Here is a 288,358-nt window from a genome sequence, read left to right as displayed (position 1 = left end):
TATAGTAATTGTCCCGGGACAGGAGCCTTGTCAGCCCCGTCCTTGTGGAAACATGGGCGGGGAGGCATTCCTCTCCCCTCCCCCCAACGTCAAAGGTCTATATGAATTAACATCATCGTGTCCCCCCCCCCCCCCAGACTTCCAAGTCTATCTCCGCCTATGTGTGCGGGCCACGGTTCCAATCATTCTCAACAATAAGATTTTCCGTTTAAAGCGTTTTCCCATGATGGTTTATGAAAAATGTTATATAGGCGGATCCAACTGTATAAATATATATTTGGTAATTCAAACGTCCGTGAAATTTAACTTCGAATTGCCCAAAAGCGCGATATGCATTTCAGAGTTCATGAAACTATGAAGTACCCAAGAAAAAAACCGAAAAAAAGGAATTTGAATTCCGCAAAAGAAATTACCAAAAAAAAAAAAAATTCAAGTCTGAAATTGTACAGTCGAATTCCGTTATAACGAACTACAAGATACCGGAGAAATCACTTCGTTATAACGAAATTTCGTTATGAAGTTATTGCAGGTTTTAGCATTGCTCCTACGTAAACTTAGCTGGGGGATGAGAAAAGTGTTCATTAAAACGAGATTTTCGCTATAACGGTATTCGTTAAAACGGGATTCGACTGCATTAGAATTTTCAAAAATATTGAAAAAAAAATTTTTTTAGTCCGCAAAACGGACTTTGAATTACCAAGAGAAAGAAAGAAAAAACGAAACTTCAGAGCGCGAATAAAATTCGAATTTTCGGAAAAATACCCTAAAAAAATCGAAGTCCACGAAATAAACATTAAAGAAAAGTGGCAAGTCCGAAAACACACTAATCGCGCATGCGTTAACATGCCTGTCATTTTTTAACAGCCCAAATAGCAGTGGCTACATTTTAACGAAAAAACCGACTGCTAACCGGTCTGTGAAGCGCGGAGAATACCGTTTTCCAAATAACCATCATTTTAGCAGGCGCTTGCATGTTAACAGCCGTCGGTGAATACGGCCATTAGGGAAATATCCAATTACCCAAAAGATCAGATATCAGCTTTTTCCAGACCCAAAAACTTTCTGGTCTAATATGAAAAGACCGGAGGTACCGGGATTGTGAAAAATGTATATAAGAAACTATATATAGTTTAAATAATTAGACCAACTGCAAAATATCAAATTTTGTAGATAATATATATTTAATCAAATAATCATAATTAACGGCATTTAATAACATATAATCGCATTTATTAATATGATATATAGTTGACGCTAAACATAAAAATTAGAGTAGGTAATATATACATTATCATGAATGATTAGTGTTAAAAGAATAGCATTAATTATAACTTAATGACGTCCTAACAGGCTGATGAAGTGACATTCTGTCACTGCCCTGTTGAGTGACACTTTCTGCTTTCTATTTCCCCTCCAGCCTACTTAAGCTTTCTTTTCCCCCTAGATTAATAACCCAATATGGGTAATATTAAACTCTAAGTAGTTTAAAAATAAAACATATACAACCATGGCGAAAATCGCACTACTAGTCCAGGATGGCTAAGAAATGACTCAGGGGTATGCACTGTTTGCCAATTTCAGTCGGAACCCGCAGGTCACTATGTCACATTTAGGATTTAGGATAATGAAAAATACACAAAAGCAAAAGCAACTGTTCCACCGATTACACTTTGCATATTTTAATCAAATTATTTTACTACATACATTAACTATTAAAGTTTTGCTGCAAACTTGCTAATTCAATTTATATTATTGCTTAAAAAATAATTATAATTATCATATTGCATTGTGTTCTATGAACAAATTATTTTTAATGATTCTATTTTGAAGGATCATTATCAGTTGGGTTTTTTATTTGATAGATGGCAGAAGGGTTCTATAATTAAAGGATGTTTCTCAATAAAATACATACTGTACTGTACCTTCTAAAAGGGATATTTTGGGTGATGAAATTTTATTTTTACCCGTTTTTTGGTTATCGACAAAAATAACTAAGAAAGTCTTTGTTTTTTCATGATTAATAAGTTTACAAAATACGGGCATTTAGAGTCTGAGAAAACGACTAAGAATGAGAGTACACCCGAGTACACAGAGTTTCTGCTAAGCAGGAAAAAAGGCTTATATTGTATGAGGTAGTATATTATATATGAGAGATACTTTTTTCATTACGCGCAGCTATCGAAATACTGTGCAGATGAAATTAAAGAGAATGTGCCCACTATCCGGGAAATAAAAAGGATCGTTCGTACCACCGAAATAAAAATTATTCAGTACAGCATCATTTTTTTCCTCATTTCAGCTTCATTTTCCCACGAAATTCCAGCAATTGACAAGGACCGCATAATTTTAGGCCCTCCGATGAGGGCTTTGTGCACCCATCCCCCCCGGATGCGGATTTACCGTTTTGTGCCTATAGAAATTTTGCTGCAATTCATTCATCCGTTCTAGACTAATATTCTTGACTTTTCATTCCCATAAATTAGCTGCCTTGGACTATAGCCAGCGTAAACCCCCCCCCCCTCTCTCCCGTATGGTAAATATGTCTATGTGTGACTATCTTTCGGTCGTTCACATGCTTTCACATCCTCTAGGTCAGTCATCTTCAAATGGTTGCTTGAGAGCACCACTTTGCTCCCTGAAACACTCAGAGTGTTCGATGTTCATGTCCGATTTCATGCTCGTGAGCACTTGATCAACTTTTCAATTGAACTCCTTGTACAAATAACACACATTCAAGGAATGAAATCATCCTCCCTTCAGGGAAAGCTTTTTATGATAGGAACAGGCAGTGTTCGCGACTATAGAAATGGTGAAGGACTCTGAGCTAGCGCCTCTAAGTCACGTTCAGTGATGCAATCAATCCACAGTTTTCTCCAAGCAGAATTAAAAAAAAAGACTTCGAGTGCACATACGCTAGGCTGTAATGCTACATTTAGTTTCAAATACAAATACAACGCCACAACAGGCAAAATGCCCAACCAGGTGGCTGATAAAAAGATGCCCATAAAAATATGGATGTCATATATTTCAAAAAAAACTGCAACCCAATTAAAAATGCAATTAACACAAATTATAAACAATATATACACATGAAAAAATATTATACAATGCCCGTAAAGAATACTTATGGTTGTCTTATTCTAAGAATGGATAGGTTCTTGATTTACCCCAACATTTTTATCGTATTTCTTTTTAAACGTGTCAATTGTGTTACAATTTACTCCCTCCGGGGGTAAGCTATTCCATTTATTAACAACCCTATTAGAGAAAAATTCCCTGCGACACCATAACCTTGCATTGTCCCTCACCAATCGATACTGGTGTCCCCTTGTAAAAGCAGTCGATTGGTGGTGTACTAAAAGTTCATGGTCCATCCTATCCATCCCATTGAAAATTTTAAACACTTCGATCATATCTCCTCGACACCTGCGTTCATCCAATGTAAACATATTCAAAAAATGAAGTCTCTCTTCATAACTCAAGCCCTGTGTGCCAATAAGGACACGCGTAGCTCTTCTCTGCACCCCTTCAACCAATTCTATGTCCCTCTGTAGGTATGGTCTCCAAAACCTTACAGCATACTCCAGCCCAGGACGAACTAATCATCCGAAAAGCGGAAGAATGACTTCAGGAGAACGCGAAGAGACTTTTTTGAAAATGAGACCAGGCATTCTATTCGATTTTTTGACCACCGTTGAACAATATTCAGAAAACCTAAGTCGATCATCAATGAGAATTCCCATATCGGTGAACCTAGTTGCATCCGGGATAGTGACACCATTCAACTCGTAAGAGAACCGTGGGTTGTTCGAACCAAAATGAGCGACCATGCACTTATCAACGCTAAACAACATGCTCCATTCGTTTGCCCATGCTGCAATCCTGTTTTAGTTGGTCTGGAGCAACTCCCTATCGCTTTCATTCCCGATTACCCCCATTAGCTTCACATCATCTGCGAATTTGCTAGTAATCCCATCGATACCCTGATCGAGTTTATCGATAAAAAGTGAAAAAAGCATGGGGCCAAGGACACTTCCTTGAGGAACTCCACTTGTGACGTCTGTCCAACCAGAGAATTCCCCGTTCACCATAACTCGTTGCGACCTATCTCTTAACCACGATTCTATCCAATTCAGCAAGTTGCCCCCAATTCCAATCTCGTGTAAACGCTCCAAGAGTTTGCCGTGTTAAACCCGATCGAATGCCTTCTGGAAACCAAGGTAAACAACGTCTACATTTTTGCTCTTACCCAAAGCCTTAGTCACGTGATCATAGAAGCAAAGGAGGTTAGTTATATAGCTATGTGAGCTGGTTTTGAGACATAACTATATTATTCGAAGCAGTAGATTAAACAATAAAACAATTATTTATTTACAAATATAAACGAAGGTAAAATAATACACGATTCGGACGAAAGCAGGGACATGTACAAAGATGCGACCGGTGAATGTAAACAACAAAAGCTCTCTGGCCAGACGGCCTTGACATTGGATTTTTGTGGTGTTGCCACAAAGAGGAAAATAATTTTTTGTAAGTACCGGGAAGACACTACATTACTCCCCCTCTAGTGAACAGAAGAGAACGATTCGTAACGAGAAGGTGGTTTGATGGGTCTTCCAGAACGAGTCTGTCGTTGAAGTTTCGATTTATCAGTCTCACTCGAAGTCTTCACTGTCGTGTTGAAATGAACCTTTTTCTTCGTACGAAGAGGTTGTGAAGTCTTCCATTGACTTGAGATGAGTCGAAGTTCTCTGTGAAGCAGGGTTTCAACCGGTTTGTGGAGATGTTTTTTTCTTTACCGTTTACTGAGAGAGTATAATATTGGTCTGCCCTTTGGATGATTTTGTATGGACCTTCATATGGAGCTTGGAAGGGTTTTCTCACAGCGTCCGTACGAATAAATACACTAGGACAGGTGTTTAACGCTGAAGAGACAAAAACATGCGGTGTTGAATGCCTTGACGGCGGAGCTGGTCTAAGGTCGTTGGAATGGTCACGAATATGTTGAATGAAATCGGAAGAACATGGTGATGAGGTAGATGTATCTAGAAAATCCCCTGGCAGTCGGATGTTCGTGCCGTAAACCATTTCAGCTGAGGTTGAGTCGAACTCTTCCCGGAATGTGGACCTTAATCCCAGGAGGACAGTAGGTAACACTCGAGTCCACTGCTTGTGGCTGTGACATCTGATTGCTGTTTTCAAAGTTCGATGCCATCTTTCGATGAAGCCGTTGCATTTTGGATTGTAAGCGGTGGTGCGCCGTCTTTGGAATCCGATTATGTGTGACAGTTCTGTAAAGAGGTGGAACTCAAATTGGGAACCTTGGTCGGTAATAATGACACTAGGAACACCAAAACGAGCGATCCATCCGTAGTATATCGCAGCTGCCACTGTGTCGGCTCGAATATCTGCAACTGGTATGGCTTCAGGCCATCTCGTGAACCTGTCAATCAAGGTTACGCAATACTGATGTCCTTCTGAAGAGGATAAGGGACCGATGATATCCAAATGTATTTCGTCAAAGCGCTTGGAAACTGGTAGATAATGTCCCACAGGTGCTCTGGTATGCTTGTGTATCTTGGACTTCTGACATGTCAGACAGGATTTTGCCCATGTTTTGCAATCTTTTTTGATTGATGGCCAAACAAATTTTTTGGCAGTAGTTGTGGCAGTAGCTTGGATGCCAGGATGTGAAAGTCCATGAACAGAGTTGAAAACAGTTTTTCGGAAGGACTCTGGAACATATGGTCTGCTTTGTCCAGTGGAAACATCACAATAGATTTGTAAGTTGGAACCAAAAACTAGAAATTTTTGAAGTTTGAGACTTGTGTTTGAAGAAAGTATTTTGATCAGTTCATCGTCATGTTCCTGTGCTTTAGCCATTTCAGTGTAGTCAACAGTTTGAGGCATATGAATTTCGTCGAGTCTGGACAAGGTATCAGCTACCACATTGTCTTTACCCGAGATATGTTGTATGTCTGTTGTGAACTGAAATACGAAATCCAGATGGCGTATTTGACGAGGAGAAGCTTTTTCTGCTTTTTGCTGAGTAGCAAAAATGAGAGGACGGTGATCAGTGTAAAGTGCGAATTTTCTGCCTTCAAGGAAGTAACGGAAATGCTTTACTGTTGAATACGCAGCGAGAAGTTCTCGGTCGTACGTGCTGTAATGAGTCTGAGTTGCAGTCAGCCGTTGAGAGAAGAAGCTTAGAGGTTGCCAATCATTCTTGACTTTTTGTTGAACAACTCCCCTAACAGCCATATCGGATGCGTCGACCATTACAGCAAGTTCCGCATCAGGAGACGGATGAGCGAGAATGGTAACATCAATGAGCTGTTGCTTGGTTGACTCAAATGCTGCAATAGCTTCTTCAGACCACTCGATTGGAGATTTGTCGTTTTTCTTGCTGCCTTTGAGGTAGTCGTTAAGAATAGCTTGAGTTTTGGCAGCACTGGGAATAAATCGCCGGTAAAAATTGATTATTCCGAGATATTTTCGTAGATCTTTTACAGTCTCTGGTCTCTCGTAGTCTTGGATGACATTGATTCGTTCGGATGTTGGACGGATACCTTCAGCAGTGATGTGATGACCAAGATAGGTGATTTCAGGTTGAGCGAACGAGCATTTTTCGAGATTGATTACAAGACCAGCATCTTTGAGTCTCTCGAAAACTTGTCGTAAATGGATGTGATGCTCGTCTACACTTTTTGAAGCAATTAAGAGGTCATCAATGTATACGAAACAGAAGTCTAAGCCTCTGAGCACACAATGGAGAAAACGTTGGAAGGTCTGGGCCGCATTTCGTAGGCCGAATGTCATTCTGGTGAATTCGAATAAGCCGAATGGTGTTGTGATGGCAGTTTTTTCAATGTCCTCTGGTGCAACTGGTATGTGATGATATGCACGAATCAAGTCGATAGTGGAGAAGATCGTGCAACCGTGCAAGTTTGATGAAAAGTCTTGCAGATTTGGAATCGGGTATCGATCCGGTTGAGTGATGGCGTTGAGACCTCTGTAATCACCACATGGTCTCCAACCACCAGTCTTCTTTGGCACCAGGTGTAAAGGACTGGCCCATGAGCTCTGGGAGGGTCTGCATATGCCTTGTCGCAGCATATAGTGGGACCCTCTATGTGGGACCCTCTACAGTGGGACCCCTTGTCGCAGCATATAGACGCCTCGAATTCACGAGGCGTCGGCGTTTGATGTCTACGAGTAAGCCGAATTCTTTGAGAAAGTCCGCGCCGAGTATTGGCTTGGATACGTCTGCCACGATGAAAGTCCAGAGAAACCTTCGTCTTAAACCAAGATCGAGGTATAGACGTTCGGTGCCGAAAGTGAGAACTTTGGTAGAGTTTGCAGCATACAAGGAAAAATTTTTGTCTGAAAAGGGTCGTCGATTTGCATTTACCGGTATCACGGAAACGTCCGCTCCTGTGTCGACCAAGAAATGTCTATTACAAGAGCGATCAAATAGAAAAAGACGACTGGAGACTTGGTTGGCATCACAAGTCGTCATCAGTGATGCCCCGGGTCGTTTCCCTGATTAGATGAACTGACATATGCACAGGGCTTTGTACATCTCCAGGCGTCATCTCCGTAGCGCCTATGGTACCAGCAAATGTCCTTTCCGCAATGGGTCACATCTCTGCTACTGCTCCGTTGAAATCGCGATCGACTGGTCGAGCGTTGTCGACTTTTAGCTCGTTTGAGTTCTTGCACCTCATTAGTTAATTTTTCAATTTGAGACGAAAGAGAGGCGAGGCACATTTCATGCGATGACTGAGACGCGTCATTTTCTGGTTTCGCGATCGCCATGATATTCGGATTCGCGTAATCACAAGTTTCGAGAATTTTATCGGCCATGTCAGCTAATTTTGACAACGATTCTGAGCTCACCGACAAGATTGCTTGCGCATGCTGTGGCAAAAGTTTCAGCCATAAAGATTTGAGAATGTCGTCGCTTACCTTGTTTGCCGCGAGGTTTCTCATCTCCCTAAGCAGCTGTGATGGTCGACGATCGCCCAAATCTAAACCGGAGAGTAATTTCTTGATTTGGGTGCTCTCTGATTCGGACATTCTTGATGTGAGAGCCTCTTTCAGCGCAGCATATGGACGATCATTAGGCGGAGACATGACGATGTCACTGACCACGTTGAGGAGTCGTTGGTCCATGGCGCCGACCACGATGTTGTACTTAGTTTCTTCACTGGTCACTCTTGCCGTTTTGAACTGGGCCTCCAAGTGCACGAACCACAACGCTGGCGTCTCACACCAGAAAGGGGGTGGCTTGATTGCCACGCTGTCTGTTTGCAGGCCTTGCGTGGTGGACCCATCAGTAGAATCGGTTGCCATATCGAGCGGGTTCGAGTAAACAATGGTCACCAATATATAACTATGTGAGCTGGTTTTGAGACATAACTATATTATTCGAAGCAGTAGATTAAACAATAAAACAATTATTTATTTACAAATATAAACGAAGGTAAAATAATACACGATTCAGACGAAAGCAGGGACATGTACAAAGATGCGACCGGTGAATGGAGACAACAAAAGCTCTCTGGCCAGACGGCCTTGACATTGGATTTTTGTGGTGTTGCCACAAAGAGGAAAATAATTTTTTGTAAGTACCGGGAAGACACTACAGTTACACATGAATTCCCCTTCTTTAACCCATGTTGATTATCCGACAATACATTATTCTCGTCTATCCACTTCACAAACTGCCTTTTGATGATAATTTCCAAAATTTTCGACAGGGAGCTCGTCAAACTCGTCAAACTCACTGGACGATAATTTGACACCGCTTCTCTACTACCCTTCTTAAATATCGGAACAACGTTAGGAAGTTTCCAATCTCTTGAGACGATACCCTCAGCAACACTACTCCACTACTCCCTTACATCCATTATTGACGTATCGAAAAAAATGATTTTGGGTCAGAGCCAATGTTATCTGCCAACCTAGATTCAACTTCCTTTTTACTATCCCTTATCGCTTTCTTCAACAGTCTTCTTTTATCAGTAAACAAAGATAGGCCACCTCGTCCACTTTGATACTCTCTGGACGGCCTTTTCTTTTCAAGATAAAAGTTCCGCACGCTATCCGTGAACCATAGAGGGTGCGATGTACAAACACACTTTTTTCGAACAAAAGGTATGACGTCATGCAAAACAGAGGACGGCTTCGTACTACATTCTTCCCATTGACTTACCACCCCTACTGATTTCAACCGGTCTTTGAAAACTTCCGCTAACCTTTCTCTCAAACATCAAAGTTAGTTCTTCGAAAACAAGGAACCAGTCTTTTGTTATCAACCTTACCCGAGGAAAAGTTACAGTGAAATCTGACGATACGATGATCACTGGAAGAAAACTCTTCCCCCACCGAAACATGTTCAACTAGATCCTCAGAACTAGTAAGAACTAAATCCAAAATAGCAGTACCCCTAGTGGCGTCTGATACATGCTGATACAAAAAATTTTCGAGCACCAAATTAAGAAAGTCTCTTTCATACCGATTTCCAGATGAAAGGTTCTCCCAATCAATACCCAGGTAATTGAAATCCCCTAGTATGAGAACCCTCTTACGCTTACACATGTAGGAAATTTCATCATGCAATTTGGCGAAGTAGTTTGGATCCCTATTCGGTGGATTGTAACAAACCCCAACAATAAGTTTATGGTGTCTTTTGTTTTCAAGCTCAACCCATATGGTTTAAATATCACTTCTCTGCACGTTACACTCTCTAGTCTTCAAACAAGATTTCACGTATATCAACACTCCACCCCCTTTCCTATCAGATCTATTTCTGAAAAAAGTATCGTATCCTGAGATGTGTAAGAAAGATTCATCCCCATCGTTTGCCCAAGATTCTGTAATGGCTAGAAGATATAGGCCCTTCACATTTATCAAAGTTTCTAAATAATCTTTCTTATTGCCCAAGCTCCTGGCATTTGTTAAAACACATTTTAATTTGCCCGGTGGTTTAGTGTCAATCGAAAAGCCATCCAAGTCAGAGGTGGGTAATTCCCCCTCAGTACTGTTGTGATTATCATTAACTAACCCGCATTCTCGACTACGTGGTCTGGGAGTAAAAAACCTGACCTAAGACTATCGTAAACCTCCCAGACCCCCCTCTCATTTAGATGGATCCCATCCGAACGAAGCCACCTATCGGTAAATGCGGGAAGCTCCAAGAACGTAACCCCAAGTGAGGAGCAAATGTCCTTCAAGCCTATATTGAATTGGTGGATCCTACTCCTATATCCCCTACTACCCCTTGGCAGCACTGGAATCACTGCCACATCTGAACCCCCCGCCCTAGCGGATAATAGTAAATCCCGGTACTCTGACAGAGACTCTCTAATATTCGCTCCTACCTGATTTGTTCCCACCCACAGAATCACCCGCAAGGGCAACTTTCGGCGATGAAAAACGTCTCGAACGTTGCCAATCTTCCCCCCAGGAAGGCAACAGCGCTCGAAACCCCGAAAATCCCTACACACTCGGTTCCCAAGTTTCCTAACCATAGAATCGCCGATGATTAAACCCCTATCACTATCCCCCTCTACCTCGTCCACGACCACCCATTCGCCCTCTAAACTGTCATTGTTCGAGGAGATTGCTTCTTCATCAACAGGTGGCTCGACGACCAGAGGCTCCGTTATAACCGGGCCCTCTAGCACCCTAACTTTTTCCCGTAAAGCTTCGACCTCGATTTCCAGCGTTTTCCTATCCAAGCACCCTTTGCAGTTGAAACTATCAGCTACTATACCCCTAGACCAGGGAAACCTCCCGGCAAGCTCTACAGAACACTAGTCGAGGTCGAGGCATACTAACACTATTGCTAAAGCTAGATAATAATAATTAAAAAATAGGAAAATGAAAAACATTAACAGGAAATTAAAATAATGTAAAATACATTACTATTCGAAACATACGTAAGAGATTGTACGAAAAAATTACGTAAAATAGAATGTACGAAAAAATTACGTAAAATAGAATTCCCAACACTAAATCACGAAGAATAAAATAAATATGTAAATAAAGAATACAACACACTCTAAAAAAAGTATTAAGCTACAAAGTACAATTTTTACTTCTTAGAATTAGCTAACTATCTCAAATCACACTCACACTACAACTAAAGGCACAAGTGGAAGGAAAACAAAGTTATTGAGAGAACCTGGGAAAAAATATACACTGTTTGCTAACCCTAACGTCCAAAAAACCTACGAATTTATATCAGAGAAGCGAGAAAACACAAGCCTGGCAAAAATTCAATGAAAATGAAATGCGAACGAGGAAAAAAAAATTTAAGTCGATCGAAAATACACAACGAAAATTAAAAAATAATTGAGAGCAATATATTAAAAAAAACCACTTATCTCGCAATCCAGCGTGTGCTAGAAAAAAAAGAGAACGCCGCAGATTACGACCCAAAAATGAACAACACGATAAGTAAAACTCACGAGAACGAAGAAAAACACAAAGAAAGACCCAAAATGGCGCACTGACGTGGCGGATAATCCTTCGGTAATACCCCGGCAACGGTTTCGGATAAAACCTCTTCTATTGGTCGGTGAGCGGAGCGCGATAAAAGCACGTCCGTTCCCAACCACGGCGAAGACGAGAATGACCGTGACGTTTCGTGCCGTGAATATTCACATTAGCACGTGTGTTCATTTTCCGAGTGAGGCATGCTTACCGGAGACTATAGGGGAGCATATTACTCACAATTCCATAAGTCTGTGGGCGAAAGTAAAAAACCATCAGCTCAGTTGTAATAACAGCCCAATTTTTTTTCTCGTAATGCGAATCATTGCTCGTTACCCGAGTCAAAATTATTTCTAAATTTTTGCTCGTTATGCGAATTGCTCGTTAACCGAAGTTCCACTGTAAACATTTATTAAAGTGAGGAATTTACTACCATATTATAAATTTTTTCCCATTTTTACATAAGATTTCTTAGTTTCACTGTATCAAATTTAGCGAGTTATTTGGCGGAACGCGGTTTCGACAAGAGCTCCGCCCTTCGTGATGTTTTGCTATCATCTTTACCAATCACTGCGTGCTAATTCCTCTAGTAGAACTAAGAATGTAAGCTTTTTAATTGCGCAGTCTGTGGTATCGTAGCTCTGATATTCGGCTACTCCAAGAGTGTAATATTTTAAGTTAAATATCACATGGCCAGAACATGTTGCTGTACCTGCGTAGTATTTCAATACGTGGTGTTACAACTCTATCGGCAAGGAACGAGAAACAATCATCACAGAATTTCTAGAAAGAAATAATTTTTTTTCCACATTCAATATAATGTCTAAGAATTGGTCTAAGCAATATTACTTGATCCTTGTGTCACTATCAGAATAGCATTTAACACACACTCTTTGCGCCTGCAGAGTGATGCAATGTGCTACGAGCATCATTTCTTTCTTGGCAATAATTCATGTGGATTCTGTCTCCCAGATGCAACCCTAACTCACAACTAACTTCATTGGTGTTGAAACGGTTTTGAAAGATCAAAATTCTTATACCGTCTGTCAGAAATATTCGAATCGTGTTATTACCCGGGATAGTTCGAGACGTGTTTCTCGTTCCCGTGTTCGAGAACAGATCAGTTGCAGTGTGAGGATTTTCAAGATGAATTTCGATCACAATAATGATGGATGCGTTCTATCGCAGATTTGAGCTCAACTCGTCATTACGCCGATTTTAGAGAACGATAAACTCGTTCTCTCTGGTGGAAACATATATTTTTTGCTATTTCATCGAAGGACATAATATATATCGCGCCGTGCATACATACATACGTATAAGAGTTGCATTTGAAGTCGGCAATTTATAACGCACCTTTTGACAGCAACCGCTCGATGATGATGATGAAGAGGGAAGTGAATCAAACTCTTTTCATAGATGGATGAGATCCTCGGCCAAGTAAATTGGGCGCGATCCAAATGCAACGAAAATCCCTGCATCGTCCGTGTGTACTTCTCTTTCCACAACAGAATTCATCCTGTGCTTATCTTTTTTCCACGGTTGCCCTGAGCTTTTCCCTCAGGCACTGGCCGCACGTATGTCAAACAGAAGGCCGTCATTATCTCCACATTTACTTTATTGTTGGTATTTTATTTTTTGGGCGAAACCCTTCGTTCACGAAGGACATCGAAGCAGTAATTACTCTCAGGATGAACGTAAACTTCGAACTGTTCCTTTAAATTCTGAACCACCTGCGAATGGCACATGATGCGGTCTCTTCTATTTCAGCATGTGCTTTTTTTTCAAATATGCTTCGTTCTTTGGTTACGATTTTCTCGAATCGCTAAGAATAAATTTTATGCGAGTATTTTGCATAATCATCGATTTTTAAATTATACCGAAAAGCAGGCTACTTTGGTCCCTTCCCCCTTTTTTAAAAAATTCGAATTCTCTTTCCAATAAACCCAATATTATCACTACTTTGAAGCTCTGGTAACCTTTGTATGTCGATAGGTTATCTTATATTATGTATATGTGAATAAAAAACAGATTTTTTTGTTAACTTAAGCTAATTTAAAAAAAACCAGAACATATTGGGCCAATTTCACCTTTGTATGTGCATAACTTAGGTCCACTTCACTTTTTCCTATCTTCAAGCATTGAATAATAAGTTAGGGTATTTTTTGAACCTCTTAGGGGATTTTTATAACCTGGGGGGTTCTCGTAATACAACTTCAATTTTTTTTAAATTTATACTTCAACTTGTATTGATTATAAAAATAGCAATATATATATATATAACTACTTTTTTTTTTTTTTTGAATTTTTTCTTAATAGTATTATGATTTACAAATTGACCAAAAAGATCTCTTTTAACAGGTTTTGAAGGCTTAACTATTAGGAACCAATAATTATATATTTTGCCACGTGACTAGCGAAGCTGTTCTTCCTCGGCACTGAAAACCTTGGGATGATTTTTAATGCGAACCCTGGTTTGTTTGTGCTAGGGAATGCATTTTTAAGTTTGTTTTTAATGGTGCTTCGAGGTATTTTAAAGTTATCTGCAGCTTGTGCCTTTGGTTCATCTCAACAGATCTAGTTGCATTTAAACAGTTTTTGAGGGGGTCATTGCTGCAGTCTACATAACTTCGATTTCCAGGCTCACGCTTGTATTTATACGCCATCTTTCCAGTTTGGAAAGAAAAACTTGAAATAAGATAGGAATTAAAAAAATTGAACAATATTATTCAATGGATAATTCTGTTTTTATGTGTACTCACAAAAAATTACCAATTGTTGCATAAATAGGACCCACTCTCGCCCATCAAAATAGGGTGCATTTTTGATGTTTTTTTACCAAAACTTAAATTTTCAATTAATGTGTTTTCGGAAAAAATGAAAGAAATTTTAATCATGCTGCAGTTAAAAGCATTGAATTGTGTTTCTAATCAGGCACTTACCTAACTTGACAAAGTGGGATTACAAAACCCACAATTGAAAGATTGAGAAATGAAACACCACGTGCAACCACAGCATACAAAACCATCACTGTTTCTGCCTGGTCAGTCATTCGTGAACTATCCGAAGCACACAGTTGCCACTATTTACAAAAACTATAAAAAATAATTCCGATTTCGATTTTTTTTACAGTAATCAAGGTACGTTTTATTATTTTACGGTTTTTAGCCAAACACTAAGGCCAAAGTAGCCCGTCAGATCAGAATTCATTACTTCTCTGATACTTTTCTTTCTTCTCTCGTCGAAACACCCATTAATTTTCTAAAATATTCTCGTTAGTTTATTTGGATTAGTTCTGTGACATCTTCGAAATTAAGAAATTTCATGCGGACATGCATTTTTTTCGCATGAAAATCCACATCGTTAAAACGTGGGGCGACTGAGGACTCACTCGGGTTGCGGGTGCCTGGGACGTTCAAAGTTTTCCTATATTTCATGCTGTTATTCATTAATCTCCACGTGAGTCGTCACATTCCCTCTCTGTACGCGAAAATCATTTGAACAACCGATAATTTCTCGATTCATCTACAATGGTATAAATCGAAGCCGTGGAATTTCATTAGAGAAACGCGTATTTTTTGGGAGATAATACGAATACGAGAATAGAAGATGCAGGGGCTTGCAATAAGAGAAGATACAGGGGTATCCACGAAATTGGGTTCCCGAAATGTGTCCGTGTCTAATAAGAATTATATTTTAGAGGCTTTATATTTTCTTCTGTGTGCTGTTAAAAGCGCACGTGTATTGCGTACCTGAAAGAGGTATCGACTTTTATTTACTTCATGCTTCTCATTCTTTACGACACTTCTCTTCGAAACTCGTCGTGTTTTGGCTGGAAAACGACTTCACAACGAGATCTAAATTTTTATAGCCGCGTCTCTGTCTTTCTTTTTCTTTGGTAAATTTATGAAGGCGTTTATATCAGAGCTTTTACATCAACTCCCATGATTTGCTTTCTTTCCTATTTTCTCGAGCGATTCGTTTCAACCTCGGCAAAAGAAGAAAACAAATTGTGAAATTCTTTCGTTTCGAAACAATTATTCTTTGTTCAATTGTTCCCATCGTTTTTTATTATTTTGCGGTGAACGTATAATATTTTATGTGTAACTATCTTTTTTTCTTTAAAAAAATTCTTCGAAAGGCTGGTTATATATTTGGAGATGATGATTTTAGGAAGAAAATTCATGTCTGCGTCCACGGGAACTCGAACCCCGGTTTCTCGTTTGTCGTTCAAGTGTTCTATCTCTTAGCTATGGAAATAGAATATTCCACTTGTTTCGCCATCTGGTGGCCTATGGCATTCATGCGCTATTAATTGATTGCAACCGTCCGTGTGCGGAACCATTCGACATATACAGGGTGATTATAGTTAAGATCCTGCATTCTGATTAGTTTTTCTCAAAAACTACTTATTCGAATACAGCCAAAATTTTAGTATGTCTCAATGAGACATAGGAGAGAGATTTATGGAAAAAGTTAAATTTTCGACCACCAAATGAAAAATTGGTGCTTTTTTAAATTAAATTTTCTTTTTTTTCCATGAACCATGTAGCGTATGTACCAAGATTCAATGAGATACGTCTTCCGGAACGGACGTTGCATATGTCGGAGTAGTGTCAGTATACTAACGGGTGCTACATTGTTCCGAGCAGTGTCAGTAAACTGAAACTACTCAGACCTATGTAGCGCCCGTTATGGTAGACGTATTCCATTGAAACTTGGTATATACGCTATATGTTTTAAATTACCGACCTATAGTTAAATTAATTCTATTTGTAAGGTATTTGAACTTATCATCCATGAAAGAATTTATGGCCATGTTCGTTCTTGGTTTTCTAGCTGTCAACATGGTTTTATTGCTAAGAGATCATCATTAACTAATTTTGTTGAATTTTCTGAAGTTATAGCTCAAACAATAGATAAAAAGCAGCAAATTGATGTTGTTTATACTGATTTCTCAAAGGCTTTCGATTCAATCAATCATATTATTCTTCTTCAGAAGATCAGGGATTGAGGCTTTTCTGGACATCTGCTCATGTGGATTGAGTCATGCCTTACCTCAGAGAGTAATTTTTAATGATTGTAAATTCTTTTTTATGGTGTTCCCCAGGAGTCGATTTTGGGTCCCTTACTTTTTATTTTATTTATAAATGATTTACTTGATTGTATATTGATACTAAATGGTTAATGTTTGCTGATGATGCAAAAATTTTTCATGTTATTAATAATGCTGCTAAATTACAACTCTATTAACAAACTGAATTTATGGTGTGTAAATAATAAGTTGTATTTAAACATTGATAAGTGTAAATTTATTATCTATAGTAGGACGCATTCTCCACATATATATGATTACAGTATTGATGGTCAATTACTTCTAAGGGTTGATTGTGTGAAGGATTTAGGTGTAATATTTCACACGTCTTTTTCATTTAACCAACATACTAATTATATTGTGCCTAAAGCATCCAGATGTCCTGTTTTTATAATTCGTAATAGTAAGCTTTTTCACAATGTTGAAACTATTTTGTTACTTTTCAATTCCTATGTTCGATCTGTTTTGGAATGCTGTCGCATAATTTGAAATCCAAATTGCTTATTTAATATAATTAAAATTGAACGTGTTCAAAACAGGTTTTTACGCTATGTGTATTTTAAGAAACATCAGTCATATAATCATTACTTACCAAACGAAATACTTCGCTCATCGATCAGTTATGATTCCCTTGAAACTCGCCGTCTCAGGGCCCTTACCAGGTCTTTGTAAAAGTTCTTCACTCTGATATTGATGCCCCTGATATTCTAAACCTTATTACTTTTTACTGCCCACGAATCAATCTTAGATGCCGTGATCTTTTTTATGCTCCTCCATATCGTTCAAATGTTTTGAAAAATTCTCCATTGTACCGATTTCGAAGATGCAGTAATTTTTTTACTGCATTTATTTTTTTATTTGCTTTTATTTTGTATACACAAATGTTTTTATCTTTATCTTGTATTCATATACGCAAACTGTAACTGGGCTTTTGCCTGCAGTCTGTATTTTTAAATAAATAAATAAATATACACCGTGAGAAAATGTAAAATGCTTTAAAAAAGCGCCACTTTTCCACGCGATGGTCGAAAATCACCCTGTATATACTACACTCCGAGAAAGAAATATCCTATCTGTTTCCGTAGTTTAGGGGTAGAGCACTCGTTCGGCAAACGAGAGACCGAGATTCGAGTCCCTGCTGAGGCTGACGTGAATTTTCTTCTTAATGTCATCATCTCCAAATATAACCAGTCTTTCGAGGGATCTCGTATTAAAAAGTGGAGAGGACATCTTTATCATCACATTTCTTGCTCTAAAGCATTATTGGTGCTCCGCGGGACCCTAAGTTTCCATGACAATTTTTTTTTCGAGTTCCATATAATCAGAAGCATGATCAACGGAATCCTTAATATTCCGACATCCGCTTTCAAAGCAGGAAACTTTATTGCCACTAATATTCTGTTCTTTTTTTTTTCTGAATTTTTAACTAGACAGTGCTGTGTGTTTAAAAAAAATCTGGGTGACTTGGATAACTAATCAACTTCAAAACAGCAACATTACAGTTGTTTTCACATCTAAGTTTAGAACCCGAAGTTCATGAATGTCATTTTCCGTTTCATCAGATACTATAAAAACATGAGTAATATGAATACAACTATAAAAAACTACGTTTTTTGGAATTCTTTTATCCACTAGAAGTTGCTTTGGAAAAGAGGATTCTTGAATATCAACATTCACGGAAACTTTACGGGACACCCAGGGCTGTCTTAAAACACGAGTCCCACCCGGGCACGGCACGGGAACTTCAGTGGCATAGGAGCTTCCTCCGATAAAATTTGGCCAAATGATTTATAATAATAAATATGTAAATTAAGATATTGTGCGTAAGGCCTCTAATTTTGCCTTGGGGCTATGATGCTGTTGTAGTGCGGATACACTTTTTTTCGATAAATATTCGAAATTTGTTTGAGTTCCATGGGACAGCCTCATTATCGCCAAGAGTTCCGTGAAACAGCCTTATAACTATCGAGGGTTCCGCGAAAAGTTTCATGTTGGAAACCCCTGCTCTGCCGGCTGAACCTGAACTCCCTGCTAAAAAGAAATACGATAAACATGTGGGGTAAATCGAGAAGCTATCCATTCTTAGAATAAATCAGCCATAAGTATTCGTTATGGGCGTTGTATAATATGTTATGATGTGTATATATTGTTTATAATTTGTGTTAATTGCATTTTTAATTGGGTTGCTGTATTTTTGAAATATATGACATCCATATTTTTATGGGCATCTTTTTATCAGCCACCTCATTGGGCATTTTGCCGGTTGTGGCGTTGTATTTGTATTTGTATTTCTCTCTCTCGAAAATGATAGCTCTTCAGATTTACTCGTATAGCTCGCGCATTGTTTCAAAGTGGGTGCAAAATTTTAAATACTGAAAGTGGATTACGCAATAATTTATTTGGAATTATACCTTATCCAAAGAGTGCGTTTCATTTCCTATCAAAGAATCGACATTAATTGGATTTCAAAGTTCTTTTCATCAATATTTTTCATCTAAGATAAATCGTTTTAGGAAGGTCATCATTCATTTTGAATATGGAATCTCGTTTGACTTGGTTACACAAGCCGTATTTCGTGTTTAATATGGTTTGAAATTACAATCTCAAAATTTGATTATACTTTCTAAATCATGTTGTCCTTATATGCGCATGTTTATACAACGAGTCACCAAATGCTTAGATGCCGCATTATTAAGAGCAATTCTTGGAAGCCATTGCCATCGCTTTTCGAAATGGCATTGATTTTCCAAGGCGATTGTATAAAGACATTATGAGCCATAGGATTTTATGCAATTCTCGAGTGTCAAAAGCTGAACTGAAGAGCGTCGTAATTATCCCTTAAACTAGTGCCGAAGTGGCTCTCGGTCACTCGAGTTCATAAAGAGAAGAAACTGTTTTTCTCATTGGCTGCGATCGTGAGAACATGCGATTTTCAGGCCAAACCGGTCTTACACACGTGGGATCGAACAAACTCAATTTGTTACTTTGTTGACTCGTCCTCTCAACCAACGGGCGTGAGCTCCCTCATTCTTTCAGCAACTCGGTTTAAAGCCCAAGTGCTGATAAAAAAAAATACATAATATTCTTTTTTTGGTAAGGAAAACAATTTAAAATCAAGCAACCCAATGCACATTTTTAGGAGATTTTCAGAAAAATGTCTGAAGAGATTGGTTTAAAACGGCTTCTATGAAGATAAATTGTGGCACTGAAATTTTGGCTGCCTAAAATGGTGCAGGCGAAAGAATTCCCGAATACAATGCAATGTAAGTGATAAAGTATTTAGCGACCATGACGCTGATTCAGAGAATGCGACAGAACAGATGTAAGTAAAATGAACACTAGGGTTTCATAGATCTCAGGCTCATCCTCTAGTCCAAATTTTAATGAGGTCTTTGCTGCATTAAAGCATCTGTCAAACTCGAGCTTACCGAAAGAAGCTAGAATCGGCATTTAGCTCTTACGTGTTAAGAAAAAAAACTGACTACACCCCACCTAACGAAGCTTGGTCAGGTGCTTTCATCAATGAATATCACACTTGATATTCAGAAAACTCCAAAACCAGGAAGAACGAACCGAGAACTAATTTTTATAAATTTTTCTAATTTTTTAAACCCCCATAACGGTGAACCTTCTGTTCTTCGGCCAAAAAAAGAGGAAAAAATTCTCCCTTCTTCATATATTCAGACAATATATCATAAATAACGGAAATTTCGGGAAATATAAAACAGCGACAAATTTTTTACTGCGAATCGGGAGAAATAGAATGAAAATGTAGAAATCTAGGTCATGAAAATAATAAACTCTTATTGAATGTTTCGGTTTCTTAAAAACTGCCTCAGTAACGTGCGGAAATATCAGTTAGATAACGCAAAGAATATTATGATAATAGCTAAAGCGATAATAAGAAAACTGGGAGCTCGTATATGCATACACACACGTTACAAACTTATACAAAGATGCAAGTTCTGCTTGAAACGAGCACCGAATATGGAGCTCTTTTTGAAAATTGAATATTGAAAAACCGTGGAGTAATATGGCGGTTGCTTGATGGCCCCAGAATGCGGCCATGGATGAAATGGGCGGCAAAGATTTCTTTTTTTTTCAACCTCAGATGCACTACTAAATGGTGGAATGTCCTGTTTGTTTAATGCCTACTTCTCTCTCGATGGTGAATGATGTTTCCGCGTTACGGTATACGCAAATTGCGCATTCTGCGAAATGGAAGACGAGAAAGGCTTTACAAACAGAAATGATCGCACACGCTCATGAGCAAAATAAAAAGTAGGCAGATGGAAAATAAACGCGGCCTCCTCTTACGAAACACATTCCTACCGTATCGCCATTTATTTCACGTATATGAATATTATAATAGTTTTCTCTTCTTTATCGATCGCGCATTTTAAGATGAGATCGCCTGTGTGCATGTATATCCGCATCTTCGCTTCATTTCTTGCCTGCTTTTAAAATGTGTGTATATTTTGATGTAAATCCGCGTTTCTATTTAATTAAAATTGAATTCGTTAAAAACAAATGATGTATTGCAGGAAAAAGGATCGTGACTTGTGGCAGGGATATCAAATGTATAATATCGAGTAAAGTAAGTATACCTCGGATAGAAACGCGCAGTTGAAGGAAAAGAATCAATTTATTTCTTCTTTTTTTATTTTTATGTTTGCCTATAGCTTTCCTCTAATTTGATTTCGGTGAGTTTTCATAACTTTCTCACGCGTTGCATTTGGTTACCAATAGGTTATTTTATTTGAAGATAGTCTGTGAACACATAACCGAATATACAGCTCAGGCAGGCAAAGATTTTAGATGAGTTACGCGTCCTTTTGAAAAAATTCGAACACCCCACAAATTTACTTGAGCAGTTTATGAAATGCTCACGCTGCAAAGCCCATTATTCTTTTATGTGTACAATACAAATCGGCCTGGTCAACCATGCGCCTGCTTTCGAGGATGTCAACCATGCGCCTGTTTTGGAGGATGTATCTTTCTTAAAGCAGAGAGAGAGAGAGAGAATGAGAGAGAATCGAAAGATGAATAAAAAATCTTATCTCTCAGCAATTACTTCCAATGTTTACCCTTTTTTCAGTAACATTTACATGATGTACTCATGATTAAAAATTTCAATAATCTGGCCTGAGTATTTTCCCACCATATTTGACTAAAACAAAATCCAAATATTATTATGAGAGCAGGCCCGTCATTTAGGGGGGGGGGCAGGGGAGGGCCGTTGCCCCCACCCTGGCTTTTGAAAATACACTAAAAAATGATATATATATATATATATACACATACATACATTGCTTTGCTCCCCCCTCCCCCCTGGAAAAAGTTGAAATGACGGCCCTGTATGAGAGATTTGGGCCCAATTTTTAATTACGAAGGCTCACACTTGCGGTTGGACCGAGAAAAATTTCTCTGTTCCATTCGCAATGGTTATGGCGTTATGTAAAATAAAAAATTAGAACATGTACCCAAGTCACCACCCCATTTGACGATACTAGATTAAAAAAAACCCTTTTGCCTCTTATTTCTACTATTGTAAGCCCACAAAATAAAAATCAATTACCTCTTTAAATTCACGAAGACTGTTATGAATATTTATTGTTGTTATATCATTTATTTAAATAGTCTTTTTTAACTCAATTGTAACTATTTCCATATTTCTATTCTTTTGATAAATATATTGTTTAGGAGCGAAAAAAAATTTGTTGGTTAGGAAAGCAAATTAACTGCTTTTCATACATTTTTCTATAACTTTTGAAAAGACCAAGAGAATAATAATAATCTTTATATGGAAGAGAGAGAGAGAGAGATGATTAAAACTTGGTCCTCATCCACTTACGACGAGGTTAATACCGATGAAATGGTCGCGCAAACAAGCAACGTTTTGAGATATTGAAATCGTGTTTATCCTGTTTACAGGCTCATAAATATGTTTCAATATTTTCTACCAGAGAAAGAAAAAAAAACTACGGACAAATCCTAACTGTGAGTGGGAAAGAAGAGATAAAGCCAACAAATAGAACTAATTTTATGATGAAAATGAAAAGAAAAATTTAAGCCTATTTTTTACTAGAAATTTTAATTACAGCGAAAGATCCCCCAAATCACGGTGCGTTCTTATCTGGCAATGCAGAAAGCTCAAACCATAGAATATTAAGAGACAGAGAGAGAGAGAGATTTAAATTCGAAGAGAGATATGCTTCCGAGGAATATTCTGTGCCAGGTGCTGTTGATATCAGGGATGCCATTCCTTAGAAATTTCCGTTCTAATTTACGGGCATTCTTATTAAAGGAGTGGCGCCCCGCTATGTCTTGATTACTGCCCGAGCGATAAAAACAACGAACACTTGAACCGCCGACGCGAGAAACATTTTCGCGCGTTTCGTAATGACTATAATATAATAGTCATAATAGTGAGTGTGTTTCGCCTCTTTCTTTAAATGTTCCGAGTGTTATTACGCGTACACAATAACGCGCCTGGCATTCATTCTGATATTACCGAATAACATTGATGCTGCAGTAGCTCTGTTTGGTTTTTCCTTCCTCGAATTCGTGTTTACAGCAATTACAGAACGAATATTCTTCCAGATAAGTTCCCTTTCTTTGTAACGCGAATACATACTCTCTTGTACACGTTCTCACGAAATTCGAATCCAATTATATCTCGAATAGCTACTGGAAACGCTTAAATAAAGGAATTTGCGGAAACTAACACAATTAAATGCACTAATATCAGTTGATGAATGCGATATCTCAAGCCTCCTGAGTTAAGAGTGAATTACATGAGAAACATTCGTACTTTCGTTCTACCCTTTGCATTTAATTACTTTATTTTTGACTCGAGTATATAAAATGTTCACCACCCTTTTTTTCCTACAACAACTTTTGAGATTATTTGCATCATTTTATCAATTATGTTAATTTTATCAAAATGCTATTCGCAATTCCTTCATATATCTATCTGTATTTTTTGACTGACCTCATACACCCGATAGTCTTAAAAACTAGTGATTCTCAACCTGTGGGTGTTATCCCTTAGTGAAGAGGGCACGAAGACGTAAAAATGAAAACAGCTGGCTGATGAAAAGATATATTTAGGAAAGAGAGAAAATTCAACTGCTCTTGCGGGGAATCGGACTCACGTTCTCTGTGTAGTCAAGTAGTGGTCTAAGGGCCGTATTCACCGACAGGGTTTAAACTGCAGTCACAATTTTTTGATAAGAGATCGACACGGATTGGTTAAATTCAGGTTTTTAACCAATATATGTTGATTTCTTATCCAAAAATTGTGACTACAGTTTAAACCATGTCGGAGAACACGGCCCTTAGGCACTCACCCGGAAAGTGAGATATGTTAAAAACCTTCGTATATGGATAGTGAAGAGTGACATCATCCTCGGACCCTAAAGTTATCCAATCATTTCGAAATAATCCAAAATAGTTTGAAAATGCTCAAGAGAGAAATCGTAAATTGTGTCTTTGTGAGTTATCTTCATTTATCCATTAAGCATCTTGATATTTGGTAAGTTAAGGAATGAACATAAATGCATCAATATACTATTTTAATTAAAATTCTCTCAACAAATTCAAATGAAAACCACGCCTACCTCATTATGTATAAAAGCTGTTTTTCGCTACAATCTTAGATTTACACTGAATTTTATGAGACGTAGTTTCAAATGTTGAAAAAAAAACAGTTAATGTATAGTTTTTTTCTAAGAAATATTTCAGGAAACTACTTTTTTTGCGACGGTTTTTTTAATTCTATAAACGTTTCCAGATGGAGCAATATTTCAAGAAGGCTTGTCGTGAAACAGACGTTTTTTAGTTTCCACAATCTTGTTGACCGTTCCTCAATTTGAATTGCAATGTGGTCTGTACATTAAATCGGTTTTGTGCTGGAACTTTTAACATATTTTTAATAAAATTAAATACAGTGGTACCATCGATTCTTCTTTTAAACCGAGCCTAACTCAACTCCGGCCTACTGCCATTTTATCAGCTTTCAGATGTAAGTTGAGCCGAAAGTGTGTGTGTATGTTCTATACTTAACTGACAGCTGATATAGCCAAATATTCTCCTCAAATTCCTGGAAAAAATTCCGTAGCTTTTCTTCTGAACACTCAACTTCAGGCAGTGCCAGAATTGAAGAAAGGGATAAAGGGTTAGGGGGGCAACTACTAAACTTGAGGGAGTAGCAATTTGAAGGGGAAATTAAAAAAAAATTACTTCAGAAGATAATGCAAAAAACCTTGATGTAGAGCTTTGGAATTTTACCAAGTTTGCCCTCCCTGACGAAAATCCCTGTGTTTTGAAAATGCATCGGACACAAAGATTTCGAGTGTCCAAATGAATAAGATCGCATGTGCTTGGCGTGGCATTCACAAACATACGAGCCTGTTTAAACATCACCTTTTACCAGTTTTGAGAGAAAAAACACAGTGTGTCACAAAATAAAAATGTTAAATTTTTATAATGACACTCTATTCTAAAAAAACCTAGTTAGAAAAATATTTCCCTGTTTCTTTTCAACCCCATAAAAAAATTCCACGTTTCCTAATGAAATATTCACTGAGATATTTGAATTCTCTCTCTCAAACATCGGAGAAAAATTGGCGAAGAACAGCATAAGAGCTATAGGACCAGGCTCCTTTCCCTCTTTTATGCTGTTCTTTCCCAACTTTTCCCCAATTTTCGGATTCAATTGTCTTAGTGAATATTGCAGTTGGTAATTTTTGTTGTCGTTGTTGTTGGGCTGAGAAGAGGAAGTGTAACAACTTTCTAATTGGTGATTTCTGAACACATTTTGAGCATTTCTTAAATTGGAGCCATACCTCTACGACGAACGGTTGATGAGATGAAAGCCGAATCAGGACTTACAGAACAAACACGCTGTATAGTGACTCTTCGCAGAGAGCAGGCAGACCTTCAACGTGATATTAACATAATATAAAAAATAAAGCATTTACCATCTTACCGATCGAAATATGGAAAACAGATTGCAGCACTAGCAAGAAAGTGAAAGAAGTGCAACTCTAGTCTAGCAACATAAATACGTTACAGCCATTCATAAACATACAATCGCATGTTCATTAGAAATTCCGCAGAGAAATTTGTGTAAGATGCATTAATAGTTAAGTAGTAGTAGTTCATATACAATCGAATTCCGATTCAACGCCCACTTTCTCATTTCACGAGTTTGAGGTTATATCGAATCGCGGAGAAACTGAAGGAATGTCCGAAGAAAGTGACGAAAATAATCGAAATACCGATTTGAGGAAACAATCCCTTATCATTCAGTCAGTTTTTCAAGTAACTGAAATTACCGCTAACTGTAACACCGATACCTTTTTGAATTTAATCGGATTGTATCGTGTAAACTCAATAAATATAGAAGACGTGTTCACTGTAATTTTCTGGCGCTGAGCGTTGGTTGGTTGGTTGGGGCGTATAGCTACCCCCCCCCCCCCCCCATCGAAACACTATAAGTGATCTTGGCTGTACTTTGGAAATTCTGGTTTTGCAAAGATAAGGTACGATTGCATAATGAATAATTGTGGGGGGGGGGGGAAGTGATTGGTGAACTGATATGTAAATTTAGTCGCGGTAGTACGTACTAAAACGGCGAGATACTGCTAGAGAAATTTCAGTACCTGTCCTTGACTTTGGTGACCATCGTTACCGTATAGTAGAATATTTAATCGGGGACGAGCATATACATATTTATAAAATATCCCATGAATTCAAAGACTCGGAGGAATCAAGAGCATTCACACGTCTCAACGAATGCAAGACAACTTCAATCGTATGCTCCTTTCGGTGTTGCTTTGATACGATGAATCACTATCATTCAATGAATCGATTGCCAAGTTTTTGGTGAACACAATGCTAAAGTATTTGTGATCTCTTTGTTCGCAGATTGTATTATTGCAGCCGCTGTTTAATTGTAGGCGATAGAGAACATAAGCTTGTCCGAAGAAATTATTCAACAACATGACGTGATTCGTCCTCTGCACAGTTATTCTAGCTATTTCACAGTCATCCATATTAACACAGACAACCGGAGATCACGTTTACTTAGACAATCTTCCAATGTATTCCTTGACATCACTAATTTCTCGAGATCATAAAGCGGCTCGTTTATTCCATCGCATCGAATTTGAAACTTTTAGGGAAATTTAAGCAAGAGTAAGTATTTTTTCCCATTTTCTTTAATAAATATTATATCTTTTTGAACAATCTTCTGAAGGGAATTCCAAGATTTATGGTTAAATAGTGAAGAAAAATCGTAAATCGTTCTGAATTATTTCAGGAATAAGCATCACTAAGCTACTTATTAAACTGTATACGAGAGAGGATTCTCTCTGCAGTACACATCGAACGTCTTTCTCTAAAATAACGAGGAGTATTTGAACCTTAGCGTAGATTTTTCGTGTTTAAAGAGCCATATGCATTGAATCGTGAAACTGTGCCGCACTCAAGTTTGTGTGTGTTTAGTATTTACTTGAGAGAAATGCACTTAGAGGAAAACTTCGTCGCAACGATTCGTAATTGGGTGTTCAACAGGAAACATTCTAGTAGAAAAGCTCCCATAACGTGGAAAACCTATAAATTTCATGATCGCAAAATAAGAGAACAAATAAATTTCCCGTGTGCATTTCGTTTGAAGGAGGGCAGACCTTTTTTTCTAAATGTAACGCTTCTTTTGCATTTTAGTTTGAAAAAAAAAAGGATTTTGAGGTAAAAGGGGTTTTGAAATGAGAGAAGATAACTTTATCTTTGTTTTGGAAATGTTTGGAGTGTGTTTTTCCTCTTCAAAATTCGAACGTTTTTGTTTTATTCAGAAGTATCCGGGTTGTGTGTGTGTTCACGAAACATCATCATACGAGTAGTTGCGACATCGTGTTCCGGACCTAACATTGGGTTTTAAGAATTTAAGGAAACGGGTGACGTTACAAGTTTCTCATCGAACCCTTCATACAATAAAATAATTTTTTAGTCAATAATTCTATGAACAGAGTGCAATTCAAAAAGAAAAAAATTGCTTTTCGAGCATTTTTCAGATTTTTTCGTACGAGATCACTATAATTGTAGCGTTGACACGAAAAGCATATAAGTCACATAAATCAATTTTACATGACAATCCAAAGTCTCTGTGCCGAAGCCATAAACACTCATTGCTAACCCCATCTTTGATCTTTGGAGAGCTGCAGAAACTGAACTATTTCTTCGAGCGACTTACTTGCTTCACATATGCCATGCCAATGGCACGGGTTCTTTATCTTATCCACGAAAGAAGTAATTTTCGATTTTTGTGACTTACATGCTTCTCCATGTCAATGCTATACGAATGGTCATTTCTGTTTGTGGAAGCCGCAAGTTAGCGTACAAAACTACAGCTAATACGCATATGAGGGTTAATGGTGGCGTTTTATTATTTATAGCGGTTTCATTAACCAGACAAAAATATTTGTCACCATATAGGAGAAAATGTACGCCACATTTACGCTGTGTTTGGAAACGTTGCAGAATTGATACGTATTATTTTGCGACCTTATTAATTAGACACCTGTTATTTAACGATTAACGATACCTATTGTGGGTTAAATCCAATTTATCAACAATGTATACGTATACGATATGGACAGATTCTGGGCATTTTTACGGACATAATACACGTATCTTTTAAAAAAAAATTATACACACATGTCTTAGACAAAAATCCTAAACATTAACATTAGCTTTTAATTTTCATTAGGACATGGTTGATTTATTTATTAGTGCCCCATAAATTATGTTCGGTTTTTTGCCGTTATTCTCTCGAGAGATTATGTAGTGGATGGGGGATAAGCACTGGCAAAAAAATAGAAAAAAAAAAGCATTGATTCAGGGAGGGTCTATCTCGATTTTTAAATAGTGCCGACGGGGTTCGCGTTCTCCCCCTAAAGTGATCCATCCAATTTCCAGGGTATTAATTCATCCTGTAGACTGGGGTATGCCGTACGGTTCTGGAGACTAAATCTTCAGAACCGTACATAGACTTGATTGAAGGGGCTGCAGAGAAGAGCCATGCGTGCTCTTGTTGGCGCACGGGCCTTGGGCTATGAAGAGAGACACGCTTTTTTTTAAATATGTACATTGCAAGAACGCAGGTGTTGTGTGAAGGGGATAATATTGAGGTAACGTGAAAATTTTCCGTCCATCTACCGCGTGGATAAGATGTACATCAAGTTATTAGTATACCGTCAACTGAGTGCTTCGACAAGGGGATATAGATTGATCTCTTCCTTCTTCGGGGTAATGACAGAAATTGGCGATCGGCAATAGAGTCTGGACATTGTTCTTTTCAGAAGGAAAACGGAAAAAGTATCGTATACAACTTCAGATTAAGATGTCGCAGATGTTTCTCCAACACTATTGGGAATAAATGGAATAGCTCACCTTCGGGAGTCGTCAATTTTAACACAATTGACACGTTAAAAACTGGACCGTGAGTTATCATCATTATGTGGTGTCCCATGTGGGAAGAGATTAGGCATTTTGCCTATTGCTCACTAAGTAGTATAAGATGAATAGTGGAACACGTGGAGGTGAAGCAACATCATACTGTAGAGATCTCTCAGAGGTTTTGCAGCAGCATTAGGAATGGAAGGTATGGTAACTGCCACCATTTTACTGAACCCTATACATAGGATATTATAGTAAAACTGCAACCTATTTAAAGGCCATACCTAATTAAATGAAGAGGCTGCTTCCGCCTGCGATACCCTTTTTAAGAAAAGGAGCAGAGGAGGTCTCCCATGGATATGGCCAAGAACTCATCATGAAGTTATTGGAAAATAGCAAATGACCGTGAGTTAACTGAGAAAAAAACTTCAAAATCGCTTCGTTAATGGTGGATCAAATTTGTGGCCAGCCAAGAAAAGAATTGGTTTTGTGGTTTCTCAACTTCGATGAACGAATGCAAGTCAGTCTCTCGATTAAAGAACGTATCTCAGGAAGAAAGCGATAAGGCCAACAATATTTGAAATTCCCGAATTTGAGAAACCGGTGGCAGCACTTCTTGAACACATGACATGCATTTCTAAGAAACATGCATCACATTGGGTACGCAACGCATTCCGGCATGTGCAAACGCGTTAGAAATTTCTCGGAGGAATTTTTACGAGGTGCATGTGCGATTTGGTGGCAGTAAAAGAAAAACAGAGATAAGTTTCTCTGTCGAAATGAAAAGGAAGAAAGATTCACGCGATGAGACCATATGGTTTTTATGAGCCCTAGGTTTTTTTCCCCAGAATCATCGACATGTTTTGCGTTCTGATGTGTTCTATTCTCCGGTGTGTTTTGTCCACCGAGTTCTTTCTTTTACGGAGTCGAGTGAAAAAACCGCGTCGCATAAACTAATGGATGACAAGAACTTTCCACCGGTATTGATGTCTCCGAGGAAATAGCTAGTAATACGTCGAGCGTCAAACCGAACAGGTGATATATTCCAATGGAAGTGTGTTTGTTGAAAGAGTTGAAGCAAAAAAAACGGGCGTTAAGTCCCGAGGGTGACGCGAGTAACAGTTTGCTCATCACTCAACTCGGCAGCTTTGAAAATATTGATACACGATATCTCTCCTTTTTCTATCTCCATTGCCATTTATTATCCGATCCCGAACTGATCGTGAGAGATGGCCAACGAATCGCGCAAAGAAATTATCCACTCAAGAATCTGTGCCGAGTAAAAATTTACAATGACACTCGTTGTAACACTTCTAAATATATGAATTTTTGTCACCGAATCCTAGAAGCTTAGGCCCTAGGAAGTAAAATAATAAATGCCTGAATGTTCGTTTTCGTGATTACTGCGGTTTCGGTCTACGGTCCCTTTCACACATACCAGTTTTGTCCGGACCAGAAAATGCCGTCAAGGTTTGCCCTCCGCTTGTTGTCTTTTGTTAGTCATTGTTAGTCGGTGGTCCAGCTGCATCAGCGCCACCGAATGAAAGAAATCCGTCCTTGTAATACCAATTTCTGCCAATGTATGAATCAATCATTACGTCCTCAGGTCGGATTAAAAGATTATTTATTTACGACTATAACAAACAATGTATATATGAGGATATATTTAAATTCTACACTTACACATTAGTACATATATTTTATGCTACTACTCCTTGAGCGAGAGAGGAGTGGAGAAAACAATAGGTCAAGACTTACCCCAAGCTTTTGGTCATCTTCCGCTCCTCCTCCTGCTGCTGATGCATCAGTCTTCCTAACAAAACTGGACCACCACTTCTCATCAAAACCTAGTTCCTTCTGCCTCCTTCAAACCACCTTTTCTTGTCCTTTCTCTTGCTGTTTCCTCTCATTGGTTCTGGTCTCCTAAACGTCGCACCCCCCTCCTTTGGGTCCCAGTCTAGAATACCCTACTGGAATCTCGCTGCCGCCCCGATGTCTACATACCAATGATAAAATCCGTCTGGCACTTCTTCTCAAGACATCACTGCCAGAAGGACAGGGTCAATGAATTCTGAGAATCTGCACCAGTGCATATAGGTGCCTCAATTATTTCTATACATGGATTTGCTCATTTCCGACCCAATTCCAAAACTGTCCGGAGTCGTAAATATAAATATATTCTAGTAGCCAACATTAAAATTAAGTGATTAGGGTGAATTAAATATTAATTAGTAGTTCTACAAATTTTTGTAATCCTTCTATTCAGAAATGAGCAAATCCGTATACAGAAATAGGTGAGGCACCTATATGCACTACTTCACCAAACACCAACTCTGGCCATATCGCAATTTACTGAAATTAGTGAGATGGGTTGGAAGCGAAGGCGCTGTCTATCGGTGGTCGCCTCGAGTTCGTTAGGGAAAATATCTTATCAATATTCTCCCTTCAGTTCGAACCCGGGACCCTGACAACAACCTTCACGATGGTAGACGAGCATCTTACCACCATGCCACTCGGGCACATCTATATGCACTGGTGTTACTTCCAACGCCTTGTGCAGATTCTCAGAATTGATTGACCCTGCCCGTCGGGCAGTAGTATCTTGAGAAGGAGTGCCAGACGGATTTTATCATTGGTATGTAGACATCGGGGCGGCAGCGAGAGTCCAATAGGCGATTCTAGACTGGGACCCAAACGGGGGAGGTGTGACGTTTAGGAGACCGGAACCAATGAGAGGAAACAGCAAGAGAAAGGACAAGAAAAGGTGGTTTGAAGGAGGCAGAAGGAACTAGGTTTTGATGAGGAGACCGGATAAAGAAATTCAGTCACGGGGATCGGGTAGCGGGTATGGTTGAGGGATATTCACTTAAATCGTGAACCCCTAAATTTGGCACGAGAAGTGCATCGTGGCGTCGAATCTACAGATTAAGTCATATAAGTTTCGGGGAAGGTCGAGTTTACTTCCAAGCTTACCTTACATGCAAAAAGAAAATTAGCTTAATGCTAAGAAAAAAGTCAATAAAAATGAAATTTAATACGTGAAGTATGAAGCGATGAGTTTAGTATTCAAAGTCATCTCTGGGTTCTTCGTCCGGGGAAATACAGCAGAGACTGTGGCCAAACTGTAAAAAAAAAATGTTTCTGATAGTATTTAGGCTAAGCATAAACTAAAGCATTAGATCTCCCTTCGTGTTTCCATATGCGGTACCTCATAATTCTGTCACACATAAGGAGCAACATTAACATACGAAGAACAAGAAACGTTACCAATAATGTTTGTGGTTATTTTCTCATCACGATTTTAATTTCGGGTGAGAAGCCGCGTGATGAGTATGGACGACATCGAGAGTACTTTGTGTCGTAGATGAAACATATTAATGCCAGGAAATATTTCACGCGGTAAAAAAGGTAAGGAGCAAATTTAACGGACGATAAACGACCGACTCAAAGGTCCAAAGAAGAAGAATACGGTAAAAAGGAGATAAAGGCAAACAAAAGAGCCGTCCGTCATAGACGCTGCCATTGTATCGACAAAAGAGGTCGGTTGGTGGTGGTCCCCCCCCCCCTCCCACTTCTCTCGAAAGTTCCACTTCTGCCATTTATTTTGTCTGTATCATAGCATTCCACCTCATTTTACTGAGGAAGACGAAGTCTTTCTTTTCTTACCGATTCACTCGAAATCGATAAAATGGAAATCTTTTCTCTGCCCGTTCTATATATATGAGGCGATTTCCAAACATTACATCAAAAGATTTTCTTCTTTATTTATCCTTTTATATGTGCTCGAAGTCAATTTCTATTTGCTTCTTGTTGTTGTTGTGAGTATATCTCTGGAGAAGAAGAAGGAGCAAAACTATTTCATTCTTCTCACGAGGTTTTCCTTTCTGGTTTTTTCTTCTTCTTTTTTTCGCCTTTTAAGAGGATTCCACTGCACAATGTGTGGAATTAAAAGGAATTCGAGAACTTATTTGCTTTCATTATGCCCTCATACTTATTTATTTATTCATTTTTATGTTTTTTCCAAAAACGTTGGAATATAAGAATCTTGGAATTTTGTGCAAAGTAGAATTCTTTCCAAAGAAAGAATTCTTGGCACAGAAAAAAAAAAGAGTTTCGAATTACAAGCAGCGAGTTGAAGATGGAAAAAAAGTGATATTCGAGAAGTGGATTCCAACGCCACTGAATTCCATACAAAATACACACCTGCCAAAGAAATATTGTAATTTATGTCATTCAAAGTGAAAGTATCTCGTATCATTGAGCGGAAAGAAAATAACTTCACGTCATTATAATTAGGATTGATTTTTGGTCTTTTTGGTAAACTAGAAAATCTGGAGCATCGATACTATTCATGATACTCGTTTCATTCCGCTGTCATCGACAGAGATTTTATTTTTACTTATTCATCATTCCCGAACAACAGACAATTCAGTTACAGTTGAAGAGAGTTGAAAAAAACAAACAAACAAATGGAACAAATCTGACGAAAATAAAAAAGAAAGCTCAAAAAATTCATAAAATAAACGATAAAAAATATACAGTACGTCAAATGGACTAATTATAAAAGAATTAAAAATTCATAAACTAGACGGATAAAACAGAAAACATAATCCAAAAAGGAATAAATGTAATAGAAACTGAATATATTACATATATAATTAAATATAATATTACAAAATTGAACATAATATGCAGGATGTTCACTCTTATCATTGTTCAATGGCTATTTCCTGATCCGTTGGTTTTAGAGACAACTTTCAATCAGAAAAAATGTTTCAAATGATGTCCCTCTTCATATTAAATGTCATCCAAATGGAAAAAAATTATCAGTAATGAAGTTACAGGAGTTAAATTGTTATACGACCCTTGTCCTCTAACTTTCAGTCAAGAAGTTGTTGCCCTGTCTCTCCCGAGCTCAACAGAAAATTTTCCATGTTGCTAAGTGCAATATTCGCTGAGAGATTCGAATTCAAAAAGCAGAGAAAAAAGGAGAAAGAACAGCATATATAAACAAACGGACAACACTGCTTCCCCTTATTTATGCTATTCTTTCCCTTTTTCCCTCTTTTGAATTCAAATATCTCAGCGAATATTTCACTTAGAAACAAGGAAAATTTTTTTGTTATCCCCAGGAGAGACAGGACAACAACAGTCTAATTAAAAGTAAGAGGACGGGGGACTATATAAAAATTTAAAATTTGTAACTTTTTATTTGTATTTATTTCCCATTAGAACGATACTTGAGAGATGATGGGCAACATCATTTGAAACATTTTGTTCTGAATGAAAGTTGTTTTTAAAATTAACGGTTCAGGAAATAGCCATTGAACAACGATAAGGGAGGACAACCTGTACATAAAACTGAAAATAACAACGTAAAATTTTTAGAGTTTAAAAAAAGATGATTTCTAAAATAAACTCTCCAAAAGAGTAAAAAATATCCAAGCACCCAGTTCGACAATTATATAGATTACTGAATCGATGAATGGGATCATAATTACATATATTTTTCTGTAGCTTTTCATTGAAAATAAATCAAAATCTCGTTGATAGGATAGAATAAAAATTATTCTGAACCATTTCTTTTCCTATAGTTGGGAATTTCTTCATTTATCAGATCAGTTTTCGACTTCTCGTAATCAGATGAAACTTTCTTCATTTCAAGCTGAATAGGAATGGGATGTAACCGATTAAACTTTAACCAATGAGATTTAAATCCATGTCTAGCTGTACCATCCCTTTCTCTTCGATGGGTAGGAGCATTTTTGGTTGCTTTATGACCCATTACGATGCGATTCCAACGTTTTCGTGCACACGGAAGAAAAAAAAAGCACGTCGTGAGATGGAAATATAAAATTTGAGCTGACGAAGCTTTTCGTAATATTGAAAATTGGAAGAAAATAATAATAGTATAAAAAAAACGCTGACGTCATGGATTTCCGTTTTTTTTTTCCTTTAGAAGGACAAAAATAGAAGTAAAATGTAACGTGGCTTCGGTAATGGGCGAAAGGATGTCTTTTCGTGATCCTCCCTCAATGATGACCGACTCGAGCACCGATAACAGCCGAAAAACGAAAGACAGACAGACAGAAGTAACTTTCTTGAAAAGTTTTCCCGAAAAAATAAAAAAAAATTTAAAGAAGGGAAAAAAACGCTGACATAACTGGATTCTGATGATTTAAAGTTCTGAAGGGAACGCTTATTGTACTTGAAAAGAAATGTCCAGGAAGAAGACCGACTGACAGGTGGAAGTTACGAGTGGCTTGAACACAAACTTTTGGATTAATCGGTCCAAGTTCTAAACCAATAGACTTGTTTATCATTGATCCTCAATCAGATCTCATTTGCAAATACAAAAACAAAGGCCACAACAGGCAAAATTCCCAAAGAGATGGCAGAAAAGAGATGAATAAAAAAATATTAATGCAAATATATGACTAAAATTCAGCAACCGAAAATAAGAGTAATTATCACAAAAATACTAATACACACTAAAATAAAAATGATAGAAACCAATGATTATGACAAAATAAAATACACTTTCCATAAAAAATTATGGTTGTCTTACTAAGTATGGATATCGTCTTGACTCCTCCCTTTATAAACATCGTATTTATTTTCAAAGAACTCATTTTAAAGATTTGGAAAACGTCTTTAAATAGAGTACAGTAGAAGTCCGTTAAAACGAGTATGGCTTCTAACGGGATCTCGCTATAACGAGTTATCGTCAAATTGCTGACGTTGAAGATGCAGAAAATATTATCTTTTAGCAATTTGAAAATAATGAAGATTTCGTTAAAACTCCAAAAAGGTGAGTTTTGTATTTCTTCTTAAACCTTTACTTTTGAACATTTACAAAATTATATTTTTATCTTGAAAAAGTTAACTAAAAGAATGACTTATTATCATTTATCATTGCACATGTTTCTCGTAAAGTTGCTCCGAGGTAGTTGTAACAAGGAATGAACTTCGAAAAGTCGCATTTTTCAACTCACTCTCCATATTTCCAGGCTTACACGCGGGATGTGTTAAGATTTTATTCGACTTTTGTCTCTCCCAATGAATAAGAGACAATGGACACTTCCAGGAATTCTTTAACGGGAATTTGCAGTTCGAACTCATTTCCGAACGGCTGAACAAATCGTGCTGAAAAAGCTTTCTGATTAGCAGGAAAATGTAAACTAGTCCATGGACTCGTTTACATTTTTACTGCAAAAAACCGGGGCTTGAGCAGTGATGGGTAATTGGTAATTTCAATTGTTCTGTAAAAAAAAGCTTTTCAAAGAATCAACTGCTGTCAGACCAAAAATCAATTTCACGACTCGAATTCTGTTTATTTGCTAATATTAGAACAGAATAATCTAAAAGACGATTATAATGCAGTGATATTTACATATTTATTTAAAAACACGAAACAAAAGGTAAAAGAGAAATTACAGCTTACCTTTTGAAATCGGTTATAGATGATTGGAAAATATGCAGACGCTGAGAGGAGCTCATTATAATAATTCAGAAAATCCGTTAAGAGCACACACAGTATTTACCAATATTAGTATTGTACGGTTTGAGATGACAAACAAACAATTTGATCTAGCAATTATGGTTCTTATTATGGAAATAAGTTTTGCTGAGAATAGATATGCAATCAATGTGGTTATTCAACACTTTCATGAAAAAAATAATTAGCAAATAGTCTCTCTGTGTTTTCGTAAAATTATGATAAAGTATCAAAACTTTGGCAGATGTGTGCAGATAAAACATTATTATGAGGATCATGTTTTTTGAAATATAAATATTTTAAGATACTGAGACTTTTCTTTTCAAATATTAGTTTCGGCATAACATCCGGATAATTCAATTTCTCAGTATATTTCGGGCCGAAAAAAACAATGCCATCTCTTAAATATTTTAATATATTTATACTTCAAAATAACATGATCCTGATAATAATGTTTTATCTGCCATGCATCTACGCAAAGTTTTAATACTGTATCAGACGTTTTTAATGGTTTTGAGGCTCGTGATATGGGAATTGCGAAACAGGTTCCAAATGATTCAAGCGTATTCTAGTTTTGATCTGAAGAGGGTATTAAAAGAGATTAAAGTATTAGCGTGATTTCAATCTCTCTCGGCATTCTTTTAAGGGGACAAGGGACGCTCAGATTTTGAAGATTATATTTCTTTAATATTTTCAGGCAATGTGCTTTTAAGCAGCGTAAATATAAATAAATAAAATTAATGCATTTTGGTGGATCTATATCTTTGGAGCCCCATATATTTCCACACCCTTCAGCAATTTTAGCGGTAATCAGCGAATTACATTCAAAACAATACATTGCAATTTTCGGCAAAATTCAGTGATATCCCGTACTTAAGATCTCAATTTCCTGCATTCTCCTCAATTATGTTATGTGGGCCAAAGTATGAGAGGTATAATTTTATCTGAACCCATGTGGAATCTTATTAATATTAGAGGGCTGGGAATCGATTTAAGGGGTTAACCAAAGTTTTCGGTCGATTAATCGATGGATTAATTGAATTTTAATGGAATGAAAGGCCACAGCAGGAAAACTGCAGAAGGAAAAAAATGTCTGAAAAAATATGTATGTCAAAAATATGTACGGAGTACACGAAAATTGTGGTTTTAACTGTGGAGTCTATAAATTTTTGTCTTGTCTTCTGAAACACCCATCAAACTCAATTTGAAACTGAAATTTCTATATCAACAATTTTTATAAATCGACATGTATTTCCTAATGCCAAAAAATTTTATTAATATATTGATTCAAATATTTTTAAATACGGCTCCTCGTCTAAAATGTTATGCCTGACTGTAATTTGAGTTATAGGAGACGTATGATTGGATGAGTAAAAAATAAACCAATACACTAAATCGGGTTGAAACGATTTCTTTTGATTTTGTCGATAAGAATATCGTTATCAACATATTCAAACGCTTTTGTAAAATGAGTGTAAATGACATCAAGTTGATATTTATCATGTATGGTGTCGATGATACAGACATTGAAACTCAGGAGATTGGTGAAGGCAGACTTACCTTTCACAAAATCATGTGTTAATTCGCAGAAATAAAAAACTTTATCCGATTGAATTTTTTTTTTTTTTTTGGAATGGCAAGAATTTTCTGCAATTTATAAACTAACAGAGCAAAGAAAAAAATGAAATTCACTTGTAACGAGAAGTTGATTACAACAACAATTTTCCCAGTGATTTTGAATTCGCGTTACATACTAGAAGAATAATGTGAATAGATATCACTGTGGATATACTATTGCATTTCTCCAGAAACTTTATTTGTAATTGTGTTTGCGTGAATAAAGCTCCCATGTAAAAAGGTTTCTTTTTCTTTTTTTTTTCTTCTTTTTTTTGAGATGATGGAATGAATAGAGATTGCGAGTGTTGAAATAAGATCTGCATGTTGAAGAGTGTCTTCGGTCGAAAAAGAGTCGATATAACGACGCCCGCGCGCACACTCACGCACAGAGTAACGTACCGTTGCATAATTCACGCTCGGAATCCACACGCGTGGGAGGGGAGACGGGTGAACAAACTTCTATGATTCCGAAAATTTTCGGCGAATGATTTTGAAAACGTCTCAAGAGCACGAGGGAAACGTGATATTGATTCTTGGCAAGACATTTCGTTATCATCTCACTTTGAAGGTCTTTTTCCGAGAAGTATGTACACGCGCGAGGCCTACGAGCTTTTGCTGTTTCCAACAAATAAAAGTACACTACAATGTTGTTGTGGCGTTGTATTTGTATATAAAAACAATGTTTCCGCCCTGAGAATCACTTGGTACACGCAGAAGCATATTAACGGGGGATGGGTCACGGGCCCGTGGAACTAGTCCTAGGTGAAAAGTTCGGAGGGGTGGAAAATTCGGAGGTGGTGGAATGAGTGATCAAGAAAATTAGTAGAATGTGAGAACAGCGGCAACATTTTTATTGCTCGCAGGTGATAAAACAATAAATTTGTTACTGCGGGACTAGGTCAGTAAGTAACAAACCTCAAACGAGTGGCCGTTGGAGTTTGCAAGCATGTGAGTGATTGAAACAGCGTGCATTCTTGCGAGTGACCGGAATAATTTCTTAGAGAGCGAAACATTAGGTCAACGAGTGGACAAACGAATGGCATAGTGAGTGCGTTAGCATTTAAGAGACCAAAAGATCGACCTCGAGAGTGTTCAAGTATAACAGTGATCAATGAGTATAATCATAGGAGTGACCAAAAGGAAGGACCGAGTCCGTGTACGACCAAAAGAGTGACACTGATCAAGCTTAGGAATGACCAAAAGAGTGACTCAAATATGAGGGGCCAGGTCAGACTTTGAGGAATCAGGTTAGTGAATGACCAGAAAAGTGACCACAAAAATGACCATGGAAGTCTTAACGCTTATAGCCACATTGACGAGATATCTCGCCTCCTTAAAATTACCTTATTTTAGCATTGACAAGCCTAGGCATTTTGGAAAGTTGGTTTTTCAATGATAAACTATTTCCTATATCTCTTAGTTTACACCGGTGAGAAATTGCAAGAAAACCAACTTCATATCAAAAAGAAATGTCATTTTGAAGGGGGTTTAGTTATTTCTGCTGTGCCGCTTAAAGGTTTAAAGCATGGGTGTGACCAAAAGAGTGACTTAGAGACAGAGACGTGTTTACATGGCAGAGGCTATGTAGAATGCAGACCAGGGTGGCAAATTTCTTTGGTATTTGGTTGTCAGAACATGGTAACTCCAAAATCACATTTTTGAGATACAAGGATTTTCATTTTCGTTTAAAAATCAGAAGTAAAGCATACACACAAATGCAAATGAAAATATCATACGTCAGCATGTTGGTTAGCCGTACGCATTTATTTGTGCATTTATCTCACTTTTAATTAGTTATAGCAAGGCTTACTACCAGATCAAAAGTCATTTGTTGGACATGTCATGTTCTGACCAAACACCACAGATTTGAGGAATGAATAGCCAAGAAAATTACACTAGATTGGGAGAAAAGTGCCAAAATTTGTGTGGCGAACAAACGCAAAAACCATAAATCCGGTTCTGGATGCACGCTAATCGTACCTAAATGTGTATGGCAAGACCACGCCGGTTAATTGCGTCCACTACTTGCACAGGCGAAATTACACGTTCGGCTCATTATATACATTCTAAACGAAGACTCCTTCTGTTTTGTTTCCTGCTTGTGAGAAAAGTTTCGCTTAATTCTATCGTGACGGTATCCCTTCTCTGGACGAGTATCAAGTTGGAATGGTGCCAGAAATGGCACTTTTGAGATAAGCTTCTGAAGGAGAAGATTATGAGAAACTTATTTTTGTCATCAAAAAAAACTTCTTTTAAGGCTTCTAAAAAATAAGTTCTCTTGTATATTTATTATGCCTCTGTGTGTTTCACGGTTTTTCTTCTACTTTCGCATTACTTTTTTTTTGTTCCCTTTCCCGAGGGTAACTGAACCAATGAAGTTCTTGGTCGTATTTCATCATCATCTCTACATCGAGATTAGGGCACAACAACAGCTGTGAGGTGCGTGATATTTTTTCAAAGGGTGCCTGTTATGGAGCTTTGTAATTGACGGGAATATTTGCTACAGGCCTCTCACACAACACCCCATTTACCGATAACAAAGGATCAACATACGTCCTCATCGTCTTACAGAGATACGATATTCGATATAGCAACTACTGCGTTTTACAGGACATTCATAATATTGCCTGAATGATGATAAATTCATCAACTAACGCGGAAAATTTTTTAATCGGCAGCTTACAGTCTTACTGCATGATGGTAATCTCATTCATGTACCCCTGACCCAACCCTAAGTGTATACAGAATAATTTAGTAAATATGACGCTACAGTCCTGCCCAGTACGAAAACTTGGCAGGGCGAAACAGGATAAATCCCCGAGTCGAGTGCCAGTGAGGTCAGATTCGAGAGAGATGCCACTTTCTTAATGTCCATCGCGGGGTTTTATGATATAAATAGAAATATATGGCCTTCAACCTAAAGGGCTGGCCTGTCAGATGGCAAATAGTGATGTTCCCTAGTGAATGAAGGATCATATAACAAGGGCTGTCTGATGAAGAGATGGAGTTGGTACAAACTGACGTCGCGAGTGACTTCATTTCCCTGCAGAACCGAGAGTGTGCCTGCAGAACCGAGTGTATTGAGGATATTTTTCTCGGGTTCTCTCATTTCAGTTGAATCACGTGCTTTCGTTGTCTTTTATGGGGTTTCTTTTATGCCAACTCCAGACTAATAATTTGTACATATTATTTTCTGAACCATATAATATTTTTTTATTGTCTTTTTGTTTTTATTTGAATTAGGTGTGGCTTTTTGAGGGGTTGTCCATCGGTGGTCACCTCAGGTTCGGTAGGTAAAGAGTTTGTATAATCTGCGCTCTTTCTCAGTACCAAACCCAAGGAACTGACGGCAGCCTTCAAGGTAATAGACGTTCATCTTACCACTACGCCTATCGGGCGCAAAGGCTGTTTCGTGCAATACTCTGGTGCGACCATCTGTCTTTTATATTTTGAAGTGAAAACGGAAAATGTATGGATTTTCTTGCTAATGTAACTATTTTGTTCAAGGTCTTCTGCTCTCTGCAGGTAGACTGGCTCGCTTTCGTGCCATGGAATTGAAAACCAACCAGTCGACCACCACAGCGTCGCCAACTAGGCAAAAACTTAGATACTCAGAGTGAGAGTCCAGCAAGTTGCCCACACGACCACTAAACATTTGAGACTATCAATGCAACTGCTCAACACTGATTTTGTTTTAAAAAGCATTTTAGTGATTTTAGGATGATTCTGGGGTTCTGATTTCGAATCTGGCATTGGTTTTGTCCGATTGGCTGTATTTTTCGAGATAGTGAAAATCAAATTCCAATGGTAATAACATAAAAAGCATATAAATCACATTGTTGAGAGTATGCATTTATCTCAAAAACTAGAGCCCACTCTTCAAAACACTACCGCAGTTTTAATATTAGCAACGCCAATATACCCTAAGACCTTTAAAATTTCCTTAAGAACAGAGAAAAAAAATTTTTTTTTGTTGGCCGGTGTATTTAACCGTATATATACCTCTCTCGTACACATTTGATACCTATCTTATAGCCGACAACAACCCGGGAAAATTACCATGAAACAATTTACGGTCAGCTACCCTTGAGGATGAGTTGAAGCGGAATATGGCTCACATGGGAATGCTGATAGGGCTATAGCCCTTCCTCCTCCTAACCAGATCATGGCCCATCGCTGTCTCAATGAAGCAATTTTGAAATTTTAGTAGGTGGTCGAAGAACCTGGGCCATGCTGGAAGCGACATACATACCTTAACATCTACTTTTCCAGTCCTTCCTGGAACGCCTTCTCAATATGCACTCGCAAAGTCTCCCCAATACTAAAAAAGAGTACGGAGGTACATCATGATTTGCTGTTGGAGGAAAGATTTTTGACTTGAGTCGTTCGGGAGTAAATTGCTGTGTGGTGATATGACCGAGTTTGACGGGCCGTAAAGTTGTATTAGTAGTGTCCGCACAGAGACCCAGAGATAGATCTTTCTCCTGATTTCAGTTGTATAAATCTGCTAAAAAATCTTTAAAAACTAATTATTTTAATGTGTGTGCGTGTGTGGGTGGGTCCGTTACACCATCATCATTCTATACTACGAGATTGTTCAAAAAAATTTTGAGAGGGGAGTGGAGGGGAGGGGTTATTGTCGGACATCATCCAGTATCAGATGATGTTCCACTAGTAATCACTGAGACTTCAGTCAACAAAATGATTGCATTTGTAATTGCACTAATTTCTGTTTTATGAACGCTGGATAATGGTTGTGTAGATCGATGTAGACCAGTGTTTCCCCAAAGTATACAATATCGCCCTCTGGTGGGCGATGGGTGCGATAGAAGCTACAGTATAACATTGGGTCCTATATGTTCTCTTGAGTCAGACGGCGATGAGAGAAAAAAAATTCTGAAGAAGTGGAGGGCGAGATGGAATAAAAAGTTTGGGAAACTATGATGTGTAGATTGATCGTTTTGACATATGAATGCTTTATCAATGGTCTCGGGGAAGAAAGCAATAAAAATTTCGATTCTCATTCTGTCATCCGATGTTTACGGATAGATCGTCGTGAGAGACTTTAATCGCGGCATCAAATACAATATCATTCAGTAAATTTACTCGATCCGAATCCATAAATGAAATTCTTCAGGATGCTTCGAATCTGAATTTTAAGCAGTCTTCTACCCTTTAACGTGGTAAAAAACTTTCTTATGCAGATGTATCATTAAATATATTATTCACCCATTGCTTTATTTCAAATTTATACCACATATATTTTATTATGTATGCAGTATAAAATGTTACATATCTCTAATACTTAAGTTTTTACAAATTTTCAAAAAAAATTCATTGAAAGCAGCTGCGCGCATGACAAATTGCATCAAATCAATACAATTGAATAAAAAACGATTCAAAATAAAGGAAACCGTTCAGTTCGTAAAATGATGAAAAAGATTGACATTTTATTGACTCAATCTTATTCAGAATTTAATTTTAATTTTTTTTATAACTTAAGTATTTATGAAGGGATCTCGAATCCTTTGCTTCATTTCATGAACTGGACAGTTCACTTCATTTTTTAATCAATTTCATTGATGTCGTGTTATTTTATCATGAGCAGAAGCTCTTTTAATGCCTTTTTTGAAAATTTGTATAAAATTAAGTATTGGAGAGATACGTAAAATTTTGTACTGGCAGATAGAGCAGTAAACACAATCAAATATATGTGGTGAAATAAATCAATGAATAAATGAGAAACTTATTTTCAAAGGGAACATTTCTATTTTAGCTAAATTTACGGTTGAAGTAAAAACTCTTTTTCTCCGAAATGGACCAACACCTTCTATAGCAGAAAGCCTCCGCGCGAAGCTCGTGACGTCACTGAAGTCGTTCATTTCACCTACAGTAATTGAATACATTGCAAAAAAGGTAAAGATTTCGCATACGTCGGACTGCTATATCCAATATCTACAGGTGAAACTGACGACTTCATTGACATCAAAGCTTCGCGTGGAGGCATTCTGCTATAGAAAGTGTTGAATGGACTGCCGTACAAAGTAGAAATTAGCCCAACATTTAGCATAAGTGGTGGTATGCGAAAATGAAAAATATTTTGCTTCTTGATCAATATTCAAGGGAGTTATCTAGATTAAAATTTTAAAAATGTTCCGTTTTGAATGAAAATTAGTAGAAATGTTACCTTTTGAGTAAAATTTGAGCTGTTTAAGTCTGAAAAATTGGGTATTTCTACGTCACCTGTTGATTCCTAAGATTTTAACAAACCCAGGAAGGTACCCTTACTGTCCTCTCGTCATTAACATAAGAAACACGATTATTCTACAGTGGAACCTCCCATAACAAACACTCCCGTTAGCGGGCATCTTCATTGACGAACACAATATTGAATTACATCGACGGGACTCTATCTTATTATTCATCAACGGACATTCCTCGTTAGCGGACGAAATCTTCGGTCCCATGCATGCCCGTTATTAAGAGGTGAACAATACCAAAGTGTATGAAAAAGGTAAGATATGTTCCCTTTTGATAGAAACGACTAGGTTTACATTTTAATTTCTACCAAAAATATTCCCGGTTGAATAATCTCGGATGCATAATGTGACAGAGCTCATACCAAAGATTTATAAATCGATAAAAAGTGCATTTCGGAAAAAAAAGTGGAAACGTTCCTTTTTGGAAATAAGCTCCTCAAACAATATTTAAAATAATATATATGCATAAGAATTTTTTTCACCACGTAAAGAAAGCACGAGACCTCCCCCTGAAATCAGTTTTCAGTTCTACTACTTTCTCTGGAATTCACGAATTTTTCACGCATTTTCTTGCTCTTCAAAGGCGCGATGAAGCAGTTAATCATCGTATTACAGTCGACACCGTTTATTATAATCGTGAATAATGTTACGATTTGGATATTGTTATTACTTTTGCAAAGGACGGACCAATACCATAACGTGGGAAAAAACGGTTAGTTGTTCGTGGGAAAAAACTTCGGTTTATGTTATGATTTTTTTGTCAAAAAATCTTTTTGCCCATTTTAAAGTTAAGTTTTAACCACAAACTTTTTTTCCCTATAAGTTATCGTTAACAGCCGGCAAAACTATATAGGAGGTTAGAAAGTGCTCTCTCCTCCTCTCTCTTGTTAACAAGCATTTCCGTTCTTAATGCCATAATCGGGCCGTAGTAATCGCTATGATCCATCCATGTCTCTATAAAAACTCGCAAAGCTGCTATTGCAATGGCCTTCCTATAGTGAAGCAAATGCATTATTGAAAAGTAAAATGCCCTTTTCTCTTCAGTTCTTGGTCAATTTCTTTCAGTTGTTCAGAATTAGTTTTCGCCTGACAGACTTCCTCGAGATCTATGGAACGCATTTTTTCATTTATACAAAATTTTAACGTATTTCATTATTGTTTCTCAACCGTGGAGCCCTGACATCACTCATACCGGGCTTTGAGTGATTCGCTCTTAGATTTTTCCTCATTTATTTTCTATTAATTAAGTTTATTACTTGGCCTTCCACTCACAAACAAGGAATCGACCGGGCCACGGGCTACCAAAGGGTGAGAACCACTGTCATTTATTAAAAATAGGTATCGTAATTCGTGATACACGCGAGATAGATCCATTCTGACTCCTACAGTGACAGCCCAACATATAGCATAAGAAGGAATAGCAATATTAAACTATCATGTTTCTTGATCATTATTCAAGGGAGTTATCTATACCTTTAAACTTTAGAAATGTTCCGTTTTGAATGAAAATTAATAGAAATGTTTTCAAACCTTTTTTGATTAAAATTTGAGCTTGTCAAGTCTGAAATATTGGAAATTTCACCTGTTGATTCCAGAATATTTTAATTATCCCAGGAAAGTACTCTTACTACCCTCTCGTCATTAACACAAGAGACACATTCATTCTATAGTGGAACCTCCCATAATTGATACTCCCGTTAGCGAACAATTCCATTGTCGGACATAATTTTGTATTACATCGACGGGACTCAATGTATCTTATTATCCATTAACGGACACTCCTTGTCAGCGGAGAAAATTTGCCTTTTGACCCTCTTTTGACAGAAAAGACTAACTTTACATTGTAATTTCTAACAAAAAAATTCCCGTTTTCTTGTTTTCTTATTAAAAAAATGCGGGATTTTAGCTTAAAGGAACAAATAAGCAGAACGAATGAAAAAATTTTGCAACGATCTTGTCCCATTTTCCAACGTCGACCAAAGTGACCATACGTCTCGTTCGATGAGACGGGATGAATGGTCGCGGTATTTTCAATCAACAATTATTTCGGATATTGTTATTAATTGGTTATTGTAGTAAAAAACTCCGCTTCCCGATGTAATCATATTAAGCGGCGTCGACATCACCTGAGAATTACTTCGCATATTTTCGTATCTTCGAAACAAAAACGATTTTATGTTTTTGAAAACGCAAAAAATAAATAAATAAACGTTATCGAAGGAGACTCGAAGACAGAACGTACGTTAACGTCTTCTTTTGCGAGGATGAGCATAAAAAACGCGTCGCACACACACGCAGATTACACATTCACATCTGCAGATGCCAAGATGCGGCCTTTTCTTCAGACGCCGGATTCGCTTCGCGTTTTTGTGAATTTGCTCTTTTTCAAACTACGGAGACATATTTTACTCGAAAGTAACATTTTCACACATCAACAATTTTGTTTCGTTCGGAGCGTTTACGTATCATATACTATATATACATTTTAAACGGAAGAATTCTTTCGAAACGTTTCTTTTCGTCACAAGCACGTACCACGTGAAGGATATGAGAGAGAGTCTGTGTGTGAACAACAACAACAAGAGATGATACTCACAGTTCGAGATAAATTGCATCGCTTTTTTTCTTTCTTATTCTGGGACAAAAATTGGCGTTTTCTTTTCTCCAGTTGCGAATAGAAAGAAGAAGTAGAAACGTGTTCTTGTCATTTTCATTCAAGGGGACTTTCTACTCGAAATTCTTCATCTTCTAGAAAAAAAACCCACTAAAATATAGTTTCGAGAGGAACTTGTTACGCAAAAATAACTTTTTTTTGCTTCCTTTTTTTCGTCTGTTGATGCGACGAAATTGGCTGCAAACGAACAACAACATTCGAAACTTGCGTATTTATTTCACCGGAAAGTTTCTTTTTTTGCTTCTTCGAATGCAAATTATGAATGAAATGCGTGAAACTCTTGTCATTAGTTTTCAGTGAAATCCTTTTCAGCTGTTCCGTTGTCTGCGCTTTAAAATAGTAAAAATATGAAGAAATACATTTTTTGGTGTGTGTTTTTAAAGATTTGAAACATTTATTTAAATACTGATTCTAGCCCGAAACGCTGGGGTATATTTTGCGACTCAAAATATAAAAAACAGATCGAAGCTCAAGTACAAATAGAATAAATACTTTAGGACACATATACCCTCACGACACACATTACGATATGTACTAATTCGAAGGAAATGTGCATGAGGCGCATGTACAGTTAAATACAGTGGAACCTCTCGATAACAGACAACCAACAGGACCAAAAAATTTGTCTGCCAACTTAGATTGTCCGCTAATGGGGAGGTACGATATACATGTGGAACCTCGTTTATACGACATTCATAACTGTACGACGTTTGTTATTATATATTTATACATAATTTACTTGTATATCTATGCATTATTACTTGTTTAAATATATATATATATACATTATAGTTTGGAAAAAAATTAGAGTTCGCCTTATTTTACTGTCCGCTATCGAGAGTGTCCGCTAATAGGGAGTGAAATACATTAACACCCTGTTCCACGGGACCGGGGATCAAAAAAGCGTCCGTTAACGGGGAGTATCCGTTAGGGGAGGTTCCACTGTAGTAGTAGTAGTTGGATCATTGAGATATTCAGTTAAGTGCGGGTGTATCAAAAAGGTGTTGAGCATTTCCATTGTCAGCAAATGAATGACATTGTATGAGGGGTAGCAGGACTTGACATTCTGTATTTCGGAAGATGTCACTCTGTGAAAAGCAAGATATGCACACTGCACGTGTTTGTGACCACATATACCTTCGCATATACGAAAGAAGCCGTCTTATGGGGTAATCTGGGCCCGGAGATATCTAGAAGGCACTCAGATATAGAAATAGGAGCTGATACTATGATTAACTGGAGAAAACATTTAAATTATTAGTATGGTGACTTTGGGCTTTCAGGGGAGGGGGTCTCCAAAACAGCTGTTTTTGTTTTCTTTTTGGACCTACAATGCCGATATGAATACATATCTGGACACGCCAACAAACAAAACTCTACCAAAATCTACAAATACGGTGCTGGAAAATAGTTTAATACAACCGAAAAACACCACTTCATCTTGAAAAATTGCACTTGTAGGTGCATCAATTTTAAATTGACAACTACAATTGGAACTAAACATTTTCCGCTAAAAATATTTTGATGAATGCTGATGAAGCACAAGTGGTTTGTTACGTCGAACAAAGAAATTTGAGTTTTTCTCATGTTGGCCTAACAGCCGAGACTATTTTGATCAGTCATGAGCTGTGGAATCGAATTTTTTACTGAAAGTGTGAAGATGGCCAGTGACAACATATTTATTGGAGCCCCCAGCCTACTGTGTTTCGGCAATGCCTGTCTTCCAAGCAAAGTGTCAGCATTCGTGCGTTGAAACTGGTTTCGAAACTTTTTGACACTGCAGCTTTGATCGAACGAGATGAACCAACCAAGACGCACGTTCAATCAAAGTCACGCCGAAGACGGGGAACAGCGTCTTTTCGCCGAACACGACTTTTGTAATGAGCGTAATCTCTAAAACCACTCTCATCCCCGTCATCATTCACTTTGTTCCCAATCAGTTAATGCGCCAGTGGCAGCGACCAGACAGATAAAAACAAAGGTTCTACCGTAGTTCATCGGAGAACCATCTTACTGATAACCGCCGAGTTTATAGAAAGAGATTAGAGACTTTCAATTCCCTCAGAAACTCACATGCACATCATTAGCATGGCTTGCTCTCCACCCTAAAAGCAGAAATATGTTCCACGATGAGACGGAGAATACTCTCCACCTCATGACACTTTTAATTTCGGTTAGGGCCCCACCTGAATGAGTGCTTTCTTTGTCGTCTGTGGGAAATACTCGATTCACCCACGTCGATACCGTGTCCTGGAATTTTCAAGTGTTCCTAACACTTGGCTGAGTTCCGTCTCAGTCAATATTGAACATATTAACGATAATACAGGGTGCTTATGAATAAACTGGCACTACTCAGACGTATGTAGCACTCAATGTGATGGAAGTATTTTGATCGCGTTTGAGATATAGGATACATGAACCACGGGGGTAGGGGAAAGAAAGATTCAATAAATAAAAAAAAGAGTTACATAGAAAAGAGTTACAAAGTGACATATTTTTTCGCAGTTATCTTTTTCCCATGGTCCAAATGACGTATATTTCAAGTTTAATTGAAATACGCGTCCGATATAGGTCAGAGTAGTGTCAGTATAATTCAACTGACACTACTACTCCGACCTACTCCTAACTACGCCAACCTATGTAGCGGCCATTGTGCCGGATGTATTTCATTGAAACTTGATACGCGTTATTTGAACCATGGGAAAAATATAACTGCGATAAAAAAAAGCACCAAAAGCACCACTTTTCTACTTGGTGGTCAAAAATTGACTATTTTTTCATATATTGAATTCTCCTTTTTGCCATGACTCATATATCCGAAGTTTCATCAAAATAGCTCCATCAGAATGGGCACTACATACGTCTGAGTAGTGCCTGCTTATTTATAACCGCCCTGTGTATCATTTTACGAGAAATTCTTGAACTTGTAGGCATCGGGTAATCGAGTTACACTTTTAGAAGTAAAAATAATGAAGTCATTTTTTTCTGGAGAACACATGGAACCATCGAGATTATATTACTGGAGGGAACATCCTTCTGTCGCCGTGACGGCAGTGACATCGAATGCAAGGAAATCGCATGACTAGGTGAAAACAAAGTTCGTGCCTGGCAATTTCTCCATTCAAATGTACAGTTCGGTCTCTAAATATTGGGTTTTAAAGATTCAAAAAAGAGGATAGAGAAAAGATTAAACTATTTATTTCATTAATACTGAAATAATTTCTTTCGTTAATGCTGGAAAATTTCTTTCATGAATTCTGGAATTTTCTTCCATTAATTTTGAGATTTTCCTTCATAAATTTTGGAATTTTCTTGCATTAATTCTGGAATTATCTTGCATTAATTCCGAAATTATCTTTCATTAATGCTAGAATTATCGTTCATATAATGCTGGAATTACCACTTCCATCAATTTGGGAATTATTCCTTTCATTAATTTTGGAATTATTCCTTCCATTAATTTTGGAATTATCTTTCTTTAATCTTGGAATTATCTTTCCTTGATCCTGAAATAATCGTTCACTAATGCTGCTGAAACTATCTCTTTATTAATTCAGGAATTATCTCATCGATGCCGAAACTATTTTTTTCATTTATTGTTTTCAACTCCTACTTATGCCATAAGCAAATGAGCACGGGAGATTGTGTGTATTTTCACCGAGTCACGTGATCTTCCGACGAATGATGTCGTGAACAACGTTCTTAGCATTGACAAGGAGCAGACCTCTGACGTCATACTTCCTCCAGTATTATAAGCTCGATGCATGGGACGTGTTTTCTCTCTTTCGCCATTCATATATACACTATATAGCCAAGAATACTTTTGATTTCAGGCATTATATATTCTGAATTTCTAAAGAAATACCCGATGAATTGTTCTGCAATTCGATTTAATGCATGTAAACTGAATGCCTAAACATGAATTTTCCAATCAGTATGAGTATTTGGACACGATTGCATTTAGGAGACAAACAAGATATTTTGGAAGATAAAAACCAATGATATTCACTCAAAATCCAAATAAAAACTCAAAATCAAAGACAAAAAAACCCAACAACAAACAGCTGTTTCAAGGCTAATATAGACCTTTCGTCAGAACACAGTGATGATTCAATGGAGGATGAAGAGATAGTGATGATGATTATCTCTTTCTCCGAACATTCTCATCCGTACTATTACGCTTCGGCTTCCGATTTGACCACGTACTTTGATTTCAGTGAGTAGCCCGCGCTATAACAGGAAATTTCCAAAGACAAAAGGACTGTATTATGCCTGAAACTTCTCCCTGGTGGTTAATTTTTGTATTTTGAGCGAGTACAGTTGGTCTTCATCGTTCTAAAACAAGATACTGTTCAGAAATTATATATTTGTAATCTACCCTGTATTACAAAGCTGAAGTTAATTTGTTACTTTGAAAAATGTATTACTTGCTATCTGCTACGTACATGCATTTTTGTAAAATCAACACGTACATTCACAAAGATATAAGCTTTTATTTGAAAATGGGCGTGGTAGCCCAGGTCGATACGATACTCGCCTGAAGTATCAAAGGATGTTTAGAAGTGTCGCGAGTTCGATACCCGGTTCGTCCTTGTCAGAAAACGTTCCTGGCACAGGTGTACAACAGAAATGGCGACGTGACCGTAGAAAAATTGATACCGCAGTCAGTCCCCCATCGAGGGGTTAGCGCACCAACCTCTCGGTGAGTATAAAAGCAAGCCTGCAGTTCGGAATGGGCAATAAGTTGTAGGTCCAGGTCTAAAATTATCCCTCGTGTGCAAAAAATGACCATGATACGACAAAAAGGATCAAATGATTTATTTGAAAATTTTGAATTATTTTTGCTTGCGTATTACGTATAACATGCGGAGTTTTTCAACCAAATTTCGTGAAATTTGAAGAACACTTGGAAACATACATTCATTAGGCTGACATTTAAGTTGAAAAGGAAAGGATTTAGTTATAGATATTAGTATTATCTAAGAGAATAATTTTTAACTGCGCATAAAGCGAAAAGTAACATTTGATGTGAGAAATTTTCGCTGAATTGTCTACTGTCCAGAAGATGAATTTGTGACATGGATTTTAGAAACAAAATTTCTGATGAGCGATATTTTACGTTGCAAGTCCATCACACATTTACCTCTTTGAAGTTCATTAAAAGACCCTAGTCACACGAGTAAAATCCGAGGGAATGGTCATTCGCCGTTCCTTTCTCTTCTGTCCATGCCGCTGCCTTCGGCTTTTGCAAGTACTTGTTATGTACTCGCTGTAATCCTAAGTACTTGCTGAAATGGGATCTAATCTTGAGGTTTCACTAAAAGAGCATTGCCACAAGTTTAACAAAAATTATTGACATTATCACTTTATAGTTCTCTGAGAGAATAAATTCCCACCATTGTAAATTAAAGTAACTATTGATATTTATTATTTTTTCTTGTGATGTTTATGGAGTTGGGAATGTTGTTGATAAGATGGAAGCATTTTATTGATATGAGATACATTTACCGCTTATAATGAAAGTATTGGACTTTCCATGAAAGTGGAAAGTATATATCTCAGTGATCCGCCCGTTACCGATAAGAAGCTGAATGTCATTGTTCTGTGTGTAGAGATCGCGTTCAAATTTTCTCTATTAAAAAAAGCGGTGACATATTTAAAAATTATGTAACCAGCTTCATTGAAATTCAATGTATAATTATGTATAATTCGGTATTAAAAATTTCTCGATGACGTCAAAAATCTTGCTTACAAGAGTTTTAAAATAATAATGACAGCTTTAGTTCTTCATTCTTTTTTTCTTGCTAGAAATGTGTCAAAATTTCAGGAATTTTTTGTTGTTTTCGAATTATTGAATTCGTAAGCCTTATAAACAGCGCTTTTTATTCTGTTGAAATGTTATGGTGAAGATGTGTTATAGGCAGTAATTTCCTATATCATTGCATGCATAGATTCTTGCTCCTCGAAAGGCATCTGCCTGCAAGCAATAGCAAAATTAATCTCTATGAAGAAGAAAAGGTCAAACAGAAAACAAGTACATTTATAACTCTAACCATTAGAATCATTTGATCATTTTTGTCGCACCACTGTCAATTTCTGCTCACCAGGGCTAATTAGACCGGAAACTACACTTTATTGCCGATTCGAAACTTCCGGCTTGTTTTGCATTCACTGAGAGGTTAGTGCGCTAACCCTTAGTGTGAGAATCCTTGTGAGGATTTTCCTGTGATCATGTCGCTGTTTCTGTTGTACCCGTGTGTCAGGAAAGTTTTACAAGTTTTTCTCACAAGAGCGAACCGAGTATCAAACTCGCGACATCTCTAACATCCTTTGGAACTTTAGGCGAGTATCTTATCGGCCTGGACTACAAAGCGTCCCCTAACCATTGGAAGCTATAAGCCAGTTTACAGTTCCCTTTAATTTTGGCAAATGAATTGATAAGCACATTTTCGAGCAGAAAAAGCCATGGTTACTTCCCTTACAGGGAGTTTAAGAAGAGAAATAATACTGATGGGCGGCCTGTGTGTGATCGGAAAATAAATTGCGTCTTTTAGATGTAGGATCTCGTATACCATTCATATTGATATATACAGGCGCTGTGCATTCTGCAGCACATAGGCCAGACAGAAGGGAGCAATGTGATTTGTTAGAAATTAGACGTGGTTTTATATGTAAAGTTGTTGTTTTGCTCCTTTTCACAGCTCCTAAGTCTGATATTCATTTTAGGTTCCATTCACTTGATTTTCCCATACAGGTACAAAGTGAGAAATCATTATCCTATCGCTCACACTCGATGTAAAACGTTGTCTTGACGGGTAGTGGGATGATAATTTCCCACCCCAGTTTGCATAATATCAATGATATTCATGAAACTTCTACAGTAACATGATCTTATACAGAAGAGTTGATCAACTTTGCCCAAGAATAATAAGAAGACACCAACGAATAAGGCAAATACACGAAAATAAAAAGTCCTAATGCATTTCAACACCAATGGGTGCCATCTTCAGAGGAAAATTCAATCACTAGTCACGCTGACCGAGTTTCCCACTTGGGTTGAATACCAAATTTTAACGCTCGGTTGCTCAGCGGAAGAAGTACGTCTGTTCACTTCAAACGTCGTGGTCAGAATGAAGCTGTGAGCCTGCGTGATATACTAATGCAGCGTCCTGATTGGGCACTTGCGGAATATTGCTGTCTGATTGGTCTATTCGAAATCGACCATCGCCGCTCACTGTTGGCAAGAGGGCCATGGATTCAAATTTCAAGAAGCGAGAGTTTTTCACAAAGTCAAGTCCACAGTTGATTTAGATTTCTTCGAAGGCAGATATATTCGGGATTTCAAAAATACACTAGTCAACGATAATAAATCTACACCCCCCGATCGCAACACTATGGCTTAAATTCATTTAGAGCGGGAATTATAAGAAAATTCGAATAGACCAATCGGATAGCACTGTTCCGCTAGTGTCCAATCAGGACGCTGCATTAGTATCTCACGCAGACTCACAGCTTCATTCTGACCACGACGTTTGAAGTGAAAAGACGTACTTCTTCCGCTGAGCAACCGAGCGTTAAGACTTGGTGTTCAACCCAAGTGGGACACGCGGTCAGCATGACTAGTGGTTGGATTTTCCTCTGAAGACGGCACCTATTGGTGTTGAAATGCATTAGGACTTTTTATTTTCGTGTATTTGCCTTATTCGTTGGTGTCTTTTTAATGATCTTATATACCTTCTGATATATAAGAAGGCAAAAAAAAAAGTATTAAAATCTCTGTCTCAGTCTTTTGCCTTAACACAATAAGCAATCTCTATTCATTTGTTATTCGGGGAGCCGAAAAAGACACTAAAGCATTATTCATTTTTTTTCTCTCTGAATAAACGATTGGGATAGATATGATTGATAAGGAAAAAGAAAACTAATCAGTCGAAATTTGTACGATCTGGTGAAAAATAGCAATGTCATGAACTGCGTGGGAGAGAAAAAAAACCTTTTTACATAGAAAACCCGAAATTCATCTTTTTGCTCTCCATATTATTGACAAAACTTTTCAGGGAGAAATATAAATTTATTGCAAAAACTTCTTACATATTTCATAGCTTCGTGGTGGAGTTTTATGCCCTCTCCCCCGTTTTTTTATTCGTCGCCTGTCTATGAGCTTGAAACGTATTCATAATCAAAGGGAGGAAAATGATACAGATCTAGAGACACGAGTCTCCAGATTTTCAATATGTCGTCGTCATTTTTTTTTCAAATTCGTTCGCGGAGTGAAAACGACAAGCTGATCTGCAGGGAATACGTACATTCGAAATGTGTATGCGCCCCAACTTTTTTATTTGTCGATTCCACTCTGGAGTATGAATCGAACTGATAAGATTCCCCCGAAGAAGAAATACCAATTCAGTTTTCATAAGCGGTAAAAGAACTTCCTCTTGCGGTGAAGTTAACTCGAATTTGTGAGAGAAAAACAAATCTGTTCGGGGAAAAAAGAGCACAATATATCAACATGATATTTTGAATAATGAAAAAAAAACAAACTAACACTTTTAAAAATTAATTATTACAGCTGAAAAAATCTACAATTTTTTTAGCCACCTCTTCGGGCATGTTCATAGTTTTTTTAATGAAAGAAATCTTTCATGGTTTTTCAAAAATTCCTTTTATATTTATTTTTGTACACAATTTAGATCCAAGCGAAAATCCAAGTAATTCTCATTCTCCAAAGTTTGCAACTGTGGTACCTGCATAGTTCACCTGAGAATATCATTCTGGCTGCGTTTTTCTTTTCCAGTTAAAAACTATTTCTATAAAAATGATATTCAGGATCTCGAGCGTACAATTAACATGATGTTCAGAATAATATATAAGAAAACAAATAGATACTCTAACATAATGTTCAGAATATATATTTATTATATATATATATATAATAAAAAACAAAAAGTTTAAAAATGATATTCAGAATAATGAAAAAAAGAAAAACAAAACACAGATATTTACATGGTATCCAGAATAAAAAAAAAACATATAAAAATGATATTCATAATAATTTAAAGAAACTGATGTTATCATGATGTTCAGAATACTGAAGAAAAATAACAAACACATACGAAGGACTGGATGACCAAGCGGAGATCCAGATGTAGTTCAGAAAAAAATTCACATTCCTCTGTGGGGAATCGAACCACCGATCTCTCACTGTCCGGGTGAGTGTTCTAACCATTGAACTACAGAGAACAGACATTTTCCTTACTTAGAGCATACGTATGGAACAGGGCCGTCATTTCAACTTATTCCAGGGGGGCAAAGACATGTACTCATCATTTTTAGTGTATTTTCAAAAGCCGGGGACCGCCATTTGACTTGCACCCCAAATGACGAGCCTGGTATGGACAGTGAGAGATTGTTGGTTCGATTCCCCACAGAAAATATTTCTGAGCCACCTCGTTGGGCATTTTGCCTGTTGTGGCGTTGTATTTGTATTTGAATTAGAGGAATCCGAATTTCCTTTCCGAACAACATCTCGATCTCCGCTTGGTTATCCAGGCTTTCGTACATCGTATGAACAGCGGAGAGTGACATCGTTCCTCTCTATATTAACATGTTGCTCAGAATAATGTCGTGAATGAAGTTTTTTGTTGTCCTCCTGAAAGACAGGGAAAAATCTTTGAGTTCTTGAGTACGGGGGGGGGGGGTGCCGTATAAAAAGTTAACATTTTATTTTAATAACTATATACAACCTCCTTCCAACATTAATGACGCCTCTGAGTATACACGTTATTTAGATTTATTTATTTATTTATTATATACAAACCTGTGCAAGGCCAGTAGGCTCTAACTCCACAGGTGCGCTATTCAAACAATCAATAAAATTGGAAAGAGACGGCAGGGAACATCAGTACACATTCATACACACGAATATATACAAAGAGAAAAATGCATAAAAGATGACGCCAATAAAAAAAAAAATAAAAAAAAAAAAATCCCCGAACACAAAACAACAATAAAATAAACATGTTTACACAATAAAATTCAATATATAAATCAGAATAAAATACATGTATATATATATATATTTAAAAAAACACAAAAAAAAAATAAACAAACAAATAAAAAATCATCACATGTAATTCCAAATTGAAATAATCAATAGAACTGATGGAAAAAAAAAGTTATATAAATAAAACAAGCATATATGCACCAATAAAACCCGACATGAACTAAAATGCATAGCACATTAAAAATGTTGAAAGATCAGAAGCGTTGAGAGAGTGACAGAATCTATGATATGTAGATGAACATACGAGATCTGGTGGTAATTTGTTCCATACTCTTCCAACTCGGCATCGGAAGTTATAAAATTTAGCATTGTTCCTGGCAGTTGGAATTTTTATTTGTAATGAATGTCTTCTCAGTGATGGTCTGGGATTGATTTCAAAAAATGGAGTTGACTGACCCGTATATACTAAGTTGTGTACAAGTTTGAAGCACAGCTTTAAGTCGGCTTCAAGGCGACGCCATTCTAAAGAGTGGACGCCGAGACATCTCAGCCTTTCCTCGTATGGGCGATGACGCAGACTGCAAAACTGTTTGGTAAATGAAATCCTAATTTGAAGTATACCTCAAGGATCAGCGGTTCACTAGTAAAATGCGGCGAGGAGAATTAAGTAATCACCCTGTATAGAAGAAATTCATCATACTTTTACAGCGAAGTAAACTCGAACTTGTCAAGAAAACAATCTGTTGAGTAAAAAAAAAAAACCAGGTATTAACATGGTATTCGCACATAATAATGAAGGCCGCAAATGAGATCATAAATTATACCCCTTAATGGTCGGAGTAGTAACCTTAGAGAGATATCGTGTATGCAACCAGAAATAACAATCAACTCTGACAGCGAATAACGTCCAACCACTCCCTCGGCCGAAAATAAGAACATAATTAGCGATGTATGAAGTCCTAATATTGATCCACGGAGAAGAGACGGAGAAACACAAGGATTGACTTATTTGCAATAAGACTGATGTTGCGGAAAAAGCACTTTGCGGGCCAATTTCAATTCATTCATTTCGACGCTCAAAGACTTTTTCATGAGCGCTCATCGATCACAGCGATGACACACAATAGCAGCTTCACTTTCTTTCTCAATAGTTAGGAATCTTTTTTTTTTTATGTGCAATCTATACGATCTTCAGGCAAGACCAAAAATAGATCTTTCGATATACAGCAGCGGTTCCTAACCTTTTTTCATCCTGCACCCCCCATCCCCCAGTGCAATTCGATTTACCCTGCTGCACCCTTTGAATAATGTATTGTGTATTTGTAAAATATTTGCATTTATTATCCACTAATTAACTGTTATAAAAATTTTAACTTGAAAAGATAATTGCGAAATTAATTTATTGGAGAAAAAATGCATATAGATATTAAGGCAACAAAATAAAAATACTCGTCGATGTTTAGTGACTTATTTGTAATTTATTTTTCATAACACTAGTTCAAAATTGAGGTTCTCTGCTCGAAATGTGGCTACCTACATATTATCAAAGATATTCAAGCGATTTCTGGTTTTTGTTTTCATGACCAAAAGTAATAAACACCTAATTTCGCAAACTTAGGTAGTGAATGCTTTGAAGTGTTTGTGAAACTATCTTCTTGTGTTGAAAATGGTTGCGACTGAGCTCACAAAAATTGTTATAAATCAGAATTATTAAATTCCATTTGAAGATGTGCTGCTCTGACACATTTTTTAATTAATTCATTTTTTCATTAAATTATCATCATAGAATTATGTTCGAAAAAAAATGGATTTATCGCAAACAGTAAAAGAAACTTAGTAAAAGCATCTGAATATTGTACATAAATGTGTGTGTGTGCTCTGCAGGTCTTTTCCAGCTGGATTCATTGAAATTTCACGCAACTCGTTTCTGCGAACAAAAATTTCAAAAATTAGAAATCAAAATGTTAGTGCGACTCATATTGTTCACAGAACTGAAAAATTTGATTCTTCTCCGTCGTTTTGATCTTCGCGAATATTCATCATGTTATTTTTTTTCTATCTCGTACCCCACCCCCCTTCCACAAAAAATACTCTCCATCACTCCTGGTTAAAAAACATTGTTGTACAGTATCACTATTTTCAATTTTCAACGGTGTGGTTCCTAACCCGAATCAATAGAGTGCGAGTTCTCACCAACACAAACAATAAATAAATTGAGAACTGGACAAAATAAATAGATAAATATATATAAAGCCCAAATCAATTCCGTGAAGATTAGTTTCTTCCCCCCTCCCCCGTTTCTTTTCTCAGTCTAAGTATTTGTGAAAACAATTCATTTCTTTTTGAAAGAAACGCTGAATCATGAAAAATGAGATAAGGAAACACAGGACAGGATAAGCTTATACAGGGTTTTTCAAAAATATCTGTACAGTAAAATCTCTCAACTTTGGACATTCCTATTTCCTGGACACCTACCTACACCTATGCTTAAAAGTTGAGCAACAAACTAATGATAATCCATTGTGACGATATGATGATCTAGACAGAAATTGCTATTGCGTCCGTATCGACCTCCATGTCTTCACTAGAGGTTCAGAGACGGTGGTACACTGTCGAGATGGCATCCTTGGATCATTTCTTTCTGTCACGGGACGTGATGTCATCTTTATGGACGATAATGCAAAAGTTAAAGCAGTGTAGTCGAGCATTACGTTCCGTCTGAAACGAGGACTCTTATGGAATCGCCGGTCATTTCTTTTAACTTGAAAGCAATACAGCACATATTAGGCATCCTTGGAAAACAATTAACTGCTTTCCGTTAAACTTCCCAAAGCCTCGATGAGATGCGAACAAGTCTTTTGCTTAAATGAACTCTGATAACATCAAAAACGCCATTGATAGTCTCATTATTGGTATAGATCGACGTTACTGAGCCTATTTATACAGCATAGGTGATCATACCGCTTTTTGTGGATCAAATACAAATACAAATACAACGCCACAACAGGCAAAATGCCCAACGAGGTGGCTGATAAAAAGATGCCCATAAAAATATGGATGCCATATATTTAAAAAAAAAACAGCAACCGAATTCAAAATGCAATTAACACAAATTATAAACAATATATACACATGATAAAATATTATACACATGATAAAATATTATACACATGATAAAATATTATACACATGATAAAATATTATACACATGATAAAATATTATACACATGATAAAATATTATACAATGCCCATAAATAATACTTATGGTTGTCTTATTCTAAGAATGGATAGCTTCTCGATTTACCCCAACATGTTTATCGTATTTCTTTTTAAACGTGTCAATTGTGTTACAATTTACTACCTCCGAGGGTAAGCTATTCCATTTATTAACAACCCTATTAGAGAAAAATTCCCTGCGACACCATAACCTTGCATTGTCCCTCACCAATCGATACTGGTGTCCCCTTGTAAAAGCAGTCGATTGGCGGTGTACTAAAAGTTCATGGTCCATCCCATTGAAAATTTTGAACACTTCGATCATATCTCCTCGACACCTGCGTTCATCCAATGTAAACATATTCAAAAAATGAAGTCTCTCTTCATAACTCAAGCCCTGTGTGCCAATAAGGACACGCGTAGCTCTTCTCTGCACCCCTTCAACCAATTCTATGTCCCTCTGTAGGTATGGTCTCCAAAACCTTACAGCATACTCCAGCCCAGGACGAACTAATCATCGGAAAAGCGGAAGAATGACTTTAGGAGAACGCGAAGAAACCTTTTTGAAAATGAGACCAAGCATTCTATTCGATTTTCTCACCACCGCTGAAGAACGTTCAGAAAACCTAAGTCGCTCGTCAATGAGAATTCCCAAATCGGTGACCCTTGTTGCATCCAGGATAGTGACACCATTCAACTCGTAAGAGAACCGTGGGTTGTTCGAACCAAAATGAGCGACCATGCACTTATCAACGCTAAACGTCATGCTCCATTCATTTCCCCATGCTGCAATCCTGTTTAAGTTGGTCTGGAGCAACTCCCTATCGCTTTCATTCCCGATTACCCCCATTAGCTTCACACCATCTGCGAATTTGCTAGTAATCCCATCGATACCCTGATCGAGTTTATCGATAAAAAGTGAAAAAAGTAGTGCAAAGGACACTTCCTTGAGCTACTCCACTTGGGACGTCTGTCCAACCAGAGAATTCCCCGTTCACCATAACTCGTTGCGACCTATCTCTTAACCACGATTCTATCCAATTCAGCAAGTTGCCCCCAATTTCAATCTCGTGTAAACGCTTCAAGAGTTTGCCATGCTGGACCCGATCAAATGCCTTCTGGAAATGAAGGTAAACAACGTCTACATTTTTGCTCTTACCCAAAGCCTTAGTCACGTGATCATAAAAGCAAAGGAGGTTAGTTACACATGACTTCCCCTTCCTGAACCCATGCTGATTATCCGACAATACATTATTCTCGTCTATCCCCTTCACAAACTGCCTTTTGACGATAATTTCCAAAATTTTCGACAGGGAGCTCGTCAAACTCGTCAAACTCACTGGACGATAATTTGACACCGCTTCTCTACTACCCTTCTTAAATATCGGAACAACGTTAAGAAGTTTCCAATCTCTTGAGACGATACCCTCAGCAACACTACTCCACTACTCCCTTACATCCATTATTGACGTATCGAAAAAATGATTTTGGGTGAGTGCCAATGTTATCTGCCAACTTAGATTCAACTTCCTTTTTACTATCCCTTATCACTTTCTTCAACAGTCTTCTTTTATCAGTAAACAATGATAGGTCACCTCGTCCACTTTGATACTCTCTGAATGCCCTTTTTTTCTTTTGAAGATAAAGGTTCCGCACGCTATCCGTGAACCATAGAGGGTGCGATGTACAAACACGATTTTTTCGAACAAAGGGTATGACGTCGTGCAGTCGATCACGTCAATCATATACTGACGTCGATCAGTATATGATTGTTCTTTTCTACACCAGGTATTCGATTTTGGACTTTCTATTTCCTTCGCAATTGCAATAGAAAGTGTTCTCTTTTGCTTCACCCTACGATTTGTGGGAATTCCAGCTAAAAATAATCAATACATTCTCTTTTATAAGCATTTTGTGATTTTTTTGCTTACTTTTTGAGCATCAGTGTACATTGGGCTGTTTTTAATGTAACTTTAATGTAACTTTTAATGTAACCGTTATCTTATAAGGCAGAATATACACAATACAGTGCCTTTATATCTTCGGCACCTCTCTGACATGGGCAGATTTTAATAAAACTGCAGGTGCCCAACTTAAACAGGTTCTACTGTACAAACCCTTGGGAGAGGTACAGCGCAACAAAGACAAATCGGAATCATATTGGAATTCAGGTGCAACGACTATCTTGAAGAGTTGGTGCACACAGATGAAAAAAAATGGTGCAGAAACACGTAATATAACACAAGAAATGCTTTTTATTATGCCATAAAACGTTTGTGAAATGCATTTGGATTACAGAAAGTGTTAAAATACGCTACCATGAGCATACGCTACACACGAATAACTGTGTCGGTGGATCGAATCACATATATTTCGGAAAATACATATCGTAAAATTTCAGCAGCTACAGAAATTCGTGCTGTAACGTCTTCATCAATTTTAGCGCAGTTATCCTTCACCATTAAGGTATCCATACGTTCGAGAGCACTGTTCTTTTAAAATGGTACTGGACTGAACTTTAATCACCTTTCTTGAAATAAAGTGTTCAAAAAGGGTGAAAACTATAATAAATTTTAGATTGTCATTTTCTATGAAAATGTCATTTTTATGTCAAATTTTAAGCAAAGTTCATGCAATATTCGAAACACGATTGCAAAACATTTTATGAATGGAATGTTTTGTTATTTTCGCAGTATATTCAGCCAGTGATAGTGCAAATTATGAACTGAAATCTGTAAGCTTCTATGGTATGATCATAAGTTGCATATCCAAATCTGTTGATGTGCATGTGAATTTCTGGAAATTTCACTCTGCATATTGTCTGTAAAACACTGTAATTAGACAAATATGTATGACAGAGCTTATATTTTGAACCCCCAACCCTCAGTAATTCATAGCAGAATATGATATTAAAATATTTCAAACAATTCTGGCAATTGTTAGGAAATTCGCAGATGACGTGAAGCTAAGAGGGGGGAGTAGTCGGGAATCAAAGCGATATAGAATTGCTCCAGACCAACTTAAATAGGATTGCAGCGTGGGAAAATGAATGGAGCATATCTTTTAGCGTCGCCAATTGCATGGTCAATGGTACGAACAATCCACGCTTCACTAACGAGTTGAATGATGTTATTATTCCGAATGCAACTAGGATCGACGATCTGGATATTCTTATTGGCGAGCGGCTCAAGTTTTCTAAACATTGTTCAGCGACGGTAACAAATTGGACAGAATGCTCGGTTTCATTTTCAAAAGGTCGCGTTCCCCTAAAGTCATTCTTCTACTTTTTAGGGACTTAGTTTGTCTTAGACTGGAGTATGCTGCCAGGTTTTGTTGACCGTATTACAGAAGGACATAGACTTGGTGGAGGGAGGAGCACTTAAACGCACTTCAACGACACTCTATGAAGAGAGACTTTTGGAAATGTTTACATTGGAAGAGCGCAGGTGTCACGGAGATATGATTGAAATGTTTAAAATTTTTAACGAGATATGATAAAATGGTCCATGAGTTATTAATACACCGTCAATCGACTGCTTCGACAAGAAGACACCAGCATCGATTGGTAAGGGACAATCATAGGTTGTGCTGTTTCAGGGCGTTTTCCTCTAATGGGGTTAGTAATAAATGGAATAGCTTACCCCCAGGGGTTGTAAATTCAAACACAATTGGCACGTTTAAAAAAGAAATGCGATAAACATATTGGGATAAATAGGGAAGCTATCCATGCTTAAATGAGACAACCATAATTTATAATGGGCAGTGTATTTATATATTATCATAATTATTGGTTTTTTATTGGTCTTCTCGGGTTAATGTATTTGTGATGTAGGTTTTTTTTTTAAGAAAAAGTGTTGGGGAAACAGTTTTAAACTGATCAGAAGAAGTTGTTTAATGAAAAATTTTGTAAATTTCGAGTGCGGATGTGTTAAATCGCTTCCGTCAAATTGAATAAATCATCCGAAAGGAGGAAAAAAAGCGTTTATATGTCGTTTTAACGAGAATTCGTTTTTTTAATACTTTGAGTTTCAATGTTTCATTCTTTTAACGTTTCACGATAAAAGAAGTGAATCATTTTCTTCTTTGTTTCTTGCGTATTCATTTGGAACGTTGTTTGAATTAGAAAGAGGAAAAATTCGAACGTTTGTTCTTTCCATATTGTATTTGTGTATTTGTATAATAGCGACGAATGAAATGAAATTTCTCCTCCCACGCTCTTGATTCTCACGATGATTTGAACAACTTCCCACGCACGTCGAACAGCAAGAAAGACGTGGGAAGAACTGCCTCTGGAGTTTAATTTATATTTGAAATCCATACACACATGGATTACCAAAAAGTATACATATAAAGAAGATTAAATATACAGAAAGTCCTGTAAGTGCTAATGCGGCTTTTATCTCATGAACCATTCACCGTAGAAGTATAATTTTAATTTCGAAAAAAGATAAAAATGCATTCAAAAACATCCTGCACCAGTTTAAAAAGTACAAATATGTGCGTCACAAAATGAAAAATCAAGATTTTTGTACTGCCCCTGTTGTTGTTATCCTGTCCTCTAACTCTGATCCGTTGGTGCCCTGTATCTTCTAAGCCCAACAAATGAAATCACATTCTTTTAACTGCGACATTTTTTGAGATATTTTGTATTCAAAAACCGGAGGAAAGTTGGGAAAGAACAGCAAAAACTAACGGACGACGCTTCTTTCCCTCGTTTATGTGGTTCTTTCGAAACTTTTCTCCGCGATTGTGTTTTCAAATATCTCATCAAATATTGCACTTAGAAACATGAATTTTCTTTTGTTAGGCTCAGAAGGGACGGGATAGCAACTTTGCAATTTTTTGAATGGAAGTTAGAAGACGTTGTGACACACTGTATTTCTACTCTTAAAACGGGTTAAGAGTGATTTCTAAACACATTTTTAGCATTTATAAAATTTAAATTATATCTCTACGAGGAACAGTTGATTAGTTAAAGGCTGAATTAGAACTTACAGGACGCCCTGCATATGAACAGAGTAAGAATTCGAAGAAGCTGCTTCTGATTATTATTATTATTTTTAGATTGGAGGAGAAATTCCGTCAGGAAAACCTTCAACAGACACTGTGGAGAAAATGTGGAAAAATATGTCAGTGCCATAAATAACATTTTTTTTGAGTAAAAGAGGGGAAACTCATATTCTCTGAGTGGGCCGCTTATATCGTATTACGAGCGTAATTTTTCGTGCATTTCAATAATTAAATGCACAGTCAGTATTTTTTCCCACTAATAACTATGATATTTTGATAAATTTTGGCACTTACGCGGTTTTTCAATTCGACTCCTTAATTGTGGTTTAAAAATATGGTGTGAATAAAGAACTGTATTTAAAAAAATATTTATTTTCAGCTCAGAATTTTGATCCTTTACATCCGTTCGAACATACAGTTATTTTATGTAATCGATGGAGTTATTTAATTAATTTTCGACAAATATTTCTGATCCTCCGAACGGTTACACGATTTCCTCAGACTTTGCGAGTCCGAATTAATTGCCTGGAGGAATTTATATTCTTCCCCCTTCTGATTGTATTTCTAATTTCCATCGTGAATCCACTGTATAGAGTCTGTCGCAGAAGTATGTAAACAATCGTTTTTTTCTTGAATAACAAATAAACCGTTCCGAATTTCGATCTCAAATTTTTTACACATGAACCCCATGCCGATAAGTCATCTCACAATAATTGAACAGAATGTTTCTCAAGAAATGGGTTAACAACAACTAAAAAAAGGAAAAACCGCCTGTCTTAAAAGTATCTAGACATCAGTACAATTTTGATATTTACAGTTTCGCAATTGCACCATTGACACGGATCGTTGGAAATAATTGATCAAGCATGATGAAAAATTATTTGCGACATCAGAGTTTCTAATGGAAACTTGACCTTTGGCCTTCTCTGTACGTAAAAGAAGAACGGAATACAGAGAAAGACAACTTCGCATAATTCGCTACTTCAGCGCCGAAATATTTGAAAACTGACGACATTGGGAATAAATATGAAGTGATAATGTCCCTAAATGTTTTCTATTAGATTTAGGCCTGGGCTCATAACTGACCATTCAAACTCACGTCACTTATTATCAGCAAACCTTGCACTGGTGGATGTAGATGTATAGGAATAGGAAGCTTTCACCTGTTGAAAAAATTAGCAATGACCCTCTATTCTGTCCTCTGATCGGAGTATGATCCGATAGTCTTTGGACTTTTTCCGACCTCACAAAAAAACAATACCAGTCGTTTCATTTAATCCGAATGCTCCCCATTCCATGACAAATTCTTCTCCTTGCTGATAGTTGTAGAAAGTGCGAGATGCGTGTCTAAAGTCATGCTAATAATAATAAGCATAGCCATTGAGTCCATTTAGAATTGAACTGTTTTCTTTCCCTGAAAACAGCAATGAACCATTCAACCCTCCAGTTCATGTCATTCTAGATCAAGTCAATTGATCATCTTTGTACTGTTGCTTTAGGAGAGATCTACAGCGCATTTTTTGAAATACATGCCTATTGTTGGAAAGTATCCTTTGATACCGGAATTGACAAATTTCTTGAAATTTGACGCATATACAATTTCTGGCTAAATGCTTAACGCGAACTATCCCTATCCATTCGAACTGTGATCACATTAGGTCTCCCAATTCACACACTGCTGAAGTTTCACTTTTTGATAAGGGGTCGTTCAAGTATTACGTGAGCAAAGTTTTAGCCATTTTTGACCCCCTCCCCCCCTTGTCAGCAAAATTTCGTCATCAGCTCTGCCCCTCTGAATCCTAACTCATATTTTCATAAAGGGTGGTTGATGACGTAAGCATTATCCAAACGTCCCCTCCCCCCCCCCTCGTCATCAAAAGTCAGCAAATCGGAAACCCCCTTGCCCCCCCCCCATCGATGATGACGTAATACTTGAACGGCCCCTAATATTTTATGTATATGAGTTACTTACCCTGCCCCTCTGAATCCTAACTCATATTTTCATAAAGGGGATCCTGAATCCTAACCCATATTTTCATCTCCGGGTGTTCCTCGGAGGGAGCATTTATTTTCTCAATAAAATATATAAAAAAAAGTTACATGTTAAAAATATATACATTCTATATCCAATGGAGCACCATTGGTCCGAGGTTAACAATTCACCTTACAAAACTCGGGCAATACCATTAATAACCCGCGAGCAGGAATTTGATGCTCCCGATTACCACTTTTCAATCTATTTGTTTCTCTGGGGAACATTTCACTCTGTTCCCAAGTACCTTTGCACTGCCAAGTCCATTATACCAGAAAGAAGGGTTATTGTTTTTTGGTTTTTAATCAGTGCCGCAATTGGAATGTCAGTGCTTGTGAAGTTTATCTTCTTTCTCTGGCTTTCCCAATATTCGCATTGATATATAAGATGTTGGGTGGTGCCACTATCTTTGTTGCAGAAAATGCACGTCGGGGACTTCCCATGAAACCTAGCTTGAGCAATTCCTGTGGCACCATGTTGCGTGAGTAATTGATTTATATAAAAGTCTCCTTGAATTCTTGTGGTGCTAATCTTAGGGAAGATAGCATATGTGACCCTTCCTTTGTAGCTATCATCCCAATATTCTTGCCACTCTTTGAGGATGTCTTTCTTGATAACTTGTCGTAAATATAATTTTGTATATTTTTTGTTGATGTCTACTTCATCCTTTTGCGTGGCTTGTTTTGTATCAGTATAGTCATTTTTAATGTTTTCGTGGTGTGCTTTAACCCAATGTAGTTTTGTATGAAATTTTTCAAAGATTTATGTATATATTTATTAAAATATGTATTATTATTATTATTATGTATATATTTATGTATATACAGGGTGATCAGCGAATAAGCCCTTATTTCAAAAATTTCAAAATTAAATATCTCTACAACAAAGATCAATGGAATTATGCGGTAAACGGTACGTTTATTAGCAAAACTGTAAGAATTTTGTACAGAAATTTCAAAAATTTAGGTTTTTTTTAATTTTTTAAAATTAAAGATTGGAGATTTTGGGGTTACGAAAATCCTCATTTGTGTGAAGAGAAACCACTGCATTCGCCTAAGCTGCGGTATGCGCCATGTGTGCTGACAAATTGTTCCAAAATTGTAACGCAACGTCCAGTAGTAATCGCTTCTCCCACGAAGAAGGGGCCGACAATGCCTCTGGCGCATACCGCAGCCCATGCAGTAACTTTAGGCGAATGCAGTGGTTTCTCTTCACACAAATTAGGATTTTCGGAACCCCGAAATCTCCAGTTTTGTATTTTTTTTAAATTTTAAAAAATTAAAAAAAAAACTAAATTTTCGAAATTTCTGTACAACATTCTTACAGTTTTGCTAATAAACGTACCGTTTACCGCATAATTCTATTGATCTTTGTTGTAGAGATATTTAATTTTGAAATAAGGGCTTATTCGCTGATCACCCTGTACCTAATCTGCTGCACCCTGTTAGCTTTGCAATATTTTTGTCGGCCACGACAAAGATCTCTTACTTTGTGAGATCTTTCAAGCAAAGTTCACATGCTTTTGAGAGACAGGCTGTTTTTAATTTTTTAACTTTTCTTAATTCATTTCTTGAGAAATATTCGGTTCAACTATTGTCAAATAACATGGGCTTGATCTACAAAATAATTGAGATATAAATGTGGAACGGTGGATTCGTTATTCAAGAAATACGAATGTCTATATACTTTTGCGACAGACTATATACAGTATATTACTTTGAGTCTGTGGTTGAGAATACGAAAGCTTTTAACATTCCTTCGTAGTGTTCGACGCGATTATTAAATTCCAGGATAATATTCAGAGTAAGGAAATGATTTAATACAATTTTTTAACGTCACTACTGTCGATCGAATATTGAATTTTTTTTATTGTAATTCTGATCATTTAAGTCAGTCAAAATATTTTCATTCGGTACAGTATAATTTTGATATTAAACCGCTAAAATGTAGTAAGTGATTGTTGCAAAAGAATACAACGAAATTATTCGAGTCTATTCAAATGAATGAATTCTGACATACTGACGTTTTAGTGCCATTTCTATTCGAATTTGGGAGCCTTAACATATGCTGAATAAACACTCAGTCGAAAGCCCAAGAAAACCAGGATTGAGTTAAGTCATTGAACGGATTCTCCCCGACACCATAAATTAACGAATTTTCTGTCCCTACCGAAGTAACAAGTGTATAATCAACTTTTTGACGAAGTCAAAAGTAGAGAAAAGCGCTCGCGGCACCCTTCGAATCATGTTAGTTAGGGTTCCAACGGATTCTTAATCAAAACGAAACGATACGGAAACGAAAAGCATTTTTAGAGAACATTCGATTTGAAAAATGCCGTCCTCTTGAAATAGCTTTCTAGAATAGCTTTCTTCCAAATTTTAAAACTTCTTAATGCATTTTGTTCATTCGCAAAGTATATTTACCGTTGCTTTTAAAGTCAGGTGAATTTGGCGCCGGTTCATTCCCAAAATAGTCTCCAAAGATAAAAATGCATTCGATATGTATGGTTATGTCTAATTAGCATCCCAGCCCTCCAGGATGTTGCCACGAATCTGAGATCGAGGGTATATTTTAGAGTTTTTATGTGAGCACAAGTTTTGATTATTTTCAAGAAGTGTTCGTTACGACAGCTATTTTTTGAGCCATGCCACTCGGGCACGAGCATCTTACCACCATGCCACTCGTGCCCGAGTGGCATGGTGGTAAGATGCTCGTCTACCATCGTGAAGGTTGTTGTCAGGGTCCCGGGTTCGAACCCAAGGGAGGAGGATATTGATAAGATATTTTCCATAACGAACTCGAGGCGACCACCGATAGACAGCGCTTTCACTTCCAACCCATCTCACTAATGGCAGTAAATTGCACTATAGCGATATGGCCAGAGTTTGTGTTTGGTGAAGTAGCTATTTTTTGAGCTCAAATACGTGTCATTACTGTCCAAATAGGATAACTACTGTGAAAGTAGTTAAAGATAGTCACAGGACCAGTGCAAATTGTCGTTACCTGGAGGATGCTCTAAACGTAGCTAATATATCTCAAATATACGCCTTTTTTGGATGGTTTTTTTTTGCAGGATTATTTAAAAATGGTGAAATACGACTTGAAAAAAAACTGCTCATGTATTGTGTACTCCGTAAACACTCGACGCGTGTGTGAACTCGCGTAATCTTTGACATTGTCCAACGTACATTCTTTACCGTCAGAAATATCCCAGGGAAAAAATCGAAAAAAATGTAAACATTATAGGTTTTTTCAGTCATAAAGAAAATACTACCTTTAATAAAAAATTTTTACATTTTAGTCGGAATTATTGTTATTGGGAAATGATGAAATTTGCTGATATTTCTTACATATGAGTTTTGTTTCCCTCATTTCTTGTGACGGTGTTTTAACACTGTAATTGAAAACCATAGAAATATCTATGCAAGAAAATCTTTGGGGTTTTATATTAAACAAATGAGGTATCTTCTGAATGTCATTTCATGACAAAAAATATTTAGTGTCAATATTTGAAAAAATATACATATTTTTCATTTTCAGCAACACACACTGTATTTATATGATCTGCATAGATTAGAATAATATGAAAACGTCATTTATTGTTTGCCAACTTACTTTTCTATCATTGTTAAACAATTCAGAGCACACAATATATCCCTCCTCCACACAGGATTTTCCACTCCAAAATGCAGCGTTCAAGAATCGCTCTTACTTGGCTTGCCAAGAAATAAGAGACGTGTGCACCTCTCAGCCATTTTGCTGGTAATTTAAGAAACTTCACGAACAATATTATAATGATGTTTTCACATCGAAATAATTTTGAAGGGAAAGCGCGAGTGGATAAATAAGTGCAGGTAAATGCACTATTTATCCACTCGCAGTACTTTTTTTCGGTATTAAAATGTTATTCAACTCTTTGCTATTCAATGCTTAATTCATCTCAACACACCTTCTTTCTTGCACTTCTTAAAAATTGCCTCTTATCTCTAGAGGAGCTGGTTTCTGAAGAAAAAATTTTAGGCCATTTCTATTTTTTTGTTAAGGATCTTTTCGCTCTTTATCAACATTTTTCCAATTGATTTTCTTTAGTCGAATCCTCCAGCACAAGTTTACATTCCTTGTTAATCTTCCGAGAAATGCCTCATTAAGGCACCATAATAGAAGAGTCTCTGGTATGGTGCTTTTTGGTCCCAGAAATCTTCTGACTGCCCATTTCTGCATACCTATATCTGTTCCCTATATCAGTAGTTTCAACGCACAGTTTCCCCGAGGGGAACACGATGAGCACCGAACTGCTAGCGGTAAAAATTTTATTCTTATATGAAATGTGCCCTTTTACTTTTTTTTTCCCTGAAGGAGGGGGGGGGGACGTTTTCTTTTACTTCACCTACACAGACAGACCTGTTGTTTCCTCTTCTCACAGAATGCCGATATTTGTGCTGAATGACAAAAATAACGTACTGTCTCATAAAATTTAGGCCTTTTGTTTTCTGAGAAGAAAAAAATATCCTGTGATAGGATAGCATTATTAGTCATTCCCAGACTCTTGAACGTCTATATTTTGTGAACTTTTCCACCATGAAGAAATAGTACCTCTCTTACGCACTCCTTAACCAATAAACGGCTAAAAATAAAATTTCATCAACAGAAATTTGCCTTTTAAAAAATATTGAAACAAGCATACAGAGTACAGTATATATATATATATTACTAGGGGGGCTCTGCCCCCCTGCCACCTTTGGCGGCCAACCCCCCCCCCCCCACTTCTCTCCCGGACATATCTTGTTTATTTCGTCCCACTTCATCAGCGTGCTATGGAAAAGGGGGAAAGGGACGTGTGAAAGCACCAGCCTACTGAAGAAGCGAATTTTAATGAAAATAATAATAAAGCAACAAAAAACAAATGAGATTCATCAAGTATCCCCAGAAAACTTCCCCATGGGGGTCCCCAGATTCAATTCGCTGAATTTCAGTGGGGCCCCACACTGGATATATCTTGGGCTACCGATGTGTTGCAAATTTTACAATGTTAAACCACAAAAATCAATGAGATACATTCAGGGGCACCGAATTACAACCTGCCAAATTTTCCATGAAGCCCTGACCTGCAAGCTTGTCGGACACCCCCCTGTGAGAATTTTTCATTTTTATCAATTTTACAACGAATAAAATCCAGGGCCCCACATCCAGTAGCGGGAACACAATACGCAGATTTTTAGTGGGGCCCCAGACTGGCTATATCTCGGGTTTCGGCTGTGGCAAATTCTACAACAGAAAAGAATGAGATTCATCCAGGGCCCCCAAAATCAAACCTGTAAACATGGGGCCCCCCGACATGGAAGCTTGTTGGTCATCCCCCGGTGCGAGTGCCATGAAAAATTTTCATTTGTATTCGTTTTACCAACGAATAAAATCCAGGGCCCCAAAATGAAACCTGTAAACATGGGGCCCCCGACTTGGAAGCTTGTCGGTCATCCCCCGGAGCGAGTGCTATGAAAAATTTCCATTTGTATTCGTTTTACTAACGAATAAAATCCAGGGCCCCCAACCAATTACCCGGGACACCAATTCGCATACTTTTGGTGGGGCCCCAGACTGGCTTTATCTCGGGCTTCCGCTGTTGCGAATTCTACAGCAGAAAAGAATGAGATTCGTCCAGGGCCCCAAAATGAAACCTGTAAACATAGGGCCCCCGACTTGGAAGCTTGTCGGTCATCCCCCGGTGCGAGTGGTATGAAAAATTTTTATTTGTATTCGTTTTACCAACAAATAAAATCCAGGGCACCCAAAATGAAACCTGTAAACATGGGCCCCGACTTGGAAGCTTGTCGGCCATCCCACGGAGCGAGTACCATGAAAAATTTTCATTTGTATTCGTTTTACCAACGAATAAAATCCAGGACCCCCCAACCAATTACCCGGGACACCAATTCGCATACTTTTGGTGGGGCCCCAGACTGGATATATCTTTTGCTTCCGCTATCGAAATTTTTCAACGTTAAAGCAGCAAGAAAACAATGAGATCCATCAAGGGCCCCTGGAAATGAAAACTTTTTACTTATACGTGAAATCTTCCCCGGGTACCCCGACCCTGTGTTGGGAGCACTGCTGTTGTGTGTGTATATTATACATATATATACCTCTCGGCATGGACCTCCCCCCCCCCCCCCACAAAGGAAGGGCTGACAGGGGCCACAACGATTCTTATCACTTTTTGATTTTTCACACTATAAATTAATCACAAAGGGGCCCCTGAAAAGCTGGTTTGGGGGCTCGAAATCTAAATTCCAGCCTAAGGGCTCTGCTGTAGGATGTAGGAGCCTCTTGGTACATGCACATAACATGGTCCCGATGGGTCAAATGGGTCCCGATATGTGAATATCGACCCAATATCGATATATGATATATGATATCATATCGATATATGATATATGATATCATATCGATATATGATATATGATATCATATCGATATATGATATATGATATCATATCGATATATGATATATGATATCATATCGATATATGAATATGAATGTACGATATATGAATATGAATGTACGATATATGAATATGAATGTACGATATATGAATATGAATGTACGATATATGAATATGAATGTACGATATATGAATATGAATGTACGATATATGAATGTGAATATCGATATAGATAGATAGATAGATAGAACCGCTCACAGCCCCGGACTGATGCAAAGCACCTTACTTCCGTTACCTCAGAAGAGGCAGAGTTGTGTCGGAAAAGTTAGCAAAGATTTATAGTGGTGGCTCTCCTTGCCCCGTGCTCGCAAGTTTCGAATTACTCGCGTCGTTCTCCCCATGAAGACAGCCATCAACTCGATGCAACGTACAAGCCATTTGACTAAAATGTATAGCTGAATCCAATGACTAGGGAGAAAAATTGCACGTGCGCCCAGTGGCACATAAGGGCCGGAGACCGCAGCCTGGGATTTCAAAAGAAGGGTGGAAAAGACTTGTGGACAAGAAAGAAGAAAAAGAAGCTGGCATGTTGAAGTGACAGAGATTTGAGAATGGTCTAAATACACAATGCATACAAATTACATATATACAGTGCCTCGACTGTGACGGGAAACGAAGAAACAAAGCCTCCGTCCACAGCGCTGAACAGTGTGTTCTGCTCACTCTTCCCCTTACAGAACATGCAATATATACACACACAGAATACACACATAGCCCACACTGCGACGGGAACAATCAAACAGAGCCTCCGTTGACAGTGCTGGACATTCACATTTGAATTACATGTATACATTATTTACTTTACAAAAATTTCCCTTTTTTATACTATTGGGAATGCACATAAACATTACTATGAAGGTAGTATTGGGTACAAACATCACCCTGAGCTCATACAAATATATATTCAAGGTTACAAAATTACTATCATACTATAAAAGTGCGGCGGGAACAATCAAACACAACCCCCGTTCACAGTGCTGGGTGGCAGCGATCACATTTGAATTTCCCATACATATATTTACATAATATATTTATATAATATACACTATTTACATAATATAAATTTTCATTTTTATATAATTGTTGATACACATAAACATTACTATGCACGACACATACATTGGAAAAAATGCCATAATGAGCTCATACAAATATTCAATTACTAAACCACCATCATACTATGAAATTGTATATACAAAAACATTCATAATTTATACAGGGTGTATTACTAAAATATTATAGTTTAGCAGCGTATATAAGTGCGTCCCTCTATGTTGAAATATCGATGTATGAATCGAACCCACTTCCGTAACAGATTTCCGTCACTCAAAAATTTCACCCACTTCCGTCACTCGGTTGCTTAGCAACAGGCCCTTTTCGAGTTTGTTTGTGATTTTATATTATAGAATAGATAGATATGCGAGAAATATCAATGAGAGCTGCAACCCCTTCCGCCATCTATCAAATGAACCTGTTACAATTCCTCGATTAAAATTTTCAACCGAATTTTAATTAATGCACCGTATAAAGAAAGCAATATGGTACATTAATTAGTACTGTATAAGCAATAGTATTAATTGAATTGTCAAATTTACTCCAAAATTTTAACAGTTGCTTTTTGCGTGTGGTAAAAATATATTAGTAAAACTCGAAAAAAAAAACATTGTCTTCCTTATCTTTTATATATATTTTGCTTAAAACTTGGTGGCCAGTCACCAGATATTCTTGACATAGCGCTTGCTAAGAACCTTACATTTGCTATGTCGGTTCACGTTCAACCTGTCACGGATTCTGATCACAACCCTATATTTCTGGTAGCGGATTTCAATATTCCTTTTATATGTAAACCAAAGAAAATAGTGATATGGCCATTATTTAAGCGAAAGCTGGCCAGAATCACCTTGCCTTCCTTCACGGGTGGCAATATTGATCAAATTGAATCTGACTTATTGTTTCTCACAGAAACCATCACTAACACTGCTAAGGAATCCACCCGAGATGCTCCCACTAATAATCCACTGGGTATTCCCCGCTGGATTAAGGAACGCATCAAATTAAAAAACAAATTTAGGAGGAAATGGCAAAGAACGTTAAATCCGTACTACCAAGATAGATACAGATCTATAAAAAGAGAAGTATCTAGAGAAATCAAAGAATTTATGAGTGAGCGTTACTTCAGCTTTTTACGTGAGGCAAATTGTGCTGATGGCACGTTATACAAAGTGTATAAAACTTGTAAGCCCACTTATTCGAGGATTCCTCCTATTGTCGGCACAAGCAGAACAGTATATAGTGACAGTGATAAAGCGGAAGTATTTGCTGACACATATGAGAGACAGTTCTCTCCATGTGATAACACTCCTCCTCAGCTTATTGCTAGTGTTGACAGAGAAGTTCAAGTATTCTTTAGGGATATTCCCCCAGAACGGCCCTCTGCTTTATTTCCTACGAACACTGAAGAAGTAACAAACATTATCAAAAACCTCAAAAAGAAAAAAGCACCTGGTCAGGACACCATCACCAACAACACTATCAAGAATCTCCCCGAAAATATGGTTCGCCAGCTGGTCAACATATTCAACGAATTACTTCGTACAAACCACTTTCCGGCAGAATGGAAACTCGCTAAAGTTAAGGTCATCCCCAAAGCTGGACATGACCTACACTATCCACAGAATTGGCGCCCAATCTCACTTCTCAGTTCATTAGGGAAACTTTTTGAGAGAGTGGTAGCCATCAGACTACACAAATTTGTAGAGGACAATAACATTATCGGTCCAGAGCAGCACGGTTTCCGCAGCAAGCACTCGACCACCACTCAATTATTGCGGTTCGTAGAACGAATTCAAGAAGCCAAAATTTATAAAGACACTGCAGCAGTAGCCTTTTTCGATTTAAAGAAATCTTTTGATAAAGTTTGGCACAATGGGCTGCTGTTTAAGATGATTCGCATGGGAATGCCGTATAACATCATCAAATTTGTGAGCAATTATCTCGACTCGCGCTCCTTCCGAGTACAGATAAATGACTCAATATCTAATTCTAGACAGATTCGTTCATCAATAGCTCAGGGAAGTGTGTTAGGTCCTATCCTACACAATTTTCATATGAATGACTTCCCAGTTGCCCCTAAGGGTTTCACCGCTCTTTATGCCGACGATAGTGCCCTTTGTTGCACAGATAGGGACCCTGGCAAGGCCCTTTCAAACTTGCAAGAAATGGTAAGATTGGTCGAGCGCTGGTGTGTGCGAACCCGTGTTGAACTGAATGCAGATAAAACCAAATTCATGTGGTTCACTAACAAGTCCTCATTACCACAACAATCACACATAGAGGTACAAGGAGTTATAATCAACCCAGTCATTCACAATAAATATTTGGGGGTGATAATGGACAAGAGATTCAGTTTCTCCCGGCAGTGTGTTGATGCCATCCGTAGGGCGACCGTGGCCTCGGTCATGCTCAACAGACTAAGCCACAGGCACTCAAGTCTTTCAATTCGAAATAAAATTATTCTGTATAAGATGGCAATTAGACCGATTCTTCTGTATGCTGCGCCTGTCTGGTTGTTCTCGAAGAAAATGAATATCATCGCTCTGGAGAGATTTCAGAACAAGACTCTGAGGAGATACACCGGACTACCTTGGTACGTTAGAAACGTTAATATCAGACGTGATTCCGGAGTGACTGATGTAACGTCATATGCAAAGAAACTGGCAAAGAACTTATTTGATAAATTGAACGATTCTGAATTTCCACACCTTGCGGAGATTTCATCATACGACAGTGGACACAAAGCACGATTAAAAAGACCAAAAAATTTTCTACACATGCCTCGACCTGTGTTGCCAGGTCTATGAAGATTTGAAAACTTTTGAAAAAACAAAAAAAACCCCCTTGGGTCTCAGGTGAACCTACGTCTTCACCCACCTTATTAGAATCTAACTATCATTGCAAAGCGCACTACTGCACAGGAATTGGCAGAGTCATGATGAAGGGGGTTTGATGGATTATAACTATCCATTGGAACCCCGTTTCACCAATTACGGTTTTCGGTTTTCGGTTTGCTTAAAACTATCTTTAACGACCAGACCGGAATTGACTTTTGAGCCGATTCCCAAGCCGTGAGGGCCAACTGCCGGCATAAAAACTGGCCAAGAAGGCCTGTAAAGAAGAAAATGTGTCCATGTTTGTAGATAGATATGTGTTTGCATGAATGTGTAGTGTATTTGCCGCTGTGGTGGTCGAGTGGTTATAGTGACGGACTCACGATGCGAGGATCCGGGTTCGAACCCCACAGTGGTGGTCGGCTGAAGGTGGTTTTCTGTGGTTCCCAACTTCAAGGCGCATATGCGAGCCGATCTCCCCGTTAAAAAGTCTCGCCACAGAGAGCAACAGTCCTACAACGATAAATCATTCAATCATAACACTTCACTCATAGTTAGAAAAACTGGTGGCAGATGGCAGCACTACACATAACAAGCATTACAGAGAAACAAAAAAAACTTCACGCCAGGTTTCACTATACGTACCCGCACATTCCCGCATGTACCGATTCGTTGGGAAATGCTTTTGCTATGTCTAAGAATGATGCAGCCACAAAATCATAATTGTTAAAAAAGCTTCGTTTATAAACTCTGAGACTCTAACTAGCTGTGTTACACAAGAGTACTCAGGTCGAAACCCGTGTTGTTCGGGTCTAATTAAATCATTTTCATTGATGAATTGTGTAAGTCTACTTGCAACAATCTTTTCAAAGATTTTACTCCAGTTGCTCAGCAAACTTATTGGTCTGAAGTTTTGCGCCATAAGTGGGTCAGTCCCAAAAAACTATCCTTAATGACAGACAAACAGAATTTAATTTTTCTCGTCGCTGCCCAGCCCAAAGGGGCTGCCTGGCGACTTACAGACTGCTCTTGCTAGCTATGAAGAGGGTTATAGACAAGTTTGTGTAGATGTGAAGTGCTTGTAAGTTAATAGAGAGAAAAAAAACAAAAAAAACACATACAGTCCGATAAATGCTACCATCAGAATAGTAAAATACACAAAGATCAGCCAAACTTCACCAAAATGCCACTCTATGCAATAGAGCAGATGATCAGTAAAATCAATAGTAGTAAAAAAAAAATATATATATATATATACACACATATACACATACATATAAACACATACACACACATATATATACACATAAATATTATGCGATAAATGTATATTATAATGGACACAAAAATGAAATTACTTATGTACAATTCACCAAAACGCTACATAATGCACTAATGAGAAAATAATAATAAAAAATAAATCTAACATACAAAAGAAGTCATAGAAAAACAAGTGTGTTAGCCGAAATTGTACAAATTGATGCAGTGCAAGATCAGTCATGTGCATCAAACCACAATGCCACTCTATGCAATATACAGTTGATCGATTATTTCGATAGCAAATTAAAAGTACAAAAATATTATGATAGATCGACAAAGTTTATACAGCTCAGTAGTTCAGACCCTAGCGCACCGACCATGGCACGTGCAGCACGTTTTGAGGTCTAAGAAATTTTAGTCTTTCACGTGGGTTGTAATCGACCAGCTCTCTCAGATGCTCGTATTCTGAGTTCCTCATCCTTTCAAAGTGATCCTCTGAGATTTGTTGGATGTAGCTGAGGATGGTTGGAATCTTCAGGTCTTTTCTAATGTCAGCCCCTCTGATGTACTTTGGTGCACGCACAAGAGTTCTCAGTATTTTATTCTGTTGACTTTGCAGACGCTGCATGTTGGTTTTTGAAACATGAGCCCATACTGGGGCGCCGTAGGTCATGATAGGTCTAATGATTGATTTAAACAATATGACTTTGTTTTTAAGAGTTAGTCTTGCACTTGGAAATGTAATGCGTGACATCATTCCCATGGTTTGGGTAGCCTTAGTTCTTACGTGATTTATTTGCGGAACGAAGGATAATGATTGGTTTAGAATACATCCCAAATATTTCACTTCCTTCACAGGTCTTATGGCTTCTCTGCCCAGGTAGATTGGTGCTCTAGTGAATTTGGTTCTTCTTGTTAACCAGATGAACTGACACTTGGCATGATTAAGCTCGACAGCATTATCCTCACACCAGTCTTCAACCTCCTCTAGAGTCTCCTGAAGATTTTCTCTGCATTTATCAGATTTTCTGTTGTTGGTGATAATAATTGCATCATCCGCAAAGAGTCCCAGTATGCCCATTTGGGGGGCAGGGAAGTCATTGATGTAGATGGAGAAGAGCTGAGGTCCAAGAACTGATCCTTGGGGAACCGAGGCTCTTATTGGACGAACAGAAGAACAAGCATTTCCATTTTTTACCAGAAAATGCCTGTCTTTAAAATAGCTGTTGAAGAACAACACGTAGTGGTCAGGAAAACCGTATTCAACAAGCTTGGCCAACAGAGTTACGTGATTCGTTTTGTCAAACGCCTTGCTAATGTCCAAGCACATTGCGCAGGTGAAATCCTTGTGGTTGAAGGCTTGTATTGCGAATTCTACGACTCGATGCAGCTGTGTGACACAGGAGTGGTTTCTTCTGAATCCATGCTGCTCAGGACGAAGAAAATTAGAAGATTCGAGATAGTTATTGAATCTTATAAGAAGAATACGTTCAAACAGCTTAGATATATTGCTCAGAAGGCTGATCGGTCGGAAATTTTTGGCTATGAGAGGGTTAGAGCCAGATTTGTGGATAGGTTTGATTACTGAAAGCTTCCATATCTTCGGGAAGTGACAAGTTTTTAACAAGCTATTAAAAATGTTGGTGAGAGTCATAAGGGCAGATAGGGGCAGATTTTTGAGAGCAAGATTGGAGATTTCATCCAGTCCAGAGGCTTTCTTGATCGAGAGCTTGTTAATAAGTTCTCTAACCTCCTCCATAGTTGTTAGCTCTGAATCTTGAAACCCACTAAGACTCTGATGACGTGGTCTGTTGAGAAATTCCTCAATTTTATGCAAGTGTTCCCGCTGAGTGCCAATCGGTTGATTCGTGTTAGGTTTGAATTGACCCTCATAAGTCTCGGCAAGCACTTCCGCTATCTCAGCATCAGTGAAAACCAGTTCACCTCGTTCGTTTTGAATTTTGGTAATTTTCTTGGTTTTCTTTTTACAGATCTTCCAAACTTTCCAAAGGGAACCTTCACTCGCAGTGGCCTCTTCAACGAAGTTCGAAAAGCGCTCGTTGACGAATCCTTTGATTTCTTTCCTGATTTCCTTTTCCAGTCGATTGAGTGCAACTTTATCCAAAGGGCGACGAAATCTTTGCCAGGATTTTCTTATTTTATTTTTGAGTCTAATTTTTTCCTTTAGCTCAAGAGAGATTCCAAATTTGTTTCCCGGATATTTGATTTTTCTAGTTGAATTGTGTAATGCGGCTTTAATATTGTCCGAAAAGATGACCGTTGCTGCATCAACTTCCTCCTTGTTTGCATGCCGAAGCTCGAGAACTTCGTCAACATCTAGCAGATCCCTGAATTTATTCCAGTCAGTGGCAAGGCAGAAAGGAACATCTTGAGGCCTTGTTAGATCAATCGTGAATATGATTGGATTATGTGTTGAGTTGAGGCCAGTGAACGATTCTAAGTCAACATTATTCCGAAAGTTTTTAGAAAGACCATAGTCAAGTACATCTGGTGAACCCCGCCCTCCAGGGTGATGGGTTGGTGTGGAACTGGAGTGTATTTGTAGGCATTTGTTTCTACACCATCTTTCCAGAATTCTACCACAGGAATTTGATCTGTTACTGCAGAAGGCAGGACTTTTGCAATTCCACTCCCCAGCCAGTAGAATTGGATTGTTGGTGTTGATCAGAAAGTTAAGTAGATTCAGGTCAAGTCTGTTTCTAGGTGGCTTGTATATCGCACATAGAGATATCGGATGCCTGTTAATAAAGATGGTAACTGCCAGTTTTTCCATGGAGTCGGAGTCTGGTGTATCAAGTTCTTGAAATGGTATATCATTTTTGATGAAGACTGCTATTCCACCTCCTCTTTCGTTTAGTCTATCTTTTCTGAGGCAGGTGTAGTTAAATATGTTAGTGGAGTGTGAAGGCTTCAGCCATGTTTCGCATATGAGGGCTACATCAATTTCCATGTCGTAGAGTGCCTGCCCAAACTCTCTAAGGTCATTTCTCAGACTTGTGGCATTCCATGCCATAATACGCAGCAGTTTGCTGCTGGCAAGTCTTGGCGTGCTAATTGTTGGAGTGTGAGATTATAGTTATCAAAAATTGCAGTATGAATTCAATTTTGTCCCTGGATAGACCCAGTTCCCTCAAGAACGGTTCTAATAGGTTCAGGAATCGTTCAATATTTTGAGCAGGGGAATGAGTTGCTGCTGTTGGATGGACTAAAACATTATTTTGTGAGTTGTCATTATTTGGTAAGTCTCTGTGTATATTATCTTCTATACTTTCGACTATGATGTAGGTTTGATCACAATTGTTGTCATAATAGTTCCGGAAAAGTGAAGGCCGTAGTAGGGAGAGGTTTGTTGAAGACACACCCTTATCCTGATTCGTCACTTCCAACTCCAGTTCAAGTTTGTCCTGTACAGCATGATGGGTCATGAAATCTTCTAAGACTTCTTTATATCTCATTCCTGTTTCGCTGGCTTTGAATTTAGTAAGTTTTTCACGCTCTGCCTCTAAAAATTTGTTGTGCAGCTCCGCTGATAATTCTTCCATGGAAAGCTGTGGCTTGCCTTGCCCCAAAATGTGTAATCCTTTCCTCGTTATTTCCACAGGGGGTTCTTGGTCTTGAGTCGGCTGCTTGTCATTATTGTTAGCCCCTATGTTCCAAGGATTTATTCGAGGTCTAGACGGTAGCCCACTTGTGGACGAAGGACTGAAGATGTGAAGGGGTTGACTTGTTTCAGACTTGTTAGAACTTTTTTCCAAAGAGGGAAAGTTCATTAAGCTGGGAGGTAGCTTGGGAAGAAAAGTTCTTGCCCCGTCACTTCTACTGGAAGGTCTTTGTGGACAGCCTGTGAAAGTTCCAGTGTGTGGACCACCACACATAATACATTTCATTTTAGATTGATTCCCTTTTGAGGGGCAATCTCTGGTGCTGTGTCCAAGGGCACAAAAAGCACAGTTTGGTGAATTAAAACAGTAGTATGAGGAATGTCCGAATAATAAACAATTTCTACATTGTAGAGGGAATTTATTACCTCTGTAACGGTCTATTTCAATTGGTACGTCTTGAATATCAACTAAGTTGGCAATTTCTTTGCTGCTGATAGGTACTTCTATCAAGAACAGTGGTAGAATACGTCCAGTGGAATAATTTCTCATATTGGAGATTTTTTTGATCTCAAAACCCTTGTTTATCAAATCTGATTTAATGTCCTCAAAGCTGGTGTTCGCCGGAAGGCCTCTGATGACGAATTTTAGAGATCTCTCACTGTCTAGTTGGTATGTGTGGTATTCCAGATTCTTTTCATTTAAATACTTAGTAGCCGTTCTATGATGTTTTTCAGAAAAGACATTTAATAATATATTTCTCGATGTTGGTTTGGCTACCGGAGGGAATTCGCACATTCCCCTAATTCTTTTGAAGTCATTAATCCAGTTTTCACCCCATTTGGTGATAACTATTTGGGGAATACCCGATTTCTTTCTTCTGTGGTTCACTTGCGTGAAGTAATCATTGTTGTGGTCACTGTCATGCTCTGATTCGTCATAAAGTTCCCCATCCTCTTTAGCTACATCCGCAGGAACACCAGTATCCGTAGGGGGTCTTTGAGGATCAGGTTTGTTAATGAGCGCAGCCTTGGTAGCAAGCTGTGTTCTATCTTTGTCAAGCTGATGGGTCGCAGACACAACCTGTTTTTTGGAAGACTTAACCCGAGAGAGCTGGGTTGAGCTTGTCAGTTTATTCTTATTGTCATCTTTTTTAGAATTTTTAAGTTCCATCTGTCCTTTCCTCTCTGCTGCTTTTAGCTCAGCTGTAGAAAGTCCACTAGTACCAGGGACCACAGCATCATGAGTAGGGATCTTTTTCTTTTTATTCTTCCCTTTTTTCTTTTTATTTGCTTTGAATGTCGCATTATCACCAACAAGGTCAGCGTTTACATCTTCACTGTTCATAAAATCAATAACAGATTCATTATCTAGATTTTTATCACAATAATTATTTTTCGCTTTCTTCCTAGATTTCTTATTTTTTCTAGTTATACTCGTTTTATTTTTTAACACACTATTTTGCATCTCCGATAAGGAGTCAGATTTATACTCAACATCACTTATGATATTATTGACATTAGCATCAGAATTTTTTGGAGTGCCCATCATGTCATCATCGTTCTCTGTAGCATTCATGGGATCAGAAGTACTCAAAGGAGCATAAACATTAGAAATTCTAATACCATAGGTTAAACAGTCCAAACCACAATCACTGCTCAGGGAATCAGAAGCATTAAGGTCATTAGATACATTGAGAACGTCCATGACAGAGTGGTCACCCCTTTTCACAGTAGCTAACCTGTCATTAGCGCACGTATTCTCGCTCAAGAAACAGTTTGAAGTAGTAGACTCATTTGGGGCTTTGCTATAGCCACTAATTCCCGAGTCAGCTGACAGTTGTGTACTATCAACACGAGTTTTCCCTTCCAAAAGAACGTTACATTCAGTCTGGGAGTTACAAACAATGTGAGAAAAAGTTTTATGAATTTTAGCATGATCAGCACCTCCAACGTTAGGAACGCAGTGCTTTAGAGCATTAGTGTGCGCAGTATCACGTTTATCATGTGCACAAGCATTACATTTCAACAAATATTTATTAGAAAGCACAGAATCATTAACAACATCAGTTTTATCATGCAAAGTGATACCACCATTAAGAATAATTTCATTGGTTTGAGCATTACACTCTGAGAGACAATCATTAGTTGTGCAACCATACATATCAGTACCATTAGTAGTAAAGACACAATTTACATCCAAAATTTTTTTGTCATTCAGAGTGACACTATTATTCGGAACATCTTCTAAAGTTCGAGCATCACACATTAAATTATAATCATTTGTGCCACTATATTTGTCAGAATTATCACCATTCGGAACACTATTTTCATCAAAAAATGTTGTGACATTTAAGGTGTTACCATCACTAATTACACCTTCTGATATATGAGCATTACACACTACATGACAATCCTTAGCATCACTATATTTATCGGTGTCATTAACAGAAGAATTATCATGTTTATCCAAAGATTTAGTATCCTCCACAGAGGTACAACCGTTAGTAAATACTGAGGTTTGAGCATGACATACCAAATGGCAACCATTAGTATCACTATTTGAATTTGGTACAAAGGAAACACTATTTTCATCTAAAAAATTTTGACCTTCCTTAACACATTTTGCTTTATGTGTAGGCCTAACTTTTTTACTAATTACTGGCACTTTACCATCTATTTCAAAACGAAAGCTTTTTTTGAAAGCACTAGCCAGTTTATGTATACAATCAAAATCATCCAAATTGTTAAAAAATCTGACAGCTTCAATTACTAGTTTACGGCATATATCTCCATTCGATGGCTCTACCAGATACTCGATATACACTGAAATTACGTCCAATAACTCTCTAATCACTTCACAGTCATCAACAAAACCATCATTGCCTGCATCGTATTGAGCTCGAATCCAGGGAAAGAAACTTCCCGCAAAGGTTTCGAGATCTCTCCCTTTGTCATTTTCCGCAAGCCTTCGAAGCCCCAAAATTTGGGCCCTGTCAACGGGATTTCTATAGATACAGCAGAGTGGCATGACGCAGTCGAAAAAGTCGAGAACTTACCCCTGACGAGCCACATCTATGGTCAGGGCCAGGTTTTTACCCTGGGCAAGACCGTACGACCAAAACAAACCACGGGAAAAAGTTTCGGAAACTTGGAAAACAATCGATGTCCGTTGAAATATCAAGACCGTTGATCCGTGTCGATACGCAAAAACTCTTAGGCGAAAACACACGTCATTATACTGACGATTCGAAATAACACTATTTCAGAGAGCAAAAACCGTTGCGACTACACATACAAAAACTATTAAAAAACTATCCTTAATGGTGGCACTTTGCGAGTTTTATTAATGTTTTACCACACACAAATATCAACTGTTAAAATTTCGAAGCAAACTTGATGATTCAATTAATATTATTGTTTATAAAATCAAAATCCGATTGCTGACTTTAATCGAAGAATTGTAAAAGTTTAAGTTGATAGGTGGCGAAAGAGATGTGTTCTACTTCATTGATATTTCTCAAATATAATGCGAGGTGATTCATGAGACAAACTTCAAGACACCCAACAACTTTTAGTCATAGAATGTGTAATCGAAACGCAATATAACCTTATGGCCAGAGTTGGTGAAGTAGTAGTGGTCGAATCGCAATATCAAAGGCGTTACAGGTCGTTTTTAGAGAGTGCTTTTTATTGGTGAGAGAGTTTGTTTTTATTGGTGCAAAAGACCATAAAAAAATGTTATGCTGCGTCAAACAATGATCAAAAAAGCGGTATAATGATTTATGGTAGAATTTGTGTCACCAGATTGCACCATGAGAAGGCCTTCTACATTCCGATACCCTGCACCCTGGTCACGAGCATTGGTTTACACAAGATCGAAATTTAGAGGGGGGGGGGCGCATTGGGTTTGGGGAGCACAAGAATATTTCCCACAGAAATTCTGAGCTACTAACCTTCAAAAAGCATTTTAAATTAACAGAAAATGAAGGTATAGAATAACAAAGGTATTTTCTTTAATATTTTAACTTTTTACTAAAATATTTGAAAATATTTATAATTTTTGATCGTCTTGGAGTGGGCACGCCCTCCCCCTCCCGTGTTCGCTCTTGCGTACGCCGCTGGTGAAAAATGTATGAACGCAGGGCCGTTACTTTCCTAGACAATTTTGCAGCAACGAATGAATAAAACGGTAGGAAAAACTTATATAAAAAGATAAGTTTTTCCTACCTTTTTATTTATACGTTACTGTATAATAAAAGCTAATGATGTTATGCGTGTGTAGGCAACATAACGCGGATAATCGTGATTTCAGAAACTACGAAATGAGGAAAGGAATTCGTGGGTTTTCTATTTTGGGCATTTTGCCTGTTGTGGCGTTGTATTTGTATTTGTATAATAAATAAATTTTGTCTTTGGATTCTGAATAAATATTAATTTATTAATTTCCATGTTTTCTCGTAAAAGTGCGCAAAAAGTTATTTGTGGTATACTTGGTTGAATAATAAGGAATTGTTTTTCAAATTATTTTGAGTAAATTTTATGCAGAATTTTAATACGTTATGTGATATACATGTGCTAAATAGTTCATTTTATGCTTTGAATGGCAGACATTTATTCCAAAACCCATAGATAAAAATGTAAACAGGTGCGCTCACTGTGAAACCGCCCTTCCCCCCCCCCCCCCATGCAATGAAGAATTATTATATTGATTTGATATACGATGTTGTATTTACTCTCATCAGGACGTTTTTGTTTAGGAAATTCTCTCGTAACATCTTGAATCATCAACGTTGCCCCCCCCCCCCAAAGCGGATGTTTGAGAACCACTGCATCAAGGTAATAGAGGTGCAGACTGAAAAGGTCTTTTCAGATAGTCGTATATCTTAAATGCGGCAAAATTTCTAAGATTTGCCCTGCTTAGAAGCATAGATGCCGAAACGAGCTCAAAATATAAAATCCCTTTACCTGAAAAATATAAGAAACCCACGCCTGGTTTTGACATCGACATTGCCCAATAAAGGGTTACAACAACGTGGTCTTTGAATCTCTAAAATGTCCATTTTTATTTTGAAATTCCGGTTAAGAAAGAAAAATAACTTATGAAGAGATGGTATTTTTTCGGCACGAAATATACTGAGAAATTTAATTTTCTGGATGTTATGCCGGAACTAATATTTGGAAAAAAAGTGATTTGTCTCCTCTCCCCGGGAATCGAACCTGGGTCTCTTTGCATACCGGGAAAGTGCGCTAACCAATACACCGAGGAAAATCCAATCGCTCCGTCCATTTTTACATTGAATTTCTTTTATATCAAATTTTTGAAGTTTTTGAATTTGAACTAAATTTGTGAATTGAATTGTGTTGAACTGTTGTCATTCCACAAAAGACCGTTTTGCGCGGTGACAATTTCCAAAAAGTTAATTGAAATATGGTCAACATCAAATATGATTTACGGGGGAAAGTGTTATGGAATACCGGGTTTTCTCCGCCTTTGGGTTTGGTCGCGAAGTGGAAGTGCTAAAATATAAAAGTGCATTTCAAAATGCTTCGTGATGGGCCATAGTGTCTCTCTCGGTCGTCACCATCATCTCTCACGGCTGCTATAGGAGAAGATTCCCCCCTCCCACTTTCAAAAATTTACTCCAGAAAAGTTTTAAAAAGTCTTCAATATATAAGCATTGGAAAAGAGCCTAATTTGCAGCTAAGCACAATATACATCGCAAGAGTTGAATAATTTTCTAAGGTTGTGCTCATTTTTCAGTTGTAAATAATTTCTTGTTAGATGGGACGATATTTTTATCAAAGATGGTGCTTTGGGTTATATGGGATGCTGTATTGGGGGCTAGAATATCTCTTCAAGAGTAATTTTCCAGAGCAGTTGTTCCCAAACCTTATACGTCACGGAACACTTTGTAAGAGAAAATTTCATCAAGGAGCATTCATTTTTGAAATACTCAAACGATCCTAATGCGCTGAAGTACCACAAAATTAAGGATAGACAAGAATATGCATATCACTTGTCTTGTTGCACTACTCGCCTGCACCTGTAAATATGTCAACCTGTTTACATACAGGCTTTTTGTAACAAATTTCAACAAATTAAAAAAAAAGATATCGGAGATGCAATTACAGTGTTATATGTAAGATAATTACCATTGCTCATTTAATACAGAAATTTTTTATTAAGCTTTGGCGTAGATTGATTCGGTTGCTAAGAGCTTCAGAGTGCATGTTTTATTATCTTCATTCGGTATATTATTTTTATTTACGTACTTGTGTGTGTGTGTGTTATTTTGCAATTAAAAAGCTGGAATACTTATAGCTGCAATACTAGTGATAGATCTCCGATACCTTTATCTTTATTTAACATTTAGATAATTAAGATAAAAATAGATGGGAAAAGCAAGTATACCATTGCTTTCCTAGCCACCCTTCCTTCATATGTGTAATGCTATATATATTTTTTCTCACTCGTCAACAGTAGATAAGAAGAAAGGAATGCAGAGGGGGAAAAAATAAATTTCTATTTATAGAGTTGTCAATAAAGAACAGAGAGGGAGCTTACCATTGTTATACCTACCATCTACTCTAGGCTGAGATATCTTGCTCTGGTACGGGAACAGGTTCAGAGAGTGTCCGAAAGTTATAAAATTCTACGGAGCATTTGAAGTTACATGTGGGAAATTATCGGCTTTAATTCAGTCGTAATCTTGCTGCAGAGAGCAACAAGCCTACAATGGTACAATTTTTCAGTCATTGCACTTCACTCATAGATGGAAAAATTGATGACAGGTGACAGCACTATAGCAAACAATACTCGGAAATAAACTCCATGTTAGGTTCACAACACATACATGAACATTTTCCAACATAGCCAAGGTCTCTTCTTCGACCCCACCTACTTATATCTCTTCATTGAGACAGAGCGGTGGGCCATGATCTGGTTAAGAGGAGGAGGAAGGCCCAACAAATCAAGTTCGGGTCGCGATGCATAGCTCAAGAATCTCTGACTGTTTCTACATTCAAACGATGGAAGCCCGGCGACCCAAATTCGGATTGAAACTCATAGGTTATAAGAACCCCTTCAATATATTATCGTTAATCAAGACAACATGATTTGCAGTAAGTAAACGTTTGTCTTATTAAGAGCAAAAACATTTCGATTCTTCTCATTTGTATGGACATACATATTTGTGTTTGCAAAACATATCGTCTAAATAGATATTTAGCATTCATTTTAACGATAAAAATGTTCTTTCTATTCATTCATTTTGTCGACGTCACATCACTTCGGGGAGGTGTTTGTTGAATAAAGAATTAAACGGACAAATTCACTGGAAGGGGGTTTTTCTAAAAAAAAAATTTCCATGAAAAAGAAACGAACCCTGTTATCTATTGGGAAAAAAATGAACAGATTAACTGCAGTTTTTCTCTTTGATGAAAAAAATATTTTTTTCATGTTTTTTTAATGGCATCGAAAGAAACGTAAACATTTATATATATTTTCCTTTCTCCTTATTTAAGAAAGAAAAGTAATTTTTTGTGTGTCTGTCTCTCTAAATATAATTTCGCTTCGTTCGACATTTTCATGTGAGAAAAAGTTTCCATGTTCAAGGATCTAATTCCTTGGAGAAACGGCAGAAAAATAAGAAACGTTTTTCGGTTCTTCTTCTGTCTGAGAATCGTTATCGTAAACGGGAAATTGCTTTTCAATCAAATGGAAATTCCATATCAGACGGCAAAAAAAAAAAAAAAATATTTTAAGGATTCAGAAACATGAATCGGGAATTGAAAGGATTCTAAAATGTATTTCCAATTGAGAAATTTCCTTTAATATGGCGTTTAAGTGAGTATAAAATGATCTCATATTCATATTTTTTATTTATGCCCGCATTTTGCTTTTATTTATCGTTTTTAACGATTTTTTCACCTTGTGATTTGATTCATTTACGATAACTAAACAAATCTGACACTCAAGATCTTCGCTTACAGTTTTGTACATGACGATCATGCGAGACTTTTGTTATAGTTAGGAACTCAGATTTTTATGACCCAAAGATGAAAGAAATATCATTGCTGATAGGTAAAAAAGCCTGAACCCCAAAAGTAAGTATTTTTCAAAATTTGCGTTTCGAGAGTGTTTATGCTCCTCATCAATTTGAACTCGATTTAACGAATAAAAGTGTAAATTTATTGCGATTCGTTAAATCGGGGTTTGACTGTATTATGCTCACCACAGGAACGTTTTGGAAACGTCCCGGCTTTTGTCATAGAATATTATTCCACGGTGATCCCAACAGACAGACAATATGGCCTTGTGTGTCAATATGCGTCTGGCGACCTTTATTGTCCTCGCACCGGGCAATTTCCAGCTGGATTGTAAAGAATCTCCATAGTAGAAGCAGTATCCTACTGTTCTCTCTGACACTTACAGTGGACGGAATTTATCGCGGTGGCAGCCCTGAAAGCACTAAGTTTGGATTTGCAGTGGAACAAATGATGTGACGAATTTTAAATTTTTCACGTCCAGTATTACAGCTAAAAGTTGCAAACAAGGAACAAACTTTTACTTGGTAGGCCTACTAGAACGCACTTTAACGTTTTCAAAACAATCGCGATTATGCAAATTAGACTATAAACACGACTACTGCAGCTCGTTTGGCACTACCTATCATTTCGGGCAAGAATTTTTTCCTCAACTATTACTTAATTTTATTGTATTAGTTTATGTTAGTTGTATTAGTTTATTTTAGTTGTATTAGTTTTTTTCGTGATAATTGTTCTCTCATTTTGAATTTCTTCATTTCTGTATATTCGACATCCATATTATTTTTATGGGTATCTTTTTTTAGTCACCTCGTTGGGCATTTTGCTTCTTGTGGCCTCTGTGTTTGTATGTGTATTTCGATAATGGTTTCTGATATTTGTCCTGGTTTTGCATGCACCTGGTCATCTTAGCTCAGTGCTATATTTGTACAAATACAAATACAAATACAACGCCACAACAGGCAAAATGCCCAACGAGGTGGCTGATAAAAAGATGCCCATAAAAATATGGTTGTCATATGTTTCAAAAATACAGCAACCCAATTAAAAATGCAATTAACACAAATAACAAACAATATATACACATGATAAAATATTATACAATGCCCATAAAGAATACTTATGGTTGTCTTATTCTAAGAATGGATAACAGCTTCTCGATTTACCCCAATATGTTTATCGTATTTCTTTTTAAACGTGTCAATTGTGTTACAATTTACTACCTACGGGGGTAAGCTATTCCATTTATTAACAACCCTATTGGAGAAAAATTCCCTGCGACACCATAACCTTGCATTGTCCCTCACCAATCGATACTGGTGTCCCCTTGTAAAAGCAGTCGATTGGCGGTGTACTAAAAGTTCATGGTCCATCCTATCCATCCCATTGAAAATTTTGAACACTTCGATCATATCTCCTCGACACCTGCGTTCATCCAATGTAAACATATTCAAAAAATGAAGTCTTTCTTCATAACTCAAGCCCTGTGTGCCAATAAGGACACGCGTAGCTCTTCTCTGCACCCCTTCAACCAAGTCTATGTCCCTCTGTAGGTATGGTCTCCAAAACCTTACAGCATACTCCAGTCCAGGACGAACTAAGCCTCGAAAAAGCGGAAGAATGACTTTAGGAGAACGCGAAGAGACCTTTTTGAAAATGAGACCAGGCATTCTATTCGATTTTTTGACAACCGCTGAACAATGTTCAGAAAACTTAAGTCGCTCGTCAATGAGAATTCCAAAAAAACGGTGACTCTAGTTGCATCCGGGATAGTGACACCATTCAACTCGTAAGAGAACCGTGGGTTGTTCGAACCAAAATGAGCGACCATGCACTTATCTACGCTAAACGTCATGCTCCATTCATTTGCCCATGCTGCAATCTTGTTTAAGTTGGTCTGGAGCAACTCCCTATCGCTTTCATTTCCGATTACCCCCATTAGCTTCACATCATCTGCGAATTTGCTAGTAATTCCATCGATACCCTGATCGAGTTTATCGATAAAAAGTGAAAAAAGTATGGGGCCAAGGACACTTCCCTGAGGAACTCCACTTGTGACGTCTGTCCAACCAGAGAATTCCCCGTTCACCATAACTCGTTGCGACCTATCTCTTAACCACGATTCTATCCAATTCAGCAAGTTGCCCCCTATTCCAATCTCGTGTAAACGCTTCAAGAGTTTGCCATGTTGGACCCGATCGAATGCCTTCTGGAAATCAAGGTAAACAACGTCGACATTTTTGCTCTTACCCAAAGCCTTAGTCACGTAATCATAGAAGCAAAGGAGGTTAGTTACACATGACTTCCCCTTCCTGAACCCATGCTGATTATCCGACAATACATTATTCTCGTCTATCCACTTCACAAACTGCCTTTTGATGATAATTTCCAAAATTTTCGAGATGGAGCTCGTCAAACTCACTGGACGATAATCAGACACCACTTCTCTACTACCCTTCTTAAATATCGGAACAACGTTAGCCAGTTTCCAATCTCTCGGGACGATACCCTCAGCAACACTACTCCTGTATATCTGTGCGACTGGCCCTAACAATTCATTAGCACCTTCCCTGAGAACCCTGGGATAGATATCATCTGGTCCTGGTGCTTTGCTTGCACATACATTTCTTAGAAGATTTAGGACCTCCACGTCTTCCACTTGCATATCGTTGAGCGTTTTATTACCCCATGCAACACCCGTATATCGAATATTATTATCTCCATTAAAAACCGACGCGAAAAAGTCATTCAAAGCACTACACATGCATACATTGCTCTCTAACCTAGAGCCTCCTATCGAGAGGGGGCTAGCTGTCCCCTTACGTTTATTATTGACGTATCGAAAAAATTATTTTGGGTCAGACCCAATGTTATCTGCCAACCTAGATTCAACTTCCTTTTTTCTATCCCTTATCGCTTTCTTCAACAGTCTTCTTTTATCAGTAAACAATGATAGGTCACCTCATCCACTTTTATACACTCTGAATGCTCTTTTCGTTTCAAGATAAATGTTCCGCACGCTATCCGTGAACCATAGAGGGTGTGATGTACAAACACGCTGTTTTCGAACAAAGGGTATGACGTCGTGCACAACAGAGGACAACTTCGAACTAAATTCTTCCCATTGACTTATCACCCCTACTGATTCCAACCGGTCTTTGAAAACTTCCGCTAACCTTCCTCTCAAAATATCAAAGTTAGTTCTTCGAAAACAAGGAACCAGTCTTTTGTTATCAACCTTACCCGAGAAAAAGTTACAGTGAAATCTAACGATATGATGACCACTGGAAGAAAACTCTTCCCCCTCAGAAACATGTTCAACTAGATCCTCAGAACTAGTAAGAACTAAATCCAAAATAGCAGTACCCCTAGTGGCTTCTGATACATGCTGATACAAAAAAATTTCGGGCACCAACTTAAGAAAGTCTCTTTCATACCGATTTCCAGATGAAAGGTTCTCCCAATCAATACCCGGGTAATTGAAATCCCCTAGTATGAGAACCCTCTTTCGCTTACACATGTAGGAAATTTCATCATGCATTTTGGCGATATAGTTTTGATCCCTATTCGGTGGATTGTAACAAACCCCAACAATAAGCTTATGACGTCTTTTGTTCTCAAGTTCAACCCATATGGTTTCAATATCACTTCTCTGCACGTTACACTCTCTAGCCTTCAAACATGATTTCACGCATATCAACACTCCACCCCCTTTCCTATCAGATCTATTTCTCAAAAAAGTATCGTATCCGGAGATGTGTAAGAAAGATTCATCCCCATCGTTTGCCCAAGATTCTGTAATGGCTATAAGATCCAAGTCCTCCACAACTATCATAGTTTATAAAAAATCTTTCTTGTTACCCAAGCTCCTGGCATTTATTAACACACATTTTAATTTGCCCGGTGGTTTGTTGTCAATCGAGAAGCCATCCAAGTCAGAGGTGGGTAATTCCCCGTCAGTACTGTTGTGATTATCATTAACTAACCCGCATTCCCGACTACGTGGTCTGGGAGTAAAAAACCTGACCTAAGACTATCGTAAACCTCCCAGACCCCTCTCTTATTTAGATGGATCCCATCCGAACGAAGCCACCTATCGGTAAATGCGGGAAGCTCCAAGAATGTGACCCCAAGTGAGGAGCAAATGTCCTTCAGGCCTATATTGAATTGGTGGATCCTACTCCTATATCCCCTACTACCCCTTGGCAGCACTGGAATCACTGCCACATCTGAACCCCCCTCCCTAGCGGATAATAGTAAATCCCGGTATTCTGACAGAGACTCACTAATATTCGCTCCTACCTGATTTGTTCCCACCCACAGAATCACCCGCAAGGGCAACTTTCGGCGATGAAAAACGTCTCGAACGTTGCCAATCTTCCCCCCAGGAAGACAACAGCGCTCGAAACCCCGAAAATCCCTACACACTCGGTTCCCAAGTTCCCTAACCATAGAATCGCCGATGATTAAACCCCTATCACTATCCCCCTCTACCTCATCCACGACCACCCATTCGCCCTCTAAAATGTCGTTGTTCGTGGAGATTGCTTCTTCATCAACAGGTGGCTCGACGACCAGAGGCTCCGTTATAACCGGGCCCTCTAGCACCCTAACTTTTTCCCGTAAAGCTTCGACCTCGAGTTCCAGCCTTTTTCTATCCAAGCACCCTTTACAATTGAAACTATCAGCTACTATACCCCTAGACCAGGGAAACCTCCCGTCGCAAGCTCTACACAACACTAGTCGAGGTCGAGGCATACTAACACTATTGCTAAAGCTAGATAATAATAATAATACTTAACAATACGAAAATGAGAAACGTTAACTGGAAATTAAAATAATGTAAAATACATTACTATGCAAAATATACGTAAGAGACTATACGAAAAAATTACGTAAAGTAGAATGCTCAGCACTAAATCACGAAGAATAAAATAAATATGTATATAAAGAATACAACACCCTCTAAAAAAAGTATTAAGCTACGAAGTACAATTTATACTTATTAGAATTAGCTAACTATCTCAAAACACTAACACTACAACAATAGGCCCAAAAAAAAGGAAAACAAAGTTATTGAGAGTACCCGGGAAAAAGTATACACTGTTTGCTAACACTAACGTCCAAAAACCTACGAACTTATATCAAAGAAGCGAGCGAACCTGGCGAAAAAACAACGAAAATGAAATGCGAACGAGAAAAATAAATATAAGTCGATCGAAAATACACAACGAAAATTTAAAAAAAAAAATGAGAGCAATAAAAAAAAACAAAAAAAAAACCACTTATCTCACAATCCAACGTGCGCTAAAAAAAAAGAAAATCACCGCAGAACAACAATAAACAACACGCTAAGTAAAACTCACGAGAACGAAGAAAAACACAAAGAAAGACACAAAATGGCGCACTGGCGTGTCGGTGAGCGGAGCGCGATAATAGCACGTCCGTTCCCAACGACGGCGAAGACTTGAAGACCATAATTATTTGGAGGTGGGTGGGTTCGAGCCCATGTAACCTGAAGTCTTCCCATCTCTAACCCCGTATCTTACCAACCCACCACTACCATTTGTACATGGTAATATTTTGATTAAATAAAATTCAGACTTATAAGCATTACGGCAGGAAATCTCTGCTTTAGTGATGATGAGTCGAGGTTTGGTTCAGTTTTTGAAGTTGAAGTATACTAGGCCATCTACCGCCCTAGACCACTAGACTACAAAGTAACGAACATTGGAATCTTTCCTTAGAGCTTGTATGCGCTAAATGGGACCGTACACGAACGGTCGGACCTAACTCAGGCCAAAGCTCATAATTGCTGACACTGCCACGAGATAGCGACGTATACAAGGACTTTATTCATCTTCGCATCAGCTGTTGAAAACCTTCATATAGATAGTGGAAAGTGAACTGTTTCCGGTTTTTCAATTATAATTTATCAGCGAATATTGCACTTGGAAATATCAAACTATTTTTTGTTGGCCTCAGGAGAGACAGGTTTACAACTTTCTAATTGGGTTTTTTGAGGATAGGATGTCCACATAATTTTTTTTATTACTATATAACCCCTTGCAACATGAATAACGTATCTACGTTCTGTACGTCATTTGGACACTTTTTTTCTAGTTGGAAGTACGCCTCTAGGATCAACGGTTGTCCAGTAAAATGCGAAAGGGTAATTATGGAATCACTCTGTATATACGCCTAGAGGCATCAAGGTTATTATCGCTAATGGTGCTTGCTGCTGCTGTTCAGTGAATGTTTGTTCTCCGTAATAATATCGTTAAACTATGTGACGGGAGTTAAGTTGTTTCCCGGAAGCATTTCGAGCTTCAAAGACATCCGAATTCGCTGCATGTTTAAATGTTTCTCTGTGTGTGCTTGTGTGTCTTCTACTTGATGGTGTTAGCTGCAACTTGCCATCAGCTCACAAATACGCTCCATGCAAAGATCTTGCCTCGCTATTTATAGCATGTCAGAAGTTCGTCGTACCGAATGAATTGCAATGAATGCGTCCGCGAAGTTTAAAGCCGGATTCCAATTACTGCGAGGAGCAAATCTGAAGTCCGTCTCATTCAATCGAGCTGCCACTCGCGCTAGACTCATTCCTGGGCGAACAATTACACGTACATATAAACACTCGCCCACCTCCCAACGCTTACGGAAAGCTTGATTGACAAACGCATAGATCAAATTTTGAGATGAGGCGTGAGAACATACTTCATCGATCGAGAAGTTCACAAAAGTTACTTAAAGATCAGAATCGTATTCTTGGGGAGCTACTATCGATATCAATGAAAAAAGCCGATGCACGCAGCATTACATTCGAGTGTATTTTGCATACAATGAAATCGGTTTGGTTCTTCTTAGTTTCAAGAATCCGCTTTACCTCAATCGCATATCTTTCTTTTCTGTACATCAACTGTATTCAAATCGCCCTTAGAGTGATAACTCTATAGTTCGTTAAAAAAATTAAAAATCCCCAAGTTTTTGAGAGCCGTGGTTAATATAGCCTACAGTATTTTAAAATTATACGTTGCTTTCGTATTATTGTTCGGAATTTTTTTTATAAATAAATTTCAGCTAAGAAGGAAGGGAAATATTGCAGAAAAATATTAATATGTTTTTCGAAATTTTTAGTGTTACTTACGGCACATCAATATGAAGAGTAAGTGACACGCTGATGTAAGATAATTATTTTTCTACATTTGAAAACACTTTCTAATTTAAAAAAAACAAAACAAATTATTTCAAAAACCTCACTTTAATTTCTGAAAGTATCGGCGCTGGTTTCTTTTTTTAAATTCTATAATTATTACTAATTTACTGTGCAATTTTTTTACACTCATTACGTTACACGTAAAAAAAGATTTTTCTCAGTGAGATTGGCGAGAATCGGCCATACCTTACCAAGGCCGCGCATCAATACATTGGTAGAGAGGCTTTCGTTCCCGTAGCAACGAGTGATGCGGTTTCCTCGTAGCTTCCCCTTCACTGCAAAGTTAACCTGAAACGGACTATAGTGCTGTTTGCACACGTCATGGTGAGAATAAGATCTATTTTACAAGTGTTATTACGCATTTGAGGAGAGTTTCTTCTTCTTTCTTCTTTTACTTTCCAGAAACGAGCGAAAAGGACACAAAAATCACCTCAAAATTCAAAAACAAATGTCTTTCATTCAAAATGCACTTTTTTTTCGCTTATAGGCAATCTCTTCGCACCTGAGCCAAAACTGACTATTGAATTTTTTTTTATTGCGTGTGATCTGTGCTTATTGTATGTCCCTTTAAAAAGAAAAAGTAATTAATTTGGATCAATATCTTTAGTAAGACTATTTGAGTTTGTAGGTCTTAATTTGAAAAAAAGAATCATTATAAATAGAACCCGGATATGATTATAATTTCTCAAAAATAATCATACCAAAATATGAGTTTCTTTCATACCAAGCAACCCAGAGTAGAAAGAAATAATAGATACAACAGCTGGACGACAACAGACGACCATCCACATAAGATGAACTCTGCCTGCCTCCACCGATAGCTTTAACTTTAGTTTCTTTCCGCAAACTGGAACATACTCCCCTTCACTGTCGTTGACTCATCGCAGCGCCCTTTATATTTTCGGAAAATGTAAAACATTACTTCTGTCACCATAAATCACATTCTCATGCCAATATTACTGTATAAATAAATAGCAAAAAAAAGCTGAAAATAATTTGACAAAAAAAGAAAACGCCGCAGTAAACATGAGAAAAAATGTATAGCTTCTCTATTTTTCCCCCACGACGAATATCGTATTTCTCTGCGAATTCAATTTTCTTCAATAAAAACTATCTTAAATCTTTCTGAACACAGTTTTGGTTCATTTTGCGTATTACAGTAAAACTTGGTTGATTTGAACTTTTACAAACTCCCCCTGAGAGTTTTTTATGTGATTGAATGTTGAAATTCCATGTATAATTCAGACCCTTTCTGAAACTTTTCGATAATTCGAAGTTGGAGGGAAAAAATCGTGATTTTCGTACAAGCAAATTTAGTTTGGAAAATTTCTACATGAAGTTACATTTTGATTTTTCCCGATCAAATTGTTAAACCAATAGCCATTTTTTTAAAAAACTAATAAAGGTTTGAAAATGCTGTTTTTCTTGCCCCCCCCCCTTTTTTAATAATTTAATGGCATTTTATTATTGTTTAGCTGTAGTGCATTGAGTCTGTGCATCCCTTAATACCGATTATGCTTTTCAACCTATACCTTAAGGTGCAACATTGAAAATATACATCTTTTTGTCGTCATTAAGAGTATAGGAAGTATTGAACATTGAAGGACCGGACACACCCCGCTTCCCATCTCAAGGAGATATCAAAGCGTTCCCGAAAGATGGGTGCATCCGGAATTTTATTAAATATGTATATGTGTATATATATCTATATAAATCTGTATTACAGAATAACAAGTCCAATTACAGGAGTATAAATCAACGAAATAATTATGATAAATCATGATCTAAGAATCGAAATCTAAATTGATATTATAGCATCCTTGGGGCACGTCCGGACTCGATAATCAAATTCCGTTGGTGGCGGTCCGTCCGCGTTCGTTGGATGTCACTAGTCGTGTAGGCCGTACAACGACGAATCGATGTCATGTTTGCGTCACATGTCCTTGTCCAAGTGTCCAAGTCAGCCAATGTTCGGACACCCAGATGTTTTAGCTCATTCTAGGCACACATTCCTGTTCCATAAGCATCTTACGTCTTAATTCTCCCGGGCAATTAGGAGATTTTCATCATTCCCGCATGATTCACCACGTTAACATGTTAAGTGTTTATAGTTTCTCCAATAAAGTTCGCCGTTCAACGACGTATCAGTTTCGTGAATTTCCAGTACCCCTACGCGGCCGCAAGTTGTAGACTCTCCCTTGTATCAGCTTTACTTGTCTGGAAGGCTGAAATTCATCCTGCTTCTTCCGTAGTCCACCCTTCTTGTCATGCAGCAAATATAGGTTAGGGTCTAAAAATTGAATCAATATATATATATATGTTAAAAAAAAAAAAAAGGAAGTATTAGAAAATTCAGATTACATAATACATTAACCCCCTTAACTGCTACTAGCGTATATATATGCCCTAGGGAGTTTTCTTTTTATGCGTTAACTGCCACGGACGTATTTGTACGTCTTTACGCTTTGTGACTCATAAATAATTAATTATGATCAAGAAAGGATGGTACTGGAGAGCGGGTGGCGTAGGTTTCGTCGGCAGTTAAGGGGTTAATGAAAGTACATTTCCTTGATAGCATAAGAATGATAAGGAAAATTTGGGAAACAGTTTAATGACAGAAGATCACGAACTGTTTCCAATAATCAGGTTTTGAATATGGTCAAGAAATTCTGCAGTGATGCTGATTCCAGAACAGTGGAATAATGTATCAGCTAAGCTCAATTCATTATAGTTATATATTATAATTAAATTATAAATTATAATTAAGTTTGGAAACGGTTTCGTAATTCACGATAAAATTGTAATGATTGGTAATCATTACCCTATGTGAATATTGATGATTAAGTTGTGATTTGTAGTAATTTTACAGGTCCAGGATAGATTAATTGTATAATTCGAACTTTTTTCCAGTGACTTTGGACTTCGAATCAACTAAGTTCGACTGTATTCAATACAAACGTACTACTATTACTCATGTTGTTAAAGGCGCAGGATGAAGAATTGAAGTTTTCAAAGGATAAGGAGTGGTGAAAAAGAAGTACCTGAAGAGGGAGAGAAAACAAAACAATAAAAGAGACGAAAGCACAGAAGGAAAACGACAATTATTATTAAATAATTAATTATTCCGTTTCTTATACATTGCCCACAAACACACAACATTCAAGGACAAAATTCACAGAATTCGTTTTTTGAGCCATAATTATTATATATTTGACGTTATTAACGATAAACAAATACGTACATCGTGTACACACAACACAAATATTTTCTTTCATTGTTGTTTTTTGGGAGCACAGTTTTTTTCTTTCTTTTCGGTGCATATTTAAGGTCATTACATTATACACGAGGCAATGAGCTACAGTTAGTCGAGGGTACAGCAGTTCCGTATCCTATGCAGACATGCAAATGCAGGCTCTCTTCTATCTTTTGGGTTCGAATATTTTCGACCTGTCGTTGAGAGCCGGAAAAATACGAAATACATTTATACCGTTTTTTATAAAATGCACGAAATTGAACATCATAATCCGACGTCGATTAATTTCGATAATTAAAATGCAGAACTAATATACAGGGTAGATACTATTCGAACGCCCAATAATTACACACGTGATTACTTATGAAAAACTAATATAGAAAATGGTTTTCGGTTTGACCAATAACGCATTAAAATTTGGTGACGTCACTTTCTCTCTCTCTCTCGAATCCTGTCCAATTCACCGAACGTGCACTGAACGTGTAACTTGGCGTTTTTAAGCTGATAGCAATACTATAACCCTGAAAGTAATCAAGTGACTAAAGCTGTGCCAACCTGTTTTTTTTCCTTGCCCTTACCCTCAAAAAATTTGACTTAACAGTGAAGGAAAGAAAATTATCATATTTTGGCGAAAAAATTCTGATTTTGGGAGAACAATTTTTCAAATACAACTCGTTTGGCTAACATTTTACAAATCTGGTGATAAATTTGCTAATGTAGTGATTCGAAGGTAACACGCAATAACAAGGTTAACATCACTCTACTTGAAGAGGAAAAAGCGCCAATCGTGAAAGAAAATAACTAAACTTGGCTTCTAACGGAATTAAATTTATCAGCTCATTTCCAATTAACTGCAACCCACCATGGAGAAAACATTTTTTTTCTTTGTTTGGCATGTTACTGATCGTTATGTTAGAAAACTGACACGTCACAAAAATTCAAAACGTTAAAACTACCTCCATGTTCGTGTGATCCTAAAAAGAAAAAAAAAATCCTTTTCCATATTAGTTTTTTTACAAGAAATCCTAATTGTTAGGTGGCTGATAGTATCCACCCCGTATGTACAGTCGTAATTCTTTGAGTTCTGGTGTCGATGTTTGAATCTAAATTTTCTACAAGTTTTTAGATGAAAAAATATACGATTTTTGCCTTGGATGAGCACAATTCACCTTTTGTCGCCTCGAACAAACGCAATGCCTATTATAGGCCGATTTTAATTTCGTATCAAATGCCTTCACTATATACACGATTCATATTCTTTTATCGAGTGATACTAACGTTCCGTGCGATGTCCACAAAATATATGTCATTCCGTGCGTTAAATGTTAGTCGATGAAATCTTTTCATTCGCGGAGCTCTTTTTACCTCGAGCACCACATGTCGAATGTCTACCTCATAATTATCAAACACCAGTGTCTATTCAAACAGAAATTAAACTTGTTTTAGGACGATAGTTATATCCTTACTACCTTATAGTTGCTTCTTTCTCATCAGATGTCGCTCTGACACTGATGCGAATAAACATCAGGTTACGTAAAAATTCGAGTGGGATATTTTCGAATGTTCTTTGAAATTCTAATTGAGAGAGAAGCAAATGTATATTTCTCGTGTCGTTGTATGCTGTCACAGACTAACAGACTATTTATTTGTAATTCTAGGATTGGTCCGATCCATGGTCGTGATGGAGGAGGGAGAAAATTTCGTTCGTTAGATCGCTATATTTATAGAACAAGAATAATCCCTAGGCTCGTTGATGTGCGTGCAGTATGAAGAAGCCTATCTTCTCACATTTGATGTATACAGGGTGAACGTGACCTGTTCTGCCTAATGGAATGGGGTAATGCGGGTGATAGACGAACCCAAGTGAAACATAAAATACCTTGTCAACCCTGTCCTATTTCGAACCGTTTTCGAGTTATAGGGGATATTCGGAGAAATTTTGGCGATTATTCGTTTTTTAATTTTATCAATCTTTCACACTTGTATCTCATCAATAAATCCCAGATTCTTCAATGAAACTAGTGTCGCCTTATATGATTGTTTCTGGTTTTTTTTCAAATACGTGCTTTATGTGTTGGTCTTTCATGTACTACACAAATATGTGTTTTTTAAGACGGCGCATTTTTTCCCCATAATCGATTATCCACCGTAACTTTCGTTCGGCAGAACAGGTCACGTTCACCCTGTATATACGTTTATAAATTTGGAAGGCTTGAATTCAGAATATCAGGAACAAGTAGCACCGCCCTCCAGCCTGTCAGGGTGCATCGACGCAATGGGAGGAACATAATCAGACACGAGCACCGTCCAAACTTAAGCATGAGGTCTGGAAGTGACAAGAGCGGAGTTGCCACAGAGGATTTTGCGGAAAGCGCTGCGGAAGTCAGGACTGAAGATGGTGTAGATGATGGGATTCAGCATGGAATTGACGTACCCTAGCCACAGGAAGAAGCTGAGTATGATCGCGTTCGGCTCGCAGCTGTCACAGAGGGGCAGAAGGAGCGCCATCACGAAGAACGGGAGCCAGCAGATCACGAAGACGCCGGTGATGATGGCGAGCGTCTTGGCCGCTTTCTTTTCCCGCTTCGTTGAATTGTCAGCTGGCTTCTTGGCTCCGTCTCTCTTACCGAAGTGTAAGAGGCGGACGACCGCAGTGCCCGTCGACGACAGGGTGGGCCTACTGCCAAAGGTGCTGCCATTCGAGGCCTTTCCCGGAGAGGTTTCCGGCACTTGCGATACTTCTGTCTCGCACGAAACATTCGTTTCCGCCATCGTTGACGAAGGGTCGCTTCCAGGCGGGGTGCTGTTTTTTGTTTCCATCAGAGATGGTGGTTTCTGGATCAGAACCATCGCTTTGCTTGCGGCTCCGGGTCGACGTCTGATCCTCTTCCTCGCTTCTTGGAATATTCGGGAGTAGAGCAGGAGAATCAGGATCAATGGCACGTAGAAACTGGAGAAGGTCGCGAACACCTGGTATCCGAGGTCTTGGCTCACGAGACACTGTTTTTTCACCTCAATCCTGGAGTTGAACTCCGGATCCTTCCATCCAAATATCGGGGCTATCGATACGGTGAAAGAGATGACCCAGACGAAAAATATCGCCAGATATATCCTAGTCTTGCTGCGATTCCTGGCATAATCTACGTTGGTGACGGCCCAGTATCTGTCCAGGGCGATGGCCAACAAATGCAGTATCGATGCCGTGCAGCACAATACGTCACATGAAATCCACAAGTCGCACAGCACAGGTCCCATGGACCACTCCCTGCTCACTTCGTAGACTGCTCCAAGAGGCATGACCAGCAGCGCCACTAGCAGATCGGCCAGGGCCAGAGAAAAAACGAGATAGTTACTAATGTTGTTCAAGTTTTTGTCCCTGACGATCGCGGCCATGACAAACACGTTACCAACGATCGTCAGGAAGATAATGACGACCAACACAGCGCATATGGAAACGAATCCGATGAGTTCGGTGATAGACGTCTTTTCAGCCTCCTCGACACTAAAGTTCGATGGAATCTTTTCGGCGCCGATTCCCAGCGTTAAATTCATGGAAGAATTTCGAGCCGTCATCATTTCTAGTTTCAATGAATCACGATAGTCATCGTAACTTTAAAACTACAACTTCACATATGACTCAAGTATTTGAAGACTATCCGGACAAACGGTGGTGTATCGATATAGTTGAGACTCTGGATTCTCAAACGGAGGAATTAATTATTTTCGCAGTCGTAAAAGATTATTTATGAGACAAAGTTTATCAAAGCGCATTGCAAGTGGAGCCGAATTATCCCTGGTTTTGTGAAAAGTTTTAAAAATCTCCGGAAGAGGGATAAACGCCTCCTCTAGTTCTCGAGAGCGTTTCACATATTACTCCACGTTTTTATCTCTTCTTGGACTCTCTGTTGGGATTATCTTCTCATGGAGGAAGCCAAGAAGATTTCTCTTTCCGCTTAGGAACCGAAAGAATCCGCTCATCCGAGTGACGGTAATCTCCGCGTTTCCGGATCTTTTGATGTGTTCCAAGCCAAGAGTTCCTTATTAAATGGAACTAGCTGATAGTCGTCGTATAAACAAACGTATGTACATATTAGAGAGCGGAACACATTTTTCCTTTCTGTCATCTCCTCGGCGGAGCGTCTTGTCGCAACTCGTGTCTCGGATAATCGGAGAGTGTCCGGATGATCCTCACATCGATTTATTCGTCATTTTCGTAACTGCCTGAAAAAAAGAAAAAAATTTGAAAGAGATGAGATTAGATGAGAACGAAATGAAGATACGTAATTAATGTCTTGTTAGATATCAAAATTTTAAATCAAACTATGTACAGCAAACTCCTTCCAGCTGATCACCATGAAACATGTACGTAAATTTTGATTTGCATATGTTACGTTAAATGTGATAAATGCGGTTAGTATACATTGTAACCGGTTATTAAACGCATTTTGATAAGTTTGATAAATTTCCATAAATTAATCACTTTTACCAGTGATTACGCATAGTACCCAAGTGTCGCGTCGGTGGCAAACATAATAAATTGTACTATATGATATACAGTAGTATACATGATAATTCATACATGTATTGTATCATTGTATCAGGGTACGATCGTAAAATTTGTTGTCATTATATCGGTTGCCCGACTATATTCATCACACATACGATACTCATTTTGACTTTTTTTTATGTTTATTAAATTGACCAATTAGATTAGGATATTATGCATAGTCACAGATAAAGGCGATAAATTTCAAGTATTTATCATATTTACCAACGACTTTTGATTATAATATATAATCTCCGGTATAAATGCGATAATGTTTTCACATTTTGTCAAATTTACCAACAATTTTTGGGTATTATGCATATTCACCGGTAAAGTGATAAATTTATCAATCTTACCAAGATGATTGCTGAGCATGCATAATAATCGATTATTATATATAATAACTGATTTACCACAATTACTGTAACTTCATAAGCAGAGAAAGTTTTAGAAATTTTTACATTAAGGAAGGAAGTTAAAAATTGTCTCTGTGGGCGCAATTTTGATTCCAGAGGATTTCATCCGAATAAGCGGAGTATCAGTTTATTCGTTACCCGATTAAGAGGGGCCTACTATATGCACTTCTGAGAAAATTTCCCGAGGACAAAAAGCTTGAAACATCCTGTACATAATTCGTACAACATGAAGTTTCACGTTTCAGAAGTCTAATTTTATAAATTTTTACCTTGTGTAATATTTTATCTGTTTTTACTTTTGGTGCGATTGAAATTCCATGAATATCCATCAGGAAAATGTTCAATGTTCAGAAAATAAACTCTTTTTTCTCCACAGTAGATATATTTCTCTACCTCTGTTCTGAATCGGGTGTAGGATAAACAAAATCTAATACATATTTATGCAAAAGTCGTAGAAAATTGGTTGTTATTTCAGCAATATTAATAACAATAACAACTCGGGAATTTTTCAATACCCAAATTCAGTTATACGAAGTCGCTTCAATATTATTCTATGATATTTTTTTTTCTTCGTATGAGTGATGAAAGTGAATTCTCGAATATATAGTGTGTAATTTCTATGCAGAGGAAAGAGGAAAAAAAATAGTATAAACGTAGAAGGTGCTCCAAAAACATTTGAAGCATTCCTTATACTATGCACGTATACTTCTCACAACATGATGATAGAAAAAAAAAATAACTCTCGTAAATTGAGTTTATGAGCTAATCCAATGTTTGTTATGTTCGAGAGTTTGTTGTTATTTGAGGGAAATATTTTTTTTTTTTATAGTTATTTATAGAAATCATTTGCTCCCAAACTGTCTCGATGCCTATCAGTATCTTAGTGAAGGGATAAATTCACAACTCCCAAATCCAAAAATATCCATAATACGTGTGGATATATCACGTTATTAAACATAAAATATGTATGCATGGAATATGAAATACCGTAAGGTTTTCGGACACTTTAACATTAGAAAGACATTAGAGCGGGGGAGAGGGATATGTTGTTTTTCCTTTCACTCCCAGAGTTACTTTAAGACATTATTTTTTCCTCTTTTTTGTCACTAGTGGTTTGAATTAAACATCAACACGATATTAAAAAAATGTTATGGAAAATTATTGTCTTTTTTCGTACATGCTCGAGGTAGATAATTTTATTTATTTAATCAAAATACAGGCACGAAATATTTTGGGGTTAAACTGGCTTGTGAACCCCGAAAAAAGAGTAAATAACCCTTTTATATATATATATATATATATATATATATATATATATGGTTGGATCATTGAAATAGAAGAAGTTAATGATCGTTTCTCACGATGATTGATTGATGCTCCAGAAGCTCGTCGTGGAAAGAATGCGCTCATCAATAATTCCTTGGCGTCGAGAACTTCACCGACGAACACACTCACACGAATATCTAGCATACCAAACATTATTTCTCGCTTTCATTCGACTCCAAGTAATGCGGTAACGAGTTTTTGTTTTTATTGTTTTCTCGAGTTGAATTATTATTTGAATTAATTAAAACGATCTTTTAATTTTTGTGCGTTAAGGCGTCATTGCATATGGATGGAAACGCAAACGTTGAAGATTTCGGTGAAAAAAAGTTGCGCACTAAAATCAGAATAGACAATGAAATTTATTCGATGATAAATTACGTAGAAGCAAGTTTTGAACGAAATTCAACGATATTTTCCTTTCCTTAAGAAATAAAGTAACCTTTCAAGAAACTGGAAATATTGTCGTGAAGAAAATTTTTATTTTTCTAATCTGCCTTGGTGAGCACGAAGTCCATTCTTCTAATAAAAATGTTAAATGATATTTGTGGAATTTATCTTCTGTTAAATTTACGGCTCATTTTGGACCGTTTATTTACGGGCGGTGAAAATATGGCGCTGCGTAGAAATTTTAACGACTAAAACTCTTTTTTTCTTTCCTATTCTTAATAGAAAAATAAAACAAAATATGACGGTCAGTTATAAAATTTTATAGCTTTTATGTACTAACAAGGGAGCGTACGGACATAAATTTTGGTGCATGAGAAGTCCGTAATGAGCCACGATCCGATTCGGTTTTGCTGATGGATTCGGGCGCTTGACGTAAATTTGAAGCTTTCGCGGGTCCGCAGCACAGTTAATAGTATCTGATCTGTGTGAGAGCATCACCCATAAAATGAGGCAAAAAGAATATAAATTCAATGCACATTATCCAGTCGATATCATTATTTTCGATCCTCTGTCTTAATCATCGCACAAAGCACGTGGAGCATTAAAAAAAAATTCGCTGCATTTTGTCATACAGAGGATTCCATAAAGTAGGGTTACTTGAAGCCCTGGGACGGGGGGGGGGGTTACTTGAACCCAAAACAAAATAAATGTTTTAAATCACTCTTGGGTCTGCTGTTATTCAGATATAGACATGATTCCATATCTCTCTTCTACAGGTAGCATAACTAGCTAGAGTGCATGAGGCACTAAACTACGTCCCCGGTCTTTCCGCCTTTTCTTAGTTCAGGTTGTGTTACTGGGAGATGAAAATACAAATTATTGTGAGCTGATATCTTTCACCTTCACTTTTTTGCACACTGTAGTCACAAGCAAGGGATAGAGAAATTTACATTTCATATATAATCCTTAAGAAAATAGTTTTAGCTATTTTTTTTATAGATAAAGAAACACAGCCACTGAAAACATTAACATTTATATGTGATGAACAGTGTGCTGATAAACCAATAATGACGGTTACTTAGACCCAACCAGGAAATGGTTCCAAGTAACCCCTGGATAAATATTTAACTATGTTTTTTGTTTTTGTTTTATAATTTCACCGCAAAAATTATTTATATCGTCACTTTTTGTCTATTTTCTTTAATTAACTGGTTTAGCCTCGTTTCATCTACTTTTATTTGCAGATCTGAAATCAAAAATGCCTCTTAATTACAAGAGGTCTCCTAGTAGAAGAAATTATGCGGATTTTACAGCTGAAATGTTAGAAATGTTTAAATGCTGTAAAATTAGGTCTTAGAGACACGCAACAACTCACTTTAAAATAAGTAGGTCTACTATAAGAATGAAAATGAAGAATGATTTATCAAACAGATCTGAATATACAATCGTTTTCACTAGTGAAGAAGTGCTACATAAAAAATAAAATTAATCCACCAAAACTGATGAAAAGGGGTTGTTAGTTACAAACAAGTTTCTGGCTTTTCATACATTATTATCTTTATTATAAGGCTAGTTAGAAATATACAGGGTGCATAAGTAACAGGGCGTATGACATTTTAATGGCCAATCGTTGATCGTAGATCCAGGCATACTTCAATTAGGAAGAAGTACCCAAATAACTGAACCCAAGACTGTAAGACTCAGTTATGTCATTCATGTTACTAAAGGTTGTAAACTCATTAAAATAAAAATGTTAACTTTCTTCACGGACACACTGTGAGCAAAAAGCCCAATTACAAAAGTTGTTGCCCTGTTCTCCCTAATGCGAAACAAAAATATCCACGTTTCTATGTGCAATATTCACTGAGATATTCGAATTAGAAGAAAATTGGGGAAACACAGCATTAAATGCGGGTAAAACGGTTTTCCGTACTTAATGCTGTTTAATGACGTCGCTAATAAAATGCCATAAGTCCCGTTTCCTATGCACGGCACAGAATTCATTATGTATTCCAACTCATCAGCATGACTAACATTTTTAACACTAGAACGATGGAAACGATCATTTTGACCGCAAACCCACTTTGACATGCGATCACACTCGAATGGTTTATCTCAGGTAATTGAAGTCACGTGACTTTTCTCGTCTTGTTATTAAAATAAGCTCTTAATTCCTGAAGTATGAATATTATAGGTTTTTCGGTTTAGTGGTAAAATGAAGTTCTATCTAGATCGCCCCCCAATACAATCTAATCCATAGGATCCCATGTTACACCCGTAGTTTCCACTCCCCCCCCCGGAACATTCCATCGCCCCCCAGGGGGCGTTAACGCTCATGCTGGAAATCACTGATCCAGATGCTTCACAAGATGCCTTAGAGGTAACTCATTAAAGTGAAAAAGTCAAATAAGCCATTGCAAGGGATGCCCTATTTCTTTCCCTATTAATCTGATAACACCATTTTTATAACCAGTATTGGTAACAGTCCCATCGCATCCGATCGCCATCAATTCGTTCGTATCAAAATCTTGCTTGAAAAAGTCTAGGATTGATGACTTTATATCCCTTGCTCTACTGCTTCTTGGAGTTGTGTGACCGAGATAAATTGACTTGGGTTCCTGCAATATGGTTATGTGTTCTTCAGATATGGTTCTTCTAGGAAAAGAATCACCATCTTTGACATTAGCTAAGGTTTTGTCTTTTCGACCATCAAAATATATTCCTCGCACCTTTTTTTCTAGGAATTTTATCTTGCAAAAGAACTCTCTGTGATGCTCTTTCACGCTTTATTTTCATCCTGTCTATTGTCATATTTGGCTTCTCTTTCGTCAGTAACCCAACATCTTCCAGCACAGCATTCGCAATAATTGCAGAGCAATATCATAAGCAAGAGGAACATTTCTTAATTCAGTTCTCATCTGAGAGGATGATGGCATGACTTCAAAAGCAAATGAAGTACTTGCTTCGGCACCGATTGATGGACCAGCTTCAGTACTGGTAGATGGAAATGCTAACTTCAACGGCAAACTGTGTTATGGCTCATGTAGATCACTTTCCTCAGAATCGTTGGATATGGGTGAGTTTTCAGTGGTTGATCAACTAGTTTCCGCCGTTTCTTCTTGAGATGACTCCGAACGGGATACCATTTTCATTTTCCTTGTTCATTGTTTTTCAATTTCTTCGTTGTTAGGACATCTACTCGACCAATGGCCATCTTGCGTGTACTTCTTTGATCTTGCAAGAAATCTCGCTCTAAATTTGGGACCTTTCTCAACTTGTCATACTTACAGTCTTCAAAATCACATTTGCATGCTACAATGTCGAACAATTTCCGTGCTTTGCACTGAAAAGATTTTTTTAAAAAAGTACAACTTGAAAGTTTGAGAATTTTTGCTTAGTTTCATATTTTTCTGAAGATTTTTGTATTTATAGTGAAAGTCTTTGAAAATTTTGCATATCCGTTGGTGAGAAACCGTAGGAATTGAAGCAGTTTTCCAAATATTTTCTATTTTTGGCACGATAATTTCAAGAATGTCTGCAATAGCTGGATATTTTCTTGATTGCTCTGCCTTCATATTGCGTTGAGTCAGCAAATAACAGAGCTTAACATCGCCATAGGTGGGTGAGACCAGAGAATCCCACTCTTTTAGGGGATTTCCTAAAATGTCACAACAATAAAAGTTTCTGGCCATCATTTTGACTGCTAAACACCCTTTCAGTTAAGGGGTAAGATTGCAAATGAATACTGAAAACAAGGGAAAAACATCGAGGTCACTGAATGAATCACGTGTTCAGGGGAATAGGAAAGCCTCCTCCGTGGTGTCATGTCACAGAATTCCACACGTGCATAAAAACTTCAGGGGCGATGAGGAACCTCAAGCAGTTAGAATTTTGGGGAAAAAAATTAGGAATGGCATTTCTTCACGTAAAGGCATATTTTAAATTCTATTACGATGGCAATTTCGAATTTTTTTTTTCGTTCCACCCTAATGGACAGAGTCTTCTTATACGAACATTAATATTAGAACAACAGATGTTCTATGGCGGTGTTTTCTTTTCTCCAGTACCCATTTAGTACCATTCAAAAGTATACTTTTCAAAAAGATCTTCGTTGCTCTTTATTCCAATTCATTTAGCGTTTATATGGACCTCTGCGCTTCTACTGCATTGCATGTACTGGTACAATGTCGCACGAGGAAAATAATTTTTATTTTTCTCTATTTCACCCATGGGCCTCCAGCCCGGAGGTTTTGCTACGATTTCTATCATTTTATTTTTGTTTTATCGCGCTATAAATTCAATGCAGAGGGGCCCCGCGGTGACTCACCAAAGATCCTAGCCTAAGCGCTCTGCTGGATGATGTGGGGAGAGTCGTTAGTTTACAACATATCATTCTTTGGACTGAGCAAAAAAAGTATTTCTGCAGTTGGCAGAGAAAATAAAATCTAGGTTTTGAGTACCATGTGCATACAAAGTTAAAATCGGAACAAACGAAATTTCTGCCAGAAATTATGAAATTTTATCGCTCTTCTGAAGAGTCTCGTTGATTTTTTCGAAAATATCAACTCACTGAGTTGATCAGCATCAAAAGCTGAAACAATGAATGCGATCAGCATCGAAAAGTTGTCTTAAGTATGTATTCTACATTGCTGGGGGTTTGCCGCTTATTGACAATTTTTCATTACACACGTCAATCTCTTTTTGCAAATTCCTCAAGCGTGTTATACTTCAAACCTTGCGAAAATGAAGCCACGAATTATGAGTTCAAAAAATCATAGTCAAACCTCTTTTTAAAGTAGCAAAATACTGTCATAACAAAGTATTTTGTCCAAATTCCAAGAAATTGGTACGTGAACAAAGGTTTATTGAAATAAAGTCAAAGAAAGACTGAATAGATACTGTTTTAAGAAGTTTCAATACAGAAAAATAATTTTTGTAGATTTCTTTCCTATAGCGGTAAAAAATTACCGCTACCGTAGGTCTAGGGTTAAGGGAATAAATGTATAAAAATGTTCACTTTTTTGGGTCCAAGTAACCCCAACTTACGGTTATATTCATAACGAGGGAACATCCTTTTCTTTGATTAGGAGTGACATCTATTTCCATCTTGCAGGAATTTCCAGAGATTGCAGCGATTAAATGAGCGGACTTGGTGTTGGATAACTTGTCCATTGCACCTGCGAATTTCATTTTCTGTTTTGCTGATTGAACAAAGATGGATTCCTTTCTCTTCTTCTTTTTTCGTTTTCCACTGAAGAACATCATTTTCAAGAAGAAGAAAAATAAAAAAGAAAAGGCCATGGAAACAGCATTTAAGGTGGAGAGGGGAAAAAATTGTTTTTAAGGTGAAAAAACTGTTTTTTTTTTCTCCTGCCGTCGAGCATTTTGTCATCATCTTGAAATGCAGTGAAATAAAAAAGTCTTGAGCTCGATTGATTGATTTTTTTTCTTTATTATTCTTTTTGTGTGTGCCTGAGACGTGTCTCTTCTTATTTTTCCTCCTGAAGTCGTAAAAATCCATTTTGAAGAAGCGTCAACGTTTCACCAGATTAAAACGGGAAGCAACTTCTCGCCGAGAATAAGCTTTTGAGATTCCCTCGTGGTGATTCCCCTTCTTATTTTATTTTAAAAAAAAATCCACTTTTTTCATTCTCTGTGAGATGTCTTCATTTATATATATATTCGATAACCGTGAATATAACTTTCATCTTTTATAGCATTTCCAGGAAATAAATCGAATGCCGATCGCTTCCGATGGCTTCTTTACTTTACTTTATGGACGGAATGAATCGAAGTCGATTGATTTCGGCGGCACCAAAACTCGCAATTTACTTTTTCTTCGTTTTGTCTATTGAATCACGTGCTCATAGAAAAAGATTTTTATTCATTATGATGTGCGGAATTCTCCAATTTCAACTAAGCTGGGTTTTGCGTTGACCGTTTTGAGGAACCAACACGAAATTTCAGGTGATTTTGATGCATATTTTGTGTTGAAAGTCTTCCTTAATCTTCGCCGTGTGAAATTTATCAAAATATGTTGATGAATTGAGAGACAGGATTTTTCGAAAATAACTACATAACTTTTAAGATGACAGCGTGGAAACTGTTTGCGTTAGAAATTCAATGTAGTCAAACTCTGTTATAACGACCAATAGAGCTTGAACGACACTTCGGCTATATCGTCAATAATCGGCAGCCCGGATGATTCTCATAAAAAGTAAGAAAATTATGTCAAAGAGGCTTGCTTATTACGTCTATGATAAGTTATGACCTCGGATAGAACAACACATTTTTCACGATTGATATGCTCCATATTTTCCTATTTTATATGCATAAATATATGCATTTTACTATATTTTTATCCTGACCGACTTTTTTTTTCAGAATAAGATTCCCGTTTTTTGAACGAAGTGTGACTATAACCTTTACTAGAATCGGAATAAAAGTAATTTGCATAATAGTTATTCAAATTGCCTTTGTGAACCCGCACCGTCAATTTTAGCTCATTCTCAAAGTCAAGTCGTCACAAAAAAAATTTGAGTAATTAAGTTGAGTAACTTTTTTCCACACAAAGTATTTTGTCCCCTCAAGAGTCCCAAATCTAAGTGAAAAAATATATACGCGGCTGTTACACACTGAAATTCATTTGAATTAATCTTGAACGAGATATGCGGTCAAAATGTTATTTGAATGGATCAAGAAAGTTTACTAAAAGTTGTGAGTAAATTTTTACAGTAACTTTACACATTAAACAAGGGAAAAAAAATCCCATAAAAAAAAAGAATAAAGAAAGAAGCAATGGAAGGCTACAAAAGGGTTTGTAACTTTCCAATAAATGTTTTAGTTATTTAATATCCTTCAATTCAATCACAAACATGTGAAAGGAAAGTAATGTTTGGGGAAGCGAAAGGGGAAAAGAACGAAACTCATATAAATAAAGTTTATTCAAAGAATCGAACCTCACAAAGCAACCAATGGTTGTCGTTGCCGAATCATCCTCTTTATTTTGCGCAGGAACAAGCATTTTATTTATTTTTTTAATTTTACTATTCCTTTATTTTACTTTTCTTTTGTTGCCTCGAGTCGAGCTGGATTCGAGCCAGGAGGAAAAAATGACTTTGTTTTGTAGTTAAACTTTTTTTTTTGCGTTCGTTGATTTCTTCATTTCTTAAAAATATCTGAAATTCAGTCCCATCGAGCCATATTCAGCATCGAATCCGTGTATCAGAAATTACCCAAACAATCAGTATTATTATAAAACGTATATGACACGTGTAAGATGGCATGGGGCCCTCTTGAAGTACTTCTAATAAAATAGTATATTTATTATTTTAACGAAACAATGGGTTCCATTCTCCAACAACTCCCAGCTCCATCTCATCTGTTACCACAACAAAAATCTGTTAATCGATACAGTACCCAATGTTCAGGGTAAATGTGATAAATCGGTTATTATGCATACAATCGTCTTGTAAATTTGATAAATTTATTACTTTTACCGTGAACATGCATAATACCCCCAACAACACACACACACACAACCGGCTAAATTTGATAAATACTAAACATATTATCACTTTTCCCGGAGATTATGTATAATACTCACACAAACAAGCGTCTGGTTGGTAAATTTAATAAATACTGAAAACCTTATCACTTTTATTGACGATTACGCATACCCAAGTGTCGTTAGTAAATTTTATAAATATTAAAAAATGTCAATTTTACCGCTAATTATGCATAATAACAGAGTATCGCAGGTGAGTTTGTTAAATACTTAAAATTTGTCATCTTTATCTGCGATTATGTATAAATACCCTTGTATAATTGATGAATTTGATAAATATGAAAAAAAAATTCAAAATGAGTATCGTATGTGTGATGAATATAGTCGGGCAACCGATATAATAATAACAAATTTTACGGTCGTACCCCGATATAATGACACAATCATAATACATGTATGAATTATCGTGTATAGTGTATCATATATTACTATTTACCAAGTTTGATCAACGACGCGACGCTTGAGTGTTATGTCTAATCACAGGTAAAAAGTGATTAATTTAAGGAAATTTATAAATCTTACGTAAATATGCATAATGACCAGATTTATCACATATACCGTAACATGTATATGTATTTTACTTTTTTTTCGCTTAATAATAAAGTGTTCTGGATTCTGCCACGAAGCTGGGCAACGGGATAAATCCGATGGCATAGTTCATTCGTTCATTCATTCATTCATTCAGCATTACTATCATTAATGTATCTGTTCGTATCCGAATACGAATTTATTTTCTCTCTTTTTATCTCGAAATAAGCATTTCTTAAATTCTCAAAAGAAAAGCCATGCAAAGTAGTAGGGAATGAAATGAAATTTCGAATTCGCAATGAAATTTACTTCCCTTGACTATTTTATTAGAAAATTTCCTTCTTAATCCCCATTAACATTTTCGTTGGAACACATTTGTTGATTCTTGAGTGTTGTACGGTGGGAAATTGGACGTTGGGAAATCAAAAAGTATTGATGTTTGTTGGCTTCCAAATGAAAAAGAAAAAATGGTAGAAAAATGCACGAAACGAGCGGTATTAATGAAAAAAATGCATTTTTTTGTATATAAATTTCACATGTGTGAAACAATCACTGATTCCCTATGTGGAGCATTATCTTCCTTCGGAAAAAAAAAATCTCAATTTTCACATCGTATTATAAGGTATCTTTGTGCGAATGCTTTTATTTTTTTGAATTTCGCGTAACGATGCCGATCGGTTGATAGATCGACCTTTATACGATCGGTAATAATTTTTTTACGCAATAAAAGAGAATTCTTTCAGGTTTATAGGTAAAGAGAAAATGAAAGAAAATAAATAAGGAAAATATTCTTCCCGGATTATGTCTCTCGCAAGCACTCGAGATGACAAAGTAGGAAGCAATTTCCCGGACAACACAAATTTATTTTACATAACGGCTATGCACACGTGTTCTCAAGCAGCGATTTGAAACACGACCTACAAATAGAGCGCGACGCACAGATAAGATTCGGTCTTCCGACCAAAATTCAATAAAATTGCTCATAGTTCCGTGGAAAAGCGGCACCACTATCTAGGAAAACGAACTTTCTAGAATTATCTCGATGGTTTTCGCGTAATCTTTACACTTCTCTTGGCACTGTGACTTCACCACTAATCGTTGTCACCAGACTCGCCAAGTCTGTTGTCAATTTGGTGAGATTTACAGAGAAATGGATTAATGATTATTTACGGGCGAAAAATGGCATAATATGTGATAAAAAAATGAATCAAGGAAACAGTTATTTTCCGGATATTATGCTGAGGTGAGCTCGGAAAGAAAAGTCATCACGTCTCCGCCGGGACTCGAACCCAGGCCCTCTTGCATGCCGGGCAAGCATGCTACCAACTACACCACTGGAGACACATGACTCTGCCTTCCTAATTTCACGCACTGTGTCGTGAGGCGCTGTATGTAAAAATGAATTTTATGTAATGTATTTTATGTAAAAATGAATATTTACATAATTTTCTTAAGAATACGCTGCCACATTCAAAGATGAATCATGTTTCATTTCAAGGAGAAATACAAAGAGGAGTTTTATTTAACCTGCCCGAAACAAATAATTCACATTTTTTTTCTTAAGTGGTGTCACGAACCTTGAAGTCAAATTTTCAAAAATTACTTCAAAAGATATAAAAATTTCGTGTCAATCGTTTCAAAATAAAAGAAAGAAGTAATGAATTATAGTGTGAACTTATACAAGGTGGGCAAAAAGTTAGAAACTTTGAAAATTTATAAAAACCGGAAAAATAACTCAAGTAAAAAACGGTTTGCAGGGTTAGCATCGCTTGGTCACGGGAATTTTTTGAGACAGGAAAAACTCTAAAAAACAGCCGATAGCTGGCACTGGTACGAACGACTTCGGTGGAAATATGTAAATGAGACAATGAACTTGCGCTCCTAATCCACAATCAGTTCACCATTGTAAACCGTGCATGTGTACCTGCTGCACTCAGCCGTTGCTGGATTTGTGACTCGCCTGCAATGTGTCATCCCCTGTGGTGGTGATCATGTGAAATACATACCGCTTAAATAAACGATTTGGAGGCTTTCTGTTCCTTATTTATGTATATTTTCTTTGACTTTAGTACATCAGCGCCACCTATCGGCTGTTTTTTTAATTATTTTTTTCCGGCCTTAAAAGATCCTCGTGACCTAGCGATGCTAACCCTGCAAACCATTTTTTATTTCGGTTATTTTTCCGGTTTTTATGAATTTTCAAAGTTTCTACGGACTTTTTGCCCACCCTGTACAAGAAAAACCACTTTGAGCGCGATTTCTGAGATTCCAGTTTTTGAGCTCATCCGTAAGATTACAAAAAAACCACTGCCCCAAAAATTCTGAAAATTTTGGGTAAATGTTTGTTTGACATGTATTCATGAAGATTGACATGTATTCATTCAGTATAATGGACCTCGGATTCAGCAATTGACTAATGTTAAATATTTTTTTAAAAATGTTGAATTTAGATTTTTTTTTTAATTTATGTATTTTTTCAAACTTTAAAAGTTCGTAAAATTCTAACGAATGGTCAGATATCCAAGTTCGACGTTCATTTTACTCACACATGTCAAATAAACATTTATGCAAAATTTTCAGAATTTTTGGGAAGCAGTGGTTTTTTTTTTTTTAATCTTACATGCTCAAAATGAGCTCAAAAACTGCAATCTCAGAAAATCACGTTCAAATTATTTTTTCCTGTATAAGTTAACAATATAATTCATTATTTCTTTCTTTTATTTTGAGAGAACAAATTGACACGAAATTTTTAGTGTTTTATTTACAATTAAATTAAATATTTTTTGCAGTCATTTTTGAAAATTCGACTTCAATGTTTCTTGACACCCTTTAATTTCATTCGAATAAAAGGGCGAAAGCATTTATTCCTATACAGCATAGGAATAAAGAATTTCTCAAGGAAGCCTATCAGTGGAACGAACCCAAGCAAGTCAATTCATTCGAGTTTGATGCCAGATTGTATTTATTCTTACAGGCTGTCCCAAATTGCTTGCACAACCGATATCTCTGCAACCATGGGCTTTAGAAAAGTACTTTAAATTACAAAAAGTTTTTTAAACGACATGCAGTTACTTTAAAATCTCAAAATTTGTTTGAGTGGTCGTATACATAAAAAAATGTAGAAACTTTTTACATAGCTTCTGTGTACTATGATACAGTAAAACCTCGATAAGTCGTCACCTCCAGTTATCGAAAAATTATAACGGCTTAAGAGGAGTTCCGTCAGTTTTGATGTGCAATGTTATATAAATCGTATAAATTTAAAGTAATATGATATTTATTAAAGTATGAATCACAATAACAATATTAATAAAATTTATAGATTGCGAAAGAAAAAAATATAGTAGCAATATTTTTATCTTTTTTATCTCTTATTACTTAAATTATTGTGGTGAAATGTACTGTGCACTTCGATTTAAACTAGTAATTTTTAATTTATAGACTAACAGAGCAACTGTTTGAATAAGTAGCTTTTCTTCATAACAGAACTCTCTATTGCACATTAGTTTTATATATACATGAAATTTAATTTTTAGTGTTTGAATTCTTCATCAGTAGTTCATGATGCAACTACAAAGTAATCTCGAACACTTTTGACTTGGTGGAGGGGCCCTGGGCAGAGAAAAGTAAACAGAAGACCTGAACTTGGGAAAGAATGTCTAATTTTTTTTTCAACAAAGATATTTTGTTGCCATGTTGTCCATCCGTGCCTGTGTGTGTGTGTGTTGCACTTTCACTTTAACTTGATTAATTTGATTCTTTGATTTACGTAATTTTTGATTTCCTTTATGTGATCTTTGACATATCAATAAATTTTGGTTTTGCCGGAGATGCTCTGCCCCCCCCCCCCCCCCCCCGGGGTGAACTGCTTACGTTGCTTTTTGCGACAGAGCTTGGGTGTCTCGCGTTATGTCCAGTTTCTCCAATGGAGCTCAGGCAGAAATGAGATCTAGCTTGAACAGTCCCCAACGCGTTCCAAAAACCTTATTCGGCAAATGAACTTCCCCAGCGTAACTTTCGTTACTTAACTGTTCCGTTTGGGTATATAGGATTTTATGGTGACTTTTAAGCATATGGCAATGCTGTTAACAAGCGCTTTTATTTAATGGGAGCCATAAAAATAGTCTGTTCCTCTTTCTCAAACTTTTTCATAGTGACGACTCAACCGAAATTAGCGACGAGTAAACGAGGGTTTAATAACATTGTGGTCTATGAGAGCTGGAAGGGTCTGAAGAAAAATGGCGACTTAACCGGAGTGACGACTTAACGAGGTTTTACATGGAGTGTACATATTTTATCATTGTATATATAGTCTTTAGTTTTTGTAATTGAATTTTGAATCGGGTTGCTGTAGTTTAGAAATGTATGGCATTCATATTTCTCATGGGCATCTTTTTCTCAGCTCTCAGTTGGGCATTTTGCCTCTTGTGGTCTTGTATTTGTACTTAAACTCCTAATTAATGAAATGTGGATCCAGCCCTGAAAAGTCATTTTCAAAAAATTTTTAAATGCAATATTTTTCGAAATATACAAAATTATGTTTTGGCACCTTATCACAATGTTGGTGATTGGCCCAAAAGTTCCCATTTTCAAGGACTGTACACAAATAAAATGAACTCAATCATTTTATTGTTTTGTTCACAAAAATTACATTTTTTGACAATTATTTTTACAACTACAGAATTTTCAAACCTTTGAATTTAATTTATGAATAAATAAATAATTTTATTGATTTGACCAGTGGGTTCTTCAATGAGTGGCAGTACGTTAAGAGAACTTATCTTTCTCTAAAAAGAAAAAAAGTAACTATTTGAAATTATTTAGTCGTGGTTTCTTTATTTTCAGTACCAAATATAAATTGTGATATACCTTCTGCTTTATGCACGATATGTGCTCAAATATTGATGTATGATATGTGAAAATTTCCGCAGAAAGTTCTGGAAACAAGTCGTCGACGAACAAATTACAAATTTTTCCTTTTCTTCCAGAAGAGAAAAAAAAATAGCGTTTTTTTTTAGTGCTAATCGTATTCCAAGATGCTAACGATCATTCCACTCACATGTTGCCGAGCAAACACGAGGTGCCTCGACGGCAAATGTTCGACTTTCCGAAAACTTCTTCGCCCCAGAAACCGATGGTCCAGCTGTGCGGATCGATTTTTTCTCGAAAATTCACCTTGTGCCGAAACGGAAAGGAATCACTAAGTGCGTACCCGATTGTGAATGAACAGCGCTGCATTGACGATTCAACCGGAAAAATGTGACGGATAATAATTTGGCCAATTTCTCTGCTCTTGTCGACAAGAGATCATCACGCCATCGTCAATCGAAAGACGCTTTATTTCGTCATGAAATACCAGTAGCTGAGGAAGATCTTCGATGTCGAGAATCAAATATAATTCTTGTTTTGTGGTGCGTCTATTTTTATCCGGGAGAATATTTGTTTTTTCACAATCATACCTATTATTTCTCCGCTCCGTTAATTTACGTGTGCCTTGAGCGGAACCGCTTCCGTTTCGGAGTTAATGGCACTGTCTGGAAATCAATAATGGAGCTTCAAGGACCCTTTGAACATATGCAAAGCTATGCATTTAAAGGTTAACATGTGTAAGGTGTAACTAGATTATCCCTAAGGGTCAGACTTTTTTGACAGTGAAACTCGTGAATTCGTACAGAGCAGCAATTGCACGCGCGCGCGCGCACGCACAACTGTCTTTGAAACTCAATACTAACGTCACTTAACCTTTTAGTAGATATACAACAGTCTATAAGAATCTGTTACGTCTCGGACAGTCTTTTCAGGTCTGCTTAATTTCTCGCTTGCATGTATTGCAGACGCCATTTCGTGACAGAGCCTGATCATCCGCTTTGCCGTGTAGTTTTAATTTTGGAGTTTTCGAACTACTCATGAAATATTTTTTGTTAAAGCTACAATGGAAGTTCCCTGGAGGCACCAGGCTTACCCTTCCCCCCCCACACAGGACAATGAACTTTCATCACCTAGTGTAACAGAGCCTGGGTGTCCTTCAGTTTCTATAACTATCACTCTGCCCGAGTGATGAAGTGGTAAAATGCTCGTCTTCCACCTTGAAGGTTCTCGTCAAAGTTCACGGGTCCGAATCCGGGAGAAGAATACCGTGCCTGTGACGATCACCGATAGATGGCGCCTTCATTTCCCACTCAAGTCCACTTATTAGAAATTGCCGTATGGCGATTTATGGCCGGAGTTGACGTGCGATAGTATCATAACTATCACTGTTTATCGAAGGCCTATTAACGAGGTTAAAAGATATAACTTTAGTCAGAGCTGCAAAAGCTGACATTGAATTTGATGAGATCACGTAACAAGTCCAATCTCTGAAGAGAGCGATAGATTTGCCCTCCACAGCCATCTTCAACCCGCATCCCAATACGTATAAGACTAACTGTGAAAAATCTAATCACAGCAGAGAAAACATATCCCTCGTTCTTTGCACCTCTCTTTTCAAAGCGTTCAACTCAGTTTTTATTTCGAGATATTTTTTTTTTAAGTTTTTCCCCGTTCGTGTCTTTTTTTTCCTTGTTGGAAATAAATGAAAAAAAAAAGTCTCGAGAGCGGAAAAAGATTCATAAAAATGTGTAATATGTAAATTGCAGGTAAAAAACCGACTCCCCCTCGACGAAATTTATTCGCTCGAAATTCCTTCTTGATAAAGTTTTTGGAACGAGAGCCTATTTGCATATGCCAGATTCTTTCATATTTAGACAGGTGCTCTCTCTCTCTCTCTCCCTCTCACTGTCTTGTGTAGGGGATAACTATATTTATTCTTTAACGGAATTTCAAAAGAGGAAAAGAAGTGGAGGGAGCAGAAATAATTTCGGTGGATAGGTGATCTCATTGAAGTGCGTATAGGCGTCCTAATATGGCTATGCGCTAAAATAAATTATGCATAGTCGTGACTAAACCACCACCGCTTATCTTTTCACAATAAGTCAAAAATGGAAAACGTTTCGACTTCTGTTAATATGTTGCGGTTTATCCCTTAAGAATACAGAAATGGATAATGCGGGCAAAGAGACGACTATACTACTACTATCATCTAATAATTGTAAATAACCCCCCTCTCTCAAGACACAGAAAAATCACTCGAAAACCTCAGAATCACGCGTTTTTGAATCCCCCTTGTAAAAATCTTGAATTTTTCTGTTTTCAGTGATTTTTGGATACTTTTGGGGGTGGGCTTGTACTACTTTCATTCGATAATCATTATTTTTGAACTTTTTGATTTTAGAATTCAAAAATACACAGAGAATCCGCTCATTTCATCAATTTTCTCAACATCAAAAAACATCTTAATTTGATGAAAAATATGCAATTTTTTGAATAATCATGACCCTTTAGAAGATAATAAAATTGGAAGATGAATTGCATAAATTGGAAGAAAGATCAAGATCAAGACGGATAGGAAACCAACTCTCTCGAATTCCGATCCCCCTTTCAAATCGCAAGACTCCAATCCTCATCCACCCAATCAGGAGCCTCCACGTCACACCACCATCGACATGCCACTTGCTCGACGCCACAACCAGAGGTTGATTCGTCCACGTCTCCAGCCAAAACGTCAGTAAATAACGGTTTTCTTAGGACGTTTTGTCTCATTGCTTTCCGCTAACGGCACTGACGATGTCCACCGTAGTAGTTTAAGAAACGTCTGCTTCAAAACACACTCTAACACGGCATAATAGCCCGGAGGTATGGGCTCTATGAGTCTAGTATGTTTTGTAAATATACTCGGAACCCGATAAAACAAACTCCCATTAAATGCATTTTATGATGTAACGATTTTTCTCCCCGAAACTGTTGAATACTTTCCGGCTCTTAACAATTGCAAAATTTGCTAAATAAGGGATTGTCATATCGAGGTCCGATTGTAGAATTCTCCAAATATATTTATATGCTAGTTAATTATATCGGGTCCAATCGTAAAATTTGATAAATTGAAGTTCGTTATATCGGGGTTTGATCGCAAAAATTGTTTGATATCAGTTCGTTATATCGAGGTCTTTCAGAATTCATGAATTAGGAATTTTTTTGGAGATGTTTGAAAAAGTTCATTAAATCCATTCATTTTATCTGGTTCAGACTCTGGCTCATAAGTGCTGTAATCTTAATAATAAAAAATGTCACGTTTATTACAAACGGATCAAACACGGTGAATTATTTTATTAGACTAAGCACAATACAGGGACGAAAGGAATAGCGTGACCGAACACAACGAATACGCAGATCAAACTGCCCAAAAAAAACAAAATAATCAAAAAGAATTGACTTAAGTCACCATAGCAACCAATAGTTCAAAGAAATGAGATGGAGAAGACAGTCCTTTGTAAAGGCTTGTAGCCCTCATACGTTGCATTGCTCCCTCTTCACAGAAACAGCGTCCCGCTGTTTGTACGACGGCTCATGAGACTTGTTGTCAGCCTTGTTGCTCTCCTTGTTCCTCCTTAGTATTGTCGTCGTTGGAACAGGAACTGTCCTGAGCGTCCGGGTCATTGTACGGTTTCATACGGAGCACATGAACAACATCTCTTGATTTCCGCCGTCGTGAAGCAGGATCAAAATCTTCTACCGCATAATTCACATCTGATAATTTTCTCAAAACTTTATACGGGCCAAAGTACCTCTTCATCAATTTTTCCGACAGCCCGACTTTTCTTACAGGTGTGAAAATCCACACTAGATCTCCAGGCTTGTAGTCTACCATTCGGTGTTGAGAATCATAACGTTGGCTGTCATATTGTTGAGCCTGTAAAGTTCGCAGCCGTGCTATCTGCCTTGACTCTTCTGCTTGTGCAATTAATTGGCCAAGATGATCAGATTCCGGTTCACCCGAACTGTATGGGAACATAGTGTCTAGGGTAGTTTCAGCTTCGCGTCCATGTAATAAATAAAAAGGTGTAAATCCAGTAGTTTCTTGTCGAGCAGTGTTATAGGCAAACGTGACGAATGGTAGGATTTCATCCCAGTTTTTCTCCTCGACATCGACATACATGGACAACATATCTGCTAGCGTTTTGTTAAAACGTTCTGTGAGGCCATTCGTCTGAGGATGATACGCCGTGGTCAATCTGTGGGTCACATTACAAAGCCTGTTGAGTTCAGCAACGAGTCTTGACTGAAAAAACCTGTCCCCGATCGGTTATAAGAGTTCTCGGAGCTCCATGTTTTAGCATAATTTCTTCGACGAAAAACTTGGCTACCTCTGGTGCATCTGCTGAAGGCAGTGCTTTTGTTATAGCATACCGGGTAAAATAGTCAGTACTCACAATGATCCATTTATTTCCTGCTCGAGACTTTGGAAACCGTCCAAGCAGATCTATACCAATACGACAGAAGGGTGCTTCTGCTGGAGGAATGGGAATCAAACGGCCCGGTGGTTTTTGAGCTACGTTTTTTCTTCGCTGACATTCCTTGCAATGCAATACATAGCGACGTACGCTTCGATATAGACCGGGCCAGGAGAATCGCTTTCGTATTCGGTCGTAAGTTTTCGCAAATCCCAAATGGCCTGCTGTTAAGGAATCATGGAAATGTCTGAGGATGTCCAACCGTAGATGTTTCGGAATAACAGGTAGCCACTTTTTTTCCGCCGGATCAAAATTCTTCTTGCACAAAACGCCGTCGATAACCTCAAAGTCGGTCTTAAGAGAGCCGCTTGACCCTTCATAAGCATGGGTCTTATTAGCTACATCGGGATCCTTGAGTTGTTCACTTGCTAGGTCGAGGACTGAAGTTATGACACTAATGTCCTCTGGCACGGAGCTTTCGTCAACGGGGTACCTTGAAAGGCTGTCGGCATCATTATGTTTTCTTCCGCTTCTGTATACTATTGAGACCTCGTACTCTTGCAGTCTCAGCGCCCATCGTGCTAACCGTCCGGAAGGATCTCTCAGGCTGGCTAGCCAGCACAAGGCATGATGGTCGGTAACAATCTTGAAAGGCTTTCCGAAAATATAGGGTCGAAATTTTGTAATGGCCCATATGACCGCAAGACATTCTCTCTCCGTGGTGGAGTAGTTTTTCTCGGCTTTTGATAGAGTTCTGGACGCGTATGCTATAACTTTCTCTTTCCCGTTCTGATGTTGGACTAGCACTGCTCCTATTCCGTAACCACTGGCATCGGTATGTAACTCTGTTTCAGCCTTCTCATCAAATAGCCCTAATACTGGGTCGGAAGTTACGGCTTTCTTTAGAACTTTAAAAGCTTCTTCTTCATCTTTTTCCCAACGAAATTTTACGTCATTTTTCAATAAATTTTGCAATGGAGCAGCTTTCAGACAGAAATCCTTTATAAACCTTCGGTAGTAAGAGCTGAGCCCTAAGAAACTCCTCACATCTCGGATGTTTTGTGGAACAGGAAAATTTGTAATGGCTCTTACTTTATCTGGATCTGGTCTAATTCCCTCGGCATTCACAACGTGGCCAAGAATTTTAATTTCCGGTGCTGCAAACAAACATTTCTTTGGGTTCAAGTGAAGACCTGCGTCTTGAATGCATTGAAAAACAGCTGTTAAACGGTTAAGATGTTCATCGAATGTCTCGGAAAAGACGACGATGTCGTCGAGGTAGCATAAGCACATATTCCACTTAAGGTGACGAAGGAGGTTGTCCATCATGCGCTCAAAAGTTGCTGGAGCATTACAAAGTCCAAATGGCATCACCTTAAATTCGTATAGTCCTTCTGGTGTTACGAAAGCAGTCTTTTCACGGTCAGCTTCATCAACCTCAATCTGCCAATAGCCACTGTATAAATCCATGGTGGAGAAATACTTTGCGCCCTTTAGAGAATCCAAAGTATCGTCTATACGAGGTAGTGGGTAGACGTCTCTTTTGGTAATTCTGTTTAATCTGCGGTAATCGACACAAAATCGCCAAGTGCCATCCTTTTTCTTGACAAGAACTACAGGAGAGGACCAGGGGCTTTCAGATGGCTGAACGACTTCTTTTTTCAGCATTTTTTCAACTTCCTCTTGGATTATTCGACGTTCGGCAGGTGATACCCTATAAGGTCTTTGGTTGATGGGAGAATGGTCTCCAGTGTTGATTTTGTGCTTCACGTTGAGTTTGTAACTCCCCACCTTACCTCCATCACCAAAAGCTTCCGGAAACTGTTCTAGCAATAGAAGCAATTTCTTTTCATGTTCACTATCAAGATCCGTTGACAACATTTGCGAATAATCGACTGGACTCGCATTACTCTTGCTAACATTCTCGTACGACAGCACTTCCGATAAAGCATTCACATAGTTACAGTCAAGTTGTTCGGCGTGGCCAACGCACATGTTCTTCAAGATACGTCGAGGTTGGGCTAGCCCATTAGCGACCCACAGTTCCCCTTTGTTATTAGCGAGGCTCATGATGGTTGATGGGATGGCAACTTCTTGGTTCATCAATAAAAACCTATTATTTTCTACGATAACGTCAATGTCATTATCCAGCATAGGAGCAGATACTTGTATCTTAGTTACTGAGCGTGCTGGTATGGTATAATCCTCTACAGCGTACAACCCCCCTTTCTGCGTAGACCGATGATCATGTAAGATCTCTTCAAACGTAAATTCTAACTTGCCACAGTCTATGATTGCTTGAGACGCTTCTAGAAAATCCCAACCGAGGATGACATCATGGCTACATTTCGGCATAATTGTGAATTCCACTGGTTGACTGTGACCATTGACGGTGAGACGAAGAGTACAGGTTCCAAGAGGTTTTACATAACTGCCATTAGCGACTTTTAAGATAACATCTTGTGAGGAACATTGTTCACTATTTACAAACATAATTTTGCGTAAACGACGTCGAAAATCTTCTGAGATCACAGAGAAAGAGGCTCCAGAGTCTACTAGTGCACGTATGGGATGGTCGTCGAGGATAACATCAACATGATTTCCGAGCATCTTAGCGACATTGGGAGGATTTTGAAAAATAGCGGCCTCACCTCCAACAAAGGTCGCGCGGCTTAGTTTTCCTCATTTCGTCGATTCGGCGACTGACTAGAACGTCTATACGGCGACGGGGATCTGTAGCGGCGTGTCGGCGATCGTCCACGAAACGGGCTGGATGGAGGGGTCCTGGCGGCTGGTATGCTGGTCTCGTCGGTTATGCGGCTGTTACTGGGGTACGACGAAGCATGACGGCCTTGGCTGTTGCGGTAGGTGTCAAAGATGGCCCTTCGCTCTCGACAATAGCGTACGACGTGTCCGGGACGTCCACAGTGGAAGCAAACGGGACTGTTGTCCCGTGTACGCCACACATCAGTTTTCCTCGGAAGTTGTTCCAATGTTGGTTCCAATCTTGCCGTCCTACGGGTATGCGTCAACTGGCGCTGTCGTCTTGATCCAGGAGATATCAGCCGTTGACGTTCTCCAGACAGAGAAGCGAGCGACTTTCCCACTTCATCCCTTACGACAGCCTCGATCGCTTGCAGTCCTGGTTGGTGCGTCTCTGCCGGTGGCATGGTTAAGCGCTGGATCTCCTCACGCACAATTTGACGGATAAGAGATGACAAATCCTCTTGTTCCTCGATAGCAGCTATAGGAACAACGTTTGGGAGTCTGGCAAACTTGTTTCGTCCGATCCTTTTCTGCTGCATTTCTTCTATGTAATGGCACCACTTGACGAATTCAGCAGTGGTGGTGACTTCTCTCATCAGCAGCGCCTGGTGTACGTCCTCGGCCACTCCTTTCATGAGGTGAGATACCTTGTCCTCTTCTGACATGGCCGGGTCTACTAGATGACAAAGTCCCAATACGTCCTGGATGTATGATGGACTTGGTTCGCCACTCCTTTGCGCTCGACTCTTCAGCCGTTCTTTGGCTCTTCGAACGTACAGCTCGGTGTCACCAAAGGTTTTCTTCAGTTCAGCTTCGAACGTTGACCACGAAGTGAGTGTGTCCTCGTTGTTTTCGAACCACTGCCTCGCAGTACCTTCGAGGAAAAAGTACGCATTGGCCAAGCGATGACTGTCATCCCACCGGTTGAAGTTCGACACTCTCTGATACTCCTTCAGCCACCTCGTCGGATCTTGGTCAGGATCACCTCTGAAAATATTCGGCTTCCGGGTCTCCTCCATAAGAGCTGGAGTGCGTATTGTAGAACGTTCTTCTTCTCCTCTAGTCGTCATGGCTCGAGAACGAATAGTCCTTGTAGATGTCACGTACAGTCCGTATTCAGGAGGAAGATTCTGTAATCGATTACTCTGCCGAGAATCGTCGTTAGAAGCCAGGCTGATCACAACTGTCGTTACCCGGCGCCTCCACCAAAAATGTCACGTTTATTACAAACGGATCAAACACGGTGAATTATTTTATTAGACTAAGCACAATACAGGGACGAAAGGAATAGCGTGACCGAACACAACGAATACGCAGATCAAACTGCCCAAAAAAAACAAAATAATCAAAAAGAATTGACTTAAGTCACCATAGCAACCAATAGTTCAAAGAAATGAGATGGAGAAGACAGTCCTTTGTAAAGGCTTGTAGCCCTCATACGTTGCAATATTATCACGGCAATGCGCGACTAATTTATCATATTTACAAATACGAAATTGTGATTATGCATAATAACCGGCAAATGTAATGTATTTAGTGTGATTTATCATGTTTAGAAACGACACTTGGATATTACGCATAATCGCCGGTAAAAGTGATAAATTTATGGAAATGCATCAAACTTACCGAAAATACAACGCCACAACAGGCAAAATGCCCAACGAGGTGGCTGAGAAAAATATGCCCATAAAAATATGAATGTCATATATTTCAAAAATACAGCAACCCAATTAAAAATGCAATGGACGCAAATTATAATCAATATATACACATGATAAAATATTATACAATGCCCAAAAAGAATACTTATAGTTGTCTTATTCTAAGTATGGATAGTTTCTCGATTTACCCGAGAAAGAAATTAAAAGGTCGGTGATTATGCATAATAGGATTTTTCCTCATTCACCGTAACATACCTCTATCCATACGACCATAGAATCATCAACATAATCAGTGGGGGAAATAGCTGACTCACGAAAGGTACAGAATAATTGCATCATCAACATTAATGAAAACATTCATCATGAAAAAAAATGTTTCTGATGTCTGGAATATTTGGACCGCAGTCAATTCACGTTATCTCTCTCTCTCTCATACATGTCTTAATTGACCACCCAAAATACTCTGGTCTACTGGAAACTATAGAAAAATGGCCACCTTACAGGAATGCACAAGCAGTGTTATTTAAATCCAGTATAGTGTTTGTTACTTTGGTCAGGTGGTAACTTCTATCAGGGTTTATTACATTTTTCTTTAGAAATCGTGGATTCGAATCAGAACGTCTTTTTATATCCGTCCTAATCCTATTTGAATGCACTTGTTACCGTCATAGCTCGTGCAGAATAATATCTGTGTACAAATAAAAGATGGGGAGAATGTGTATATACCGCATATATTCCAACTCCGATAGAAGCGTGTCCTTTAGAATTCTATAAATACGCTGGAGTTTCCATTTCCGTAGCATGCGATATCCATCACGTTGAATCTTCGCTCGATTTCAACATTTCCTATTGCGTCACAATATACGCGGCCATCCATCATCGAAATCGTATAACCACTGGAAAGCACCCAATAGAATCCTTCCCTAAATATTATATAATATATAAGAAGGGATAACTTCGTTTGAGATTTTTTTAGCTTTCGCATTTGTTCTAGATCACCGGAAACAATATTATTATTATTCACATTTACGGTATTATTATTATTAATCTAACGGTTGGTTGTCTCTAGTCAGAAGCTTTTGGAGAGGGAGCTAGCGAGCAAAGCAGCATCAAATTTGGACAGTATTCATTTCAGAACATGAGAAAACGATTTTAGCAATCAACCATTTCGCTTTCAAGCTATTGGCAAAAAATTCGGATGATCTCTATTTGACAAACCGACAAGAAATATAGCAACTTTGTCCTAACCTAACCACAAGTTAGAAAAAGGAAAGAAGAAGGGAGAAGAAAAAGAAGAATAAATAAATAGAAAAGGAAAAACGATACAACAAATAAGTAGATATTTGTCTTATTCCCTTTTCACCCTTGTCCTACGTATACTCTTTCACTCTTACATGTGTAAGAAAGGTATATCAAATATGGAGGGGAAAATCACCAATAGGAGTATAGGAAAAAACGGGTAGGATAAAAATATTTCGGTTCATAGGGTTAAAATAAATCTTTGTGATGGTGTGCAGAGAGGAAAGACAACATAGAGAACTGATTGAATTTATGCCACTGGCGTTTGGATGAAGTATTTCATATGTAATCGTAAAGGGGTTAAGAAGTAGTGTACCGTAAACTGGTGTGACTTGGTGACCTGCGTGGTGGGGGGGGACTTGAGTTCATACTCAAAGGACCTAGAAGAACCTATCTAGGCTATACCTAGCTTCGGTTATAGATAAAGCTGCAAATAACATTTCTGTCATTTGCAAAGTGTTTTATAAAGAGATACTTATGTCAACGAGTATTCTATTCTCTTAACAACACCTATATTAAAATTGACAGACTTATTAAAGAAATCAATAAAAGGAACTTGGCAAATTTAAAAAAAATTAAAAATGTCAAATGGTAATCTTGAATTTCCATATCTATTTGCTCAGTCAAATTTCACAAAAATCCAATTAAATTCAGATTTGTGACGTGCAATACAAATAGCTACAATAATAAAATCGGTTTGAAATTCTTCAATCATTTTTCGTAGTATTCTCAAAGAAATTGTTAAGAGCAAATCTGGCTTCAACATTAATAATAATGTCAACGTTTTGGAACTTCTCAAAACTGATACTATTAAATCCATTGAAACTTTTGATTTCGAAAATCTTTTCACTAACATTCCAAATAATGAGATTATTAACATCTGTGAGTTTCTCTACAACATAGTTTTCCAACCTTTTCTGTCCTATCGCCCCCTTCTTCAGATTTCTTTTGCTCCCATCCCCCCCCCACGCAATCTAACCCATAGGATCCTATGTTATATCCGTAGCTTCTACCGCCCCCTGGATCTTTCCATCGCCCCCAGGGGGGCGTTAACGCCCACGTTGGGAATCAATGCTCTACAATAATTTTGAACAATGTATAAAAGTGAAAAAAAAAAACGAATGGACGAATCTTGAAAAATTCTGTATTTTTGAGAACTATTTTTTTCAATGGTACTATTATATTTTATATAAACAAATAAACAAACTACAGGGATTCCTATGGAGATTTTCAACTGATTTTGTAAATACTTTCTTGCTTTATTTTGAAAACAAAAATTTAATTTCTCTTAATATTACAGGTTTCAGATACCTTGACGATTTACAATGTTCAACTACAACAACTTTCACGAAATCAGTCAACAAGTTTGCTAGCTCATTAAATCTTAAAAAAACTAATCGCAATAATAATCAAGCTGATTAACTTGATTCCTTAATAATAAACATTGCTAAAAATATGGTCTTAACTGGTATCCACGACAAAAGAAAAGACTTTAATTTCAAAGTCAATTTTTAAATAATCACAATTCTAATATCAGCAAAAATGTTTACAAAAATATTGTATTTTCTCAACTATCGCATCAAACATATCTGTAATAATGCCAATGACTTCCAAAATGCATTAATTAATTTCAAAAAAATCTTAATAGGCAACAATTTTCTTCCATACACCCCTTGGACGTACTTCCTCTTCAAACCAATAACTGTTCCCTCTAAATCTGACCGCCAACGCTAGGCCTTGCACATGGTATGTACTTTTCCTTCTGCATGCATTTTAACTACCTATTATTGACTTGACAACAAACAACTTTTGGCTATAATTTTTCTTTTAATATTCCTTTTTATTTTTCTATAGTTATTGAATTCAATGGTACTATAGCAGTACGTCGGGGATCGAACATCTATTTAGGCTTTTCGAGTCTCAAGTTGCTCTTAGAAACGTTCTGTTTTAAGCCAATGTCAGGGAGGTCCCCCCCCCCCCCCCCGATGAGAGCCCGAAGCATTGGCTTCGATTTCTTTCATTTTTACTGATTTGACACTCAAGAGACCCAATCATGACTCCCCTTTTGTGTGGACTTCCTTGACCTAAAAATTTGTCTGTCTAATTGCATTGCTTATATTGGAATTTTTGATAAAAGAACAGAAATTTTAAATTTGAAGTCAATTTTCTGTCAAATTTCAGTACTAATATTAGTATTAGAATTCTGAAAAATATATTTTTGCGGACAACTTTCAAGAATCAAAGAAACATGTAATTGTGGTTCACAAAACGACAAAATAGATAAAGAGAAATTTATTCACACAGAGGTGTTACAACCTTGTCGAGCGCCGGAAGAAGAAGCAATAATTCTTTTCTTTCTCCACGGACGCGCGCACTTTCTCGTGACGATCGCAGCGCCACAGTACCCCCCCCCCCTCCAGTGCGGATCGCACGAACTAATTATTGACAACAAAAGAAAGAAAAAAATATATATACACATATAAGGACGGGATTATGAATGCACTTATACAATGAGACGATTCGGGGGACGACTTACTCTGCCGTAACGGGTCACAATGGGTTCACTGTTTGTACTGTCACTGTTAGTGGCAATGTGCGCTGGTTTCACTCGTGCAATGTTCACACATACGTTTCTTGCTTTGCATTTGATGGTGATAGTGTTATTGCGCCTTGCGACCACTTCATAGGGGCCATCATATGGACACTGCAATGGCTTCTTGACAGCGTCATTGTGAAGGAAAACATGAGTGGAATGATCAAGTTCTTTATGGATGAATGTTTTGGATTTATTATGGTGAGACGCTGGGACAGGTCGAATTTTCGAAAAGTGTTGTCGTAATTCAGTGAGCAACTGTTTTTCATTGACGTCTGTGGTGGAAGCTGAGAAGAACTCGCCAGGGAGTTTGATAGGTTCACCATATACCAGTTCAGATGTGGAGCATTCCAGTTCCGGCTTGTATGCCGCTCTTAGTCCTAGAAGGACGATTGGCAATACTGCCACCCAATCTGTTGATGAATGGCACTTGATCGCTGCTTTAAGGACGCGATGCCACCTTTCAACGGCACCATTCGCTTCCGGATGGTATGGAGTGGTACGATTTTGTTTGATCCCCAGTAGTTTGCCGAGAGATCGGAATAGATCACTCTGAAATTGTCGACCTTGATCAGTAACGATCACTTCTGGTACTCCAAACCGTGCAACCCAAGTATGTATGAAAGCCTTAGCAACAGTCTCAGCAGTAATATCTCCTATAGGAATGGCTTCGGGCCATCTTGAAAAGCGATCTACGCAAGTGAGGCAGTAGCGATAACCTTCTGATAATGGAAGCGGGCCCACTATGTCGATGTGCACGTGACTAAATCGTCGAGATGGAGATACGAACTGTCCAATATGAGGGCTGGTATGACGATGAATTTTTGACCTCTGACAGGCGATGCACGCTTGAGCCCAATGTCGGATGTCTTTCTTCATGTTCGGCCATACATATCTGTCGATGATCATTTTAACAGTGGATTTAACACCCGGATGCGCAGGTTGATGAATAATTTTGAACACTTCCCAACGGTATTGTTTAGGAATATAAGGCCGTGGTTTAGATGTCGAGGTATCGAAAAAAAGTTGTGTTTTTCCAGATGGGGAAGAGAGCTGTTGAAGAGCGAGTGAAGATGGTATATTTCCGTCAAGCAACTGCTTCAGTTCAAGGTCATTCTTCTGTGCTTCAGCGATGAGGTCGTAATTCATGGAAGAAGGAAAAAGTAGGTCAACTCCTGCTCGCGAGAGAGCATCCGCTACCACATTGCTTTTTCCCTCGATATGACGAATATCAGTTGTAAACTGAGAAATTAGATTTAATTGATTAATTTGTCGAGGAGAAAGCTTGTCGGCTTTCTGATTGAAAACGAACACTAACGGCCTATGATCTGTGAAAACCGTGAAAGGTTTACCTTCCAGTAAATATCGGAAGTGAATGATCGATGCGAAAATTGCCAAAAGTTCGCGGTCATAAGTACTGTATCGCTTTTCAGTATCACTCAGTTTGCGGGAAAAAAACCCGAGCGGCTGCCAGCTATCATTGACTCGTTGTTGTACCACTGAGCCGATAGCTATGTTGCTGGCATCTGTCACGAGTGCAATTGGGGAATAGGGCCTCGGATGTGTCAAAAGAACTGCTTCTCTAACAGCGAGTTTTGTGTCATCGAAAGCTTTAATGAGCTCTGGTGTCCAGGTAATAAGTGTTTTGTCATGACGCGTACAATTTCGAAGTACTAGATGCAGTGGCAATTGTATCGCAGCCGCTTTCGGTAAAAAGCGACGGTAAAAATTAACCATACCGACAAATCGGCGAAGTTCTGCCTTGTTTTTGGGTCTTGGGTAAGAGTCAATGGTATCGACTTTGGCTGGTAGCGGTTTAATGCCCTGAGAGTTGACTAAATGTCCTAGAAACTTGATTGAGCTGCATGCGAACACGCATTTGTCGATATTTATTTTTAATCCGTGTGTACACAGACGTTTCAAGACCTCACGCACATGACCGACGTGCTCTTCAAGGTTTGAAGATGCAATTAACACGTCGTCTAGATAAGGGAAACAGAATGGAAGTCCTCGCAATATTTCGTCTATATAGCGCTGAAACGTTTGCGCAGCGTTTCGCAACCCGAAACTGAGGACGTTAAATTCAAAGAGTCCGAAAGGGGTGACAATAGCAGTTTTTGGTACATCGGAAGCAGACAATTGTATTTGATGATAAGCGCGTTTCAAGTCTATGGTAGAGAAGATGCATTTACCGTGCAGATCCATAGTGAAATCCATAATATTCCGAATGCTATATCTGTCAGGAACCGTCTTCGCGTTGAGAGCTCTATAATCGCCACAGCATCTCCACGAACCGTCGGATTTTTTCACTATGTGGAGGGGACTGGACCACTGACTATTTGAAGGGCGACATATACCCATGGTAATCATTTTATCGAACTCAGCTTTGGCAGCTCGCAGCATCTCCGGGCCTAATCGACGGGCTCTCGCGTAAACCGGTACTCCTGTAGTTTCGATGTGATGCACCGTTTCGTGTGTTGCTTGCACTGGACTTGATGTTTCTTCCATGAGCTCTTTATATTCTTGTAATAGATTGTGGAAAATCTCATGTCCACATGTCACAGTTACTGCAGGGGAAACAGTTGGAGAAACAGTTGTTCCGGTTGTAGACCGTTCACCCCCGTTGTTGACCAAAACTCGGTTTCCCAAATCCACCGTGAGTCGGAATCTTTTCAGAAAATCGGCGCCGATTATTGGTCGGGATACATCAGCAATGGTAAACACCCATGAAAAAGTTTTTGCTAATCCGAGACTTAGTTTTATCATTTTCTTTCCGTATGTTTTTATTGTAGAACCGTTTGCCGCGGTAAGCGTGAGTAGTGACTGTGGTTTGTTTCTATCAGCTGCAGAAGGGGGTATTACGGAAATATCCGCACCAGTGTCGATGAGAAACGAAAGCTTGCTTAGTGGGTCTGCGATGAAAAGGCGACTGCTGAATGAAACCGACTCCCTCGTCGCCATTAGTTGTCGGTTTGGTCGTTTCCCGAATAGAAACTACATGGTTGCACACACTTACGGGCGTTGGGTCCGAATTCACGGTGATACCAGCAGAGATCGTTTCGAAACCTCATGGATTTTGCACCTTCGTGGCGGTTTCGATTGGGAGGACGTTGAGGGTTTCCACGTTGTTCTCAAGATCGACGTAGCGCGTCAACTTGCAATGTCAATGTCTCTATTTTTTCAGTCAGCTGCTGCACGTCAAGTTGTTGTGGGTGATCGAGATTTGGTGAAATATTCTGTACTTCTGCTTTGCCGCTGACGCTGATGATCTTGTCTGCCATCTCCGATAACTTTTCCAACGTTTCTGAACTTGTGGAGAGGATTGCTTGAACTTGATATGGTAACCGTTGTATCCATAGACTTCGAAGTATTTCATCGCTGAGACGGCCACTGGACAGATCCCGCATTTTTCGGAGTAACGCCGAAGGTCGACGATCGCCCAGCTCGACTTCATACATCAAACGTTGTAAGCGTCGCTCATCTGGTTCAGCAAATTCAGCTTGGAGGCGTCTTTTTAGTGCGTCGTACATGTTTGCCGCCGGTGGATTCATGATGAGGTCACTCACATGCGCCAAAACACTCGTATCCATGGCTGCAACGGCTGTGTGGTATTTAGTGGCATCGGAGGTAATTCCACTCGCCAGGAACTGAGAATCCAATTGCTTGAACCATAGATGAGGTTGTTTGGCCCAAAACGGTGGGGCTTTGACAGCGACTCGGAACATTGCAGGTGGTTGCTCTGATGAATTGGGCATCGTTGGTTGCTCCGATGGATTGGACATCGTTATCGTTGGATGCCGGGTCACCAAACTGTGGTTCACAAAACGACAAAATAGATAAAGAGAAATTTATTCACACAGAGGTGTTACAACCTTGTCGAGCGCCGGAAGAAGAAGCAATAATTCTTTTCTTTCTCCACGGACGCGCGCGCTTTCTCGTGACGATCGTAGCGCCACATAATAATATGAAACATTTCCTTGACGATTTTTTGACTTTTTAAATATCTTGGATGGCAACGGCTATCCTTAACGCCATTTGTCTCAAGATCTCGTGACATTTCCGTTAAAAAGTGAATTTCAGGTAGAATTTATATATATATTTTTAAATCGTGTGCGGAAAATTCAACGCCAGGAATTCACCGACCAACAATTCACCGCCATGCAATTCACCACTAGGAGAATTCACCGACCAACAATTCACCGCCATGCAATTCACCGCTAGGAGAATTCACCGACCAACAATTCACCGCCATGCAATTCACCTACTAGCAATTCACCGACAACAGTTCAATGCGAGTCAGCGAGGGAGTGAGCGATTGAGTTACTGAGTGAGTGAGTGACTGAGTGACCCAGTGAGTGAGTGAGTGACCCATTGAGTGAGTGAGTGACCCAGTGAGTGAGTGAGTGACTCAGTGAGTGAGTGAGTGACTGAGTGACCGAGTGACTGAGTGAGTGACCCAGTGAGTGACTGAGTGAGTGACCCAGTGAGTGACTGAGTGACCGAGTGAGTAAGTGATGGAGTGACCGAGTCAGTGATTGAGCGAGTGATCGAGTCAGTGATTGAGTGACCGAGTCAGTGATTGAGTGGCCGAGTGAGGGAGTGACCCAGTGAGTGAATGACCGAGTAAGTAAGTGACTGAGTGACCGAGTGAGTAAGTGATTGATCGAGTCAGTGATTGAGCGAGCGAGTAAATTGGTTAGTGATTGAGCGAGTGATCGAGTCAGTGATGGAGTGACCGAGTCAGTGATTGAGCGAGTGATCGAGTCAGTGATTGAGTGACCGAGTCAGTGATTGAGTGACCGAGTCAGTGATTGAGTGGCCGAGTGAGGGAGTGACCCAGTGAGTGAATGACCGAGTAAGTAAGTGACTGAGTGACCGAGTGAGTAAGTGATTGATCGAGTCAGTGATTGAGCGAGCGAGTAAATTGGTTAGTGATTGAGCGAGTGATCGAGTCAGTGATTGAGTGACCGAGTCAGTGATTGAGTGACCGAGTGAGTAAGTGATTGATCGAGTCAGTGATTGAGCGAGCGAGTAAATTGGTTAGTGAGTGAGGGAGTGAGTGAATTGGTTAGTTAGTTAGTTTTTAACCTAGTAGTGTCACAAATGATAAAAAAATCCGATTGTTCCGAAAACGTATTTGTGATGAAGTGTAGATTTGAAGACACTTGGATCGGGCGTCCTCTTCGTCGTCAGCCGCGCTTTGACATCGACATTTGGAACTGCTTTCAAGGAACGCGTAACGATTTCAATAGCCCAGATTACATGTTTTTTTTCTACACATCTTGCAGTACTTGTCTTGCGTCTTGTTTTGTCCTGTACATGTTTGTGTCTTGTGTCCAACCCCTCATTGTGGACCCCGCTTACGCGGGGAGGGGTCCTCCCAGACGGGGCGTTGCTTCTAGCGTATGCTCTGTCTGGGACGCTGTCTACCTGCGTGTTTGCCGTGCGTGGAGACCCGTAAGGCTGGAGATGGGGATCCTGGTTAGCCTGATGCGCTAGCTTTGGCCTCGGATTCAGCCGAAACGGGAGGCTTGGATTAGCCCCGTCCAGGTCAATCGGCTGTGGTCGCCTCGGTGGCTGAAGGGGTTACACTACTGGGCAGGTAGAGGGGCCGGGCCTGCCGGACGTCGTTGAGGTTTGTTGGCGCTGCTTCACGACGATCTTGGATCTTGAACGCGTCTGCTCGCCTGCTTTGGTGGTGTATAGCTCCAACCTAACATGACGTTGCTACTAACCTTCACCGGTTACCTGTGCGCGTCCCTTCGTAGGGCTCCATGGTGGGCGTGGTGGGTGGGAGTGGAACAATACCCATTCAAATATGGGAAAAAATCAAAATGCACCAAAACGTCAATGAACTGCTTCAAACCAAACACATGTCAATGTAACTGCTTCAAATTCATCAACTGTCTCATTTTTCTTTCTGCACTCTTCAGATGCCAAAAAACCGCTCGCCAAAGTATCACCATTTGTAATAGATAAAGCTCTCTATGGCACAGTTGGTACCTTAAAATCAGTGAAGGCCCTTCGTTCAGAAGACCTTCTCATCGAAACTAACACATCCAAACAAGCCGAACTCATTCAAAAGCTCACATCTCTCGGAGAAATTCCAATAACGGTCAAAATTCATCCCACGTTGAATTATTCACGTGGTGTTATTTCAGATACTAACTTAATTAACATGAATGAAGAAGAACTAACACAAGAGCTGGCGTCTCAAGGCGTAACATCAGCTAAACATATTATGAGCCGCAAAGACGGCAATCCAGCTCCAACACGTAATATAATTCTCACGTTCTCTTCACCAACGTTGCCGAAAGATATCAAAATACGTTATTATAACCTCAAAATCCGGCCATACATTCCTAACCCCGTTCGATGCTTCAACTGCCAAAAATACGGTCACTCACGAACGGCGTGCCGTAGTCAACCCACCTGCGCAAAGTGCGGGGAGAAGGATCACATTTCGGACAGCTGCACTAATTCACCATTCATGTGCGTCAATTGAGGTGGCGACCACCTCGCATTTGACAGAAAGTGTCCGAAATGGAATGAAGAAAAAGAGATCCAGAAGATCAAGGTCCTCAATAACATCTCATATATCGAAGCACGCCGTCGTATAACCTCTAACCAAGCTCCAATAGGTACTAGAACATACTCTAATTCGGTAACAAATCCATCTTCAGCTATTATGACTAACAATGCTACCAAAGCATCCGTAACAACTCAGACTGAACCAATAGCTGACACATCAACTCAAACATCATCATCTAACCAACCGTGCAATAGTTGTGGCTGCTGTTGCTCCGCTGGATTACGGAGGGAGTCCACTACCTCCGAAGAAGAAGCGGAAAAAGCAACGGCTAACACATTCAAAAAATCTGGTACTAAACCCAAGATCAATTCTGGAAATAAATCTAAAAAGAAACAGTTCTTTCCCGGATATTCAAGAAAAGCGATACAGAGAGCAATTAAATGTCCCACCCTCCAGAATGTATCACTAATTGATGACAAGTCAATTGGTGATATGGATCTTGATAATCCGTCACAAACTGGTGGTACTCGCCGGAAACTAGACCGGAATAAATTCAAAGACGTTGAACCGTCTACTTCTACTTAGCCAACATATGGTCAACATAATTCAATGGAACATTCGTGGTCTTAGATCCAATTATGAAGATCTCAAGGATTTGATCAATCGTTATCATCCTGTTTGCGTGGCACTCCAGGAAACTTTTACAAAGCCCTCGGAGACATGGAACATCAGGCGACATTCCCTCTTTCGTATTGACTACGATGACGGGAGTGGGGCTTGCCGCGGTGTTGCTCTGCTGGTTCCACATCACGTGTCATCGCGCGTTTTAACGCTGCGCACGAACCTGCAAGCCATCGCGGTGGAAATCTCTACAGGCCTAAGAATTACCATCTGTTCCATTTATTTGCCACCAAATGACACCATCTTACAGAGAGATCTAGAAGATCTGATTGATCAATTACCACCACCATTTTTTCTTCTTGGAGACTTCAATGCACATAACATGATATGGGGTTCTAACAGCAACACCCCTCGTGGGGAAATGGTAGAACGGCTGTTAGACGACATGGACCTCGCCATCATGAATGATGGCAGTTTCACTCATTCCCATGCCCCAAACAATAGTTTCACTGCAATAGATTTATCGTTATGTTCACCTACACTCTTGCCGAACTGGTCCTGGTCGGTCGATCCGTACCTCCACGGGAGCAATCATTTTCCTCTAGTGGTTAAGTGCCTTGATCGAAGCCATATCATACCTAAAGGTCCTCCTCGGTGGAAGCTTGTGGCCGCCCGATGGGCAGACTTCACGATCAAGGCAGAAATCACGGAGGATATGGTTTCGCAACCCGACGTCGACCTTGTGACCAGTTGTATCATCTCTACAGCAAATGAAACAATACCCAAAATCTCCTCGAAACTTCCTAAATTTCCTAAACCTTGGTGGAACCATGAATGTAATCTTACGATTAAAGCACAAAAGAAAGAATGGAGTAGGTTCCGGCGGTACCCTACCCATGATAATAAGTTGGCATTTTTAAAAGCGAAGGCGATAGCGAGAAGAACCAGGAGCCAGGCTCAACGCGAGTCCTGGCAAAAGTTTACGACGGGAATCAATTCATCAACTTCATCCAAAATTATTTGGGACCTGATCCGAAAAATCAATGGTCATTATCAGTCTCATCCGATCACTATTTTAAACGCCAATGACACTATCATCAGCGATGTGAGGGATATTGCGGATACCATTGCCGCCCATTTCGCCACTGTCTCCAGTGATGCGAATTATCCCCCATCGTTTCATCCCATTAAATCATCGGCCGAACGTACATCGTACACCTTCCGGCCTGTTACACCGGAGGGATACAATTCATTGTCCACCCTTCATGAACTCATGACGGCCTTGCAGCGAAGTCCTAACTCAGCTGTAGGGCCCGATGCCATTCATTATTCCATGATTCGGCATCTCTCACCAGAATCACTGTCACATTTACTCATATTATTTGATCGGATCTGGGTCAGTCATTCATTTCCTGACACCTGGCGAGCAGCCATTGTTCTTGCATTCCCGAAGCCTGGCAAAAATCCTCAGCAACCTAATAGTTACAGACCTATTGCTTTTACCAGTTGTCTATGTAAGCTCATGGAACGCATGGTCAACTATCGCCTTATGCACTACCTTGAGGTTAACAATATTTTATCCCAACATCAAAGCGGCTTTAGACGGTTCAGGTCCACAACATGCAATCTGTTACGCCTTGAGTCATCAATAAGACAAGCATTTGTGAAGAGGGAGCATATGATAGCCATATTTTTCGACATAGAAAAGGCCTACGACCGTACTTGGAGGCACGGAATTCTTTCCGACCTCTATAATAGCGGCTTGCGGGGCAACCTGCCCATTTTCATTAAGAACTTTCTTGCTCGCCGCATCTTCCAGATACGGATCGGAAGCACATTATCAGCTCCCCAAATTCAAGAACAAGGTGTACCTCAAGGTAGCATTTTAAGTGTAACACTTTTTATTTTAAGACTCAACGGGGTGTTAAATCAACTCCCGTTGTCTGTCACTGGCGCACTCTACGTGGATGATCTGTTGATATCTTACCAATCAGTGAATATGAGGTCAGCCGAGAGACAATTGCAAACCACACTCAACAAGATCAGCAAGTAGGCTCATAATAACGGCTTTTCTTTCTCCGCTGACAAGACTGTTGCTATGCACTTTTGCCGGCGACGAGACCTACACGATGACCCACAGTTGTTTCTCTATAACAGTCTAAATTGTAGAAAACACTAAATTCCTCGGCATCACATTCGACAAGAAGCTCACTTTCAAACCTCATATTGCCCAATTAAGAGCTCGTTGCATGAAGACGATGAACCTCTTGAAGGTCATCTCTTCTACATCGTGGGGAGCAGACCGTAAGTCGCTCCTCCACTTATATACAGCTCTTGTAAGATCGAAGCTCGGCTACGGCTCCATTGTATACGGGTCGGCACCTCGGAGCTATCTGAGTGTGCTCGACCCAGTCCACCATCTCGCCTTGCGGATCTGCTCTGGAGCTTTCCGGACGTCTCCAATGGAGAGCCTGTATGTCGAATGCAACGAGCCCTCACTGACATCAAGACGCCAGCAACTTTCCTTGAAATATTATATCAAGATGAAATCTTTTCCAGATCATCCACTTCATGTCATTTTTAATCCCTCATTTCATAGACTTTTTGCTGCTCGCTCTTCATGTGTACCGTCATTCGGTCTTCGTATGAGGGCTTTTGTGGAGGAACTAGAATTAGACACCAGTCGTGTGGCCCCAGTTGCTTGGCAACTGGCACCATGGGAGCAGTCTCTGCCAGATGTCTCTCTTTCATTATCATCATACCCTAGAGCCACCACAGCAGATGTCATATATCGACAGATATTCTTTAGGCACAGGGGTAGGTACAACAGGCACTTCCCCATATATACCGACGGCTCTAAGAGCCCTGGGCATGTCGGTTGTGCCTACATCTGTTGTGAGGAGACATCTTTCAAACTTCCCGACACATTCCATATTTATTCAGCAGAGCTGTACGCAATCCTTCAGGCTCTACGTCATATACGACGCAAACGCCACCGACGATGCATCATTTATAGCGACTCTCTCAGCGCATTGCAATCACTGTGTTCCTTCAGTTTTCACACTCATCCTTTCATTCATGCCATTTTTTATGAATTACATTACCTCATCCATCACGGTACCACAGTTAAATTTTACTGGGTACCAGGTCATGTTGGAATACCGGGCAATGAAAAAGCAGACAACGCAGCTCGAACAACAACTAACATCGATAATAGCCTTTTGGTTCCTGCCAGTGACCACTTATCAATCCTCCGGGAAGTGATGCATCGCCACTGGCAGGAGCACTGGAACAATCAAATAAATAATAAACTTCATGCCATCAAGCCTACACTTGGCCTTTGGTGTTCGACCTGCAGGACTAACCGAAAGGAGAAAGTTCTGCTTGCCCGGTTGCGTATAGGACACAGTCGCCTCACACAATCATATTTGTTATTGCGAGAGAGTCGGCCACAGTGCCCACATTGTCAAAGTCCATTGACCATTGCTCATGCTTTTACTTGTTCACATCACCGTCATCATTTTACGACCGCTTTTGGTCATAGTCATCTTTCACTTCATGACATTTTAAATGACAATAGCGATACATCTCGCACTTTTAAATTCATCAAGGCCATTGGTTTTTATAACAAATTATAGTTTTACAATTCATGTCATTGTTTTACGTTTCCTGCTGCTTTTTATCAAGCGCCTTTTTAATTTTTCGACATGACAAAAGGACAATCTTTTTTATAATCATGTGTTTTGGCGCAGTTTGACCAAACTGGTCCTTGCGCCAATAAACATAAAATCCAATCCAATCCAATCCTTGACGATTTTTTGAATTTTTAAATATCTTGGATGGCAACGGCTATCCTTAACGCCATTTGTCTCAAGATCTCGTGACATTTCCATTAAAAAGTGAATTTCAGGTAGAATTTATATATATATTTTTAAATCGTGTGCGGAAAATTCACCGCCAGGAATTCACCGACCAACAATTCACCGCCATGCAATTCACCACTAGGAAAATTCACCGACTAGCAATTCACCGACAACAGTTCAATGCGAGTCAGTTAGGGAGGGAGCGAGCGATTGAGTTACTGAGTGAATGAGTGGCCCAGTGAGTGACTGAGTGAGTGAGTGACCCAGTGAGTGAGTGAGTGAGTGAGTGACCCAGTGAGTGATTGAGTGACCCAGTGAGTGACTGAGTGATTAAGCGAGTGATCGAGTCAGTGATTGAGTGACCGAGTCAGTGATTGGGTGACCGAGTGATTGATCCAGTGACCGAGTGATTGATCCAGTGACCGAGTCAGTGATTGAGTGGCCGAGTGATGGAGTGACCCAGTGAGTGAATGACCGAGTAAGTAAGTGACTGAGTGACCGAGTGAGTAAGTGATTGATCGAGTCAGTGATTGAGCGAGCGAGTAAATTGGTTAGTGAGTGAGGGAGTGAGTGAATTGGTTAGTTAGTTAGTTTTTAACCTAGTAGTGTCACAAATGATTAAAAAATCCGATTATTCCGAAAACGTATTTGTGATGAAGTGTAGATTTGAAGACACTTGGATCGGGCGTCCTCTTCGTCGTCAGCCGCGCTTTGACATCGACATTTGGAACTGCTTTCAAGGAACGCGTAACGATTTCCCTAATACCAACAATTCTATAGAAGGATTGCATCGAGCGTTCCAACAGCAATTATCTGCTCACCACCCAGATATATGGAAGTTCATCGGTGCCATAAAAAGAGAACAGAGTTTGAATGAAGTTCGGGTGGAGCAAATTGTAAGTGGACAAAACCATCACATTAGGAGAAAGAAATACCGGGAAATACCGCAGAGATTAAAGAATTTAGTTGAAAAGTATCATCAAGGATGTGACATTAAAGACTATTTGAGAGGTATAGCTCATAATGTATCATTTTAATTATGATATCAATATTTGTGAGAAATGAATATTTTTCTCCCGTTTTTTCTTACATTTGCGTGTTATCTGTTTTTCTGGATTAGTAGATTGGAACCCTTTAATTATAAATATGTAAGGAAGAAAATCATGTCGAAAATTGTTAAATAAATACTGTATGTTTTGAATGAAAATTATGTCAGATATTACTAATTAAATGTTGTAGGTTTTGATTGAAAATTATCAATTAAATATGCATGTAATGAAAGCTGTGTGAAAATTATCCTTCTAAAATACTCCTCTAACATTGCCCAAAAAGAATGACATTTTTTATATCGTTTTTTGAAGCTGTGATTCCGTGAGTTTCAGTTTTCTAAAATGTTATTTGTCACCCAAGAGGTTTTATGTCCAAGAATTGGATGTTTAAAACGAGATAATTTCATACGATTTTTGAACTCACGCATATAATTTTAAACAATATGAGACTATGGCTTTCTTTTACCAGTTTTGCTGATGGAAAAAATTAAACTTATCTTTATATTAACTTTATTCCATTAATTTTTTTTCCAGCATCAGTAGTAGGACATAATATTGTATGGCCTCTACAAAACGAACTAATACGAGGTGGGGGATTATACATAATCACCGGTAAATGTTAGAAAATAACTAAAGGAGCTCTAGAACAATATTCTAAAAGTGAAAGCAATACAGCCAGAATCGGTTATAACGCCGAAATCCCGCGGAATCTTCGATGTCGTTATAACCGAGTTTAACTGTATTTAAAATACTGGTTTTAATAAGTGTGGCATCATCAACAACCAATTTCAATCCACTGCTGGATGTAGGTGTTCTCCTTAGATTTCCCCTCAAACGAAATGCGATATTTTATGAAATTTTCGGAACTTTTATATGGTAATATTGCAACAACAAATTCAAGAAAACTTCGACTATAAACGAGTAAAACCGTGACATTTTTCAAAAAGTCTGGATGGAGAAGAAAAAACAGAAAAACCGGACTGTCACGGAAAATACGAGACAAAATGCAGGACATGTGGTCACCGATGCTTAGACTAGATTTTTAAAGATTTGTAAAATCACCCCTACCAATAGTGAGCTCTAAATCCACCCCCGTCTTCAACATATAGGATTGTGCCATCTGCGAATGAAATTATTTTACCGTTCTACTTCATTTTACATAAATCATTAATATAAACTAGAAATAATTATGACCCAAGGGCCGATCCTTGTGGGTTTTAACCAATTATGTTTTAAACCAATATCGTACATTGCCCGCTGAGAAGTGTTTTTATTTGTTAGAATATTTAAATCAACATAATCCAATGTTCGTTTTAAGTCTAAGACTGTAAGTCAAATGTCAAAATTCAACCCCCCTAATAAAGGGGGGGGGGGTTCAAAGGTTATATGGAGTAATCATCACTGAGCCGAAATCCCTGAAGCCATAAATATAAAATTTAGTGAGCATTATATTTTATTACCAGTTGTTATCCCAGGCTTCGCTCGCGTGGATTTTGCAATCTCAAAATTACTCTCACATCATAACCCCCATGGGTGATGAACTTTCAGAAATGCTGTCTTAGTGTGTATGTACATTACAAAATATAATACTAACTAAATTTCATATTTATGGCTTAAGCGACTTCGGCTCAGGGCTGATTGCTCCATGTAACTTTTGAAACCCCCCCCCCCCCGATTAGGGGGTTGAATTTGGAAAAATCCCTTCTCAGTGAGTCTATATTACAATATTGATCTAATGTCATATTTATAGCTTCAGCTGTTTCGGCTCGGCATTATTTCAACGTTGACCCCCCCCCCCCCCCGCTCTTGACGCCCTCAGGTTGTCGAATATGGAAAAACCATTTCTTAGTAGTGAATCTTTACGTCATGAAAAAAAAACTATTCACAAAATTTGATATTTACAGCTTCAGCGGTTTTGGCTCGGCGATGATGAATCAGTCAGGGGACATGTTATTTTATATATAGTACTAGGGGGCTCTGCCCCCCTGCCATCTGTCAAACCCCCCCCCCCCTTTTCTCTTCACAACATATCTTATTTATTTCGTCCCACTTCATCAGCGTGCTATGGAAAGGGACACGTGAAAGCACCAGCTTACTGAAGAAGCGAATTTTATAATAATAAAGCAACAAAAAGCAAATGTGATTCATCAAGTAACTCCAGAAAACTTCCCCATGGGGGTCCCCAAACTCCAATTCATTGTATTTTAGTGGGGGCCCTGACTGGGCATATATATTTCAAAAATACAGCAACCCGAATCCGTATCATCTGAATTTCTTCTCATAAAGTCATTATTTAAACTTTCCGCCATATCTTTAGGATATGGCACTTACTCACTCAATAGATCACTCACTCACTTATCAGCTTGCTCGCTCACTCACTCACGGACTGACTTACTCGCTCATTGAATCAGTAACCCACTCGCTCACTGAATCACTTACTCACTCGGTCACTCAGTAACTCAATCGCTCATTTCCTCGCTGACTCGCATCGAAATGTCATCGGTGAATTGTTGGTCGGTGAATTTTCCTAGCGGTGAATTGCATGGCGGTGAATTGTTTGTTGTCGGTGAATTTTCCGTAAACCTTTTTAAATTTCCTGTTATTACAAACATTTTTTTGAACACAATTTTTGTGGTAGTGTCCATTAAATATTGTGTTACTATTATATTTTTTCGTGTTTTTCTAGTGATTTCCAATTTTTGTATTTTCGCAACTTTGCTTTTTCTTTCTCATGTTTTTTTGGACTTCCAAAGCTTGTTATCGCAAAAATGTCGGGGGAACGGATGGTAATTTCATGGCTATCTTTGGCTTACCATCACCAGAAACATTTTTGCTTTTGGGATAATATGGGGGGCGGGGTTCCCCCTTGAGAACGACCTCCTGATTGTTCCATTTATTTATTTTTTCCTTCTTTATTCCAATTTCTTACTTATATGAGATTGGAAAGTTACAAAAAATAATACCAAAATATGCATATATACACATAGAAATAGAATTTGCCATCGAGAGGGAAGTAAATTTGACAAGGCATGAGACAGCGCTGTAACAACTAATTCCTAAATTGAAGCATTATTCACTCAAGATTCCCTCGTCATCAGACAACTCAGCATAAGAAAGAACCAGTCGTCTGATTCTTGAGGATCTTCGGGGACTTATCGCGATAGTGCTCGGTTTGACTGTAATGGTCGATGGGTCTCTTCGTACCGGATTTGGATTTGCTTCCATAAATTTCACCAAGTTTGTGATCTTCATTATTAGTGTTTGCCTTTCTGGTATCTGCCTGAAGATACCAGTTGTCAATATTTCTAAGTTTTATTGCCCAGAAGTCTACGAAGATGTTCTTTTTTGTTTTCGCAAAAGCTGCGTCTATCCCATCCTTAGTTTTAGAACCGTCTGTGTAATAGCAGTTGGTGTTGTAGTTCAGATGTAATTCATAAACTACTGTACCTCCTTAAAAATATACGGCAGAGTATCACATTAAAAGTTTATAATGATATAATCAATAGAGAGATTTTTATGAAATCAGGTTTCAAACTCAAGTAAAATGTCGAGAATAGCATTTTTCGTAAATGCGTTAAAATTTTTATTCACAGGTTATTTAATGTAAAAACACAACACTGAAGTTGGCTTAACTTCGGTTCTAAGCGTTATACAGGGTGTTTTGTAAAGTCTTATTTGGCCTTTATCTCATCAACCGTTGGAGAAATGGTTATAATTTTAAAAAATGCTCAAAATGTGTTCAGAAATCACTTTGTACCAGTTTCGAGAGTGAAATTACAGTGTTTCATAAATTTAAAAAAAATCTAAATTTTTATACCGTGCCCCTGTCCTGTAACTTCCAATAAGAAAGTTGTTTCTCTGTCTTTATTGAGGCCAGCAAAAAAAAAAAAAATCCAGGTTTTAGTGCAATATTCGCTGAGATAATCAGAATTCAAATTCGGGGAAAAGTTTGAAAATGACAGCAAAAACTAACGGACAACGTTCTTCTCTCTCATACACGCTGTTCTTTCCCAAATTTTCTCCGCTTTCCAAATTCAAATATCTCAGCGAATGTTGCATTTAAAAACATATAATTTTTTTGTTGGCCTCAAGAGAGACAGGGCAACAACTTTCTTATTGGAAGTTACAGAACAGGAGCACCGTAAAAATTTTTTTATTTTTTGACACTATATTTTCACTCTCGAAATTGGTACAAAGGGAATATCAAACTCTACGACAAACGGTTGATGAGATAAAGGCCGAATTAGGACTTACAGGACACCCGGTATAAATAAAACAAGGACTGTTTTTGAATAGTAAGAAACGGGGCTTTCATAAAAAATTCATTTTTTTTTCTTTTAAAATTATGTTTTAAACATAGGCGGATACCTTGACATCTATGTATGGATAAGACACCGCACGGGGGCTCTAAGAATCCCCCTTCATTAGAATGTGATTGTTTGAATTCAATGAAATGGAATTAAATATTTAATAACGACTTTCATGAAAATTAATCGCTAAATTTCAGAGATGCTTTCATTTTCAGGAAATTTCAGACATCTTGCAATATCTGTGAAACCTCTTAAGTTCCTGACTAAGTTGAGCAATTTCCTGGAAACTCCGACAAATTCATGAAATAAAAATATGAAAAAGAAAGGGGCAAACCCAGAAGAAAAAGGAAATTACATATCAAGATGGTAGTAAAAATCTCGTAACCTGGAATCGAGATCGCGAAGGTAATTTAACGCGTAATGCATTCTAAATGATGTCGATTCATCGTAATGAAAATCCGATTACACGTGGAAAAGTCTACGCCCCGAAGCGATAAATTTGATAAATCACGAGTCATTATAATTATCTGTTTTCTCTCTTGAATATCAATATATATTTTAGTTCTTAATTATTTGTTATTATTGTAATTATTAAAGATATCTCATCGAAAGTAATTACGTCTTTTTACTTAACCGGGAGAAATTTTTAGTACACGAAAGAAATACCCGAAAACTATACGAACGTGTAAAGCTGTTTCATCATCGTCGTGATCTTTTATTATTTTCACGTACATATTTTAAAAGAAGACATTCGTTTAAAGCAACCGCAACGTCAAAAAAGACGTTGATTGGCGTCCGTTTTTTTTTTCTTTTTGGACTTAACGAAAGTTGAAAGATGTTTTCATCTAACGAGATACGCTTTGCATGGCACACGCATGTAAGTGTATATACGTCGAAGTACGCTAATTAAAATCTCTTCATTTTGACGAGGATCGGACGATATCGCTAATTAGGAAGCACACACCGGAAACGATCATTGATTACGTTGTTCTATTTTTTTACCTTCATTTTTTGATTACTTAATGAGCCGAAACGCAACAAAAATAAATTAAACAGTAAATATGCAAGTTGATGCAGTTTCTTTTTCGAAAAGATGTTTCTCTTTGTCCTCTATATTTTTCAACGTCGACGTTCAAATGACACATTTCTACTCGTTTTTAATTAAAGAAGTTTCTCGAAATTAATTTGTTTTCTCTACCCGTCACATATTAAAACGATCCGCAACCACACGGTGGTGATGAAGTTTTTCTCCCAAAACTGCGGAACATATTTTACATTTACTATTTGCTTTTGTTTCTAACATTCGCAAGAACATTATTACATAAAGATACAACACGAAACCAAAGATAAAAAGAAACAAAAACCCAAATTCAAAGAGTTCAATTGGAAGGAGACGTTTCTTGTTTTCGCGTCGCCGCTTCTTTTGTTTTTAGGGACGACGAGTTAATCAACGTCGTAATAAATTAATTACAGATTAGTTCGCAAATTATTAGAGATTCGTAACGGTGACAGCAAGAAAAATTAATGAACGTAAATTCTCGACAGCCGTGCGACGACAGGAGTCGCGATCATCGACTAATTTATTCGCGGATCGTGTCGGTAGAACCATTCCTTATCGCAAGAAGCAACCGTCGAATCTTCGCGAAGACTACGTTTTAATGATTGAAAAATATGTACAAACCACTTTGCAAAAATAAGTGTGGGTAAATATTTTCCTTCCGTAGTTTTTGATTAATACAGTAAAATATTTCGTGCATCTAATGAAAGACAAGAGAAGAAGTAAATGCGTGTCTTCGAGAGAAATTTCCCATTGTCGACAAATAATGTTTCTTCCCGCGTATTATGTGCAGGAAACATGAAATAAAATATCGGAATTTGTTATTGCATAATTAAATACCGCTGCATATTACCTGCAGATTTTTTTTTCTGAAGATTAACATAGAAATAAAAAGTTTAGAATTAAAATTGTAAAAAAATGAAAAAAAAATCGTAGATGGAGTATAGAGATAGATATGTATATAGAAAAATCGACTTTTTTTGCTAGAAAAAGAAAAAAGAAGATAGACAATCCCTTCCATGCTTTATGATTGTATCATTGATGAAAGAAATTTTCACATGAGTATTATACGCCATTTGAGAACTATACGATGATATTCTTTCTCAAAGTAACTAAATTTGCATCTGCTAGCTGATATGCAGGAAAATATTGGTTCTGATGTTTCATTGTTTAGATATTTATGGGAAAGTGGCTTCCAATCTAGCATTACACGAGCATCTTCACGGAACGAATTATGCTGGTATAAACCGAAGCTCCACTATTAATCTTATGAGTTAATCAAAAGCTATTTTACTAGATATACAGAAGACTGGATGTTGTGAAGATATTTATTATTTGAGATGTTAATTTTTTAAGGAAGGAAAAAACTCATCTCTGGCTCTACCGGGAGTCGAACCCGGGTCCCTCGATTGCCGGACGAGTGCTCTGACCACTAAGCTACAGAGGAGATAGAGATTTTCCTTCGCTAGAGCGTATATATGCCGAACGGAACCGTGCAATGGACGGTGAAACCGATCAGCTAATAGCTCATGGACGACGAGCCACCAGAGGGCTATATATATGACATGAATGTCGCTCTCCACTTGTTAATACAAGATAATTATCCTAGCTATTTTATCCTTGATTAAATTGGCATACCTGTCAGATATTTTCTGCATTCAAATCTGTTGGGTCCGAGCCTTTATGAAGGAGCAAATAGTTCTTTACAAGTCGAAAACAAAATCAAAGTAATTGCTAAAAAGTCGGAATTGTGGCATCACCTCGTATTTAAGTATAATTGAAAGGTGCATATGCATTTCCCATCCAAAAACTTCTCTTCACTTTTAATGAAGAATAAAATTTTTTTTTTCCTTTAATACAAGCAATAACTTTTTTAGATAAACAGGATGTCCACTTTTATCGTTGCCCAATGGCTATTTCTTGAACCGTTGGTTTTAGAGACAATTTTTAATTAGAAAGAATGTTTCAAATGATATCGCCCATCATCTTAAACGTCGTTCAAATGCAAAAAAAAGGTTGTGAATGAAAAAGTTACAGAATTTACATTGGTATGCGGTCCCCGGTCTTCTATCTTTCTATTATAAAGTTGTTGTCCTGTCTTCCCTGAGACCATCGAAAAACCCCCATGTTTCGAAGTTCAATATTCACCGAGATATTTTAATTAAAGTTTTGGAGGAAAAAGTGAAAAGAACATCGCACAAACTGAAGGACAGCCCTCCTTCTCCTCATTTAAGAGTTCTTCTTTCCTACTTTTTTCTCCCATTTTGAATTCAAATACCTCAGTGAATATTGTACTTAGAAACATGGACGTTTTTCGATGGCCTCAAGAGAGACAAGACAACTACTTCCTAATAGAAAGTTAGAAGATAGGGGACCGTATGCAAATTTAAATTTGCATACGGTCGATGCACACAAAATGTGTGCCAATAAATGCCAGGAACTTGGGTAATAAGAAAGATTTTTTAGAAACTATGATAGTTGTGGAGGGCCTGAATCTTATAGCCATTACAGAATCTTGGGCAAACGATGGGGATGAATCTTTCTTACACAGCTCAGGATACGATACTTTTTTGAGAAATAGATCTGATAGGAAAGGGGGTGGAGTGTTGATATACGTGAAATCATGTTTTAAGGCTAGAGAGTGTAACGTGAAGAGAAGTGATATTGAAACTATATGGGTTGAGCTTGAAAACAAAAGACACCATAAACGTATTTTAGGGGTTTGTTACAATCCACCGAATAGGGATCCAAACTACACCGCCAAATTGCATGATGAAATTTCTTACATGTGTAAGCGTAAGAGGGTTCTCATACTAGGGGATTTCAATTACCCGGGTATTGATTGGGAGAACCTTTCATCTAGAGATCAGTATGAAAGAGACTTTCTTAAGTTGGTGCTCGAAACTTTTTTGTATCAGCATGTATCAGAAGCCACTAGGGGTACTGCTATTTTGGATTTAGTTCTTACTAGTTCTGAGGATCTAGTTGAACATGTTTCGCTGGGGGAAGAGTTTTCTTCCAGCGATCATCGTGTCGTCAGATTTCACTGTAACTTTTCCTCGGGTAAGGTTGAGAACAAAAGGCTGGTTCCTTGTTTTCGAAGAACTAACTTTGATGTTTGAGAGGAAGGTTAGCGGAAGTTTTGAAAGACCGGTTGGAATCAGTAGGGGTGGTAAGTCAATGGGAAGAATTTAGTACGAAGCTGTCCTCTGTTTTGCACGACGTCATACCCTTTGTTCGTAATAAGCGTGTTTGTACATCGCACCCTCTATAGTTCACGGATATCGTGCGTAACCTTTATTTTGAAAAGAAAAGAGCATTCAGAGAGTATAAAAGTGGACGAGGTGACCTATCATTGTTTACTGATAAAAGAAGAATGTTGAAGAAAGCCATAAGGGATAGTAAAAAGGAAGTTGAATCTAGGTTGGCAGATAACATTGGCTCTGACCCAAAATCATTTTTTCGATACGTCAATAATGGATGTAAGGGGACAGTTGGCCTTTTCTCGATAGGAGGCTCTAGGTTAGAGAGCAATGTAGGCATGTGCAGTGCTTTCAATGACTTTTTCGCGTGGGTTTTTAATGGAGATAATGATATTCGATATACGAGTGTTGCATGGGGTAATAAAATCCTCAAGGATATTCAAGTAGAAGACGTTGATGTCATAAATCTTCTAAGAAATGTATGTGCACGCAAAGCACCAGGACCAGATGATATCTATCCCAGAGTCCTCTGGGAATGTGCTAATGAATTGTTGGGGCCAGTCGCACAGATATACAGGAGTAGTGTTGCTGAGGGGATCGTCCCAAGGGATTAGAAACTTGCTAATGCTGTTCCGATATTTAAGAAGGGTAGTAGAGAAGCTGCGTGCAATTATCGTCCAGTGAGTTTGACGAGATCCCTCTCGAAAATTTTGGAAATTATCATCAAAAGGTAGTTTGTGAAGTGGATAGACGAGAATAATGTATTGTCGGATAATCAGCATGGGTTCAGGAAGGGGAAGTCATGTGTAACTAACCCCCTTTGCTTCTATGATAACGTGACTAAGGCTTTGGGTAAGAGCAAAAATGTATTTTTACATTGGAAGAACGCAGGTGTCGCGGAGATATGATCGAAGTGTTCAAAATTTTCAATGGGATGGATAGGATGGACCGTGAACTTTTAGTACACCGCCAATCGACTGCTTTTACAAGGCGACACCAGTATCGATTGGTGAGGGACAATGCAAGGCTATGGTGTCGCAGGGAATTTTTCTCTGATAGGGTTGTTAATAAATGGAACAGCTTACCTCCGGAGGTAGTAAATTGTGATACAATTGACACGTTTAAAAAGAAATACGATAAACATGTTGGGGTAAATCGAGAAGCTATCCATACTTAGTATAAGACAGCCATAAGTTTTCTTTATGGGCATTGTATAGTATTTTATCAAGTGTATATATTGATTATAATTTTTGCTAATTGAATTTTTAATTGGGTTGCTATATATTTTTGAAATATATGACATCCATATTTTTATGGGCATCTTATTCTCAGCCACTTCGTTGGGCATTTTGCCTGTTGTGGCGTTGTATTTGTATTTGTATTTTTATCCCTGACTCTCAAAAATTGATATAGGAAAATATCATATCTATCAAATATATAGGATGCAATGAAATATATAATATTTTGTATAATCCTATATATTTATATGTAATATTTTGTATTGTCCTATATATTTATATATAATATTATATATTATATATTTTTATAAATATACAGTACAGTTTGTTCAGCGGTTGTCAAAAAATCGAATAGAATGCTTGGTCTCATTTTCAAAAAGGTCTCTTCGCGTTCTCCTAAAGTCATTCTTCCGCTTTTTCGAGGCTTAGTTCGTCCTGGACTGGAGTATGCTGTAAGGTTTTGGAGACCATACCTACAGAGGGACATAGACTTGGTTGAAGGGGTGCAGAGAAGAGCTACGCGTGTCCTTATTGGCACACAGGGCTTGAGTTATGAAGAAAGACTTCATTTTTTGAATATGTTTACATTGGATGAACGCAGGTGTCGAGGAGATATGATCGAAGTGTTCAAAATTTTCAATGGGATGGATAGGATGGACCATGAACTTTTAGTACACCGCCAATCGACTGCTTTTACAAGGGGACACCAGTATCGATTGGTGAGGGACAATGCAAGGTTATGGTGTCGCAGGGAATTTTTCTCCAATAGGGTTGTTAATAAATGGAATAGCTTACCCCCGTAGGTAGTAAATTGTAACACAATTGACACGTTTAAAAAGAAATACGATAAACATATTGGGGTAAATCGAGAAGCTGTTATCCATTCTTAGAATAAGACAACCATAAGTATTCTTTATGGGCATTGTATAATATTTTATCATGTGTATATATTGTTTGTTATTTGTGTTAATTGCATTTTTAATTGGGTTGCTGTATTTTTGAAACATATGACAACCATACTTTTATGGGCATCTTTTTATCAGCCACCTCGTTGGGCATTTTGCCTGTTGTGGCGTTGTATTTGTATTTGTATTAGTATAGTATAAAATTTCGTGATGATGAATATAGGTTTATAAGAACCATGTGTCAAACTCAAGTAAAATGTCATGCAGTTCTCTTCGTAAACACATTTGAAGTTTCTATTCACAGATTACTTGTATGTAAAATAACCCCAAGTGAACGTAACTTCAATTCTAAGCGTCATATAAACAAAACTCTAGGCCTCTTTAGGAATTACAACAAACAAGGCATTCCAAAAAATAAAATAAATAGAAATCGATATTTTCTTCCGAAGTGACGTTTTGAACGTCGTCGGATACCTTAATGTATTTTTTTAAAATTACAAAAAAAATTGAAAAAAAAAGTATTACAGGCATGCATAACTTTATACTGGCATAGGATAGCATACTAAATTAAACATATGCGTAAAAAACGAGAAATAAATCAATGGTTAAAAAAAATATGTATATAGTGTTTTTAATTATATTTCGACTAGACATAGTTTTTCACCATGTTAGGTATGAGCATTCTCTTCACACATGTGTATACGTGAAAATATTGATATAGCTAGAGCCTGAATTTTATATGCACGTGGCAAAATTTGAAATAAAACGCTCAAATATGCGCTAAAAATTCATTAAAAACGCTCAAATATTCGTTAAAAATGCTAAAATATACACCAAAAACGATGAAAATTTACTAAAAAGTGCAAATGTACTCTAAGAAACACTGAAAAATGTACTGAAAATGTTCGAATGCACACTAAAGAATGCTGAAAAGTGCACTAGAATATTTTCTTGAAGAAATGTTATGAAATTAAAAAATGAAACGTTAAAAATGATCTTGGAAAGATTAGTCCAATGCGACTAAAAAATATTAAAAAAATGCTAAAAATGCGCTCATTCAAAAATTTTGATGATTTTTTGCACTAAATACAAAAAATGCTAAATTATGGAATTGCATATGCACCTATGCATTGGTATATAATCCGGGCTCTACCGATATCATTCGTTTATAATCAAAGAGAATATACCGCTTATTACGGCTGTAAAAGAAAGATATCGATCTATTCAATAAATCGCTTTCCGCATCGATACGCATATGGTGCATGTAATTAACGGTATCGAATGAGATCTCCCGAAACGTGGAAATATTTTCAGCGTCACGGTTATTGCGAGTAAATGGGTTCTTTTTTCTGAGGACAGATGGTAGCTATCGGGATGGCGATGTTCACCTTTAAAAATAAGGAAGGGTCTCCCGACTCGATTCATTTGCTCGATTCGTTTTCCATTTAGTGAACACCGAGCGTGAAACGAAAGTTTTCCCATTTTATTTCGTTTTAATTTGTCCGTCGTTCGCACCACGTTGAGCTCCCCAATGGGGATCCCGAGTATTCGGTACTTTTGTTTTTCGCGCGAGCGAGCGACCCAAATCTCGTTGTCATCCCTGCCATTGTTTTTTATGGTTTCGTCGCGCCCTTTTCCCGTGAATTGCCTCTCGGAATAAGTAAAGAAAATGTCGCGTCTATAAGGCTTCGGATCATCGCTAATGACGAAGGTCATCGTCTTCTTTCACAATTCGCTTCTTCGTTTGTTTTCTTTCATAATGTGCGAACCTCGTAATTAAAATAAATTAAATTGTAAAATTTGTAACATTAAAATAATAAAAGGCTAACAACGAAAATCCATAGAACATCAACTCGATACAAGAATGTTTATCAGATGCCAGGAATTCATAAGACATTATACAAATACAACGCCACAACAGGCAAAATGTCCAACGAGGTGGCTGAGAAAAAGATGCCCATAAAAATATGGATGCCATATATTTTAAAAATACAGCAACCCAATTAAAAATGCAATTAACAAAAATTATACCCCGTTCATACTCCAGTCCAGGACGAACTAAGCCTCGAAAAAGCGGAAGAATGGCTTTAGGAGAACGCGAAGAGACCTTTTTGAAAATGAGACCAAGCATTCTATTCGCTCTTTTGACCACCGCTGAACAATGTTCAGAAAACCTAAGCCGCTCGTGAATGAGAATTCCCAAATCGGTGACCCTAGTTGCATCCCGGAATAGTGGCACCATTCAACTCGTAACAGAACCGTGGGTTGTTCGAACCAAAATGAGCGACCATGCACTTATCAACGCTAAACGTCATGCTCCATTCATTTGCCCATGCTGCAATCCTGTTGAAGTTGGTCTGGAGCAACTCCCTATCGCTTTCATTCCAGATTACCCCCATTAGCTTCACATCATCTGCGAATTTGCTAGTAATCCCATCGATACCCTGAGCGAGTTTATCGATAAAAAGTGAAAACATTATTTAAAAAGAGTTTTCATAAACGTTTTTGCTCCTAAAATACTTTATCTATTTCTCACATTTAACCATAAATACAAATACAAATACAAATACAAATACAACGCCACAACAGGCAAAATGCCCAACGAGGTGGCTGATAAAAAGATGCCCATAAAAATATGGTTGTCATATGTTTCAAAAATACAGCAACCCAATTAAAAATGCAATTAACACAAATTACAAACAATATATACACATGGTAAAATATTATACAATGCCCATAAAGAATACTTATGGTTGTCTTATTCTAAGAATGGATAGCTTCTCGATTTACCCCAACATGTTTATCGTATTTCTTTTTAAACGTGTCAATTGTGTTACAATTTTCTACCTCCGAGGGTAAGCTATTCCATTTATTAACAACCCTATTAGAGAAAAATTCCCTGCGACACCATAACCTTGCATTGTCCCTCACCAATCGATACTGGTGTCCCCTTGTAAAAGCAGTCGATTGGCGGTGTACTAAAAGTTCATGGTCCATCCTATCCATCCCATTGAAAATTTTGAACACTTCGATCATATCTCCTCGACACCGGATGTCGAGGAGATGAACTCCAATTTCAACATTTTTTTCATTTCCAAAAAGACACAAGCTACGAAGCAATCATGCAATAAATGCAGATGTTTGGAACGTTTCATAACAGTAACAAAAAACCTAAAACCTAATGCAAGTTTGTCACAGTGTATGATGTATACAGTTTTGCGTATGGTCATAAATATTTTGTTTACATTATTTTTCCGAAGAAATTGACCATTTTACGTATGCATACATATAATCTTTACAACCCCTGCAGTGTTAATACGAATGTTTTTTATTTTTGCATTTTTATTTGCTTTTTGTTTTGCATTAGTGTATTTAAAGTAAAGCTTTATATATTGATAATAAAAATGTATATATAATATTGATTACACTAATAAGATAGAATGCTAATGTACACACATAACTTGCTAATAAACGGCTGATTCTGTTACTTTATCTTTAGAAAAGAAAAAATGATAAGTAAAAAATCAATTAAAAAACCCTAACCATCAATTAACAAATTTTTGAAAAATATCTGACGATTGCCATTTGACTAACAGATATTAGATTATTTTTTTAGACTTACGGGAAGGACACCCTAGTCTCTTGGGGTCACAGAGCGAATCTTCCTAATTCATGTGACATTCGCAGCGTGAATGTTCCTAATCCTGAGGCCGAAGTGCTTACGTTGGTTCTTGCGACAGAGCCTGGGTGTCTCGTTGTTTCTCCAGTTCTCTAGGTCCTAATTCATGTATTTTTTGTTCCTGTTTTTGTACGAGTTTGTATAAGTTGTCATGATTCTGTTGTTGTTGTCGAATTAAAAAGTAAATGAAAATAACCCGTTGTTATTTCCAACGAAATTATCGCTCACGCGAGATTTGATATTTCTTCAATGCGTCAAAATGAAGAATAAATGCTGTTTCCGAACATCACTTCAAATTTTCATTTCAGTAGGAATTTGACGGTGCCACTAACGAATGAAAGCTCGGCTCGTTTAGGAAATGTATTCGACGTTTTCTGGTCGAAAAATCCCATTTAAATAATAAATATAACAGTACGCTTTCAGTTGAAGTCACGTGACTCATTTTCGACTTCTCGAAAAGAGAGAGAGAGAGAGAGAGAGAGATTCGAAAAATAGAGAAAAGTTGCCTGAAAACAGCAAAAATTAAAGGAAAATCCTTTTAACCATCATTTTGGCTGTTTTCTCCAACTTTTCATCGTTTTACGAATTCAAATATATTTTTTTTTAATTTAAATTACTATACAACCCTCGCATCATGGATAACGTATCTGTGAGCACGACGCGTTACTTAGATACTTTTTCTTATTAGAAGTATGCCTCTAGGACACTGTTTCTCAACCGCCGGGCCCTGAGATCAGTCTAATCGAGCTGTGAACTGTTCACCGTTTCATTTTTGCCCATTTATTTCACATTAGTCTTGTGTATGACCTTGCTTCCACTCACAAAAACGAACCCAACCGAGCCGCGGGTCCCTAAAGGTTGAGACCCACTGCTCTAGGATCAACGGTCCGCACGTAAAATGGGTGCGTGCAGTCATATTTACATCCTGTATATCTATATATATTTGAGAATCGATAAAACTGTTAAAAAGCAAAAAAAAATTGCGTTCAAAAAATAATTAGAATAGATTTATGGAAGTGAAATATTTACGTAGGTGAGGAATTCCAAGACTGTGGAAAAGTTGTTTTGAAGGAGATGAAAAGTCATTTGTTATGAGTCTCGTTGCTTTTTTTTGGAGTTCAACTATTGGAGTAAAAATTCAGATATGAATTCACCTCCCACGGCAGCTAAAATCTATAACATAAGGGAATAAAGTAATGAGCAGCTTAACATTAACACAAAGGACTGATCTATGGTTTAAGGTAATACAGTTTGTAAATTATGTAACGCAGTTTGTTATGCATTTTTTTTCATAAGTTTATGGCATTAAGGTTAATTGTATCTAATCGTGGAAACCTGTTTAAGACTCGGGCAGTTACAAGTAGAAATATTTTGACAGTGTGATTATGGAATATTAAATTATGTTCAGAGTTTAGAGTAGCTATAGAGGAAGGTGAACTTAGTTTTTGTTATATTTATTTGCTAGTTACTGAGTTTATCAAATTTGCTAATGAATTATTGTCATTCGTTGAATAGAGTAGTAGTTGAATAGAGAATGCCATCTGCAAATGTGTGATGGTTTTACCAGTTAATTATTTAGTGCTATATAGGTTATTTAAAAGTGTATCAAATAGCAATGTAAATTTTCATGTAACTTAGTGTATAATAAACACGCAAATTTTCTAAAACGAAGTTTTTCAATTTTCGAATACTATACATTTTTTGCGTCTTACTGTGTTCGAGTTTTTTTCCTATACGCACTAGAAGTATTTTTGAAATATTTTATCATAAATTGCTGGCAAGCATTATAGGCCTATATGCTAATGTTTCAAATTAAAACGCTCTTTTCTCAAAACTGAGTTTTTTGATAGATAAGGAACATTTTTCAACCACCACTTGTTCAAATGTATTGAAACTTTGTGTATACAAACACTAAAGTGTTGCATAATTTAACGAGATGATTTCTTATTAAAACTATGCAAAAAGTGTTTTATGGCACAAAGCAGGGGTAAGTTTAAGTGATTTTTAAAGATTTGCATGTTGTTGAAGTTAAAATTCGAGAAAAAAAACAGCAATTAAAATCCTAAATGCTCTCGTTAAAAAAATATCTATAGTATTTTAGAGAAAAAATGAGTATGTAAAATGAATAGAAAACTTTTTCCCATAGGAAAGCATGGGAAGCCAAGATCGTGCACTAACCCCTTAAAATGTCGCTGAAAGATCACATTGATAAACGAAAAACGCTATGTTTTCTATGAAGAAATGTGCAATACATAACTGCACTAGAAGAACAAAGCATATGAAATAGAAAGTTATTTTTTTAGCCCTCGAAAATATCGAGATGAGAAAGAAGAGCATCTCATATTTTCGTTCGTAGCCTTCTCACGGGAACCAGAAAAGATACGTAAGCCTTCAAAAAGGTTTTTTATATGAAAATGAAACTTGGATTCAATAAGCCAGTGCCGACCTTATAGTACACTAATAACCCTGCGGCATCTTTATCCCTTCTACTTTTGTTATTCCTTATTGGGTGCACTGAAGATCGAATGCAATTTACTACTATCTTTGGCAAGAAACCCCCGGGACGCCGACGACGCGGCCGGCAAATTGATATGCGTGGCACGAAATCCTCGACCACAAGAAGCTTTGGTAATTCGCATCGAGTACACTGTATTTTTTTTAGCATTCGCGAATCTTATAAAACCGCACCTGAAGCATCGCCGCCGCTTCGATCGAGAAAAACACATATTACGTAGATACAGCGCATCTATTCTTGGATAAAGGATTTAGCACTAGCACCTTTTCTAGCTCGCATAAAGCATCTGCGACGAATACGAACCCACGAGCTCTCGTCCAATAATATTTGCGATCCGTTCCTTGATTATCACACACGTGATACAAAACAAAAGGTGAATTGTGCCTTTGGGAATAAGGGAGGGGGTCGACGATATTTTTGTGCGTATAGCTTTCGTTCCCCCGCCATTAAATCCTAGAAATGTTTCGATCATGTACTTTTTAGATAATACTAATGAAAATTCGCCCACTTATTACTGGAAATCGGCATTCGTAATACGGAGATTATCGTAAGCGGCGAAAGAAAAATACCGTATACGGGGTGAATATTATCGACCAATAATTATACACGTGATTCCTCGTGAAAAAATAATATCGAAAAGTGTTTTCCATTTTAGCATCGGGCGAATATTAAGGGAGTTAAAACGTTTTGAAATTTTGTGACGTGACAATTTTCTGTCAGTTAAGCGCCACAAAAAACCCAAAGAAAAATATCTCCCCCCCCCCTCCATGCAGCGGATTGCCACTAATTGAAAATGAACTGGTATACTCAATCCCATTAGAAGAAAAGTTCAGTTATTTTCTTTCACGTTTGGAGCTTTTTACTCTACTTGTAGAGTGATATTAACTTTGTTATTACTTAATACCTTCGCCCCACGATATTGATAAATTCATCCCCAGATTTGTAAAGCGTTAGCAAAACGAGTTTTATTGGAAAAACTGTTTTCCCAAAATCAACACCGTTTTGGCCAAAAAATGAACTAGTTTTCTTTCCTTCACAGTTGTCATATTTATTTTTTGAGGAAAAGGGCAAGGAAAAAAAACTTGTTAATGCAGCTTTAGCTTTTTTGATCACTCTGAGGGTTATAGCATTTCTATCAGCTTAAAAAAGCCAAGTTATACGTTTGGTGCACGTTCTGTGAATTTGGCAGGATTCGAAAAAGTGACGTCATCAGTTTATATATATATGTCAAAAAACTGAAAACATTTTTCCATATTAGTTTTTCACAAGAAATCACGTGCGTAACCTCTATCTCCTTATGGTTTTCTGCCACCAAACTTCAACGATGTAAAGTTCAAGTGCCCAAAAAAAAAAGGTATTCATTTACATTCAGGAAAATAGAGTAGAACAGATGAGCGGGGAAATTTCGTTTTCTGCCGAATAAACATCTTCGAGTATCCACTAACCTCCAGTGTCTGTTTTACGTTATTTAATTGTCAAACCAAACTTTACGGACTAGAGTTTCATACGCATGTTCCCAAAGTGGACTAAACCGAGATATCTCATTCGCGTCAGGGAAGACGTAGAAGCAAATATGTACTTATACTGTATATATGATGGAAGAGGAGGAAAGATGCCGTACATCAACAACATGTTGACGAAATCTCTCGAACCAATTTCATGACACGCGCTAGTCGAAATTATAGTGCTGTTATTTTCAGGAGTATGACATTCTCTGAGCGAAAGCACGTGCACATTTCGTTGACGTTGAAGAGAAACGAAATTTATTTTTACGATACGTTTCATTTCCAGAGTAATATCTATTGTAAGTTGCCATTACATATAGTGTTTTATAAGCATACACAATACGCAATTTCCAAATATTCAAATAATACACGTATGTAACATACATATCTTTATGAACATCAGTATATAATACCGTATATACAGGGTGCATATATACATAAGGCTCATCACATTTTACTGGCGAACCGTTGATTCTAGAAGCATACGTCAAATTAGAAAAAACATTCAAGTAATGTGTATAGTAAGTACTCAGATATGTCATTCATGTTGCAGGGGGTTGTATAGTTATTAAAATAAAAAACTAATTTTTTATACGGACACCCTGTGCCCAAAAACCCAATTAGAAAGTTGTCTCCCGGTCTTTCCTGAGGCCAACAAAAACATTCCATGCTTCCAAGTGAAGTATATTACACTGACTTATTCGAATTCGAAAAACAAGTGGTTATGAAAAATTCAGAAAACAAGTAAAGTTATGATTAACTGCAGGTAAACCGTTTTACCTTTTATATTATGCTCTCATGACGGGTTTTTTTTAAAACATGCAAGGACTCTTCTCTTTCCAAAATTTCTCAATACTTTGACAGTTTTCAGAGGAAAAAACACCTATTGAAAATACATACGCCGTCAATCAACTGCTTTTACTAAAGAACACCAGTATCAATTGGTAAGGGGCAATTCAAGATTATGGTGTCGCAGGAAATTTTTCTCTAATAGGGTTGTTAATAAATGGAATAACGTACCTCCGGGGGTCGTGAATTCTAACACAATTGTCACTTTAAAAAAAAATAGGATAAACATGTTGGGGTAAATCGAGAGAAGCTCTATCCATGCTTAGAATAAGACAACCATAAAAAAATTTTATGGGCATTGTATAATATTTTATCATGCATATAATATATCGTTTATAGTTTTTGTAATTTCATTTCTAATTGGGTTGCTGTAATAAGAAACATATGATAGTCATATTTGTTATGGGCATCTTTTTCTTAGCTACCTCGTTGGGCATTTTGCCTGTTGTGGCCTTGTATTTGTATTTGTACATATTTCGAGAGCACCCTCTGTTTCTTTCATCATAGAAATCGGTCTCTTCCATACGTATCTATCAATCATGCACCATTTATTATGCACTTTATTTATTTATTACAGTTATTATTTTTTATGTGATTAATTTCGTTGGTCCCGCTGTCGATTAATCACCTTGTGGAAGGAATAAATTAGTTTTTTTGGTCGCGAATTGGTTCCAGAAAGAAGCCCCTTTTTCTTCTTTTATATATGGCTCTTATTAATCAGTCAAAGCAATATATACACAATCTCTTTCTTCTTATTTTTCTTGCTGTGATCTTAAGGTTGTGATGGAGCGCAAATAAATAAGAAGAGAGGCGTGTTCACATTCTTCCGACGTGTATGCAATGAACACGCTCCTCTTCCGATGTTTGTTTCGTTGAATTGTTTTTTTTTTCAGCGGAATGTAATTTAAAAGAAGATCCAGAAACTTAATTAATCAGCGCAATGGCGTTGGTAGCCTCGCACCAGAAAAAGAACGAGCTCCACTAATTGCAGCTCCTCATCCAATGTATGTATATGTGTGTGTGTGTATATATATACATATTATTATTATTTTTTTTTTTTTTGAACCCACCGTTCAGTTCTAGTCGAACTGCACTAGGCATTTCATACGTTTTCTTAATACAGTTGGCCCTCGGTATTCACGGTTTTCGTATGTTTTAAAAACTCCTCCTAAAGGTGTTCCTGGTGTTTCTATAAATGTGACTCTGCTATTTAGACGTTTCTTAAAGTAAAAACCTGAAAAATAAAAATAAAAATGCTGACTATGATTAGCTTCATTGCTCAGGTTCCCGTTAACACGGTATCAATGAATCTGCAATGGGAGGTATCGGGGAAAAAAGAGCTTGAAATTTGACCAGCCTTTGCCGTAGCTACACCTGCTACTATATAGCCCTTCACACCTGTCACGTGGAAAATGCAATTTCTCTATGGGCAATGTATTACTTAACTTTACATATACTACAACCGTTATTATTAAATCTGCAAATCCGTGAAAATTGAAGAGAAAGAATGTCACATTTATTTATGTTTTATTTATTTAGTTTGCAAACCTGTGAAAGGCCAAACGAGTTCTGACTTCACTGGTGCACAATGAATGAATGAACGCCAGGGCTCTGCCACCGGACTTATCCCGTTGCTGAGATCTCTTCCATCCCAGCTTCGTGGCACACTCTGGTGAGTGCACCTAACAGTCTGAGTGTGTAGCTAGTGTTGTGTTTGATATATCAGTGCTGCCATCTATACTTCAAATTGTGAGTGAAGTGCAATGATTGAATATTTGTAATGTTGTATGCTTGTTGCTCTCTCTGGCGAGATCGGCTCGCATTCGCGCCTTGAAGTTGGAAACCACAGAAAACCAACTTCAGCCGACCACCACTGTGGCACCGGTGGGGTTTGAACCCGGATCCACGCGATGCGAGTCCGTTACTATGACCACTCGACCACCACAGCCGTTCACTAGGTGCACAATAAAATCAATGAAAATGGAAAGAAAAAGCAGAGATATCAGTAAAAACACTAAATTAATCAGACACGCGAACATATGTAGAGGAAAAAATGCATGAAAGGTGACGCTAATAAATGTGTTAAAAGAATCCCCGAATACATAACACCCAATAAAATGCACATGTGCATACAAATAAAATTCAGAGTATATGGTAAAATTATAAATAAATAAAAATATCAGTAAAACAATAAAACGATTGCACTCAAGAAACGCAACAAAAGGGGAAAAATACATAAAAAGATGACACCTATAAAGGAGTAAAAATTATACAAATACAAATACAACGCCACAACAGGCAAAATGCCCAACGAGGTGGCTGATAAAAAGATGCCCATAAAAATATGATTGTCATATATATCAAAAATACAGCAACTCCATTAAAAATGCAATTAACACAAATTATAAACAATATATACACATGATAAAATATTATACAATGCCCATAAACAATACTTATGGCTGATTTATTCTAAGAATGGATAGCTTCTCGATTTACCCCAATATGTTTATCCTATTTCTTTTTAAACGTGTCAATTTACTACCTCCGGGGGTAAGCTATTCCATTTATTAGCAACCTTATTAGAGAAAAATTCCCTGCGACACCATAGCCTTGCATTGTCCTTCACCAATCGATACTGGTGTCCTCTTGTAAAAGCAGTCGATTGGTGGTGTACTAAATGTTCATGGTCCATCCTATCCATCCCATTGAAAATTTTGAACAATTCGATCATATCTCCTCGACACCTGCGTTCATCCAATGTAAACATATTCAAAAAATGAAGTCTCTCTTCATAACTCAAGCCCTGTGTGCCAATAAGGACACGCGTAGCTCTTCTCTGCACCCCTTCAACCAAGTCTATGTCCCTCCGTAGGTATTGTCTCCAAAACCTTACAGCATACTCCAGTCCAGGACGAACTAAGGCTCGAAAAAGTGAAAGAATGACTTTAGGAGAACGCGAAGAGACTTTTTTGAAAATGAGACCAAGCATTCTATTCGATTTTTTGACAACCGCTGAACAATGTTCAGAAAACTTAAGTCGCTCGTCAATGAGAATTCCCAAATCGGTGACTCTAGTTGCATCCGGGATAGTGACACCATTCAACTCGTAAGAGAACCGTGGGTTGTTCAAACCAAAATGAGCGACCATGCACTTATCTACGCTAAACGTCATGCTCCATTCATTTGCCCATGCTGCAATCTTCTTTAAGTTGGTCTGGAGCAACTCCCTATCGCTTTGATTCCCGATTACCCCATTAGCTTCACATCAACTGCGAATTACATCGATACCCTGATCGAGTTTGTCGATAAAAAGTGAAAAAAGTATGGGGCCAAGGACACTTCCCTGAGGAACTCCACTTGTGACGTCTGTCCAACCAGAGAATTCCCCGTTCACCATAACTCGTTGCGACCTATCTCTTAACCACGATTCTATGCTATTCAGCAAGTTGCCCCCTATTCCAATCTCGTGTAAACGCTTCAAGAGTTTGCCATGTTGGACCCGATCGAATGCCTTCTGGAAATCAAGGTAAACAACGTCGACATTTTTGCTCTTACCCAAAGCCTTAGTCACGTAATCATAGAAGCAAAGGAGGTTAGTTACACATGACTTCCACTTCCTGAACCCATGCTGATTATCCGATAATACATTATTCTCGTCTATATACTTCACAAACTGCCTTTTTATGATCATTTCCAAAATTTTCGAGAGGAAACTCGTCAAACTCACTGTACGATAATTAGACACAGCTTCTCTACTACCCTTCTTAAATATCGGAACAACATTGGCAAGTTTCCAATCTCTTGGGATGATACCCTCAGCAACATTACTCCTGTATATCTGTGCCACTGGCCCCAACAATTCACTAGCACATTCCCTGAGGACCCTGGGATAGATATCATCTGGTCCTGGTGCTTTGCTTGCACATACATTTCTTAGAAGATTTAGGACCTCCACGTCTTCTACTTGAATATCGTTGAGGGTTTTATTACCCCTGCAACACCCGTATATCGAATATCATTATCTCCATTAAAAATCGACGCGAAAAAGTCATTGAAAGCATTACACATGCCTACATTGCTCTCTATCTTAGAGCCTCCTATCGAGAGGGGGCCAACCATCCATTATTGACGTATCGAAAAAATGCTTTTGGGTCAGAGCCAATGTTATCTGCCAACCTAGATTCAACTTCCTTTTTACTATCCCTTATCGCTTTCTTCAACAGTCTTCTTTTATCAGTAAACAATGATAGGTCACCTCGCCCACTTTTATACTCTCTGAATGCTCTTTTCTTTTCAAGATAAATGTTCCGCACGCTATCCGTGAACCATAGAGGGTGTGATGTACAAACACGTTTTTTTCGAACAAATGGTATGACGTCGTGCAAAAAGAGGACAGCTTCGTACTAAATTCTTCCCATTGACTTACCACCCCTACTGATTCCAACCGGTCTTTGAAAACTTCCGCTAACCTTCTTCGCAAAACATCAAAGTTAGTTCTCCGAAAACAAGGAACCAGTCTTTTGTTATCAACCTCACCCGAGGAAAAGTTACAGTGAAATCTGACGATACGATGATCACTGGAAGAAAACTCTTCCCCCACCGAAACATGTTCAACTAGATCCTCAGAACTAGTAAGAACTAAATCCAAAATAGCAGTACCCCTAGTGGCTTCTGATACATGCTGATACAAAAAATTTTCGAGCACCAACTTAAGAAAGTCTCTTTCATACTGATCTCTAGATGAAAGGTTCTCCCAATCAATACCCGGGTAATTGAAATCCCCTAGTATGAGAACTTTCTTACGCTTACACATGTAAGAAATTTCATCATGCAATTTGGCGGTGTCGTTTGGATCCCTATTCGGTGGATTGTAACAAACCCCTACAATACGTTTATGGTGTCTTTTGTTTTCAAGCTCAACCCATATAGTTTCAATATCACTTCTCTGCACGTTACACTCTCTAGCCTTCAAACAGGATTTCACGTATATCAATACTCCACCCCCTTTCCTATCCGATCTATTTCTCAAAAAAGTATCGTATCCTGAGATATGTAAGAAAGATTCATCCCCATCGTTTACCCAAGATTCTGTAATGGCTATAAGATCCAAGCCCACCACAACTATCATAGTTTCTAAAAAATCTTTCTTATTACCCAAGCTCCTGGCATTTATTAACACACATTTTAATTTGCCCGGTGGTTTAGTGTCAATCGAGAAGCCATCCAAGTCAGAGGTGGGTAATTTCCCGTCAGTACTGTTGTGATTATGATTAACTAGCCCGCATTCCCGACTACGTGGTCTGGGAGTAAAAAACCTGACCTAAGACTATCGTAAACCTTCCAGACCCCTCTCTTACACTGCTGGCCACCCAAATTGCAACACCAAGAAAGACAAGAGATATCGCAGCAATATTTATTTTGTAGATAACATGTTGACCAAGCATCAAATGATTAAATTTATAGACTTCTGTGAAGTGTGGTTCCTGCCAAAATCAGTAGCCAGAGTAGCCGCCATTGTTGGAGATCGCCGCTGCCACACGCCTCGGCATTGATTCAAAGAGACTTTGGATGTGTTCTTCGGGTACAGCAGACCAAGCAGCTTCCACGCGTTGCCAAAGTTGATCTGGTGTGGCAGCTGGGGATGTAATCTGGGTCAATCGTTGAGCAACCATGGACCACATGTTTTCTATCGGCGAAAGATCCGGAGAGCGAGCTGGCCAGGGAAGCAATTCAATCTGGCGATTGACGAAGAACCTTTGGACAATGCGTGCCACGTGTGGTCGCGCATTCTCCTGTTGAAATATGGCTGTGGGCAAGCCCTGAAGGTAAGGAAGGACAACTGGCTCCAACACCTCGGAGATGTAGCGCTGGCTTTTTAAAGTACCGGCAATGCGTACTAGAGGAGTGCGAGAGTGATATCCAATACCGCCCCATACCATAATACCCGGTGCAGGACCAGTGTGGCGGTGCATAACGCAGCTGTTCAGCATCCTCTCTCCACGGTGTCTCCAGACTCGAATCCGACCATCGTGGTGTTGCAGACAGAAGCGTGACTCGTCAGTAAAGACAATTTCATTCCATTGTGCCGTCCACATCCTTCTTTCATCGCACCATTGGCGGCGGAGACGTCTGTGGTTCTGCGCCAAGGGTAGACGAAGCAATGGACGTCTTGCGGACAGACCACTCTGCTGTAAACGGCGTCGAATGGTACGCGCAGACACTGGATGATGCGGTACAGACTGAATGTGCTGTGCTATGGTTCGTGATGTGGCTGAGCGATCCGTCACTGCCATACGCACAATATGCCTGTCATCACGTGAAGTGGTGCACTGAGGTGGATGCGATCGAACACGTCGGTCCGTCATACCCTCCTGCATCCAACGATCACATATCCGCATTACAGTTGTTTGGTTTCGTCCAACACGACTACCGATTTCCCTGAAAGATAATCCACAATCTCGGTAGGCCACTATCCTTCCTCTGTCGAACTCGGATACTTGATCAAAAGATGATCGCTGTTTTCTACGAGGCATAATTGATCGTTTTTTTTGAAAAAACCACAAGAAAAACACAATTGCCGTACTTCAAATCGTCGAAATCCCCAAGCCTTAAATAGCGCTTTGAAGTGGCGCCACAGGCGCGCGTTATGTGCGTCTGCGCTGAAATTCTAATCATTTGCATATCTCACCTCCGCTAATGCATGTTGTAAATTTCATATTATTTGCATGCTTCCTTCAGGGTGTTGCATTTACGGTTGCCAGCAGTGTATTTAGATGGATCCCATCCGGACGAAGCCACCTATCGGTAAATGCGGGAAGCTCCAAGAACGTGACCCCAAGTGAGGAGCAAATGTCCTTCAGGCCTATATTGAATTGGTGGATCCTACTCCTATATCCCCTACTACCCCTTGGCAGCACTGGAATCACTGCCACATCTGAACCCCCCTCCCTAGCGGATAATAGTAAATCCCGGTACTCTGGCAGAGACTCACTAATATTCGCTCCTACCTGATTTGTTCCCACCCACAGAATCACCCGCAAGGGCAACTTTCGGCGATGAAAAACGTCTCGAACGTTGCCAATCTTCCCCCCAGGAAGACAACAGCGCTCGAAACCCCGAAAATCCCTACACACTCAGTTCCCAAGTTCCTTAACCATAGAATCGCCGATGATTAAACCCCTATCACTATTTCCCTCTACCTCATCCACGACCACCCATTCGCCCTCTAAAATGTCGTTGTTCGTGGAGATTGCTTCTTCATCAACAGGTGGCTCGACGACCAGAGGCTCCGTTATAACCGGGCCCTCTAGCACTCTAACGTTTTCCCGTAAAGCTTCGACCTCGAGTTCCAGCCTTTTCCTATCCATGCACCCTTTACAATTGAAACTATCAGCTACTATACCCCTAGACCAGGGAAACCTCCCGTCGCAAGCTCTACACAACACTAGTCGAGGTCGAGGCATACTAACACTATTGCTAAAGCTAGATAATAATAATAATACTTAAAAATAGGAAAATGAGAAACGTTAACTGGAAATTAAAATAATGTAAAATACATTACTATGCAAAATATACGTAAGAGATTATACGAAAAAATTACGTAAAGTAGAATGCTCAGCACTAAATCACGAACAATAAAATAAATATGTATATAAAGAATACAACACCCTCTAAAAAAAGTATTAATCTACGAAGTACAATTTATACTTATTAGAATTAGCTAACTATCTCAAAACACTAACACTACAACAATAGGCCCAAATGGAAGGAAAACAAAGTTATTGAGAGTACCCGGGAAAAAGTATACACTGTTTGCTAACACTAACGTCCAAAAACCTATGAACTTATATCAAAGAAGCGAGCGAACCTGGCGAAAAAACAATGAAAATGAAATGCGAACGAGAAAAATAAATTTAAGTCGATCGAAAATACACAACGAAAATTAAAAAAAATGAGAGCAATATAATAAAAAAAATCACTTATCTCACAATCCAACGTGCGCTAAAAAAAAAGAAACCCACCGCAGAATATGACCCAAAAATAAACAACACGCTAAGTAAAACTCACGAGAACGAAGAAAAACACAAAGATAATAGATAAATGAAAATAAAAAAAACCGAACTCACAACAACACATACATTAAAATAAACACACCGATAAAACTCAATATGATGAACTAAAATGCATTGCACGTTAAAAATGCTGAGACATCGGAAGCGCTGACAGAGTGAGAAAATCTATGATATGTGGATGAATACACGAGGTCTGGTGGCAATCTGTTCCCTACTCTTTCAACTCTACATCGAAAGCTATAAAATGTAGCATCGCCACTGACAGTTGGAATTTTAATTTGTAACGGATGTCTTCTCTCAGAGATGGTCTAACAATGATCTCAAATTTTGGAGGTAATTGACCCGTATAGTGAGTTGTGTACAAGTTTGAAGCACAGTTTCGAGACGGCCTTAAGGCGACGCCATTCCAATGAGTGGACCCCCAGACTACTCAGTCTTTCTTCGTATGGACGGTGACGCAGACCACAGAGCTGCTTGGTGAATGAGTTCTGGGACTTTACGATAAATTTTATGTCTTTCACATCTCCCAATATTTTGAATGAACAATAAAATAGCTTGGACTAAGAAACAATTTTTCTGGATTGGTTTGATTGAACGATGTTTCGTTCTGGAAGTCAAAAGATGCCTTGACAATAAAGACACGCTATTAAAAGTACTTTAGATACTGGGTAATGCCCCCGAACACCATAGCGTTTAAGTCCTCTTCTATATGCCTTCTAACTCATCATATAGCATTCACCTGCTTTATCAGATGTTATGCGAACATTTACGGCTCACAATATACATGATTAAATTCATCATGAGCAACATATTGCAAGAAATTCGTAAGTTTAAATCAGCGAATGGATTGTTCTTATGACATAGACTTAACTATGGTATATTTTACGCATTTAGAAGAATTGTTAGAAGAAGCCTTATTACCATACTCTGAAAAATTAATTAGGTTGGGCCCCGATCATGGCTTCCCACGCTTTTCTATATGAAAAATCTCCTTTTAAGGCACACTTAAAAAATTTCTATTCACTTTGAGCACTCAATTTTATTCTTAAATTCTATTGACATTTATGCACAATTTAACGAGAGCATGTAAGATTTCAATTGTTGGTTTTTTTTTCTGGAATTTTAACTTCAGCAACACATGCAGCTTTTCTCAAAATACCTGAAATTTTTCCCGCTTTGTGCCATAAAAATTTTTTTGCATCATTTTAATAAGAAATCTTCTCGTTAAAGTATGTATCTCCTTAGTGTTGAGAGATACACAAAGTTTCAATACATTTGAACAAGTGGTGTTTGAAAAAATGGTCCATATCTGACAAAAACTCAGCTTTGAGAAAAGAGCATTTTAATGGCAAACATTGTCATATATAAGGCCTGTCAGCAGTTGATATTAAAATACTGAATGTTAAAAATACTTCTAGTACAGGTATAGCAAAAAAATCGAACAAAGGTTCAGAAAATTTTATCGTATTCGGAAATTGTGAAAAATTTGAAACAATATGTTTTTGTATTAAATTTGCGTTCACCAACCTCTTTAACTGAAATGGAGAAGAAACGGCTAACCGACATTATAATATTTATTCAGAAAACATCGCAACGCATCACTGGACATTCCGTCCCTTCTACTTCTGCCGCACAAATTAGATATAAACGAGATGCGTCTAAAAAAGAAAACGTTTGTGAAGCCAAGAGTAAAAAAATATTCTTGTTGCCTCTGCCAGCCTTTTGCTGCGCACTCATCAGGCGCAGTGAAGAATCCGACCCGTCAGTCTGATTGCCGTCACGTTTCGTCACGTTAATTTGCGAAGAAATTTTCAACAAATCGGACGACCGTCTGACGTTTCCGTTTGGCGAATTTTGAGTTAAATTTACTTTTTTTATTATTTCTCACTCATATGACTCACTTGCTCACGAAATTGCTCATTTATTACTTCCGTGCTCACTTGCTCCCTAACTTGCACATTAACTACTTCTGTGCTCACTAACTTGCTAATTCATCACTTCTATGCTCACTAACTTGATAATTCACCACTTCTGTGCTCACTAACTTGCCAACTCACTACTTCGGTGCTTACTTTACTCACCAACTTGCCCATTCACTACTTCCGTGCTCATCTGCTTACGAAATTGTTTATTCACTAGTTCTGTGCTCACTTGCTCACTAAATTGCTCATTCCTACTTCTCTGCTCACTTGCTCACTAAATTGCTCATTCCTACTTCTCTGCTCACTTGCTCACTAAATTGCTCATTCCTACTTCTCTGCTCACTTGCTCTCTAAATTGCTCATTCAAATGAGTCATTGAGTGACCAAATCAGCTATTAGTTGATCACTGGAGTGAGTAAATGAGAAAAGTAATGAGAGGATGAGTATGAGAATGAGTGAATCAACAAGTCAGTGACGAAGTGACCATAGGCAAGATGAAGTAAGCATGAGAATGAGCATATCAGCAAATCAATAAGAAAGTGGAAAGATGCGACACCATAGCCTTGCATTGTCCCTCACCAATCGATACTGGTGTACCCTTGTAAAAGCAGTCGATTTGCGGTGTACTAAAACTTTATGGTCCATCCTATCCATGCCATTGAAAATTTTGAACACTTCGATCATATCTCCTCGACACCTGCGTTCCTCCAATGTAAACATATTCAAAAAATGAAGTCTCTCTTCATAACTCAAACCCTGAGTGCCAATAAGGACACGCGTAGCTCTTCTCTGCACCCCTTCAACCAAGTCTATGTCCCTCCGTAGGTATTGTCTCCAAAACCTTACAGCATACTCCAGTCCAGGACGAACTAATGCTCGAAAAAGCGGAAGAATGACTTTAGAAGAACGCGAAGAGACCTTTTTGAAAATGAGACCAAACATTCTATTCGCTCTTTTCACCACCGCTGAACAATGTTCAGAAAACCTAAGCCGCTCGTGAATAAGAATTCACAACTCGGTGACCCTGGTTTCATCCTGGAATAGTGGCACCATTCAACTCGTAACAGAACCGTGGGTTGTTCGAACCTAAATGAGCGGCAATGCACTTATCAACGCTAAACGTCATGCTCCATTCATTTTCCCATGCTGTAATCCTGTTTAAGTTGGTCTGGAGCAAATCCCTATCGCTTTGATTCCCGATTATCTCCATTAGCTTCACATCATCTGCGAATTCGCTAGTAATCCCATCGATACCCTGATCGAGTTTGTCGATAAAAAGTGAAAAAAGTATGGGGCCAAGGACACTTCCCTGACGAACTCCACTTGTGACGTCTGTCCAACCAGAGAATTCCCCGTTCACCATAACTCGTTGCGACCTATCTCTTAACCACGATTCTATCCAATTCAGCAAGTTGCCCCCTATTCCAATCTCGTGTAAACGCTTCAAGAGTTTGCCATGTTGGACCCGATCGAATGCCTTCTGGAAATCAAGGTAAACAACGTCGACATTTTTGCTCTTACCCAAAGCCTTAGTCACGTAATCATAGAAGCAAAGGAGGTTAGTTACACATGACTTCCCCTTCCTGAACCCATGCTGATTATCCGACAATACATTATTCTCGTCTATCCACTTCACAAACTGACTTTTGATGATAATTTCCAAAATTTTCGAGAGGGAGCTCGTCAAACTCACTGGACGATAATTAGACACCACTTCTCTACTACCCTTCTTAAATATCGGAACAACGTTAGCCAGTTTCCAATCTCTCGGGACGATACCCTCAGCAACACTACTCCTGTATATCTGTGCGACTGGCCCCAACAATTCATTAGCACCTTCCCTGAGAACCCTGGGATAGATATCATCTGGTCCTGGTGCTTTGCTTGCACATACATTTCTTAGAAGATTTAGGACCTCCACGTCTTCCACTTGAATATCGTTGAGCGTTTTATTACCCCATGCAACACCCGTACATCGAATATCATTATCTCCATTAAAAACCGACGCGAAAAAGTCATTGAAAGCACTACACATGCCTACATTGCTCTCTACTTTTGAGCCTCCTATCGAGAGGGGGCCAACTGTCCCCTTACATCCATTATTGACGTATCGAAAAAATGATTTTGGGTCAGAGCCAATGTTATCGGCCAACCTAGATTCAACTTGCTTTTTACTATCCCTTATCGCTTTCTTCAACAGTCTTCTTTTATCAGTAAACAATGATAGGTCACATCGTCCACTTTTATACTCTCTGAATGCTCTTTTCTTTTCAAGATAAAGGTTCCGCACGCTATCCGTGAACCATAGAGGGTGTGATGTACAAACACGCTTTTTTCGAACAAAGGGTATGACGTCGTGCAAAACAGAGGACAGCTTCGTACTAAATTCTTCCCATTGACTTACCACCCCTACTGATTCCAACCGGTCTTTGAAAACTTCCGCTAACCTTCTTCGCAAAACATCAAAGTTAGTTCTCCGAAAACAAGGAACCAGTCTTTTGTTATCAACCTTACCCGAGGAAAAGTTACAGAGAAATCTGACGATACGATGATCACTGGAAGAAAACTCTTCCCCCACCGAAACATGTTCAACTAGATTCTCAGAACTAGTAAGAACTAAATCCAAAATAGCAGTACCCCTAGTGGCTTCTGATACATGCTGATACAAAAACATTTCGAGCACCAACTTAAGAAAGTCTCTTTCATACCGATTTCCAGATGAAAGGTTCTCCCAATCAATACCCGGGTAATTGAAATCCCCTAGTATGAGAACCCTCTTTCGCTTACACATGTAGGAAATTTCATCATGCATTTTGGCGATATAGTTTTGATCCCTATTCGGTGGATTGTAACAAACCCCAACAATAAGCTTATGACGTCTTTTGTTCTCAAGTTCAACCCATATGGTTTCAATATCACTTCTCTGCACGTTACACTCTCTAGCCTTCAAACATGATTTCACGCATATCAACACTCCACCCCCTTTCCTATCAGATCTATTTCTCAAAAAAGTATCGTATCCGGAGATGTGTAAGAAAGATTCATCCCCATCGTTTGCCCAAGATTCTGTAATGGCTATAAGATCCAAGTCCTCCACAACTATCATAGTTTCTAAAAAATCTTTCTTGTTACCCAAGCTCCTGGCATTTATTAACACACATTTTAATTTGCCCGGTGGTTTGTTGTCAATCGAGAAGCCATCCAAGTCAGAGGTGGGTAATTCCCCGTCAGTACTGTTGTGATTATCATTAACTAACCCGCATTCCCGACTACGTGGTCTGGGAGTAAAAAACCTGACCTAAGACTATCGTAAACCTCCCAGACCCCTCTCTTATTTAGATGGATCCCATCCGAACGAAGCCACCTATCGATAAATGCGGGAAGCTCCAAGAACGTGACCCCAAGTGAGGAGCAAATGTCCTTCAGGCCTATATTGAATTGGTGGATCCTACTCCTATATCCCCTACTACCCCTTGGCAGCACTGGAATCACTGCCACATCTGAACCCCCCTCCCTAGCGGATAATAGTAAATCCCGGTATTCTGACAGAGACTCACTAATGTTCACTCCTACCTGATTTCTTCCCGCCCACAGAATCACCGCAAGGGCAACTTGAACTAGTATGTGTGAATAGCCACAGATGGATCGGCATCTGAACTAAAACGGTAAGTCGAATCAGCACCTCCTAGAGATAGAAGGCCTACGCACGCTGTGACGTCAGGAAGTAGTCCATTTTTCTCAGAAATATTCAGGAGAAAAAATTCTTTGCTCGTTCCAGTATCATCGTGGCGCGGAAAAGAAATGATCGTGCTCAGAATTGGCGATTTCTATGCCCCACATCCAATCACTATGGGTTGTCTGTGAGCCAATCAGGAAGATCCTATGCCAAAATAAGAAGAAACGAAATAGTATGCTGCGTTTCAAAATGTATCAAACTTGCTAGGTAGTCTGAATGGCATTTATGGCACCCCGTGCGGAGGCCTTCTATCTCTAGAAGGTGCTGGTCGAATGCACTTATGTGTGTGAAGATACCTATATACATATTCATCGTCATCTTACCCGTACATAAATCGCAGCTCAGACTGACTTCCCATTTTCCGTAAAAAGATGGTACATAAGCGAGGTTAAGGTAAATGCAATCGTTTTCTTGATTCCCACGAAGAGAAATCTTTTCCCTCGTTGATGTTCGTTCCGACGAAAACGTCGATTTTTAATTTCCTTCAAAAACTTAACCGACGTCGTCACTGTTTGTCTGAACTTTTGTCGATCGCGGCATCGGTATCCGTTTAATCATATCGTTGTGTCTGATGAATCAAATTTCGTGATCGATGTCACCGTCGAGAATTGATTTTTGTGTCGCGTGTCGCACAGAATTTCTCTCTACCTTAATGACAGCCATTTAAGGTGATTTCCGAACTTTACCCCCTCCCATAAACATACTGGTCCGGTTGAGGACAGTGGCGGTGGAATCCGAGGGCGAATTAGTGATTACCCGGGACATCCGGCCATAAAACGGCAGTTTCCGAGAGGACGGCGATAAATTTTTCTAAAAAAAGGAAAGAAGCTCTAGCTTCAACCGTAACTAGGATTATGCGGTAGCCGCCAACAGCATTTCTCTCGGAAGAGATAAAGGAATTTTTCTACTCAAATAAAAGCGAATGCAACAGATTCACGTCGGAGAGCGGCCGACGCGCATAATCTAATCAACTCCACAGATACGAACTTCGTGCTCGTCTTTTTCGGACATGCAGCGGCTTCGTCCGGTGGTTGTTTTGCTTATGTATGAACGTGAAAATAAAACAATATACATACGTTTTGCGTACATGCACACAAGATTCCATATGGAGGATGAGCCAAAACTTTACTAGAGTATTGAAATACTAAAAGAAATTGGGACTCGCTAAAAACTTCCGAAAAATGTTTAAAGTTTTAAAAAACTAACCCTTTTGAATGCATGACTTTTTTTCGAGCTGATAATTTTTTTCATAGTTACACATAAAATCATTAAAAGTATCATTAAATATCATCCTGAAAAATTATTAAAAATATATTTTTCCAGTTGCACTGCTTATACAGGGTCTTAAAGCGGACGTACAGAGGACGTAAAATCGCATATAAAATAAATGTACGGTGACATCTCGGCGTAGGAATTTTTCGGCAAACGAAGGTTTTTTTTTCAGATTTGGCTAATGAGCATTTTCGTTGATATGAATGCACGGCACGTGCTAACACAAAGCAGCCGCGTCCTGAGCTGAATTTCAGCGTTAATCATCATCCGAATTACTGTCACTCGAGCCCGATTAAATCATGTCCTGCCCACGTCGGAATTTTTTTCCAGATGTACCTACACTTCTTTCTGAAATTATTAGAATCATTTCATGTAAAATGAAAGAACTCAGCTAATAGAAAATGCATTAAAAAAACAGTAGCCTGCTTTTAGAGCATGCATTCTTTCAGTGCAAGACTCAGAGCATCAAACTCAACAGTCTGGGCATTCTCTTTCCTATCTGCATGCATCAGCCACAACAATGAGCTGAGCAATTCAAAAATGGATGGGGTCACCATCGAACTTGAGACTGGGTTGTGTCAACACCAGCTTTAGTGTTGTGAAGCTGGCGGTTGTGTGCGCGCGTACATTATAGTGTAAAATAAAGTATTTATTCAGTATTTCTCCTCGTCCTGTAGAAATTCGTCCAATTTTGAAGCTGTTCATTTTTGCTTTCAGTCAGTTTTTGTCTTTTTTATAGCTCTCATTTGATGTTTTAAAAACGTATCTTTAAATTTTGGGTAAAAGCTGGAACGGATCAAACGATTTTTAATAGAAACCTATTGGAAATCACGTTTTTCGGCTTATGAAGATTCTGGCTAACGAACGTGATTCCAGAACGAATCATCCTCGTTAGCCCAGGTATCACTGTATTGACTAACTCTCCAACTATAATTGGACTTTTTCTCTGTTGTTGGAATGATGCATAAATAAATGAATAATAAAAGCTATATGAAGTAATATTACTTTTCAAATATATAACTACCTTCTGTGTGATCCAAATTGTAGTAAGAAAAAATTCGGGTTGCAAACTTTAAAGCACAAATAAAAAGCAAAAAAATAACAATAAATAAATAAAATAATAATAGTAATAGCATTTTAAAAAACAAATATCAGCGAAATCACAGCTACACGTGCTCTGCAACAAACAAAGAGTTGTTGTCGTTAATTGGAACATCTACTAGCAAATTCAAAATATAGAATGTAAAGAAAATGACCTCAACTTATGTGCAAATGCAGTTCTGAATTCTTATCTTCAAAACTGGATGCAGTAATGAACGTTTGAAGGATCCTTTGCACATGGGCAAAGATATGAATTTAAGGGTTAAACTATTTGTCGAATTTGGTGCTGAATTTGACACCCAAACTCATGTCATGCAACAAAAAAAGTAGCTCGAAATTTTGCCAGCGGGTGGATTATATTCAGCGGATGGCATTGAACGAAAAGAAAATTGCTCCGAAAATAGTTTCTTCTAAAACGGATTTCAGTTGCATAATTTATTTTTCCTGTAAAGTCACGCTATCTATCGGTTATACATGAATTTTATGTTTATGACACGAATTTCGGTGCACAACGCATATTCCTACGACAATTTATTCCATTATTTCAAAAATTTTTGAAAGTGTATTACAATGGAAACCTTGGAACCTTCAGGCAAGTTATCACATTTGAAGCAATTATCAATGAAATCGAAAGTATTTTGTCACTTCATTGTTAAAAGCTGGATTGTACCACCAATATCGGTGAACTCGCTCAACTGAATTCCTTGCATGTTTGATCTATAGGGGGTCATTCAAGTATTACGTCAGCATCGATGGGTTGAGGGGGTTCCAATTTGCTGACTTTTGATGACAAGGGGGGTGTTTGGATGATGCTTACGTCATCGACCATCCTTTATGAAATATTCTTAATGACATCTTATTCGGTATGCTAAAAACGGAAAAAAATCTTTCGAAGTTATTGGGCACTTGAACTAACATTCTACCTGTTGATAAGTCCCCTACAGAGCCACTTTAATGATCTCTAAATGTTTCACGGATCCTTCAAGTGCTCTGGAAATGTTTCCGGGCCGCTTAAGTGCTCTGGAATTGTGCCACGTAATTATATACAAATAGAAATACAATGCCACAACAGGCGAAATTCCCAACGAGGTGGCTGAGAGAAAGATACCCATAACAAATATGGATGTCGTATATTTCAAAAATACAGCAACCCAATTAAAACGGAATTGAAACCAAATTGACACGGATCACTTAAGTAATCTGGGAATGTTCCGTGGGTAACTTGAGTGATATGTATAACGCACTGGGGCCGCTTAAGTGCTCCAAAACTGTGCCACATGTTACTGAAGGGATCTCTAAATGTGCCACGAATCGTTTAAGTGTTCCGTAACTGTGTCGCGGCTTACTTAGGTGATCTTTGAATGTGAAAGTGATCTTTGAGGCCTACCTCAATGGTCTGAAAATGTGCCACGGGCCACCTAAATGCTCTAGAATTGTGCCACGGGTCATTTAAGCGATTTGTAAATGTGCCGCTTAGTTCATTTTTACAAAATTACGTTTCAGGGGGGAGGGGGCAATCCACATCAGATAACCTTCAGGGCCACATTTGGTCTGCGGGTCAAGGGTATACCATATAGGGCTTAAAGGGTGGGTCGCAATGAATTTCTTGAAAGAGAAATTTTGACCTTCAAATAGCATTGAAATTAACAGAAATCGATTATAATAACATATAAAAGTATTTTCTTTCGAAATTTTAATTTTTTTAAATGTTTTTTATATTAAAAAAATATTTTTTTTCGTCTGGGGGGGAGGCACACGAGCCCCCTCCCGCGTACGTTTCTGATCCCACCAATATGTGCTAGTAGGTAGGGGGCAGTGCTGACTAAATTTTGCTGACGAGGGGGGAGGGGGTCAAAAATGGCTAAAAATTTGCTTACGTAATACTTGAATGGCCCCCCATATATGTGACACATTACTTAGAATTCTACACATTTTCAGATTAATATTTAATATAACGCGATTAGTATGGATAATATCAGCATTATCCACATCTCAGAATGGATTTCCTAAAATCAACTTTTTAAATTCTACTCCAAAAATTTTGCAGCTGCAAAGCAAGACCGATGCAAAATAATAGATTCTGTAATGGTAAAAGTTTTAATTTCTTTAGTTACAATTTCTCCGAATGCATATTTAGGTCTTTGACCTTTGATAATATAGTTCCAAATTTAGTTAGAATCGGCAGCGGCACTTGCATTGAAAAATCCTGATCTCTTGACATAAAAGTGATCACCTTGTATGGCTCTTCGACGCTTTTTCAGATTTGCGTGAATGCAAAAATAAAAAATAATAATAAATAAATCATTCGTATTATAGAAACTGTGCGTTTCAGTTTGGGAATCAAGTGTTCTTCTGTATAGAAAGAAGAAAACCAACAATTGTAACTCAAAATACGGTCATTAAGGCACCAAACAGCTGTTTCGAGGCAAATATAGCCAAATAACAATTACTGTTATGACAATGTTATGTGTCGAAAAATAAAAATGCCTATCTTTTAAAATACGTGATCGTAAAGTAAATGTTAGTCGCACTCGAGAATCCGTAGAGGCGATAACATATTCATGCCACATCGATCGATTTTAAATAGCTGCTTTCAGACTCCGTTTCAATCTGAAAATGCTGAGATTATTATCCGAGTGATTTTTACGGCATCCATTCCTTTTTTCCCCTAGACTTTGAATTCTAAAGAGTTTCTAGAGCTTCTTATTCTTTCCGAATGCTTTTTGATCGAAATTCCAGCCAAGATCTGTTGATAACGGTATACAGAAGAGACATTTAAAATAATTGAGCAGACTTTAGCCTTAGGCACATACTAGTGCTTAGTTAAAACCACGTGTTTTGTTCAAGGCAGTAGTTTGTGCTGTAACTGACTTTTTACCGCGGAAAACACAGCTATATTATCCTCAAAACAGTTAATTTCTATCTTAATTTTCGTATTGCGAGTTATAATCATTGGATTTCGTCTTTCTACACTTGTGCTCAAAAGATATTTCCTTTTATATTTATGGTCTTTCGTATTTCGATCGAGAAGATCGAAACTCACGCTCCATTGTTATTTCTTTCACTTACGGATAAACTGCATAATTATGTTAAATGTCTCTTTATAGTAAACCGTTATCGACAGATCTTGGCTCGAATTTCGATCAAAAAAAATTCGACTTTCATGATGATGCCCATGAGATCGAATTAGTTTCAGTAGATATCAAGTCCAGAAACGGCAGATGTAGACTAATTGTAGCAAATGTCCCACCAAATAAAGTATGTCGAATGGACCAGTGTTCCAGATTCTGGATCGCACTTACTCAGTTGTGCTCAGTTTGCTTTCCAGTGATTCTGGTAGATTTTCCGACCAAAGGAGAAAATTTTTTGGACCTTTTGTGTGTTCTCCACTGATACCTCAATGGTGTATGACCTATTCGCCCTTCCCCTTTTTGTAACAGTAGTAACCCTCCACTCTTACCGCTCTTATGCTCATTACACATCGCACTAGATCTGGCTTTTAGCACAGTACCGAGCTATTACAAGGCGGACCACTCTCTTCTATCATCTATTGTCTCTGACTTCTTTACCCTAGTGGGGGAGGGATCTGTCTCGGCTGTAGACGCTCTGCCTCTCCTTTTCTCTCGCTCTCGAGTTCATATCCCATGTAAAATAATCTCTTCCAAAAGGGATAAGCTCCTTAGAATGTGGAATAACAAAAAACTTCATGCATGGCGTCAATATGGGAACTGTCCTAGCCAGATATCCAAAGACTATTATAGAACTGTCGCTGCAACGTACTCAAGGTACGTTCTGGAGAAAGAGAATAAACACCTCTCTAACCTTTGCAGCAAGCACGATCGTAATTCCTACCATAGCGACGTTTGCCGTAAACACCGAGTGCCCCACGATATTCCAACATTGATTTTGCATAATTCACGGATTACAGATAATTACGAGAAAGCCAACATCTTTGCAGATATATTCTCTCACTCATACGGCCCTGGCGGTCATGGTTGTGATCAACGCAGTCCTTGTTTTATGATTGACCATTCATTCTTCACAGACATGTTTAGCATTCAGTGAATGAAGTCCGTTATAGCTTCTCTTTCTACAGTCACATCTCCGGGTGGGATACCGGGATCCCACCCAGAGGGGATACCCGGATACCACTACAAACGACTTTCAAATCCGATAGCTCTTCTCTTCTCAGCTCTATTTTCTCATTTTTTTCGACTACGGAACTTTTCTACGCTCTTGGAATTTCGCGGTCGTCTGTCCGATTTACAAGGAAAAAGGGTCTGGAGCCGACCCGAATAACTATCGTCGTATTTCCTTAACCGATATGGCTTGTGAAATTTTCGAAAAGTGCATTGTTAACCAGTTTCTGTCTTTTACTGCTGAGATGGGTCTTATCCCCTCGACACAATTTGGCTTTATTCCAGGACGCTCGCTGCTGATTCAGCAATTACTCTGTCATGATATCTGGACCAGCTCTATCGAGTCGTGCCACGAGATTGACGTTATTTATATAGATTTCAAAAAGGCCTTTGATAGGGTGACATGCTGCTTCGTCGAAGAAAGTTGGCTGGATTGGGAATTCCTGACAAGGTGGTTAGGACATTCCAGTGTCTGCTGTCAGAGAGGGTTTACCGTGTGCGAGTTGCGAGCATTACCTCCAGCGAAAGGCAGGTTCCTAGTGGAGTGGTTAGGGCTCGGTGCTGGGTCCGATTCAGTTCACCCTGTTCACATACGATACTACCCCCAGGCGGTTTCACCAATACCTACATTACAATATCCTGATGATGTAAAGCTGTTTGCCACAGATGAAAATAAAATGGGCTTACAAAATGCATGCCAACAAATTCGTCAGTGGAGCTCTCGGAATAATCTACCTATCTCTACTTCAAAGTGTGGATCACTGCATCTGTGCAGACAAGCTGACCGTGACCACTTTTGGATAGGCGATGAACCTTTACAGCAATTTAATATCTGCTCAGATTTGGACATATTAATTCTCTGAATTTTGCTGATCATTATCGTGAAATAATTTGTAGGGACAATATAACTGCATACGTGCTACGTACGGCATACCGTAAATGTAATTCATTCACCCTAGTACATGCTCTCTGTGTGTATGTCCGGCCTACCCTTGAGTTTTGCTCTCAGGTCTAGAGCCCATATAAGATCAAAGAAATAATGCTTTTAGAAGAGCCCCAAAGATCTTTTACAAAACGATTGCCAGGCTTGGTCGGACTGTCCTCCTCTGAGAGGCTTGGAGTTCTTGGTCTACATTCCTTAGACTGGCGCAGAATTGTTTCCGACTTGAAATGTGTTGCAAAATGGTCCATAACATGGTATATTTACCATCGGGCGTCCCATTTTTTGTCATCACTGACCGCCAAGTTAACCTGTGGAGACTCCCATATCAAATACAGATCCCGATGGCCGCTTCTTCCACGGCTTCAGATGCAGATCAGCCAGAATATGGTAAAGGCGACGGCAATGATAAGATGTAAATTACATTTTTAAAAAAACATGAACATTTATTTACACACACGGACAAGTTATACGCGACATCCATACTCTACGACGAAATACAATCAACTCAGTAAGACGTTCGAAAACGCTCTGGCGATCCGTTGCTAGGTTACCATCCATCCAGGCGAAAAACGCTACAACGGGAAAACGTCACATAGTGACGTCACAGAGCATCGTTTATGATCGGTCACTACAATGGAATAGACTATCATCAGACCTTGTGTGCTCATCATACTTAAGATTCGCTCCAACCGTTGTTGACTTTGACTTTGCTCCGTTTACAAAGTGTTTCCGCTTCTAAATTTTATTTCTTTTTTGTATGTTTTTACTTGTTTACATGCCGCTGTGGTGGTCGAGTGGTTATAATACCGGACTCGTGATGCGAGGATCCGGGTTCGAACCCCACAGTGGTGGTCGGCTGAAGTTGGTTTTCTGTGGTTCCCAACTTCAAGGCGCAAATGCGAGCCGATCTCCCCGTTAAAAAGTCTCGCCACAGAGAGCAACAGTCCTACAACGATAAATCATCCAATCATAACACTTCACTCATAGTTAGTAAAACTGGGGGCAGATGACAGCACTACACATAACAAGCATTACACAGAAACAAAACTTTACGTCAGGTTGCACTACACGTACACGCACATTCCCGCATGTACCGATTCGTTGGGGGGTTCCGGGGGGGGTGCATGTGTGGTGTAGCAGTAGTAAGTAGGGGCTCGGGGATCCAGGATGTTCTTAAGTCAGCCACCTCGTTGGGCAATTTGCCTGTTGTGGCGTTGTATTTGTATTTGTATTTGTATGTTTTTATAACCACTGTAAGTGGATAAAAGTTAGTAAAAGCACTTCTGGTGCTTTTACTGAATAAATAAATTAATTAAATAAAAGCATTCGGAAAGAATAAGAAGCTCCAGAAATTCCTTTGAATTCAAGGTCGGGGGAAAAAAGGAATGGACGTCGAAACATTCACTCGGATAATAATCTCAGCATTTTGAGAATGAAATGGTGCTATTTAATACAACTATTTAAAATCGACCGATCTTCCATGAATATTGTTCCGTCACGCGGATCTCTCGGGTTCTTTGCCGGAGAAACTCACAAAACGGAGGATTTGGGAACGAAGAAACTGTTGTATTTACCGCAACTAGAAGTCTCTCTAAACTACAACAACCATTCCGACATACGTCTTCTCTCTTCGAATTCTCCTGTCCAAGTTCATAGAATCTTGCTCTTCTATTCGAACAATCACATGTCACGCGTACTTTACCTGCATCAACAAGCGTTTTCAAATTTCTACCCTTCATAACATTGTCTCCCTCCTCGAGAGTTGGTAGTCGTCCCGGGCAATGTAGTCCTCAAATCGGTAAGTCCTCCGTAATTATTATGTAAGGGGTCATTCAAGTATTACGTCAGCATCGAGGGAGGGGAGGGGGTTTCGGATTTGCTAACTTTTGATGACAGTGGGGGGGGGGGGGTTGAATGTTGGTTATGTCATCAACCATCCCTTTTTGCAGATATGAAATATTCTAAGCTGCTGACGAAATTTGGCTGACGGAGGGAGGGGGGGGGGGTTAAAAATGGCTGAAAATCTGCTTACGTAATACTTGAATGGCCCTAAGTCTGTTAACATGGACTACCTTGAACTTCGGTGTTCTTTGAATCCACACCTTACGACGTTGTTCAGTTTCTTCATGACACGATAACGTTCTTCCCATGAAGTCTCGAGTTTCGGACACCATCCTTTTCGGCGCTTCGGATTCCAGATAAAGACAAGGTCTCCCTCCTTGAAGTCGTGAGACGTGACCTTCGCATCGTAGTGAGCTTTCATCTCGGAGCCGAGGGTGATCCCATCCATGGCGATGCTATGCACACCCTCGAGGTGCTTCTGGAGTTCTTCGACATTTATAAACGTCCGTAAATATCCGTAGTAAGAGGAGCTTCGGGTGGTCAATCAAACAGCAGATCGCTTGGCAGCCAAAGATCCCGTCCTATTAGCATCTGTGACGGTGTGAAACTGGTGCTCTCGAGGGCGACACTCCTATAGGCCAGCTAGAGCAGCAGTACCTTCGAGTCCCAATATTGTTGGTACTTCGACGCGAACAGCAAGAGGTGAACCAGGATGTGGAGTTCGCGTCTTTTCCATTCCCGGAAGTTTGCAAATCCCCACGAACACCGCTGATCTAAAGTTTCTTCCCTGATCGGAATGGATCAGAGCGGGGACACCGAATCAAGATATCCAATTCTGCACCAACTCTTGTGCGCATCGTCTTGGCCGCCTGATCGGGAACGGGAAATGCTTTCCCGGCTACTTGGTGAAATAGTCCATCACTACAAGTATATACTTGCTACCATCGTGGGTTTTAGGTAACGGTCCTAGAATGTCCAAGGAAATTCTCTTGAACGGAGCACCAACATTTTCGGATTGAAGACGGGCACGGTCAGCTTCGGAAGTCCTTTTCGGGCGCACCTGCCCAATAGAATCACGCACGAACCTTCTGTAGCGTTCTGGTGATGCCGAAATGTCCATCAGTCAGGCTTCCGTGCAACGCTTTCAAAATTTCTTCCACACGGCCCCCGGCATGATGAGTTGTCATCTGAAAGTCGTTCCAGCTCCCGACTCCCAACGGTAGTAGAGCATGCCGTTCTTCATCTCCAAAGACTCCCAGAGGGCCCAATGTCTCTTGGTGGTCGGACAAAAAGAGGTGACGTCTTGCCACGCTCAGTGGATTCATTCCAGTGTATGATCACTCGTACGACGGGATCTTCCAGTTGCCTTTCGGGTGTTCTCGCAGATCCAAGGATTGTCACTTAAGTCCTGAGATGTTAGCTGCCTCACCATAGGGTCCACAGGCCTGTATTTCTCTTCTGCTTTGAGGCAATAATTGCAGTTCTGTTTGGCAATTGCATGATACTCGTAAAACAACGGACTAGCATGTGTGCTTTGATTTTTCACACTTTCTTGACTCTTCCTGCCCCTATCATACTCTTTTTACCCCGGCGGTGACCTATCGGTTAGAAATTCTTCGGAATATGGACTGGGTCGTCGTTTTGGTTAGTAAGTAAGTTCTGTTTGGCATGGTCTCCCCGACAAGGCACCATCACCACGATGCTTCCCTTACGGTGCTGGGTTGCTCTCTTCCGGTTCTCCGGTCTTTTCAACCTGAAATCGTCCACGAACCAGTCGGGATTCCTGCTTCTGGAACAGCCATCACTTTCCGCGAAAGGACTTCATCGTGACAACCTCCAAGTAGGACAATGTGTTGTTTACCGCGTGTTTTCCATTTGTGATGTGTTTTACCGCAACTAGAAGTGCTTTGACCTTTGAAAACCAAACACACCCCGCTTCCCATCTCATTGAGATATCGAAGCGTTCCTGGAGGATGGGTGTGTCTGGAAATTTTATTAAATATCTTCAGAATAATAAATAAAAATATTACATATAGATTGTTCATATAAATTCACATATAATCAATGTTCGTCAATGGACGTATCATAATATACGGAGGAAGAAATTAAAGAACTCCGAAAGGTATAACCACCAGATCACGCTCATCTTATAGTAAAGAGTAACTAGAAGTGCTGCTAAACTACAGCAGTCAGTGTGTGCAACTGGTCACGCCGAATGTCTGAAGAGTATCAATGCTTCTTCAGGAGTCCCATACCTGAATGTCGGCTACGAAGATGGCATGACGATGGGTGACCGACACACACTTCGCTGAAACTTCCAACTTTCCACGCGCAGTCATTCTTTCTCCAGTGACTATCTGCAGGGTCAACGACGGTGGCGCGTAGAGAAGTCACTGCTGGAATCTCCGATCCACATCTCTCCAAACGATGCTGACGTTGACTCTAGGGTCGATGTCCAGCCTGCATGAAAACCCATTAAGTTCGTCTTTTACGATTTGTGCGGATCTCTCGGGTTCCTCATCAGAGAAACTCACAAGACGGAGGATTCCAGAACGAAGAAACTGTTTTATTTACCGCAACTAGAAGTGTTGCTAAACTACAGCGGTCATTTGCACATACGTTTTTTCTCTCATCGAATTCTCCTGCCCGAGTCTACAGAATCTCGCTCTTTTATTCGAACAATCACATGCCATGCGTAACTTACATGCGTTAACAAGCCTTGCGACCAATATTTAATTCTATACTGTCACGTATTCCCAAACACGGGCATGTTTATTTGTCGACACACAACATTGTCATAACAATAATTGTTATCATTATTGTATGTAATAATATCATTATTATTTTCTCATCTGAATTCAAAGTTTTCTCTTTCGGTATGTGTCGAATCGCTGAAGAAAAACGACGCAATTATTATACATGTTTAATAAACACATCGGGAGAAGCGAAAAACTAAACGTCATGCTTCGGAAAGTGCCAATTAAATGCATCAACTCTTAAGACACGAAATACGTAATTGTTTTTTCCGTATCTTCGTTGTTTCGACGCAACGATTGAAGGAGCAAAAAAAAAAAGTCACTTGCAAAGAACGTTTAATTTCTAACAAAGGATCTCTCAAAAAATTCGACAGAGATAACACTATTTTTCTTGTTTACAGAAATCAATTTTTAAACTGTGATTCTTAGTAGAGTCGCTTCTGCGTGATGTGAGACATTTCTGAAATTTTTTTTTTAGATAGTGATAGGACAATGGTTCTCAGTACATTCAGTTGCAGCATAGGGCAGTGTTTTATCAACCTCTTTCAGCCTATGTCCCTTTGGGACCATTTTTTTTTCGTGCCCCCCCCCCCCCCTCACCCTCTACAGCTCATCCAAGAACAAAATCCTCTGGACCTATCAAATTGAATCAAAATTAAATTTATAGTGAACAACAATTTTATAAATAAGATCGATCTCTAGAACCCTAGGCCTAGACATGCATGTTGATGTTGAGCGATCATCCCTCCCAAGAGCCGAATCAAATATGAAAAATAGGTTTGTAAAATGTACGGGACGATCCAACGAACCTACACAGTATAAACTGACCCTCCCGACAATAGAATAGGATCTTATTTTTAAAGCCGAAACACATTACACTGACGTGACGTAAAATCACGTCATGACAGAGACATTGTGAATTCTGATTCGTGGAAATTCTGTGACGTGAAAATTCCACGTCACAGACTTTACCCGAATCAGGATTGACAACGTCCCTGATTATCACGTCACGTCAGTGTAGTGTGTTTTGGCCTCATGGGTATCTTGGGAAAGTGTTATATCAGGGCCCTACACTTATAGCTGGAAAAGTAATAGCTTATATATTTACATCAATGATTTTTTTGGAAAATCATAATACCAGATCTCGTGGTATAGGTCAGAATCTCTATTGATACTATGGATATGGAGCCCCGAGTCATGTTCGCATGAGCCTATGAATTAAGAAGGCTCTGATTTTATGGACAGCTCTTCTGGAATCTGAAAGTAGTCACGTTTTTACCCACCATATTTCAATCGAAAGATTTTACTTCTTCACAGTTCTTTGTGTCTCCTTTCACCACTGGCCATGGCTCCCCTTTCGTCTAATTTTCATTCGTGTCCCCCTTCCTTAGAATATCCCAGTACCACAAGGGAGTCATGTTCCCCGTTGAAAGAACCGCTAGTGTAGGGTTACGAAGTACATAGTTCGAAATCTTAAGAAGATAGCTGTGAGATACTTCAAATTCCATCTCATTTGTGCAAGAAGTTGTGGAAGTAAAAAAGTTTAGAAATTCGTAGATTATAGAGCTTCGGATAAGTTTTTTTATTATTGTTATTATTATTATTTTGGTGTTGATTGATTGATTCTTTGACCAAACTTGTTTCCACTGTGCTCTTAGTTGGAGTTCTCCGTTGGAAAAAAAGGGGATAAACATTCGATTTGATTGATTGATAAAGAAAAACGTTAGAAAAATGGTGCAGAAGCGAACTTTCAGCTTCACTCACATTCTATCCGAGTACCGAGAGAAACCCTTGGAGAGAGATATACGGGTTTTTTCACCTATAGCGTTCGAGCGGGATAAAAATTCTAAGGTTGATTTTAAAATATAACTGAAATATAATATACAGTTGACGCCGCTTATTAAAATCACGGAAGATGTTATCATTTGGATATTGTTATTTTTTCAAAGTAAAGAACGGAACAATATCATAAAACACGGGAAAAAATTCGTTTACATTTGTCAGGAACTCAGATACTGTTATCCACTTTTTTCCCGTCGAAAGTTTTTTTACGCATTTTGAGAGAAGCTAAGGTTTAACCAGAATCCCCCGTAAGTTATCGTTATCTGGCTGCCAGACTGTAGGAGGCTAGAAGGTGTTCTTTCCATTGTTGATAAACAATTCCGTACTTTCGTAATCGAACTGTAGAGTATTCTTTGTGATTCATGTATGTGTGGAGCTGCCTATGCAATGGCCTCCCTGTAATAAAAGTAAATGTAAGACGAAAAAATGTCTGATCAGTTTCTTTCAGTTGACCAGATTCAAATTTATTTTTCTGAGAGACTCAAGGGATCTCAAGGGGTTTATCAAACGTATCTTGCATTAAAAAAAAGTACCGTAATTCTTAATATACATATACATTAGACAGTTCCATTTTAACGCCTCACAATGGTTGAATTTACAAAAAAATGCAAGATTGTAGTTTGAAGGCGGACGAATCCCGTTTTAGAATTATAATAATAATAATGGAACAATTGCACTTTTTGTAACCAATTATGTGGGAAAGAAAGACAGAGTTGTCCCGTTTTATTAATGCCTGTTCACCATACGTCCCCTTCGACCAAACGGGATGTATGGTCACTGCACTTGAAAACGGGATTGTCCTTAGAGTTACTCGGTTATTGTTATCAGAAACTCCGAATTCCAATGTGATCACTAAAAGCGGCGTGAACTGTGTATGTAGGCCTATATATACATATGTATATACTGTATATATATAGTATGCGTCAAAGAGAAAATTAACAAAACCAGATTTCATAGAAAAATTTCAAAAGTTTCAAAGAAAAATTTCAAGAGTATCGCGCCACAAAAGGCTGCTTTATACACATAACTCGAAATTACATATTATAAAAAGGCGAAAGATGAGAAGTTATTGAAAAATTGTAAAAAAAAAAATATATGGATCAATGAAGAGGTCGTTCTCAAGGGGGAACCCCCCCCCCCCCCCACATTGCTCCAAACTGCAAAAATGTTCTGATGGTTAGCCTAATAGGCATAAAATTACCACCAGTTCCCCCGACATTTTTGCGATAAACAAGCTTTGGAAGTCAAACAGCAAAAATGAGAATACACAATTAGAATCAAAATATGAAATAACAAATGAGTTAAGAACACAAAAATATATACACAAAGTGTGATAAAAATTTAAAAATGAGAAAACTTGAAGAAAAACATACCAAGAGTAAGACTCTTTTTAAAGCGTGCCGCTTGAATTGACTATAAGAAAAATGTGGGTGAAATTTTGAAATCCAGAGAAAAGAAGATGGATATCCGTTGCCACTCAAGATATTTAAAAATTCAGAATATGCTTCTGAAAAATCCTTAGCATTATTACAAGTTTTTTTAATTCTTGAAAGTTGTCCAAAAAATATATTTTTCAAAATTCTAATACTAATATTAGAATTGAAATTAGTCAGAAAATTGACTTTAAATTGAAATTCTTTCCTTTTGTCGAAAAATGCCGATGAAAGCTACGTTATTAGATAAGCAAATTTTAAGATCCAGGAAGTCCGTAGATAGGGAGTTGTGATTGGTTTTCTTGAGTAGTATATAATGGAAGAGTATAATGGAAATAATATGGAACACACACACAATGAGGAGGTCGTTCTCTCAAGGGGGAACCCCCACATTGCTCCAAACAGCAAAAATGTTTCTAATCTATCTTGATGATAATTTCCAAAATTTTCGAGAGGGAACTCGTCAAACTCACTGGACGATAATTAGACACAGCTTCTCTACTATCCTTCTTAAATACCGGAACAACATTAGCAAGTTTCCAATCCCTTGGGACGATACCCTCAGCAACACTACTCCTGTATATCTGTGCGACTGGCCCCAACAATTCATTAGCATATTCCCTGAGGACCCTGGGATAGATAGCATCTAGTCCTGGTGCCTTCCTTGCACATACATTTTTTAGATACATTGGACGAGGCAAGATGCCCTAAAGAACGCTTTTCTGAACCGAAAATACCTCTGGTCTACAGTCATTGAGAAAATTAATATAATTTTATTCCCTAATGCCCTCCAGTGAAGACTGAATCGTGCCGAAAGAGTGTGTGTCTGTACCGCAAGTTCACCATATCTACAGACAAAATGTCCGAGAGTCCAGATTCTGCGCCCTGTTTGGCTACTTTCCCTTTGCTTGGCTAGGTTCTCTTTCCATGTCGTGTCATTCTTTATCAGTGATGGTAACTCGTGGGAAATTTCCCATGTTCGTTGGAAAAATTGGCCAAAATTTGGCCAAGTGGGAAATTTTGGGAGTTCATCAAGCAAAATAATTTTTTGAAAAAAATAAAAAATATTAATGCAGTGCAATACTTTTCTATTGTAAAATACTTGACATGACGAGGAGAGAAAAACCGTTGTTTTTAGAGTAAAAGATGTGACAAACAAAGAAACCGCTATGGTAAGTACTGTATAGCCTTTCCGTTATACCAGGGGTCTTCAACGGGTGGCCCGCTGATCATTTTCTGAAAATAGTTGAAAACATTGAAAAAAAATTTATTCCAGAGAATTAATTAATTGAAGAAATAATTTCGAAATCAATTAAAAAAGTAATTTCAGAATTTATACAAGAAGAAATAAATACTGTAATTTCGGAATTTATAAAAGAAATAATTCTAGAATAAATGAAGGAAATAGTTCTAAAATAAATGAAAGAAATAATTCTAGGAATGAATGAAAGAAATCTAAAATTTAGTTAAGAAATTATTCCAAAACTAATCGAAAATTCAGAATAAATGATAGAGATAATTCCAAAATTGATGAGAATCCTGCATTATTAGAATAAATAATTCCAGAATCGGTTCAGAAATAAAAAATTTCCTATGTGAAGCTCAAGACAATCACGCACATGATTCAAACACTTCTGACACCATGGAGAAGTGATCAGCCCAGTGTCCCACACTTTAAATTGTTTCCTCCTTGTCAACCAATAACTTCTGAGAGGGTGATGAAACGGTCCAGAGGAGCGAAGGCTGTAACGAGATGCCTTTGAATTTCCCTATAGATTAATGATTTAAACTCATCTCGCCTATTGCTTGAAACCACTTCAAGAATTAACATTATGCTGGGTGTAGTCAAAGCAAGGTCATTGAAAGGGGTAGATTTCTCTCTCCCCGCAGAAAAAATTTCTGGCTGAGTTTGTGTTAAAAAGGCACTGTTTCACCCGTGTAAGGCATACACAGACAAGTTCTGATGGAAGGGCACGATGATATGCAATATATAATGGCCGCCATGGCCCCGCAAGGTTAGGTAGGGCCATTTCGCAAAGGGGCCAACTTCGGGTTTTGGCAGTAACGTATATAAGACGATTTTGCCATTGTTCACTTCTGGCCGATGATTATTTCCCCGTTTAAGACAAAACTAATTTCGCAAACGAATCGTGATTATTTAGTCAAAGTTTTAATAAATTTTTTATGAGGAGGAGAGCCACTTATAGAAATTCCAATGTAAGTTTGGTATTGAAATGAAGTTGTTTCAAAAGTAGCAGATTTCGAACAATTTTTGGTGCTTCTGAATATTTCACTGCTTGACGACTATCCTTTTTTTCCGATCAAAAAATAAGATTGCATAGGAATATCTTTTTTTTTTTTCTGGAAAGCAATCGCTGATAAACAATCATCACTCGACCCAAGTCAAGGAAAAGTAAAAGAAAAAAATTGGTTTTTTTTGAAGATCGTTTGAAGAGGGAGGAGATAATTATTCGAGAGCTTTGTTCCAAATCAAAAAAAAAAAACCGTATAAGGAGTGAATTTGAAATTTTTCTCATCTTTTTGATTAGAATTCGATGCATTTTCCGGCAACTTCTTCTAAATTTCTGAGCGTGAGAATCTCTACTTGTCCTTTCTTTACATACGTGTCTTTGTACGTATTTAATGAACAATTCGAAACACTTGAAACGATGGAAAAAAATGCTGATTTTCAATCATATCATCGAATAGGCAGAAACTCATATTCGCTGATTTCAAGGAAAAAAATAAATTAATAAGAAAAGTTAATGTTCATTATTATTAAGGAAAGGCTTCTTCAGATAACGTGTAGTCCTCCCTACATTATAACGATCATTATCATTTCCTCTTATTGTCACCTCCCTGTATATAACGCAGTCACAAAACTCTAAAGTCAGCTACCGTATAAACAGAAAGGAACATCGGAAACGAACTCGACTCTGTAATTATATATTTACCAGCAACGCATTTGGATATTTCTTGATACGCTTCGTCCGATAGGGAAAAAAATAGTTATATGAGTTTTGAATTAGGACTCAACCCAACTCAGCGTCGAGGTCATTTCATACGCCCGAGGGCTAATTAGATCGGGATCAGTTGCTGGAATGCGATTCCTAGAGGCTTTCGACGGTGTTCGATCGCCGAGGAAAAATTATTTGATCATTCATCTGCCGAGCATCAAAGAAAGCGACGGCGTAACGCTTTTGCATTTGCATTCTTTGTATTCATCACACTTCTCGTCATTTGTTTATCGAGAAGTTTCTGAAAAACGACATCTTGATTTCCTTTTTTTTCCTCGGACCTTTTTTCAAAATAATTGTTTGATTGAGTGTGAATTGTTGTCCATCTGTATAATTGACTTTACTTCACTGACAGTCCATAGCTACATCTAATGTCGTGTTAGGAATTTAATACTATTTTTTAGACAATTGGATACAATGGAAAAACGAATTCTCTCTTCCAAAATCTATCTCCACATTTTTATCAGAAAACAAAAATACTATGGTTAAAACTAAAACGATGAACTAAAACTGAGGAGCTTATTATCAAAAGGGAACATTTTCACTTTTCCTAAATTTACAGTAGAAGTAAATTTGATTTACAAAAATATAAACAGGTAGCATAAGGGAGTGATATAAGAATATTGAAATATTACGTTTCTCTTGATCAACATTCATGGAGTTATTCACATTTGAATCTTGAAAATGTTCCGTTTTGAAAGAACGCGTTAGGGGAAATTTTACCTTTTCATTAAATTTTGATCAAGTCAAAGTCTGAAAAATTGGGTATTTCTATGTCATCTGTTGATTCCAGAAGATTTTAACTATCCCAGAAAGGCAACCTTACTGACCTCTCGTCATTAACATAAGAAACACGATCATTCTACAGTGGAACCTCCCATAACGACACTCCAATGGACATCTCCACTGATGGAAACAATTTTTAATTACATCGACAGGACTCAATGTATCTTACTATTCATTAATGGGCACGACTGGTTAGCGGACGAAATGTTTGATCCCATGGGTGTTCGTAATCGAGAGGTCCGTTATCAAGAGATGAAAAATTCGAAGTTTACGAAATAAGTGGATATGTTCCCTTTAAATAGGAACGACTAACTTTACATTGTAATTTCTACCAAACATATTCCCGTTTGACTAATCCCAGTAGCATAAATGTGGCAGCGTCATTAACCATTAAGAAGTGCATTTCGGAAAAAAGTGGAAACGTTCCCTTTTTAAAATGATCTCTTTGATAAAAGCATAGAATTTTTGAGAACTTCTTTGTATTTTCTTCTTGAAAGTAGGGAATAAAGTTTAGTGGAATCAAATTCGATTCTCTCTTGATCCCACTAAAACAAATTTAGTGCAAATATTTTTCCCTCATTATTGAGTTCTTTGAAGAAACAAAATACATTTTTTATAGCCTAAAGTAGGGGCTCTTAACATCATATGTTCTGGGGACTTTTTGTGTCCATTAGAGAAAGTCAACGGACCCCTCTGTGCCAATAAAATGAAGACCCATTCATAATATAATCTTCAGTTTATAGCAATGTTAAAATAATTAGTTCTTTGATTTCTCATTCAAGCTCGACGTGTTCTTCCAAAATCCATTAGAAGACTTTCCCCAATAGGTTCTGCGGACTCTTGGTTTAGGATCACTCGCCTAATAAGAGACGACATAAAAAAAATAATTACGGAGTCACACATACCTTGGCATAAGTGAGACAGGTTAGTTATACCCTACTGTTGATAGGCTGGGCTTTCCAGATTGATGCAGTTGGGTGAGGCTTCAGCTTGGTGCACGTTCTGCACTAAGCCTTGGGGTCAGCGGCTTCTGTAGCCGTAGCCAAAAACCACACGAAGACATTAAGAAGGGTGGCACCTTCCCCTCGAATCACTCTCCACCGGCACTCGACTCAGGATTTAGTTATGCCAGAGCATGTACTGAGAAGGATAGTGGCGTCCGATTTACGAAGTTTACCTGCATACCCTTAGGGGTGGGACATGGGTGCATCAGTGAGATGCCTTGGCATAAGTTACAATTTCTGAACTGTGTATCTTTACGAGTATGTGAAAGTGACGGAAACGAAAGAAACGCCTTTGTTTATTATATATGCTACCGTTAACGCGCGTATAATTATATCTCCCTCTCTTTTTCTTGAGGGACATACAAACCGTGTCCAAGTTAACCAATATGGCGACCTGCGCGATTTATGAAATAAACAAATATAGATTTACACAGAAACGTAGAAATGAATATATATTTTTCTTTTTTTAAGGGGCGCTAGGTATTTCGATCCCCCCCCCCCCTGAACTTCAAGTTATCCATCTGTCTGTTCCAGCTTCCAAAAATCCTTAGTTAAAGCTGTGGAATTTTTTCGATGCACTTTTCACGGGCTCATAACTAATTTTAAAATATCCTAACCCACATGAATTTATGCAAATAAATATCAAAAGAGACAATATGGAGACATTAATTTTCATAGTTGAGAAGATATAAATGAAATCAATGATATTGCTCGAATATCCAACTCAAAAGTATAGGTTTGGCTAATTACTTCGTATTTAATCTCCTGGGCTTCGTATATCTCTAAGCGAACTGAATATTTCAAAAATCGAGAATTCAATACAATTTTTAAAATTATTGATGGGGCGGAAAATCCCACTAATTTCCGCATTTCTACAGTAAAATCGACAATTTTAGCACTGATTTCTATGAGGATCACCCTTTTCCTGACTCTCAAAGCGATGCTGATGATGATTATGACGTCTATTCAAAAAACCTCATTACTGAGAGTATATTGAAAATGTGGCAAACCATTATAAAGGCATAAACTATTATACATATACTAACAGGATTAAAGAAGTGACAAACCGTTGTAAAGGCATATACACGTCTGAAACGCATTGCTAGGGAACCACGGTAACCAAAGTAAACGTTCGGAAAGTGATTGTTGAGGCCCAAAAAACCATTGTTGCCGGACAGTTTTTTGCCCGTTTGGGGCATTTGCCCTGGGCTGACGAAATTTTAAAGTAGCCTATCGTTCAAGTCGGGTCCCATTTGGTATATATGCAAAATTTGGCGACGATCGATCTAAAATTATTTGTATAGAGAACATACACAGGCACAGAAAATCAATTTTATATATATATATATATATATATATATATCATGAAGTAACTGATCAAGTCAGTTGAAGGAAGTTATAGAACAATAATTTGACCTGATTATTTGATGATTATTGTCGCACCACTGGTAGTTTTCTGCACACGGACTTCCTCACTTTGACTAGTTATTCTATGAAATAGGTGTTATTCTATTGGTAACTAATAATATACATTAAAGTGTAAACTAAAAAATTTGACAGAATCATTTGGAATACAACATGTTATTTATGTTGCGGTCAAAGCCTGATGTAGACCAGTTTGAGAATTGGCTGGTGATTTTGGCCAATTCCACTGTAAATCGACCAAAGCCTGAAATAGACCGCGGTTATACATTTTAACGGAGTGTAGATCGTTATTAAAGCATAAAATACAAGTGAATTTCACGTTTAACCGACTCGATCAGTTATTCCATGAAATAAATAGGTATTCTATAGAATAACGATTTTCACACTTTAACGGTAACATATATACAGCAGAAGTTTCTATTATGCAAATAACATTAGGAAATAAAGAAGGGTGGGGGGGGGTTTACTCTTAACTGTAGTTTTGTCTTGTAAGCTCTAATGCAACCTTTATATTGTCCGTTCTTCGTAGAGATATAGCTCCAGTTTAAAAAATGCTGAAAATGTGTTCACAAATCACTTTGCACCGTTTTTGAGAGTGAAAATACAGTGTGGCACAAGATAAAAAAAATCTAAATTTTTATACGAACTCCTTGCCCTCCAATTTCCAATTAAAAAGTTGCTGCTCCGGTTCCCTTCTGACGCCAAAAAAAATTAATTTCACGTTTCTAAGAGTATCAATTGAATTGAATCATGAATTCAAGTATCTCAGCGAATATTGCATTAAAAATACGTATATTTTTTTTGCTGGGCTCAGAAGAGACAGGCAACAACTTTTTAATTGAAAGTCAGGTGACGGGGAACCGTATAAAATCAAGGTTCGATTTTTTTTTTATTTTTTGATACACTGTATTTTTACTCTCGAAAGTGGTACAGGGTGAACGTCTTTTGAGCATTTTTAGAATTAGAATCATATCATGTGACGAATGGTTGATGCGGTAAAGGCCGCATTAGAACTTACATGACACCCTGTAAAACACTGGTGATATTTCGTCATCGTGATTTTTGATTTTTTGTGCTTGTCGAAGTGGGGCTCGATATTGATTCGTCGCTCGATCTTTTCGGAGGGGCGTAATCTTAAGTTTTAGATTAATTAGTCGGAACAAGAAGCTTTTACAGGCGGTTCCTTTCGAGACGTCGTTAATCGATCGTCGACGGATAAGAACATACAAGTCTTGCCCCATAATTAAAAACGCCCTTTGACATGTTGTTGTTGTCGTCGTCCACTGTTGAAATAACGATCGCTCCAAATATACGGTATCCTATTTATTTATTTTTTCCATCAATGTTCAAACTCCAAGCTACATAGGAAATATTAGCGCTGCCGGAATCAAGAACAGAATCTTGTACAGACTATTTCCACATCAGTCAACACAGCAGCATTATTGCAAAGTCGACGTTTGTTTGATTTTACCAGGGAGAACGTTCTCGTTTATAAGGGCGAGAGGAGGTGTTTCGTTCGCTTTCCTTCAAGATATTGCCTTTCTCCTACTAATTACGTCGCGAGCGAATCAGCTTTTATGGTCGCTCCCCTGGGAAAACAGGAAACTTACTCGGTGACACACAAACACAAAACCAAAGAAGACTTCATTACGAAGCGTGTAGTCAGTCGTCTTTGGAGGATTCGATACCCTCTTCAGATGGTGTGCTGAGCAAGAGATAACATTATCTTATAACGAATATCTCATATTTATATCGTTTCAAATCTTCAACGTTTTCAACTCAAGATTCTAAAAGAGAAAACCAAACGACGACTTTCAAATTCATATAGTTTTATTATTATAGAGCCCATACATTTCGGGCTGTTATGCCATGTTCGAGGTTTCCCTGAAGCAGACGTTTCCACCACTTCTGCGGTGGACATTTTCAGTGCAGTTTTCGACCAGCAAGGAGGCGAAACGACCTTCTTGGATGACTGTCATAAACTGACATTTTTGCTGAAGACGCGCAAGAATCAACCTTGTTGATGTGAGTACTTGTACGAGCAAGTGACGTGTCGATGTTGGTCTGACACGGCGGCTTCTGATTGGGTGGGGTGAAGATCGAAGACTTCAAGTTTAAATGGAGGATTGGAATTTGGACGTGTTGGTTTCTTAACCGTCGTACTACTTCACCAAACACCATCTCTGTCCATGTCACTCATTGCAATTTACTGTCATTAATGAGATGGTTGGAAATGAAGGCGCTGTCTATCGGTGGTCACCTCAAGCTCGTTAGAAAAAATGGAAAAATATCTTATCTGTATCCTCCGTAAGTCGCTTCGTCTCCTTGCTTGTCAAAATCTGCACTGAAAAAAATGTTCACCGCAGTACTGGACGAAATGTCTGCTTTAAAGAAGGCTCAAACACGGCATAACAGCCCGTAAGGTATGGACTCTATTATAAACTCCGACCGTGAAAAAGCCTGTATTAACTTTACAGTTTTATTATTATCATACAAATGGAACAACATGAGAAAATAGAGAAAAAAAATACCAAGGGGTCAAGAAAGATGACCCATTCTGGTAAATGCTAACTAATTAATTAGTATGGATAAAAAAAAATGAACGGAAAAAAATGATAAATATATAATATTGAATGCATAGTAAATTTATGGCAACAGAGGAGAGCAATTTAGTAACAATTTCACACTCATATTGCGTCAATTAAAATCTTAAACATTTGCTAATGCTAGAAAAAAATGAAAGCGTGGAAATAAATTCAATTATTACGTTGTAAAACAAAGTGCACGAGCAACGAAGAAACATTAAAACAAATTTTCTATACTATCAAGTGAGATTAATTATGGTTCGATACGTTTTTTTAAAGGATGATAAATTAGTATTGCGAGTGATTTTTGATGGTAACGTATTGCAGAATTTTGAGATGAGATAAGTTGAATGTGTATCTTCAAAAGTGCTTTATGAATTAATGGTGGTGAATACAAATTATTTTTAGTCTACTTGAAGAGCGATACGGATTTAAAGGTAATGAAAATTGACCTTTGAATATCAGGAGGTTAGATGTGAAGAAACATAATTGGTGCAAAATAAGTATTCAAAGACTTTGATGGAGTTGTATTGATGGTGTTGTGAAAATCATTTGTGATTATTCTTTTGTTTAGGGAGGCTGGTTATAGGGAAAAGGTTTGAAAGATAGTCAGAACCCCCCAAATAGTGAGGTCATGTATTAGGAGGGAGTGAAAAACAGTAGTAAGAAAGAGTTAGTAAAAAAAAGACTTGATTCAAGCAAGGTTTGAGATAAAATTTATAAATTACAGGCCGTAGTCTTTTTGTCCTCTGACACGACGTTCACATTTAAGATTGTCATCAATGTGCATATGCCAAATCGATTATATTGCTCTTCTTTGTAATAGTATAATAATGCTGATTGTTTTTTTAATATGGCTTTTCAGAAATTGCGTGAATGGATGACCAAATGTCTCATTTTTCTTTCCACGCATCATGCATGTCACATAAATATTTCATTTCGTATGCTGTGGTCAATATATAAAGTCATTCTTATGAACTGCCAAAACACATCACTTTTCTTATTGTTTTCCCTTGTAGTGTTTAACATGATAGATGTAACATATGAATACCGAGGATAGATTCTCATGCAGGTATATAGATTTGTAATATATACAATATATTGCGGTAAAAGTAGTGATGAACTGGTGGTGAAGCATAATCACCAATAATCCGGATAAGTTTGACAAATATCACAACATTTATCGCTTACACTGTCGATTATGCATGCTTCCTAAATTAAATGGTCACTTTGATAAATACGATAAAAACTACACGGAAACATCCCTCCAATATTTTTTATACAGGATGCCTAGCAAACAGGGAGTAAGACTGGCGAACCGTTGATCTTAGAGGAAAACTTCCTGACGGAAAAAGTTTTCAAATGACGTGTAGTACTCACAAGTCATTCGTGTTTCAAGGGGTTTTGCAGTCAATAAAATAAAAAAAAATAACTTTTTATACAGTTCACGTATGCCCAAAAACCCAGTTAGAAAGTTATTACCCTGTCTCTCCTGATTCCAAAAAAATTCCACTTTTATAAATGCGATATTCACTGAGATATTCGAATTCAGAAAAGGAGGAAAATTGGGAAAAACAGCACCAAAAATGCGGAAAACCCGTTTTATCCGCATTTTATGCTGTTTTTCCCGTTTCTTCCGTTTTCGACTTTTAATATCTCAGTGAATATGTCACTTGTAAACATAGAATTTTTTTTGTTGGCATCAGGAGAGAAAAGGCAATAACTTTTTGATTGTAAATCAGAGCACAGGGGGACCGTATAAAAATTTAGATTTTGTATGTAGTTACACATTGCATTTTCACTCTCGAAAGTGGTACAGGGTGATTTTTGAACGCCAGTAGATAGTTTTTCAAATTGGAGTCATACCTCTACGACAGACGGTTGATGAGATAAAGACCCTGCTAGCGCTTACAAGACAACGTGTACATCTAAACTATACAGCAACCCAATGAGAGCAATAAAAAACAGATAATTATGATAAAATATAAATAAACTGCTCAAAAAAATTATGGTTGTCTTATTTAAGATTCATCATTAGCTTCTTGATTTTTTTCTCAACATGTTTATCTTATTTCTTTTCAAACGTTAGTCGTGCCCTCCCCCGAATTAAGTCATTCCATTTACTCACAACCCTATTAGAGGAAAACTCCTTGCGGCACTAAAACCTAGAATTGTTCTTTAGGAGCCGTTTTTCACCCCCCCCCCCGTCAGCAAAACTCCTACCCCCTCGTCAGCAAAATTTTGTCATCAGCTCTGTCCCTCTGAATCCTAACGCATATTGGTGGGGTCATAGACACACACGGGGGGGGGGGCATACGATCTCGTGCAGGGCCATCATTTCAACTTTTTCCGGGGGGGGGGGGGGCAAACAACATGTACTAAATGTACGTAATATACTATTTTTAGTGTATTTTCAAAAGCCAGGGGCGATTGCCCCCCCCCCCCGATCAAAAATTTATATCTTAATACAAAAAACAGTTCTTAATTGACATTATTGACATTTCGTAAGAAAATACCTTCATATGTTAATTTATAACAACTTTCTGTTAATTTCATTGGTATTTGAAGGCCATGAACTCAAAATTTATCTTTAATTAATTCATTCGACCCACCCTCTAAGCCATATATGGTAAATCGCATAAAGGCCCTTGGCCCGCAGACCACACCGGCGCCACAGTGGTGGTCGGCTGAAGTTGGTTTTCTGTGGTTTCCAACTTCAAGGCGCGAATGCGAGCCGATCTCCCCGTTAAAAAGTCTCGCCACAGAGAGCAACAGGCCTACAACGTAACAAATATTCAATCATTACACTTCACTCACAATTTGAAGTACAGATGGCAGCACTGAAATATCAAGCACAGCACTAGCTACACGCTCAGACTGTTAGGTGCACTCACTTTGTTCCAGACTCTGCCACGAAGCTGGGCTGGAAGAAATCTCGGCAACGGGATAAGTCCCGTGGCAGAGCCCTTGGCGTTCATTCATTCATTCATTGGCCCGCAGACCAAATATGTCTCTGTGGGTTATCTGATGCGGCCTGCCGTCCTCAAACCTTTTTTTTTTTTTTAATGAACTATGCGGTACATTTTTGCAGATCGCTTACGTCACCCGTGGTACAATTCCAGAGCATTTAAGCGGCCCTTGGTACATTTTCAGATCACTTAAATGACCCAAGACACAGACCCAGAACACTTAAGCGGCCCTTGGTACATTTTCAGATCACTTAAATGACCCAAGACACAGACCCAGAACACTTAAGCGACCCTTGACACATTTAGAGATCCCTTGAGGGGCATGTGGCATAGTTTTAGAGAACTTCAGCGGCCCCCAGTGCGGTTCTACATCACTCGAGTTACCCGCGACACATTCTCAGATTATTTAAGTGATCCACGGCATAATCACGGATCACTTGAGTGATGCGTGGCACAGTTTCAAAGCACTTAAGCGGCCCGGACACATTTCCAGATCACTTGTATCCGCGAAACATTTAGAGATCACTAAAGTGGCTCTGTAGGGCACTTATCAATTGGGGGAATGTTACTTCAATTGCTCACAAACTATCGAAAGGTTTTTCTCGTATTTGGCGCACCACGTAAGATGCCATTAAAAATATTTCATATTTTCATAAAGCGTGGTTGATAACGTAAGCGTTATCCAAAGGCAGACGTAAGCGTTATAAAGGCGGATGGCTCGGGATGTTTTCGTTGGTCACTTGCGGGCGATCCACCCGGGTTCCTTGGCGGCCGACGGGGGTTTCCGGGGACTTTGGGGGTGTGATTGCCGTGAGTCGGAGGCGATGGGGGCTTCGGCGGGGTCGGGTCCTGTGGCTTACGGGCCGGGGATGCCTGCCGAGCCCGGACATCAAGAGAGTTTTTCCAGCATAGCCCAGCCGCTAATTAATCTGCTTCAGAGCTGGGCCATGTTTGGTGTTAGTGTTTGTAGTCCTTTGCGTGGATCGGAGGTCGGTCCGTGGTCTTGGTGGCTAGCGGGGCTTTTTCTTTTTCCAGCATGGCCCAGCCGCAAGGTAGCCTGCTTATATCCTACAAGGGACAGAGCGGGAGCCATGTTTGATGTTTGCATAGCTTAAGTCCGACCTTTTATGTCTATCTTGCACGGAATGTATAGCTAGGTCTATTTTCAAGAGTGATTTGAACTTCAGCGATCACGCTGATTCGTCTTGTCAAAGTCCAACAATCACTTGGCTTTCTCGTTAGGTCGCCTGGGCCATTCACCTCAGTTCCAGCGATTATACGAGTGTATTTCGCATACGTCTTACCCTCACTTGAGTATGGCTCAGTGATATGGGGCCATATTGCTGCAGTGATGAGCGTACGGGTTGAACGTTGAAAAGTTTTTGAGGTCATTATTCCGGAAGACTTTTGGTGTGTACGTCAAAGATGCGCCTACTTCGGATCTTCTCTCTTTTTTCAAGATGACATCTCTCGATAGCAGACGTACAAAGCGAGATCTATCATTCCTTCACAAAGTTCTTCACGGCAGAATCGATGAATATTATCTGACGAGCCTAATTAATATCTCCGTGCCATCTCGCGAGCGACGGGTTCATAGTTACCGAAATGTTTTTTATTTACTTCGTCCACGCACGAACATTTTAAATGCTTCACCAATTTTGCGAGCGCACAAGCGTTTTAATACGGGAGAATTAATAATAAAAAACTATAAATAACGTGATCCTCACGTATTCCCAAGGGATCAGCACGATCCGTCCAGGGAATTTGTTTGTGTTAGTAGACGTCCGTGCCCGAACCCAGACCTGCACAGTGAGAGGCTAGTTCCCTAACCACTCGACTGCCAGGCGGTATTCGCAAAATTCCCAGATATTTTTCAAAAGGATTCCATGTTCCACTAGGTGCTTTATGAATTTGTATATATACTATATTCTTGTTTTCTCATTTTTCTTCCTCATGCCGAATTCTCAATGTGTGCTTCCGTTGCGCGTATATATTTTTGTTTTTTAAGTTTGTTGATTTTATTTTTAACTTGTAAATTCGATGAATTATTATTATTATTATTTGCTTTTCTATTAATTTTCATTACTTGTATTTTTGTATTGTTATATCCGTCTGTTTCCCATCTCTGTAATTGGGTTTAGCCTGTTGAGATAAATAAATAAATAAATTAATTAATTAATTATAATTTACAGAAACGTATATATATACATACGATTCATTTCTTATATAATACTGTATTGAGAATAATATTATTTTTGAATTGCTTTTTTTACTATGTTTATTGCCAACAATTTATGGTCATAATTCTCCACATGGTCGTGCCCGGTGGAGGAGGGTGGCTACCCCCCCCCCCGGAGGAGAAATTGGAGTGTAGTGATTGGCGTATCAATTTGGTGCCGTGAGTTGCCCCCCACCAACTTGTTCAGATCCTGGGTGCGCCTTTGTGTGATTCACCATACATATTTTATTGATATCTTGATATATTATCCTGTGAATTATTATTCCACATCATGTATCATTCATATATATTCATTTTGTTTTGTCTAGTTTTGGTCTGTGAACCAATGGAATATCCAATATCACACTGAGTTGCATACAGGATTGAACTTTGATTTCCAGGGACTACAGGCGGTGAGATATATCAAGAAAAAGGACTATGAAATTCAATCAGCCGAGGCTGTAGCTGCACCTATGGTAGCGAAAACTTTGCATTGTCTACGGGACCCATGTGTTTCTCATAGAGAAAATGCTACTTTTTTTGTGGGTCAAGACTGCCACAGAAAAGGTATTACAATTGATTGTAATATTATAAATTAAAAGGCGAAAAAATATTACTCTTCTATAAAGGAAAGAGCTGGTGAAACGTCTATTTCATCAGAACTTTATGCAAGTAAAGGTTGATTTCATAGGTTTAAGATTTGGATAATGTAAAAAATCACTTACGATCAAGCCTCTGCCGACCAGGAGGCAGCTGGAATATTTCCAAGGAAATTATAAAAGACATTGTCACGTTAGCGAAACAGGTGAGGGGAGAAGGGTTCAATGATATGGGTATAGAAGAAATTGAACAGCTAAAAATTAATAGCAATTCAGGGACATTAACCGAAGAGGAATTAATGTAGCTGAGTGACTGCTCCTGAAACTGAAGCTGTACCATGGTAAGTTTCCATGAAGAAGATCAAGGTAAAGAAGTAAAGACCAGTTCAACATATGTAACGTAGCGGAAGGGCTTCGCAAGTTTAAATCAGCAATAGATTATTTCCATGACATAGATCCTTCTATGGTATGTGCTTCACATGTAAAAAAATTAGTAGAGGAAATGTTATCAAAACACACTCCAACATACTTCATGATATGAAGAAGAAACGGCAAACAGAAATCACAGTGTTCTTTCAAGAAAACATCTGCACCCTCTTTTACATATACTTTCTATCCTTGCGTCACCCTGTTCTCCTGATGTTCAATAAACGAGATATACAAAAAAAAAACCTATGGTTTCGGTTATTCGCGGTCACCTCCGGAACGTAACCCCCGCGAATACGGCGGGCCGACTGTATATATTGATGTTATCGCGTGGTCCCCCTTTGCAGAACTGTGATGTTGGACAAAGTCCGTTATGCTGATTGTTGTTAATTCCCACTTCTAAATCTCCCCAACAGTTATTATTCTATGCCGTGCCGTGCACTTTTTTTGTTACCGTTTTAGGTGGACGATGCAACTGCTTGATGTGGAGAGGTTCCAGAATAGGATTAGACTGGTCACTTGACCAGCTACTAGGGATTGAGTGCAATAATGATAATGGTTTTTTATGTACCGCTGGATGAGATGTGGACGAATGGTTCTTCTCCGTTGATCCGATGGACGGGGAGTGACCGATGGTGCCGTTCTGCTGTAGGTCCGATAGGACCTTAGTCCCCCTGGGTGTTCTTGCTGGTCCTTTGCGTGGGTCGGAGGTCCGGTGGTGCGATGCCGGCCGGTGTTCTAGTTTCTGATTGCCAGTCAATCAGAAAATACGTCATTCACCATAACAAGCTGTGACCTATCTCGCAACCCCGATTCTCTATCAGTTCAACAAGTTGCCCCCAATCGCAATCTCATGTGAACGCTTCAAGAGTTTCCCATGATGGACTCGATGGAATTATTTCTGGAAATCAAGATAAACTACGTTGACGCTTTTGTCATTTCCCAAAAGCCTTAGTCACGTGATCATAAAGGCAAAGGAGGCTAGTTACACATGACTTCCCCTTCCTGAACCCATGCTGGTTTTCCGTTAACAATGCGTCATTCTCATCTATCTACTTCACCAATTGCCTCTTGATAATGATTTCCAAAATTTTCGAGAGGGAGCTCGTCTAACTCATTGGACAATAATTGGACACGGTTTCTCTACTATAATTTTTAAATATTGGAACAACATTAGCATCTTCCAATTCCCTGGGATGATACAAATACAACGCCACAACAGGCAAAATGCCCAACGAGGTGGCTGAGAAAAAGATGCCCATAACAAAAATATGGATGTCATATATTTCAAAACTTCAGCAACACTAATTCTTTAAATCTGTGAAACTGAGGTTGCAAATACGTAGAAATTGCAACTACGAGAAATCGGGACCCCGAGTCTTCAGAATGGAAACAGATACTGACGTGGACTGGCCCACGCCACTTTTGGGGATGCCATCACCCAGGAGATCCAGGAGACGAGATGAAGCTATCTGGCCTAATTGATGCACCCTTTCTGGAGACCTAGAACACCCGCTCGGACTCGACACCTCTGGATGATGTATAGGGTAATCTCTGGTAATCTTCGGTCTACGCGTCTGTACTTCGCCGCAGCCCCTGACTCGGCGACCCGCAACAGATCCGTAATAGAACTCTAATGTAGTGAATATAATTTTTCTAATCCAGGCCTGGTACGTAAGTTTTTTTAACGTTAATCGAGATCTCACTAAGAAATTATAATAATTGTCATCTGAAACTCAGTACAAATGCGTGAATTTTATATGAATCCTTATAATATTTGGTAATTACTTAAAACCTATTTTCTCTCTCTCGACTCGTTTCGAATTGATTTAATTGTGTTTTGAATTTATCAATCACGAACCCCCAACCCTCTAAAGGGAGGCCTAACCTTCCCTAGCAACAACAGTTGAAGACTTTGTCACCCCGTGAAAAGTTCAAAGTTGAATCTTCGACAACAAGAAACCATTCTTTTATCATTCGGTTTTTCGCGAAGAAACTAAAAAAATTAATTAAAATAACCTGATCATATCGCTGGAAGAACAGTTCTCTCCAACCGAAACATGTGAACATGATTCTCGGAACTAGTGTAAATCAAATCCAAAAGGAAAAGTACCCCTAGTAGCTTCTGATACCTGCTGATAGAAGAAATTATCGAGCACCAACTTAAGAAAATCTCTCTCATATTGATCCCTAGCCGATAGGTTCACCCAATCGTTACCCGGATGATTAAAATCCCCTAATATTACTACCTTCTTATGTTTACACATGTACGAAATTTCTTCATGAAGCTTGGAGATGTAGTTTGGGTCGCCGATTCAGTGGGTTATAGCAAACTCCTACAATAAGCTCATATCATCGAGACCGTTGCTGATATCATTCTGGACTGAGCCTCACATAGGCCTCTGTGAAGTTTTATGTATGCGGTTCAATTGTTACCGTTTTCGTAACCTTTTTTTATTTTTTTTCACTTTTGTTTCCTCCTGTTCCCTTGATTAACTGGCCTTGAGTTTTTTCCGGCATGACTGCGCCCTCCGGGGCACTGGGCTTACATCGCTAATGTGGTAGAGCCTAGTCATGCTCGGTTTGTTCATTTCAGGTTTCCTCAGAATATATAGGTTGGTTTTATGGTCAGTTATGCTATATTCACTGTGCATGCGCGACTATAAAGTTCTTTTAGCAGAAATTTGATGTGGCCAGCCCCCTATTTCTACCACTTTAAAGGAAGAAAATTAATTTATCTGTCCAAAATAAGTCTCCTGATTAACTTGAAAAATTTTTGATATTTTGGATTCTTTTTTTAAATTTAGTTAAAGCTTACGAAGTTCATTTTCTGGACGAAGGGTATATTTCTTTTTGCATATAATTTCACGATTAAAAGTTTGCTTACTTGAATAACTTTTGTAAATCAATAAGTTCTTGTGAAAATGCTCGGTAATTTGTTGGGAAATGTACGTTGAGGACTCGCTGGCCATGTTACTTTCAACTGTTGGGAATTCTTCCCAAGTAAAATTGGCCAAGAGGTAAACTCTTTGGAAATATCTATTTTTTTTTTCATATTTTACATTGAGATATAATGTAGATCAGTATCATTTTTTTCTTTTAACAACTATTCAAAGTATTTATTAACATCATCTGCTTTTCCCAATTTATAACACAGGTCTCGGACAAAATCACTGAAACTTAGCATGTGGCCATATTACCTTCACTTACCTTAGTAGCACAGATACCAAAAAGCACACGACATGAACGATAGGTTGTGCAGGTCTACAAAAACTAGGCTTTGAAAGCCTTTTTAGTTTTGATGTAACTGATATTCATATTATTTTCAGTGTCGATTCCAAAAATGCAAAGCATTTTTATTCTATAACTATAAGTTTTTATTTCCGCAAAACGATTTCATATTTTTTTTTTTGTGGAGGGGAGGGGGGGGGGGGTATAACACAAATCCAAATAATTTCGAGTTTTCATTTTTATATTATCCACTTCATGAATATACATACTTCAAATTTATATCCTAGCTCTGTCATTGTGATGATATACTTTAAAATCCCCCTAAAATCGATAAAATTTCTTTGACAATGATTTACTATATTTTTTCATAACGCACAGTGTCAATGTGATTTGTATGCTGCTTATGTATTACCATTGAAATTTTATTTTCATTATATCTCAAAAAGTAGTGCCGATCTGACAAAATCAATGCCAGATTCGGAATCAGCGCCAAAAAATCACCATGAAATTCATTGAAATATCTTTGGAAATAATTTACTATATTTTTTTACCGCGCATTGTTTCGATGTGGATTGTATGCTACCTATGCATTACTATAGACATTTGATTTTCGATTTATCTCAAAAACTAGACGTGAGGAATTTTTTTAATTATTTTTCCAATAATTAGCATTCAAAAAACTCTAAGAAACACTAATTATTTTTAAGAAAGATTTTTTTTTATCACAGACCTGTGTTATTTAAATTTCGTTTTGGCAAATATGTTTATTAGCAAAATGAATAATTTTTTTATTTAAAGCATCAATGGTATTGAAGTTTGATTAATCCGCCGATTGAATTTTTTCGATTAAGCAGCCAAAAATTTCAATCGTTTCCCTGCATTAATAAAAACCAAAACATAAAAGAGAATTTGAACCGCCAGAACACTCTGATGCCTGCCGTCATTTTTTATTTTTTTCATTAGGATTTTATTTCCCGCAGATAATTTGCTATTTAATAAATAACTGGGCACATCGTACGTATTACTGAATATGTATGCTCGGAACCACGAATTATTTCTCTCGTAATTGAGATATTTATTCACCGCATTGAATTATTATTAGTCTTTTGGAAATTTTTTTCCGAGTATTTTTTTTTTTTTGGAAACAAAAAGTATTCATTATAAGGTATTTCTTCTTCTTTTTTCGATGTTTCCTCTTCGCTATTTGCTAATTTATTTATCGATTTTCCTCTTGGTTACGGTAGAAGAGTCCCGAAAATGGTTCGAATCGTATATTTATTTAAAATCTCGAAACGGTATTATCTAGTCTTTGTAAATTAGGGGCGTGCGGCTCCCGAAAACTAATAACACATCGAAAGCGTAAGAAATAAAAAAAAAAAATTTTTTTCGTTATATGTTATGTGTTTGTATCGCGTGCTTTCGTTTGTTTGCAATGTGGCGAAATTATTCGTAACGAAATCGTTTTCTGTTACGACGAATGTTTCGTTGTCGTTCGATTTTTCGTCGATAGCTTTTTTTTTATTCTTTCTTTCACACCCTAAATTCATTAACTGAGAACAGGGAGTAAAGAATCGTTTTGTTTTCTTAGAGAAAATAGTATAACGTGTAGTGTGCTGGTCACGAATTAATTAACAAAGGCATTCAATCGTCGATGATGCAATAGTAAATGAAATTTTCAAGTCCCAGATGGAATCGAGCGTACACGCATAAGTATCGGTACCGTTTCGTTTTACGTAAAACTCAAAATCGACACAAAAAGGCTACAATTAAATACCTCGAACAAAAGATCTACAATTAAATACAAATACAAAACACAACGCTACAACAGGCAAAATTCCCAACGAAGTGGCTGATAAAAAGTTGCCCATAACAAATATGGATGTCATCTATTTCAAACAGCAGCCCAATTAAAATGCAATTACAAACACTATATATGCATGATAAAATATTATACAATGCCCATAAAGAGTACTTATGATTGTCTTATTCTAAATATGAATAGAGCTTCTCTCTCGATTTACCCCAACATATTTATTGCATTTCTTTTTAAACATGTCAATTGTGTTAGAATTTACTACCTCCGGGGGTAAGCTATTCCATTTATTAACAACCCTATTAGAGAAAAATTCCCTGCGCCACCATAACTTCGCATTGTCCCTTACCAATCGATACTGGTGTCTCCTTGTAAAAGCAGTCGATTGATGGCGTACTAATAATTCATGGTCCATATTATCCATCCCGTTGAAAATTTTGAACAATTCGATCATATCTCCCCGATACCTGCATCATCCAATGTAAACATATTCAAAAAAAAATGAAGTCTCTCTTCATAACTCAAGATGATGACCTGTATCACGGACATTGTACATTCTTCTACATTTGTAGAGAACAAGATTAGACACAACATCCCTCGAGCCGCCCGCAAAAGAGCAGATAAATTAATCAAACTCGTGGAAGATTGGATAGAAGAAAGTTGTAGAGAAAATGAGAAATTGTCCAAAACAGCACAAGAGAAACAGGTAATTGGAGGAAATACAATTTTGAAAAATCCTTTAGTTGTAGAGGACGGTGCAAAGATAACGAAGGGAAATTCTACTAAAATTCTCGGGCTTCCTCCCCCCCTTCCGCAGAGGAAGAAAAAGGTGAAGAAGGTGAGTCTCAAAAATCCCTCTTCTTCACAGACCCAGGAAAACAATACGGAGGATAAAGAGAAGACCGAGATTGATAATCTAACCATTCCGCCTCCAATAGAATCTGCTTCTGAAAAAGCAACGGCGTCAGAAGAATTGGGGCAATTTGAGATTGTAGAAGAGCTGGTCGTAGAACAGGAAGACAAAACAATACAAGAACAATTTCAAGAGGTGCGCAAGAAGAAAAAGAATAAGCGAAAGGTACAGGAAAGAGGAATCTCACAGGAACGAAGAAATCCAGATGAATTTTTTACAATTCTTCTTTTGAAAAACAATAACTCTACAAAAAAATATATTTTTAATGAGTTTCGAATAATTTTAAACCAATTTCATAATGGCATAGGCAGAATCAGAAAAATAAGCAGAGGATATGCACTTGATTGCTACCAAAATAAAACATGTCAAGAAATAAAAACAGCTGTCCTCTCTAGAAAAGTGACAAGAGACAATATCTATGCCATCCCCACGAACAACTCCCAAATGGGGGATAGAAACAGCCAACAATCGTCAAAAATTAATCGAGTTCTTGGGAATACATTATCATCTAGTAAAAATGCTGAATCTCGATCAAATATTTACCTAGAGCGGGAGAAGACATCACAGGCAGGGACGGTTTTAATTTACAGGAGAAGAGAGTCAACAGGTCAAGAAACAATCAGCCTCATTGAATTTCTTGATGAATTCGACTCAGAAATTATTTGTACTCGTCCAGTTAGAAATGGGCTGGCTATTCAATGTAAATCCAGGGAAATTTGCTACAATATTAAGAGTTCCCTGGAGAATAATGACTATCTAAATCATCATGCTATTGCCTTTATCAAATCTCGAATGCCTAGTAAAAAGAGTGACCGATGGAACCAAACACAATCTTCGACCTCCTCCGATAACAGGCAATATCAGGAACAGGAGAAATTTCCAATTCACATGACCTACTGTAGCAGTAGAAATCCAACTCTCACAATGAAAAACCTGGAGGAACAGCTCAAATATGCCGGATTCCAACATCTAGTTCGGCGTATTTCTCAATGCCCGAATGGTCTTTTTATAGATTGCTCCTCCTTGTATGGACAAGCAGCGATCAGGAGAGAGATCAATAACAATTTTAAACTCAAACTTCACCTACGCGTCATCTAATCCTCAGGCTTATCGTTAGATCAAAAGACTTTTCTTCTTTTCGTGGTTCTAAATTCTTGTGTAACATCCCTTAAGAGAACACCTTATTTGTCATTATATAGGATTATGTCTTCTCCTGATCATCAACGTTCAGTGTCTGTTCCAACATCTTCCACAAATGGCATCAAAATATTACAATTTAATGCCAACAAATGCAGAAATGCGACTGCGCTTCTTCCGTTGCAAGCCACTAAAAACTCTTGGGGTATATTGATGTTACAAGAACCTCTGATTGGTAAAGGTAAACTACTCGAACTTCCAGCGTCTTGGCCGAAATGGACCTCTCTAAATAAAAAAGCAGCGATAGTCCTTGCTAGTCAACATCTCTCCGGTGCCACTTTTTCCATCATGACAAATTGTGTGGCAATTAAAATTTGCACCATTTCTGGAGAAATAATTATAGTCTCGGCATATTCATCCCCATACCAGAAAATTGAAAATACCATTCAAGAACTGAACCTTATTTGTGGGAAAGCTGGTAACTCTCCAATTTTAATATCTGCAGATATGAACGCCCACCACCAAAGCTGGGGATATAAGGATAATAACAACAGAGGATGGTCGCTGCTGGATTTCGCTAATGCCAATCATCTGATATTTCACAATGATGGCTCGAACACATACGAATACTTCGGGGCCACAGGCGCTCCAGACGTTACATTGTCAAATTTTGTTCCACCGCTTGATAATGTAACTTGGAAGGTCAGGCATCTCGATGTTACACATAGCCCGCATTCACATATAGAAATTTCTATTTCTGTTCAACCATCAATCATTAAGACGGTCAAATTCTCCAACTCGAGACGCCGAATTGAGAAGTTCACGAGATCAATGGTTGATCAATTACCTCTCCATGTACAAAATATCAACTTAGCTACATCCACTGAACAATTGGAAGAATGCACGAATGATCTCTTCAATCTCTTGAAAACGCAGGGTAACAAGTATCTCCTTATATCAAAGCAAAAGACACGATATTTCGACGGGTGGTGGACCAAAGATTTAGAGGTCGCTAGACGGAAATGCAGGACTAGTAAGAGAAGGTATCTAGCGGCAAACCTAGATAATAAGGAGGTATTGAGAATCATTTACCACCGTAACAGGGCCTTATATTCAAAATTAATCAGGAAGACAAAAAGAAGCTCCTGGAGGGAATTGTGTAACTCAGCTACAAATCCGTACGGTATATTTTACAAAGCAACGGTGAAACAATCTTCTCTGTCCCCACAACTTTTTTTCCAAACTGATACAGACGAGAATTTGACTGTCCTAGAACAAGCCCAAAAGCAACTTCAAGAATTTTTCCCTGAGGCTAACTATCCAACCAATCATCAAATAAACTTTTCAACGGCTAGTTTGGTGTCTCACGAGCCGGATAATAAGAAAATCTCACGCCAAGAACTGTGGTACATTGCAAGTCATTTAAATAAGAAAAAAGCTCCTGGCGAAGACGCAATTAATAATGTAACCCTTCAAGCTCTACTGCAAAGCTTTCCCGAGGTGTTCTCCGCATTATTTAATAAATGCTTTCAACTTGAACATTTTCCACGACATTTCAAGATTAGCAATGTCCTCTTCTTCCTCAAAAAAGACAAAGATCCAACATCAACTAAATCATATAGACCCATACATTTGTTATCAACACTGGGTAAATTGTTCGAAAAAGTCATTTGCCAGAGAGTTATCTTCTTCTTGGAAAAATCTAATGTCATCAGCCCCCTTCAATATGGATTTCGCCATGGGAGTTCGGCAGAACAAGCTCTCATGGACATTGTCACAGAGATCAAAAATCAAAGAATTAAAAAACATAACGTCATAATAATTACCCTGGACATCCAGGGGGCTTTCGATCACATCAATCATAATATTATCAGGGAAAAGTTGCTTAATCTGCCTATACCATCTAATCTAGCCAATATTCTGATAAGCATGCTCCAACACAGGGTGGTACAGATGCGGACACCATTAGGAACAGTTCGACATAGAATGGCAAGGGGATGCCCTCAAGGATCGTGTTCCGGGCCACTACTTTGGAACTTATTCCTTAATGATCTCCTCCTTAAGAGGTGGCCGAAGAATGTCAGGGTTCAGGCCTACGCAGATGACATTACGGTAATAGCCTCGGGCCCTACAGTAGAAGGCACAGGTAGACTAGCCACATATGTGCTAAATGAAATCCATCATTGGTTAGACCAACACGGACTCAGCATCGCAATGGATAAAACCAACTTTTTATGGCTCTCTTCCAAAAGACCACCATCGGTAAAAATTGGCGACAATTTCATTAAGAAACGATCTAATATTAAGATTCTCGGGGTGACATTTGATGACCAACTGAATTGGTACAGCCATATCGCTACAATTTCGACCAAAATTAATGCCCTCATGCCAAGATTATGGTGCTCTACTGGAAAGGAATGGGGCATTACCACGTCAATGCGAAGAATCCTATATATGACAGTGGCTGAGAGGATCATCGCATATGGTGCCCCAGCCTGGGGTATCACATTAACGGAGGAACAGGGTAGACGTCTTGATTCTATCCAACGTGGTTGCTTATTGTACATCCTCAAAGCTTACTCGACATCACCAACAAACGCCCTGCAAATCTTGGCTGGTCTGCCTCCACTAAGATATATCGTGGAGTACGAAGCTAAAATGGGGGCACTTCGGAACAAACGCAATATCCAACTACAAGATGCAACTCACATCAGTCACACTCAAATCCAAAGGAAAATCACCGGATGGACGAGACACCCGGCAGAATATCCTGATGATAGACAAATGTCTGCAGATCCGACTGACACTGAACTGTTTAAAAAACCCTATTTCGACATCTATACCGATGGTTCAAAGACGGAAAATGGAGTTGCAGCAGCTTTTACTATCCTTCAGAAAGATGACATCTTCTACAGATGGTCTTTTAAATTGAATACCAATAACACAGTATTCCAAGCCGAACTTTTTGCTTTACTTATGGCTATTAAGAAAGCGGAAGAACTCCAGAAGAGAATATCTATCTTCACAGATTCACTTTCATCACTCCACTCAATCAGGGATCCCCTGTCTCAACACATCATCGCTAGGCAAATCAGAAAGGTTCTGTGTGCCAATCCTCAAATCAGTCTCAATTGGGTGAAAGCTCATGCAGGAACATATGGGAATGAACAGGCAGACCAACTTGCAAAAGCTGCGACTGCAAGAGTGACGTCTGACTTTTCGCTGCTCTTCCCTAAGTCATGGGCAAAGAACATCTTATCTGAGGAAATGATGCAGAAGTGGCAAAATCGATGGCAGACAGAACGCAAAGTTGGCAGGAAAATATATGCTCTCCTCCCCACAGCAAGATACAGATATAGGAAATGGACCAGGGAAATGGTTATATTCTTTTCCGATAATGGTCCTTTCCCAGCATATCTGGCGAGATTTCATCGACAGACTGAGAAATGCAAATGTGGCGGGGAGGGCACGGTCATCCACTACTCTACAGCCTGCCCGTTCACCAAAGACTTCCACTTACAAATCCCTGTTGCTGATACACAGTCTTGGAAGTTGAAGGTCTTCCAAAATCCTGGCAGTTATAATAAGATTAAAAATCTTATCAACTTTATGGAAAATAATCAAGAGTTATACATCTTCCCGAGACCTATGGCATATCAAGACAGAGAAGATCCCTTGGACTCTGATTCGGACTCAGACTATGTACCATAATTGCGACGTCTTTCCTAACCCCATGTGCTATAAAATATGTATAGTGATATTTTAATGAAATTTATCATTGTCAGTGATGCCAATATGTATTCTTTCCATGTTCATATATATTTTTTGTATCCAAAGTATCTACTTCAGATTCAATGTTTAATAATATCCTGTTTGAATTTTTCTACTCTGCTTTGATGGGCTGAGCGCAATTGTTGATTGAATTATTGATTGAATTTTTTTTGATTGAATTATTGATTGAATTTTTTTTTTGATTGAATTATTGATTGAATTTTATTTTTGATTGAATTATTGATTGTGATTGAATTTTGATTGAATTTTATTATTACTTGCATTGTCGATTGAATTTTAATTTTTTTTTTTTTTTTTTGATTGAATTGTTCACTAAATTTTTATTATTGAATCATGCGTAGTTTGCAGATGTTGTCCTATAAGCATAATTAAATTTTATCTCATTTCATGTATATTTACTATGCATGTTATATACTATTCAATGCTTACATAATATCATCATGTACGCTATATATCTTACGTTTCGTGGCATCGCTGTTTGTCTAGATCATTCCCACAGCCCATCTGTTATAAAAACTCTGACGTTGTACCCGGACACCTGCTTATAAGCACATTATATATACTTTCTCAACTGCTATGAAACGCCATAATTTTTGTTATTCATCAATATATTCATGTGTTCCAATGTATACCACCGGTGAATCCACTAGTGCGCAACTGAACTTTGTATGTTCAAGTGAACTTTGTAATTTCTTCGGACTTGATCTCATCATTAGGACTATAATAACCAAATCTAAACATGTCTCTAACTGGCAATGAAAAGTCCCCCCCCGGCTCCTTCAGTCTTGTGATATTATTAACACCAGCAATTGATCAATATCGATAATTCCCACTTACATATTTATAGTTCATTGGACCTGAATTTGTACATGTATCCTGTTTTTCATGTTCTATTTGCAGATTCGGACCTATGAAAAAACCCTTCCAACAAAAGACAAGATGAGTGAAGTTGGTGTTGCAGATTGGCTGATGGTTGGGGACAGAGTACAGTGATGATGGCGGATGGCTCGAGATGTTTTTGTTGGCCTCTTGCGGGCGATTCGCCCGGGCTCCTTGGCGGGGGTTTCCGGGGACTTTGGGGGTGTAATTGCCAGGAGTCGGGGGCGATGGGGGGCCTCGGCGGGATTGGGTCCTGTGGCTTACGGGCCGGGGATGCCTGCCGGGCCCGAACATCAAGATAGTTTTTCCAGCATGTCCCAGCCGCTAGGTAATCTGCCTCAGAGCTGGGCCATGTTTGGTGTTGGTGTCTGTATTCCTTTCCGTGGGTTGGAGGTCGGACAGTGGTCTTGGTGGCTAGCGGGGCATTTTCTTTTTTCCAGCATGGCCCAGCCGCAAGGTAGCCTGCTTATATCCCACAAGGGACAGAGCGGGGGCCATGTTTGGTGTTTGCATTGCATTCATAACTCAAGCCCCTGAGTTGCATACCGGATTGAACTTTGATTTTTTGAGAACAGTATTTTTGAATTGCCATTTTTTACTATGTCTATTGCCAACAATGTATATTTATATAATTCTCCATATATACTTTATTGATATCTTGATATATTATCCTGTGAATTATAATTGCATGTCTTGTATCATTTATATATTCATGTATATTCAGCTTGTTTTGTCTAGTTTTGGTCTGTGAACCAATGGAATTTCCAATATCAAACTGAGTTGCATACAGGATTGAACTTTGATTTCCATGGACTACAGGAAACCTATTATGGAAATCGGAATATGTATATATATATTGATGTCATCGCTCGGTGTCCCTAGGCAGAACTGTGATGTTTAACAAAGTCCGTTGTGCTGATTGTTGTTAATTCCCACTCCTAAATCGCCGCAACATTTATTATTCCATGCCGTGCTGTGCTCTTTTTTGTTATCGTTTTAGGTTGACGATGCAACTGCTTGATGTGGAGAGGTTCCAGAATAGGATTAGACTGGTCACTTGACCAGCTACTAGGGATTGAGTGCAATAATGATAATGGTTTTATATGTACAGCTAGATGAGGAGCAAACGTATGGTTCTTCTCCGTTGTTCCGATGGACGGGGAGTGACGGAAGGTGTCGTTCTGCCGTAGGTCCGGTGGGACCTTCTGTCGCTGGGGTGTTCTTGCTTGCCCTTTGCGTGGGTCGGAGGTCCGGTAGTGCGATGCCGGCCGGCATATATATATATATATATATATATATATATATATCATTTTCAGTCATTAGCAAAACCGGAAGGAGTTACATTTGCTTTTTGTACAAAATTATAAATAGTGTAATTGATGACCGCGATCTTCTTCAACTTGTAGAGTTTTCTGTGGCAGTTAGAAAAATAGGTCTGTTCGGTGGACTTTTCGCCTGCCTAAACCTCGAACAAATATTCTGCGACGGTCCCCTATTTTTAAGATGTGTAATATATATAATCAATGCCCTGTGAAACCCGATATATTTAATTCAAGATAAGAGAATTTCTAAAAAAGTTATGATATGTAATTATTGAATGTGTTTGCGGTTGAATATAATCCTATCGTTATTAGTGTTAGCGCATTGTAAACACGTTTGATGTTTTAATATTGTAATTTTACTTTTTCTTTCTTCATACTATCTTGATATTGCATAAAGGGCACGCATGCATGTCTCTATACTTGTTACGAGATTTCTTTTACAATTTTTTAGCTGCATCTATGAATTTTTTCTGCCTTGAATCTCGTAACATGTTGTTATGTATTTTTCGTATGCATTTTCTGTATCGTGTTTTCAATCATCATCCCGCTTATTTACGTATATATATATATATATATATATTTTTTTTACTGAATTTCTTGAACATCATTATTATTTACTTGCATCTATGAATAAATCTCTTTTGGATTTTCGTATCAGGTTTTTAAGTATTTTTCCGTGTCGTGTTTTAATCCTCATTTCACTTGTTTATGTATGTAAGTTATGCCTTTGTTGTATTTCTCTTCTATTGCCCATCTCTATAATTGGACAATACTTGTCTGTTGAGACGTGTATAAATAAATAATTAAATGCCAAATATTTACAAAAAGACTACTGCTTAAAATTTAAAAATTTTAATATCTCAAACCTTAGTCTTAGTTAGCCTTTTTGACTAACTCCTCATTACCCACTGTTTCACTCCCTCTTAATATATGGCCTAATAGTTTGGGGTTCTGGCTATCTCTTTCACACCTTCTCCCTATAATTAGCCTAGACAAAAGAATAATTAGAATAATCACAAATGATTTGACAACACCATCAATACAACCTCATCAGCGTCTTTTAATACACAACACACTTACTTTGCTTCAATTATATTTCTTTAAATCTATCCTCCTCATATTCAAAAGTCAAGTTTCATTACCTTTAAAAAGTCTCGATCTTCAAATAGAGTAAATAATTTGTATATTCACTACCATTAGTTCATAAAACACTTTGAAAAAACATTTTACTCATCTCATCTCGAAATTCTGCAATGCATCACTACCAGAAATCACTCACAATACTAAATTACCATCATTTGAAAAACGTATCAAACAATATTAATTTATCATTCGATGGTATAGAAATTTGTTTTAATTTTTCTCCGTCGCCCACGTAATTTTTTTTTCTAACGTAACAGTTGAATTTATTTGCATGCTGTATCGTGTTGTTTTTTTTTTCTAACATACTTAATGTTTAAAATTTTATTTTTTGCAATATGGGAACTCCTCTGTTGCCATAAATTCTCTTTCTATTCAATATTACATATTTTTTTTACTTCTTTTTTTTCTTCGTTCATTATTTTTTTCCCATTCTGATTTAATTAGCTTTTGCCAGAATGGGTCATCTTTCTTGATACATTGGTAATTTTTCCCGTCTTTTCTTTTATTGTTGTATTTGTATTGTGGCGCTACTTGTCTTGTACAATTTTTATATTTTTATTATATTTTTTATGCCACTCACTAGCTAGGCATTATCTAGTGTGTTCTTGTATTGGAGTTCAGTCTGGCTCCAACTGTCGACCGAACATGTCCTAAAAGTCTCTCTCTCTTCTATTAAATAACTAAAAAAAGAAAGGAGTCATGACTGTATGTTTCCGAAATAACAACCAGACACATCCACCAGCACTAGCATCACCATAGTACTGGTGACCCGCGTAAAGCAGATGTTTGACAGCCACGAACTCGAAAGCAGACGAAAACAAGTACTCTTTCTCGCTTCGTAATATGTTACTTGCTGCATTTCTTCTTTTTTTTTCCCCCTGTGTGTGGTGCGTTTGCTGACTGATTGAGGGGGCATCTCCTCAGTTCTCTTCCTGGATTGTGCTGAACTTTTTTTTGGATATGCCGAACGCTACCGAAGAAACAGGTATGTCTTCTGAATTAGAACTTTCGCGTGCTTCTTTTCGCGCGCCTTCGATTTGGAAATCCGATGTTGATCTTTGGTTTCTTCAAATTGAATCGAACTTCAAAATTGCCGGAATTACTGATCCTAAAACGCAATTTCACTGTGTTGTGACAGCTCTCGATGTTGAAGTGTTATCATATGTTAGCGATTGATCAGAGCTCCTGTTACAGACGATTCTTACAACCAGTTAAAAACACGCATTTGTCAACAGTTTTCACTGTCGGAAACTTCCCGCTTACGAGTTCTACTCCAAGAGCTCACTCTTGGGAATAAGCGACCTTCTCAGTTGTTGCATGAGATGCATACATTAGCTGGCAAGAAAATTTCAGATGAAGTGCTTAAAACCCTTTGGTTACAACGTTTGCCTATCCATACACAGCAGATACTTTCTGTTAGTAAGGATACATTGCCGGATGTAGCAGAAATGGCAGATAAAATTACCGAAGTCACTGGGCACACACCGACTATTTCTGAGGTCAGCCGTAATGAAACCATCAGCTTGCAATCACTTCAAAGTCAAATTTCGACTTTGACCGTTGCTGTTGACCGCTTATCCCGCTATAGAGAGAAAAATTTTAACAAAAAGGGAAGAGTTCGTTCAAATTCTCGGTCTAGAGAGAGGTCTAGTGGTGATGGTACACCCAAACGTAAACCTTATTGTTGGTACCATTTCAAATTCGGTCGAAAAGCATAAAAATGCATTAAACCCTGTGATTGGTCGGAAAACTAACTGGCCCATCTGTTTTGGCGACAGCAGGTGATGGCCGGCGTTTAGTTCGCCTTTTTGTTCATGATCGAAAATCCGGTACTGGTTTTTTAGTGGACACAGACGCTAGCATTTCGGTTTTCCCACGAGATACACAGGTACATAAAGCAGCAGATACAAACTTTTCGCTATACGCAGCTAATGATACTAAAATTTCTACGTATGGTTGCAAATCTTTATCAGTGGATTTAGGGTTACGCAGGCTATTTAGATGGTCCTTCGTTATAGCTGATGTTAATCGCCCGATATTAGGTGCTGATTTCTTAGAACATTATGGTCTATTAGTTGACGTAAAAAAGTCTCGTTTGATTGACAGTTTGACTTCACTTTCAATCAAATGTAGCAATGCCAGTTGCCCTACATTAGGCTTAAAGACCATTAGTGGAGATTCGCCCTACTTGAAAATTTTATCTAAATTTCCTAATCTAACGAATCCTTCTATGATTGGGGCTACTTCTAAAAAACACTGCGTTACACATTGCATTACTAATAAAGGTTCTCCTGTCTTTACCAAAGCCCGCAGACTTTCTCCAGAGAAACTTGCTATTGCAAAGCGTGAAGTTCAAACGCTAATGGATCAGGGCATACTGAGACCTTCAAAAAGTCCATGGGCAAGCCCGATACACATTGTTCCTAAACGTAATGGAGAATACCGTTTATGTGGGGATTACAGAAAACTTAATTCTATAACGTGTCCAGACAGATATCCTATACCACATGTTCATGATTTCACTTACGGTCTGCAGGGAAAAAACATTTTTTCTAAATTGGACTTGGTTAAGGCTTCTCATCAGATACCTTTAGATCCCGAGTCTGTTGAAAAAAATGCCATTATTACCCCATTCGGACTTTATGAGTACTTATATATGTGTTTTGGATTGTCTAATGCGGCACAATCATTTCAACGGTTCATAGATATTGTCTTAAGAGACTTGAACTGTTATGCATATTTAGATGACGTACTAGTTGCATCAGCAACAGAAAAAGAACATCTTAAAGATCTAGAATTGGTTTCTGAACGTTTAAACAGTTTTGGTATAATTCTTAATCCTGATAAATGCATATTTGGGAAATCTGAGATAGAGTTCTTAGGATTTTTGGTTAACAGCAACGGCATTTCTCCTTTGCCAGAAAAAGTCGACATTCTTCGTAATTATCCGCAACCAAAAACGGTTGATGAACTTCGAAGATTTCTAGCAATTCTCAACTTTTACCACCGTTTCTTAAAAAACGCAGCATCTGACCAGGCTCCCTTACACGATTTGTGCAAAGGAAAGAATAAAAAAGATAAATCTCTCATCGCCTGGTCGGGGGAAACTATTGCTGCTTTCGAAACGTGTAAACATGCTATTACCAATGCCACGCTTTTGGCTCATCCTAAACATGATGCTCATCTTTCGTTGACAGTCGACGCATCAGATTTCGCTCTCGGAGCTGTTTTACAACAAACTTGCGATGGTGTGGTCGAACCACTCTCATTTTTTTCTCGAAAGTTAACGACAACTGAAAAGAACTATAGTACTTATGATCGCGAGTTGCTTGCGGTTTATAGTTCTATTAAACATTTCAGACACATGTTAGAAGGCAGACCATTTACGATCTACAGTGATCATAGGCCTCTAACTTATGTTTTTCACAAAGTTAATGATAACAGCTCTCCCAGACAACGACGTCATTTAGAGTATATATCACAATTTTCTACGGACATTCGTTACATTCAGGGTGAGCGAAATGTTGTAGCGGATGCCTTTTCCAGATTATCCGAAATTAATTTACCTGACTCGATTGATTACGCAGCTATTGCTACTTCACAGAGTACAGACGCTGAATTAACAGCCCTCCGACAACCAGGTGGGGTGCTCGATATAAAACCTATCAAATTCGGTCCTCAGGGTACAGAACTTTTTTGTGATTTATCCACTGGAATTATCCGTCCCTACGTACCAGAAAAACACCGATATCACGTGTTTACGGTCCTTCATAACCTCGCCCATCCAGGCGTTAAATCAACTGTAGACCTTATTCGTCAACGATTTGTGTGGAGTTCAATACGCAAGGATGTCACACGATGGACCAGGGCGTGTATCGAGTGCCAACGCTCAAAAGTGCATCGTCACACTCGATCTTCCATCGGTGCATACCCTTTGCCCCAATGCAGATTCTCACACATTAACATCGACATTGTTGGTCCTCTTCCTCCTTCTCGGGGTTTCACCTACTGCCTTACCTGTGTGGATCGATACACCAGGTGGGTAGAGGCTTTCCCGATGGAAAACCAAAAAGCCGAAACTGTTGTAGAGACATTCTACTCTGGTTGGATCAGCAGATTCGGAGTTCCGGAATCGGTTACCACCGCTCAAGGGAGACAATTCGAAAGTGATTTGTTTTGCGCATTCGTTCGTTTTCTTGGAACTCAGAAAACACGCACGACAGCGTATCATCCGTCCTCCAATGGCATCGTTGAAAGATTCCACCGGCAGCTCAAAGGCGCCATACGCTGCCATGCCACGGAACGTTGGACTGAAGTGTTACCTACTATACCGCCGCTGTGGTGGTCGAGTGGTTATAATGACGGACTCGCGATGCGAGGATCCGGGTTCGAACCCCACAGTGGTGGTCGGCTGAAGTTGGTTTTCTGTGGTTCCCAACTTCAAGGCGCAAATGCGAGCCGATCTCCCCGTTAAAAAGTCTCGCCACAGAGAGCAACAGTCCTACAACGATAAATCATTCAATCATAACACTTCACTCATAGTTTGAAAAACTGGTGGCAGATGGCAGCACTACACATAATAAGCATTACAGAGAAACAAAAAAAAATCTTCACGTCAGGTTTCACTACACGTACACGCACATATAAACCATATATTGAAATAAAATGTATCAAACTAACAACGCAAAATATGATTATTAATTTGTGTACACAAAAGTAACAATAATGGATGCAAGAACATGCTTATGTAGATAAAATGCATAATTATTATACAAATACAAATACAAATACAACGCCACAACAGGCAAAATGCCCAACGAGGTGGCTGATAAAAAGATGCCCATAAAAATATGGTTGTCATATGTTTCAAAAATACAGCAACCCAATTAAAAATGCAATTAACACAAATTATAAACAATATATACACATGATAAAATATTATACAATGCCCATAAAGAATACTTATGGTTGTCTTATTCTAAGAATGGATAGCTTCTCGATTTACCCCAACATGTTTATCGTATTTCTTTTTAAACGTGTCAATTGTGTTACAATTTACTACCTCCGGGGGTAAGCTATTCCATTTATTAACAACCCTATTGGAGAAAAATTCCCTGCGACACCATAACCTTGCATTGTCCCTCACCAATCGATACTGGTGTCCCCTTGTAAAAGCAGTCGATTGGCGGTGTACTAAAAGTTCATGGTCCATCCTATCCATCCCATTGAAAATTTTGAACACTTCGATCATATCTCCTCGACACCTGCGTTCATCCAATGTAAACATATTTAAAAAATGAAGTCTTTCTTCATAACTCAAGCCCTGTGTGCCAATAAGGACACGCGTAGCTCTTCTCTGCACCCCTTCAACCAAGTCTATGTCCCTCTGTAGGTATGGTCTCCAAAACCTTACAGCATACTCCAGTCCAGGACGAACTAAGCCTCGAAAAAGCGGAAGAATGACTTTAGGAGAACGCGAAGAGACCTTTTTGAAAATGAGACCAAGCATTCTATTCGCTTTTTTGACAACCGCTGAACAATGTTCAGAAAACTTAAGTCGCTCGTCAATGAGAATTCCCAAATCGGTGACTCTAGTTGCATCCGGGATAGTGACACCATTCAACTCGTAAGAGAACCGTGGGTTGTTCGAACCAAAATGAGCGACCATGCACTTATCTACGCTAAACGTCATGCTCCATTCATTTGCCCATGCTGCAATCTTGTTTAAGTTGGTCTGGAGCAACTCCCTATCGCTTTCATTTCCGATTACCCCCATTAGCTTCACATCATCTGCGAATTTGCTAGTCATTCCATCGATACCCTGATCGAGTTTGTCGATAAAAAGTGAAAAAAGTATGGGGCCAAGGACACTTCCCTGAGGAACTCCACTTGTGACGTCTGTCCAACCAGAGAATTCCCCGTTCACCATAACTCGTTGCGACCTATCTCTTAACCACGATTCCATCCAATTCAGCAAGTTGCCCCCTATTCCAATCTCGTGTAAACGCTTCAAGAGTTTGCCATGTTGGACCCGATCGAATGCCTTCTGGAAATCAAGGTAAACAACGTCGACATTTTTGCTCTTACCCAAAGCCTTAGTCACGTAATCATAGAAGCAAAGGAGGTTAGTTACACATGACTTCCCCTTCCTGAACCCATGCTGATTATCCGACAATACATTATTCTCGTCTATCCACTTCACAAACTGACTTTTGATGATAATTTCCAAAATTTTCGAGAGGGAGCTCGTCAAACTCACTGGACGATAATTAGACACCACTTCTCTACTACCCTTCTTAAATATCGGAACAACGTTAGCCAGTTTCCAATCTCTCGGGACGATACCCTCAGCAACACTACTCCTGTATATCTGTGCGACTGGCCCCAACAATTCATTAGCACCTTCCCTGAGAACCCTGGGATAGATATCATCTGGTCCTGGTGCTTTGCTTGCACATACATTTCTTAGAAGATTTAGGACCTCCACGTCTTCCACTTGAATATCGTTGAGCGTTTTATTACCCCATGCAACACCCGTACATCGAATATCATTATCTCCATTAAAAACCGACGCGAAAAAGTCATTGAAAGCACTACACATGCCTACATTGCTCTCTACTTTTGAGCCTCCTATCGAGAGGGGGCCAACTGTCCCCTTACATCCATTATTGACGTATCGAAAAAATGATTTTGGGTCAGAGCCAATGTTATCGGCCAACCTAGATTCAACTTGCTTTTTACTATCCCTTATCGCTTTCTTCAACAGTCTTCTTTTATCAGTAAACAATGATAGGTCACATCGTCCACTTTTATACTCTCTGAATGCTCTTTTCTTTTCAAGATAAAGGTTCCGCACGCTATCCGTGAACCATAGAGGGTGTGATGTACAAACACGCTTTTTTCGAACAAAGGGTATGACGTCGTGCAAAACAGAGGACAGCTTCGTACTAAATTCTTCCCATTGACTTACCACCCCTACTGATTCCAACCGGTCTTTGAAAACTTCCGCTAACCTTCTTCGCAAAACATCAAAGTTAGTTCTCCGAAAACAAGGAACCAGTCTTTTGTTATCAACCTTACCCGAGGAAAAGTTACAGAGAAATCTGACGATACGATGATCACTGGAAGAAAACTCTTCCCCCACCGAAACATGTTCAACTAGATTCTCAGAACTAGTAAGAACTAAATCCAAAATAGCAGTACCCCTAGTGGCTTCTGATACATGCTGATACAAAAACATTTCGAGCACCAACTTAAGAAAGTCTCTTTCATACCGATTTCCAGATGAAAGGTTCTCCCAATCAATACCCGGGTAATTGAAATCCCCTAGTATGAGAACCCTCTTTCGCTTACACATGTAGGAAATTTCATCATGCATTTTGGCGATATAGTTTTGATCCCTATTCGGTGGATTGTAACAAACCCCAACAATAAGCTTATGACGTCTTTTGTTCTCAAGTTCAACCCATATGGTTTCAATATCACTTCTCTGCACGTTACACTCTCTAGCCTTCAAACATGATTTCACGCATATCAACACTCCACCCCCTTTCCTATCAGATCTATTTCTCAAAAAAGTATCGTATCCGGAGATGTGTAAGAAAGATTCATCCCCATCGTTTGCCCAAGATTCTGTAATGGCTATAAGATCCAAGTCCTCCACAACTATCATAGTTTCTAAAAAATCTTTCTTGTTACCCAAGCTCCTGGCATTTATTAACACACATTTTAATTTGCCCGGTGGTTTGTTGTCAATCGAGAAGCCATCCAAGTCAGAGGTGGGTAATTCCCCGTCAGTACTGTTGTGATTATCATTAACTAACCCGCATTCCCGACTACGTGGTCTGGGAGTAAAAAACCTGACCTAAGACTATCGTAAACCTCCCAGACCCCTCTCTTATTTAGATGGATCCCATCCGAACGAAGCCACCTATCGATAAATGCGGGAAGCTCCAAGAACGTGACCCCAAGTGAGGAGCAAATGTCCTTCAGGCCTATATTGAATTGGTGGATCCTACTCCTATATCCCCTACTACCCCTTGGCAGCACTGGAATCACTGCCACATCTGAACCCCCCTCCCTAGCGGATAATAGTAAATCCCGGTATTCTGACAGAGACTCACTAATATTCGCTCCTACCTGATTTGTTCCCACCCACAGAATCACCCGCAAGGGCAACTTTCGGCGATGAAAAACGTCTCGAACGTTGCCAATCTTCCCCCCAGGAAGACAACAGCGCTCGAAACCCCGAAAATCCCTACACACTCGGTTCCCAAGTTCCCTAACCATAGAATCGCCGATGATTAAACCCCTATCACTATCCCCCTCTACCTCATCCACGACCACCCATTCGCCCTCTAAAATGTCGTTGTTCGTGGAGATTGCTTCTTCATCAACAAAGCATGTACAATATGCTTTTATAAGAAAGGAAAATTAAATGTTTTTAAATCTTTAGTTCCTTTGATGATGGGGGATTTCATTGAAGATAATTAGACGAACACAACAATTCCTCCTACATGCAACAAAATGTTAGATATATAGATGTTCATCGCTTTACGAGATTAATTGATTCCGCAAAGTAAATAATCGCGTAAAGTGAGTCTGATTTGACTTGCGTGAGATAGCAATAGGGGGAATTTCTCCAGAAGGACAATAAAATAATCATAACTCCCAGCCGCGAAATTAAAATTCTATGACTGAATTTGTTATTGAAACTTATCAATAAATTTCGCGAATTCACGCTACATGAGGGAATTTAATTGATAATATTTGACTCCTGATTATCTTCAATGATATGATTAAAAGATTTAATTTTCATTGTGTTGAGTGTGTTAAAGGATCAATTTCATTGTGTGTGGATCTTCGCCCTGCTAAACAGCTTGGGATGATAGGCGAATAACATTTTTAATGAAACACACGCAAAACGCAAAACCCCGTCGATATTGAACTCTTTTTTTTTTTCTCTCTGTGAAAGTTGTTTTTGAAGAAAGAAAGAATTCTGAGAATATCCCTCGCACAAATGGGACAATTCCATAGTCTCATAAGGATTGTTTTCTTTAATTATAATTCCGATCACACCGTCATGTGAGTTTTTTTAATCCCCCTTTTTTTATTTAAATCAGTTTGGAGCTCAACAGCAGTGCTCAAAAATTTTCATCATTCATTTTGATTGTTTTGCATTTTTTTCCCTAATCTAAAGATATTCATTATTAAGCTCTACAACATTCCTCTGAACAGGAAATACGATTTTTTCCTGGATAATAAATGTTATCAACCAAGTTGTATAAACCCGTTGGTGATCAACTAAGGCACATACGCCTGTTCAACAAAAGAAAAAAAATGTGTGTGTGTGTCTTACGGATGCCTACACATTGGTGGAGAAGCAGATATACGTTGAATATTCTCATGCAGAGGATGGACACTAATATAAGAAAGCAACAGAATTCTTCATTCCAACACTTCTAGAGGCTATTGGACACGTTGGAAAAAAATAGGTCTTGAAAATCACATTTTTCATTCTCTATAAATCAGCTTGAAAATCTTGTGCATTGTTTAAGAGCGTCAAAAGAAAGAAAATTAAAATTATAAATTTACAAATGAAATGTTTTCGGGGTCGTTCACATTTTATACAGGCACAATAAGTTATAGCATTCAATACATTTTTATAGTTATTGATAATTTTGAATATTTTTTATGAATATAATTATCCTATAATGAATTTCTGGATCTTCTTCCCCTCCGAGCTTCGAGTTAACCAAGTTCGGCTGTATGTTTTCGCGCAGACGGAAAAGTTGTCGAACGAAACCACTTTTGTTACGATCAACGGAAGAATGAGCCAGACTTTGGTGCCGGAGAAAGCTCTTCTTAAACATAAGGTTAACGATGTGAATTACTGCACTTGCTATTTGCTGTTATTGCTTTTTGAAAATTTGATACGTTTAGAAAATACATAATTTTATCTCAGGCACATCATTGGGAAACAAACACAGCAGTCTGATTTGTTTTCCTTTGTTAAAAGTAAGACGGATTTAACAACTTTAGAGATACTGAGATTTTTTTTTCTTACAGAGAACATGTTGAACTGTATAGTATTTGTGTTAGTTTCCGCTTAACCCTATGAACGGTTTTTCAAATTTGCCTGATCCGCTTTATAACTGCCATAGCGGAAATCACTAAACGTACTAGAAATTACCACCTGTTTTCAAAAATATTTTTTCCGATCTCGTGCAGTGATAAATGCCCCCCCCCCCCGAAACGAAAATAATAGTAATAATAAAGAGCGAGGAAGATAAATACTCTCTTTTCTATCACTTATTCTGTATTCATATTGGTATACTAATCCGAGAAGATGGGAAGGGGAAAGGCAACTCTCTTCTTTTATCTGACTTTAAAAAAAGCTGACTCGGCCCGCTGGCAGCTGATTTACAGGGGAGGGGGGAAGGAGAAAACCAAGTTATCAGGCAAAGCTCTCTGTACACAGCTAGCTGGGCCCGTGATTGCCGAATGAGGGGAAGACGAGATATTTTTCGGGATTGCCGAAATGAGATTGTTTTAGGGAAACTGTATAATTCCAGGATTGCCGTTGTAAGGGTTATGAACGTTGAAAACTGAGAAAGAATAAGCGAAATTTGACAAGAAAAAAAAGGGAACAGAATTTTTACAAAAAAATTAGACTTATTTGATTATAATCAAAAAGAATTGCTGACACTTGCGCTGTTATTGAGGGGAAGATTTTATCTGAGTTTAATAGCAAATTCATGTGTAATTTTGCCCAAAATAGAATTTCACGAAACGATGTTCATCGGAGAAACAGTTCACGTTCGTTCGAAAACAAAACTTTTTTTTTCTCGTGCAAATGTTCTTATTGCTCATGCAATTTCAAAGGCAATCAACCATATTTTTTTATTTATACTTAATATATTATTCGAAGTTTCGTGGGTCGACATGAGAACATGTTCTAGGTCTAAGAGCGTGATCGTATATACGAATATATGAATTACAACAACAACCACTAACAAGTGCGTTGATGATGATGATGAAAACGAGAAGCTCGAACTATGTTGCGCATTATTCATGAGCCTCAGATATGCTCACACAAACACGCTCTCTTGCAGAGAAAGATTAATTTTATATTATTCTTGTTCACTCCTTCGAACAAAGTCGAGATTGCTATTATTATTATTAACACTACCCAAAGACTCTTATTCTGGTTCGTGCAGAGTTTTTGAAACTGGCACGAAAACCATGAAATAAATAGAAAAGAATTATGACGATACGTAATACGATCATCGCTTTCAATTATTCTTAATAACCGAGTTTGAGAAATGCTTATGTAAAGAACTTGCCGGAATAGTTCCGCATTCGCCTCCGATAAAATGCAAAAACGGTGGCGAAACGGAAAAGACTTTAAGGTTTACCGAGAACATAAATCTTTCAGGGCGTCAAAAAAAAATAAAGATTTGTTCATTAGAAACTTTTTTCTGTTCGAAAAAAATTTTTGATGGTGTATATAGGATTTATAGTAATTGTACCGAACCTGGAGGAAGGGGTACAAGAACGTCGAAAAGTACAATAAAGTAAATCTCAGGAGCTTTGTTGCGACGGCATGCTTTAATACAGGGTTTCGCAACTTTTCTGAACCCAAGGACCAGCAAAAAACCTGAAACAAATTGTCCGACCACCTGTAATTTTGTTTTTTTTTCCAGTTTCTCCAGTTTATTTAAATTTTTTCATATTTACTAAAGTTGTGATTACAAAGCGTTTTTATAACAGTATATAAATTATTACAATTATGGCAAAAAATATATTTATCTCATATATTTGTCAGTTTCAACATTCTTTTCCGCAATTTTAATAACAATTGGTTGTGGCTATTTCCGAAAATGAATTTGATCACAACTGGCGATGTCCTGTATTTTTATCCTATTTAAAATCTTAGTTTACCGTATTTTCTCAGTGAAATAATTATGGTAATCGGATTATAGTTGAATATTCTTTTCATTATTCATATTTCTGCTGTGACTTGCAGTACTTTATTTCCCTCACCTTCAGCAATTTTAGCAGCAGTAAATATCGAATTGCATTAAAGCAATAAATTGTATTTTTTAGCAAAATTTAGTGATATCCCGTATTTAGGATTGCATTTCCCTTGATGATGTAAGGTGAACCCAAATATAAAAGTGAAATATTTTTTGAGCCCAAATACGGTCATTACTGATATAAGTCGACGCGTCGATTTATATTGGAACGAAAAAATAATTATCGGGTCTCTCTGCGAACCACCTATGCCATCGTCGCGAGCCGTGGTCCGTGGATCACAGGTTGAGAAACGCTGCTTTAATGCACCACCTTGGCATCCGATTACATGAATCAAGAAATAACTTATTGTTGAACTTACCGGACAAATTTCTGTTCCCAAATGCAAGTAAAAGAAGAACCGCTGCTTCTAAGTTTTGAAAACGAAATTTTTAGCTTTCGACAAAAACGAAATTTTGGGGATTTGTTCACAGCCCTCATTCTACACAACCTATAAAATTTCAAAATCACAAATTATCCTTTCTGATAAAGAAATGTTGGTTTTTGACGATTTTTTTAAAAGAAACAACTTTAAAAAATACGTGTTTTTTTTTTTTTTGTTTTTTTGTTTCTTTCAGAAGTGCGATGAGCTCTGGAGAAGAATAAGTCTTTTCTTCTGGCTATATAATTTTTTATATTATAAATATAAAGCAGATCATTTGCTCTATTTTTTTTCGAAACTCAAAAATGTTATAGTACACCATATCAGGTATATGTAAGATATCTTCTTACAGATGTACAGGGTACCCTGTAAGTCATAATCCAACCTTTATCTCATCAACAGTTCGTCGTAGAGGTATGGTTCCAGAGAAATGCTCAAATTGTGTTCAGAAATCACTATGTGCCAGTTTCGAGAGCAAAAATACAGTGTGTCATAAAATAAAAGATTGAAATTTTTATATGTCTCTCTGCCCTCTAACTTCCAATTAGAAAGTTATTGCCCTGTTTTTTCTGAGTCCAACAAAAAAGTTTCTTGTTTCTAAAATGCACTATCTGCTGAGATAATTGAATTCAGAAGGAGATAAATTGGAAAAAAACTCCCTGCGACACGACAGCCTAGAATTGTCCTTAAGTAACGAAACTGGGGTCCCCGAGTCGAAACAGTTGAATGATAGCGTAACAGTATTTCATGATCCATCTCATAAATCCCATTGAAAATCTGAAATACTTCAATCATATCTCCGCGACGCCTAGATTGATCGAAATAAAACATATTCAATGAATCAAGTTTCTCTTCCTAACTCCTTCCTTGCATACCCGCCAGTGCTTTAATGGACATTCTTGGCACCCCTTCAACCAAATCTATATGTACGAAGGTTTCGATAGCTGGCTGATGCGAAAATCAGTCCAGAAAAAAAAAATCTAACTGCCCTTGCGGAGAATCGAACCCACGTCCTTTCACTTGCCGGGTGAGCACACCAGACCAGAAAGGAGCCAAATACTTTCTTAGAACTCGTGTGCGCTGAACGAGGCCGCACATGGACAGTTTTTTCTTATATATTACTTACATTCCTGTCGGTACGTCCAATTATCAGTTGCATCATTAATCACTAAATATTTGATTATTTGTAAAAATATATTTTACTATTTTTCCCAGGGTTATTCGACACCAAAACTTACTTAACAATGTAAAACTATAATTAAAACGTTACTGGTCAATTAATTCAGGATCTAAAGGTTTAATATGACGGGCGACATCATTTGAGACAGTTTTTTCTAATTGAAAATTGTCTCTAAAACCAACAGCTCAACAATTAGCCACTGGACAACGATAAGAGTGGACACCCTGCATGTTGTAGACTTGAAAGAGAGAAATATACTGCAATATCGACAAATGGAGACAAGTTTTACTTATTTACCTGTATACAAGTACTGGTATGAATATTTGCAAGGTTTAAAATTGTTTCGACTCACCTATGACTGAATAAATACTTCACGCTTGACGTCATCTCAATGTCATAAAGGTATATAAAGTATTATACTTCGTTTCTCTAGTTTGTAAGAGTCTCGTTGAGAAGATACATACATACATATATATATATATATATATCTGAATGTTTCCTGCTTGATCTTCTTCGCTGGAAGACAAAGCGTCAGGGGGCCACGAATCTGAGGCCAGTCATCACTAAAGGCGATTATACTTAAGTGTACAATTAACGATAAACCCGTTCGCATCATCGTGCGTCTCGATCCCAAAACATTGCGATATATTTGAGATTATTCTCCGGAGAGATGTTGCGCTCTCTCTTAGGCCGATCTCCCTTTGGCATATAATCTACCGCCATCATCATCACCATCGCATGCATCTGGTTGCACATACATCAACTTCGAGCAACTTACTCGTCTTTGACAAGGCTGCAGAACTATCCGTTTATATTATGTTTAATGAAGTTCCGCAGCAATAATTATTCGACTCCAAGCTCTAATCCGACCCACCATTGCCGAAATTTCCACCCACGCTCCTCTATAATACTCCATTACAGGCTCACTTTACTTCCCAAAATGCATCTAGCCGTACACGTATTATACATAGAGAGAGAGAAATCAGGTCTACAGCATTTAGAAATTCACTTATAATATTAAACAAGCACAATAACATGTCGCGTTGTTGCTTCAAAATTCGAAAGAAAGATGGCGACACTTCTTAAAGTCATAACAGGCATTCTTCGGAAACAGTTCACGTTAGAAATTTCTCTGACTAACGTTCACGAGGCGCATGTACGGTTTAGTAGTAGTAGCCTGCATATTCATATATATCATATGAATCTTTCTTATTGGGATGGATTTATGCAGTAGAGCTTGGTTAATTCGGAGTTTCACGAACTCCCCTTGAGTAATCTATCTAATTTAATGCAAAACTTCTGGATAAACTTGAAAATTCGAAGTTCGAGGAAAAAATCATGATTTTTGAACGAGAAAATTTAGTTTGGAAAAAGTCTACAATAAGCCAAACTTGATAGTTCAAAAAATGCCCATATTTCAACATTACTCAGCTGGAGTGCATCGAAACTGTGTACCACTTAATATTGATTATGCATTTCAACCTATAAATCAAGGTGCATCATTCAAAATCTTTTTGTCGTCATTAAGAGTATGTAAAGTATCGGAAAAGTACATATATATATTGTAATACGTTAATGAATATGCATTTCCTCGGTAGCATAAGAATGATAAACTGTTAACGTAATCAGGCGCTTTGATCGTGGTCAAGATGTTGATTCCAGAACAGTAATTCGTAAATTTTGGGAAACAGTTACGTAATTTATGATAAAATTGATAATAATTATCCTATGTGAATATTGTTGATTAAGTTGCAATTTGTGATCATCTTACAGATCCAGAATAGATTAATTGGATAATTCGAACTTTTTTGCAGTGTGACTTTGGACTTTGACTGTAATTTTGCTTAATTTTATGATATCTAAATTCAGAACAAAATATATTTTCTGAGCAGTGCAATTTAAAAGCCTCGAATCTCTGACTCATCCTTTAAACGATTATCAACTATAAGTCAGTATTATACATAAAAATGAGAGAAATTTAACTTCTGCCCGACTTTCAGGTGAAATATATAGGATACATGACATTTTACTGGTGAACCGTTGATCTTAGAGGCATACTTCCAATTAGAAAAAGTATCCAAATAACGTGTAGTACTCAGATATGTTGTTCGAGTTGCAAGGGGTTGTATAGTCATTAAAATAAAAATGTTGACTTTTTATACGGATGTCCTGTGCGTAACGACCCAAATACAAAGTTGTTGCCCTCTTTCTTGATGCCAACAAAAAAAACTTCCTTGTTTCTAAGCGTAATGTTTGCTTTCGAAATACATTCGAATGCGGGTAAACGGTATTTAGGTAGCGCTGTTTTTTTCCCCAAATTTCCTTCTTTTTCGAATTCGAATATCTCAGCGAATGTTGCACGTAGAAACGCGGAAGATACCAAAAAGAAAACACGTTTTTAATTGCAATATTCGAATTTATAAACAGGTATGAACACTTTGCAATTGGGTTTTTGGGCAGAAAGTGTCCGTATAAGAAGTTAATTTTGTTATATATTGCAATAAATATATATACAAACAATTACAACATAGCCTTACATGAATAACCATGCGCCCTATATATCCATATGTAGTTCTCCAATAACGAGGTTAGACTTACGTACTCCCCTTCGGAATGAAGTAATATTTCTTTATGATAGTGATTCTGGAAGTGCGTGTCGTGGCTCCTAGGGGTGACGCCAATCTTTGTCAGGGGCGTAGAGATGTGCTGGCGATATTATTCTGCTCGTGTTCTCAGTGCTTGAAGTGGTTCATTTATGAATGTAGAATGTACTGGAGTATTGTGGGTAGCCGCATATTACCTATGACTTAGGCAAGGGAACTGCGGATCACAAAAGTTTGATAAGCACTGCCTTATGGGAAGTATTTTCTGGGGTTACCGACTGCACCGTCTCACAAATAAGGTTTTATCGCTATTAGTTTCTGTTGAGTGCTTGGGTGTCGGTTTCATTTGGCGCTTCAGGACAATTTCATAGGATGCCAAAACAGAACTGAAGATGCCAAACGAGAAATTTTATACGAGCTGATCTTTTAAAATAAAGAAAGAATCGTCTGCTGTCTAGTGGTGTGACGCATCCATCTCTATTCTCGTCATTGCGGGACTAAGGACTATGGTTACCTTCGTGAGTTCTTCCTCTCTCCCACCTTTTCTCGAATCTAACTCCGTAAAAAAAATTTTGTGATCAAAAATATCGAAAGCACATGCGAGTATCACACAAAGAAAAGAACAACAAAAAAAGAACAATGAGGTCGATAAATTCTCTTGAAGTAAAGATAGTCGCCATTGAACTGCAAAAGGTGAGGTTTGATGCTGAAATAGAAAGGAGCGCTTTAGCCCAGGTCGATAACATACTCGCATAAAATACCAAAGGATGTGCAGAGGTGTCGCGAGTTCGATACCCGGTTCGTCCTTGTCAGAAAACGTTCCTGACACAGGGTTACAACGTAAATGGCGACATGACCGCAGAAAAAATTGCTACGGCAGGGAGTCCCCCATCGAGGGGTTTGCGCACCAACCTCTCGATGAGTATAAAAACAAGCCTGTCGTTCGGAAACGGCAATAAATTGTAGGTCCCGGTCTAAAATTAGCCTTTTTGTGCAGAAAATAACCGTAGTGCGACAAAAATGATCAAATGAAATACAAAGTGATAATAATGGAAAGTGATATAAATAGAAATGATGCCCATAACAAATATGGATATACGTTTGACAGCAGCTAAGAAAATTATACGGGTATCCCTCGCTTTATGCGATTTCGCTATAACACGATTTTTAAAAGCTAATTTTAGGAATTCCAACTTGCAAAATTCGGTTTCGAGTTTAACTGTAATCCGAAAATGGGCTCGCATATTAAAGATGTAGCAGCATAGTTAAATCCTTTGACGACGAAATGAGTTGAATTTGATGATGTAGCTGAGACAAATGTGAGAAAAATTCTCAAATACAACTCACCAGATCTCACGGATGAACAACGTTTGGAAACACTTTAACAATTTCATGAGGAATTTAATCGAAAAAAAGCGGTTCTAGTGAAACTAGAATTTTCATATTTGCGAGAAATATGCGGAATTCTCTGGCTTTGCTACTGAAGTTTTTATAAGGATGCGGAAAATGCTGCTTGTGAGCCGATTCTCAACTATTTTATTAAAAAGAATTATCGGCCTATCATATCTGGTTCTTCAGTAAAGAAAACATCAACACTCACTAGAATCAATAAGAAGTAGAGATAAAAAAATATAGACAGAAAAAGCATTAATTTAGTTTATTCATATTGCCTAAATTCACTGGATTTATTCGTACAAGTTTGAATAATTATACAAATACAAATACAAGGCCACAACAGGCAAAATTCCCAACGAGGTGACTGAGAAAAAGATGCCCATAATAAATACGGATGTCGTATATTTCGAAAATACAGCAACCCAATTAAAAACACAACCACAAAATTTATAAACAATATATACACATGATTAAAATATTATACAATGCCCATAAAGAATATTATGGTTGTCTTATTCTAAGTATGGATAGCTTCTCGATTTACCCCAACATGTTTATCGTACTAAATCATTAAAAAAATTCCTTTTACACTGTTGAGTTCAATTTTTTTAATCCTTCTGAAGAAAAACCAACATCTAATTCCTATGTTTCCCATGTTAAATTCAACTTCACACGATTTCTACTCACGTGACTATTTATCGGAGCCAATTAATCACATGAAGCGGGGAGGATGCGTGTATTTCCACGATCACTACCAACTACAAATTTTCTCAGACTTTCACACAAAGCAAAATCTACGATCAGAGGAAGGACATGCATCCCTACTAGCAGTTCAACTTTCAAAAGATGGACAGTTAACGTATTTTGCTGCATAGAGGTGGATGATAAGCATGCAAGTATTCATTCTCAATCAATATCATTTTTTTAACACAAAACATCAAGTTGATATGCATTACCTCAAGACTCGATATTCTGGGATGAAACTGAATGGTTTTCTCTATGTAGGATAGGGCAATGTTTTACTTTCTCTTGGTTCAATGGACAGAAGAGACGAGTACAGTCGAACGTGGTTAATTCGAAGTCCAAAGTTACTTGGGAAAAGTTTGAATTATCCAAAATTCGAATTATCCGATTAATCCACCCTGGATCTGAAAAACGACTATATATATATAAACATTGCAACTTAATCATCAGCATTCCCATAGGGGGGAGGGGGAGATTATAATTATAAAATTTTATTTGTGAAATAGTTACAAAACTGTTTCACAAATTTTGCTTATCATTCTTATGCTATAAAGGAAATATGCTCTCATTAAGTTCAGATTGTAGTTGCGGTGTCCCACGCAGACGACCCCCAAGATTCGGGTCAACGACCTCGAGTGTCTCACGTGATCCCGGGTACTGGAGACGACCGTCTGGAAAACAAATAAATGTTTATTCCGATGCTGTGGCTCTGTGTGGTGACTCCGCAGTGGTGACCAGCGACGTTTAGGAACATTAACCATCAAAAAAAGTCCATCTTCATTGAAGATTTGATCTCGTGCACTTTCGGAAATTTTCTTCTTTCCGAGCCTCTATTATGTCTGTGGTTACGACGACTCGATTCGTCCCTCAAACAGGCCCCTGAAGAACCTCTCGCCCACACATCATCGTCTGCTCTTCTTCTCTTCTGGTGTGACCTCCTATCTCGTCTCTTCTGTTCTTTTTTTCTCTCTCTCCCGTTGGAGCTGAGCGATGGCGGAAGAAAATGCTCAAATTTCGAGGATTGGACTTCGATTACCTCCGTTTTGGAAATCCAATGTCCAACTATGGATTCAACAGTGCAACAGTGCTTTTCAACTAAGTGGAATCACTAACAATGACACAAAGTATGCAGCTTTGGGTCTCTTCCTTGGACGGAGAATGCTTGTCTTTCGTCTCGGATCTGATATTAAATCCTCCGGCAGTCAACCGCTATCAAACCTTGTCGGATCGCCTCATAAAGTAGTACGCCGTGACGGAACATCAAAAAGTCAAGGAACTTTTGAACGAGCTACAGGTGGGTGATCAAAAGCCAAGTGAACTGCTGCGAAAGATGAAAGAACTCTCCGGCAACAAAGTCACTATGTGCTCCGTCCATTGAGATACATGAAGAAGCACTGCGTGAGATGGAAAGCTGAACCCGCTCTAGCATGGACGGTGTCACTGCCGCATGCAAGGCGGCTACGAGGTCTTCTTGCGAGTCAAGCGTATGCTTAGACACATGTGCTTTAAGACGGCCCCATAAAAAAAGTCTAAAGGGGTATACTGTATTGGGCCACCGCGGCCAATCCACCGATATGGGTATTCTTGATTTAACCACTCGCGGACATTCGATGCGTAATGGGCTTGTGCCCCATCATGATGCAGCCAAAGATTTCGCAAGATAGCCAAGGGAAGGTCGTCAAGGAAGTCAGTCAGGCAGTCTCTCAAGAAAACGAGGTAGTTTGCAGCAATCAGACGTTGTGGAAGCAGATATAGTCCCAGAAGATTGTTGTTTATAATGCCGCACCAAACATTAATTCCCCAACGAACCTGATGAGCATTTGGACATGTTGCATAGGGATTTGAAAAATCCCAGATATGGCTGTTATGGTTGTCAAAGACAACTTCACGAGTAAATGTTGCTTCGTCAGTCCATAGAATCCTATTTAGGAAAGTGCTGTCATTGGAATGCTGTTGACGCAGCCATTGACAGAATTCTTTCCTTCGCGGATAATCTTCTGATGAAAGTGCTTGCACCCGTGTGTAATGATACGGATGCAAAAACACATCGTGCAACACGTTTAAGACCGTTAAGTGATTTGAATTTAATTCTCGTGCGATCGCTCGACTGCTGGTCGTTGGATGCGATTCAACCAACGACAACACGTTATCTTCGAAAGCCGGTGTTCTTACGGACGATACTGGCCCAGCGTCTACGTTTCGTTGTAGTAATACCAATTTGGCGAGGGAAAAAACTGGTTTTTATATCTTTCTCATTTTCTGTATAGCAGGGTTAATACATTTTTAGCATTGTCTAAAACGCCATGTTATACATTTGGTGTACGTTTGGTGAATTTGGCCGGATTTTTAAGTGACGTCATCAATTTTTAAAGCGTTATAACTCATTAATTATGGATCAGATCTTTTTTTTTTATCAAAACTTTACCATATCAGTTTTTCACAAGGAATCACATGTGTAATTATTGGGCGGTCGATAGTTACCACCAATTATGTATATATATATATATATATATTACAGGCAATCTTGACATCATAAAAAATAGTAAACTCAAAGAAATCATGTCAAAAGGAGCAAAATTCAGACTTGAAAACAATTTCACTGTAAACACAATCATAGACCATCTGTCGAAAGAAATAAATATTTTCATCTTGAAAACTGCTAGGAAATATAGCTGGCCTACTGAAAGCTTCAGAGAATGGAAAATCAAGTTCTTGAAGGATGTAAAAGCGTCCTTTTTGAAACAGAGCAACATACACTAACAAAACAAAAATTCTTCATGAATGCATCTCTGCGTTCAAGCATAAGAAACCTCAAACAGTCATTTTTATGCCCTACAGTTAACAAAGCTAATAATAACGTCTGCATCATATTTAAATTTTTCTTTAGAAAACTACTCCAGGAAGATGCAGATACCAACACCTATTCTCTCATAAACAATATCTCTAACATAATCAAAAAGAGAATTCTTGCATTTGACAAAAACTTGGAACTAAACATGATTTTCTCACATTTCCATATCTTTTTGCCACAGTTAAATTCCATAAGCAACCAATAAAATTCAGATTTGTAACATGTGGGCAGAGAGCTACAACAATGCTGCAGGAAAAATGTTTTTTAAAGCGCTGAACTCTCACTCATCGAAAAAGACAACATTATCATTACGAACGACCATAAGGTTCTTGACTTTATAAACAATATGAACTAAATGTTTATAACTTATAACTTATAAACTTTATGAACAATAAAATTTCTCATATTTGCAGATATGATTTCGAAAACCTCTTCAGCATACCACACAATAAACTCATTTGACATATGTTTTCATCTATTTCAAAAATACAAAGGTTCCCAAAAATTTAATTTCACACACTGGAAATACCTTGTTAACTTCTGCATTCTTGAAAACTTTCTTTACAATGGAATACATACCCACAAGCAGATTGAAGGAATACCAATGGGGACCTGCTATTCGAGCGCCGTTGCCAACCTTTTTCTACACTTCTATGAACAAAAATCCAAACTGCAATACAACTTTGTTGGCTTTCGTTACATTGATGATCTAATCATTTTCAACAAATGCAATTTTAACAGCATTTTGCCCAAAATCTATCCTACCACAAAAGAAGACATAATAATGTTCCTGGATATAAAAATATACAAAAACAACAATAAATGGGAAACAAGTGTTTATGACAAAAGAAAAGACTTCGATTTTTCTAACAGTTTAAGCCACTGACATTCAAACATCAACACAAAAATATTCAGAAACACACTCATTTCGCAAATTTGTAGATTCGGACACATTTATAATAATAAACAGGAATTCAATACAGCACTCCTCGATCTTTTCAAAACTGCATCTGGCAACAGTATTCCAACCGCCTTCTTCAACGACATTTGCGAAAAAATCGGGAAAACAACAACAGTCTCCCCATTCTTGAGGTATGTCCGGTCATTTATTGGACTATATTTTTGTACTTTTTAATTTTTTTTTACCTTTTAATATTTTTGACCTTTTTCGTAATCCTTGTAAAATATTCACTGTAATTATTTTATTCCTGTAACTTTGTATATATTTTTTCTCATCCTTCGTTCAGCTTATAATCTGAAGCTCTGTATATATTTTTTCTAATATTGTATTTTTAAAATTTTTTCATTGTCTTTTTTCGTCGAACATGTTTTTGGGAAGGCAGGCGTCGGGGAACAAGGGTTGGCATTTTTAATGCATTCAGGCATAGCCACCCTTCAGAAACGCCTACACTTTTCGAACCATGCATGGGGTTCCCCCCCCCCCCACGAAGACCCACTGAATAGGTTCTATTTCACTCTCATAAAATTCAATTTTTTCCTTTTCTTAAAATAGTTATTTTTGTGTGTGTTAAGGTCCTTAACAGGCTTATTAAGGGCCTTACAGTCCCTTGGGGCTACATAGTGCATGTAATATGTGTGTGCATTCTGTGTCGTTGTCTTTGTGTAATTTATGTTTGTGTATTTGTATATTATATACTTGTATTTGTACGTCGTAATTTTTGTTTGTTTGTTTAATAAAATATTTAAAAAAATCTGCTTGAGAATCTCGCGATAGAAGTGAAACTTTTAGATTTGGCATTGATTCACGAATTTTCGAAAATTTATAAGTATTATACCTATGCAAAAATAATATAAATTATGTCAAATAAAGTTCAAAAGTGCATTAAAAACACCTTGCACGTGTGATAAAATAACCAGACATCAATATAATTGAATAAAAATTTATTCAATATAAAAGAAACTGCGTTATGACAGCGCAACCAATTAGGAGCTGCACTGTGACCACACATCTCACAAAACTTTCGTTCGTGTGAGAAATATACTCTCGTGTGGCCAGGAGGTTGTGGCGTCTTGGAGAGTAGGGAAAGGTAATAAACCGTCTTTGTCCAGCACCTTCTAGAGATAGAAGGCCTCTGCACTGTTTGCCATAAACGTCATTCAGACTACCTAGCAAGTTTGCCGCATTTTGAAACACGGCACCCTATTTCGTTTCTTCTTATTTTGGCGTAGAATCTTCCTAATTGGCTCACAAACACCCCATATTGATTGGATTTGGGGCATAGAAATCGCCAATTCTGAGCCCGATCATTTCTTTTCCTCACAACGATAATACTGGCACGAGCAGGGAATTTTTTCCCCTGAATGTTCTGAGAGAAAATGGACTACTTACTGACGTCTCAAGCAGACAGCGGAGGCCTTCTATTTCCAGAAGGTGCTGCTTTGTCCGACACAAAAACCATTCAAACCAAACTCCCCACCCATCCAACTTTATTTTCTTACACCGCCGAACCTCTGTTGACATCAGTCCCTCTGAGTCAGTCAGTCAGAGGGAAAAAGAAAGTTGGGGTTTAAGGGAAAAGAAAGCGTTTCAGTTTTTATGATGAATTTCCTTTCCCCTCACAGAAATTCACTTTTATGTCGCTATAGAAGTTTCACTTCAAAAAGAATTCTGTCCCATAATGCATTTTCGACACGCTATGGCTGTCGTCTTCAGAGGACAACAAATATCGCCGAAGATCCCACTTGGATTGAGTACCTAATCGTAACTATCGGTTGCCCCGTGGAAAGAAAATATACGTCTGACCAAGTCAAACATCGTGACCAGAATGAAGCTGAGCACCTGCGTGTAAGTCTTCTGTAACGCTCTGAATGACTGCTTGCGAAATGGAGCTATCCGATTGGTGTATTCGAATTTTATTACAATTCCCACTCGTACTGAACTCGAGCCATACACCGCTCATCTATATTCTGGTCACGACGTTTGACTTAAGCAGACGTATATTTTCTTTCTGCTTAGCAACCGAGAGTTGATTTAGTAATTAACCAAAGTGAGATCCTCGGTCAACGTTATATTTTTAATCCTCTGAAGACGATATCCATAGCCTGCCGAAATACATTAGGAGTTGTATTTCCCTTGTATTTGACGTATTCGTTGGTGATTTTGGGAATAATTCGTTGGATGTGAGAAATAGCCGAATTTCGCATCCTCTCGATTGCGTACAAAAATGTTAACCCCCCCCCCCCCCATCTTCACGCAAAATCGTACCGAAAAACCATCTTAACGACAGACAGGATCTTCTACCCGTATGAATATGCATGAATTTTGTTTACTATGTGGCAAGCGCGTCACTTCGTTATATGCGGAGTCTATATTTGCTCACACACACACTTCATATCTGAAGGCCGTTTTTGAATAACTGAGCACCGGGAACAAGCTCTTCAGCTCGGGCTGAAACAACTGAAGTCTGATAAAAACAAACCTTTCCCCCCCCATGATTCATTGAATCTCTCGCACGTGCGGCAACTTCAAAGCCAACGAGAGATAAAGGAAAGATGGTTGTTTGTATCCCTGTGGGGGAAACACATTCTGCCGCCTTCACACATTCTTCTTTATTTTTATTTCTCTGGTAGCGCTTCTTCCCAAAATATGTACATTTGAAAGAAATACATTCGCATTTTTCGGATAATTTTTTCTCGAAAGAATTTCTCAGAGGAATTCGGGTGGGGAAGGCATAGAATCGATGTTGCTCGTGTAATAAATCACCTCAAATTAGAGTTACGGTTACACCCGTGGATCATTTTGAAGTTTCGATTTCTATAACGCGCTCGGTCCGTCGCTAAATCGATTCAAGGAAATTCTTTCCGATACTTCGCAACGAATCGAATCCCGAATATGAATATATTTTTTTTCGCGAGTTTTCAGTTTGGATCAATCATTTATCATTCTGATAGAAGAGCAAGGCTATACTGTATGCGTATGCATGCACGTTCTCGTAAATCACAGGCGTTCGGTGTTTTCGATGACGTCCCACCACTATTATGTAAAATGTACACACGTGCTTTTTTTTGTTTTTGACGTGAATGCGTCTTCTAAATCACCTGATGATACTGGGTGCATTCGTAAAAATTTGCTTAATGAAATAAGTTTTAAACGCTCATATCTCAGCAGATATTCAGAATTTATAAGTGTTTTTTTATTTCTGCGGGTAGATCTCCTTAAGACAAACCACTCACCTTAAGGTTTCACTCTGGATTTAATACCTCTTCCGGTCTGGGCATCAAGCTCGCAGCTCACTTTCGTAACGAAATTGTTTTGCGCCGTATCACGAGAAGTTTGTAACACAAATATAAAGTAATGGTGTCATCTGGCAGGAATTTTCGAGACAAATCCAACAATAAAATTCGAATTTTAATACCTCTTCTGGTCTGGGCACGAGAGAGATCTGTAGCCCCGTATTCTTAACTAAATTGCTTCACACTATATATCGGGGGGGGGGGGGAAAGCATTTATAATTAACTAGCTGATACCCGGCGACGTTGCCCGCCCCGTAAACAATTTATATATGTATAGCTTATTAATTACTTCTTAATCAAAAAAAATTCTGCATCAAGTAAGAGAAAATTACTTTTATTTTTTAATATTTTAATTAAAATCTTCAGGCAATCGCTTGTGGATAATACACGATATGTTTTGTTTTTCCATCGGGTGTGTAGATGTACAAATACCAACACGCGACGTAAAGCTGTCCGTGTGAAAATCAGGGCTCAAGTAGGTTGATACCTGCCACTGCTAACAACTGGCCTTGCGCTTTGTTGATTGTCATGGCAAAAACTAAACGAATCGGGAACTGTAATCGCTTGAAAGTGAATGGCATTTCTTCGGTGATGATTGGGATACGTGGAATGAAGACTTCTTTTTCTTTGTAACATCCAGTTAGAATCGTTGCTTCAATGATGCAATTTCTTCACGCAGAGTCTGTTGCCATAGCAGAGTATCGGTGTCTCCAAATTTCTTAAAAGCATTACAGGTGCTCCGACTTTGAGGGTCAAATTGTGTGGTGGCACACCCGGAATATCCAAAGGAGTTCAGAAATTCTGCAGGATACAGAACTGTCTGCGCTGTGTCTGTGACAGTGTCAACCGATTTGTAAGATGTGGAGTCTCCCGGAATAATTTTTAGGATTTTATCGTTGATCTTGTTAACACTGTCATTTTTCGATGCCAGCATCGCTCTCTCACAAAGCCACTCATGGTTTCGGTGATTTTGTTGAATGTTTGGGAAGACTTTGTCTGCAAGTTCTTGAACTGAGTTTATATATATAATAACTGGCAAAATCCATTTGGGAACGTTATCAGTCCAGTGCTTGGGTCTACGGGAATTCTTCCATTGCCAAGTTTGATCAACTGATGTGAAAATGATAGCAGTGCTGAGTCATTTTGCAGTTGAACTCGCATGTTGGTGGATAATGATAATTTTTTAGCTTCGTGCCAGAGTGTTGATGTCCTAACAAACTCGAGGCGACCACCGATAGACAGAACCTTCACTTCCAACCCATCTCACTAATGTCAGTAAATTGCAATGTAGCGATATGGCCAGAGTTGGTGTTTGGTGAAGTAGAGTGCTGACGATTTGAGGCAAGCATTGAGTTCATCAGCTGGCGTAGAACATTTTTATTCCCTGTTTTATCGTCGTAGTTGTTGTTCTCTGTTGTTAGTGACGTCAGATGTCCAGCTTCTGCAGAGAATATTATTCAAACGCCTTTTAAGCATTTTTAAAATTGAAACTATATCTCTACGATGGGCGGTTGATGAGATAAAGGCCGCATTAGCACTTACAGGACACCTTGTATACAGGCAAGCAAAAATACCCGGCGCTACCCGGGTTTTCTTCAATTACTGGGAGGATTGGAAATGTGGCAAACCGTTATAAATGAATAAACTGTTATAATAACAGAATTAAAGGTGTGACAAACCATTCTAAAGGCATATATTCCCGTCTGAAACGCATTGTTGGAAACCACGGTAACCGAAGTAAACGTTCCGAAAGTGATTGTTGAGGCCCCCAAAACCATTGTTGCCCGACAGTTTTTTGCCCATTTCGGGCATTTGCCCAGCTCTGACGAACTTTTAAAGTAGCCTACGGCTCAATCCCGGACCTGTTTGGTATATATGCAGAATCTGGCGACGATCGGTCTAAAACTGTAGATTTGTATAAAGAGCATACATACATACATACATACTTTCACATTTATATATAAGATGTGAAAGTATGTATGTATGTATGTATGTATGTATGTATGTATGTATGTATGTATGTATGTATGCTCTTTATACAAATCTACAGTTTTAGACCGATCGTCGTCAGATTTTGCATATATACCAAACAGGTCCGGGATTGAACCGTAGGCTACTTTAAAAGTTCGTCAGAGCTGGGCAAATACCAGAAATGGGCAAAAAACTGTCGGGCAACAATGGTTTTCGGGCCTCAACAATCACTTTCGGAACGTTTACTTTGGTTACCGTGGTTTCCAACAATGCGTTTCAGACGTGTGTATATGCCTTTACAATGGTTTGTCACGCCTTTAATTCTGTCATTATAACAGTTTATTCATTTAAACGGTTTGTCACATTTCCAATCCTCCCAGTAATTGAAGAAAACCCGGGAAGCGCCGGGTATTTTTGCTTGCCTGTATACAGGGTGTCCTGTAAGTGCTAATGCGGCCTTTATCTCATCAACCGCCCATCGTATAGGTATAGTTTCGATTTAAAAAACTCTGGCACAAAGTTGACACTCTGGTACGAAGTTAAAAAGTTATCATTACATTATCCACCAACATGCGAGTTCAACTGCAAAATGACTCAGCACTGCTATCATTTTCACATCAGTTGATCAAACTTGGCAATGGAAGAATTCCCGTAGAGACCCAAGCACTGGATTCATTACGTTCCCAAATGGATTTTGCCAGTTGTTTGTGATCAGTTCAAGAACTTGCAGACAGTCTTCCCAAACATTCAACAAAATCACCGAAACCATGAGTGGCTTTGTGAGAAAGCGATTCTGGCACCGAAAAATGACAGTGTGAACAAAATCAACGAAAAAATCCTAAAAATTATTCCGGGAGACTCCACATCTTACAAATCGGTTGACACTGTCACAGACACAGCGCAGACAGTGCTGTATCTGTGGATATTCCGGGTGTACCACCACACAACTTGATCCTCAAAGTCGGAGCACCTATAATGCTTTTAAGAAATTTGGAGACACCGATACTCTGCAATGGCAACAGACTCTGCGTGAAGAAATTGCACACTTACATGATTGAAGCAACGATTCTAACTGAATGTGCCAAAGGAGAAGACGTCTTCATTCCACGTATCCCAATTATCACTGAAGAAATGTCATTCACTTTCAAGCGATTACAGTTCCCGATTCATTTAGCTTTTACCATGACAATCAACAAAGCGCAAGGCCAGTTGTTAGTAATGGCAGGTATCAACCTACTTGAGCCCTGTTTTTCACACGGATGCTTTTCACATCTACACACCAGATGGGAAAACAAAAAATATTGTGTATCCACAAGCGATTGCCTGAAGTTTTTAATTAAAATATTTAAAAATAAAAGTAATTTTTTCTTACTTAATGCAGAAATATTTTGATTAAGAAATAATTAATAAGCTATACATATATGCATTTTTTACGGGGCGGGCAACGTCGCCGGGTATCAGCTAGTTTATATATAAGATGGAAAAGAGGAACAGTAACTAAACGATATTAAGGGTTCGATAATTGGTTAATACATTGACTGCAATCACTGAATCTATACTGTAGACCAGTGGTTCTCAACCGGCGCTCCACGGAGTTCTTGGGGCTCCTTGCGCATTCTCCAGGGGCTCCGCGGCCGCTCGAGGGAAATAAATAAGAAAACAGTAAAATTAAAAAATAATAATTATAAATATTTTTAAATAGTAAAAGCAAATCAGTACGTTTTTTATACTTGAAATGTCTCCGCGAGTCAAAAACCTCTCCCTTGTCCTCTACCTTCCGCTGGTTTTTACATTCAAAACATAATAAATAAACACTATGAAATAAGAGTACACATTGTAATGGGCGTCAAGTTTTTTAACGTTTATCTAATCTGGCTCATTCAGGCACCAGAAACATCGTATTAACCGATATTTCACTGTATCCGATTATTTTATAAATATCCACAACTTACCAAAATAATCGATCACTTTGTAAAATTTCTCCAACAAAAGAAACGATAGAAAGTGAAAAAAAATATGGCCAAAAATTAAATGTATTACTTTTTCCTGTATAAAAGTAGTGTTTAAAGTCAAAGATTGATGGCGCTGTAAAACAGGTCTACTGTCTCGCATAAAACCTAAAACCATAATTGGTGAAACGGGGTTCCAATGGGTAGTCATAACCCATCAAACCCCCTTCATCATGACTCCGCCAATTCCCGTTGCAGTAGTGCGCTTTGCAAATGAAAAAGAAAATAAAGATCAACGAGGTGAGACGAGAAAGACTTAAGTTCACCTGAGACCCAAAGAGTAGCATTTTTTTTTCTTTTGATAAATAAGTACTTGAGAAATAATACTTGAGAATTGAGTAGTGAAAATGATTAAATGTATTTACAATTTTTTTTCAGCAGCATCATCATCAAGAAAACCAGGATCATCACATCATCATCTGCATCAGCCCGAAAAGAAAGGGTCGAGTCACAAGGATACGATTTTTTTTCTTTTCCTTCAAAAAGGAATCTCATCAGGGCCAAGGTGAGTACGCTCACCGCATAATTATACAGTAATTATATGTGTATTAATATACATAAATAGATGTACTGACATGCAGCATCACCTCGTCTTCAAGAGCAATATGTGCAACGTTTCTGTATATTTCGTACAATGTTCACAGATCTGGCAGCGCAGGCCTGGGTATATGAAGAAAATTTTTTGGTCTTTTGAGACGTGCTTTATCTCTGCTGTCATATGAGGAAATCTCCATGAGATGTGGAATTTCAGAGTTGCTAAGTTTATCGTATAGTTTTTTCGCTAGCTTCTTAGCATAAGATGTTACATCAGTCACTCCGGAATCCTTTCTGATGTTGACGTTTCTGACAAACCATGGTAAACCGGTGTAACACCTTAGGATTTTATTTTGAAATCTTTCCAATGCGGTGATATTCATCCTCTTTGAAAACAGCCAGACAGGTGCTGCATACAACAGTATCGGTCTGCTCGCCATCTTGTACAATACAATTTTATTTCGAACTGAAAGACTTGAGTGCTTTGGCTTAGCCTGTTGAGCATGACCGACGCCACAGTTGCCCTGCGAACGGCATCCACATACTGCCGGGAGAAACGGAATCTCTTGTCCATAATCACACCCAAATATTTATTGTGAGTGACAGGGTTGAGAATAATTCCTTGCACCTCTATAAATGCCTGTTGTATTAGTGATGTTTTGTTCGTGAACCACATGAACTTAATGTTATCTGCATTCACTTCAAAACGGGTTCGCACACACCAGCGCTCGATCAGTCTCACCATTTCTTGTAAATTTTAAAGGGCCTTGCTAGGGTCCTTATCTGTGCAACAAAGAACCCTATCATTGGCATACAAAGCCGTAAAGCCTTTAGGGGCAATTGGGAAGTCGTTCATGTGAAAATTGTGTAGGATGGGACCTAACACACTTCCCTGCGCTATTGATGAACGAATCTGTCTGGAATTAGGTATTGAGTCATTTATCTGTACTCGGAAAGAACGCAATTCGAGATAATTGCTCACAAATTTAATGATGTTGTATGGCATTTTCCATGCGAATCATCTTAAGCAATAGCCCATTATGCCAGACCTCGTCAAAAGATTTCTTCAAGTCAAAGAAGGCTACTGCTGCAGTATCTTTAAAAATTTTGGCTTCTTGGATTCGTTCTACGAAGCGTAATAGTTGAGTGGTGGTCGAGTGCCCTCAGCGGAACCCGTGCTGCTCTGGACCGATAATGTTGTTATCTTCAATGAATTTATGTAATCTGCTCTCTAGCCACCACTCTCTCAAACAATTTTCCTAGAGAACTAAGGAGTGAGATTGGGCGCCAATTCTGCGGATGATGTAAATCTTGCCCAGCCTTAGGGAGAACCTTAATTTCAGCAAGTTTCCATTCTGTCGGGAAGTGATTTGTTCGAAGCAACTCATTGAATATATTGACCAATTGGCGAACTATGTTTTCGGGAAGATTCTTAAGAGTGTTGTTTGTGATGGTGTCCTGACCAGGTGACTTTTTCTTTTTAAGATTTTTTAAAATAAACTTCACTTCAGCAATGTCTGTTGGAAATAAAGCTGAAGGTTGTTCTGGAAGAATATCTCTAAAGTATACCTGAACTTCTCTACCGACATTGGCTATAACTTGAGGAGGAGCGTTGTCACATGGAGAGAACTGCCTCTCATACGTGTCGGCAAAAACCTCTGCTTTGTCACTATAACTATATGCTGTTCCGGCTATGCCAATAATCGGAGGAATCCTCGAATAAGAGGGCTTGCATGTTTTATATACTTTATATAACGTGCCATTAGCACAGTTTGCCTCTCGCAAAAAACTTAAGTAACGTTCGCTCATAAATTCTCTGATCTCTCTAAATACATCTCTTTTTAAGGATCTGTATCTATCTTGGTAATACGGATTTAGCATACGTTGCCATTTCCTCCTAAATTTATTTTTTAATTTGATGCGTTCCTTAATCCAGCGGGGAATGCCCAGTGGATTATTAGTCGGAGCATCTCGGGTGGATTCCTTTGCAGTATTAGTAATGGTTTCTGTGAGAAGCAATAGTTCAGATTCAATTTGGTCAATATTGCCACCCGTGGAGGAAGGCAAGGTGACTCTGGCCAGCTTTCGCTTAAATAATGGCCATATCACAATTTTCTTGGGTTTACATATAAAAGGGATATTGAATACCGCCACCAGAAGTATAGGGTTGTGATCAGAGTCCGTGACTGGTTGAACATGAGCCGACATTGCAAATGTAAGGTTCTTAGCAAGCGCTATATCAAGAATATCAGGTGTCTGGCCAGCCTGGTCAGGAAAATGAGTAGGTGTGTATGGCGCATAAGGTTGTATGCTCTTCCTGATACAAAAATTTTCGAGCACCCTACCTTGAGTGTTTGTAGAGTACGAGTTCCACAGAAAGGATTTTGCATTCATGTCGCCACACATGATCACGGGATATTGACAGTTGAAAAACTCGTTAAAGTGTGGAATGTCTATTGTGTTTCTCGGAGGTTTATAGCACACTCCTATCCTAATTTTTTTATTGTTTACGTAGATCTCTATTGCTATTACCTCACATTGTGATGAGGGAGGTAGCTGAATAATATCGTAATTTATATGTCGTTTCACATAGATAGCTATCCCTCCCCCAGGACACAAAACTTCTATCCTGTCTGATACAGTCGTAATTTGCCACTTTTGCAGTGTGATAAGGACGGAGCCACGTCTCTCCCACCAGTGCTAAGTGAACACCCTCAGTGTCAAGGATGCCTCTGAACTCAGTCATGCTCGAGACCAAGCTTTGGGCATTCCAAGCCATGATCTTCATGTTATGCAACACAACATTTGGTGTACTACACATTTGTGAGCGTTGAAGCGAATATAATGTTCAGCAGCTGTTAGAAAACAGTTGAAGAAGATTTCTATCTTCTCTTCATTTGTAGTAGCTTTGAAGATTTTCAAAAAGCAATCCTTCATAATTGATATCAGTTGTTGAATCGGGAAAATTATTCTGTTAGAGTTCATATTGATGTCATTATTCACTGTATTTGTGGGTTCACTTTCCACATAGTTGCTACCACTCACATCGGGCCGCTGAACCGAAGCTTTTGGTTTCACAATACTGCGGGCAGTTTCTTTACTGTTGCTGGGAACCACTTTGGAGACCCGCACTTCCTTGACAGTTGTTGCCAGTGATTTCGTCGAGGACTTCAGACTTCAGAATAAGACACCACCTCATCGAGAGTTTGCCGAACCATGATATTTTCATTACCATCATTTTTCATTACCACATATTCTTACTTCCCATAATTATGCAAGCGCAAAAAACTGCTCAGCAAAATATAAATCGGCAAAATCAAGAGAAGACTCACCACTTACAGCAACGGCTGGAAAATCAAAAGGATACATCCGCGATGCGTCGATGATCCCAGAAAAGCTACCAGTATGAAGCTGATGTAGCAGTGATCTATGTACTATAACTGAGCCGATCTCTGATCTGATTATGGATATTCGCACTTTGTTTTTGCACAAAACAAAAGTTTGTTTTGAAAAACCGAAACCGAAAACCGTAATTGGTGGAACGGGGTTCCAACGAATAGTTATAATCCATCAAACCCCCTTCATCGTGACTCTGCCAATTCCTGTTGCAGTAGTACGCTTTGCAATGATAGTTAGATTCTAATAAGGTGGGTGAAGACGTAGGTTCACCTGAGACCCAAAGGTTTTTCTTTTCTTTCAAGCTCGGCTCTCAGGAGCCGAGCTATAATTTCGTAGTTTTCAAATGTTCATAGACCTGGCAACACAGGTCGAGGCATGTGTAGAAAATTTTTTGGTCTTTTTAATCGTGCTTTGTGTCTACTGTCGTATGATGAAATCTCCGCAAGGTGTGGAAATTCAGAATCATTCAAAAAAAAAAAAGTTTGTTTTGCACAAAACAAAAGTTTGTCCACCACAAAATAGAGTAAAAATGTGGTAACCGATATTTGACTCAATCAAATTTCTCTATGATTCAGCTCGTCTATAATAAATTTCATCAAAATAATAACTTATACAAATACAAATACAACGCCATAACAGGCAAAATGCCCAACGAGGTGGCGGATAAAAAGATGCCCATAAAAATATGGGTGTCATATATTTCAAAAATACAGCAACCCAATTAAAAATGCAATGGACACAAATTATAAACAATATATACACATGATATAATATTATACAACGCCCATAAAAGAATACCTATGGTTGTCTTATTCTATGAATGGATAGCTTCTCGATTTACCCCAACATGTTTATCGTATTTCTTTTTAAACGTGTCAATTGTGTTACAATTTACTACCTCCGGGGGTGAGCTATTCCATTTATTAACATGTTTACATGTCCCTCTGTAGGTATGATCTCCAAAACCTTACAGCATACTCCAGTCCAGGATGAACTAAGCCTCGAAAAAGGGGAGAAATGACTTTAAGAGAACGCGAAGAGACCTTTTTGAATATGAGACAAAGCATTCTATTCGATTTTTCGACCGCCGCTGAACAATGTTCAGAAAACCTAAGTCGCTCGTCAATGAGAATTCCCAAATCGTCACCCTAGTTGCATCCCGGAATAGTGACACCATTCAACTCGAACCGTGGGTTGTTCGAACCAAAATGAGCGACCATGCACTTATCACCGCTAAACGTCATGCTCCATTCATTTTCCCATGCTGCAATCCTGTTTCAGTTGGTCTGGAGCAACTCCCTATCGCTTTCATTCCGGATTACCTCCATCAGCTTCACATCATCTGCGAATTTGCTAGTAATCCCATCGATACCCTGATCGAGTTTGTCGATAAAAAGTGAAAAAAGTATGGGGCCAAGGACACTTCCTTGAGGAACTCCACTTGGGACGTCTGTCGAACCAGAGAATTCCCCGTTCACCATAACTCGTTACGACCTATCTCTTAACCACGATTCTATCCAATTCAGCAAATTGCCCCCAATCCCAATCTCGTGTAAACGCTTCAAGAGTTTGCCATGTTGGACCCGATCGAATGCCTTCTGGAAATCAAGGTAAACAACGTTTTTATTTTTTTATTTTTTTTAAATATATATATACATGTATTTTTTTCGGATTTATATATTGAATTTTATTGTGTAAACATGTTTATTTTATTGTTGTTTTGTGTTCGGGGATTTTTTTTTTTTTTTTTTTTTTTTATTAGCGTCATCTTTTATGCATTTTTCTCTTTGCATATATTCGTGTGCATGAATGTGTACTGATGTTCCCTGCCGTCTCTTTCCAATTTTATTGATTGTTTGAATTGTGCACCTGTGGAGTTATAGCCTACTGGCCTTGCACAGGTTTTGTATATAATAAATAAATAAATAAACGTCAACATTTTTGCTCTTACCCAAAGTCTTAGTCACGTGATCATAGAAGCAAATGAGATTAGTCGCACATGACTTTCCCTTCCTGAACCCACGCTGATTATCCGACAATACATTATTCTCGTCTATCCACTTCACAAACTGCCTTTTGATGATAATTTCCAAAATTTTCGAGAGGGAGCTCGTCAAACTCACTGGACGAACTTGTAACACAAATTCTTCGAAAAAAATATATAAAAATATTCTTATAATAATGCAATATCCATATAATTGAAAAATTGATGCTTTAAGTCAACAGCAGAACGACGCTAGTAAAAATATTTATTTTATGGCTCACATATAAACACATTTTTGCTCGCTCTTCCAATTTCTTAAACAAATTGCATTGCCCATAATTTTTACATATGATATGATATGTGATTACTTATTACTTGAATAACATTGGAAAAGTTTCGAAGCCCCCCCCCCCCCATCTCCATAACCTACAACAACGAAAATCAGTATGAGGGCAATCGACCTTTCACCGGTGGAAACATGAAAATTCAAACCCTTTCATTTTGATGTCAATCGACCGAGCACCCTTAATTCCTACTAAGGATATTGGAGAGATTTCAAACATAAAAATTCTATTGAAGTTCCCAATGCTAAATGTATCTAAGTAGTACAGAATAAGGCCTCTAAAATTCACAAGAACACACATAACACAATATTGAATCATTTACGGCAGGAAATTTTAAAAAGAGACATTTTTACAAAAATTAAGTTTGAAAATAGGTAAAAAAGGCATTTATGGTATTTTTCCTGAACTTCCGGACTCAACTTATATTTGTGGTTTTGGCAACGTCAAACGGTATGGAAAAAAAAAATTTCACGCAAAAAGAGGAAAATGGCCAAAAAATTTACTCAAAATTTGTAACTGAATTCAAATTAAATCAAGAGACTTCCTGGATACTATAACGAGGTGAACTCGAGAAGAAAAATATGTCTCCACCGGGAATTGAACCCAAGACCTCTTACAAACCAACAAGGGCACTGACGAATATACCAAGGAGGCATGACTTTCCTTCCCTTAAAACACGCTGAGTAGAGAAAACAGATTTTTCTTTCTGAGTTAACCTCGCCATGATATCCAGAAAGTCTTGATTTGATGGGCCGTGAAAAAAATCATCCATCTCTGACTTCAGATTTCTTATTCACCTGAAGATTACCATATTATTTGTCATTGATTGTGCAATTAAAACGTAGTGAATCATCATAAATGTTCCCCGTGAGCTATTCGCATTTGCAGCCAGCCAACACGACAGAAATTCCTGTTGCATACCAAATCACCATAGGTCATTCACGTATACAATAGCGGCATCTCACTATACTAATCTAATCGATACTCTATCCGATCGTACATGATGTGATATGATGTATAACACTGACAGGGTGTGAGTATTGTCCTGCAGCCATATAAAATCATGCAGCTTAAACACCAGGATAACAACCCCATTCTCCAACCCAAATGGAGGTACTTTTACAAAATGACCATTGCTGTTGCTTTTTCTTTTCAACCATATAATATGCAACCTTGTGATACTATAATAATGTGCAATTCCCGTAATTTTCTGAGTATAATCCGCTGATGCAAATTTTGCTACATTGAGAAAAAAAATCCGCAGTTGTTCATAATCCACATATACAAATCTCATTTATCAATAACGAAGTTTTAAGGAATGAAAGGGGCAATTTTTCACTCGTTAGTGGAGGGGGGAGAGAACCCAACATTTTTCTATACGCCACCTATTCAAATTATACTTTTCAAAATAAGCATTTCTATTCCAACCTACGAGAAAAAAGAACTGCAGACGATACGCAGTGATATATAATCCGTAATAAGACATTTAGATGCTTTTTAAACCTGTAATCCGTGGATTATACGAAGCGAAATTCGATAATAATGCTGTAAAACACCTGTTGACGGCCAAACCTTTTTTACGGCCAAGTAAAAATTTCCCGACGAAAGCATATTTAAATACGGTATTTCGGACCCCTCTTCAACGGTCTTCTTCGGATATGGTCACGGACGCCATTTTTATCATTCGTTCCATTGTACTAAAACCTATATGCGGACACCAATAGTTGCCATTTTTATTCGAATTATACTCACTAGATGACTGCAAAAGTTTTAATGTTTGCTCAACTTTTTTATATTTTGCTCCTTTTGAATGAAATTTCAGCTCAAAGTTTGTTGATATTTTGACAACTCTATGTCCGTTTAGATTATAAACTTTAGAATCTGAAATTACGTGCTGTGGTTGGGCTCGTATATTTTGCATAATTTGATTCCTCTCTGTTAAATATGGTCATCACTGTAGTAATCGTCGCTCTCTATCACTAATAAAAAACAATTTGTCATCGAGTGCAGTTGAAAACGTAAAATTGGAGTTCGTTCTTGCAAATGAACTCAATTCATTGATCAAATACATTTTCCTGTAGACACAATGATGGAGAGACGTTGAATTCAGTCTCGCCGCCTTAAATACATTTTGAAGGAGTTGGAATATTCGGTAAAATACACTAAAAGTCGATTGATCAGTTTTCTCCAAAAATGTAAATTCAGTTTGTAAACTTGTATAATACTTCTCTTTTGCTATTTTAATTGTGCGTCTTTGCAATAATTATGTATTTTCATGACTTTAAATGTATCTCATATTGTCAGACTTTATTCACATTCAAATAAAGAACTATTTCAGTAATTGTTGATACTAAATATAATTTCAACAGGAACCCCCCACTTTTACAATTTTTTTTGTTTCGCGAGTGCCCGCAAAAGAGGGGTTTTACTGTAAATGGCACGTATGAATTCAAACTGAATACAAAAAAAGCGTATGTACTTTTTTCTTTCTTTTGTTCTAACTGAGCACAACTCCGGTCTATAGCCTTGGGACAATTTACAATCGAATAATTTAATACCAGAAGTGTGTGTGTGTGTGTGTGTGTGTACGTAACAGTTTGAGTGTGCATCTAGTGTTATGCGTGGATTTTTGGTGCTGCCATGAATTTTTTAAGCTATGAGTGAAGTGTAACGAATGGATATTTTCACCGTTGTAGAACGGTTGCTCTCTGTGGTTAGACGAAGAAAGAAGACCGCATCAAACGCTGTTCTTCCCTGACCTTTTCCGTTCTCAAATTCGAATATCTCAGTGAATATTGTACTTGCATTGTGCACAGGGGGTGATCGTATAAAAACTTTATTTTTTTCTTATTTCGTTACACACTGTATTTTCACTCTCAAAACTGGTACAGGGTTATTTTTGAACGCCTGTTGAGCATTTTTTAAATTGGAATTGTACTTCTACGATGGACGGTTGAGGAGATAAAGGTCGCACTAACACTTACAGGACACTCTGTTTACTGTGCATTGTAATAGTATAGGATTACATTCTAATTTCACGGTGAAAATTTTTTTCAAGATTTTCAGAGTGAAATTTCTGATGCATTTATACTCCTTTTAAGTATTCAGACATTTTTGTCAGACCAAGCTCTTCATGCAGTGAAAGGTTACAATAAGAATATGGGATTTCACATTTTTTTTCTTTTTTTATTATGTCGAACAACAGAACACTTTTTAAAGCTATTATCTCAGTATACCTCGCAGAAAAACAACGAATTGGTGCTTATGAAAAAATAATAAGTACATTATGGGAAACTTTCATCACTAATATTGCCATTCACTTACTCTTCAAATCCCTTAAGTCCATTTTTTTTTAAAGACGCTTCGAATAATTTCTAGGTAAATTAATAAGTGATATCGAGTATAAGAGGTATGTGTGTAGGTATGTAGGTATGTGCAATTCACAAAATAAAATTAGTAATTTCATTCTAAGTAAATTGGTATTTGGAAGTACTATCTGATATGCATAGAAAATTTACGAGATTAACCGAAACTCATTTATTTCCACATCGAAAAAAAAATACTACTTAACCCATTAACGACGACTTTAATTTTTTTTAAACAAAAAATAATGAGTGGAACCATTTCCACCATTTATTGGCAAAGAGAAACTTAAAATTTAGAATGGCAAATTTTCTTACCAACCGGCGTTAATAAAGCATCAAATACGTGTTTCTGGTGATGTATGTACATATGTAGTTGTGTCATCGGTTAAGATTAATCAGTTGTATTGCGGTTTCTGAATACCAGAGAGAGATAGAAAGAGTTACTTTTTTGGATGATTCGCGGTTGAAAGTCAAAGTGAATACAATGATATCTCGGCTAACGAACGCCCCGGTTTACGAATATTTCTTTTCGAGTTTCTCTTTCTCAGCAAACGAATACGGATTCGACTAAGGAAGATTTCTGTGTTGTACTGAGTTGGAACTGAGTTGTTGAGTAGTTAAATACCAGATCTCATGTATGCAAGAGAAGCCGGGGGTTCTCTGTTTAGCGTGTATTGTTAAATCTCTGTTTGTGAGTACGTATACATAGCTGTTCTGTGAAATAAATCTGTTTCGTCCTTCAAATTGCTTCATACTTTGCCATCGCGAGTGTTTGTGATAGACATCATCCGAAACAGTATTTATGACGTGAATACGTCTTTTAAATTATTTAAGGAAATAGCGGTTGCATCCCCAAAAAATTGCTTAACGAAACGTGCATATCTCAAGAAGTATGCAATATTTACGTGCATATTATTTATTTATTTTTTTTTATTTTTTTTTTGTGTGTGTGTGTGTGTGTGTGTCTCCGGGAAGATATTGCTGTAAAAAAAACCCAATGGTATGTGACTGGTGTGAATACTTTTTCCGGTCTGGGCATCAAGCTTGCTGTCCATATTAGTAACTAAATCGTTTCGCGCGATATTTCAGGAAGTGCGCATGGGAAATAGAAGCTAATGGTACCACTGTGACAAACTTAACAATAAAGATTGAGACGGTTTTTTTTCAGTTCAACACATAAAGAATTTAGACATTTTTCTGGATATTATGCCGAAGTGAATTCCGGAAAAAAAACCATCCGTTCTCCGTCGGGACTTGAACCTTGGTTCTCTTGTAAACCGGAGAAACGCGCTTCTATATACACCACTGAGGCACGACCTGCCTTCCTTATTTCACGCACTGTGGTTTTGGGGTGCTGAAGTAAAGACATTAAAAGTCTCCCTTAACTTCAAGAAATGGCCAGGCAAAGGCTTGCTGCCCGACTTTGGGAATGAATTTTTTTTTTTTTTGCTCTGAATCTCGTGATGTACAAGATGAGCGTACTTCTAGTTGAAACAATCACACAATACCCTATGCGAAGACGCTTTCTTATGTTTCAGCCACTAGACCAAATAGGTAGCATTGCACTGTAACGAGGTCTAAAACACGTACTCACGTTAAAATTTGAGACTGTGTTGCCGCAACCTCTACCAATTTCTTTATTTTACATATTTACATTATATTCAGGCCATTAAAAACCAATTTGTTTGTATTGAAAAATGAGGATGAGGGAGAGATTTGCGTCATTTGTTCAAGATATATTTCCAAAAAGAAGAAGAAGAAGTACTTAAAAGTAAGAGAGAATTTTTCCCCAAAATTCGATTTCAATCAAAAGTTTTTTCCGTATAAAAACAAGTCAATTCCCGTATGAGAGAATTTATTTTGTCTAAAGCAGAAGACGAGCATCTGGTGCTTTCTTGGTTCGAAGCTCGAGCAATACACGAAAAATTGCTCGTAAAATTAATGCTCCCTCTATATATTTTAAATCGAAAACTTCCTTTATAAAAAAAATAATGATAAGTCTCGAAATATGACGTTAACTTCGCCGATTTCTTTTTCTTTTTTAATAATGGTTTTGTAGCTTAAGACATACACAGCACCATCATTACGTGAGATTTCAGCCTAAGGATTCGTGGGAGGACATAAAACTACAAAGCACCCGCTCTCATCGGCTGAAGGTATGTAACCAGATTTGTTTGAAACTTTTTCTGGTTCCTGCGCAAGAATGTTATTTAACTACTCAGACTATGATGATATACAAGAAGACCATTCATTCTAAAATCTAAACCGAGACCATATGAAACGATTTTGAATGGCGAGCTCTTTTCTCGGCGGCTCTTTGTTCAAATTTCTTCGAATTTTTCGTTTTTTCAAAGAGGAATTATTTTGAAACATCATCTCCGTGTACTGAATTAAAAATAATATTAATGATAATGTTATCAGAAACAGGCGGATCAGAGCGGGCTTCCAAAGAGATTTGATAAATTGAATAGCTTATAAAGAAGGGACTCCTATTCAGAAACATCCCTTCAGAGAAGTTTCACTACTACGTCAATAAAATATTGTTCTCTATTTATTGTGGAACGAAAACACTATCCTTGGTTTAGAAAAGTGCATATTCGATACACGTGGTACATAAGTTCATTATATCCGGTAATCGTAAAATTTGTTACGTGAGAAATCATTATAGCAGGGTAAGATCATAAAATGTTCAAAATGAGAGATCATTGTATATCGGTGTACGATCGTGAAATTTGTTGAATGAGAAATGGAATTCCTATATCGAGGTATGATTTCATAATTCAACAAACAGTTATTGATTATACAAGTTATTTCGAGGATGTTCGGGAAAATTTGTCAAATCAGAGTTCGTTATATCCAGTTCAGAGCCTGAATTACAATTACGATCATCTGAATAGTGAATCTTATCACGGCAATAGAACCGATTCATCATGTTTACCAATAGGTAATGGCGATTACGCATAATAATTGGAAAATGTGATGAATTTAGTACGATTTATCATATTTACAACGGCGCTTGGGTTTTATGCATAATCACCGGTAAAAATGATAACGTTTGCGAAATCTATCGCACTTGCAAAATACAAATACAACGCCACAACAGGCAAAATGCCCAACGAGATGTCTGAGAAAAAGATGCCCATAAAAATATGGTGATTGAAAAATATGAAAAAATGATCGGTGATTATGCCGATTATTGCAGTGAATGTGATAAATCGTGTTATTAAAAGCATTCGTCACATTTACCGCTTACTGACACATACGCCCAATGATTTAGGCTTTTTTTCATTACTTCTCAGAGGAAAAGTCTGAAGCCAATCCCCCGACGATAAGATTCGACTTGATATTTGATTTATCCATTTTGTGATCGACTCGCTATAAAAAAATTGATTTAATTATTTTGAAAAATATATGCATAAATTTATATTCAAACAATTTATTTCCAAGTGACAGTAGAAAATATTTTCTAGATTCCCGACTAATAAAGAGTAACGATTTTAAGCGATAATATTAAATATTAAATTGAAAATAAAACTGAATTTTTAATTAATCGTATCAAACACATTCAAATTTTTTATATTTTTCAAAGCACATTCCATCCTACTCACGTACCACTCTACACTGAGCATACGTAGTATATAATTCTTATATGTAATATTTCGCAGAAAAAGTGCATCCATACAACTTTTGCCATATAGTTTAATATGTGGTTTTTTTTTTCTTAAAGAAAATGAGCAGTATTTGGAAGCATGTCGTCGATAACTACGAAAATACAATAAGCTTGTAGTCGAGTGGTTAGGGAGCTAGCCTCTTATTGTGCTGGTCTGGGTTCGGACAGGGATGTCTACTAACATAAACAAATTCCCTGGACGGATCATGCTGATCCCATGGAAATAAGTGAGGATCACGTAAATCTTTAAAAAAAAAAATGTTTGGTCCACTCTCACTTAGGGCCACTCTTATCAGGGAGTCCTGTGCGAATATAATAGCGGGGGCCACTTAGCTCTGATTTTACATATACTGTTCGAGAGGAGAATCGGCATTTAAAAATTCATGCATTACTAAGTACACGGGAATGCAGAAAAATATCCATACAAAAAAATACAGGCAAAACTAAATATAAATTATCAAAAATTCAAATTGATGAAAGAAATAATGTAATTCCAAGACCAATTAAAATTAGAACCTCGTAAAACAAATTGTGAGAACTGATGAAAACTCAGAACCTATGAATGAAAGATAAGAAAAATTATTGACAGAGAGACAATTCCAGCCAGCATGAAAATTCAGAATAAATGAAAGAAGATTTGAAGAATTTATGAAAATTTAGAATTTCAGATTTGTTGGAAAATTCCGAACTTATTAAAGAATTAATTTTCCGAATTTTTTTTTCTAATGAAAAATTCACATAATTTCGGAATTATTTCTTTCTAGATGTAAGTGCAAATTTCCGGCATTGACAAAAATTCAGAATAAATAAAAGAAATAATTCCAAAATTGATGAAAATTCAGAATTTACGAAAAAAAAAATTATAGAATTGATGAAGACCGATATTATATAGAATTTATTAAAATATTGTTATCGTAAGTACGCCCCCCCCCCAAAAAAAAAAACGTGGAGCCTGGTGCGACCAAACTTGTCGCACACCCTTAAGGGCGGATCTGTTCTCACTAATCTGACATATTTCAGGCTAGGGTTTTGCCGGAAAATCGAAAGAATCGGAATTTTGGAAGGCAATTAAAAACAATCCATTTACATAATATAACAGGACCCGATTTCCACATGGAAAGTGCATTTGCTTAAGGTCCCCGTGATTTTGGGGACTAAAAATTTAAACATTAAAATTTTAAATTTTAAACATTTGCACGATAAATGTGATAAATCCGGTTATCATGCATAATCGTCGAGCATTTTGATAAGTTTGATAAATTTCCTTAAATTTATCACTTTTACCGGCGATTATGCATAGTACCCAAGTGTCGTTCACATATTTGATTAATTTTCCTAAATTAACCAGTTTTGCTGGTGATTATGCATAGTATCATCCTCCTCCTAATAAGAACATGGCCCGCCGCTCTGTCTCAACGAAGGGATAAAAGCAGTTGGCCAAAGACCTTTACATCCTGGTTAAAAGTATAGTATCCAAGCATCGTTGGTAAATTTGATAAATTTCCTTAAATTCATCACTTTTACCGATAATGCATAGTACCAAAAAAGCGTCTTTTGTAAATTCAGTAAGTACTAAAAAAACTATCGCTTTTACCGGTGAATATGCATAACATTCAAGCGTCGTATCACTGGTAAACATGATAAATCGTACCATATGATATACTATACATGATAATTCATACATGTATTGTGTATTGTGTCTTTATATATGGGGGGTGAATCGTAAAATGTGCTATTATTATATCTCGGGGTAGGATAGTAAAAATTTGTTATCATTATATCGGGATACGATCGTAAAATTTGTAATCCTAATATCTGGTCCGACTATATTCATCACATATATTAGAGGCCTTTCACACGGAGCGGATGCGGATGCGGGTCCGAAAGAAGTTTTAACAATTGGAATATACTGAGCCTTTCAGACAAGCCGAAATATCTCCGCACCTAGGATCTCCTACCTCGTTGGGCATTTTGCCTGTTGTGGCGTTGTATTTGTATTTGTATAAATGTTCATGCGGGTCCGGACGTCGTCCGCGTGCGTCAAAACCCAAGTGCGGGCTCCGCATCCGCACTTAGAAGTTTTGACAATAGGTTTATTCGGAGCTATTCACACGATGCGGATGCGGAGCGAATTCGTCCGCATCTTTGGCTACTTTTTGAAGGTGATTTTTCACGGAATTTTTTTAATTATTTGCCATAAATACCCTTAAAAACACCATATGAGGGTCCCTGTTCATCAAATACGATGTACCCACATACGTCTATCCCTCCGTTCCTTCTGAGATGGAGATATAGCAACTTTAACTGCCTTTTGTCCATATTTCACAATTTTATACAATAAAACCTGTCAACAACGGCCACTGACGGGACCAAAATTATAAGCCGTTCTGTTCATAACGAATATTTAATTGACTACATACTTTAATAACTTTTAAATTAAATTTAAAAATTTTAATTTTTTTCTTTTTAAATATTAAAAATTATTTACAAAAAAAATATTTTAAATATTTTAAATACTTATTATTTTTTTAAACTTAAAAAAAAATACTTTTATTAAACAACGTTATCCACGTATGGTGTTCACTCAGGGCCTGTATTAAGACGTTTGAAGGCCCAAAGCACTTGAATATTTTTGGTGGTTCCCCCGATACCTAGAAGTATATTTTACACGATATTCAGTCTACAAACTGGAAAAAATGAAATTTTATATTTCAGAAGTGACTAATCTAAGGATGGGATTTCACTATAAAAGGTTTATGAAAGTTATTTTATAAAACTTGAAAAAAGCAACCAATAAATTTATCGATTGCATTCGAGCAAATGCAACCGATTAGCTTATTGGTTGCATTTTTAAAGGAATTATTATCAAATTTTCATAGTGTAATCCGGGCTTAAGGCCGGGATTATACTACAAAGTTTTATAAAAGATCTGTTATAAAAGTTGAAAAACTCAACCAATAGGTGCATCGGTTGCATTCAAGCAAATGCAACCGGTGATCTTATGGGTTGAATTTTTCACGTTTTATCAAAGAGCTTTTACAAAACTTTTATAGTGTAATCCCGGCCTAAGGCTGGTATTATCCTATAAAACTTTGATTAAAAATATTTTATAAAACTTGAAAAATGTAACCAATAAACACATCTGTTACATTCGAGAGAACTTAACTGAACCGCCTATTGGTTGCATTTTTCAAGTTTTATAAACGAACTTTTATCGTGTAATCCAGGCCTAGTACAGAATTGTGATGTGAATATTTCTAAGCACAGACATTTTGGAAGTCTCCACCCCTACCCTTTTTTTCGACTTACAAATTCTTTGTTATCTCCTGAATTTTTTTTTTTTTTTGGAACATCGAATGTTTTGGATGTTTTTGGATTGGATTTTTCGAACATTGGATGTGTTTTTGGAATTTTTCTTTCATATTTTTCCGAAAAGACAGATTTTTTTTCAAAATTTTTTGAAAATATTTGAAGACATTTTCTCCTATCGACTACTTGTGAGGATCGGAATGAAGGCATCTTTATACCCATATTCTGTAGGGCTCTAGATTAAACCACCAAAGAATGCCTTTAGGCTGCCTATGAGCACTGAATCAGGGGTGAAGGAGAAAAATGATTACAAAAATTGCGAAAAAATAGTTTTAATGCACGAATTTCAAACTGAAGATGCGGGCGAAACACCCGCATCTTTAGGGTATGAAAGGGTATGCGGACCCGCGTCTGGAAGAAGTTTTAACAATTGGAATATAATGCGCCTTTCAGACGAGCCGAAAAATCTCCGCACCTAGGAAATGTTCATGCTGGTCCGGACGTCGTCCGCATGTGTCAAAACCTAAGTGCGGGCTCCGCATCCGCACATAGAAGTTTTGACAATAGGTTTATTCGGAGCTATTCAGACGATGCGGATGCGGAGCGAATTCGTCCGCATCTTTGGCTACTTTTTGAAGGTGATTTTTCACGGAATTTTTTTAATTATTTGCCATAAATACCCTTAAAAACACCATATGAGGGTCCCTGTTCATCAAATACGATGTACCCACATACGTCTATCCCTTTGTTTCCTTCTGAGATTGAGATATAGCAACTTTAACTGCCTTTTGTCCATATTTCACAATTTTATACAAAAAAACCTGCGAACAACGGCCACTGACGGGACCAAAATTATAAGCCGTTCTGTTCATTACGAATATTTAATTGACTAAATACTTTAATAACTTTTAAATTTAATTTAAAAATTTTAATTTTTTTCTTTTTAAATTTTTAAAATTATTTAAAAATATAAATATCTGAAATATTATTTTAAATATTTGTTTTTTTTTTTATTTTTAATCTGTTAATTTTTTTAAACTTTAAAAAAAATACTTTTATTAAACAACGTTATCCACGTATGGTGTTCACTCAGGGCCTGGATTAAGACGTTTGAAGGCCCAAAGCACTTGAATATTTTTGGTGGTTCCCCCGATACCTAGAAGTATATTTTACACGATATTCAGTCTACAAACTGGAAAAAATGAAATTTTATATTTCAGAAGTGACTAATCTAAGGATGGGATTTCACTATAAAAGGTTTATGAAAGTTATTTTATAAAACTTGAAAAAAGCAACTAATAAATTTATCGGTTGCATTAGAGCAAATGCAACCGATAAATTTATTAGTTGCTTTTTTTTAAATAATTGTTATAAAATTTTTATAGTGTAATCCGGCCGGGATTATACTATAAAGTTTTATAAAAGAACTTTTATGAAAGTTGAAAAATTCAACCAATAGGCGCATCGGTTGCATTCGGTGCACACACACACACACACATTTTGCATTCAAAAAATTCAACCAATAAGATAATATTGGTTGAATTTTTCACGTTTTATCAAAGAGCTTTTACAAAACTTTTATAGTGTAATCCCGGCCTAAGGCTGGTATTACACTATAAAACTTGAAAAATGTAACCAATAAACACATCTGTTACATTCGAGCGAACTTAACTGATCGGCCTATCGGTTGCATTTTTCAAGTTTTATAAACTAACTTTTATAAAACTTTTATACTGTAATCCCGGCCTAAGACAGAATTGTGATGTGAATATTTCTAAGCGCAGACATTTTGAACGTTCCCACCCCTCCCCTTTTTTTCTACATGCAAATTCTTTGATATCTCCTGAATTTTTTTTTTAGGAACATATTAGTTTTGGATGTTTTTGGATTTGATTTTTCGAACATTGGATGTTTTTGGAATTTTTCTTCCATATTTTTCCGAAAAGACGGATTTTTTTTTTCAAAATGTTTTGAAAATATTTGAAGACATTTTCTCTCATCGACTACTTGTGAGGATCGGAATGAAGACATCTTTATTCCCATATTCCATGTGGCTCTAGATTAAATATTCAGTCTATAAATTCAGAAGTGACTAATCTAAGGATGGGATTTCACTCTAAAAGGTTTATGAAAGTTATTTTATAAAACTTGAAAAATGTAACCAATAAACACATCTGTTACATTCAAGAGAACTTAACTGATCCGCCTATTGGTTGCATGTTTCAAGTTTTATAACGAACCTTTATAAAACTTTTATAGCGTAATCCCGGCCTAAGACAGAATTGTGAATATTTCTAAGCACAGGCATTTTGAAAGGCTCTACCCCTCCCCTTTTTTACTACTTGCAAATTCTTTGATATCTCCTGAATTTTTTTTTCTTCTTTTTTGGAACATCGAATGTTTTGGATGTTTTTGGATTTGATTTTTCGAACATTGGATGTTTTTGGAGAATTTTTCTTCCATATTTTTCCGAAAAGACAGATTTTTTTTTTCAAAATATTTTGAATATATTTGAAGACATTTTCTCCCATCGACTACTTGTGAGGATCGGAATGAAGACATCTTTATTCCCATATTCTATGTGGCTCTAGATTAAACCACCAAAGAATGCCTCTAGGCTGCCTATGGCCACTGAATCAGGGGTGAAGGAGAAAAATAATTACAAAAATTGAGAAAAAACAGTTTTTATGCACGGATTTCGAACTAAAGCTCGTTTGAAAGGGTATGCGGACCCGCGTCCGCATCCTCTCCGTGTGAAAGGGGCCTTAGACTCATTCAATTTTTTTTTTCAAATTTATCGAATTTGCCAATTACACTGGGGGGGGGCATTATGCATAATTACAGATAAAGGCGATAAATTTCAAGTATTTATCGAATTCACCAACGACACATGGTCATTATGCATATAATCTCCGGCAAACATTATAATTTTTTTTATAATATTTATAAAATTTCATGTCGACGTGGGTACTCGCCGGGAAAAATAGTAAATTTATCAAACTTACCAAGACGATTGGTAAGTATGAATAATAACCGGTTGTTATTCAGAATAACCGATTTATCATATTTTCCGTAACATATTCATTGAGTAACGAACCATTTTTAACCTTTGTCGCAGGACCACTGTAATTTCTACTTTGCCTACAGCCCATCAAAGCTGGTGAGCACGCAGAATTTTCTCTTTCGCACACGAAGAAAGCCAGCCTGAACATGCCAGAATGTTGGACAAAGAGAGTCTATTGCATAATCTAGTAAAAACCCTTTTAAAGAACACCATTCCGATGCGGTCACCCCCTTTTAGGACAGAATAATTTCTCCGTGTATAATGAAGCTATGCATTTCGAACCCCTGCTTAACGGTCACCCCCCCCCCCCCCACTTTTGCGAACGAATTTTTTTGCCACACCGGTATCCGCAAAAGGGAAGTTTTACTGTATGAAAATACAAGGTTCATATAATTATAATAAAAATCACAAATCAAAATTAATTATGGAAAATATTTCTCGGATAAAGGAAATTCCCGTTTATTGTAATTTCACTGAAAAGCATGAAATTATTACGTTTAAGTTTTTCAACCTATCAATTAATAGGCCTCCTACCTTTCAACATGATATAAAAATTTAATTATGTAAAAAATTATTAAAAATATTATTTATCTATTGATTTATTTCACATTTTTACCATATATATTTAATTGTGTAAGCTTTCCCATGTGCCAGTACGAAATTTTACATATCTCTAATACATAATTTTTAACAGATTTTCAAAAAAAAAAACCGTATTAAGAGCAACTTGCACACATGATAAAATTAAATAACATCAAATAAATTTAATAAAAATAGATTCAAAATAAAAGGAATCTGTTCAGTTCATAAATTGTCGAATTAAATTTGATATCCATTCATAAATACGTAGGTTACAAACAAATTTAAAATATTTTAAAAAATTTTGAATTTAATTTTTAATGAAATTGAGACGATAAAATCTTAATTGCTTTATAACCATTTTATGAACTCAATAGTTTTCAATCATTTTTTTTATTCAATTATATAGATTCCATGTAATTTTATCCAGTGTGCAAGCTGTATTTAATGCATCTTTTTGAAAATTTGCTAAAACATAGTATCTCAGAGATATATAACATTTTCTAATGACATAATATAGCAATAGCACAACAAATATATGTGATATAAATTTGAAAGAAATTAATGGATAAATAATATTTTTGATATTACTTTTACATAAGAAAGTTTTTACCATGTTAAATGGTTGGAGACCCTTTAGCAGCTAAGCCAAGGGTCTTCAACCTGTCATCACCACCCCAGACATCGCGAGCCAAATTAAAACTTTCCACGAAGCCCTAGGGGGCCACCAAACTCATTACTGAGGTATTTCTAATTATATGGTTGATTCCAGATTTACGATGGTACTGTGACATGTTAACAGAAGGGCTAATGGGACCCCCCAAGTCATACAGGGACCCAAAATAATTGAAAACCTCGTTTATTCTTAAATATTTTATTTCATTAAGTGTCAGTTTTTGTTATCGAAATCATTTTTCCACCACTTCCGATAAGGTTTCTCTGATTAATTACTTCTTTCAATTATTTTAAATTTACTTCAAATTATTCTGGAATTATTTCTTATCGATTATGAAATAATTCCTATCGCTAACGCTAAACGCGTTTCTGAATAACAATAATAATTCTGAAAACAAGTTTTTTTAAAAATTAATTCTTCCAGTAATTCTCGAATTATTCTTCCACTCATTAGAAATTTTTATCAATTATGAAACAATTTCTTAAATCATTCATCCTAATTCTTAAATCATTTCTTTTGAAAAATTTCTGATATCATCTTTTGAAAAATTCTGAAATTATTTCTTCGTTTAAGGTTCGTACTTTTCAGCATTTCTGTGAATTTTGTAATTTGCTGAGCCTTTTGGAATGCCGTCTTTTCCGTCTGAAACGTAAGAAATCAAGGGCGACAAAAACTGATTGGGCCTCTCGCCGCGCGTCTTTAGTCATTCACTGGCCTACGGATAAAGTCAGATTATTATTAATCATCTTTCGATGGCTTTAGACATTTTCTAAAAATGGTAGGCAGGCCACAAGAAAAAGCTCCGACTGGCAAAAATGACCCGCGGGCCATGTGTTGAAGACCCCTGAACTAAGCAGTGCGCAATAAATTTTAAATTTTTTTTGTAAAGAACAATAGAAATAAAATGGGACAATTCTAGCAGTAGGATTGCATGTGAAGAAAATTTCAGATGGAAATTAAAAGGAACTCACCTTGATTCGCCGGTGATAACTTTTTTTGGGGAAGAAAAAGTCTCTGGCTTCTTTTTACTCTTTCGCCACTTGTTACGCCGTCGACAGAATAAATTAAGAGGCCGCTCGCGTTGTAGAAAACGGTGGATGCGGCACCGCTTGGTTCGAGTTTGGGCAAGTTGTGTCGCCGAGTTTAGTTGTGTGTGTTGCACAGAAGCCTCCTCATGAACGGAGCGTAACGTTAATAACAAATAAGACGTAGCGAAATGCGTCGGTGGCGACGCCAAGCGAATGGTACCGGTGATAATTCTCTTCTATTCAATCGTTTTCTACCTGGAAAACAAACGCTTTCGTTTCGCACTACCTGCCGCGAAGAGTTGCGTCAATCTGCGCTGACGCGTTACTTGCATCTTTTGGAAAGTGACCACCAATTCATTCTAACACGATTTTTGCCCTTAGTTAGCAGACCACATTTCTCGATGGCTTACGACTGAAAAAAACTGAATATAGTAATTTTATGCTTTAAACTTTGCTTTTGTGATCAGGAGAGTAATTTTTTTTTTTTTTTGCAATTATATATATATATGTCTGTCGAACGCCTGAAAAGCAGGACAATACGAGGTGTGAAGAAATTTATGAAAATATTATGCGATAAATGGTAGTTTTTTCCTCGGAGTTGGTAGTTATATACATATCTCACAACATGGATACCCACGAGTGCCCACATTTCATATAAACAATAATGAGCCATACCAGCGCTGGGCAAATTTAAAACAAATTTACATTAAATAAACAAATAATCAATATTTTACATGCCTGAAACACTGCTTAGTTTTCCCTATAGAGACTTCCCCCCCCCCCCCCCCGCATTCAAATCTAATGTGTCTGTTGGTGAAATATGCAGTTATATAGAAAATTGAGAGCATTTCACTACATGAGCAAAATTCAAATTGTTCCTTTGTTTGATGGAATCTCAAAATTTTCTACAGCACTGAGGAATTTCCCACCTGTACCGATTTTGGACAATTTTTCTTCTCACTTTTGATCAGTGACAGCTACTACAATTACTAAACCACGCATGCACTCGTCCACATTCCTCTGCGGAATTTCTGACGAATATTATATGGCAGAATGCGCGTGTTCGTGTTGCGAATCTAGTGAGAAGTCTGTTACTGTGTAATGCTTGCTATGTGTAGTGCTGCAATCTGCCATCAATATTTCTAACTATTAGTGAAGTGCAATGATTGAATAATTGTACGGTTTTAGGCCCGTTGCTCTCTTTGTGGTGAGACTTCTTAAAGTGGAGATCGGCTCGCATTTGGAAACCACAGAAAACCTAATTCAGACGGCCACCCCTGTGGCGACAGTGGAGTTCGAACCCGGGTACTCACGATGCGAGTCCGTTAGATCATCAGTGATGGCTACCTAGTCTCAGGCAGGTATTGCACTAACCTTGACAAATGCAACCAATGAGCATATCGGTTACACTCGAACTAATACGACCGATAAGCTCATTTAATAACGAGAAATAATATTTGTATATCTCATTTGTTGAACTCAAAATTTCCCATGTACCCTTAAAAGTTTACCTTAAAACCCCGGATTAACTGCCACCGCTGTTTTACGGAAGATTCTTTTTGTCCTGTCAATGTCCGCAAAAGAGGTGGTTTCCACTGTATATATATATTTGGGGGGAGGAGAGGTCCCGCAGAATAATTACTCTTTCCAGGGACTTATGAACCACTGTGAGAACCACTGTGTTAGAGGACAAGGGGACCGTATAAAAATTTAGATTTTCTTTCATTTCGTGACGCACTGTACTGATGAGATAAAAGCCGCATTAGCACTTACAGGACACCCTGTATAAAGTACATAAATTGAAATCGCACCACTTTTCCACATTAGCATAAACCGAGAGAGAACTCGTTCGATCTCCTTCTCCGAGGTAAAATTAAACTGACTTTATCAAAAGCCGGGTGTGAATCTCTCGGAATACCGAAAATCCGATCCCAGGTTTTCATGGGAAAACAAAAGAATGAAACCATTGGCCATCCACTGTGAAAATGGCTTTCTATTCTTCTTCATCGAGGTTTATCAAATGGGGAAACCGTTAAATATAGAATATCCAATAATTGATGTTTTAGATTTATACCTGATCAGTTAATTCTAATTTAAATATGTACTGGGGTTAAACAACTCTTGGGGTACATTATCAGGTCTCGACAATTCCTGTTAAACCGGGAAAATAGTTATTCCCTCTTGGTGTTATTTCTATATAATTCTGAAAAGACTAGAAGAGTACCTCATGCAGAAACACTCGTTGACGTTCCCGGAACCGAACTAGAGGAAAACATATTCTGGATAGTCTTGGCTCTCTTCTCTTCTCTCTCTTCTTCCGCTTCTTCGAGAATTCAGTTTTCGAGCCATTTGATAGCTTGATGATATATAGTATGTACGATATGCCCGCCAAATTTCTATTTATAGTTTTCAAGAGGAAGACAAGAATCATCCGGCTAATCGAACACGTTCGTATCCAATTGTTGATGATGTATTTGAATAGTTTGCATTCGCACATACCATGATGTATATCATTGCCTCGCAATGTTGTGTCTCATTCGAATTTCGGATATCGAATCTGAAGGACTTTTGGTCAAGTCAAGAATTCATAGTCGTTTTTTAATCTTTAAAGATTGGTATCCTCTGTGACATCATCATATGTCTCAGTCACATTTTGGACATTTTCGAGCTATTGGTCATAAATTTAGGTCATTTATCATCAAAAAATTTGATCTGTACGTCTACAGATCCAGCAACAAGGAAAAGCTAAAAAAAAAACCCCACAAGAATACATTAAAGTAACGAATGTACAGTACTTTTAATGGATTCTTTTCTTTTTTTCACAGCCGTCTGCTTTTCCGATAACCACTAATTTATAACTGGGGGGGGGGGCAACACCTAGGTATGCTTTTGATGGGGAACCATAGCATGCCAAACACGTACAAAAGATCTTATTCATTTGGGTGCACGAAATCTCTGAGTTCAATGCATTTTCATTATGTCTAAAGTCAGAGCCGTGTTAACTAGAATTCCCCCCCCCCCCAAAATCTCATTCTTAACATCTTCATACAATGACATCCTCGAAAACGTTTCCAGTCGGAGACAATCGAACTTACATTAAACAACTGAATTTTTTTTTTCAGAATTGTAGACGAAGAGCTTGCTGGGATACCGAATCTTTTTGTGCCCCCAGATTTTTTCATATGATTTTCTTTCACCAATTTTATTGCTTCACTCTCAAGAGACAAACGCTTTTTCTTTCGGCGAGACATTTTTGACAAACGCACAAACCAAGAGGAAATCATAACTGTATTTGTAATGTCTCAGTATTCCTGGAAATGTAGAAAACATTTCAAGGCCAACACGTGACCACTGTAGTCAATGAAAAGGACACTGAGGAAACTGTGGTTCTTTCTTTGTTGACTTCGATCATGCGGATTTCTCTTTGTTTGAACGGTTCTGGGAATAAGCAGAATCAGTGCGCCATTTTCTAGAGCAGGGGTGGCCAACGCGACACGCCGTGGTATCAGGAGTGGTACGCGGGGGTCTTTTTTTCAAAACTAAAGAAAATTTAGAAACGTAAAGACATTTTCATTTTTAATCGAAAAAATCCTCTCCAACAATTTGGGACATTCCTTTTCTCATGAATTAAGGTTACAAATGGTCTTTTAGAATACCAAACCTCTATTTAGTACAATAAGTATTTTTAATTAATTATAATAATTTCTTTTTATTCAGTGCATTTCTGTTTTGGGTTTTCGTCTTTGGGGCTGCTGGACGGCCCCCTCCCATACATACTGATATCAGGAACGTCCGCATAGTGGGGCATTTATTGCATATCCATGAATTCCTGCAGGGCTCAGCCGTCTTGCAGAGTTTTTTAGGGAGGAACCCCCAAGTTGCTGAGCCCTCAGATTCCAGTGCCCACGCCCAACATCTTGCTTCTACTTTTAGTGGAGATAAAGCACCAATACTCTCTATTGTTCTGCAAATTTTTTGTTTCAGTGCTTGGCATAATTCTGGCTTCAAAAATACAGTTACATTTCTACAGTTTTTCATTCAAATTTTGCTTCACATTCAATATTTTTCTTTAATTAAGAATTCTAATAAATTTTACATCTTATTTGTTAGGATTTATCAAAAAAAACAAGAAAAAAACCCCAAATTAATGTTACCATCACTGTTTTTGAATTTCCCAAAATGTATTTTTTTGGAATGTTTTCTTTCAAATTTTCAAAAAAGACAGACCTTTGATTGTTACCTTTTATTCTATCTTTTAAAAACATTCCAAGTTATTTTCTCCCATTGACTGCTTTTTAGAATTTCCCAAACCGGCTTCAGGAGGAACTACTGAACCTTAGCATGACCACAAGTACTGTACCTTATTCTTAATTAATCACTATCATCGGGTACCTTTACTTTCTGATACATTTTCGAGTTCGTTTGCAATCTAGATCTGGTAGCATTTATTTTGCCTCCACGGTTGGTCAAACTACACAGTTGTTACGCTTATGATTCATGTACGATTATACCCGCAGATCTGCACGTTTCAAGTTCATGTCCTTATTCTGTATAACGTGGCCTACTCATGCCTTCTCGACGCAGGGGATCACCGGCCACGCCTCGGGAAAATGCCGAGAGGTCCTCGCGACAACCAAATCGGGTTACAATTTTCAAAAAGTAAGTCTGCAAATTGGATGGACTTGCGCCAGAAAATTTAAATCCAAATTGGATGGAGTTATTAACCTTCGATAAGCACTTTCAATTAATAAATAGGCTATTGATTTGGTAACAAAGGTATTTTCTTTCGGTATTTTACTTCTTTTTACAAAAATATTTTTAATTTTTTAACCGTTATTTGGAGGGTACGGGGCCCCCTACATGCGTAAGCCTCTGGAGCCTATGATACTGCTAAGAATGCCCTGGGTTTACTTTATGGAAATTTTGCGACATATCATTCCGAAAACTCAGCATTAACACGAACTCTAGTTTGCCGTATAATTACTTTCTCTAGATTTTGAGATTTCAAATATTGCTGCTATGAAAATAGCATATGCGTCTCATCTTGCGTCAAAAAGGAATTTCAAGATACTTTCATTTCCAACATGATCTTTGAGGATTTTCTACCGAATAGTTGATACTGTGAACAACAATTGTAGTCTAATAAGAAATATAATTTGATAACATTTATTCCTGATGCTCTAAGCACATGCTTATTTTGCTTAATGGTTATTCCGACCCTGTTTGAGGGTGAAAAAATTCAAGGTCATGTAATAAGGGCTGTATCATGGCGTGCCGGAGTCGGTACCTGTTGACGTCATCGTCCTGACATAACCGGTAAATTGCTTTGACTACCCTGGTATTTCAAGTTTGTGCTTCAGGTAAAAGTATTAAAGCAGTGACATCAACCACCTGATCCGAGACCACGCAACTGGGTCAAGGTGGCAAGAGCAACTTCAAAAGTATGAGACAGCCCTGAAGAAAAACTCTCATATCCCGTAAAACTGGATGCATGGTCTGTGTGTTAAAAATTTGTAGAGTGGCACGCACATCAAAAATAATCTTAATTGTAGCACGACTTGGAAAAAAGTTGGCCACCTCTTGTGTCTAGAGAACAATTAGAAACTTATGCGTTACTGAAAGTGTTTTTTACGAATATAAGTTTCCGGAAAATAATTCGGGATTTTAGATATTTAGGGAATAACCAAATTCCCAGGACGTATCAAGCTGATCCCTTGGGAATACGTGAGGGTCACGCTATTGGAAAGAAAAAATAATAATACTTAGAACCTTAGATATTAAAATTGACAAAAAAAGTCAAGAATTTCGATTACGATATTCATTCAAATACTAAGGGATGAATATGTTTCGGTGAACTCGTAATGGGGAAAGTTAAAAGTTTTACTCTCTTTTATTGACGTTTCTTTTTTTTCTTTTTTTTTATTGAGGCTGCAAAATATTGAAAATTACTTTTAAATTTCTCCCAATGACAATTTCATGAGAGCGAAATTATTGCAGCTCAATTTTCGTTTTCTTCACTGATATACAGGAAAAAATTCTATCGACCGCCCAATAATTACACACGTGATTTCTTATTAAAACTAATATCGAAAAGTGTTTTCAGTTTTTTTTTTTCATGTGATTAATAATTATGGAGTTGTACAAGGAGTTGTATTAAGAATTGTCGACGTCATTTTCGAATCGTGCCAAATTCACAGAACGTGCACCAAACGTATAACTTGGCATTTTTAAGCTGTTAGTTAGCAATGCTACATCCCCGAGAATAATCAAGAAAGCTAAAGCTGTGCAAACCAGTTTTTTTTCTTTGCTTTTTCCCACAAAAAATTTGACTTAACCCATTAACGCCGGTTGGTAAGAAAATTTACCATTCTTAGATGTTGAGTTTTTTCTTTGTCAATAAATGGTGGAAATGATTCCACTCATTATTTTTTGTTTTTAAAAAAAATCAAAGTCGTCATTAATGGGCTAATAGTGAAGAAAATAAAATTACAGAGAGAGAGAGAGAGAGAGACAGAGACAGAGATTACCACATTTTGGCAAAAAAATTATTGATGTTGAGATAACAATTTTTCTAATAGATCTCGTCCGGCTAACGCTTTACGTATCTGGTGATAAATTTGCCAATATGGTGGGGTAAAGTTAACACGTAATAACAAAAAGTTAACATCACTCTCCACGAAGAGGAAAAAGCCCCAATCTTGAAAGAAAACTGATTATGTCTTCTCTAACTGGATTGAATATTTCAGTTCATTTTCAATTAGCGACAACTCGCTGCATGGGCAAATTTTTTCTTTTCCCCGTTGGGTATCTAGTGCGTAATGAACCGCTAGAAAACTGATACGGCCCAAAATTTCAAAACTTTATAACACTTAATATTCGTCTAATCCTGAAACAGAAAACATTTTTCTCTATATTAATGTTTCACAAGGAATCACGCGTGTAATTATTTGACGGCCGGTAGCATTTACCCTGTATATTTCTTCATATTTAACTTCAGTTATAGAATCAACACAGTATAATTTTTATTCCTCTCAGACACTTTCTCCATAAAACAACCCGTATACGTTATTCAAATTCGGTATCTGGTGAATTGTGCAAGGTATCATGCATTCGTTACAGTAAATAAATCACCATTCAAAAATCAATATCCAGTTTAATACATGTTTTAATGAAAAATTTTATACAGTATGTGAAAGCTTTACTTCTATAATACATGATCATTAAATTGAATAAAGCAATTTCTCTCTCGTATATTTTGCATGCCTGATTAATCAAGAAAACACAATATTGCGAATTTCGTCTCCAAAAAAAACATCTGGTTCGCGTGTATTGTTGCACATTGATCATAGTTCTTAATATGTGGTCTAATTTTTAATCGTATCAGAAATTATTTTTTTCATGTTTTCCCCTTAGAAAAAGCATTAAATACAGATATTTTAATTATTCACCAATATTAATTTATCGGGAGTTGGCTGCGCAATGAGTATTCTTGTGCGCATCTCGATGATACATCCCATGACGTCGGCATTGACGTTCATTGTTTTCAATCAATACCTCGTGCACCAAAAAATTACAGGCTTTGCATTATTCAGAATTCAGTTCATTTGCCTGCTAATTTTGATAGAAATGTTTACATTACTCTTTCATTTTCTTAAGAGAATTACATTCGTCAAACGTTCCAGTGAATCAATGAGCCCTCGACAATCAGCCGATATTTTTTTAGGTCATGTTTTTTATTTGTTTGTTTTTTATCGGGAGGAACCAGAGAGAATCTTTAAGGAACCTTTATCGGATAACCTGAAATTTGTATTTAGTCCCAAATCTAAAAACATCTATTAGAAAAAAAAATCATTTCTCTCTAACATATCGAAGACAAATCAATTCCGTATCATTTGAAGGAAAATTCGTCGAGGCATCGAAATTGTTGACTTTTGTTAATTTTCGAGTGCTAAAATTAAGTCTTAAATGAATACGAAAATTTTATTGTAAGAAGTGACGAAAATCTAGAATTTCAATCATCGATATCTCAATGAACTATACAAAATGTAACGAGTAAATTTCTCACGCTACTAAAAGATTCTTCCGATTCCCCTTTAAACTTTCATGAAAACACGATACACTTCTCAGACATAAAAACTCGAACTTCGACAAAAAATATTTTTTTTCACACAAAACCAAAATCATGTTTCGGCACCCGCGCACATCGAATGTTTTCTAAACACTGAAGACTTGCTATTTTAGCCCCGTTCACATGTACAATAAAACATACCGGGAAGTTCCCGGTAACGGGGATTTTCGCTACAAACCGTTCACATGACGTTAAGTTCATGCCGGTAATCCCACCTCTTCTTTCCGGAAGTCGTTACTGGTTACGTAGGTTGAACGGAAGTGATTGATTCAAGATGGTTGACGAAGGAGCTTATAGCAGTTTTCGCGGCGCAAAGGATTATGGGAGAGAAGGTCGGTGTCGACCTCCAATCCACCCCAAGAAAGATGGGCTTTTTTTGATGAGCTTCTCTCCCACCTTTTTCTTCCCTACGAGGGGAAAAAAGTTGTCATGCCGGTAATTATCACCAGAGCGACCCCCAATATTGCACATGTGAACGGGGCTTTCGTGTATATTTCACTATATTGTCACATCGTACAGGTAAAAAACTATCACGCTTGGTAAAAGCATATCCACGCAGGCAAAAAAAGTGGGAAGCTGTTCAAAAGTATTACCAAAAATTGCAATAGTCCGACTTCCATTAAGGGAATAACTAAACACAAGCCAAAGCAGATTCCCGGTGAGGCATTTAAATTGATTTAGTTTCAAAGATATTCTTTCTATATCTACCGTACATATAGTACAAACGTAACATAAGATATAGGAAGGGATTAACACAAATAGGTTTACTACAGACTTGGTAATCTTTTAATTGAGATAAATGAAGAAAAAGATTCAGACACATACATTTGCAGGAGAATAAATAGAATGAGAAAATTGATATTGTGAATCGTAATTTCTGATTACATGAACATATTATCATTGAAGAATTGATAAATCACGTTTTTTGGATAAAAATGGTAAAAATTTGATGAAATAAGGTCAAGAATGTTGAGGACAAATATTAAATGTGTGCAACTCGACCTTAAAAGCATATCCAAAATCGAATTGACACAAAGAAAACAATTTGAATTAAATTGTGATTGGAACATTGGAATATTGAATTGTGAGAATATATACAGGGTGTCTTGTAAGTCATTTTCAGTTTTTAATCTCATCAACCGTTCAAAGTAAAGTTATGATCCTAATTTAAAAATGCTCAAAATGGGTTCAAAAATCAGTCTGTACCAGTTTCGGGAGTGAAAATGCAGCGTGTCATAAAATAAAAAAATCGAAAGTTATATACGGTGCCTCTCTGTTTTCAAGAACCCAATCAGAAAGTTGTTGCCTTGTCTCTCCCTTAAACTTAACAAAAAAATTCCATGTTTCTAAATTCAATATTCATTGAGAGATTTAAATTCTAAAATTCTAAATTCAATATTCTTTGAGAGATGTGGAATTTTCTGGGAAAGAGCAGCATAAACTAACGAACAACGCTGCTTCCCATCATTTATGCTGTTCTTTCCCAACTTTTCTCTCATTTTTTAATTCAAATATCTAAACGAATATTGCCTTTAGAAACATGGAATTTTTATGTTGGCCTAAGGAGAGACAGGTCAACAACTTTCCAAAAAATTGTGAGATCTTAAAATAATAAAAGGAAGTTAGTAGACAGGAGGGACAGTATAAAAATTTGGGCAACTATATTTCAACTGTTGAAGCTGGTACAGACTGATTCCTAAACATGTTTTCCGTAATTTTAAACTAGAACCATACATCTACGACGAACGATTGATTAGATAAAGGCCGAATTAAGACTTATAGACCCTTTATAGTTGAAGTGAACTTGATCATTTTCCTAAGCAAGTTGCTCTGGCATATTGGAAAATACTGTGTATAGTCCGGGAAAAAAAAAAACTTCCATTGTTGTGAAACGTGCGTCTAAGGCAGCCACGTAGCAAAAATAATTTGGTATAAAATTACAATTCATTCTACTCTACATACGTTGAAGACTAAGAAAAAAACATGTCTTTGTAATATTACGAATTTGGGTGACTATTTCCGAAATTGAGGGAGGCGCTTCAATGCCTCTACTCAGCGTATCACGCTATTATGCTTATTATTTTAAAAAAAAGTGTCTCCACATGGTTTATTGCTGTGGTTCTCAAAGTGTAAGGCGTCACCCTCTAAGGCGGGGGACTAGTGGGGTCGCGAAAAATTTTCCAATATATAAACGTCCTGATAATAAATTGATTTCCTTTCGCACCGTAAATAAAAATACATCAACCCTAAAAACACCTCAACCTTTAGCTCAGATACTATATATTCAAGTACATAATAAGTTACCAAAAGTGAAGCATTCAATTGATTCTTAGAAACGACAATTTCTCACTCGTCACTGCTTCTATGAAGCAAAACTGAACATTCCAGAAGGTTCTTCTTCTATAGGTTTTTCTTTACGAAGATTCTCTCTCAAATAAGGTGTTAAAATCCACAAATACCAAGAAACAAATTAATAAAACTATTTGAAAACAAATAGCAGTGCAGTGTCACTGTGTTATCTTGAATACAATTCAAAATCACAGGGAGTCACCGATACATTTTGCGTCGAATTTCGGGGGTGCTTCAAAAAGTTCGGGGAACCACTGGTCTATTAGTTAGTGCGCTTTCCTAAATTGCAAGAGAACCGAGGTTCGTTTCCTGGTAGAGACGACCAATTTTTATTTACCAAATTCGTCTCTGCATACAGCAGAGTCTCGTTCCTAGAGAAGTTTTAACATCTCTCTCTTTAAGATTATAATAAATCAGTATTTTTTTGGAATAAAGGTTTATCTAAGTTTGAGTATTTACTCGACGTTTCGCTTAGTAAATACTCAAACTTACGACGGTGGCGAAACCCTGACTAGAAAATTGCAAATGTATTTTATTCATACAGTGGTTCCTAAAGTGTAGGTCGTGGAAATGAACCGGGAGGGGGGTTGCCAAGAGATTCTCTGAAATGAAAATGTGAGAACAAGAGAAATATTTTGTAAAATCCTACATGTACCATTATCGATAGATCGAGTCAATATTTTTAGAGGAGGTTCAGAAAGAGTCATTCGATTCCAATTATTTTTTTAATTTTTGAAATTAAAAACAAAAAATTATGAGCAATACGTGAATGTATGGAAGAAATGCCTACATTTTAGATTATGAACAATTAATAACGCTAATGTGTCGTTTATGAAGCTCTTTTGATGAAGAAGTAAAGTTTAAAAATATTTGAGATGGGAGGATCACCGAGTACTAAAACCACATCTATAGTTGCAAAATAATTTTGTATAATAAAGCAAGGATGTCTGTGCCAGAACCATGAAAATACAGTATTATGAATATTCAACATAACATGAGAAATCAGCTAAAATTATTCTTCCTACAAAAGAAACCCGAAAATATTTTTGCTCTGGGCCCGCCATTTGGTAATGGTGGCCCTCAGTTATTCGTTCTTCACCATTACGATGCGCAAGACACGCATTCCGTTTTAACTTGCGGCTGTGTTAATGATACCGTCGGCAGGATCAAATCTAAAAAAAACCATGTAGATAGTTTGGAATATCATATCAAAACAGTTTTGCAACTGAATACTGAATAATAATTCTGTTTCATTCATCATATTGATTACGGAAATTAAACCATATTTATTAACAAAAAAAAAATCAGGGAAACCCTATGTAAGAGGGTCGTTGATAAATATTTTGTCAGAAGTGGGGGAGGGAATGCTTGAAAAAGCTTGGGAACTACTGATCCAAATCAAACAACTCAACTGAAAAAAAAAAAATTAATTGAATAATTATTTTAAATTCACTTGAATCTTGACCGCTTCGCTTAAAAGCGATTGGTAAGAAATTTGGATGATCTCTGTTTGATGAATCGGTAATAAATATGATAACCTTGTCCTAACCTAACCGCATGTTTGAAAAAGAAAGAAAAGTAGAAAGTAAGAAAAAACAAATGAAAGGAAAATATAGTATCATACATAAATACAAGCGAGCGAGAGAGATACTTATCTATTATATTCTCATCTCCCCCCCCCCCTTACTTGTAATACTTACAGATAGTAGGCAGAAAGTAGATTTCTCTTTTCACCCTGACCTACCTGTTCTCGTTCGCATTTAGATGTATATAGCAGAAGGAATACATCACGGAGGTAAAAAGAATCACATTTCTCCGTAGGGTTGCAACAAAGCTTCACGGTGATGAGGAGAGAGAGAAAAGAAAACAGAGAACTTTTTTGAATTTATTCCACTGGCGTTTGGACACAACATTACGTCCTTGATCATAAAGTGGTTAATTCCAGTAGAGATGCATCACAACTGAATACAGGCATTTCAAATGAACAATGGAATCTAATAGGTGTTAGTGGTGTTCGAAAGTAAAATGGCCAGTTTTATATGAACTATTGAATCATTTATTATTTGAATAAACTTGAAGACCGCCGTTTTAGTTAATTCAATTCGACTTGGTTCGATCAATGGAATATAACTGAAATAAACATTTCTGTTGTTATTGAAATCAAAGCGTCAATTGTGCTTGCATTCATTTTGACTTGCTATGAACCTTAACTGCCGTCAAAAGTTTTTCGCAAATGGCTCAATACGCCGTGAAGCTCCATCAGTATTGAGCTTTTTTTTTTCGTTCCACTCACTCTGCATTTCGAGATTCCTACGTTGCCTAATCAATAAGTATAAGCAAATGGCCACTGTACAGAGAAATGGAGATCCTTTGTTTCCTCCGTACATGACGGATTGTCTAAGATATTGAAACATCTATGACATGTAGAAAAAAAAGCTCTGGCAAAGATGAAGATTCTACCCGTGGCTACTTTTTGGTGGCATTTTTTAAAATACAAATACAAATGGAAGGCCACAACAGACAAAATGCCAAACGAGGAAACAGAAGGATTGTATTCTAGGTTGTAGGATGGAAAAAAAATTCATGTCAGTCTTGCTACAAAGTTGCTATTGCTCTCCACGGTACTTTTTTTCCGTTTGTGGTAGTAGAAACTCTATGGGTTTTGAGTTCCGTCGCTGTGTAGCGAGCTTCTTTAAAACACCCACATTCGACTTACACAAAGTTGATTTGTTAGTGGTCGATGAGGATCCTTCTAATCTCCTGGCTGTGTCGTAAAAACTACGTAACTACGACTGTTTAAGCTATTTGTGTTTATCGAGGTCACTATGTGGAATTATGTGAGCTGTTGCATTTGCTGCCTGTAGCATCTGTAAATTATTTTGACTTGCATTAATTGGTCTAAGTGCTGTGTTCGATCATTCGATGCCTTCACTGCCTGGTAAGTGGTAAACCACTCAACTTGGGCAACTCAGTCGCGTCCGTTTAATTCGAAAGCCTATTCTTTTTATTTATTTGTAGCCAACTTTCGTAAATTAACGATATTGTCTGCGATTATTATTATTAATATACAGAGGTTCTGCGAAATTCCAGAGAATTCTCTATCAGTGTAGGTCTCTGTTAAAATCGGTCTATTCCTGATATCTAGTGATACCTCTTCTTCTCATTATATGTTTCATTACTGATATAGTGAGTTTAACATGGTCTGTCCTCTTTGATGTCTGCGTTCACATTCAGACAATGAATTAACAAT

The 288,358-nt window shown here is 37.9% G+C and overlaps 3 protein-coding genes and 1 non-coding gene across 4 annotated transcripts; all 4 read right to left on the bottom strand.

Annotated features, from left to right (window-relative positions):
- Positions 1-7,518: 7,518 nt before the first annotated feature.
- On the bottom strand, positions 7,519-8,355 carry LOC149067419 (uncharacterized). Its single transcript, XM_089252604.1, has one exon. The coding sequence runs from the start codon at positions 8,353-8,355 to the stop codon at positions 7,519-7,521; it is 837 nt and encodes a 278-aa protein (XP_089108730.1).
- Positions 8,356-101,031: 92,676 nt separating this feature from the next.
- Positions 101,032-274,756, bottom strand: LOC149067416 (5-hydroxytryptamine receptor-like). Its single transcript, XM_089252720.1, has 2 exons — positions 274,575-274,756; positions 101,032-105,375 (listed from the first exon to the last, which is right to left on the bottom strand). Exon 2 carries the CDS (start codon positions 104,728-104,730, stop codon positions 103,468-103,470), a length of 1,263 nt encoding a protein of 420 aa, XP_089108846.1. The 5' UTR covers positions 104,731-105,375; positions 274,575-274,756; the 3' UTR covers positions 101,032-103,467.
- TRNAA-GGC (transfer RNA alanine (anticodon GGC)) lies at positions 117,193-117,266 on the bottom strand. The gene has a single exon. It is a non-coding gene; the product is annotated as a tRNA-Ala (tRNA).
- Positions 127,778-129,232, bottom strand: LOC149067417 (uncharacterized). The gene has a single exon (XM_089252685.1). The coding sequence runs from the start codon at positions 129,084-129,086 to the stop codon at positions 127,923-127,925; it is 1,164 nt and encodes a 387-aa protein (XP_089108811.1). The 5' UTR covers positions 129,087-129,232; the 3' UTR covers positions 127,778-127,922.
- Positions 274,757-288,358: the final 13,602 nt, after the last annotated feature.

This window comes from Pholcus phalangioides, unplaced genomic scaffold, assembly GCF_987345545.1.
Source record: "Pholcus phalangioides strain wild (caught in Gottingen) unplaced genomic scaffold, Ppha-v1.0 ptg000030l_1, whole genome shotgun sequence".
Taxonomy (NCBI): Eukaryota; Metazoa; Arthropoda; class Arachnida; order Araneae; family Pholcidae; genus Pholcus; species Pholcus phalangioides.
Note: the sequence above shows the minus strand (reverse complement) of the source record. Positions and strands in the feature narration are given on the sequence as shown.

Excerpts from the sequence above, each read along its gene's own strand:
- LOC149067419 (XM_089252604.1), bottom strand. The coding sequence starts at position 8,355 with ATGGCAACCGATTCTACTGATGGGTCCACCACGCAAGGCCTGCAAACA.
- LOC149067416 (XM_089252720.1), bottom strand. The coding sequence starts at position 104,730 with ATGATGACGGCTCGAAATTCTTCCATGAATTTAACGCTGGGAATCGGC.
- LOC149067417 (XM_089252685.1), bottom strand. The coding sequence starts at position 129,086 with ATGACGACTAGAGGAGAAGAAGAACGTTCTACAATACGCACTCCAGCT.